At 41.1% G+C, this 288358-nt stretch overlaps 1 protein-coding gene across 4 annotated transcripts; it reads right to left on the bottom strand.

Moving 5' to 3' along the window:
• Positions 1-78765: 78765 nt before the first annotated feature.
• On the bottom strand, positions 78766-212115 carry frmd6 (FERM domain containing 6). 4 transcript variants are annotated; one of them, XM_072568702.1, is made up of 15 exons: positions 211361-212115; positions 179968-180050; positions 152373-152636; positions 149456-149546; positions 128118-128197; positions 126967-127043; positions 124597-124783; positions 121136-121291; positions 110592-110657; positions 106884-106952; positions 101042-101216; positions 98951-99286; positions 93698-93829; positions 86864-86955; positions 78766-83028 (listed from the first exon to the last, which is right to left on the bottom strand). In XM_072568702.1, the coding sequence occupies exons 3-15, from the start codon at positions 152469-152471 to the stop codon at positions 82741-82743; spliced, it is 1848 nt and encodes a 615-aa protein (XP_072424803.1). In that variant the 5' UTR covers positions 152472-152636; positions 179968-180050; positions 211361-212115; the 3' UTR covers positions 78766-82740. The 4 variants fall into 4 exon arrangements, with proteins under 4 accessions (XP_072424803.1, XP_072424804.1, XP_072424801.1 ...); XM_072568703.1 differs by having other exon boundaries at positions 211423-212115; XM_072568700.1 differs by lacking the exon at positions 179968-180050.
• Positions 212116-288358: the final 76243 nt, after the last annotated feature.

The following is a 288358-nucleotide window of genomic DNA, read 5'->3' as shown; positions in this document are numbered from 1 at the left end:
TGCTGTTATGGCAGGGATGCCTAAGGAAGTAAAAGAGGCAATGGAGACTAATCTTGATATCCCAGGTTGTTCTACATAACAGTGGGAAAAACACGACGCACTACATGAAGCGTTACAGGACAACAGGACAAAACAGGATGAAGATAAACAGAGTAATGAGTCAGCTCAAGTGCAGTTGCTGAAGTTACAGCTCGATGAGGCTCGAAGGAAGGCTAATGATACAAGGAAGGCCTCCCAAAAGACGACGAATCAGATGGTTCAGCGGCCGTCGCCATAAAACAACCTGCCGAGTCTAGACCCAACACCTGATTGGATGCCACACTACCCCCGCTATGGGGGCAGGCCTATAGGTGTTCCAGGAGGAATGCGTGGTAGAGGAAGGAACCGCGGAGGACTCAGAGGTCAGCCACCCAACACCTGTTTTGAATGTGGTCAACCCAGGCATTGGAGAAGAAATTGTCCCATGCTGTGGGGACCCCAGGGAGGCCAGAGATTGATCCGAGGACAGTATGTCCGCTCAAGTCAGCCTCCTTTTCACAGGCTGCTCAGCCTTACCAAGCCCCAAATGCAACTGCAGCCCTGGTGCAAGGACAGTGCCCCCAGACTATGCCGGAAGGGCAGGGGTACGAATATTGACGGGGCCCGAGAACCCAGGGGCATGTGGGGTTGGCAGACCCCTATATGCAAATGAGGGTAATGGACAAGGATCTGTCTTTTTTATTTGACACGGGTGCAAGATTTTCCACCATCACTTGTAATATACCTCGGTCAAACATGTCATCCTCCAGCGTCCAGTTAGTAGGGTTCTAGGGTAAACCAGAAAATCTGCCTTTGACATCGCCACTGATCACATCAGTGGCCGGACAGACCTTTCGTCACCGGTATATTTCATCACCTGCATGCCCCATGAATCTGATGGGCCGCGACTTGCTGGTGAGATGCAGGGTCTCGGTTCTGTGCGGACCAGACGGACTGGTAGTGACCTTTCCAAATGGCTACTCCGTCAACTGTTCTATGACAATGATACACTCTGGATCCCAAATGGTGCTATCACCGGACACATCACCAATGGCAGAAGGACAGTGGGCAGATATATACTGGGGACTCCTCGAACCCGAAAACAGGCAAAACAACGGCATACAGTCTTTATACAACCAATGGCGACCCTGGGTTCAGATGCTGCATCCCTATGCTCCTCCTGCAGATCCCCTTCCTGTTACCCTGTATTATGATAGAATGCATGCTGATAGATTTCATTATCATCTCTATCAGCACCTAGAAGGGACTCAATGGGATATTTCCTCCATTTTCATTCTGTTAGTGAAAGAAGGTGTGACGGGTATTGCTGAACTAACTGCAGAACAGTTGGAATGGTATGAGACGTCTGAAGAAGCTATACCTCATGTCACATTGGCCGTGCATGCTAAATATCAGGCCAAGGATCTGGGACCTATGTCCAAACGTTTGATGGCGCTAACCGACTGGGTTTGGACTCAAGTTACCCAGTTTACAATATTCACCATCAGAGGAAGCCTATAGAATTATGTATAGGACAACTGACAAGATGCTGCTGGAACATAGGCAGATTGAAAGGTTTCATGGTAGGGAAAAAACAGACCATCCACAGGCTGCAGCGATGCTTGACACTCTACCAGATACCTTGTGGTCAGCAGGTTCAACGAATGTTGGTCACTGCAAACACGTCACACCAATCACATTCGATTTAATTGACCACACTCCGATTTGGCAGAGACAATATTCACATAAACCAGAGGCTGAAGCCGGCATTGCCGACACAATTGAAGGATTGTTAGCAGCAGGGGTGCTGGAACCCTCCCAGTCAGCCTGGGACACTCCTATCTTACTGTAGAGAAGCAGAATACAGGTAAATATCGGATGGCGCATGACCTTAGATGGATCAATAGTGTCGTTTCTACTCCAACAGTTCCAGTTCCAAACCCCTACACTGTGATGTCTGTGCTGACCCCTGACCATAAGTGGTTCTCGTGCATTGACCTGGCCAAGGCGTTCTTCTGTTTGCCCCTAGCTGATCATTTGAGGGACATTTTTTCGTTCACCTACAAAGGCCAACAATTACGTTACACAAGGGTCCCTCACGGGTTCATTTTGTCACCTGGGGTGTTTAATCAGGTACTGAAACAGCAGCTAAAGGACCTGACACTCCCAAAGGGGGGTGGTATTGATCCAGTATGTGGATGACATTCTTTTGGCGGCACCCGACCATGTTTCTTGTTTGGCAGCCACAAAGCTGTTGCTGCTGCACCTGTATAGCGTCGGTTTTAAAGTCTCACGGGCTAAATTGCAATGCTGCAGACAAACGGTGTCTTTTCTGGGTAGAGTTATTTCCGCTAAGGGAACAGGTGTGTCTCCGTCCCATAGATCCTCCATTCTGCATCATACCAAACCAGTCACTGTCAAAGACATGCTCTCATTTCTTGGGTTGGCAGGGTACAGTAGACAATTTGTTGCATCATATGGGGAGTTCACTTTCCCTCTGAGGGCCATGGTAAATGAGCAAGGCATGAGAAATTTGTCGGCCCATTTGCAGTGGACCACAGAGGCAGACAAAAGTTTCATATCTCTTAAACAGGCCCCAACGCTGGCTGCTGATTTAGCGGTCCCGGATTACAAAGAGCCATTTTTCCTCGATATTTCTGAAAAATTACACACAATAAATGGTGTTCTTTTTCAGAAAAAAGGGGGAGCCAGGCAGGTGCTGATGTATGTAAGTGTTACCCTTGACCCAATAAAGGACAAACACCCACCATGTACAAGACATGCAGCGGGAGTAGCAAAAATTCTCCAAAAGGTAGCACATATAGTCATGGGCCAGTCACTAACAGTACTGACGACACATAGTATAGTGGCCTATGTGAACTCAACGGCCTTTACAATGACGTCACTGCGCCAAACCATGTTAGAGAAAGTCCTGAATGCACCACATATAATTTTTACACACAAAGGAATTAACATGGCTGACAACCTGGGAGAAGGAGAGCCACATATGTGTGAGGAAAGGGTACAGAGAGACGCCAAAGTTAGGGTAGATTTACAGGCAGTTCCATTAGTAGACCCAGAAGAAGTGCTGTTCACAGATGGTTGTTGCTACAGACATCCAACTGAAGGACTTAAAGCAGCCTATGCAGCGGTGCGATGGACAAATGAAGGATTTGAGGAAGTGTTGACAGGAAAAGTGACAGGCAAAGAATCAGCCCTGTTGGCTGAATTACAGGCAATGATAACTGCGTTAGAATGGTCAGAGGGAAAAAGAGTAAATATCTACACCGACTCTGCATATGTGGTAGGGGCTATACAGGTAGAACTCAGTCAATGGATCAGGGCAGGATTCTTAACAGCAGCAAAAACCCCAATTAAACATGAAAATGATATGAAAAGATTAGCGGAGGCCCTAATGAAACCTGCCGAAGTGGCGGTGGTCAAGTGTAGAGGACATGATAAAGCAGACACAGTAGTAGCGAAGGGTAATCAGGAAGCAGACGCAGCAGCTAAGAAAGCAGCAGGATATACAGCACAGTATATAATGATGCAAACAGAGAGAACAGTGTATGACCTGCTGCCTGCCTGTGAGGCGAATGTGTTAATAAAAGAGCAGCAGAAAGCCTCTCCTCACGAAATGACAGTATGGAGAGAAAGAGGGGCCACAGAGTCAGAAGGGATTTGGAGGTCACCGGACGGTAGACCAGTCCTACCCCCAGGTTTGATAGCTTCCATGCTTCAGGAGGCTCATGGGTTGACACATTGTGGAAAAACACAGATGCAGAGGTATCTGACACATTTGGTGGCATCCGTTCGTGCCAGCAATGATTGAAAACTACATCAGAGAATGTAGAACGTGTACAGAATACAATGTGAGAGCAACAGTGAAACCACACGAGGGAAAATTCCCTCTCCCAAGAATGCCAGGTCAGGAAATAGTGATCGACTAAACTGACATGATAGAGAGAGTAAACGGATACCGATACCTTTTGGTAGCAGTGGATGCATACACTGGTTGGCCAGAAGTGATATCTGTGAAAAAGGAAGACGCAAAAACAGTGATCAAATTCTTGATAAACCAATATATTCCAATGCTTGGGTTTCCAAAGAGAGTCAGGTCAGATAATGGCACACATTTTAAGAACAAAGACCTGCAAGAAGTTGAAGCAGCTTTAGGATTGAAACATGCGTTTGGAACAGTGTACCATCCTCAGTCACAGGGAAAAGTGGAAAGAATGAATCAGTCCATAAAAGGAAAAATAGGAAAAGTGTGTGCACAAACAAAGTTAAGCTGGGTGGATGCCCTACCTTTAGCTTTAATGTCCATTAGAAGCTCAGTAAACTCTATCACAGGGTTCACCCTGTACGAGCTAACAACAGGGCAGCAGTTCCCGGGATGAGGAGCTGGAATACAGATGTTAGAGGGAGGAGGAGCCTCTCTAAGGTACAAACCTTACTATGACCAACTAACAGCTCTGGTGTCAGCTTTCTCCAAACAGGTTGGATCGGAAAAGGGGGATCTACAGAGCCAGGCGCCATCTACCACAGACTGGGTCCTGCTGAAGGTGATCAAACGGAAGTGGTCAGAGCCGAGGTGGACAGGACCTTATAAGGTGGTGGAGAGGACATCGCATGCGGTCAGATTACAGGGAAAAGGAGAAAACTGGTACCATTGGAGCCAGTGTGCAGCTACGGAACCGCCAACGAGAACTCTAGAACAACTAAGAACAGAAAAAGAGTAGAAGGGTCTTCAACTTTTAATTTTTGCAGGAAAAGGGTTCTGGAAAAAGTGGGAGAGGTTCTCAAGATCCCCAAGGAAAGTTTTTTTTTGGAGAGCATAAGTGAGGACAGGACCGGAACACAAGAAGAATTTGTTTAAAACATATAGGAAAGTTGTGTAAAGGATATAATGTCTATCTCTGTAAGCAGCCCACATTACCCTGGGCTGTTGAGGTTGGGAGTTTTTGCTATTATTTTATGTATAAGTGTTATGCGCCTGTTAATAGGGGTATTAACCACGAGGGACAAACACACAGGCGAGGGAGGAAGTCCCAGGAACAAAAGATCAACAGGACAAGAGGCGAACAAATGTTTAAGGGAGACGGGGAGCCAGGTACACATCAGACATGATAGAAACCATGGTACAACATACCAGTTTGACTTGTGCGAAGTAATTGATTGTGGCCAACATACAGGGAGCTCAAGGGAGTATGATGTATATCTTTGCTTCTATGCCATTCACTATGACCCATGCCCATCGTGGGATAATATATTAACATGGACTGGGGTACGATTGCCCCCCAAGAAGTCGTCACCCTCAAATAATAGATGGAACATTCGAGACCATGTGAGCCTGACAAAGGGGCAACTCGATCATTCCTCAGAGCTAAAAAATCCACTTTTGTTAACCCTGACAAAATTCAATATTAATCCTAGTCCCAAAGAGGTACAGATTTACTGTGAGAGTGATGACAGAAGCTTTTATTTTGTAATAGGTGTAGATCAATCGGGAGTGGATAACATGGGATTAGTGAAGGTAACCTTAGTGGACCCTCCTATGAGCCAGCCACAAACTGAAAACACAAGTAATGTAGTAGGACCAAATTCAGGAGTCATAGTAATAGACCACAACAACCTCACGAGAAGGGACATTATTAAATGAGCCACTGGGTATGGGGATAAGAACCTATGGCTGGACTGGATGATAGCGACCGCAACCTCAATGAATATGAGTAATTGCGTCGCGTGTTCCTCGGCCAGGCCAACCCTATTTACTACCCCAGCCCCATTGTTCCCTAATATAGACCCAACAGGATTTCACTGCATGATGGCCCTCGCCATGCAGGCGGACCCTCCAAATTGTACCACCTTAAGTGCTATTTTCCCACCTGTAAAGAATTCCACGTTACCTCCAGTGTTTACCCCAAGGGCCAACAATTACACTTGTTTCACTCGAAGGTCTAATATAATCTTGGGAGACATGCCCGCTGACTGGTGTCAGGATACGATTGATGTAACCGGCTGGCAGAATGCTAGCACAATGGTTTGGGCCAGAGCTGATCTTTTTTGGTACTGTGGAGATAGAACACTGCATATTAGTCTACCTCCAGATTGGTCTGGAACCTGTGCAATGGTCAGGTTAGGGGTACCCTTATTCCTCTTAGGAGAACGACAGCAGGGAATAAATCCGTATACACGAACACGCAGGGATTTGTTTGATGTCACATCTGGCTCAACCACTTACATAGATGCAATAGGTGTGCCCCGTGGTGTACCTGATGAATATAAACTGGCAGACCAGATAGCAGCAGGATTTGAGAATCTCCTAATTATCGGTGCTCTATTCCCAGTCACCCCGAATAAAAATGTTGACCGAATTAATTATGTACATTACAATGTACTCAGGCTAGCCAATAGAACTAGAGATGCGGTGGCGGGACTCTCTGAACAATTGGCAGAGACCTCATTAATGACAGTCCAAAATAGAATGGCCTTAGATATGTTGTTAGCAGAGAAGGCGGGAGTGTGTTCTATGTTCGGAGACCAATGTTGTACGTTTATCCCCAACAATACGGCACCTGATGGCTCGGTAAACAGAGCCCTGGAAGGACTAAGAACCTTGTCTGAAAAAATGTATGAACATTCAGGTATTGACAACCCTCTAGGAGGCATTTTCGACTCATGGTTTGGGAAATGGAAAGGATTAATTGTGTCTGTGTTTATGTCCCTCGTTGGTATGATCATTGTGTTAGTGTTGTGTGGATGTTGTTGATCCCTGTATTAGATCTTTGTTGAACAGGGATTGAAGGGAAGGCTCCCCCGCCCTACCAGATGTCACAAATGGAGATGGAAACCATGGCTCTGGCAAGAAGGGAAGACTATGCATCGGAGAGTGAATGTGATGTATAGAACTGGTTTGTTGGTCTCTTTTTATGAGACCAAAAGTGGGACTTGTAAATATATGGCTTACTTGTAAAAAGGTGGCTGGCTGCGAGTGTAAATGTACTCGGCATTCAAAAGCCTTTGGTGATGCTGTGTAACGCGCACAGAAGGAGGTCACGTGATGCTCTGTTGTGCGCGCGGGAGGAGGTCACGTGATGCTTTGTTTCGCGCTCCGGAGGAGTATGAGGAGGTCACGTGAGGCTCTGTTTCGCGGGCAGAAGGAGGTCACATGGTGCTCCGTTTCGCGGGCAAAAGAAGGTCACGTGGGGTCGGACATCTGGGAACGTGAGGAGGCAGAGAATGGAGTCGGATCAACAGCCAATCAAAAGACAATCCCACCTCAGTGATTGCATGACGTTTTCTATTGTATAAAAGACTGGGGCAGGGACAGGAAGCGGTCTTACTTTTGGGAACTGTCACACGTTGTAGTTTGTCAGGGACAGAAAGGTCTAGACCCAGAGCTCTGTATACTTTGTCCACTTACTGCTAATATAATCTAAGAGTGTGAGACCGAATATCTTCTCCCATTGCTTCATTTAAAGAACACGCAGGACTGGGCTCACACATAGAAGAAAGTAAGCTGGTAGATTGAGCCAAAGTCCTACAACAGCTAGCTGAAATACCTGACACAGCACCAAGTGTTCTGAATAAGGTAACAATGTAACATTTGGTCGAACAGCTAAATTAACTGGGTTGCCTGGAGATGACAAAACAAATTCAAATTCAGCCAATCAGTTTAAATTATACCCCAAAATACCAACCTCCAGTCAAGTTTGAATTTAGTATATTAACAATATTAAAACCCAATGAAACAATCCGATGCTTTGTGGTACAAGACCGGGAAAAATTGAACAGTTGGGGGAGAACTGCTAAGCCACCAGCATGTACAGACTGCCTGAAAAATAGCTCTCTTAATGGTACCTTAATCGATCAGTGACCTGTGAAACAGAAGTCCCTAAGAAGAAGAAACGAAGACAGAGGAAGATATAAAGAGAAGATTTGACAGCTGGCTGGTTTTGAAATTTGAACTTTGGTAAATTTTAATCAGGGGTTTTATTGGACTAGTATTATAGAAGGGAAAGTAAAAGATAGGTTAGAGGAAGGAGTTGTACATAGTTGTTAGTTAATTATTTTCTGTTATACTTTAAGAAATAAAGTTGTTACTTTTACTTAACCTAGTTCTTGGCCTCTCAAATTTTCACAGATTACTGCATGGGATAAATCTTTTTCTGTATTGCAGGTTTAAATTAAGCAGGAGGGTTTATCCTATGATGTAACAACAGTACAGAGGAGGAAAATTGAGAAAGCAATCATGATTGAGGACTCTACAGTTAGGGAAACTAAGAGGCATTTCTGTGATTGAAGGTATGAAACTTGCACAGAGTGTTGCTGCTCAGATACCAGAGTCAAGCCTGTCACTAACCAACTGCATCACATTTTGAGTGGGGTGGATGAACAGCCAGAGTTTGTGTTCCAGTTGGTACATAAAGATCCTGTAGAAAGTATTCGGGAAGCTAGGAAAGAAATTATTAGCATAACTCCAAATTACTTCTAGTGTCACATACCAGTGAATGTAGAAGGATAGCAGCACTGTGAATGAATGGCTGGAGAGAAGGAACAGAAAGAAGGGAGGAATTTAATTCCTGGAACATTGGGTCCAATTCTGCAGCAGGAGCAACCCACACAAGTCAATAGTTGCACTTCAACACTGGCAGGGGCTTAACTAATTTGACTGGGATGGGAATCAGTTCATAGCATTGAAAAGGCAAACCAGAGTGTACAAAGAATTGGTCCAGATGGATAGCACTACAGTAAGACATACAGTGCTAAGGTATTATATTGGGTGAGACAAAGAGGAAATATAATAAGATCTAATTCAGGTTTGTTGTACAAATGTATCACACCTGAAGCATGGTAAGTAAGGTCAGTGATCCATAGCTTCAGATGGCTACGTGGATATATCAAGTTGCAGAAACAACAAAGATAGTTTAAAAAAAATTCAGAACTGGGAACAAAACATTCCTGTAATTTATGTGCTCAGGAAAGTTGGGGAAGAAAGGAAGGGAGATGGGATGGCACTATTTATTAAGAATCATATTACTGTAGAAATAAGATCTCCTGAGAGGTCAAGGACAGAATCTAGATTCCTACAGTGTAGAGACAAGAAAGGTGGTATTACATTACTGTGTGTAATCTATTTACCACTGATTGCGGTAAAGATCTAGAAGAGAAATTTGTAAAGAAATTATGGAGCGTGCAAGAATCATAGATAGTGATAATATGAAATTTTGATTATCCTAAAATAGACTGGGATAATAATTGTTGATGGCAGAGAGAAAAAAGAGTTTGAATTGTCATCACGTAAGTTTTTAAAATAAATACATTTCTGGCCCAATTAAGACAACATTGTTGGATCTGATTCTGGAGAATAGCTTGTATAAAGAGCGTCAGATATGACTTAAAGGAAAATGTAGAGATCAGTGATAATAGCATCATAAAATGTTACTTAGTTGTGGAAAAGGATGAGGAGCATTCAGTAAGTGTCCTTAATTATAGCCAAGTTCAGCGATGGAGAACTTTTCTGTCATTTAAATGGATTAAAGAAAAAGGCAAAATTTAGCAGAATAACAGCGTGAAAGGAGAAATGGTTCAGGTCCAGCTGAGATACATTCCCAGAAGGGAGAGAGATAAAACAACCAAAGCCAGAGCTGACAGAAGAGACTGAAAGTGAAATGAAGCAGACAAATGGCATATATGAAAAATGTCACGTTGTTCTAACAAGTTAAACCCGGTTAAATATCCAAAATTCAGAGTGAAAACAAAAAAAAGTAACAAAGTACGAGAAGAGAGTGGCAAGAAACATAAAAGGGAATCTAAATGTCCTCAAAAACATATAAATAGCAAAGTTTAATGAAAGGAAGCTTGGAACTATTTAGAGACCAAAAGGGACACCTGCATGTGAAAGCAAAGGGCATGGCCAAGCTACTAGATGAATATCTTGCATGTGAAACACAGATAGATTTACTATCCTTTCTATAAGTCACCAAGATTGAATAGGCTGCATCTGAGGATGCTGATAGATGTAAAAGGTGGAAATGGGGGATTCTTGTAATATTTCCAATGCCAATTTGGTCATGTTTCACAGTGAATTTCTCTTTATGAAGCCTAGTGAGTTTTCTGATGTGATTGTCCAAACTCGCCTCACTAACTTCCTACTTCACCCCAGTGGTGCCCCTGTCATCCACTGCAAGCCTGATTCCCCACTCACTGTGACAGGAAGTACTTGGCACTGCTGGGATATCCTGGAATAGACCATCATCCCTGGCACTGGCATCAACCTGGAACCCCAGCCATACCCCTCTTGAAGCATTGTGTTATGAACCAGGCCAGAACCCATCAAAACATTTCAAGAAAGTAGCCCAGATACTAACTTTGCTCGTTGTTTTAAGCAGATGTATCACAGATATTCCAGGAGTGATGCAACTGGCCCAACTACTTAGTTTTAAACAAAACAGAATTTATTTGCAAGATTACTAAATGAAACACAAACAAAAGAGAACAAAATACAGACTAGCTGAAAACCCAACAGACTATCTCGATTTAAATGACGCTGTTCCAAATTCCTGCAACAATCCCCATAAACACCGCTTGGCAAAAAAGGTAAAACCAAACACAGGGTCTTACAGGAGAGAACAAGATGGCGGAGAAATATAAAATAGAACACCTTCTTCCATGTAGCTGTTCCTTGGACCACAGCTTCAAACTGGTGTCTGGTTTCTATACAATAGGTGGAGAATAGCAACCTTCCTATTAATGAGGTGAAGTATGGTGATAATGAGCAATAGTCCCTGTTAACATGCCCCTCACTACTCACAGTAAGGATCTCCTATTGATATCTGGAACTCTGTTGGAAAATGTGATTTGCTTCTGTGGATGTTGAGAAAGGTCTTGCTGAACTTCTCCCGTGATTCTCTAAGATTCATTATCACAGAGCATGCCATTCGGGACCTAAGAAGAATCCACCCAGAGTGTCAATGAATTGTTGATTAAAGCATCATGTTGAAGTCCATTGAATAAAATGAACAATGACAGCATGGATACGAAATTGGTTAAGTAACAGAAAACGGAGGGGGGGGTGGTGAATAATTGTTTATTGGACTGAAAGAAGTTGGGATCCCCAGGAATTGGTACAAGGCCCACTGCATTTCTGGATCTTGGGGGTACAGGATATAGTTTCAAAATTTGTGGATGACACATTGATAGAAAAGTTGAGAACCAGAGGAAAGGGACTCAATGCAACTGGCAAATGGTGACATGAGGAAAACCACAACAATGTTTCTGATCTGGAATGTGATACCTGAAAATATAGGTGAAGCAAACAGAATGAAAGTGATTTACAAAAGAATTGGATTGGCGTTCAAAGGAAAAGGATTTGCAGAGATGCAGTAAATGCAAGGGGTGGGCAGATATAGCTAAGTTACCTTGCAGAAAACTGACATGGACTCTATCAGCCAACTTTTGCGTTGTGATTATTTCATGATTCTTTGGTGGGGTGAATGGCCTATTATTGTCCTGTCTGTTGAATGTGCTGAAGTATCACTTCTTGGCTACAGAATATTGAAATGCTTCCCCTGAAAATATAACAATTTCATCTTTGTCTCATGGGAGTTTTGTATAAAGTGTTATTTCACATGTTCCAGACAATAATCTGATATCAACTGCTATTGCATCACCGGCTCCAGCAGCGGCAGCACTGCAAATGATCAAAGCTTCCAGGCAGAGACAAAGGCAGACGTGAATGGAATTTTACCATGCATTTCAGCTACAGAAAATCAGATAAAAAAAACGTTTCAGAAAAGCAGATCAGTAAACTGATCATAGAACAATCCATGCAGAAATAGATTAAAGCTGTATGGCTGAATCACACTACGGTGGGTCAGTGCAAAGGAATTGACAATCCAAGATGGATTTATTTAATAATCTAGTTGGCTTTGAATTCACATATTAATGCACCACATCCAAGTTTGTAGAGCTGCTTGAGGTTATTGTAAGGGTAATCAAGCTCACTGAGAACAGTCTTGACTGAGACAGGCAAAAAGTAAATTTGGTTGAATCTTTGATTCACTTCATTCTAAAGTTTTCCTTTTAGAAGTCCAGAAAATGATTTATAGAGAAAGTAGAAAAAGCAAGTACAGAGTTATATTTTTATAGCACCACTGTGGTCTCCAGGATGTCGAGCTGCACTTCACAGCTAAGGAATTGGTGTTTTCTTCTTGTTGTAATGTACACAAAGATGGCAGTAATGGACACGCAGTAAAGTCCAAGAAGCAGCAGTGAGGTAAGTGTTAGATATTGGCTAGAATACTGCACAACTCATCTTCTCCTCTTTGAGTAATGTCGTGAGTCCTATTGATTATAGATAGAATAATTTCCTCACAACCAGAGAATTGTGAAATGAAACACATCGTAAATTCTGAGTTGTGTTTGTAGTGAGGATGGCCTGTAAAGAGCAGAGAAGCACTCTATCACAACATGACATCAGGGAATTGGCATGCTGCTGAAGAGAGAATCATTGGGAGTAGGGGAGTGTGCGAGGACTACCCCTATAAGATCAGCAGTGATGTCTTAGAGAGAATTGTGCAACAAGTAGAGAGGGGAGATGCTGATGCTTTCCACCAGCTTCGTCTCCAGTTCTCACTCTCCAGTTCTCATTCTCATTCCACCATCTCCAACCTCCGTTCCATTCTTGTCTCCGCCCCTTATTCCTACTATCAACCTTCGCACCTTGACCCCTGACACCCACTGCTGGCCTTCAACCTATGCTCCTACTCCCACCAGGGCTCCAGCTTCTGCCTCACCCCCACAACCCTGATGATGTGCTCTCTGCACACCGAACCTGGTGACATAGTGCACAAATGTTTTCTGTGGCCATGTCTGTGCATGCATGACATTCATATTGCATGATGCATAACCATGTCTATTCCATAAATGTTGTCTTTACCCACCAAGAAAACACAATACCAATATTATCAGGAAACGCAGTATATGTTTTGGTAGAAGATGTTGAAGTTCTTCAAAGAATATGGGAGTACACCATTTATAAGCAGCTCACAATGCTATGAGAAATGGGAAATTGGGGGATTAGTGGAAACCATAAAGGATTTGTTCAACAAATCAAAAGGCCAACAATTGGCATCGTTAATGTACTAAGCTACATTACTGGCGAATAGTTGTGATCCAAAAATACTGTTAATCAGAATACTGGTGAGGACAAACACAGAGAATGCTGGAGAAACTCCAGAGATCTTGTGGCAATGGTGGCGAGAGAAACAAAGTTAACATTTTGAGTCCAGTATGGCTCCTCTGCAGAAGTTCAGGGATTCCTATTGTACATTCTACTTTGCTAAATATGACATGAAAATTGCATGGAAAATAATTTACTCCTTAGCACCAAAAATCTTCAACAAAACATCAAATTAAATGCATCACTATCTGTCGGAATGAACCTTGTACAATGCAATTGTAGTTTTAAAATCTAGGCCACAATGCTGCCTTTAGGATTGAGCTTTATATTCTGTTTTTTTTCTAATTAAAATAATAACAATTTAAATCAGGACACATTATAATTTTATTAGTTTTATCACATGTAGTTAAGCAAACTATAGCAATTGCAATGAGTAGATGCAGCATAATTGCCATGTTTTGATATAATGAAACCTTTCCACGAAATCAAGTGGTATAAATTAAAAATAAAATTAACTAAAAGAGTGAGGGATTAAAAAAAAGAAAAGATAAATAAGTAGAAATGAGTATGTGTGACTGAAAAGCCAATTTGTAAAGCTTATGTTTTCAGGCATCTTGAATGGATTTTAGAACAAGTGGCACTGGCTTCACAATGCCAGTTCTTGGTATGGTCTCAAACAAATAGCTTCACCAGAATGTCTAAAGATCTGTGAGTGGTTTACTTACCATTTTTGTTATGAACCAGATCAAACTGCCCACATTAAGAAGATAGCCCAGACCTTAACTTTTTATTATTTAAAGGTAAATCTAAGGCATTTCATTCCAGATGCAATTTGATTGGTCGAACTACTCAACTTTAAGAAAAACAATTTATTTTACATTACAGTTAAAATACAGACAAAATAAAAATAAAACAAAATAATTGGCTTAACTGTAACTTTTGAACTGCTTAACAAAATACTTTGTATATTGACTACTACTAATTGATTGTTCTAGAAGAGTGACACCCATAAGCACACCGTTGGCAAGAGCAAATTCAGTAAAATACATCGTCTCACATGCAATTCTAGTAACAGGAAGAGAACCCCAGCTTTCATCTGTAACAGAGAGAGGAATAAGGGCTTCCACACCCAGCTTCAAGACCCCATCAACTGCTGAAAGCTATAACTAAACATCATGGTCACCCATTCAGGCTGCTTCTTTGTTCCAACTTTTAAAAAAAATCTCTAAGGCCTCACAAGCTGTTTGCTTTATTGGTTTTGAGCAGACCACTCAATCTTGCTTCATAAAAAAAACAGGACAAAATATACCTCAAAATACTCCCATCATCATATTGTAACTTTGATAGGTGACAAATGAAACCAGTTAGACAGGCAGCCCAGTGGCTCAGTGGTTAGCACTGCTGTCTCACACCACTGGGGATACAGGTTCAATTCCAGCCCCAGGCAATTCTCTGTGTCAGAGCTTGGCTTGTACTGTGAGTTTCCTTGTGGTGCTTTGCTTTCCTTGCATTCCTAAAGATGTGGGTTGGGTGAATTGGTTGTTGTGGGTTGGGTGAATTGGTTGTGCTAAATTACCCATAGTGTTCAGGGATGTGTTGGTTAGGTGTATTAGTCAGGGGTAAATATAGACTGTTAGGAGAATGGGTTTGGGTGGGATACCCTTTGGAGAGTCAGTGTTTCTGTGCTGTAGGGATTCTACGAATTAGAAAATGGCACCTATACACCAGATTATGGGCCATAACTGACCCCATGAGTTTGCTACAACCATTTTCTTCTCTTTTTGTGATTTGATGAGAGACAACTTAGTGTTTCACTAACCTCAAAGCTTTACATGATTGTTCAATCTTCTAGAGCACCAACATTTTATCAGAAAGAGGTGGGGGATTTTAGAAGAAAACATACTTTCTAAATATATCTAGTTCCAATGCACATTGCTGGATGCTGTTATCTTTAAAATGAAATGTTTCAAGATGTATCAACTCTCGTGTACTAGAGGTAGTAAAGCTGTCAAACTTCAAAAAATTGCAATGCTTTAGACATTTAACTAGAACTGTGAGATTTGATTGGATGTCAATGCTGGATAATATATTCATGCTTACTTTACAAAACAGAAACCATAAGTTACATGCTTGTGCAAACTGACATTTGTCAAATAATTTATCGTTTTGCAGCTGAATTCTTCAAAGCTGCACCTCCTCTGGGTTTTGTCATCAGTCAGCCCAAAATGCACATAAAACTCAAGAACAGCTCATTTTCTTCCAGTCAAAGTTAATCTTTTTTTCATTTGGCATGTAGTGTCAATATTCCATATTAGTCCAGCAAATAGAACATGCAAAGTGTAAGGAAATGCTTGAATCAGGCTGCATCCATGTGCCTTAACCTAATTGTCAGAAACTCACCTGTAATCAGCCAAGTTTGAGTTTTTTGCTTTTTGCTACACTAATGATTTTGTAGCCTTTCTTAAGCAGATAAACAAATCAAAAGTTTGCAGCTGGCAAATGTCATAGTGAATACTGTTCTTATTGGAGGATAGGTTGACCAGGAATACTGAAATTGGAGCTATCCAAATAGCATAAGTGAAAAGAGGTGTCGTTCAGAGTAGTCATCTGAACTGTATTTGATCGCCCAAATGTAAAGTGGACCATATCACAAGCAGAGAGTACATTATGCTAAATTGAAAGATGTAAATTGCTGTTTAATGCAAACATGCATTTAGTTTTAGTCATCTGTTATTTTCTTTTTTCACCTTGCTGTCACGCTTTTCTCAGTCACTTGCAGTGTTCCAATTAAATTCAATCTAGGTCTGTAGTGGGGAACAGTACATTACCTTATGATCAGGCATTCTGTAATCAGGAGATTGCTCAAGATTACATCAGATATACAGCACAGAAACAAGTCACGTGATCTAACCAGCTTCAAGCCAGTGAATGTGCTCAACTTGCACCTTCTCACATCTTTTGTCATTTAAATCTGCCACATTCCCTTCTCACTGCTATGATGATCTATTTTAACCATTAAGGTATCTATGCTACTCTAGTCACTCTCCGAGGTAGCGGATTCTTTGTTCTCACCACTCTATGGGTAATGACGTTCTTTCTGATTCCCTATTGGAATTCTTGGTGATTAAGTCAACATTGAATTCAAAATTTTCAGACTATACGTTCTTTGAAAGTTGTGTCTCAGGTAGACATGATGGTTCAGAGGGTGTTTAGTATGCTTGCTTTCATTGCTCAGACCATTGAGCTGGGATGTCATGTTGAGGTTGTACAGGGCTTTGCAGAAGCCACTTTTGGAGGACTGTGTACAGTTCTGATCACCCTGCTGTAGAAAGGATGTTATTAAATTGGGGAGAGTTTGGAAAAGATTTCCCAGGGTGTTGCTGACACTAGAGGATTAGGCTGGAACCTTTTTCACTGGAGCACAGGATGTTGAAGAGTAACCTTACAGAGGTTTATAAAATCATGAGGGGCATTGATAAGGTGAAATACAAAGATGAGGTGGGGGGAGTTCAAAACCAGGGGCTTTTTTTTATCATGAGAGGAGAAAGATTTAAAAGGGACCTTATGGGCAACTTTTCACACAGAAGGTGGTTAGTATGTGGTATGAACTGAGGAAGTGGCAGGTGCAAATACAATTACAACACTTAAAAGATGTTTGGACAGGTACATGTAAAGGAAAATTTTGAAGGGCTATGGACCAAATGCAGGTAAGTGGGATGAGTTTAGTTTGGGAAACTTGGTCAGCATGGACGAGTTGGACTGAAGGGTTGGTTTCTGTGCTGTATGTCTCTGAGCCCTGTTTTGTTTCCTCTTCATTGGAGGTTTTAGTTTTTGTTCTGCCTTTCCTTTGTTCTTGGTTTTGGTTGGCAGCTGTTCATCAGTCTTGGCATTTAACCTTCCACTAGATATTATATAGCTTTCATTTCTTTTCATTACCACTTATTTGGTTCTGAACAACTCTTTTATAATTGTAATCTCTCATAGATTGAGAAGATTTGTACTCAGGTTGAGGTTTTGGATGTAGGTTTGCTCGTTGAGCTGAAAAGTTCATTTCCAGATGTTTCATTACCTTACTAGGTAACATCTTCAGTGGACCTCTGCTTTAATCTCTCCTGCTTTCCATTTCATCCCAGTTTCCCATTTGTTCTTTTTAGACCATTCCTCCTTTTGCTTGCTTAAGGCCTGAAACATAGGGTAGAATCTTCTCAGTCCATGAATGACAAGGGGAATAGCAAGAAATTTGGGGAAATTGGGTGAGACATTGAGCATTGAGACTGAAAGATTCCAACCAGATCTGAGACATTGAGTAGGGATTGTCACTAGTGATGCCAACAGATCAATTATCATGTATTATGTTAATCTCACCCCATTCTCCAACCAGCCAGAGAGAAAATAGACACCGAGATTTCCCAGCATGAAACTCTGAACAGGGTCCTGGTGTGGTCTGACCAAGATTTTATATGGCTTTGACATTAATTCTTTGCTATCTGGAATTTAACCCTAATGTTTTTTTTAAAAAAGATGATTCAATAATCTGCATCATGAGATTTATATAAATCTATACCTCTAAATCTCTTGGTTCATGATCTCAGAACATGCCAAAGCACTTTCCAGCCAAGGCAGTACAACAGTGTATTCACTGATCGGTATTTTCTACTCAGTACATTCAGAGATGTTACTACACACCTCTGGAGTAGATGGTTCGTGAACGCAGGCCTCCTTGTTCAGAGGTAGGGATACTACTACTGAGCCAGAGCTCTAGTGTTTTCATTGATATTATGTAGGAAATCTGTGTACAGCAAACTCCCAAAAATATCAATGTGATAATGATGATTTTTTAGTGATAAGTATTGGCTAGGATATCCGGGAGAATTCCAGAACCCTTCCTTGGAGCAGTGGGGGTCTTTTACATCCAAGTAAGAAGACACAAGGGGCCTCAGTTAAATGCCTCATCTGAAAAACTTTATCTTCAACAGTGCAGCACTCCCTCGGTATTCCACAGAGAATGTCAGCCTAGATTTAGTGTTCAGGGTCTCTGAATCAAAACTTGAATTGACTATTCATTCAAACAGCAAATTAGGAGCAGAAGTATGCCACACAGTCCTTCAAACTGCCCTGCTATTCAATAAGATCATGACTGATCTGTTGGAGTCCTGAGTTCCACTTTCCTATTTATTTCCAATAATCTTTGCTTCACTTGCCTAACAAGAATCTGTCTGCCTCTCTCTTAAGTATATTCAGTGACTCTGCCTCCATTGCCTTTCTGAGGCAGAGAGTTCCAAAGCTGGGAATGCTACCACTGAGGTACTGTCATAATATCCAAAGTGAGCCCAATACAAGAGAGTCAGCAGTGCCAGACCACTTTTGGCTTTGCATCTCATTTGCGTGTTGTTAGTTTGTTGCAGACATTTTAGATTAGATTACTTACAGTGTGGAAACAGGCCCTTCGGTCCAACAAGTCCACACCGACCCGCCGAAGTGCAACCCACACAGACCCATTCACCTACATTTACCCCTTCAGCTAACACTACGGGCAATTTAGCATGGCCAATTCACCTGACCTGCACACTTTTGGACTGTGGGAGGAAATCAGAGCACCCGGAGGAAACCCACGCAGACACGGGGGGAATGTGCAAATTCCACACAGACAGTCGCCTGAGGCGGGAATTGAACCTGGGTCTCTGGCGCTGTGAGGCAGCAGGGCTAACCGCTGTGCCGCCCAAAACATGAGAATATTCTTCCATTGCTGGAGGACCGGGGTTAATCTGGAGTGATGCTGACCATGTGTTCCTAATGGCTCTACAAAAAATATTTCTGAGCCTCTTTTTGAGCAGCCATCAGTGACCCATTTCAGGGCTCTTGATTGAATCAATACCTGACAGCATTATATATAGATGGCCAGGGCCCTCTTGTGGAAGACTTACAGTGCCCCTAACCCATGCACTAAAACACCTGGGCTCAAGTCCCATTTGCTCCAGAGCTGTGTGATAACATCTCTGAACAGGATGATTAGAAAAATAAGTATTTTTTTAAAAAAGCCCTCCGAGTTACTAACTTAAGCAGATTCCCATTGAAAATAAGTGGGCCCCCTGTTCACCATTTACAGACCCTGGGCAATGATGGGTCAACTGGGGTGACCGAATGTTTCCCTTAACAACCACTAGTTGTTATGTACATGTAACTTTAAGGGGGTAACTTTAAACTGTTGTCAATCATTACTAAAGTGGTACCATAACTCTGAACACAGAATAGAGCAGTAAACATATCAAATCACACTTTTCTACATTGTCCCTTAGTACTCATCATATCGATATCATCTTATCTTCAAATGTAGAACACACGTTATTGTTGTATCACTTTTTATTGAACAATTGGTACATCTGCGACAAATAGAATGCCAACATACTGATATTGTAGATAGAGAGTTTTGAAGATTTGACTCTGAAATAAACAAGCTTCAACTCTTTCACATGCAGTAGAAGGACATGATTTGGAGATGCCCGTGTTGGATTGGGGTGTACAAAATTAAAAATCACACAACACCAGGTTATAGTCCAACAGGATTAATTGGAAGCACACTAGCTTTCGGAGCAACGCTCCTTCATCAGGTGATAGTGGAGGGCTCGATCCTAACACACAGAATTTAGAGCAAAAATTTACAGTGTGATGTAACTGAAATTATACATTGAAAAATTGATTGTTAAGTCTTTCATCTGTTTGAATACCATGATTGTCTCACTTCTTTTATGTGTAAATCACAAAACCTTTTTTTTATTTTTAAAAAAATCTTAAATAAAAGGTTTTGTGATTTACACATAAAAGAAGTGAAACAATCATGGTATTCAAATAGACTTAACAATCAATTTTTCAATGTATAATTTCAGTTACATCACACTGTAAATTTTTGCTCTAAATTCTGTGTGTTAGGATTGAGCCCTCCACTATCACCTGATGAAGGAGCGTTGCTCCGAAAGCTAGTGTGCTTCCAATTAAACCTATTGGACTATAATCTGGTGTTGTGTGATTTTTAACTTAGTAGAAGGACAGATATAGTAGTGAAACAATAAAATATTTAAGTGTAGGAATCCCACACAAAGCGTCTTTGCCTTAAGTTATCACACCTCAATCCAAGCAGCACATATTGAGTCTCAGTATCATAATCTAGGTCCACCTGCAGTAGAAGGACAGCATTGTGCTGGAACAATGAATAGCCAACAATGGGGGGTGGGGGCCAAACTTAAGCAGAACCCCACCGGCTGAACAATTCACTGTTGCTGCAGACGATTTCTTCAGAAGGTCAAAGGGCTGATTACTGGAAACTGAGCCAGAAAATGAGAGCCCATCCAGCATTAGCTCTCATCAGTTCCTAACAATTTCATTTTCCTTTTCAAACCTGCTGTCCACTTCCAGGCCAAAATAACAGCTTTATAGGCAAAGTTTCACAAAAACTTGGGAAAGCAGGAACTGTTCAACAGCTCCACTATTGTAGTCAAGCAAAAAAAAAACCATAATCAGCTAAAACTGTGACCACGGTGGCACAGTGGTTAGCACTGCTGCCTCGCAGCGCCAGAGACCTGGGTTCAATTCCCACCTCAGGCGACTGACTGTGTGGAGTTTGCACGTTCTCCCCGTGTCTGTGTGGGTTTCCTCCAGGTGCTCTGGTTTCCTCCCACAGTCCAAAGATGTGCAGGTCAGGTGAATTGGCCATGCTAAATTGCCCGTAGTGTTAGGTTAGGGGTATGGGTGGGTTGCACTTCGGCGGGACGGTGTGGACTTGTTGGGCTGAAGGGCCTGTTTCCACACTGTAAGTAATCTAAAAAAAACCCACTTAAGGTGCTGCAACAGAGGCAACCAAAATCCTGAAAGATTATGAACAGCCCACATGTTTGATCCTGTTCCTATAGTCCCTAATATCATGCAAAAACCACTAAATTCCCAGGAGTCAATTTGAAGGTCATGTACAGCCAGCTTCATCACCATCACATAAATGGCCATTTTAGAGTCATAGAGTCATAGAGATGTACAGCATGGAAACAGACCCTTCAGTCCAACCCATCCATGCTGATCAGATATCCCAACCCAAACTAGTCCCACCTGCCAGCACCCGGCCCATATCCCTCCAAACCCTTCCTATTCATATACCCATCCAAATGCCTCTTAAATGTTGCAATTGTATTAACCTCCACCACTTCCTCTGGCAGCTCATTCCACACACGTACCACCCTCTGTGTCAAAATGTTGCCCCTTAAGTCTCTTTTATATCTTTCCCCTCTCATCCTAAACCTATGCCCTCTAGTTCTGGACTGCCCCACCCCAGGGAAAAGACTTTGTCTATTTACCCTATCCATGCCCCTCATAATTTTGTAAACCTCTATGAGGTCACCCCTCAGCCTCCGATGCTCCAGGAAAAACAGCCCCAGCCTACTCAACCTCTCCCTATAGCTCAAATCCTCCAACCCTGGCAACATTCTTGTAAATCTTTTCTGAACTCTTTCAAGTTTCACAACATCCTTCCGATAGGAAGGAGACCAGAATTGCACGCAATATTCCAACAGTAGCCTAACCAATGTCCTCTACAACCGCAACATGACCTCCCAACTCCTGTACTCAATACTCTGATCAATAAAGGAAAGCATACCAAATGCCTTCTTCACTATCCTATCTACCTGCGACTCCACTTTCAAGGAGCTATGAACCTGCACTTCAAGGCACTCCCTAGGACCTTACCATTAAGTATGTAAGTCCTGCTAAGATTTGCTTTCCCAAAATGCAGCACCTCGCATTAATTGAATTAAACTCCTTCTGCCACTTCTCAGCCCATTGGCCCATCTGGTCCAGATCCTGTTGTAATCTGAGGTAAACCTCTTCACTGTCCACTACACCTCCAATTTTGGTGTCATCTGCAAACTTACTAACTGTACCTCTTATGCTCACATCCAAGTCATTTATATAAATTACAAAAAGTAGAGGACCCAGCATTGATCCTTGTGGCACTCTACTGGTCACAGGCCTCCAGTCTGAAAAACAACCCTCCACCACCACCCTCTGTCTTAACTTCAAATTTCCAAAACAAGCATCACACATTTAAGTTCAAATCATCAAATATACTGCTAATAGCCAGTTCTGAGCCCAGTGGAACACCAATGGAAACTGTTTGCAATTTGCAGAATCACCCCTCCACCATTAACCTTTGCTTCATATCACTGACCCCAATTTTATACCTAACTCATCACAATTCCCTGTATCCCATGGATTTTAGTTTTTTTTGGAACAGTCTGCCATATGGAACCTTGCCAAATGCCTCATTAAAATGCATGTAGGCAACATCCATGTCACCACCCTCATTAATCCTCCTTGCAACGTCTGCAAAAATGTAATTAAGTCAGTAGGTATTAACCTCACTTAAGGAAACCATGCTGACTATCCAGGATTAATCCATGTCTTTACAACTAACAGTTAATCCTACCTCTCAGTCTTTATTCTCATGATTTTCCCAACCCTGAGGTCAGACTGACCAACCAAGAATTGTTGGGTTTATCCTTCACAGTCTCTTTGAGTAATGGCACTATTTGCAAACCTCCAATTATCTGATATATTGTCTGTATCTAATAAAGTTTGGAAAGTGATCCTCAGAACATCTATTATTTTTTCTCTTGCTTCCTTTAAGAGCCGACAATATAATTCATCATTCCTGGTAATTTATCCAAGAAGATTTATTTTCAAGGAGGTCAGTCACACCAGTACTTCCTTTCTCATTATGTTTATTTTCTGTAATATTTCACAATCCACTTCTTCACTGAACATCTGCAGCATCCTTCTCTTTTGTGAAGATAATGTTCTCATTAAGAACCCTGCCTGTATCTTCTATACCTAAGCATAACTTCCCATGTACATCTTTGATAGTGCCAGACCTTTTCTTCATCGTCCTGTTGCTCTTAATGTATGATTAAAACTTTTTGGGATTTTCCTTAACTTACCAGCCAATTTTTTTTTTCATATTCTCTCCTTGCTTTCCTTATTTCCTTTTTCATTTCACCCTTTTACTTTCTACATTCCTCTAAGCTCCTTCAAATATCTTTTCTGAGATTGTCATAAACTCTATTATTGTGCATTACTTTACCTTGTACATTTCTAGATAACTAGATGCTATAGATTTGGCAATACCCATCCCATTTCTTTGTGGGTATTCTGGACAATGATCTTAAATATCCAACCAAAATACAGTTAACATTTGAAAAGCAACTTTAGAATTCACCTTCTGGAATTCATATTCTTTAGGCAACAAATAATGGAAACATTCATCTATTTTTAAGTAGCAAAGGCAAGACATGTGATTCGGACTTTATGCAGCAGAGCTTCACAACAGAGTAATTGAGCCATGATCGCATCCATCTCCTTCCAAGCTTTGTAAAAACTGTTTGGGCCCAGTCTAAAGATTCCAGAGTGGATGCATTATTACAAAGTTGGTGTGAGTATAAAGCCATATTATTGGGCAGACAGAGAGCACAGGCTAAGTATAATCCATCTACTTTTGGCATGATAGCCAACAGAGGAGGGGTCAATGTAGTTCAAGACAAAACTAGAAATTGCTGGAAGAGCTCAGCAGGTCTGGCAGCATCTGTGGAGAGAATCAAAGTTAACCTTTCGGGTCGAAATTCTGAGGAAGGGACGTTTGACCTGAAATGTTAACTCTGATTCTATCCGAGTAGCCAGGGCTACTCAGTTTTTCCAAGAATTTCTAGTTTTGTCTCTGATTGACAGCTTCTGCAGATCTTTTGGTTTTTATTTCGATTTAGTTTAGTTGGCTTGGTGGCTGATTTGCTCTGCAAAGTAATGCCAAGACTGTGGGTTTAATTGCCACACCAGTTGAAGTGACCATGAGAGATTCTCTTTCCTAACCTCTTCTCTCACCTGAGGTGTGGTTGCCCTCAGGTTAAACCACCTCCAGTCTGTAGGAGCAGCAATGCAGGGTCTTTCCCCAAGTAAAATGAAATGTTTTCCCCAAATTATGACAAGAGATAGTTCAATCAATCACTGCCTAAACACCTTGTGTACAATATGTCTGGGATCCATTAGACATAGGGTACACTCATGCTGGTTACTCTAGATATTTTACATAGTGGACACCATGGGTTCAGTGATTGGAGGTTTACTAATATGCAGGGACCAGTCCTTGGTCACTATCCACAGTAACATCAAGACTACAATAACCATCACAGACCATATAAGTTTCTGTAGAAACACTATGCTTACATCAAGGGAGAACAGCTATTCCATCATTGGACGCCCGAAGGTTGATTGAACAGACTTGCTAACGATTCCTTTTGCATTTGTTTAAATTATTTCACTGAAAAGTCATTCTGTGAATTTTCCATTGTCCATCAATTATGGAACACATCTTGTGTCTGAAATATTTTCACTTAAGTTCAATTTTCAGGCTATTTTGGGGCACCACAGGAAGTTATTTTGGATAATGGATGATGGTATGCCAGAAGGTCATTTAAGGCAATGTGTGAGAAAGTAGGGAGTCAATCACAGAACTTCATCACCCCATTGTCATAGATCCAATGGAATACCGTAAGGTATAGTTTTAGGTATAAAGTCTTCCATTGTAAAACCACTGCTAAACGAAATGAGTTCTACAGGAGGCCATGCTATATCTTAAAGAGACAACATTAAAGTGACTGTTTTCGCACTTGCAGAATTGCTATTTAGCTGACAATGCCTTCCAGTCATTATGTTTTGATACACCGAGGAGTACAGGATGCATTGATCATTAAAGGGGAGGATGTAAAAAGCTCATGACCAGCATACAGTTAATGAATTACCTAAACTAAATAGTGGTCAGAAGTTTGAGTACAACACCCACCTCATGGAATCCAGCTGAAATCATCAACATATGCTTGGATTTGAGATCATACAAAATACTAACACCGTGCGAAGAAACAGAACTCAATCAGATGCCACAACTGGAAACACTGAGTAATCTTATTGCTAGTAGAACACAGTCCAAGACCAAGCCAAGCACAGCAGCCATATCCACAGCCAGTATTCTGGAAACATACAGCAATTTCTAACCAAGGCCAATTAAGCCAATGGCCAAGAAATTTCAGATTTGTAAACTTATGGCTTTGCGTAATAGTATATTCAAACACATTGTTATTTTCTTTTGCTGTTCTGGAAATAGATTTGATTCTGTAATGTTAAAACTTTCAATTTAGAAAAAGGTAGTTGTAGTGATGAGGTATATGTGTGTCTTTAGGGGCACATCTCTTAAGCTGCAATTAATCACCACAGGATGTGATGTGTAACCCCATGACCGTACAGTGAGGTGTAGGTGAAAAAATACTCCTCAATTCTTCTTTAATCCTTCTACCAATTATTACAAAATTTATGCCCGTGAGTTATGAATCTTTCTGCTAAAGGATACAGATCATTCCTATTCACTCTATCCATGCCAATCATGATTTATACACTTCAGTTAAATCTCCACTCAACCTCTTCATTTCCAAAGAAAACAATGCTAGTCTATCCAACCTTTCCTCCTTGCTGAAGTTTGCTAGTTTTGGCAACATCTTCTTAAATGTGACTGGTCTATCAATATGGAACCTTTGAACAATAGAATGATTGCAACCTAGAAGCAGGTCATTTAGCCTCTAGTTTCTCTTAGATTTTGTGTTGGCTTTCTGCAAAAGCAGATCAATTATCCCCACTTCCTTATCCTTTCCTGTAGCCCTGCAAATTATTTTTTCTTTTCGAGTGCTGAAGAGCAATATCAGAATTAAATCTGGCCCTGTAATATTCTCGGGCAGTTCATTCCCGATCTTAATCACTTGCTCCATTAAAAATCTTTTTTTCTTGCAAGTTGGTTTTGGTTCCTTTGCCAACCACCTGAAATCTTTGTTCTTGACCCTTCCACTAAAATGGGAACAATTTCTCTCAATCTAGCATGTCCAGGCCCCAGATGCTTCTAAACACCTCAATCAAATCTTCCTTTCTAGTCTTTCTTCCCTGAATAATGATATCCCAGCTTCTTCAATTTATACATGTAACAGAGATCCCAAATCATTTGAGCAGTTCTCATAATTCCTTACTGCATCCTTTTCAAAATCTTCATGTCTTTTCTAAATGCAGAACTCAAAATTAGACACAACACCCCAGTTGAAACTGTACCTATGTTTTACTCTTATCCTATGTTTATAAAGTCTAGGATACCATTGCCTTTCTCACCATTTTCTCAACCTGCCCTGATTTAGTTCCATTTCCCCATTGAACTCTTTGTTCCTGCACCACTTTAGAATTTTACCCTTCATTTTATATTAATTCTCTTGATCTTTGGATCAAAATGTATTGTTTCACATTGCTCTGCCATTTGTCTTCCTGGAAGTCAGTCTTTTACTTCACTATCAACCACATTGCCAATTTGGGTATCATCTGTAAACTTCTGAATCTTTGTCCCTACATTTAAATATTAAAAAAAAAATTCGGAGATCATTTAAAGCACAATATGCATCCTCCATAAGAAGGTGAAGTGAAAAATGACGATAGGTTTGACTTGTATTCTTTCTAATGCCTCCGTGAGTGAAAATAACTAATACGTTGCCACATATTTTCAGCATATGAAATTTTCATTTGATTCATGAGGATTAGAGAAAGCTTTCGTGTTACTGAAGGTATATTAGATTGACTGGACACAGGGCGTGAACAAATGATGCTTGTGGAGGTAACAGAATCTGCTTAATATCCAATCCATTTAAGTCAATGTGAGCTAGGGTGTGTCATATAATGATCTTACTTTCCCATTTCTCCTCTATGTGCTGCCCCCGCCTCAGGGAGAGACACAGCTGGGCTTGGGGCATAAAAGTCTTGGGAAGGAGTGAGCAGTGGCCTAGCCCAGCATGGGAGACATGAGGTGGCATGGTTGTGGTATGTGCATGGGCCAGGAGGAAGTGTAAGTGCTAGAGAGCTATTCCTTCTTCATTATAAGTGGGGGAAAGCCCCGTAGTATTCAGGTGGACCTTTTAAACAGTCCAATGTGGCATCTGGGAGCCCCAATAGCTGTCTCTTGCTTTTTTCAAAGGTCAAGTAGCCTTCAGCACTGATGACCCTGTCTTTATGGGTACTTTCCCGGAGATGGTCGTGCAAAGCTAGGAATTTAACCAACTCCCAAAGAGGTTGCCAAGTTGAGAGAGAGATAAGGGAGAATTTCTCCCAGACAATAGTGAATCTATGAAATTCTTTACCCAGGGACCTTTTAAGGCTGAGTCACTAAATATAGTCAAGGCTGAGATAGATAGAATTTTAATCAGGAAGGGAATCAAGGGTTATGGGGGAAAGGTAGTAAAGTGGAGTTAAGGATGACCAAATTGATCTCACTGAATGGCTTATATCTGATTCTATATTACTTGGTCTAATGGACAACATGTCCCACTGTATTGTTATTGTTGGATTTCTGTTTCTGTAACACATAGAGTCATAGAGTCACACAGAATGGAAACAGACTCTTCGGTCCAACTTGACTGCGCTGACCAGTCATCTGAATCTGACCATCTCATTTGCGAACATCTGGTCCATATCCCTTTAAATGTGTTCTATTCATATACCCATCCGGATGCCTTTTAAATGTTGTATTTGCACCCGTCTCCACTACTTCCTCTGACAGCTCGTTCCATACACGCATCAATCTCTGTGTGAAAATGTGGACCTTTGGGTCCTTTTAAAACTTTTTCCCTCTCACCTTAAATCTATGCCCTCTTGTTTTGGACTCCCCCACCCTAGGAAAAATACTTTGGCTAATCCCCCTATCCATGCCCCTCATGATTTTGTAAAACTCTATAAGGTTTAAGGTTTAACCTCAGTCTCCGACTCTGCAGGGAGAAAACACCAGCCTATTCAGCCTTGCCCAATAACTCAAACCCTCCAATTCCAGCAACATCTTTGTAAATATTTTCTGCATCCATTCATGTTTAACAACATCTTCCATATCAAAGGGCAAACAGAATTGTATGCAGTATTCCAAAAGTGGCCTCACAATGTCCTGTACAGTCGCAACATAATGCCCTAACTCCTGTACTCAATGTTCAGACCAGTAAAGACAAGAGTGCTAAACACCTCCTTCACTACCCTGTTTACTTGCAACTCCACTTTCAAGGAGCTATGCACCTGCACCCCTAGGTCCTACAAATAACTGTGTAAGCCTTGCTCTGGTTTGCCATACCAAAATGCACCACCTCACATTTATCTAAATTAAATTCCAATGGCCCATCTGGTCAAGTTGTACTCTGAGATAACCTTCTTCACTGTCCATCACATCACCAATTTTGTAACATTTATTTGATATGTGTTGTACAGGGGGCGCTACTGATTCAGTTTGAGCAAGTGCTTACTCATATGTATTCTACAATTTGTTTCAGCCTCAGGCCATGGTTAAGTATAGTGCAATCTTCATGAGTTAGCAACCGCATACATCATTTCCCAAACTGGACAGGTCACTGTACATTTTATACCCAGTTTTCACAGACGTGGCATCAACCAAATCCTAGGCTAATGAGTTTTTTGTTACTGGGTATTTTATAGACGTATGTTGTCATTTATGGAAATATTTAATTCTACTGATTTCGATCACTAATTCCTCCCAAAATCCTTAGATACTGCCAGGGTTATGCTTGATGTTTAATTCCTTTTTGTCATATCATAAACATTTTATTTCTAATAAGAATTCAGGTAAATGTTTTAGCTCTCAGATTTGAAGGGTAGAGTTGAATTAAGTTCATGGGAGATTGGCAGTTAAACACTCCCAACTGGTTGAAACTTGCCCAGAGACTGACAGGAACTTTAGCAGCAGCCTACGCTGATGAAAGATTTCAGATAACAAAGAAACTTGACTCTTGGTTCATAACAAATCAGAAAGGAATATGATATACATTTCTGCAATAATTCTTTTAAACGTAGCAGTTGAAGAGCCCTCTTGGCTCTATGCCTTTTTTATTGGCACAAATATGCACCTGAACTGGTTTCCTCACAGTCCTGGATGATTAGTCTGGTCTGTATGCAGAGTTGGAGGAAGAACTGGAGCAGTTAAGAAAATAAACAAGAATGGGATCATCTGACTGAAGCCCTGAAACTGGGTAAAGCTGAAGTGTACACAAAGGACATGTGCCTGAAGCAGACCTTACACACCCTTCACGTATGTAAATAGAGAATTTAGTGCCTCTTTCAAAACCTCTTTCTGAAATTAGACTGGTGAAAGCTGCTGCGGTTGAGTCTCATGTTTTCGAACAATGTTCATGTTTGGTCTGAATTGTAGATCTTCAAGAAGCCAGCAGAGACTACTACAAATAGATAAGGTCTTAAAATGAATACCTGAAGGTGGGGCTGGGAGCAAGAAGAGGTTTTCGGAACATCATTGCTGGTTATCTTGGCATTCACCCTCCCCATTTCCCAGAGTTTACCTAAGGACTTTACCAGAGATTTAACAATGCAAATTTGAATCAATTTCTCTTGCAAGTTGACTGGGGAGGCGTGACTCATATCTATAATTTTTCAATTTCATTTACAGGAGCCTGAGGACCAATATCGAATATGACCAATATTGGCATTTATGGAGTCCAACTGAGAGATTGTTCCCTGTGTCCCAAGCTGACTCAATTTCACCTCCTGGGTGCTGTTTGTAATGGGGCCTCCAAAAGACAAGCTAGGTACTTTCTTGGGACATCTTGCAATCAGTTGCTTCTTTAAGTGCTCCTTGCTATTTGAAAATAGAGTTCATCTTCACGTTAAGAAGTGCTAGCTGCCTTTAAGTAAAGGTAGGAAAGGTCAATTTCTCCCATTCCATTCTTCAGGCAAGGATACAGCAAATGAATAGCATCTTTAGTGCTGGTTACATGCGTGACCCCAATTTACTATGGTCTCCGTCTATCGGTTATTGGGCATGGTCAAAGTTTTAGGCGTACTTCTAGACTAATGCATTACAAGTTAAAAATAGCTGATGAAATATTAATCTTCCTTCATCAGAAAATTGAACTGGCACTATGAAAACTTAAAGTATCAATGTGTCCAAGAATTAAGACAGGTATGTACAAACGTCTATTAGTGTCCTTCCAACAGACTGCAAAGGATTATGGTCTCACGCACCTACTGGCAGGACCAGACAGCTGTACCAGCTGTCATCAGATTTATTGTCAGCATCTGCCTATTTTCTCAGAGAAACCCAAAGAGTTTGTCAAGGTTTGAGGGAGTTTGTCTGCATGTCAGTTTTCTTTCATTAAGTAGCAGCAGGTGTCTTTGCACAGATCTTTAAAGTGTGCTTTTGAGATACTATCATGATATGATGTGAGAGGTAGGAGCAAATTGCACAAGCAGCCTGGAGCTTATTTCAGACATGTTTCTTCATGCTTCTGTTATATCGACTCAGATAGTTAAAGAGGCATCCTCCTCATGAAAAAACAAATCATTGGCAATTTTCCTTTTTTTGTTCAGGAAGGTAAAACCATCAGAAGGCGAAGTATTGGTCACAGTGACATTAACACTCAGGTAACAAAATAATGCATTGCATCAATTAGCTGATTACACATGAAGAAAATAAGTTTGATAACATATTGTTTGTGAAATTAGTGCCCTTTCAACAAATTTAGAATCTCAAAATTGCAGATGTTCTAAATGATTCACGAGTCAGCAATCATCATCCAAGTAAAAACAATGACTGCAGATGCTGGAAACCAGATTCTGGATTAGTGGTGCTGGAAAAGCACAGCAGTTTAGGCAGCATCTGAGGAGCAGTAAAATTGACATTTTGGGCAAAAGCCCTTCATCAGGAATACAGGCAGAGTGCCTGAAGGGTGGAGAGATAAATGAGAGGAGGGTGGGGGTGGGAAGAAAGTAGCATAGAATACAATAGGTGAGTGGGGGAAGGGATGAAGGTGATAGGTCAGGGAGGAAGGTGGAGTGGATAGGTGGAAAAGAAGATAGGCAGGTAGGACAAGTCATGGGGACAGTGCTGAGCTGGAAGTTTGGAACTGGGGTGAGGTGGGGGAAGGGGAATTGAGGAAACTGTTGAAGTCCACATTGATGCACTGGGGTTGAAGTGTTCAGAGGCGGAAGATGAGGCGTTCTTCCTCCAGGCGTCGGGTGGTGAGGGAGCGGCGGTGAAGGAGGCCCAGGACCTCCATGTCCTCGGCAAAGTGGGAGGGGGAGTTGAAATGTTGGGCCACAGGGTGGTGTGGTTGATTGGTGCGGGTGTTTGAAACGTCGATTTTACTGCTCCTCAGAGGCTGCCTGAACTGCTGTGCTTTTCCAACATCACTAATCCAGAGTCAGCAATCATCTCAACTGGACAATATACAACCAGCAAATATCCAAACATTCAGTCGTAGAACACTGAAAGAGTACAAAGTTTGGTTGAAGACGCACATAATGTCCAGGGAATGTGTAAGTCAAAATATGGTCTGTTCAGTTATTGTATCACAGCAGGTTTGCTTTTCTTAATCTGTAATTTCAGAGTTTGGACTGATTTGATTACATCTTGATTTTACATGACTCACAAGTGTCTTTACAAAAATATTACAAATTTATAAATAAATAGTCTTCACTGATCTCTTTGTTTTATCTTTGTTTCTTTTTCGCTTTGATACTTATTTCTAATTGTAATCCCCTTACTCCCACACAATGGGTACATGCTGCATCAAGAGGAAACAGGAGCTGTTGAGTCCTCTTAACCCTGCAGCAACCCAACATGGCAGTCGCCCGAGCATACTTTCAGCATGCTGTTCCAATAGAGATCAGGGCAAATTTCAAGCTCCAATCCAATGATGGATGGAAGAGGGTTGGCAGAGGTGAGGTTAAATTGACAACTATGTAAAACTCCATCCTAATTCAACATGGGCTGAGTAACCCATTCTGGGTGCTTCATTGTTGTTGTATATTTTAAATCTTGGTGGTATGCAAAAATACTTGGCTAAATCTGACCAAAACTCAGCTATGTGTCTATTTTGGGGAGTGTCACAGCATGTTTCTGTCCCTGAGTTCTAGCAAGTTATCTCATGTAGTTCACTACTGCTCACCTCTTTATCGATGCACCACACCTCTACATTCTGTGCTCGACTGTGCTCACCAGAAGCAGACATACCGGCTGTTGTCGGGACCTTCCAGGATTCCTGCTGCTGGCGCCATATTTAAAGGCCAGCTGTGTACCAGGTCAAACGCTGCCATCCACAAATATTCCTTACAGTCAATTCAGTGTGAGGGAAATGGGAAAGAAATGCTGAGGGCACATAGGTGGCAAGGGTGATGCTTCTTTATGGATAGGAGATTACATTCATAAATGTATCATCATTTTGGATCACTACCCGTCTGATTGACTGTCATTGTCACTGCAGCTATAAGAATGAAGTTCCACAGGTTATTGACTGCTCAAAGTGCCTGAATGATCATGTCCAAACCTCTGAACAGAGATCAGATGCTGCATTCTCTAATTGAAGACCATCCCCTTGACTTGACTGAGGGCTACTCTGTTTAGATTTTGAGGCGTAGCCATGAGGTTGAAGTTACTTGCTGCATAAGCTGTTGGCACATATTGCATGTGTAACATTGATGTAATAACATGCCATCCATGAATATGCCCACCCCCTTAACTGATCACTGCTGGCAATCAAGACAAACTGTCTGCGTTGTATCTGCACTAAAAAGTGAGGCACTGTGTAGCTCTAACTCCTGAATGATGCAGCAATGTGTAAGAAGGCAAGGAAAACCATCGAGGTTATGAGCAAAGAGTAGCTGCACAATGAGTTAGTACTAAGAAAACAAGCTCTGATTTTCACCCTCCTCCAATGTTTGAGATGGGTGCAAGCCCTCTGCTTGCCAGGATCAGTAAAAAGTGCTGGTGCTCTCCAGGATGCAACATTGTGGTGGGTTATAAGTGAGTTGGATATATGCTATGATGTGGTGAGTCTGGTGCATGTCCATGGATGGGCTGGCTGGTAAGATGTGTAAGTCACTGTCCATGCCCCTGAGAGTTTGGGTATGATGGGGGGATTGGAGGAGCAAGTGGTGAACTGGAGCTACCAGATGCCTGTGACTTTATGGCAGGAATTATCACCATCCAGTTTCTCTCCAACACCTGGTAAAATAGCAACTTACATGTAAATGAGGAGAGAATAGCTAATAAGAGATGTTAATGCATGCAAGTAGGCCCCTCGCCACTGATGAGCAAGATTCTTACCTCGCCATTAAAACAAAGGAAAAGAAAATTTGATTTTCAATCCAGAATGGTGCTGCATTTTGGAAAGCTAAATCAGAGCAGGACTTATATACTTAATGGTAAGACCCTGGGGAATGTTGCTGAACAAAGGAACTTTGGAGTGGAGATTCATTGTTCCTTGAAAATAGAGTCACAGTTAGATAGGATAGTGAAAAAGGCATTTGGTATGCTTGCCTTTATTGGTCAGACCACTGAAGATGGGAATTGGGAGGTCATGTTGCGACTGTACAGGACATTGGTTAGGCCACTATTGGAATACTATGTGCAATTCAAGTCTCCCTGCTATAGCAAGGATGTTGTGAAACTTGAAAGGGTTCAGAAAAGATTTACAAGGATGTTGCCAGGTTTGGAGGGTTTGAGCTATAGGGAGGGGCTGAATAGGCTGGGGCTATTTTCCCTGGAACATCGGAGACTGAGGAGTGACTTTATAGAGATTTATAAAATCATGAGGGGCATGGATAGGATAAGTAGACAAGGTCTTTTCCCTGGGGTGCGGGAGCCCAGAACTAGAGGGCATAGGTTTAGGGTGAGAGGGGAATAATGTAAAAGGGACATAAGAGGTAACCTTTTCATGCAGAGGATGGAGCGTGTATGAAATGAGCTGCCAGAGGAAGTGGTGGGATGCTGGTACTATTACAACATTTAAAAGGCATCTGGGTGAGTACATGAATACAAAGGATTTAAAGGGATATGGCCCAAATACTGCCAAATGGGACTAGATTAATTGAGGATATCTGGTTAGCATGGATGAGTTGGACCCAAGGGTCTGTTTCTGTGCTGTACATCTCTATGACTATCACATCAAGAAACTCATTTTTCTGATCTCACCATGTCTTCCCAACCAAACTGCCATTGCCCAACTCATTCATAGGAACTTCAGTAACAAGAAGTTTTTTAAAAAACTTCTCAATCCTTTGCTGCCAGCAACTTGTGCAGCTTGCTTTGTTTCCTCTGAGTCCACACTCAGATAGAAATAATCAAGCACAGTGAGCATCAATGGTGGAAAGGCTTATATAATCCACCCCAGAACAATCAAGCACCAAAGTTATACTCATTCAGTAAGGTTTTGTTCATCAGATATTGACAGTTAGTTACTTTGAATGCTGGTTTGCCTGCTTTCTCAGGACTCAAGAGACTACAGTGAGCTGGGAGCTGAGAACTCCAGCAGCTAACTAGGACAGCATGGTGGCTCAGCAGTTAGCATGCTACCACACAGCACCAGGGTCTCAGGTTTAATTCCAGCCTTGGGCGACTGTCTGTGTGGAGTTTGCACATTCTCCCTGTGTCTGTGTGGGTTTCCTCTGGGTGTCCTGGCTTCCTCCCACAGTCCAAAGATGTGCAGGCCAAGTGAATTGGCCATGATAAATTGTCCATAGTTTTAGGTGCATTAGTCATAGGGAAATGGGTCTGGGTGGGTTACTCTTTGGAGGGTTGGTGTGGACTTGTTGTGCTGAAGGGCCTGTTTCCATGCTGTAGGGAATCTAGTCTAACTGCTTTTGAATGCCTTTGCATTCAAGGTCAAAAGGAGTATGAGTGTGCCCAGATCCATCAAAAAACCTTTCAACAGCCTCTTCTAATCAATAGGCCTTTCCAAGATCCCACCTATGTTGCCCTGATATTTGTGTCCCTTTTCTGCTCCCCCTACTTCCAATCTTCTCCATTTACGCAAGACCCGCCTTAATAGTCTCTATTGTGACCTTCTACCATTGGATTCTCTACCCAACAGCCAGGAAATAAAACATTAATAATGGTTTTTGTCTCTAGGTTCGGTAGTACTGCACTTTTCACCTCCATATACACAGTGTCTCTCTCCTTTCTGCAAATATTGAATCCTTAGTGCCTCCAGTGCACGCAGTTAAAAGGTAAAAAATGTGATCTGCATTTTCCATTGCACTACAATTAATTGTCACCATAAAAGGACAATCCTGTGGAAAGACAGAGTACACTAAAATATGACTTCAATTGCAGCCCTGTGGGGTGTCACCCTGTAATGTTTCTACATTAAAGTTTCAGTAAAGGAGATTTAGTCGTCATGATTTCATAGTCTGATAATTCCTCATTTTAGTTGCTGGTTGTTTAGTCTAGGATGAAAGCTGCCTAGCTATTATTATTTTTCTAAATGATCAGTGGTTTGCAAAAGCACTATAGAAATCTCAAATGACTTCACTCATAGCAACAAAGTAATTATAAAAGTATCTGCAACATAAAACAACTACCAGCAGTTGAAATTCATGAGAAGGGACTGAATATCAAAGCTGTTAATTAATTAAACTGAGAATGTCATTTGGAACCTGTGCATTTCATAGACAAGAAGAACATTCTTAATAATGGATTTGACATTTATCTCATGTTCCCATATTCATGAAGCAAGTAGAGATTAAAATAGCTAATCTAAAGAAAATCTCACCACACCATCACACCACTCCAACAATTCACTGATAATGACCAAATGACAGATATGAAAGAACCAATTTACTAATCTAGCTTTTAAAATAGTTAAATATTAACAAAAATAAAACAAGCCTGTATATTTGTATAAAGGTTCATCTTTTGTCTGTGCCAGTAACTAGAATTTGCTTTTGCTCATTCACGTTTTCTGGTTATCCAGAGGCAAGCATATTGTCCAGATCTTCCACAGGCCAAATAAAGATGCCCTATCAGGTATAGTGATCCATTCAGGTCATGTGGTTGTAGTGGGCAGTTTCCATGCCTCTGAGCTAGAAGCTCGAGTACAAGTCCATCTTAAGGACTTGATGGCCAAAGAAGTGAATTCATAACATGGCCAACAGATTGAATTGTGGAAAGGATTTGCCAGAATGTTACACGGGCTGGAGAGTTTTGGTTATGAAGAGAGACTGAATGGACTGGGGTTGTTTTCCTTGGAGCAGAGGAGACTGAGAAAGCATGTGATTGAAATGTACAATATTATAAGGAGCATAGATAGGGAAGGCAAGAAGGAATTTCCTCCCCTTGGGGAAATGTTAGAAACACAGATTTGAGGTAAGGCATGAGAGGTTTAGAGGGGATGTGAGGAAAATTATTTTCATGCCAAGGATTGTGGAAATGTGGAACTCAATGTCTGTAAGGGTGGTAAAGGCAGAAACTCACATAATATTTAAGAAGTATTTAGATGTGCACTTGTGATGCCAAAGATTTCAAAATTATTTGGAAATTGGCAGATACAATATTGTGGGGATAACTGAGACGTGGCTTCATGGGGACAGGGCCTGGGAAATGAATATTCAAGGCTACACGTGCTATCGTAAGGACAGACTGACGGGCAGAGGGGGTGGGGTGGCCTTGTTGGTAAGGGAGGATATTCAGTCCCTTGCGCGGGGGGACCTAGAGTCAGGGGATGTAGAGTCAGTGTGGATAGAGCTTCGAAACACTAAGGGTAAAAAGACCCTCATGGGAGTCATCTACAGGCCCCCAAACAGTAGTCTGGATGTCGGATGTAAGTTGAATCAGGAGCTGAAATTGGCTTGTCGCAAAGATGTTACTACAATTGTTATGGGGGATTTTAACATGCAGGTAGACTGGGAGAATCAGGATGGTATCGGGCCTCAAGAAAGAGACTTTGTGGAGTGCCTCAGAGATGGATTTTTAGAGCAGCTGGTGCTGGAGCCGACCAGGGATAAGGCGATTCTGGATCTGGTATTGTGTAACGAACCAGAATTGGTCAGTGACCTCGAAGTGAAGGAGCCATTGGGAAGTAGTGACCATAATACAATAAGCTTCAATCTGCAATTTGAGAGGGAGTGGGTACAATCGGAAGTGACAATATTTCAGTTGAATAAAGGGAAATATGGAGCTATGAGGGAGCAACTGGTCAAAGTTCAATGGTGCAATACCTTAACAGGGAAGACCGTGGAGGAACAATGGTGGATATTTCTGTGTATATTGCAGAAGTTGCAGGATCAGTTCATTCCTAAAAGGAAGAAAGATCCCAGGAGGAGACATGGGTGGCCGTGGCTGACGAGGGAAGTAAAGAAACATATAAAGTTAAAAGAGAAAAAGTATAACTTAGCGAAGATAAGTGGGAAAACTGAGGACTGGGAAGCTTTTAAAGAACAACAAAGGATTAGTAAGAAGGAAATACGCAGAGAAAAAATGAGGTACGAAGGTAAACTGGCCAAGAATATAAAGGAGGATAGTAAAAGCTTTTTTAGGTATGTCCAAGGCAAAAAAATGGTTAGGACAAAAATTGGGCCCTTGAAGACAGAAACAGGGGAATATATTACTGGGAACAAAGAAATGGCAGAGGAATTAAATGGGTACTTCAGATCTGTGTTCACTGGGGAAGACACAAGCAATCTCCCTGAGGTAACAGTGGCTGAAGGACCTGAACTGAAGGGAATTTATATTTGCCAGGATTTGGTGTTGGAGATACTGTTAGGTCTGAAGGTTGACAAGTCTCCAGGACCTGATGGCCTGCATCCCAGGGTACTGAAGGAGGTGGCTCGGGAAATCGTGGATGCGCTGGTGATTATTTTCCAGAGTTCAATAGAATCGGGGTCGGTTCCTGAGGATTGGAGGGCGGCTAATGTTGTGCCACTTTTTAAGAAGGGTGGGCGGGAGAAAGCAGGAAATTATAGACCAGTTAGTCTGACCTCAGTGGTGGGAAAGATGCTGGAGTCTATTATAAAGGATGAAATTACGGTACATCTGGATAATAGTAACAGGATAGGACAGAGTCAGCATGGATTTATGAAGGGGAAATCATGCTTGACTAATCATGCTTGGGCGGCACGTTGGCACAGTGGTTAGCACTGCTGCCTCACAGCGCCAGAGACCCGGGTTCAATTCCCGCCTCAGGCGACTCTCTGTGTGGAGTTTGCACATTCTCCCCGTGTCTGCGTGGGTTTCCTCCGGGTGCTCCGGTTTCCTCCCACACTCCAAAGATGTGCAGGTTAGGTGAATTGGCCATACTAAATTGCCCATAGTGTTAGGTAAGGGGTAGATGTAGGGGTATGGGTGGGTTGCGCTTCGGCGGGGCGGTGTGGACTTGTTGGGCCGAAGGGCCTGTTTCCACACTGTAAGTAATCTAATCTTCTTGAATTTTTTGAGGATGTAACTCGGAAGATGGACGAGGGAGATCCAGTGGATGTAGTGTACCTGGACTTTCAGAAAGCTTTTGATAAAGTCCCACACAAGAGGTTAGTGAGTAAAATTAGGGCGCACAGTATTGGGGGCAAAGTACTAGATTGGATAGAGAATTGGTTGGCTAATAGGAAACAAAGGATAGTGATTAACGGCTCCATTTCAGAATGGCAGGCAGTGACCAGTGGGGTACCGCAGCTTTTTACAATATATGTAAATGATATAGAAGATGGTATCAGCAATAACATTAGCAAATTTGCTGATGATACAAAGCTGGGTGGTAGGGTGAAATGTGATGAGGATGTTAGGAGATTACAGGGTGACCTGGACAAGTTAGGTGAGTGGGCAGATGCATGGCAGATGCAGTTTAATGTGGATAAATGTCTGGTTATCCACTTTGGTGGCAAGAACAGGAAGGCAGATTACTACCTCAATGGTATCAAATTAGGTAAAGGGGCTGTTCAGAGAGATCTGGGTGTTCTTGTCCACCAGTCAATGAAGGCAAGCATGCAGGTACAGCAGGTCGTGAAGAAGGCTAATAGCATGCTGGCCTTCATAACAAGAGGAATTGAGTATAGAAGCAAAGAGGTGCTTCTGCAGCTGTACAGGGCCCTGGTGAGACCACACCTGGAGTACTGTGTACAGTTCTGGTCTCCAAATTTGAGGAAAGACATTCTGGCTATTGAGGGAGTGCAGCGTAGGTTCACGAGGTCAATTTCTGGAATGGCAGGATTGCCTTACACGGAAAGACTGAAGCGACTGGGCTTGTATACCCTTGAGTTTAGAAGACTGAGAGGGGATCTGATTGAAACGTATAGGATTATGAAAGGATTGGACACTCTGGCAGGAGGAAACATATTTCCGCTGATGGGGGAGTGCCGAACCAGAGGACACAACTTATAAATACGGGGTAGACCATTTAGGACAGAGATGAGGAGAAACTACTTCACCCAGAGAGTGGTGGCTGTGTGGAATGCTTTGCCCCAGAGGGCAGTGGAGGCCCAGTCTCTGGATTCATTTAAGAAAGAATTGGATAGAGCTCTTAAAGATAGTGGAGTCAAGGGTTATGGAGATAAGGCTGGAACAGGATACTGATTGGGAATGATCAGCCATGATCATATTGAATGGCGGTGTAGGCTCGAAGGGCTGAATGGCCTACTCCTGCATCTATTGTCTATTGTCTATTGTCTATTGTCTATTGCCAAGTGCTGGAAAATGGGATTAGAATATTTAGCTGGTTGTTTTTGACCTGGGCACACTTCTGTTCTGTAGACTTCTATCACTCAATGAATATGAACTTGTGAATCCTTCCAAAATGAGCCAATGGCATGTGGCAATAGCAGGAGAGATTACTGGTGACATGTTATGAAAAGAAAATTGGAGCTTCTACCATCACTTTCCATAGCACTGGACAACAATGTGAATATTGCCATGGCAAAAGGACCCCTAAGGGCCAGCTTGGATCAGATTGGAGATCTACAAAGAATGATCCTCATTCTGCCTGCAGTGGATTTGAGAGCTGCCTCTTCATCCAAACCATTGTGAGTCAGACCAGGAGAGGAATGTTCTGTATGTCCTAAATACAACAGTTAAAAATATTTCATCATATGCGTGGAACAGTCTTTCATTACAAACCGGGGGCTGACAACCTCATTATAAACCAAGAGTGTTTCTAAACTTAGTCAAAAACCTGAAGGGCTATAATGCTGAAACTCAAATGTCAATAATAATGAAAAATAACACAGAACAATTCTAACCACATTTTAAATGTGTTTACAAAATCAAGTTACGGATTGGATGACACTTTCTTCCAAGTACAATTTTAAACCATTTAATTAACAGCAAAATGTGTTTGATTAATCAAGGTCAGGAATTGCAAAAGTTCTTTTTGGAGATATATCAGTATACACCCCTGTCTTAAACTAACAACGGTGCTTGGTTTGTGTTGTCCTTGTTCCCTATGTATATAATGAATAAATATGGCCTGTTGAGGGAAAGGGGAGGAGAGCAGTCATGGTCTCCTCAATCATTTTGGGATCAACCAATGGAGTTGTGAGGAAGCATCTTTATTTTGATCCCAGGAACATGTTTTATTATGCTCAGTCTCAGTTTTAACCTAAAGTTTGTACAGGGGTAATCCTGGACTTTATGGCTCCCCCAGCAGTGAAAGAGACCTATCAAATGTCATGGATACTATACCTACTTCATACATGTCCGCCCCTGACCTCTCTGGAATTTTATCAAAGCAACCTGAAGATGGGGGAATAGACATGATGCAGCTCACCTTCCCATCCCCACACAACACCTCACCCCCCTCACTGCACCACCCTGACTGAGGCTCATCCTGCCACTGCTAAGAGTTAACTACCAGCAGAAAAGGCCAATTTCCAGCCAGGCAACCTGGTTATTTGTTGCTTGGTTCCTATCACTCCCCCTTCTCCCAGGTCTCCCGACTCATTCTAGGTGACCTGTCACATCCTAAGAAACACCTCTACCCTCCAATCACACCCTACACCAGCTGTCAATGCCAGCTCACTCGATCCTCCCAAAGGGGCCTGGAGCCTAGTCTTATACCTCCATGCTTACCTTTCAATCTAGCCACTCAATTAGCCTCCTGCTGTTAGAGGTGAAGCAAGTCTCACCTTGAAATGACGAACCCCCTGCGAGCACCAAATGCCTGCAGGGCAAGCCAATGCAGAGGACAGACTTACTCCTGTCTCTTTCATCAGGCATGTGGCAACTCCTTCACCCAGAGAATACAGCCCTGTGTTTCAGGTTTGTTTGGTAAGTTATGCTTGACATCTTTAGCAAGTTTATTTCTGAAAATTGGATAGCTCAAGGCAATGCAGTTTATGTATTTTCAGATGGTGTTAGAAGACTTGTCTAAAAACTTCAGAAAGTATTGGTGGAAAGCTTGGCTGATAGATGGAAAAAAGAGAGTAAAGCTTACTGGGGTGTTGCTTGAACTGGCAGAATGCACCAGAGGCCAATGCTGAGTCTTCGGTATTCATAAATGATTTAGGTTTAGGCATAGAAAACATAGAACATAGAACAATACAGCGCAGAACAGGTCCTTTGGCCCTCGATGTTGTGCTGACCTGTGAACTATTCTCAGCTCGTCTCCCTAAACTATCCCAAAATCATTCATGTGCTTATCTAAGGATTGTTTAAATCTCCCTAATGTGGCTGAGTTGACTACATTGGCAGGTAGGGCATTCCACGCCCTTACCACTCTCTGCATAAAGAACCTGCCTCTCATCTCTCAATATCACCCCTCAATTTGTAGTTATGCCCCCTCATACAAGTTGCTGTCATCATCCTAGGAAAAAGACTTTCACTGTCTACCCTATCTAATCCTCTGGTCATCTTGTGTGTCTCTATCAAATCCCACCTTAGCCTTCTTCTTGCCAATGAAAACAGACCCAAGTCTCTCAGCCTTTCCTCATAAGACCTTCCCTCCAGACCAGGCAACATTCTGGTAAATCTCCTCTGCACCTTTTCCAATGCTTCCACATCCTTCCTGAAATATGGGGACCAGAACTGTACACAATATTCCAAGTGTGGCCAACACAAGCATTTTGTATAGTTGCAGCATGACATTGTGGCTCCGGAATTCAATCCCTCGACGAATGAAACCTAACACACCATATGCCTCCTTAAGAGCACAATCAACCTGGGTGACAACTTTTAGGGATCTATGTACATGGACTCTAAGATCCCTTTGCACATCCACACTACCAGGAATCTTTCCATTGACCCAGTACTCTTCCTGTTATTCTTCCCAAAGTGCATCACCTCACATTTAGCTGCATTGAACTCCATTTGCCACCTCTCAGCCCAATTCTGCAATTTATCTAAGTCCCCCTGCAACCTGTAACATTCTTCCAAACTGTCCATTACTCCACCGACTTTAGTGTTGTCTGCAAATTTACTAATCCATCCACCTATGCCTGCATCAAAGTCATTTATAAAAATGACAAAGCAGTGGTCCCAAAACAGATCCTTGTGGCACACCACTAGTAACTGGACTCCAGGCTGAATATTTTCCATCAACCACCACTCGTTGCCTTCTTTCAGAAAGCTAATTTTTAAACCAAACTACTAAATCGCCCTCAATTCTATGCCTCTGCATTTTCTCCAACAGCCTACCATGTGGAACCTTATCAAAGGCTTTACTGAAGTCCATGTATACCACGTCAACTGCCCTACCCTCATCTACATGCTTGGTCAACGTCTCAAAAAACTCAATGAGGTTTGTGAGACACGACCTGCCCTTGATGAAACCATGTTGACTATCTCTTATAATCCTTTCCAAAACTTTTCCTACAACAGAAGTAAGGCTCACTGGTCTATAATTACCTGGGTCATCTCTCCTGCCCTTCTTGAACAAGGGCACAACATTTGCAATCCTCCAGTCCTCTGATACTAAACCTGTAGACAATGATGACTCAAAGATCAAAGCCAAAGGCTCTGCTATCTCCTCCCTAGCTTCCCAGAGAATCCCCTGACAAATCCCATCCAGCCCATGGGACTTGTCGACTTTCACTCCTTCTAGAATTGATAACACCTGTTCATAACTAACCGCAATCCTTTCTAGTCTAATATCTCGTACCCCATTCTTCTCCTCTACAATATTCTCCTTTTCCTGAGTGAAAACTGATGAGAAATGTTCGTTTAGCACCTCTCCGATCTCTACAGGGTCCACACTCAACTTCCCACTTCTGTCTTTGACTGGCCCTATTCCTACCCTAGTCATCCTTTTATTCCTCACATACCTATAGAAAGTTTTAGGGTTCTCCTTTATTCTATTTGCTAAAGATTGCTCGCATCCTCTCTTTGCTCTTCTTAACTCTCTCTTTAAATCCTTCCTAGAACACGGTCTTAAAATTTGCTGACGGCACAAAATGCTACCAAAAGGTTAAAGACAATTTTGTGGAATGCGCTGAGAGATGATGGGTGGAATTTAATTTAGAAATGTATGAAGAAATATGTTTTGCGAGGGGAAAAAAAAGAAACGGATGAATGTACTCACAAAAAGATGCTGAGCTAGATATTCAAAATCACAATTCTCTGAAATTGCGAATACAGCAGTTAAAAACTATTAATAACCAGAGAACACAAGACTAAACAAGTGATGAATTTGTACAAGTCGCTGATTCAAAGTCAGAGCTCCTCATCATAGAAAGGATATGAAGAACATACTGCATAACTCCGTAGAGGATCCTTCAGAAAGTGGACTTATGTTTCCTTTAGGCACTCATGGGAAAGGCAACAGGAAACCTACCCTCTTGTATTCTTTTCTCTAGTGATAACGCTCATTGAAATTGATAATGGGAGGCTCTTACTAGCAACTTTCAAGTAATGGATAAAGAAGTGAGGAGAGGATCTATCAGAAGGCAGATCATTGTTACGTTGTTGCCAGAATGATGCCAGATGGGAGATACTGTTTCTGAGGAGTGACTTAATTCAGATTGGCACAGATGAAGGCCATTCAGTTCATTACGCATGCATTGGTTCTATTACCTGGTGCCAATCTCCTGCTTTACCCCATATCCCTGCACATTATTTCTATCCAAATAATCATCCATTGCCCTCTTGAATGCCTTAATTCAACATGCTTCCACCACATATTCAGGCAGTGCATTCAGACCCTCACTAATTGCTGTGTGAAAAAGTAATTTCTCACATTACCCCAGTTTTGTGTGCACATCACTTTAAGCGATACCCACTCATTCCTTTGTCTTTGATGAGTGGAAACAATTTCTCTCTATATCTATTCTGTCCATCCATGCATGATTTTGAGAACTTCTAGCAAATGTCCTCTCAGCCTTCTCGCAAGGAGACTTCTTCAATCTATCCATATAACTGAAGTTTAGCGTTCCTGGAACTATTCATGTGAATCACTTCTGCACTCTAATGGATTCATAGCCTTCCTATAATGTTGCACTCACAAATGTACACAATACTCCAACTGAGGTCTAACAAGTATCTTGTACAAATTCAACATCATATTTCTGCTCTCATATTCTATGCCCTTCGTAATAAAGCCGAGAACATGCTATTGTTTTTTCACTGCTCTCTCCACATATCCTGCCACCTTCAATGATTTGTGCAAATAAACATTCAAATCCATGATGAAATGAGTTCCTGGAATCAAAATAAAGGTGCTTCCCCAAAACTCTGTTCGTTGATCCCAAAATGATTGAGGACATCATGACTGCTCTTCTTCCCCTCCCTCAACTGGCCATATTTCTTTATTATAGACATAGGGAACAAAGACAACACAAACCAAACACAGTTGTTAGTTTAAAACAGCGGTGTACATCTGGCACATCTCTATTAAGTACGATTCCTGACCTTGATTAATCAAACACATTTTGCTGTTAATGAAATGGTTTAACATTGTACTTTGAAGAAAATATTATTCAATTCATAACTTGTTTGGTAAACACGTTTAAAATGTGGTTACAATTTTTCTGTTGTATTTTTCATTATTATTGTCATTTGAGTTTCAGCATTGTAGCCCTTCAGATTTTTGACTAAGTTTAGAAACTCTCTTGGTTTATAATGAGGCTGTCGCATCTCCGGGATTACACTCCTTATTTTGTATTGTGTTTCAATGTTCTACTGACCAAACAGAATCACCTCATATGTCTTTGCATTGAACCATACCTGCCCACTCCACCAACTGTCAACGTCCATTTGAAATTCCACACCATCCTTCACCCAGTTTACAAATCTTCCAAGTTTTGTGTCATCGGCAAACTTTGAAATTTTCACCTTCACACCAAGGTCCAGATCAGAAAAGCAAGGGTCTCAATATCAACCTTTGGATTCAATATAAACCTTTCTTCAGCCCAAAAAAATCTAATGACCATTACTTTGTTTCCCAACACTCAGCCAAATTTATATCCACATTGTTTCTTTTAGATCATGACCTGTGACTTTTCTCACAAATTTTGTATCATGACTTTTCTCACAAGTCCAGAAAAGACTGAAAGATCATGACCAGTACATCCCTGGACTGGAGATCTCTTTCCACAGAACTTACTAGAAGGAAATTCAATAAAATATTTTCAGATTGTGAAGAGCTTTGAATAATCAAATATGGAAGGACTTTGGACGGAATCTTATAGGTGCCTGAACAGTATGGGCATGGTGAGATGTATGGAAGAAAAGGATAACAAGAACAGCGAGGCCTATCTCAATGTCTAGGTCATCTTGATACATATTTTATATTTTTAGAAGCAGTGTGGCAAGATTCTCACTTGGCAGCAGCAAGTTGCTAATTAAGGGAGATTATACCTCGTTAATGGCTGAAGTGAGAGATGGCATAGGGCAGGGTGACACTAGACACACGGACACATAAGATGACCGCCAGACCACAATATGGAGAGAGACAGCAAAGCAAACATAGACATTGCCTGGGGCCACCCGAATGCCAACACAATGCACTCACCACCGAGTTGATTAGTTTAAGGCAGGTGGGAGAGAGAATACACATGAGTAGCATATACTGTCCTCTGAAGTGTCTGAGTCCAGCCAACACCTTTTATAGAAATGCTAACAGCTTGATACGGACTCAATACAGAGTGCTAATAGCCAGGGCTGCAGTAATCGTCCTTCTCAGGAAGAGCAATTAGCGCCCATTACCACAGCAATGGACTTCCACGCAGACATGGAAACTGACAATGTCTGTGCTGACACTAACAACAACCACGCTGAAATTAACAAAGGCTGTGCTGGAACTGACCATGACTGCACCAAAACTATTAACAATTCTGCAATGTTTACTATACACAAACCATGTTACAAAGACAATAACCTCATCACTGACCAATTATATCACAAAATGTATAAAAGTATCTTGACATGTGCTCCTGGTGGAGAGAAGACTCACAGCTGACCACTGTGCTGTTGGTGTCTCTCTCTCCCCGGAGCTCCGGTATTTCCTTGTGCAATAAACTCTGTCATTGAACCTCAACTCTGACTCCGAGACTGGTGATTTTCCCTACAACAATGGCTCAACTCACCTCATTAATATTTAGACTCCAATCTTACCAAATTCGCTAAATAAGAACAATGTTGGGAAAATTCGACAAGCAAACCAGAGCGAGCACGTCACTGCATGTTCTGTACAACATCCATGTTGGTTATCAGGCACTAAGATCTCAGAGCATACAACATGGGCATTGGCTATATTCATTGGCATTAATGTCTGACATGTGCCAGCCTTTGACAACTCTGCACTTCAAATGCTTCTGCACTTCAAAGTTGCACCTCGGGCCACACTAGCAGCTATCACTGTAATGCTCGAGCCAGGGCACCATATACCTAGGTACACATGCAACTCATTGACCGGACCAGGCTGCATCTCCAGGCTCTTCTCTTTCGTTCATAGTGCTCACTCACTCTGAGCCAAACTGGATGCTTTCAGCATGCCTGCCATACAGTACCTAGCTTTTTCTGAGCTTTGTTCCCTCAACAGGCTCATATTACTGCTGTCTTACTGTGCTGTTTAGTGCAGTCACAAAGCCAGGAAGCTCATCATAGTTATCGGAGGCCTCAGTTCAAATGAGAGGTAGGGCCTTTGTTCAGGGTTTCCTGGTGCAGTAAGTCAAGGGCAGCCTCCTGTACCAGCCCAAACCCTGAACTGAGCATTTAGAGTTAGGATTGTCTCCCCTTAAGGGGTGAGGATCCAAATGATGGGCAGCACACAACCCAGCTTGACTCTTTCTGCACTTTTGTGAGGTGTTTTCCTCATGGAATAAGGGTCAGGCAAATATTAAGGGAGTTGAAAGTGAGTAGCATGGCTAATACACTAATGCAAGATAAGTGATGTCAGTGTAGGGGTGGGTGAGAGTAAATGGGAAAGATATTGCCATCCAAGTGGTCGATCATGAGCATTAGGGGAAAGTGGGAATTGTAACAGAGATAGAGTGAGTGTGAGGGAGCAAAGAGAAGGTGAAGACATTTATTCTGGAGTAGAGATAGACATTACCTTCATCCTCCAGTGCTGAACATTCCTCCAACAATAGAGGTTGCTTTAACCCAAGTGGCAACCACAGACCAGACTGGCATGGTCTAGTATGGCCTCCACTGCTGGTCTTATGCATCATGTTAATTAGCAGGACCCTCAATGTGAGGTGTTAATTCCCCTCAGTCTACCACATCCAGGGCAAATGTCAGGGATTGTGCAGGGCAGCTGTAGACCGACAGTACTTGATCAGATGCACAACAGGTTTTTAAAAATGGTGCAGATGTTGTGTATACTGGTTGTTCAGCAGATACCTGGAGAGTGACAAGTTGGGAATGGCACAAGGAAAGCTGGAATGGAAATCAGATGTGGGAGACATCATGGGGTGTGGTAGCTAACTAATTAGTTTTTGGTAACAGATGACAAGAGAACTCAAAGCCTCATGGTGAAAAACCCTTTTTGAATAAAAACAGTCAGAGTGAGCCAAAAAGATGTAAGATTCAGCTGTGTGTTTCCCCTTTCTGAGGAATCAGTTACAAAGAGGTCAAATTTCAGTATTGTCAGCAGGAGAATAAGGAAAACAGTGAGGAGAAATTTCTGTCTAGAATCAATGGGTCATAGAATGGTCCCAGTATAGAAGGAGGTTATTCGGCCTGTTGAGTTGTCATTGGCTGTTCTTAAGTATTTCTATGAGTCTCACTCCTCACCATAATTCAATAACCCTGCAAGTATTTTAATAGTAAGTGTTTATTCAATTCACTTTGGAAAGCACCAATTGAATCTGCTTCCACCACCAAGTTAGGCAATGCTTTCCAGATCCTAACTTTCTGCTCTGTAAAAACATTCTTCTTCAAGTAACCTTTGGTTCTTTTGCTAATCCCCTTAAATTTGTCTCTTTGGTTCCTATCATTTTCACCAAAGGGTACAGTTTCCCTCAATCTACTTTCTAGATTTGAATTTCTTGAATGTCCCTTCTCTGAGAAAGGCAAAGTCAGCTTGTCCTATCTATCCTCATCATTGAAAACCCTCAATACCTGGAACAATTTCTGTAAATCTTTCCACGCCCTCTAAACTTCTGACATCTTTATGAATCATCATGTTCAGAAATGAATTCAATGCTCCAATTGAGACTGAACCATTGATTAATAAAGGTTCATTATAACATCCCTGCTGTTGTACCCTTAAAGCCCAGGATCACATATGCCTTTTTAACAACCCTCTCAATTGCCTCAACCACTTTCAATGATTTCTACACAAAACCCTCCAACATCACCTGTTCCCACACCTCCTGTAAAATTTCCCCCTCTATATTAGAAGCAAGATCCCTTTTAACCAACCACTACTGCAGTGTAAAACAAAGAATTGAAGCATTGTTATCAGGTTCTATAGACTGAATGCTGATTAATCTTCTGATTCATACATCTTATCAGGAAATGTACTTCATGTACAAAGAGTAAATTGAAAAGGATGCTGATCCAGGCATTCGAGACAGGCAACTGTTAATAATAAAGTGTTATTGTTCAGAATACATTCAATAATACCTGCTGTTAATTGAAACAATGTCAAGCTTGTCTTCTTTTCCATTTTACTCTGCATGAAATTGATTAATACCACCAAGCGTCTGGAATGCTTTCATTTTGTTCCAAAATCCAATTTGGTTCAGGAAAAAAACAAGACCTAGCAGCCCAGAATATTAATTTTCAATCATTTGTTCAGGTCTAGCACTGTATTGGACAGATGCCTGGTGCTCCAGGAACCAGGGGCTAAACATTGGATACGGTCCATTCTCTGGAGATGGGGTCACCTTAGGATCTGCCTTGCTTGTTGCTGCTGAGGTAAGCAACATGTAGGTTTGGCGCCAACTTCTCATGTGGCCCACTCAGCTGCTTGAGCGTCCAGCAGAGGGCCAAGCAAAGTGGGTGCAGTTTAGGACTGCCACTCCTAAAGACAGTTTTTCCCTCTTAAAGCAAGCTGCCTGAGCACTCAGCAGGGAGCCAGAAAGCACACATTGATCACACATGCTATGGCCAACCTGCTCTTCTTAAATCTCTCAATGCCCCACATGTCCATCTCTCCAACAGCAGAATGCTCTGGCACTCAGAGCTCATGGCAATGTCCTGTTGGTTCATGCCGCCATCATATTTGTTTGTTGATGACAGTCTCACACTCAGATCCTGCTTCTACCACAGACCTTCAGATTGTTGGCTGTGAGGGGAACATTATGTAAACACAGGACAACACAAGCACTGACATTTGTCCTTTGAATTTCAGGATTAGGTTAAACCCGATACAAAGGAGCAGAATAGAACTGCTGGGAGTCAATAAGGTCTGCTTTTGATGACCTCCATGGTGGAGATACTTCTCTGGAACATCTGACAGAATCTCTTGCTGCTAACATTGCTGAGAATATGGAGGATGAAGGAGCTGCGTCTTGCTTCTTCCCAACTCATGGCTGTGTCTTACCCTCAATCTGGTGTGATGAGCAAGCTGCATTCGACATGACCATGGTCTTGTTTCCTTCCCAGCTCTCCATATTCTCATTCAAAACTTCCACTTTCCAATTTACTGCTTTCAGATGCCCAAGAACTGCCATCTGCTCAGAATATGGGATGGTGCCACAGTGCAGCATTTACAAAAAAGACCCATCATTTGATTTTGCAGCCATCAGCTTAGATATAAGCACTGTGCCCGCTTTAGAGGTTTGCATACAATTTAGGTCTACACATGATGAGTCATTTGACTCAAGCAGGTTGCAACAAACTCAAAAAAAAAGGAAAGACCATTTGTTAGCTCTCCAGAGGGCAAGGTCACAGGGAATATCTTCTACAAGGTATGCAGAGGAGGATTTGATGGTGTGTGTGCAGGAGAATGTTGATGAGAGCAAACACACAGGAATGCAGGGTGCATTGACTTGCCTGCCACACTGCTTCATTTCACTATCAAATAACATGGAGTCCAGCAGGTATCACAGAGAGCTCTCTTTCTCTCTCTGCAGCTTCTGCTCCATTTCTGTAATGTGTTGCTGACCAAGTGACACTGCAGCTGCACCCTGTGCATCCCCCACCCCCCACCACAACCCTCCTCCTCCAAACTTGTTGCAGTCTGTATTTGAGCAAATCCCAAATTCTCCACTCTACCGATAAGGATGTAGAGACACTCCTTGTCAAAACCAACAATTCTTCACAATACTTCCAAAAACAGTCTTGTAATTCCAGAGACTTCGCAAGATCAGAAGTTAGAATAAATCAATTTATCTGCAAGTTGGCTGTTTGACCCTTTGAATCACACTAGTGGTGGGTCCAACTTAAAGCTGTACACAGGTTCTTTGGTGAAAGGAACGCTATGAGTAAAGTAGTGGGGATCAAGTCTGTCAATTGTGCATTAAAATCAGCACTCTGTAGCTGCTTGATGTCACAGTCTGGCCAGTTGAACCACTTCAATAGCATGTAAGCAGTATTATCGACCATACCAAGCCCTCTCAAAATATATTAAGAAGATAGCCCAGACTCAAACTTTTTCTTATTTTAAAAGTATGTGTAAGGCTGTGATTCAAATGCAATTCTATTGGTCAAAATATCAGGCCCAAACAAAACACACTTTATTCATATACTATAATTACAATACAGACAAAATATAAAATAAAAAAAATTGATTAACCGTTACTCTAACAAAAATGCTTAACAAAATAATATATATAAACTACTACTAATTAATACAGAAGCATCCTGTTAACACATCCTTGGCAAAGACAAGTAAAATAGATCGTCTCACATGCAATTCTAGCAGCAGGAAGAGAACCCCAGCTTTTAGCTATAACAGAGAGGAATAAGAGCTTCCACTTCCAGATTCAAGACCCCAGCAGCTGCTATTGAAGGATAAAATTTTAAAAACTCCTGGTTCTGTGGGAGCTTTCAGGCTGCTTCCACTGTTCCAACTTTAAAAAAAAACCCCAAGGCCTCAAAAGCTGTTTCCTTTATTGGCTTTGAAGCAGATTGCTCAGCGCCCCTCTCTCATAAAAAAAAGGACAAAATATACCTCTTAAAGCTATAGTATCATCACACAAATGGAGTGCAACAGTTATTTACAATATACATGAATGACTTGGAAGTGAATGTATTATAGTCAAATTTGTGGCTGACACAGATATAGCTGGGAAGGCAAGTGGCAAGGATGACACAAAGAATCTGCAGAGCAAAGTTCCCTCTAAGCTACAATGAGGGAACGCTGCTGCAGTGGGATACAGACAGGTTCAGTGACTGGGCACAACTTGGCAGATGGAAGATGACTTAGGAAAAAATGAAGTTATGCATTTGGCAAGAATAGAGCAGCTGAGTACTATTTAAATGAAGACAGCCATAACACAGAGGGATTTGGTGGTCCTCTTACATAAATAAAAAAAGAATGACATATAAGTTCAGTGAGTAATAGGGAAAGCAAATAGATTATTGACCTTTATTTCAAAGGCAATGGAGAAAATAGTTTATCTTTAGCAAGACCTCCCTACAAAAGGCACAGGTCGTACCACACTTAGAATACTGTGAAGAATTGTGGTCCCCGTGTCTAAAAGAAATGTACTGACATTGGAGGCAGTCCAAAGAAAGGTCACTAGGTTGTTTCCAGGATGGAGGGACTGTCTTATGAGGACAGCATGAGTGAGTTGGGCCTGTACTCACTGGAATTTAGAAGAATGAGAAACGATATTATTGAAATACATAAAATTCTTAGGAAGCTTGACAGGGTAAATGTGGAAATGTTCTTTCCCCTTTGGGGAAAGGGGACATGTTATGGGGAAAAAGCAGGAAAGTGGGGTTCAGGATTATCGGATCAGCCTGATTTTATTGAATGATTCAACAGAGCATTCTTGGGCCATGCAGCCTACTTCTGTTCTTGTATCTTATGGCGAATACAAGGCACACTCAGATGAGTGTCTCTGGAGTAGCGGAGGCTAAGGGGAGACTTGATAGAAGTCTATAAAATTATGAGACGCATAGAGTGAGTTTCTGGCCAGAATCTTTTTTTTCTCCCCCCAGAGTTGAAATGTCTAATACTAAGGGGTACACATTTAACAAGCTGGTGTTGGGGTGGAAATTCAAAGGATTGACTGATTGATTTGATTTGATTTACTGTCACATGTACCTAAGTACAGTGAAAAGCTTTGTTTGTGAACAGTACAGGCAGATCATAGTAAGCAAGGAGAGACAAATCTTAGGGTGAAAAAAATTTGGATAGAATGAGGCATATAGGTTACACCGCACAGGATGTGCGCAAGGCAAGGTCAACATTAACAAGATCAACAGTTAGAGAGGCCCATTCATCAGTCTAATAACAGCAGGGAATAAGCTGTTCTTCAACCTGCTGGTGCATGTGTTCAAACTTCTGCCTGACAGAAGAGGTTGGAAGAGAACATTACCAGGATGGGATGGGATAGGTCTTTGATGATATTGGCAGCCTTTCTCAACAAGTCTACACTGACCCTCCAAAGAGCATCCCACCCAGATCTATTCCCCTACATTTACCCCTGACTACTCTACCTAACACTATGGGCAATTTAGCATGGCTAATACACCTAACCTGCACATTTTTCAATTGTGGGAGGAAACCGGAGCACCCGGAGGGAACCCAAGCAGACACATCGAGAATGTGCAAACTCCACACAGACAGTTGCCCGAGGTGGGAATTGAATCCGGGTCCCTGGTGCCGTGAGGCAGCAGTGCTAACTACTGAGCCACCATGCTGCCTCAAAATGTCTTATTTTTACTAATCTGTTCTTACTCCATGCTAATAACAAAGAATCTCTACAGTGTGGAAGCCAACCACTCAGCACATTGGGTCCACACCAACCCTCTGAAGAATATCCCACTCAGACCATCCCGACCCTATTGCTGCAACCCTGCATTCCCCGTGGCTAATCCACTTAGCCTGTGCATCCCTGGACAGTATGGACAATTTAGCATGGTCAATTCACCTAATCTACACATCTTTGGACTGTGGGAGGATACTGGAGCACCGGGAGGAAACCCACGCAGACACGGGGAGAATGTGCAAACTCCAGACAGTCAGCTCTACACAGACAGTCATGTATTATTATTATCATTATCAATATATTATTCTAATTTTTTTGTTCTAATTTTGTAGAAGTAATCTTTTGTGTGCCATAATGTCAAATGGTTTTTGAAAATCAAATAAACTTTATTCACTGGTTCCAATTAAATTATGTCCTCAAGAAATTCTAAAGATGGGTCAAATTTGACACAGTCAACTTATTGATTTGAAAGCTGTTGCACATTTGGGTTGACCTACATGGTGAAATGTTGTGATCGGTGCAATGGTCAGTAGCCAAGAGCAAAAATCTAGAAACTTCTCACATTGTAAATTTCCTGGCAGCCAGTAACATAATGATTTGGAAATTGTTGAGACACAGGAACAAGTCTATTACTTCCAGTACCTTCAATAACATTCCCTGTTGCCAATGTCTAGACTGGGATATGGGGATGGCCTTGGGGATGCCCTAAAGTAGATTAAAACAAAGTTTAAGTAAACAGAGATAAACAGAAAATACTTTGCATCTTTATGGATGATAAAATAAAGATTCTAATTGATTGATTAGTTTTTGAAAATTATTTTACATATGGACATAGGAGTTGTAATCTGGTTCAGAGTTTCTGGAAGCTTTCCAGCATAACTACAGCCTGAAAGCAGAATTGTACGTTCATCCCCCCCGCCCCCCCCCCCCACCCCCACAAGGAAACTGGTGTGCAATTAACTTGTGCCAGTTTTGAACTCAAATGTTCCCATACATGAATTTCCTCAAGCATTTCTGCTACTTTTGAGAAAAACTTCTCCTGTTACATGTTTAAACAGCTCCATCTCATGCAAAAGAACAACTTGAGAGGAACTCACATTTAAAAGTAGATTCACACTAGACAACATAGACACTGCTAGTCCTGATCTCGCCTCATATAGATCGAACCAGATAAATAATGCATTTCTCAAGTTTGAAGCTTTGTTGTAAGGAAAGAGAAACTTCATAATTATTGACATTATTCAAAATACAATTTTTGTTTCCTTCTGTATGATTAAAGTTCACTATGAAATATGCAGTAACTGCCCTAGAGATGGAAATATTTTTCTAATGTTCTTCTACTTTGGATTATTAAGTAATTTAAATAAATATTTAGCCTGACTGTATACCCGGTTCAATTCCCACCTCAGGTGACTGACTGTATGGAGTTTGCACATTCTCCCTGTGTCTGCGTGGGTTTCCTCTGAGTGCTCTGGAAGTGCAGGTTAGGTGAATTGGCCATGTTAAATTGCCCATTGTGTTAGGTGAAGGGATAAATGTAGGGGAATGGGTCTGGGTGGGTGTGCTCCAGCGGGTCGGCGTGGACTTGGGCCGAAGAGCCTGTTTCCACACTGTAAGTAAGCTAATCTAATTTGGTCTTCTTCAATTAGTTGTGCATAGATATGATAAACTAAATGGCCTCCTTCTGTGCTGTATTAAAGAACAATAGAGCACAGGAATAGGCCCTTTGGCCCGCCAAGCCTGCATGACATATTTTACCCTTCCATACTAAAACTGTCTTCAATTACAGGATCCATAACCCTCTATTCCTTTCCTATTCATGTATTTTTCTAGGTGTTTCTTGAATATTGCAATCGTGTCTGCTTCCATCACCTCCTATGGTAGCACGTTCCAGGTACTTACTTCCCTTTGTGTGAAATACATGCCTTGCTCAACTCTTTTAAAACATTCCCTCCTGCACCTTCAACCTGTGTTCTCTAGTAATTGACCCCTCCACCCTGGCAAAATGCCTGATGCTTTCTGCTTAATCCATGCCATTCACAATCTTATAAACTTCCGGATACCCCTCAACCCCCTGCATTCCAATGAAAACAAACCCAGTTATTATTCAATGAACTAGACCAAAAATAATTGGTGGAAAAATATATTTGTTTTTGCTTAGAATTAGATAGTACATAAAGGATTATATCATGAAGTAGAATTGTTAGCAAGCACGTGTAAAGTTGTGATCAATTTTATTAAGACATGACAAAAAATGACATTCAATTTGAGTCTCTTGCCCAGCAATTTAAATAGGAAACATGAGATTAGGAATCAATATGGTTAACCTTGTGCTCACTTTATGTTGTGGTTTATGTTCTGGTGTAGGAAAATGGGCTCAGCAAGAAAAGTTAGCCATTGGCAAGATCTTCACATAAAACAACAAAAGTTTGAGTTCAGTCACCATGTAGACATGATCCTGTAAATCCCTTGCCATTGAGTAATTTACTAGAGACAGCAACATGTACATTTATCTGAAATCTTCTTCAGAAATGTAGTGAGGCTGAACTTTCTGTTTAGTTTAAAAACTTTTAAATATTTGGCAACAGATAAAGGATTTAGGCCGATGTGAACTGGCACGTCATTAACTCAGCTCACTCTTTTATTTTAAATAATGGAGGTCTACTACTGTTTCACCTGTGTTCTATTATGAACAGTGAGCTTAAATAGATTCACCTGGAACATAATATATAACATCTGCCTGTAAACCTGCAAACAGTCTAGCCTTCGCATTTGATGATGCACAGCTGGTTAGACGACTAAGACTTCATAAGCAGGCGAGTCTTAAAGTTACACTACACCAAAACTGAAAATGAAACATGGGAATTGCTGAGCACTATAGACTAACTATCTGAAAGGTAATATAACCCCCTAGAATCATAAATCCTTACAGTGTGGAAACAGGCCATTCACTCCATCAAGTCCATTCCGACCCTCCAATTTTTCCCTCAAGTTATGAATGACGATTTCAGAACCGCACCATTGAGCAGTAGCTACCTAATTTCTATGTATTTGCACGTCATTAAGATTCCACCTGACTTTATTTATACACAACTTTATCGTCCCCTTCCTTGAGAAATTGAACAGCACAAATTCCCAGTGTGTAAATCCGGATGGGTACCTGCTGGCTGCTGGTGTCCATTGCTTGTCCCAGCCAGCACCCAATCGTCTCTTCACAATAAGATTGCCACATGCTGCATGGCCACCATCCTCCTGTGAGTCAGCATCAGAAAACCACCAACCTCACCACATCACACATCACCACAGCACTGCAACATTTTACTTTGAAGCTCAGGGCCACCTATGATAAACACACTTCTGCCAAGACACGATGAATGCAGGGATACAAAAGCTTCTTGTGGCTCTTAGTTTGCCGTCCGAGCACTCACTCACCTTGCACTTATTTGGAGGCTGCAGCCTTTCTCCTTTACATTGCTTTCTCACTTGCAGGTTGCCAGTCTCTGTGTTTTACATTGTGTTTTGACAAGGAAGGACAGGGAGGCTGATTGTTGCGGTGTGGGGTGAGCATGTTGCCATACAGTACTGTGTGACAGCAATGTTACACCTACAGCGTGTGCCAGCTGTCTATGTGACAAACACACTGTGTGTGCTCCAAGCAAATGACCATGTGTGAAAGTCAAAGGTACATTCAAAGGCCACTACAGTTAGGCAGGGAATACTGCCAGTCAATCAAGGAGCTTGTCCAATTCCAGAGCGAGGGATTTGGTCATAGTCAGTCCCACAGATGAAATGCGATCAGTCCAGGAGTTACAGCCAGGCAATCAGGATGCTGTCAAGGTATCTCCAGGTCCCTGTTCATGAAGCAGGGTGTAAACTTACCTTTCCTCTTAGCCATGCCCTCAATGATAACAATCAACCATGACAATGTCAGGGGGAGTTCCTGTCTTGAAATGGAATATGATGAGAGCCAGAATCAAGAGAGAAACCTACTGCACCTATCCTTCACAAACTGAAATGATACAGATGCATCTGACAAGGACAGTATTGATAGCAGTGAACACTGCATGGTCCTTGTGGAGACAAAGTCCCATCTTCACAATTAGGATACCCTCCAGCTGGTTATGTGACACCACCATTGTGCGAAATGGGAAAAATTTAGACAAGATCTAACAGCTCAAAGGCAGGTTGCCATTGACCTGAAACTGAGCTAGAGCAGCCATGTAAATACAGTGGCTAGAAGCATAGATCAGAGGCCAAGGAGTTTGAGGCAAGTAACTCACCACCTGACTCCCTAAAGACTGTCTACAAGGCACAAATCAGAAATATGAAGGAATACTTGTCTCGATATTCGCAGTCCCCACACTACTCGAGAAGATCTTCACCATTCATACCAAGCAGCCTGCTTGACTCCACCCTCTGCCCTCCACCACTAACACATAGTGGCAAAAATATACAGAAATGTGTACAAGGTACAATACGCAACAACTCATCAAGGTTCCTTCAACATCACATTCCAAAACTACAGCCGTTGTCACCTCGAAGGACAAAAGCAACAATCACGTGGGACACTGCTATCTGGAATCATTCAAATGTTACAGCACCAGAAAAGTCTTTTCAGCCCATAATTTCGGCGCTAGCTAAATAAACAGCCATTCTAATCTCACTTTTCAATTCCTAGTCCATAGCTTTGTAGGGTGTAGCACTTCAGGTGCAGATCAAGGTTCCTTTGAAATGAATTGAGACTTTCTGCCTCACCCACTAAACTGGGCAGTGACTCTCGACACCTACCACCGTCTGGAGGAGGTCATTTTTCCTAATGTCTCTTCAAAGCCACCTACCAATCACTTTATATCTGTTCCCCAGTAATTGTTTATTGCTATATCAGGATTTTATATGTTTCTATCAGAGTCCCCCTCATTCTTCTAAATTCCAGCGAGTAGAAGCCCAGTCAATCCATATATCATGCCATCCCAGGAATCAGTCTGGAATGTTTTCTTTACCACCTGATCTCCTTGTCTTGCCACCTTCAGGAACCTGTGGATGTGCTCTCCAAAGTCTCTTTATCCCTCTCAATACCCTTCTATATGCATTCCCTTCCTTTTTTTTAACCCTCTACAAATATTCTCCAGGCTGAATTCCATTTGCCACTTTCACATCCACTTAAATCATCCTGCACACAACAGCTATTCAGTTCACTGTCAACCACACAGTCAATTTTGTGTCATTTGCAAATTTCTCAATAATGTCTCCCACTTTAAGTCTAATCATTAACATATACCACAAACAGCAAGGGACCCCAAAAAAGGACCAGATTGAATTTCAAAATGTGCAGATGACACAAAACTTGAATGTATAATAAACATCAAGGAAGGTAGTCAGAGACTTCAAGAGGATACAGCCAGGTTACAGAAGGGGCAGGCACACAGCAGATAAAATTCAATGCAGGGCAAATGAAAAAAGGACAATACCTACTGAATGTGCAAGAAAGATAGATAGTTCAACCCAAATCTTTGGCGCTCAAGGAGAGATCAACAAAGCAGTTCATAAAGAAAATGGGATCCTGAGCTTCATAAATAGAGGTACAGGGACTAAAATTATTTGATGCCATCAGCATAGAAAAGACTACAATGAATTGGCAGCTAATTTTTCACTCCATTTAGTACTATAACTGGGATGTTGCTAGAATCTGCAACATTAGCTGCATCCACTGAACTGAAACAGGTGGAGAGCATATGGAGTGAGTCAAACTAGCTTTACACCAGTATGTAATGGTGTGGCCTTAAGGAGGAGCCTGAGAATGATTATTTACTCATAACTTTTGCCTGACAATGGTTGTAATTATTTCAGTCTTGCTTCAAGGATCAAAAGGACTATCATTAAAATCATCGGGCAGGTTACATTTAATTTAGAATTTGTAGAAGATTTGAAGAATTATTAATGAAAGTGAATTTCTGCAGGATGGGAAACAATTGTTTTCAAAGGGGAATAGCCCTGATCTAGGGTAACAGCTTGTAATCATCATCAACAACAATTTATATTTATATAGCACCTTTACTTTTCCGAGGTGCTTCATAGAAACATTATAAAACAAAGTATCACACCAAACACTGAGTGTAGGACGATACAGTGGCTCAGTGGTTAGCACTGCTGCCTCACAGCACCAGGTATCTGGGTTAAATTCCAGCCTTGGGTAACTGTCTGTGTGGAGTTTGCACATTCTCCCCATGTCTGTGTGGGCTTCCTCCCACAATCCAAAGATGTACAGGTTAGGTTAATTGGCTATGTTAAGTTGCCCATAGTGTTTAGGGATGTGCAGGTTAGGTGTATTAGTCAGGGGTTAATATAGGGTAATAGGGTAGGGGAATGGGTTTAGGTGGATTACTCTTGGGAGGATCAGTTTGGGCTTGTTGGGCCGAAGGGCTTGTTCCCACAGTGTAGGGATTCTATCTACATAAGGTGATTTCAGATCAGATGCCACAAAGGCTGAGTCTTTTTTTTTTTGGTTATGTGCCAATTGCATTTGGTTTTATGGAAGGTTTCTCACCTCAACACCTAATGGTGCTCTCACTGTATCTTAATAAACATGCCTCATTAATTACCCATTCGACCTTTACGACATCCCACTCATCTGGCTCTAGCTCCATTGAGCACCCATCATTCCGGCAACAACTCGGCACTGCCAGGATAACCTGGAATACAGGAGAAAGTGAGGACGGCATGTGCTGGATTTCTAACCTGGAATACCCCAAACTTCCAGGTCAAGAGTGTAGCGTTGGAAAAGCACAGCAGGTCACGCAGCATCTGTGAAGCAGTAAAATCAACGTTTTGGGCATAAGCTCTTCATCAGGAATGATGCTTGTGGGCCAGGAGAACTGAGAGACAAATGGGAGAGGGGCGGAGTTTGGGGAAGGTAGCTGGGAATGTGATAGGTTCATGAAGGTGGGACTAAAAGTGATAAGTCAGAGAGGAGGGTGGAGAGGTCAGATGGGAAGGAAGATGGCTAGGTCAGGTGGGTGGAGCCAAGTTGGAAGCTTGGCACTGTGATAAGGTGGGGGAGGGGAAATGAGAAAACTGGTGAGAACCACATTGATCCAGTATTGTGGTTGCAGGGTCCCAAGGCGAAAGATGAGGCATTCTTCCTCCAGGCATTGGGTGGCTAGGGAGTGGCGATGGAGGAGGCCCAGGACCTGCTTGTCCTTGGTGGAGTGAGAGAGGGAGTTAATGTGTTCGGCCATGGGGCGGTGGGATTGGTTGGTGCGGGTGTCCCAGAGATGTTCTCTGAAACAATTCACATTTTTCGTCATTTATATAAATGATTTAGAGATGAGCTTAAGAGGTATAGTTAGTAAGTTTGCAGATAACACCAAAATTAGAGGTGTAGTGGACAGCGAAGAAGGTTACCTCAGATTACAACAGGATCTTGATCAGATGGGCCAATGGGCTGAGGAGAGGCAGATGAAGTTGAATTCAGATAAATGTGAGGTGCTGCATTTTGGGAAAGCAAATCTTAGCAGGACTTATACACTTAATGGTAAGGTCCTAGGGAGTGTTGCTGAACAAAGAGACCTTGGAATGCAGGTTCATAGCTCCTTGAAAGTAGAGTCGCAGGTAGATAGGATAGTGAAGAAGGCGTTTGGTATGTTTTCCTTTATCGGTCAAAGTATTGAGTACAGGGATTGAGAGGTCATGTTGTGGCTGTACAGGATATTGGTTGGGCCACTGTTGGAATATTGAGTGCAATTCTGGTCTCCTTCCTATCGAAAAGATGTTTTGAAACTTGAAAGGGTTCAGAAAAGATTTATAAGGATGTTGCCAGGGTTGGAGGATTTGAAGTATAGGGAGAGGCTGAACAGACTGGGGCTGTTTTCCCTGGAGAGTCAGAGGCTGAGGGGTAACCTTATAGAGGTTTACAAAATTATGAGGGGCATGGATAGGATAAATAGACAAAGTCTTTTCCCTGGGGTCAGGTAGTCCAGAACTAGAGGTCATAGGTTTAGTGTGAGAGGGGAAAGATATAAAAGAGACCTAAGGGGCAACCTTTGCATGCAGAGGGTGGCACATGTATGGAATGAGCTGCCAGAGGAAGTTGTGGAGGCTGGTACAATTGCAACATTTAAAAGGCATTTGGATGGGTATATGAATAGGAAGGGTTTGGAGGGATGTGGGCTGGGTGCTGGCAGGTGGGACTAGATTGGGTTGGGGATATCTGGTTGGCATGGACGGGTTGGATGTCAGGGTCTCTTTCTGTGCTGTACATCTCTATGACTCTATGACAAGTTGGCATTGGATGTGGAAGGATCCTTTAGGGCATTGGATGGTGGTGTGAGGGGAAGCTGTGGGCGCAGTTTCTGCACTTCCTTATGGTGGCAGGGGAAGGTGCTGGGGGTTGGGCTGGTGGGGGGCATGAATCTGATGCAGGAGTCATGGAGGGAATGGTCTCTCTGGAATGCACATGGGGTGGATATATCCCAAATGGTAGGGTCTGTTTGCAGGTGGAAGAAGTGGCAGAGGATGATGCAATGTATGCAGACGTTGGTGGGGTGGAAGGTGAGGACCAGGAGGGTTCTGTCCTGTTGCATTGGGAGTGATGGGGGTCAAGGGCAGAGGTGTGGCAATTGGTGGACATGCACCAGAGGCCATCATCAACCATGTGGGAGGGGAAATTGCAGTCCTTGAAGAAGGAGGCCTCCTCCGCCACCTCCACCACCTGTAAACAGACCCCACCACTAAAGATATATTTCCCTGCCCACCCCATCAACATTTCATAGAAACCATTCCCTCCGTTACTCCCTTATCAGATCCAACCAACTCATCCTCCACTCTCAGCACCTTTCCTTACCACCGCAAAACCTACGCCCACACCTTCCCCTTCAGCTCTGTCCAAGGCCGCAAAGGGTCCTTCCACATCCAACGGAAATTTACCTGTACCTCCAGAAATGTCACCTCCTGTATCTGTTGCACCCAATGTGGTCTCCTCTACATCGGGGAGACAGGACACCAACAGGATTGTTTCAGAGAACATCTCTGGGACATCCACACCAACCAACCCAACCACCCAAACCACCCAATGGCCGAACACTTTAACTCCCCCTCCTACTCTACCAAGGAAATGCAGGTCTTGGGCTGCCTCCATCACCAAACCTAACCATCTGATGCCTGGAGGAAGAACGCCTTATCTTCTGCCTTGGGACCCTGCAACCACAACATGGGATTAATGTAGATTTCACCAGTTTTGTCATTTCCCCTCCCCTCCTGAGCCTCCAACTCGGCACTGCCCTATGACCTACCCAACTTTATTCCCATCTATCTGCTCCACCTTCCTCTCTGACCTCTCACCTTTACCCCCACCTTCATCTACTTATTACATTCCCAGTTACTTTTCCCCCAGATCCACCCTCCTCCTATTTATATGTCAGGCCCCTTGGCCCACAAGCCTCATTCCTGATGAAGGCCTTATGCCCAAAACATTGACTCTTCTGCTCCTCGGATGCTGCCTGACCTGCTGTGCTCTTCCAGCACCACACTCTCGACTCTGATCTCCGTCATCTGCAGTCCTCACTTTCTCCTCCAAACTTCCTGGCACCAGCATAATCTTTAAAAGGCTGCGGTATATCCAAGCAAGCACTGTTAGCCTGGAACTGCCTTGCACGGTTCCTGATATTTTGCATGACCCCTTATATTTGTCCCAGACAAAGTAACTGAAGGCTGAGCGACCAGTGGTGAAGAGATCAAAATTTCAGATTCGGAAGAGGCCAACATTAGAGAAGCACAGGAATCTCAGAGGCTTTGAGGCTGGAGGAGATGACAGAAATAGGGAACAGTGATACCATGGAAAGATTTGAAAACTAGAATAATAATTTTAAAAGCAAGACTGGGAACTTATATATGTCAGAGAACATGAAGGTAACAGAGAAGAAAGATTTGCTGCAGTTAAATGCAGAGGTGTAGATGATCTCATATAGACGAAGAGTAGAATGATGGAAATCAGCAGGAAAGCATTGGAATAGTCAAGCTTAGAATTAACAAAATCATGAGTAAGACCAATGTAGATAAAATACTGGAAATTATTGAGAAGATAGAAAAGGTAATCCTTCTAGCAAAAGAAATATTTAACGTAAATTAAGGGGAATTTTGAAATTCATGATGGTTCACCACTTTAAATAAACCAAGTGGTGAAATTTCCTCTAATATAGTTGATGAGGACAGTCAGAAATAGACGACCAGTGTGCTGAAATCAATTGCAAATTTGTTAAATGCTCCCAATAAAGGGCCATGATGTGGAGGTGCAGGTGTCAGGCTGGGGTGGACAAAGTCAGAAGTCACACGACATCAGGTTGTAATCCAACAAGTTTATTTGGAATCACAAGCTTTTGGAGCATTGTCCAAGGAACAGTGCTCCGAAAGCTTGTGAGTTGAAATAAACTCGTGGGACTAGAACCTGGCATTGTGTGATTTCTGACTAGGTCCAATAAAGGGTGAGCAGCAAAAATATTGGGTCCAGTAAACAGTTTGCATTTGGATTCAATTGCAATCCAGTTGGAAAGTTACATGTAAATGGATGCTGGTAAATGTAAAGTATCACCTGAGTCAAGTATTAAGATGAGTGATGTAGATTCATACTGAAGGGAGGAAGGAGAATACCCACTATGTACAAGTACTGGCTAAAGAAACCTGTTATGGTAGAGAAGAAGGAATTGGCCTTCTGGCCTGGGTTTTTGCAGAGTTAGTAAAATTCTGGAACTTTTAAAATTATAGGCAAGTCCCAAAGGCAGAAGACTAACCCCTATACAATTTTTCAAAAGTGACTATTATCTCAGCTGGAGTTTCTGCTTTCATTGTCTAAAGAATTAGCTGTCTGATGTGGGATCAGAACAAAAGCATGTTTTTGAATGAGATTAATCACTTGAGCATAATTAAAACTTTGAGTTTTGTGAATAGGAGTATTTTTACTGTCAAGTGTGTAAGAGTGAGAGCTGAATGCAGATTGTTAGAACAGTTTTATTTACCTCCACAAGTCTCCTAGCTTCTACTCAAAACGAATACTGGGTGAATGGCTGTGAAAGTGGTATGGAAGTAAGCAGAACTCAAAGGAGTCATGAGTTGGTATAGAGGGGCCAAGGGCAGTGAGTAAGTGTGAAAGGATGTGCAGGGTGAGCTTTTAAAATAAAAACTGGGATAAAGTTCCAGAGAAGTTGGGCAGCTTCCAAGCCAGACCTCCAAACTTAGTCAGCCCTGTACCTGCCCTACTTTCAGAGTCACTGTGCTACACTTTGCCTGCCTCCACAGAGCAAACATTAGGTCAGACAGGGTCCGTTAAACTGAATCATGGTTGTCAAGTCAAGCTATATGTCTAAGTATGGGAATGGATAACAATTACATTGGAGCTCTAGAGTGAGGAATTGATTTAATTATGTGTGACAAAATATATGACCAATAGTAATCATTTGAAACTTTACATAATCTTATCGGCATTACTAGTGACAAAATTAAATGCTGGGTAATGCTATTGATCACAATAAAATGAGCCTTGAGATAATTTATTTTGATTCTAGGGATTATTTAATACATATTTAGATAAGGATAGAAATTTAGGAATAACACTAAAATGAAGTGCTACCCCAGTACAATAAACGCAAATGCAACTGGTTTCTGTTGTTACTATCAGTTGGGAACAAATTAACCTCAGTGAGAAATTGAGTTCCTTGAGTGCTGAGTAAAGATTCCATTAAACTCTCAGCAAAGATTTATGGTACTTATTGTGACTGTTACAAATTGCTTGTATATTTTGATTCCTATTATCCTGTTTAGTCAACTATATTTCTGGCAGAAAATATTTGTTTTTTTTGCCATAAATCATTTATGACTTCACGCTAATAATCTATTGTGTTTAAGAGTTTTAATAATTGGGAATGAGAATATATTTTCAAAAATGACTTCAAATTTAAGAAAACAAGAATTGATGATTCAGACTTAAGGATTTCCCTTAGAAAGAGTTGACCTTCTGCACTCAGATACAGGAATTATTTGCCTAAAGATTTCATTTCTAGTGTCAATACGAAATGATAGGACAGTTTGTATTGTCGCATATTTTGCTCGATTAGCAAGTGGGCTCCCACAGGATGCCATTAACTGCAAATGCAATTTTGTAGTCGGCTCATCTCAAGACTGAGGTGTGTCACACTGCTAATGCTATTACTCTTTGAATGTGCAGTTGGTGTGTGACTACAGTCAGCACATTGTGATGATGATTGCCTACTATTCTAGCAGCAGTCTTGTTGCATTCATTCTGTATTGTCTGCTATTTACTCAATCTTTCAGCCATCATGTCAAAGCAGAACATAAATGTTTCAAGTCTGCTTCACCAATTGATTATTGCTGGGTTTCAAAACCAACTTCCAGTCTGCTCCCCGTTTCTCCTTAATTCCATTAGAGATCAATGATGTGCCAATCTCAAACTTAAATATATTCAATGATGGCCTATCTATAAAGCTTAGGAAAATGTCAAAAGTTCACATCCCTTTCACTGAAGGCATTTCTGTTCATCTCAGTCCAAACAATCACCCCCAATCCTGAAATTCAGCCCCCTTGTTCTAGATTTTTCAAATCAATGGAAACAACCTCTCACTATCCACCCCTTCTTGGATGTTATAATAAGATCACCTCTCATTTTTCTAAACTCTAGAGAACATACACCCAATTTACACAGCCACTTGACAGAGGACAACCCCTCATCCCAGCTCAACCTGTATTGCAAGATATTTTCACTCAGCTTTCGCCAGTGGTTCCAAGTAGTTGTCAGCATGCAACAGCAACTACACTCCAGGAAACAGCTTCAATAGGTGGGCCAAACCAGGTGAGTTTAGAAATTAGATTTCCTACCTTTGGCAACTGAGGGAATTTATCTACCCTGCTATGCCAATTGGCTGAGATTAATCAAAACCCAACAGTGCTAAAGGCAGGTCAATGCCATAGGGTCCTATGTCCAGCTGCAGTGGGTAACCAGGTTGTTTTCCATGCCTTGTCCAACTCTATTTCCGGCTGCCCAGGACCATCTCGCCAGTGGACCAAGATACGTCAGGACATGAGAGTGACACCGACAATGTGCAATACTCCCACACTACAATCCAGTTTATTCAGACTTCATTTCACATAATCTTTCTATCATCTGTCTATCCTACATCTGCTGGTGGTGGCCTGAAACAGTAGCAAGTGTGGATTCACTAGGAGCTGTAACTGTGAACCTGCACTCAGACTCAGAACAAAGGGCCATGCATTACTGGAAGAAAGAAGAAACAATACTTGGCCATCAACTGAACAAACGTTTTGAGCATCACATTTCTCACCTTGGAGATATGAGGGTGGGATAAGAGAAGTGCTTAAACATTGTCTGCTTGACTTTTCTGAACAGCAGATTGCAACAGTGTCACTCTTAAGAAATTCAATCCCTTCTATCGGAGCTCCTTCTTAGAAACCAGAAAACTGCCACCAATAGATTCAGAAAAAGAATAAAATACTGAATACAAAATCAAAGAGCAAAGGGGATAATCTAAAAATATAAATTTATATTAAAATATGACTATAAAATATAAATAGGGGTGGAATAGCTAAAGTAAATGTTGGTCTATTAGGATCACAGACATGAAAAATGGTGTGGAATGTGAAAACAGCTGAATATGGAACAAATATTTTGTGTCTGTCTTTACAGTCAAAAATATAAGCTGTATATACCATGAAATACAGGATTACTTAAGTGATAAACAGAGTAATGAAATTAAGGTAATTAATTTTAACAGAGAAAAAATACTGGAAAAAAAGGACTGAGATCTGACAAATCGCTAGGATCAGATGACCAACATCTTTGAGTTCTGAAAGAGATAGCTGCAGAGATCGTGGATGCACTGGCCATAATTTTCCAAAATTCCCTGGATCCTGGACTGGCCCAACCGAATTGGAATTTAGTAAATGTAGTGCCACGATACAAGAAAACTGGGAACAATACACTAATTAGTCTGACGTGAGGCGTCAGGCATCAGGAAAGTGCTGGAATCTACTGCAACTGGCAAATAGGAAGACAGATAGCATGTTAATGTTTATCGGAAAGGGACCAGAGTAAGAGCAGTCTTTTTGCAATTGCACAGGTCAATGCTGAAGAAGAATATAGACGGATGGAATGGATCAGGTATTTATCTTCATGCTGGCACCAATGACATTGGCAGGTTGAGAAAGGAGGCTGTATTGAAAGACTTTGAACAATGAGGAGCTAAATTGAAAAGCAGAACCTTCAAGGTGATCAGCTTTGGTCTACAGCCCGAGTCATGGGAAAATTGGCATTGGGAAAGTAAAGTCAAGGAGTTAAATACATAGCTTAAAGATTGGTATGGGTGAAAGGTTTTAAGTTTGTGGGGCTCTAGCATCAGTACTGGCATGGAACAGGGCTGTTCTGGTGTCATGGCTTCATTTGAACCATACTGAGACCAATGTCTTGGTAAAATTACATAACTAGGAATGTAGGGAGAACATTAAGGGCGGCATAGTGACTTTAAGGGCGTCATGGTGGCTCAGTGGCTAACAGTGCAGCCTCTCAGCACCTGGGTCCCAGGTTCGATTCTAGTCTTAGGTGACTATCTGTGTGGAGTTTGCACATTCTCCCTGTGTCTGCATGGGTTTCCTCCAGGTTCTCCGGTTTCCTCCCACAGTCCAAAGATGTGCAGGTCAGGTGAATTGGCCATGCTAAATTGTCCATCATATTAGGTGCATTAGTCAGAGGGAAATGGGTCTGGGTAGGTTACTCTTTGGAGGGTTGGTGTGGACTGGTTGGGCCGAAAGGCCTGTTTCCACACTGTAGGGAATCTAATCTAATGTAAATTAATTGGGGATGGGGGAAGGGGAGTACGGGTGTTGGGAGAGGGGAAATATAGGTTTACAAACATAGAAAAATAACTGTAAATAGGGTCAAAAAGCAGAAAAATATTTTTTTTAGAAAGGCAGGATTAATGGTTCTTTACTTGAATGTACACAGTATTCAGAACAAAATAGATAAATTAACTGGACAAATTCAGGTTAATGGATATGATTTCATAACCATGACAGAGACATGGTTACAAAGAGATCAAAGCTGGGAACTAAATATTCAGGAGTATATGACTTTTAAAAAGACATGCAGGAAAAAGAGGGTGGTAGGTTAGCAGTGTTGGTATGTATGGGATGGAATAAGTACAACAGCAAGAATGATCTTGAATCATATGTTATAGAATCGATACGGGTGGATGTAATAAATCAAAAGGGGAAGAAGTCACTGGTAGGAATTCTCTATAGCCCCCCACCGTTGCTGTACAGTGGAACAGAGAATAAATCAGGAAATAACGATCGCATGTAAAAAGGTAGAACAATACTCATGAGTGACTTTAATCTTTAATCAGCAAGAGAATCAAAGGTTGTGGGGAAAAGACAGGAAAGTGAAATTGAGGATTATCAGATTAGCCATAATCTCATTGATTGGCAGAATAGATTGAATGGGCAGAATGGTCTACTCCTGCTCCTATGTTTTACAGCCTTATGAACTTTGATATGACCACATTTGGAATAGTGTGTGCAGTTTTGGTCTCCATATGCAAGGAAAGATCTACTTCTATTGGAGGCAGTGCAGTGAAGAGTCAACATATTGGTTCCTGCAATAAGTGGATTTTCCCATGAATGAGAAATTGTGTCTATGTTCTCTAGAGTTTAGAAGAATGAAAGATGACCCCAATGAATCTTACAATATTTTGAAAGGATTTGATAAGATAGAGACTGAGAGGTTGTCTCCCCGAGCTGAAGAATCTGAAGCTTGGGTCACGACAACAGTCTTAGGACAAGAGGATCCATCATTTAAGAAAAAAACAGAAAGAAAATGTTTCAATCAAAAGATTGTGAATCTTTGAAATTATTAACTCAGAGAGTTGAACCATCACTAGATATATTTAAAGCTGGGATAGGCAGATATTCGGTCTATCGGGAAATCGTGGGATATAGGGAGATGACAACAACATTGAGCTGAGTTCAAAGAGCAGCCACATCATATTGGATGACAGTACAAGGTGTATGGTCTAGTCCTGCTCTTATCTCTTGTGTACTTTCAATGCGTGCTCAATTGCAACAATCAAATGCTTTTTCCATAAAATTGGTAGCTTCTTAAAGACGACTGTGTGATAATATTTGAAGACAATCCATCCTACAGCTTTGTAAACAGAACTTGCACGCATTTGCTCACTGAATGAGCTTGGTGCCAAAACATGAAGCATAAGTGATCCTGTGGGATAATACCTACCCAACCGGATATACAGGATGCTCATCATCTATCATGAAAGCTCATAGTTGGGCCTAAGGCCGTCACTTTCAGTCCTGCAAAGTGCCAAGTATATCTTAGATTAACCTGAAAAGATAAGGTGTCTCAAGATATATCAAGAAGCAGTGATGCTAGAGGTTATATTTTGTTTTTTAATTTCAAAATATAATTTTTTCATAATATAACTTTATGTAAATACATGCTCACTAAAGCAGTTTGTTTCTTCATACGCTAATGTGAAAAACCAAACAAATATAGGAGTTTGACTCCATTCAGCAAATAAACCAAAGGGATCTCTTACTTGTATAGAACTATATTTATATACATTTGAGGTTCTGGACAGATGCCCCATCTAATTTCAGCAGAAAGACCTTAGATAGTGATGTTTCTCCACTGTGCCTTGGCAGCAGCTATGCCAAGCTTTAGTGAATCTCTCAGCACGTAGGCTAAAACCTTGAAACGTGCCAGTCTGGAACATTCTGTTGAGGTCAACTCCTTGCTCTGGAAAACCAACAGGTTCCAGCGACAGCAAATGCTGCTGCTGCTATGTAGCTGCAATAAGTGATGTTCCACAACAGGATACTGCCAGCAAGCCAAAATAACATTCTTTCTACCACACAAATGAGTAATTGCAAGTAATTAAGCCATACCTCCCAAAGACTGGGAAATGATTTCAAGCATTGTATCCCTTCAGCTGTTTCCAAAAGTGAGAGTACTTACTGAATTCAACCAATTAATGCGCTCACAACACAGAACATATTCTTAATGGTAAGCATAAGAATATGAACAGATATCACAGAATAATCCCAAGTGTGTCAATTACACTGACCATCAATTTAGGATTATCAGTTGGGCTTGCAATGTAGCTCATTATATTTGCTAAAAGCAAGAATGATCTTGAATCATATGTTATAGAATCCATACGGGCAGATGTAATAAATCAAAAGGGAAAGAAGTCACTGGTAGGAATTCTGTGATATCTGTTCACATTCTTATGCTTACCATTAACAATATGTTCTACCTTTTTACATACAATCGTTATTTCCTGATTTATTCTCTGTTCCACTGTATAGCAACGGTTGGGGGCTATAGAGAATTCCTACCAGTGACTTCTCCCCCTTTTGATTTATTACATCCACCCGTATCGATTCTATAACATATGATTCAAGATCATTCTTGCTGTTGTACTTATTCCATCCCATACATACCAACACTGCTAACCTACCACCCTCTTTTTCCTGCATGTCGTTTGAAAAGTCATATACTCCTGAATATTTAATTCCCAGCTTTGATCTCTTTGTAACCATGTCTCTGTCATGGTTATGAAATCATATCCATTAACCTGAATTTGTCCAGTTAATTCATCTATTTTGTTCTGAATACTATGTACATTCAAGTAAAGAACCATTAATCCTGCCTTTCTAAAAAAAAAATTCCGCTTTTTGACCCTATTTACAGTTATTTTTCTATGTTTGTATATTATGCCCCTTCCTATACCACTCTGGGTATCATTATCCAAATAACTGCCTTTTATTTCTGCTATATACTCTTACTTTGTAAACCTATATTTCCCCTCTCCCAACAACTGTACTCCTCTCCCCCCATCCCCAATTAATTTACATTAGATTAGATTCACTACAGTGCGGAAACAGGCCTTTCGGCCAAACCAGTCCACACCAACCCTCCATATCCATATTCAAAGCCCTGTCGTTTGTAAACACAGATAACTTGTCCAGCCTTGTACCTTTTTTAAAAGAACAACTTGGGGAAAACTGCAACCCATGGCAACACTTAAATCAATCCGAGTTAACCTATCTTTTATTTAACATAAACAAAAGCTTGAGGAGATGATGACATAGTGATAAAGTCAGTAGACTAGTAACTTCCATAGAGAGGTTGAAATCCTGCTACAGTGGATGGAATTTAAATCGAGTTGAAGTTTTAAATTGAGAGTCTATCTCAGTAATAGTGCCCATGAAACTCTCATCAACTGTTGTAAAAATCCATCTGTTTTATTGATGGCTTTTAGGGACAAGAATCTGTCATTCTTAACTGGATTGGCCGACATGTGCTTCTAAACCCACAAAAACGTGGTTAGTCCAGCAAGCCACTTAGTTCAATAGTAATAAGGATGGACAATAAATGTTGGTCCTGCAGTGAGTCGGTCATATCCTGTGAAAGAATAAAAACTGTTTTCTGGAGCTTTCTCCATGGCATATCTTAGTCAGGCTTCAGTTGCCAATCAATCAGTACCCCTTTTCTCATGAAATATAAATTGTTGCTCTTTTTATAATTAATATAGAGTCATAGCGTAATAGAGCTGTACAGCATGGAAACAGACTCTTTGGTCCAACTCATTCATATCAACGAGATATCCTGAATTAATCTAGACCCATTTGCCAGCATTTGGACCATATCCCTCCAAACCCTTCCTATTCATATACCCATCTAGATGCCTTTTAAATGCTGTAATTGTAGCAGCCTCCACCTCTTCCTCTGACAGTTTATTCTATATGCACCACTCTCTGCATGAAAAAAGTTGCCTCTTAGGTCCTTCTTAGAGTTTTCATCTCTCACCTTAAACCTATGCCCTCTAGTTTTGAATTCTGCTACCCTGGGGAAGGTACCTTCACTTTTCACCCAATCTATGCCCCTCATGATTTTAGAAACTTCTATAAGGTCAACCATCAGCCTCTAACACTCCAGGGAAAACAGCCCCAGCCTATTCAACCTGTACCTCGAGCTCAAACCTTCCAACCCTGGCAACATCCTTGTAGATCTTTTCCAAACCGTTCAAGTTTCACAACATCTTTCCTATAGCAGGGAAAGCAATATTCCAAAAATGGCCTGTATTGCCACAACATGACCTCAGTTCCCAGTATATGAGCATCTGCCACGATAAATGTAAGATGAAAAGCTTTGACAACATATTTTTAGCAATTCGTAATAAATGAGCAATTCTCGCATGAAGGAAGCAGCAATATATTTAAATTTCAATCTTACCATATTAAGAAAGAATATTTAATCATTTTACTATCATCTTGCAATTCAAATTCTGGGTAGCTGTTAAGTAGCTGATCATATCACTCAGGATCAGGCTAAAATGTTTAACAAGTACAAAAGTCTCCTTTGTTATCAAAGAACCACCTCCTGTTTCTTTAGACAAGTTGTTGCATTTTCAAAACACCAGAATAAAATCAGTGCACAATTACATTTTCCTTTCAATATGTGCTATACTCCTACATTTTAATGATATTAAGTCTGAAACCTCTTATGAAGTGCATGGATTACAATGCCATTCTTGAATCTTTCACCCAGCCTCAGCATTAAGAAAGTGTGTCAAGAATTCCAGGATCATCATGTGAATTCAACCCATTAACTTAAGATATTTTCTAATCAACCTATTCAAAGATGTTATTATAAAGGCAGGAGTAAGAGAGACCTGAACCCAGGCTTCCGGGTCAGAGGTAGGGAGTCTATCATCACACCACAAAAGCCCTCCCCATAAACTCTGAAGAGACCCCTAAGTAGAATGTTCAACATCTCATCAATGACAAATCTCAGAAGGACCCATACTAGAATTATAGCTCCCACTGGATCTGAAGATGCCTTGCATGTCTGTTTATTTTGAAGGAAAGGTATGACTGCCAATTTTTTCCTCCTGTTCTCAATAGTCTGTCTGTACACTACTTCCCTTTTCAGTTTACAGATTAGAGAAGGATGCACTTAATTATTCTTACAGATGTAATCCACTTGCCCCAGACACGTTAAGGAAAGGCTTTTGTGATTTTTAAAAAAAAATCAGGTTACTGGTTGTCACATTTTCTTCAAAGAGAATATATTTTAAGCATCTTCCAAACAACAAAAGAATTCAGTCCGAAAATCATAAATGATTCCCACTTACCATTTGAACTGAGACTGGTTTCTTCCCTTTCTCTAAGTGTTGCATGAAGCGTGGATGGTTTCGATTGGACTAACGGCATAAATGCCAATAACACAAAACTGCTGAAAATGTTCTTTCTGAAAGCATTTGATTTGTTACATAGTATAGATGGAAATTTGACACTCATCTTCAAAATGTTTACTTGGATTGTAGCCTGAAGGCAGTACCCAGGAAATATGAGCCACTCCTCTAAGGCTGAAGCCAGTTCCTGTTTGTACCTGTTCTAAACAAATTTCCTTCATTTCTGATTAGCTTAAATAAACCAGAGAAGGCGTTTCTGTGACTTTTGGCTCTTTCTGTTTAGAAGCTGCTATGTATATTTTGTTGTTGGGACTCTATATTTCTGCCTACAATGGTCATCTGGAGTCATTTCATGCAAGTCTGATAATAACCTAGATTCCAGGAGAAAGTGAGGATGGCAGATTCTGGAGATCTGAGTCAAAAAATGTGATGCAGAGAAAGCATAGCAGGTCAGGCAGCATCCGAGGAGCTGGAGAATTGATGTTTCGGGCATAAACCTCATCAGGGATCGTAGACGTTTCGGGCATAAGCCCTTCGTCAGGAAGGTATGCATTCCTGGGTACTGCATTCAGGCTACAATCCAAGTAAGCATTTTTAAAATGAGTATCGAATTCCTGATGAAGGGCTCATGCTCAAAATGTCGATTCTCCTGCTCCTTGGACTGGCTGTGCTTTCCCGAAAACACACTTTTAGACTATTCAATATTCCACCTATTTGAAATTATCTGAGTAATTATTCATATACATTTAGTGCAACCTTCTTATTACAGATTCTAAACTTGCATTATGCAAGTTGCAAACTCACAGACCATAAGCAAGGTTAACAACGATGCAATGTAAACTACAATGACACTTTTAAAATTAAACTCCTCAATCATTTTTCATTGGGCCAAAGGATCCAGGGCATTGAACCTGTGATGGAAAAATTGTTGAGAGACAAGAATAGTAACTAACTGAATGGGTTTACAAAACTGTTCTTCAAACTCAGTTGGTGTATTAGAACATGGCTTTTTGGCTATTAATTTTAAAGTCATGAGCTGGTATGGTACTCGGATACTAACACTGGTAAAATAGAATTGTATAATTACTGCCTCTAAAATCTTGGGGTGAGAATGAATGGCCTTGATATCAAGCCACATTTGAACAAACATGACATCAAGATGCCCTAGTAAAACTGGAGTCAAAGAGGATAAGGAGAAAAATACCTTCAGTGGTTGGACTCATACCGAGCAAAAAGAAAGGTGATTGTGATTGTTTAAGGTTAATCATGTCAGTCCCAGGACATCTCTGCAGGTTTGAGGCCCAACCATCTTCAGCTGCTTTATCAATAGCCTTCCCTCCACCATAAGATCAGAAGTGCGGATGTACACTGATAATTGCACAATGTTTATCACTGTTTGTAATTCCTCAGATCCTGAAGCAGTCCATGTCTAAATACAGCAAGACCTGGACAACAGTCATTCTTGACCTGATGAATGGTAAGGAACAGTCACAGCACACAAGGGTCAGACAATGGGGCATCTAAACATTTCCTTTTAACACTCTATGGCATCACCATTCCTGAAATCCACTGTCAACATTCTGGGGATTACCTTTGACCAGATAATAAACTGGACCAGCTCTATTAATACTGTAGCTGACTCTCAGATGCCCAACCACCATTCACAAGTCAGGAGTGAGAATGAATAATCTTCATTTGGCTGGAATATGTGCAGTTCTCAAACAGCTCAACAACATCCATGACAAAGCAGCTTGCTTGATTGACATCACATCCAACATTCAGTCCCTTGATTGGCACTCAGGAGCAGTTGTTGGTATCATCTACAAGATGCACTACAGCAACTCAGCAAGGCTTCTTCACAGGGCCTGGGAGAGGAGGATGCAAGTGACTGAGGCCTATGCCTTGGTGGGACCCTGAACTCAGATAGCACTGTCCCTTTTTAAAGAGACTGCCTCACATACAGCTCAACATGTTCACAAACAAACGCATGGTGGGTGTTCTAGGAGTTAGAGTTCCCATTGTCTTGGAGTGAAAGCCCAAATCTGTGCAGCCATTTGTTTTGATAGGGAGAGTGCAGTGAGGCCAACTGATGTGTGCTGTCCATGTTCCACACAACCTTCTACCCACCCTACTTCATCACAACTTAACACAATGATTTCCCATTAGTTAACAGTACATTTTATGCAATAGATGCAGGGGAGAGCTAAGGAAGTTTTTTTTTGCAGTGAGCGAAACAGACCTGAAACTGCCGCTGACTAGAAGGATGGAAGCAGAGATAATGAATGAAACTGGATGGGTAAATAAATTTTACAGGGATAGAGCAGGGGAACGAGACTGACTGGATTGCTGTGCAGTATGATATGGTACATAATGGATGATATAGTTTGATTTATACATTTCGTATGGAACATTTATTTTGCGATGGCTTTTATTTTAGTATTGTGCTCAAGCAGATTGTGACAGTTGGGGGCTGATGGGAAAGATGTGGAACAGTTGAGGCTGCATTTATTGGTTTCACTTATTGGATAAGTCAACCGCAGCCACTATCTTTGTGATTATCACCTACTTGCCTTCTCTTCCTCCTCACCATATGGTGACGGCAATGCTGTCATCATGGTGAGGTTAAGATGGTCTGTTGTGCACAAGTCCTGATGTGCTCTGTGATAGCTGCATTATACCTCAAGAGTGGTCCAGGCAGTGAAAGCTGTGTTTCATACGTGAAACATACGATGTGCTTTATCACACCCTGTGTTGATTACATGCAGTATCTAGGGACTCTTATCCTGAGACAGGGCATCACAGTTCCTCCTGTACAGAAAGTACCTTCTGCTTTATTATATATGATACTTAAATGTAACTGACACAGTGGATTGCTGCAGGACAAATGCAACATTTTAAATTTCTGCTTCTTTTAGTGTGGCATCCATCAATTCTAAAATAAGAAAACAAACAAATCAGGTAAAGTTAATTGAATGGATTATGATTTAGAATACTATTTTGTAAAGATCCTACATGTGATATGTTTAGATAATGTTATTCCATTTGTCGTGTACTGTGGGTCCACAGACAAATGAAACCCATAGTACTATGCTAGCTATTTTTTGTTGATTTCAAGAGACTCCAATATTCATGCAATGGTCCAGGAAGGGCTGTTCTTTAAGGTTAGCATCAATGTTCATTTTTGGGAAAGACAGAGAGCTTTTCAAATCATCTAGGCATAAAATGACTGAAATGTTAATTCATAATATGTGGATATAGCAATTATTTCCTAGCAACTGCACAGCTTGCTTGATTATGGTAGATTTTACAAGAACATAGTTTTAACTTTGAGCCTTGGAATTCCAAGAAATACATTTTGTTAATATTTTCCATTTAGGCTGCTTTTATTTAGTTTCAGACATAACTTGAACTAATATGCTTTGTTCTTCTTCTAGTAAGAGGCTGCTGCAACCTTCAGCACTCTGAAAATGTTCTCTAGTTTAGTGCCACACCCCAACATTCTCCCAGAAACTTTCCAAGTTAGTCCTCTTATGGTACATGCTGAAAAATGTGTTGCTGGAAAAGCGCAGGTCAGGCAGCATCCAAGGAGCAGGAGAATCGACGTTTCGGGCATAAGCCCTTCTTCAGGCTTATGCCCAAAATGTCGATTCTCCTGCTCCTTGCATGCTGCCTGACCTGCTGCGCTTTTCCAGCAACACATTTTTCAGCTCCGATCTCCAGCATCTGCAGTCCTCACTTTCTCCTCTTATAAGACATACCTAATTGACTTTTGAAAGCGCCTCTGCCATCTCTTTTCATTACCCTGTTTTGTTGCCAATTATTTTAAATTTATGACCACTGGTTTCAGATCCATTTTTCAGAAGAAGCAGTTTCTCTCCACAGCCATTACTAAAACCCTGGAATTTTGGGACTGTTTTCTATCATATTTAATATGAGCAAAGCCTTTAGCTGCTAAATTTGCAACCTTTGCCTGTTCAATGTGTTTTAGGAAGAGCCTGAATGTTCAGAAAATGCTACAATGAAAAAGCTCTTTAAAACACATTAACTGTGCAGATGCCATTGGCTGCACTGAGAATTTTAAAAAACTGCTATCTTAATGTGGCCCGCTCACTGATTCTTATTGATGGGGTCACTGATTTCACATTCTAAATGAAAATATTCACAGAGATTATATACAGATCTCTGTATTTTTAAGTTCCAGTAAACATGGACTGATTAATTCTTTTTTAAATTCACTCATAGGGTGTGGATATCACTGGCTGGCCAGCATTTATTCCCCATCCCTGGCTACTCTTGAACTAAGTGGCTTATTAGGCCATTTCAGGGGGCAATAATGAGAAAATCACATTGCTGTGGGTCTGGTGTCACATGTAGGCCAAACCAGGTGAAGGTGATAGGTTTCCACCCTGAAGGGGACAATTGACATCAGATGAGCTTTTGCCCAACAATTGGCAATTTTTTCAGAGTTATCAGTAGATTCTTAATTGCAGATTTTTTAAACCTGAAATCAAATTCCACCATTTGCCATGGCAGGATTCAAATCCAGGTCACCAGAACATTACCGGAGTTTCTGGATTAATGTTAAACCATAATACCATGAGGCTATCACCTCCCTATGTGCAATACAGTATATGATCACTAGGTTCATCTCATACTTCTTTTAAAATTAATAAAGGTGTAGTAAAAATTCTCTTACGCAGAACCACTGGAAATTTAACCAATATGTGAAATGGTATATGGATATGGATAATACTTGAAAATTCCAATACAGATTTTTAAAGCTGAAGTTTTTGAAAGTCCAAGGGTTTAAAATTAAAGCAAGTTGGTTTGATACATGGTTTTTTTTTTCTGCGCCTTTCAATTAATAAGACGTAGGCAAACACTACCATCTGTGCTATAAACGTCTGTGTGCCAATCAATCATTCTAGTCATATCCTAGTCCTAGAATTGATATAAGGAAAATGTCATATCATCTTACTGCCACACATTATAATTAAGCTCCTGCAAGTAATGATCAACTGATGTGGGGAGACTGTAGTAACAATCCCCTGGGATACAAAGACCAGAATCCAATAACCCATAACAGAATTTCAGTTACAAACTTGACAACTTAAAATTAATACACAGAACAGTAATATGTTTAAACAAAGTTACTTTTTATTATATTTTGGCATTTGTACCTTGAAGGTACACATTGGACTTCATTCTACCAAAGTAATTCAATTACAAGTTGCACAATGTTATCTTTCTTTACACATTTTGACAGGAGCACCTTTCACAGAAAGGATTTTATGCTGCTTGTGCAATTATTACATTAAAGAATATGGAAGATAACAATTTTTACCAAGCTGTTGAAAAAAAACGGCCTTTTTAATCTAATGCATAAAACCTATTTTAGAATAAATAACCAATGCAATGTTTCAGTATAGTTCCAGATGTTGCTGGACATTAAGATGGTGTTAAGCCCAGGTTCTATGAAGCCAATAAAAAGTATGAGCAAAAGATCAAGATTGGATACATAAAAGAAATTATATCTTTGCAAGATAAAGCAGTACTTAGCCAAAAATGTCCATCTCTGTGTTTAGTTTCAAACAGCATTAAGAAATTTAAAGATGATGTACCCTGGGATCCTTGTACCACAGTATTTTTTGAGTGCCTATCTTGATGCAGCAATGTATTCCAAATTTAATTAGCTATGGAAGATCATTATTCCAGTCAAAGGTAGGCCTCCTTTATATCACATGAATCCTCATTCGAAACCAAACGTGTTGATTGTTATTTTCTTTTTCTGATTGGTTAATAGGGAATCAAAATGTTTAACAATTTAATAAGATGGTAGATTGATTTTCCAATAACAAATTAACAGAGAGATTCTTTGTTTCTGTTGGGCAGATTACTGGTATTTTACAGAAGTCCAACAATCACATGCATAAGGGCAATTAGAGCAAACAACATAAACTAGTATATCATTATCAACTTTCAAAAAAATGTGCCATTGCGACAGCCCTGATAATCCTGGAGACATGGATTCTAAAAGAATATTCTTAAAAGCTCCTAACATTGCTGAATGTAAAGAATGTTAGGGTGTCAGAAGTTTTGATCAACTGACATTTTGCCAATTAATATTGAGTTTTGATAAACCATCAAAAGTGATGTTTGTTTTACCTCTGCACAAATGATTAGCTGCACAAGTGGTGTCAAACACAAAGTGAATTAATTTATAATCCACTTCCTCTGTGCATTTCTAATTCTCATAACTTTGCTAAATGGAATGATGCATATAAATTGTTCATGCCTTTAAAAAATGTACACATTAAAGTGTAATAACTAGTTTCTACTGAGGATTTGCTACAAGTGTTAGCTAATGTCAACTCCTTTCACATCCTTGTCATGAAACTGTTATTTGGTTCTGATACATTGTTGATAGGAAAATTAAGCATTTATGGGATTCTGTGGATACATGAACCACTGTCACAAACATGCATATGAAAGACTAACTGATAGATCTTGATCTTTGGAAACAGATTTTATTGATATACATATTTATGGAAATAAGGGCATCACAGCCATCCAGTTCTGCTCTTCTTTGCCCCATCATCGTGGAGCAGATGGAATTTCAATGCCATAAACCTGCTGTCTTACGAGTAATAATATGGGACAAAGTCTGTGCCATGCTGACTTTAATTACAAGCTTAACCTAAGGATAACCAGCCTCTTTGTATCCCTCATATAACTGTAACATGGAATCCTGCTATTTCAAAAATCTAAGCCTCAAATGATATGGTCAATTAACAAAGGATTTTTTTTACCAATATGGCTAAATTGCCAATACATTCTTCAGTAATAAGTATTGAGAATTCAACAAGTTTTAAAATTCTTGATGCATTTTTAGACCGCAACTACAGCTTCAATCTAAACTGGAATAGCCAAAAGAATGTGATATATTTACAAATAATGTTTACTGATAATTTCTGCCTTCTCCAGGGTAATTAGGGATAGGGTCAAAAAAACACTGGCCTAGCCAATGATGCCCCACATTTCATGAATGTAATGAAACAATGTTTGTTATTATTCAATCATTAGCTTAGTAATCTCATTAGAAGGAGGTTTTAAGGTTGCACAGAATTAAAAACATCTACATAGTCTGATTAAACCCCAAACTATGCCTACCTTGTTACTGAACCCAATACACTGTGCCTTCTGTGACTGGAAATAGTTGATTCATCTTTATTGAATCACAATAAAAAATGTACCTTGATCCTTTATGAAGTAACCGTCATTAATGTGCTTATGTGGGGAAGGGATAGAGTAATCCAATGTTTTCACAAGGCCAACCAACTTACTTATCCAAACAAAATATTTATTTACAAATATCAATCTATTGAAATTATCAGTTTATAATACTGCCTCCAGTACTGCTAACTGCCATAATACTGCTAAAAATTGCACTGCACTTGACAACTACTTGATTAATATAATTTCATGTAAAAATATCAGTTATATAAAAATACCATAGAAACATGTTTCATATCAAAAAATATTTAAGAAACTTCCAGTTGCAAAAATGCTGCTAAATGTTAAAATATTGCCATCAATAATGTATTGTAAAATACTATGTATTAGCTTGAAAATTTAGCCATTTAGCAACAAAGCTAGTTCATCTTAAAGCTAATTTGTATATCAGCCACAATGTAAATGTCACGGTCTTAATGAAATTAAAAATGAAATTCCTTTAATGTGGTCTATTAATTTCCTTGTTATCTATTATACTCATACTATGAGTAAAGCTTGATGGATCCCAACAGCTGTTTAAAGATCTGCTATTACAACCTTTGTCCTGCAGCGGGGAACCTTTTCATGTATATGGGACATTATCATTCTTGACTATGATTACTGAAAAAAATTTGCTTGACTTGTGCTGGTTTGTGTCATATTTACACTAGTACAACACTGGAATTTAGAATGAAAATCAATGCAAACTATAGTTATCAAACCAATCTGACAGTAAATTAAACAGAAATGTGAATTTAGAATCATACACATTGAGTAACTGCATATAAACAAATAGCATGTCTTTGAATACAAATGTACTGGAATTCAAAAGTACTCAACTTGAATTTGTCCCTTGGTACACTGGAACTCAAAGGCCAATTGGGCTACCCACTCATTTGTACTTTCATTGACCCACCAGCAAACTATAACTGACTATTTCTCAACTCACACATTTGCAGTCATGTCCTGGTACATAGCGGAAGATTTCACCCATCTTCAAAAATCAGTGGAATTTACCAGCAAACTGCAAAAATATTCAAATTGACCAACAACCCCACACCTCACATAAAACAAATTTAGATTCAATCCCCAATATGATTGTGTGTCTATATAGAAGACAAATCATTTCCCACAATATAGTAATTTTCTTTTTTGTGTCTTATATTATGGGTGGAGACGAAAGTTTGCAACTAGAGAAAAGATTCTGATTGTCACTGCACTCATATACATCTGACAGCAAGTAAAATAAAGGCACCTAAAAAGGTACAAGAATAAAACAGAACTAGCACAACACTGCAAGGTTCACAGTACCAAGGTCAAGTCTACACCTTTAACTGAAATATTTTCAAGAAGTTGCTCGACAACATAGTAATGGTGCCACTAACACGTGTTAAAAACCCTAAGGTTTTACTATGTAACATTTGCTTGATAAAAAAGACAAGTTTTTTTTAGAAAGATCTTTGTTTGTGTAATACTGAATTGTAATACTCCAAACACCGTGGATCTAATTTTCCACAGAAGAGACAATGTGCAAAGAATTCTGACTGTCTTGCTGTAACTGAACTTTCGTTGACTCTCAAAAATATACATCTTCTTATCATTGTTTTAGACTCCTGTTAACATATTTCTTTGGCTTCTTGGCATCCATTGCTTTCTAAGTTGTTTTTGTTCAGAAACATGGAAGAACTGCAGAATATAAACTAACTGTTCGTTGGATGATTGAAACAAAAAGTCTTTCAACTCAACAGAGAAGTGTAGGCAGTCGATTTGGAAGGTCATTGGAATGCAGTAGGCAGCCAGACTTACAGTACACATCACTAATGCATAGTAAAAATTCAACATTCAAACCACAAATTCAGGAACAGAGTCATCAGCTGTAAGGTCCAAAGATGAATATTTACTTGTTCGTTTGACAATAAAGGTTTCCTTTGTTGCATTGTATTGCTCTGCCAAGCACCGGTTACAGCAATTACTTTCCTCATTCAGATCATGAGCACAGCCAAACGTGTAGCTCTGAGCAACGTCTTGGCAAAGGTTGGCTACCTCCATAAAGTCCTTCTGATAAAGACGAATATCATCCAAGCTTTGGCTATGCCGGTCTGTGGAGGTCTTTGGTTTTCTGCACACAGGCTGTATGTAACAATACCAATATATTAGGCAACCATTTCACTCAAATAACTTCAAAACTTTAACTGATCAGAAGTCACTGCTAACCGAATCTCTGCAAAATCATTTGCAAATAAATTTTAAAAGGCAAGTCTTCACGTAGCCCATATTAGATGCTGTCAAATTCAACTGAATGGCTGAACTTTTAATTCCAGAAATAAAAATAGGTAAATCTGATCTTTGGAAACACTGTTTCAGCTAGACCCAAAGGTGTACAAGTACTAAAGGTTTTTGAAAACAAACAAACATGATTTATCCAGTTAAGTTGATCTAAAGGATAATGAGCCAAATGGATAAACAAAATCACCAGCTTGGATGTTAACTGATATTTTTGGGTATCGACTGTCCCGTGCCAGTACTTCAACTGTAATGCATGCTTCAGTTTTAAGTTCACCATTAAATATTGTGATTTTGTCTGGATCTACTAAGTGGATGCAGTTGGGAGAGACTTGACGGTCCAACATGCTGAGTGCTGTTCCTTGGGAATATATATTTTTGTAGACTTGCCTGTTAGCAGATAGTTGTGCACCACCAAGCACGAAATTCACTTGTCACTATGTTCACAGCATTACAAAAGCTATATGGTTAGGCATGATTTAAGGTTGCCTCAAGTTTTACTCTACATTTGGTGCTGAATGGAACTTGCGACCTTTCTAGTCACTTTGGCACTGAGATCCAAATTACACAGTCTGACTCATATTTGAGATACCTACCTATGTCAAGCAGGTGCATACTGGATTTAATTGAATCTGAAATGAAGATGGCAGAGTGATTTCAGAGGACCAGGTGAATATATTGATCGTTGCTATTGTAAACATCCCACTCACCCCATTTTCACCGGGTGAGTTGGATTACAATGAAAACCAGCGTTTCTGTTGACCTACTCTGCTATTGTTGTACACTAACAAGCATGGATTATTGCAGAAAGAACAGGTTGGGGGTTCATGTTAGTGGTAATTCTACATCATCATGCAGCTCTGTATAAGTCACAGAAGCTCATTTTGCAAAAAGGTTACTGGTCCAAGTGAATGAATCACAGATACGAGCAGTGAATTTTTAAATTGCCATTGTGGCACAACAGTTAGGTACAGAACCATCCTATGTGAAATATTCCTCATCTATGGCAGAATTTAGTCATAGGGAATATCTACACACAGCAGGAAAGGTTTGAAACACCGATGGGTTAATGAAATCTAAAAATACACATTATAGAAACATGCAACATCTAACAAAATTATTCAATACAGAAATACGTCAAAAGCTTTCCATTTCTAACTTGGATAGAAAAGAAAATGTTAGTTGCCCAAAGTGTCCAACTCCTGTGACATATGTTGTTGGCTCTTGGAATGCGATGGTGGTATAAAAAGGTAGCAGGAACTAGAGGAAGTACTTAAGTATGGTATTGACGTACTAACTAGTGGACAGTTGCTTTGGATTCTGATGGAAGTAAAAATGTAAATATTTGTTTTGAATTCCCTTTAAAAGGTTCCAGAAAGATATCAGAGACAGGTTTACCCCATTGTATTGCAGAAATCTGGGGAATTAATTTAAGTTAGTATGTATTGCTGATCTTTTAAAACTAGTATAACATCAAAAGGAAACACCACGGACAGCTTGCTCATAATAGTTTCTGCCTACTTTGCAGAGCTCTGTGCAGGTATTTCATTTTTAAAACTAATCCAGCTTCAAATGTGGTCACTCAATTGTTGAGATCATTGTACTATGGACAGCATTGTTATATTTTCATCTGTACCGGTTTGTTCAACTGATTTGTTGACCAGACAAAAAAAATAATGTATTCTTTTGAAAGCAATGGAAATTCTTGCCTTCTTCATTGTGCCATTTTCTAAAAGTGAATAGTAAACGTGCACACGAGTGATATTTTATCTCCTTGTCAGAAATATGCTTCTGCCTTCGGGTGAATTACAACATGAAACCTTTGTTATGGGTAAAGGAGTCCACATCTGACAAGATTCGCCCAAAGGAGGAAACTGCTTCCCCTCACCAGGCCTGAATCAAAAGTGTCACCTCGTTGGGATGCCTGTTGCAATGGAAGAAAAATCATCTCCAGGAATCTACTTCAGTGGAAAAACAGAGTGAAATTATGGGATCTGCAAAAAACAGCACTCTGAGGAAGTGTATGCTGGGGTTAAGTTCCACAGATTTCTTGGTGCAGGGCACTAAAGGCCTAACAGATAACATCAGCAGGGGCTTCAGCATTCTTGCAGTGCACAGAATCTGTGAACCCTATCATTGCCACAATAACACTGAAGGTGTGCTCCAGAACTTCCTCAGCAAGATCATGTTCACTGAAGCTCACTTCAGTTCAATAAGGAAATAGTTTGTTCCTGACCTCACTACAATCTTGATCCAAATATAAATTAAAGGAACTGAACTTGGATAGGGAGTGATTCCTCTTGACATCAAGGAACCATTTAACTGAAGTGCAGCGAAAAGGAGTCTGAACGTAACTGAGTCCGTGGGAATCATGGATGAAGCAATTCTTTGCTGGCAGGAATTACAGCTAACAGAAAGGAAGATGGTTTTGGCTGTTAGATGTCAGTTGTCTCAGCCTCAGGACATCTCTGCAGGTGTTCCAGGCTAGGATTCTAGGCCCAACCATCTTGAATTGCTAAATCATAAAGGTCAGAAGTAGGGATCTTTGCTAATGGCTGCGCAATATTCAGGACCATTCACGACTCTTCAGATACTCAGTATCCATAAGCAACAAGACCTCAACAATATCCACATTTGAGTTGATAAATGCCAAGTAACATTTGTGCCACAAAGAGAATACGTAACTATTTTCCCTTGATACTCAACACCATTAGAATTGCTGATTGTCCCCATCAACAACTGTCCCCATCAGCAATGTCCTGAGGCTTACCATTAATCAGAAACCGAGCTAGATCGGCCATACTAACATTGCAGCAAAAAAAAAACCAGATAAGGCATTTGAAATTCTATGAGTAACTCAACTGCAGACTCTCCACAGCATGTCTGCCATCTACAAGACCCAAGGCAGGAGTGTAGTGGAATACTTTCCGCTTGCTTGGATGGTCACAGCTTCACCTACATTCAAGAAGATCAAAACCATCTTGAACAAAGCAGTGCACATGACCGGCACTCCACTTACTCTCTTCAATGTCCAAAAGTCCTTCTTCGAGCCACATATCATTTTGACTTGGAAACTTTTTTTTAAACCATTCTTTCACTGTTCCAGAGTCAAAACTCCAGAAATTCACTTTCTAACACTTATACCAAGGCAGTTGTTCAAGAAGGCAGCTCACCGCAGCTAGTCAGGAGCAGCTAGGCAGGAGGAATAAGTAATGGTCTAATAAGCAAGGACCACATCCTGTGAATGAATCTAAAAAGAAGCAGGAGGCAGTGTAGAAGCCACTTTCCCTCCTTAGGCTGTAAATTTACAGGTGCCCACTCATAAATAGAGATATTAACTCTTGAACCTCATTTATATGCTGGATGTAACTCATACCTGGAGAAAAAGGCAATAAGGTTAATGCCAGCAGGCAAACCATTTTGGCAATGCCTCCTGCCATCTTAGCCCTCCCTCACTTGCTCCATTTCCATGGGGCTACCATGGGGTAGAGAAGCAGGGAGTTCAACATGTGTGGAACAGAAAATAATCACATGGTATGTTGGTTAGTTTGTCTGTCCTGTTCTAACAAAACCAGTTGTACAGCAGTATTTTTAAAATTAAAGTAAATAGGTACTTGCTTAATTAAATCTAATCAAGGGCATTCAGAACACACAGCATCATTTTATTCTTGGGTGAACTCACCTGTGGTAATGAATCCACACTTTGGCCGTATAGTCTCACTACTGTTTCAGAAGAACTGGAAGTGGAAGAACTCAGCTCCCGTACGATCAACCCTGCAGCAAATAAGAGAGATGCTATAATGGTTGCAGAACCCTTTACAAACTTAGGTTGAGGTGGGTGTCCAGGAAGTCACTGCTTCATTATCTATTGAATAAAGTGAGCTTAGCATTAAAAACTGTTGAGAATTAGCAGCACTTGCCAATATTAGCCCATTTTAGAAATAAAATCTGGCAATCTGTAGTGAAGAAATAGCATGAGTTCCAATTCCCTACAAATTGGACTAATTTGTGCCACTCTACTTCTAGCCTCAATAAAGTGAAAAAAACTGCACCCCAGTAGTGAGCCTCTGCATTGTGTGTCCTGAACTTGCTGGATTTCTCCTGTTTCCAGTTGGAGCGAGTAATTCATGTTGTAAGGACACTGTTAACGTAATTTATGATCTTGACATGAAACACAACCTTGGAGAGCTAGCAAGGAAACAAATGAAGCCAAGGAGTCCTAGTCCAGCAGTGTTTGAATCATCCCAAGACCTTCTATAAAACTCAATTCCAATCTGTGTATGTGGAATTTTCTTGGGCAGGAGTGTCAGAAGTTGATCATTTTCAGGTGGACCTTGGTTATGACACTCAATTGCAAATTGGACAGATTCCCTTCAAAAAATTATTTTGAAATACAGTATGAGTAATGATGTTTGACCATCTCACATAATTGCCTGGTCTTTCAACTCAATTTCTCGAGAATCGATGCAACAATTCCCAACACACATTACAACTGATCAGTTTCTGCTTGTCCTTTTAACTTTTCTTCATGCATTCTCTTTACAACTTCTTTTTCTTCCAGTCTTAATCCACTGAATTCTTTCTATCCTCATTCACTGTATTTTATTCTCTGCCACTTGCTTTGGGTTATTTCTCTATCCTTTGTTCATGGCATGATTTTTGGGCACAATATTCCTGATGTCTAGATATAACATTGGCACCATAGCAACATTATGGATCTGAATTACCATAAATTTGCATAATGACTACAGTGTGACCTGAAGAGCAAGGAAATAAGCTCAGCTGATTGGTGAAAGGGGAATTATTCAGCAATTTTGGGATCGCTTTATTACTCTGTGGTGTAAAACCTATAATAGTAAACTTAGGATCTACAGTGCTGTTATTGGCTGTGCTATTGAAACCCCAAACTCAGGAACAAGCCATTGGGTGTTATATGCCACTTTGCTGCACTTTGACTGATAATGCACACATGCAGATTTACTGCGCATGTGCCAGATGCTTGCAGATTGAGGGATCAGACAGCCTCTGACTTCAACTTGGTGCACAATCTGCCATTTTGGACTGCTCAAGTCCATGTACTAATCCTATATCATCTGTCCCAGCTTCACAATGGAGTCCACAGTACCTTTATGCCATTGTTTAAAGCATCCAAATTCCAGAGGAGGACTTTGTTGGCTGTATGTTCCCATATTTGGGCTAAGTCTCATTTTCATGGAATTTCATAGAGATTTTTCTCTGCAGGAGCCACTGCGTTTGCTCACATATTAGGCGCAAACAGGCCTCATTAACAAGGTGCTGCACTGCTGTGGTGCCCCTCTTGTTAGCACAATCCTCCCATTCGCTGCAGCCCAAGGTACATGTCACAGCCAGAATGTATGGCAAACCTAGCACCGGTGTCACATTTAAATTGTCATTGTTAAATTTGGTCATGTGTTCACCCACAGCAGTCCAGCACAGTTGTAGGCCTTTGCTGAGGCATGGCGGCATGGCAGACAAGCCAAATTGGTGTTTTGTTTTGTGGGCAGGGACGTGGACATCCCAGTGCACAGTGTGGAATAGAGGAGGGCCATAATCTTTCCAAAGGACCAGCAGGGGTGACCATGATACCAAGCTCTACCAACCTGGCTTGAGGTTGCTACTCAGGCAGTGCAGCATCCACAGTCTGGATGAGCACTCAACAATGCAGGAAGGCGGCCAACAGGAATGTGCCACCAATTTCTCTCTGCTACCTCACACTCACCCTACCTCATCTACCTCCCACCGAGGTTCATACTCTCCTTCTTTCACAATCGAATACAATATCTTGCCCCACTCATTCTCAGCCACACCAGCTCCCACATTCCACAGCAATTTCCCAATACTTTCAATCATATATACTAAGCTCAAGTGTTCAACCCTTGTGCATGCTCTTAGTGCATGCCATTCAGTTTCCTTTCCTGCACTATCTTAATTTCTGCAGCATGGTTGATGGATGCTGCTGGCCTTCACTCAGGGGGAAAGGCAGCTCAATATTTATGACGTCTTCGAGCACCTCTGGGTGCTATGGGTCCAGGCTCAGATGCATTGTCTTGGTGTGGATGTGGCAGTGTCCTGGGATTCCAGAGAGGCAACAGCAAGGGCAGAAGCAGAGCAGTAATAGGGCAAGTATGAATGTTGTCAGCCTGAGAGAGAGGATATAAATGTTTCTGAATCACTGACACAGCCCCAAGGTAGCAACCTGGTTATCACCTAAAAGGGACAAGTCCCTCTGGGAACCTTGCACAGCAATAAATGTTGATTTCGAGGCTGGTACAATTGCAACATTTAAGAGGCATTTGGATGGGTATATGAATAGGAAGGGTTTGGACGGATATGGCCGGGTGCTGGCAGGTGGGATTAGATTGGGTTGGGATATCTGGTCGGCATGGACGGATTGGACTGAATGGTCTGTTTCCATGCTGTAAATCTCTATGACTCTATGAGCTCAGTTTGAGCCTCCACTCACTTCCCATAGAGACACTGCAATGGAAGCCAAGTCAGCAGCTACTACACCATGGCTTTGTCCACTAGTGTTGCCACGGGGTTGACCACAACTTCCATATTGGAAATAATGGGCTCTGACATCTATACAATGTCCATGCTTTTTATTGATGAAATGAGATTGCGTAAAAGGCATGTTAACGCAGCAAGCATCAGTGATGGCCATATCCATAATACTCAGTGGAGTCCCCACCAGAATACTCTCCAGGACCTGTCTGCAACCTTTCCTCCAGTGAGTGGGCACACAGACCATCCTTCCCACCTGCCCTGTCCATAGTCCACTCACAGTGTTTCACAACATGCCGATCCCAACTCTATACATCCTTATAAAATTCACACTATGACACTAGTTGAGTAGGTACTTATCATGTGACAGTCCTTGTCCTGGTGCAGCTCTCGCTTTTCATGATGAGCCTATGCTGAGGATTTGAGATTGGACTCATGGCAGGACCATACCTTCATCCTGAACATACTCAGGATGAATTGGCCTCAGTAACAGTTAGCTCCATGACACAGGACTATATCGCCAGAGGACTGTTGTTGAAGACACTAAGCAAAAAAACCCCAAGGAGCTGCAGATGCTGGAAATCAGAAACAAAAACAGAACTTGCTGGAAAATTTCAGCAGGTCAGTTCTGAAGAAGAGTCACTGGACCAGAAACATTAAAACTGCTTTCTGTCCGCATATGCTGAGTTTTTCCAGCGTTTTCTGATTTTGTTTCAGATAAAAACACACCTATCCCATGTGGATTCCCAACTGCTACCTGGGGTTATGGGCTGTCCTGGCCTGCAAAAGCTAGTGACCTTTGTCAGTGTGTGTTACAATGTCAAAAAGTGTGGTGCTGGAAAAGCACAGCTGGTCAGGCAGCAACTGAGGAGCAGGAGAGTTGACGTTTCAAGCATAAGCTCTTCATCAGGAATGTGTTGCAATGTGTTTGGCTCACGTATAGCTGAATACAGGAGATACATGGAAACTGCAAGATGTGCGAGTCAGAATGGCATAGGCATATAGGTGAGGATGAGGTGAAAGATCTGAATGTTAGGCAGAAGTCCTGAATGTTTTTGAGTGAGTGATACAGATATGATGCATTCAGCATGGAGATAACGGGTAGGAGATGTATGTAAAGGTCTGAAGTTATTGCCTTTTACTGCCCATGCCAGGTCATTGAACGTATTGTGGTACTACAGCCAGTCAAGGGAGATGATGTCCCTCGCCACCCGCACCCAGTTACTTCTCAGGGTTGATCTCGAGGACTTTCTGACCCCACAGTGAACATGTGACACCCTTCTTTTATCCAAAGCACTCATCTCCCACATCACATCGAAGAGCCTCCATCCTTGCCTGTCACTCCATTTAAATTTCTGAACTTACTCTGTTGAGTTATAAGGAGAGGCTGAATAGGCTGGGACATTTTTCACTGGAACATAGGAGGAATGACCATACAGGAACCTATGAAATCATAAGAGGCATAGATAAGGCAGATAGCCAACAGCTTTTTCCCCACTGGAAGGGAGTCTAAAACTAGACGGTACAAGTTTAAGGTGGAGGGCTTATGCTCGAAACGTCAACTCTCCTGCTCCTCTGATGCTGCCTGACTGCTGTGCTTTTCCAGCCCCACACTATTAGACTCTGATCTCCAGCATCTGCAATCCTCACTTTCTCCTCTTTTAAGATGAGGGGACAGATACAAAAGAGGTAATGTTATCTATAGAGTGACTGGATTGGATTGTGGAAGCAAGTACAGTTTTGTCATTAAAAAAACATTTGGTTGGAATATGGTACATGGTTGGAATAGGTATGGAGGGATACGGATGAAATGAAACTAGATTAATTGTGAAAGCTGTGTGGCATTGACAAGTTGGGCTGAAGGGCCCGTTTCCATGCTGTAAACTTCTATGAATCTAAGTCTTCCAGACATTGCTGCAGTGTCTCCTATTGTAGGAGCAGAGCTGTGCTTTCAGGTATCCAAGCATTATGTTAGCTGTGCACACTATTTAACCCCTGTAGACAGTCAGCAGTCCATTCTGCACTCGGCTGCACTCTACAGTCATGGAGATAACGGGTAGGAGTTGTATGTAAAGGTCTGAAGTTATTGCCTTTTACTGCCCATGCCAGGTCATTGAACGTGTTGTGGATGCTCAAGCTTCTAAAAGCTTATGTGCTGCCTGCTTCAACAAGGGTGGGAGCACATCACATTTCCCATGTCTGAACACAGATATTATCGAATCTGTCTCTTCTCCTCCTCCTCACCAAGCTTTTCTCCTACACTAATTTAACTTGCAGGAAACAAAGTAAATATTCGTACATTTTTGACATCCAAGATCACCAAAAATTTTTTTAAACACTTCTGTTTCGATCTAATCTGATCACCTTGTAATTTCCCAAGTCACTTCTGTAATTAAGTAGTCTGAAGTGCAACAAGTCCAGCTGGTCATATCCAGCGGTGATGTTAGAAACAGCAGTGAGTCAAATGAGCAAATGGTCTTGTTTTTTTGATGCCATTTGTTATGAGTAATATTGCTCGCTAACAAACCAGGAGAACAGTTTGTCTTTAAACAGTGCCAGGAAATTTACTTCCCAAGTGAGACATAGAAGGTAACACTTTAGACCAAAGGATAGTTTTGGTTTGGATTAATCTTAGGTCAACAGCACAATGTCATAGTCATTTTGAAAAATGGTGCCAACAAAAGTTTAAAACACTTCTCATGCAGTTGATATATTTTTAAATGTACACATTGTTTTAAAATCTTCAATACTAAAGTAATTACTATGGATTCCAAAAATCCAAAATAAAATTTAAAATACTGACAAACTCAGCAAGTCATGAGCATCTTTGGCAATAAAAAAAATTTACATCACACATCAAGGACCATTCTCACCAAAGACTTTATCTGAGATATGAACATTTTTTACCTAGCTGTTCTATCACCATCTGGAAAGGCAGAACTTAGGAAATAAAAATCTTATGAGAAACATCTTAGTTGGAGTGGCAGGCAACTGGAAGCTCAGGATCCTTTTTTGCCCCAGACAGAACGTAGGTGTTCTGCAAACTGTCACCCAGTCTGTGCTTCATTTCTCCAATGTAGAGGCGACCACATTGTGAGCACCAAACTGTGCTCTGAAGAGAACAGGGGCAGCTAGGTTTAGCATTAATCCCAATCAGTTCTCCTGCATGATAAGTCAAAATACGCAGGCAGGCTTCCTGCTAACAAAAAACTGATTTAAATTTCCCTATTAGCCAATGTCTTTCCTCATCACATATAACTGGAATAGTCTACTCCAAAACCACAATCTAAGGAAAATCTAAGCATTTGAGAGAACACTGAAGTGCATTAGCCTAGCAATTCTTGGTGAGCTCCTCTTCAAAGCATGGGGGCTTTGCCATCCATCAGCTAGTCTGTCCAGGCACTGATCTCAACCAAAGGAAGCAAGAACCTGTGCCACACATGGCACCACATTGGTGCCCACTTCACACTAATTCTTTGTCATTTTCTAAGCAGAGAAGAAGGGCAAGTGGTTGTAGGTGGCACACTCTGCTTAAAGAGTAATTATGTTTCCAATTATTCTTCAGTTTGAGGAAGAATTAATTGCACGGGGATTATTTCTATGTTAAGAATGGTTATTGAAAGTCCTGCAGACACCTCCTGTACCACAGTATATGTTCATCTGGGAACAATGTTTAGGTCACCCTTTCTCTTATGATGCACAGCTGCAGGGGAATTCCTGGTGGAATTTACATTGTGTCAAAAAGGAGCCGCTGTCTTGTAGAACCCAACTCTGCTTGAATATACCAAGGAACTTCAAGCCTGATAATTTTGCAAAAAACAATTTGCATTCCAATTAATATTATAGATTGTAGATTCTCATTTTAACTTGTGCCTGTTCTTAGTACATTTTCAAACAAATGACAAAATTTCTCATTTGCGAGAATCTATACAGAACAAGATTATCTATATTGTTTCAAACCAGTTTGGAAGACACTCCCAGATCTGCTCACCCGCATGTCCATTCAGTTGCCTTGACATCAGCATCTCCTCAGTGATATGAATACACATGTCGGGATTGACGTCTGGGGCCAGATCATGCACTTGTTCCAAGTCCTTAGGATCATCAACCAGCATTTCTATTTCTAGGATAAAAACAATACACTTAGCTCAAATAGATTTTACATCTCATATTTTGTAACCTTATAATTTCTGTACAATTGAGAAAATAAGAAGCATTTTTCTCAACAAAGGCCAGTTATTGTGATCCAGTCCTGTGCTATCAAAGGCAGCCATCCCTCCTAAACTCCCGACTCAAACTGAAAATGAAAATTCCAAGCTTAACCGAAATAAATGATCTATGTTTACTTGAAGTAACATTGCTTGTGCTTCTTATTATTAGAGATGGTTCATTTTTGTAATAGATTGGGAGAATGGTTAATTATTAATTCTCGTTAATAACTATTTTAAAACTTCTCTTTGCCCATTTGACATCCATTTGTCACATCACGGAGACTACCTGACTAAGAAACCATGTACAGAGTTGTTGCTGTCTGGGTCCTACAACTCTTGGCCACTGATCAGATTAATAGGTTGTAAATTTATTCTGCTGATTTACTTTGTAAAAGAGTTATATTCTGTTGCAATGGTGTGCACACTATAGTATTTTACATCTTCTAAAGCATTTGACAATTTCTTCAAATATTATAGAAAGCAGCAGCTGATAGAAGTATGACAAAAGAATCTTTGCAGTTTTTGAGTTATTTGCAGATTATAATTTGGAACTAAACCTTGACTCAGTTGACATCTTCAGACTTGAAAAGACATGTCTCAGATTACCCCATAAATAGGTAGATTATATACTTAAATGCGATGAACTTTATCGACTATATCAAGCTAACAGAACAAGATAGCTATACAGGGCAAGTTATGAGCAAATGAAGTATTTATTTGCAAATAGTAATTCATTCTAGCAGTTCATTGCCTGATGAAAGATAATTGAAGTCAAATTAGCTAAATAATAAGAAAACACAATAGGTTTGATATTCTGGAAATATAAAATCAAATTGGTTGAGGGATTTCTTCATTTGATTTGTGAACAATGACTTGCATCCATTTTGGTAAAGTAGTCCAAATCACATAGACCTGCTTAAGATTTGTATCCTTAATCTTTATTTTCCCAGTTGTGTGACCCAGTGCTGTGAAGTGGTGTGGACTGTTTACCTAAGGTTTCTTATTCTTTTAGGTATTTTATAGTTTTACTCAACACTACCAAACCCTTCAGTAGGTTCACCACAAGTTTGCAGTACATGCATTACAAAACTAATACACTATTTCCAGTGCAAATAGAGACATGTTTGATCTGTTCTGATAAAACTTCATGGTGTCCATATGTGCCAAGATTTCTGCCTGGTTGACAGGCTTGGCTTCCATGAGTCATTGGAGGAGCACACCGGAACAGGCCACAGCCCCTGGCAGGGACTCCACTGACAGGTTCCAATCCCTGACATTAGCCCGCGGTGGGGAGGTGAGAAGGGAGGGTGAGGGGGATAATACTTCAAGACAAGAACAGACTTGTGAGACTAGGAGAAAGCATTTCTGTGCCTCCATTGCTGTAGTTTCCAGGTGTTTGAGACCTAGGAAACCCAGCTAGTATTAAACGTGAAAAACAAGTTTATTCGGAGCTGCCAGTCTCATTATATTCAAATGGCCAATCTGTCTCCTGTTGAGCTCTTGTTCTGCCTCCATAAATTCAGGAAGCAGGTGACTTGAAGGCAAGTTGAGCTCAGGATTGAAATTTTTACACAATCCCCAATCCAAGAGTTTATAGAGGTTAGACATTCATTATTCTCAGAAACTGGAACCCTTGACTAATTAATATTTGTTTTAAATTTTCTTAAATTAATCTGATGTAGTCTTTCAAAGTTTTGTCTGAAAGATCAGCCTGAAAGTGAGACATGATAAAGATTATTTTATTGAATAATGTAGGTGAAAGTGCAAGGTCCCAAATGCTGGATACAGCCCAGATTGAGAGAGTAAAAAAACCAAAGGATACTAATAAGAAAAATATGTTTTAAGGAGAGGGAGGGGGAGAGAGAGAGAGACAGAGAGAGAAAGATAGAGATAGAGAGAGCGAGAGAGAGAAATGGATAGATAGATATATAGAGAGAAATTATACAGCGCCTAATTCAAATTGCCAAGGTGGTTAGAATCTCAAAATAGAGTTTGTGAGATCGCATCGCTTGCCTGTGAAATTTCTATGATGCCACTGGCTAGAGCCCTGTCCTGTGTTCCAACGGTGATCAAGTTGCCATGGATCGTGAAGCATGCATTATGGCGTGAATACTCCAAAACCGTTCTCTCAGCATCAACAGATTGCATTTACATAACACCTCAAATACAATTCCAACAGGCTTCAAGACAGCACAATCAGAAAAAAAAATCATGCAAAGCTACAGAAAAGAGATATTAGGCAGGATGTGTAAATGCATGATCAAAACAGTGAAGCTTCAAGGAGGATCATACAACATGGGAGAGAGTGAGAAAGACACAGAGAGAAACAGAAAGAGTGAGACACATACATGCAGGGAGAAAGATAAAAAGATTTAGGGAGTGAATTTTGCAGCTTTGAACCTAGACGGTTAAAGGAAAGCCAGTCATTTGTGGAATGAAGAAAATTGAGGACTGCATCAGAGACTAAGTTGGAAAAATATAAAATACTCAGAGTTGCAATGCTGAAGGAATTCTACAGAAAGTTAGGGGCAAAGCCATGAAACTCAAAATGAGAATTTTAATTTTGAGGGAGCAGGCGTCAATGTAACTGAAGCAGAGGAAGGTCAGGACTGAGGTGTAGATTAGAAGAGCTATGAATCAGTTGAAGTTTAGGAAGAGTGACAAATGCAAATTCAGCCTGGAGTACAATCGAATAGTGAAGTGAATCTTCCTTTCCGTTCCAAACTTGACACCCATTTTCTCTGCAACTATTTCTGAAGCATATTGGAATATTCTTCACATTGAAAGTATTAAATAAATGCAAGTTAGAAATAAAATCTGTTAAAAACACAAAGGAAAATTCAGATCACAGCTTTAAACCTAGTTTTGAACCTTTCAGCCCTCTCTTTTCCTATTGACTCCCAGGTTTTTCAAGAATTGTTCATTTGTCCCTTTATTGCTATAACCCCATTAAGAGTTAAAGAAGAAGGAATTTGCATTCATATAGGATTTTTTTATAACCTCATAGCATCCAAAAGAAAAATTACAGTCAACTAACACCATTGGAATTGCACTTCCAGTATTGATGGCTAGTGAATTTCCAAACAATTAACACACAGCACTAAGATAAATGGCAAGACAATTTTTTAATGATAGGGGATAGATAAATGTGAGGTCACGACACAGAGACATCTTCTTTGATGTTAATGTTCAAGCCTCTAAAGTCAGTGCTTTGACTCCGAGGTGACCAACTAATGCTGACATGTTAACGACATAATGGGTTTCCGGAAGAGAATCCTCTTTCATGTAGAACATTTTTGAAAATATGACGATCAACGGACAGTCAGGCTGTATTCCAATATGTTCCTTGTACATGTGAATATTCTGACTTCCACACAACTACACAGGCCTAACTGTAGCAGATAACCTATGTATACAGGGACCCCAATTCTCAGGGTGGAACACGACAGTATATCTAACACAAGTATAGTATACAGAGTGCTTCTAATGGCAATTATAGTGATTGTAATGTGGTCAGCCAGGTGGATGTTATAGAATACGAGATCCTTGATTAGGGCTGTTAATCTGGTCCAGAGAGCCCTAGCTCACAGATAGGAGTAGGAGTGTCAGACATCTTGTTCTCCCTGAGAGCTGGCTCTCAGCCAGGGCGACTTGGTGATAGGATACTGGTCTCTGTGGAGTTATTTCAGCAACATCCAGTATTTCAGCTTTTGAATAGCAATTTATTTTAAGGAGGGCAATAGCCAGCTCAAGCATAATTAGCCATGCATGATGTGTGATCACACATGCTGGAACTCTTACCTAGCCATGACAAGGGGTAAGTGTCTTCATATTCTCAAGGTAAACAGATAATCATTTGCTGCAAGGACACTTACAGTCAATATGGATGGCAAGGATGGCACAACCATACAGTCACCAGTTAGCGAAGTCCTCATGCCTGCATTCACCTTTTCGGCATGCTGAAGTGTTGAGCTATCAGACTGATAGCCCATCATTCAAAATACACCACCCACTTTGCAACCATCAAAAGGACCCCTGTGTCAAACTGAGTCAGAAACTCTGCTACGTCTCTGAATAGTGCTTGTGCTTTGGATTTCATTCCACTTTTTTTTTCTGGGACTGTCCTACTCAAGCCTTGGCAAATGTTAACATGAACTGACCTTGTAGCCTTTTCAAAGCTTTAAAGAACTTTTGTCCCTTCATTCAGTCACTTAGGTGGCCACAATTTTTTTCCATTTCACTTCAAGCCCCATTATTGAGCAGTCTCCCTACTATAAATAATGATACAATGAATCTACCATTTAAAAAAAATACTTTCAATCAGCATCCTACACTTCTGGTCAGCTTTGTTTCAGTTTTTATCAGCTTGTAAGTATCTGCAGTGGGAGGTCTATCATACTGTGTTTTGACAGCAATTCTTTAGACCACACAAGAGTGTTACAAAATATTTACAAATTTATTCTTTTGAAAAAAAAAGAATTGTTGCAAAGAATACTAAAATCAGAAATGGTTTTTGATGGGAAACAGTCATCAAATGTCCACTCTAATAATGCCCCTCTGACCCTCCACCACCCCATTATATCCAATGGGAGGAATGCATTGAAGGCTGATTCCATCTTTCAGCCCCTTCCCCCTATTCCTTTAAGAAATGAAAATATTTCAGGGAAAATATTTGCAGCTCAGCCTTGATCAGTAAAGTCACTAGTTCCATAGTTTGTTCAAGGAGCAATGAAGCAAAAAGGTGTTCTTTCCTGGATTACACTCACTTTCAGATGTGCTCTGTAAGCAGAACTGAAAACGTCACAACACTCTTGTTATGTAAGAGCCTTACAAAACGCAAACCATTGGAAATTCTTATTGCTTCCATTCTCAGACCAAAATGCTTAGCATGCAAAAGAAGCCTTTATGTCTGTTGTCTTATTCTACTTGTTAATCAATGTTTTTTGTGATGACTTTGTTAGGCTTTATGACAGTAATAACAAGTAAATGAAGCGGATGCAATGGTAGCTTGCAGCACTATCCAGTTGGATTACCATCATCCTGTGAGTCATCCTCTATTCTGTCTTTCCCACCGCTTTCAATGCCTGAGGTGTGAGAGCTCCCGTGGCTGGTCATTGAGTTGCAGGATTTGAGTTTCCTATGAAGGATGTTTCCACTGAAACTGTCCTCTGGTCCAAGGTCCCTTTGTTTGGTGTCTGCCTCAATGCCTGAAGTGTGGGAGCTGCTGTGGCTGGCTGTGGAATGCCTGGAAAGACGTTTATGCTTCATGCTGCCTGCACTGCTGCCACTGGCTCGTGATCGCTTCTCCAATTGCTCAATATCCAATTCCATTGTGTCGCTGATATAAGATTCTCTATACTGCTTTTTTTCTTCAGGGAAAAATAGAGAGAGAGAGAGATACTTTTTTAAAACTGGTGTATTATACTGGAAAATATATGCAAAAAGAAAATTGAATGCACTGACATCTATTCTGTCAACATCCAAGCAACTGACCTTAGCACTAGATTATATAGACAATGATAAACTCAAGTGTGTACTTGTCATCCAATCAATGTGATCAGTGGGCTTTTAACAATTTAGTCCTGATACTTTACAAAAAAAAATCTCTTTGGGAAACTCTGCTAAAAGCTAATGAAAAACAATTCTTTATTTAGCTGACAGACAGCGATGATACAGCCTGCAAAATTGAATATGTAGGTATACGTAGATTACAAAAATTATGGTTCATTGAGCTCAGAGCAAAAACATCATATGAAGGGGAATTGTAGGTGAGGAGATGATTTTAAATCCCAAAAAATGGGTGGTTATTGGATAGGGGAGTGTTAAAACTCTGAATCCCAACTCTGACCCACTTGCAATGTAGCCACTTTTGACTTTAATGGAGCTGGGACAGAGGGCAGGAAAACAACATGAGGTGGTCTATTAGTGAATGAATTATTGCCTCATTCATATATTTGAAATTTAATGGCTAGCCTTGGGATCAACTTCTGGCATTTAGCTTGATCAACTTCCCACACAAAACCCACAAGCCTTCCAATCACTCTCTCCACTACAGCCCCAAGAGCTCCAATACCCTGTTTAACTGATGCTTCTGATCTCTATCACGTATCTGAGGCTCCCACCTCAGACCCTGTAACCTTCTGATCTACAGGAGTGCTGAGATCTTTGACCGCTGACACCCCCTCCAACACCTTGCAAACAGTCCCTTTCTCGGGTCAGGTACCAGTGGATCAAACCTCCTAACCCCAGGGTTAATATCCACTTCTCCCCTGCATACACACCTCCGGACTGGGTCGATTAGGCTGGCTTCTGGATGGGAAACCTGCTAGTAATATCACACACGTTATGGATCTGTTGTGTGTGGGAACCCCCCGATCCAGGTTCACTTGTACCCCTCATCTCTGTTGAGTTGGGGAGGCCAAAATACCTACCATTCATTTCAAGCCTTTCGGAAGGGTAAAGATCTTCAAATAAAACATTCAGATTTTTAATTAAAAATTTCAAACAATAGTTCAATGGACAAATGTAACCCTCTCCTCATAAAATATGGAATTAATTTGTTTTTGATATTAATATCAATTACGGAGAAGGGACTTTTGATAAGGACTAATCTTTGGAGAATGCTTTGAAAGAATTGTCAGAACCTAGTGGTCACCTTGTGCAGTCAGTGGAATGAGCTTACCTGAATCATTTAATCATAACTGTGGAAATTAGAATTAAAAATTCTATGCAGGTATGCAGATGTAAGATTTTAATACATCTTTGTACACAGATACATATATAATTATTTCTGTCAATCATTTTATTACTCCTTTCTACTCTAATTTTCAATCAAAGTTTCCAACTATAATATCACAGGCTTTGCTGTGCTATTTAGAGAGGTTGGCAGGAAAATATTTCTGATAACGCAGAGTCCAAGTTACTGAAAAGCTTTCTTTAGGCCACTAAAGAGAGCACCATGGCTCTGAGAAAAAAAAGGAGAGATGCTATAAATCACAACTTCCCTGGGTGAACTGAGGAAACAATGAGAGAAGCCCAGCAGCTTTGGCAAAAACAAAACATTTGATTTCAGTGCAAATGCAGAGTCCATTAGGTTATACCAGTCCTCGAGGTTTCAAAAATACCTTCATTCTCTTCCAGCTTCCTGACTTGTCGCAGGACTGGCTGCAGGTTCATATAGAGACGATGGCTGTTACTGAGTAGTTGGAGTAGGTGCCTTGAGCGCAAAGGACAGCCCGTGTAGTAAATAAGTTTTCTAGCTGAAGGCAAGCCATCCGGCAGAATCTCAAACTTCTTTCCCTGTAAAGAAAGGGCAAAAGCTGCACCATAAATGAGAAACATACTGTAGAACAAATCCTGCTACATGATTTTAAACCTGAACCCAAAGATTCTCTATAATTTGTGGGGAAATTTGTGGCAATTTAGCTCTGAATGTGTCTGGTGACCAAAAAAATGTTCTTTGCAGTGAACATCTGATTCAATCATTCCTGTGGAACTTGAAAAACTGAAGACATCAAATTTTACACTATCCTGAGATATAAAATGGAAATACTGAGAGAGGGAATGATTACTCTGGCCTTTATTTTGGCATAGTTCTCTTTCAGGAATCTATCAATTTGCAGCAAGAAAGCTTTGTTTGGCAAGATTTTATTATGCCTCATGGATCTAACAGTAAATCTTGCCATAATATCTGTTGCACACGCAAATGCTTTGACCTACTTTAGGTTCAACATCTTCAGTGGACAATTCATAAGCCAACTTCATGTGAATTTAAAATAAGACTTTCCATTCAAGTTGAACGTGTTATAATAATACTTTGAGAACTGCTGCATGACAGTTGAGTATTAACGGAGAAAGTGAGCACTGCAGATGCTGGAGATCAGAGCTGAAAATGTGTTGCTGGAAAAGCGCAGCAGGTCTGGCAGCATCCAAGGAGCAAGATGAACTGTTCTTGATGAACAGTCCTGAAGAAGGGCTCATGCCCGATACATCGATTCTCCTGCTCCTTGGATGCTGCCTGACCTGCTGCGCTTTTCCAGCAACACATTTTCATCAGTTGAGTATTAACACCCACTCTAACAAATTCAGTGCATTTATTTCTCATACATACAGCTTCTGACCTCCACCATTCTCTGAAGGAAGGTGCCAGGTGCCTCAGCAATGGGAAAGAATTAAGAGCAAAGGTACAAGGTTTCTAACTGAGCTAAACATTAGTTTGAAAAAGAAAAAGAAAGAAACCAAGGAGCAGATTGTTTGAATTATTTTGAATCCTGAAGAAGTTAGTTTGGGCTCAATGTTAACTCACATGCTTGTAGTTAAATGTTTAGTTTTAATGGCCTGAAACACTCACGAATAGATAGTCATTGGTCTCTGTCAAAGTCTTGATGAACATCAGTGAACATCAATTGGAGAGAGACTTCTTTTAAACCCAATTCATCAACTGATTGTAAAAGTTTGGAAATACTCAACTTATAGCTTGAGGCAGCTTCCTATGACATGATCAAAAATGGTTATAAAAGTAGACTGACAACAAATTTCAGTGAGTCAGACCAAAAAGCATGTGAGAGTGTACCAGCTGGTACTTTAGCATAATGCCTCAAAGATGTTAGATCTATATAAAAAAAGCCCTCTGGTTGGTCTTCCCTGTTTTCAGCCATCTAATATGGACCATGATTTGGAGATGCCAATGTTGCACTGGGGTGTACAAAGTTAAAAATCACAACTCCAGATTATAGTCCAACAGATTTATTTGGAAGCACTAGCTTTCAGAGCTCTGCTCCTTCATCAGGTGGTTGTCAACCACCTGAAGTAGCAGTGCTCCAAAAGCTAGTGCTTCCAAATAAACTTGTTGGACTATAACCTGGTGTTGTGTGATTTTTAAATTATGGACCAACTTATTCTAAATCTCATTAAAGATCAGTCTGAAGCAATAACAGTGTTACCCTCTTCAAATGATACCGAATATTCCAGCACTTGTCATTTTTCTTTTCAGTTCCCAGCATGCAGTGTTTTGCTTTTGGATTATCTGGTAATGGGCAGGCAGAGATTCTTCTTTTGCAAGGTCCTGTGGATACTAACAGTGCGGACAGGCTGCGACTGGGCGGAGCCGGGCCTCAGTGCGGACAGGCTGCGACCGGGCGGAGCCGGGCCTCAGTGCGGACAGGCTGCGACCGGGCGGAGCCGGGCCTCAGTGCGGACAGGCTGCGACCGGGCGGAGCCGGGCCTCAGTGCGGACAGGCTGCGACCGGGCGGAGCCGGGCCTCAGTGCGGACAGGCTGCGACCGGGCGGAGCCGGGCCTCAGTGCGGACAGGCTGCGACCGGGCGGAGCCGGGCCTCAGTGCGGACAGGCTGCGACCGGGCGGAGCCGGGCCTCAGTGCGGACAGGCTGCGACCGGGCGGAGCCGGGCCTCAGTGCGGACAGGCAGTGACTGGGTGTATCTGGACCCTCGTCTGTTCTCTGGCTCTTCGGTTGGCATTGCAGATGTTTGGCTTCAATTGGAATATACGTGAGCAGGATGAAAATAATACGGCATTTGCTGACATCAGATGGCGAAAGTCTTATAAACCCAGAATATAATAACCAACATAAAAAGCCCAATTTCTGCTCTCCCTGAGCACAAAAAAGTCTTAAGTGAAAGCATCCATAATGAAAGGCATTTGACAAGTAAAATGATTCACCCTATGGACTGAGGTCAACATCCCCTCCCTAATCACTGCAAAAAGAACATATGTTGATTAGTGCTGCTGCTGTCTAAAATTCCAGTCCAAAAGTATAGAGTTGAAATAATCTGTCAAGGTCAGTTCATGTAAGTATCCTAAAGTCAGTACATTCTGATACTAGGGGCCAAACTTTAGCCCATCAAAACTTACTTGTTTTCAGAGCTAAAACTTGGCCCCAGGTTTGCACACGTCAAAAGTTTCTTCTATCTTTATTAGCTGCCATCAAGAAAAAAAAACCTTCAAGTTAAGCTATTCCTAAGAGTCTAATGCGTTCAGCTTGCTGGCGAACACGCATCTTTCACATTGCATATGGAAAATGAGATTATTTTTTAGACTGTGGGAATAAAAACTTGGCAGCACTCGAAGCAGATGTGTGGAGATGAACAGCAATTTTCTCAAATCACAGTGTCACGCAGGTTTTGAAACCTTCACAGTTGTGCTTTTACTGGCAGCTTTGTGATGATGATTTTTCTGCACCAGAAACTGCCAGCTGGTCAAATTAGTCAAATAGTTTGCAGCTTGGTATTTAAATCCACAGAATGTCACCACTAATTTTAAGCTACAAGCTATAAATTCTGCATTCCTTTATATGTGAGGCGATTATTTACTTCGGTTTGATCATTAGAGCAGATGTAACAGGTTATAATTATCAATAATTCTGAATTCAGACTCATTCAAGCAAATATCTCAGCCTCAACATTGAAAACATGAAATGACGCATTAATCTTATGACATTCATGGTTTGAGCCTGCTATTGAACTGACCCTGTTGAGCTGTGACATTTAGAATTACGTTACTTCAAATCTAACATTTATGCAACCTTTGTAACCAAACACACTCCAACTTGCTTGCAAGTATTTTCTGTATAATTAAATCAAAAACATAAGCTTATTTCAACTTTGTGTTTGTACGTTCATGGGGAGCGATGTGATTATAAACTGCAGGAGAAGGATAGTCAGCATGGTTTTGTGAAGGGCAGATTGTGCCTCACAAACCTTATTGAATTCTTTGAGAAGGTGACTGAGGAGGTGGATGAGGGTAAAGCGATAGATGTGGTGTATATGGATTTTAGTAAGGCGTTTGATAAGGTTCCCCATGGTAGGCTACTGCAAAAAATACGGAGGTATGGCATTGAGGGTGAGTTGGAGGTTTCGATTAGGAATTGGCTGGCTGGAAGAAGACAGAGGGTAGTAGTTGATGGTAAAGGTTCATCTTGGAGTGCAGTTACTAGCGGTGTTCCGCAAGGATCTGTTTTGGGACCATTGCTGTTTGTCATTTTTATAAATGACCTGGAGGAGGGGCTAGAAGGTTGGGTGAGCAAGTTTGCAGATGATACGAAAGTCGGTGGAATTGTTGACAGTGAGGAAAGATGTGGCAGGTTACAGCGGGATATAGATAAGCTGCAGAGCTGGGCAGAAAGGTGGCAAATGGAGTTCAATGTAGGTAAGTATGAGATGATTCACTTTGGTATGAGTAACAAAAAGATGGGGTACTGGGCTAATGGTCAGATACTTGGTAGTGTGGATGAGCAGAGGGATCTTGGTGTCCATGTACACAGATCCCTGAAAGTTGCCACCCAGGTAAATAGTGCGGTGAAGAAGGCATATGGCGTACTGGCTTTTATTGGTAGAGGAATTGAGTTCCGGAGTCCTGAGGTTATGTTGCAGTTGTATAAGACTCTGGTGCGGCCGCATCTGGAATATTGTGTGCAGTTTTGGTCGCCATACGATAGGAAGGATGTGGAGGCACTGGAACGGGTGCAGAGGATGTTTACCAGGATGTTGCCTGGTATGGTAGGAAGATCGTATGAGGAAAGGCTGAGGTGCTTGGGGCTGTTTTCATTGGAGAAAAGAAGGTTTAGGGGTGACTTGATAGAGGTGTATAAGATGACCATGCGAACCTTTTTCCACGTATGGAGTTAGCTATTACGAGGAGACATAGCTTTAAATTAAGGGGTGGTAGGTATAAGACAGATGTTAGGGGTAGATTCTTTACTCAGCGAGTCGTGAGTTCATGGAATGCCCTGCCAGTAGCAGTGGTGGACTCTCCCTCTTCATGCGCATTTAAACGGGCATTGGATAGGCATATGGAGGATAGTGGGCTAGTGTAGGTTAGGTGGGCTTGGATCGGCACAACATCGAGGGCTAAAGGGCCTGTACTGCGCTGTATTTTTCTATGTTCTATGTTCTATTTTCTCAGGGGCCATATGGTAAAAGGTAGTTTATGAATAACATCATAAAGCACAAAGTATGCTATGTTACATTAGTGGTCTTACCAGTGCAAGTAAAAACTCAGGGACATTCACAAGGCAATAAAGTGGTGTGGCAATGGATTTCATTTTTGTATGGAACAATGGGCTGAATTAGCTAAATAGTTTCCGTTATCTGCCTTTATCCTATGATAATCTATACATTTCAATGAAGTAAAAAGACCAGCAAGGATGCAACAAACATGTGTTAACAAATTATTCATATTAGTTGTTCATTTCTCTATGAATCTGACAAAGAATAAATACCAAAATGCATTCCCCATTTCTGAAGCACAGTTACTCCTTTTTAAGTAAGTAACATGCAGACCCTCATTGTCAGCTGAGAAAAGGGTTTAAAAAAGTGAACAAAAGCAGAGCTCTGCAGACATTGGAAATTTGAAAAATAAATCCGAAATGCTGGAAGTACTTTGTAAAGAGAGAGATAATCTTTTCAAGAGAACCTTTGAAAATTTCTCAATCTAGTACACATTAAGTGTGTCTCTCCCTTCACAGATGCTGCCATACCTACTAAATATCTTACGCATTTTCTGTTTTTATAATAAGGGTAATAATCTAATTATCCAATTTTATTTTACTTCCTTAGGTTTGGCCAAAAGCAATGGTAATGAGCACAAAATGGTGCAAGTATTTCGATAAAACACCTCCAATGTACATATGTATATTTTCACTCCAGCACAACCAAAGTGATATTTTACAATGTACATTGTACTTTCTTTTTAAAAAGGATGTCAGTTGTGCAATTGTTTCCAATAAAACTGAAAGAAGCGTTCTTGTTTGTTTGCTGGTAACACAAGTTCCGAACCTGTTCTGTGGAGCTTCGAAAGATCCCAAAGAAAGGCACGGATAACAATTCTGTTCTATTAAAATGTAACAGCAACTGTCTCCTTTTCAGCTAAAACAATATCTGGGAAGTAACAGATTCTCTCCCTCATAATTTAAAGGGGAAAGTAGTCCTGCTACAGATTTTATAACTTACCACAAACACAAGCTTGCCAACATTGGTCCAAGGAAAATCATACAACAATTGTTTAGATTCTCCCACAACCTGGAAAACATTAAATCATGAAATAAATATATTCAGTTGTCAAAATCCTCAATTAATTTTCCTTTGTCATGGGACATAAGAGCGAGGAAGAAATGTATTTAAACTTTAGTTAGTGAAAATCAGAATTCATTTTCCTAGCTCACATGACTGTACTACTCGTGAGAATAACCTAAACCTAGAAGGTGTTTGTAAGAAGCAGCATTGTAATCATGTTCTATTCTGCATAAGGAAATGAAATGTTGTGTAATTACAGTGTAATTGTAGCTCCATATCAGCTTGGTCTTGCCTTCTGCTGAATCATATGGAGAGTTAAATTTGACATTTTTATATAACCACCAAAGAACTATTTTAGCAAAGTTCAGATCTTATAGACCACCAAAATACATAAATTGAAAGATTCATTAAAATAAGGAAAATGTTTTAGGAATGCTGAGGTAAACTTTCCCTGTAGGATTCTGGACAATATATGCCAGTAGTGCTAAGGATTCCTCAAAGGATAAATCATATACATTGACTTTAGTAAGGTGTTTGATAAGGTTCCCCATGGTAGACTAATGGAGAAAGTGAAGTCACATGGTGTGCAGGATGTTCTAGCTAGGTGGATAAAGAACTGGTTGAGCAACAGGAGACAGAGCTTAGTAATTGAAGGGAGTTTCTCCAAATGGAGAAAGGTGACCAGTGGTGTTCCACAGGGGTCAGTGTTGGGTCCACTGTTGTTTGTGATATACATAAATGATCTGGAAGAGGGCACTGTTGGTATGTTCAGTAAGTTTGCAGATGACACCAAGGTTGGTGGAGTAGCAGAAAGCATAAGGGACTATCAAAGAATACAGGAGGATATAGATAGACTGGAGAGTTGGGTAGAAAAGTGGCAGAGAGATTTCAATCTAGACAAATGTGAGGTGATGCATTTAGGCAAGACTAATTCGAGAGCAAATTATACAATGAATGGAGGACAGTTGGGAAAAGTTCATAGGCAGAGAGATCTGGGAGTGCAGGTCCATTGTACCCTGAAGGTTGCTGCACAGGTGGATAGAGTGGTCAAGAAAGCATGTAGTATGTTTGCCTTCATTGGAGGGGGTATTGAGTATAAGAGCTGGCAAGTCGTGTTAAAATTATACAAGACATTGTTTCGGCCACATTTAGAATACTGTGTACAGTTCTGGTTGCCACATTACCAAAAGGATGTGGACACTTTGGAGAGGGTGCAGAGAAGGTTTACGAGGAGGTTGCCTGGTATGGAAGGTGCTAGATGTTGAGTAGGTTAAGTTTGTTTTCAATTGAAAAAAGGAAAGTGAGGGGGGACCTGATTGAGGTTTACAAAGTCATGAAGGGTATAGACAGGGTGGATAGAGACAAGCTTTTTCCCAGGGTGAAGGGTTCAATAACCAGAGGTCATGCTTTCAAGGTGAGAGGTGGAAAGTTTAAGGGGGATAAACACGGTAAGTATTGACACAGAGGGTAGTGGGCATCTGGAACAAATTGCCAGAAGAGGTGGTAGAGGCAGGCACAATAGATTCATTTGAGATGCGTCTGGACAGATGCATGTGTAGGTGGGGAACAGAGGGATACAGATGCTTAGGAAGTGGGCGACAGGTTTAGACAGTAAATTTGGATTGGTTCAGGCTTGGAAGGCCAAAGGGCCTGTTCCTGGGCTGTAAATTTTCTTTGTTCTTTGTTCAGTCTAGAGTGCGATTGTCCATATTTAAATTTTTAAAAAATCTGGATCACAAGGCACCAAAATGTCCAAATTACTTTGTTTTGGAATCAATGGGTAATAAAAAAAAAATTCATATGCATTTATCACCACTGGCTCAGCCACCTTCTTATAGTAAGATGGAGCTCTGGCAATTGAATTCAACAAAACTGGTTATCTTATAACTAAAACATACCACTGGTTTGTACTGTAATATGGTATAATAGGTTGAACTACTCACAGATTTTGTATGCAGACTAAAATTAGAAAAGAAAAGTAGGCCCATTGTGTCCATTACCCTAAGCTAATCAACATTATCAAACAGATAGATATTTTACGCAAATGTTCTAGTCACTTGGCTGCATCACACATTAGACAGAAATTATCTGAAATAAAGTATTTACAAATTCATAAAATTTAGCAGTTTTTATGTTTCTGAAACCTTCTTATTGTTTATTCTTCACTCTTGACTTAACCTTGAACTTAAATTCTGTCTTCTCTTTAGCTCAAATGATGCTTCTGGCCTTCATGAAATGGACGAAGACGTCTCACCCTGACATAGTGAAATATATAGTCACTTGGGATCATTCCAACTGGCCAGCGAGCTAGGAGTTGCAGGATCTCTAGCATAACTTTTGACGTTTCAAGGCCTTGGCATTGCATCAGAAAACATCTCTGAAATTTAGCACTGTGCATAATATGAAGCAACAGACAATATGAGCATGCCACAGTGATTTTGGCCCCGGCAGCCATTTAACTAGAGAGAGAAGCCTGTTACCACAGTGAAGTAGAATTGTGAAGCAGTTAATACACATCGATGCTGCTAAATTAAACAGCTTAAATAAAAATTAAAAAGTTTAAATTTTCTTCTGTTATGTAGTAACCAATTTGCAAAAAATCTCTATGAAAAGGAGTTGAATTACAATAATTTTTTGAGTTGTAATAGTTTAGCAAGAGGAGGAACCAAGTACAATATAGACTCCAAGCCAGACTGCAAGAGAGACTTATTGAAAGCCATGACCTGTTAGCACTCTAAAGGAGGAGCTCAGATCGATTTGGTGGTTGGACGGCAAGCTCTGAATTTGAGGCAGTTCAAGGAAATAAGAACCAATGAGAATCAAGGCTTTAGGGCTTGGGCCAGCCAGGTCTGAGAGTCAGGGAGTAGAATGGTGTAGGAGACCAAGTCCAGGGCCACTGGAGTGACACTACCAACTACATAAAGACCATTAAGAATGGACAGTAAATGCTGACTTAACCAGCAATGGTTATATCCAATGAATGAATAATGGAAAAATACAACTGCGCTGGAGGAGACTGAACTATATTCCCATTCCATCCCTTTTAGAAGTGGGAGTCTAATATAAAATTCAAAACCAGTTGGGAAGGTGGGATATTTAAATTTTAACTTCTTTTGAAAAAGCAAAGTACAACAAAACTTAACTGCACTGCAGCAGTAACTTATACAACACCAGTTTGGGAGATCTATTACTATATTTGTAGCACTTTGGAAATGGAGGGAGATGTGGGCCACTTCTGGTTATTGGGAAGGGATATGGAACTGGGTACAGTACATGGGACATAGTAAGGTTAAGTATAGTAGTGAGTTGGAGACAGAGTGAGATTGGAAGCTAGTAATGTGTTAGAACAGTCTTGATGAACATGATGTTTTGTCAAGGCTGGAGTGTGCCTTTTGCCCTTATCATTGAGAGCATACTGTAGCATACAATGACTAACAACATGTGATTTTTGCCTATGGCAAGGACTGTTGCTAAGGAATTGAATTTTCAGCCATGTACAGTGTGGCAAAATTTCAAAGAAACTGAATGGATTTGACACTTGCACAATCAACTTTCCAGATGGATAGCTCTCAATCAGGTTAGCAACCGTGAAAGGCAAGAGAAAGGACAGGAGCTGAATTTATACAAAACAGTTTCTTATCTTACCTGAAATATCTGAAGTCCTTGAAGAGTCAAGCCCAACATCAGTGAAGCATCAATTTCCCTTTTATCCTAAATGGAACCAAAAAAGATAGAGATCAATAATATTCAACAAACGAGGAGTTTTCCGAGCAGTTAAAGGCTGTACCATGGTTTCCTCAGCTATATGCTAGCACCAGTAAAGTAACAGGTCTGCAGTAATTTCTGACAGCATTAAATAATTACAATCAACTTATGGACTTTTACTTATACATCTGAATAAGAAGTTTTTGATATCTGCATCAATGAAGCACAACAGTCCTAAATTAAAGATATTTATACCAAAATGCAGTAATTAGTGGCAATAAAACAATTGCAGATGCTGGAATCCAAGGTAGACAAGCAGGAAACTGGAAGAACACGGCAAGCCAGATAGCATCAGGAGGTGGAGAAGTCAACATTTTGGGTGTAACCCTTCTTCTGGAATGGGGGTGGGTGTAGGGGAAGCTGCAGATAAAGGGGGTCGGGGAGGGGGGTATGGCGGGGTGGTGAGGTAGGGATAGGTAAATTAGTGGAGGCGGTGAGTGGTTTGATCCACTGGCTAGAAAACCAGCGAGAGCCCAGTGTTGTCTTTTATTTCAGAAAAATCCACAGCATCTTGTTACAGTCAGGCTTACTGGACAGGTTGTGATGAGGCTTGACAGAAGTCCCACCCACTGAGAGCTGTTGGCCAGAGGCATGCAGCTCTACTGAACAACATCACCACTAGCAATAGTCCTGTTCTCCCAATAATTCTGAAGGAACTCACCAGTACAGAGGAGCAGTATTTTCTGCATATAGGACACTGCACTGGAGTGTGGTGAATCACTCAAGAAAAAGGAGAAGGAAGGAGGGAGGGTGGAATAAAGGACTCCATATTAGGCTGCTTAAGATAAAGGAGATTCACAAACTAACAGATGACAAAGTTGGGATAAGGGAGACTCTTTCAGGCTGGCAACTTGTAACTAGTGGAGTACCACAGTAATCAGTAATGAGGCCTCAATTATTTCCAACATATATTAATGACCTTGAGGAAAGTGAATGGACTATAACCAAGTTTGAGGATGACAAAGTATCTACAGATGGCTATAGAGAGGTTAAGCAAGTGGCAGATGGAATATAATATGGGAAAATGTGAAATTATGCACTTTGGCAGAAAGAATAGAGGAGCTGAACTTTATTTAAGTGAGAAAAGACTGCAGAAAGCTGCAGCATAGATGGATTGGAGGGCCCTGGTGCGTAAATCACAAAAAGCTAGGATCCATGCTCAGCAGGTAATCAGGAAAGCAAATGAAAATTTGGTCTTTATTTCAAAGGGAATGGACCAAACAAATAGAGAGGTTTTGCTAAAGCAATAAAATGCACTTGTCAGACCATAGCGGAAATGTTGCAGAAAAAAGCTTCGCTTCACCGATCCAAGGAAAGATATACTGACATTAGAGGCAATGCAGAGAAAGTTCACAAGATTGATCCCAGGTATGGAGGGATTATTTCATGAGGAGAGGTTAAGCAGGCTGAGCCTGGATTCATTACAGTTTAGCAGAACAAAAAGGGAACTTACTGAAACATACAAGATTGTAAGGGAACCTGACAGGGTAGGTGTGGAGAGAATGTTTCTCCTTCGGGGAGAGTCTAGGACTAGAGGACATAATCTCAGAATAAGGGCCATTCACTTAAGACAGAGATGAGGAGGAATCGTTCTTCTCTCAAATGATAGTAAATCTCCAGAATTCTTTACTGCAGAGGGCTATCGAGGCTGGGTTATTAAGTACATTCAAGATTGAAACAGACAAATTTTTAATCACTAAGGGAATCAAGAGTTATAGGGAAAAGGCAAGAAATGAGTTATCACATCAACCATGGTCTAAATAATTGGGGAAGTGGAGGTTGATGGGCCAAATGACCTAGTTCTGCTCCTCCAGTGTCTTTGTGTCTCCCTCATTTTACATGAACACTAGCCCAAACTCTATCATACCACTGCCTCCACACGACAATGAGTAACTAACGTGTCCTCCTGGTTAGAATGCTACAGTAAAAGTCATAACCATCAACAAGTTCAAATGAATTTTATCCAATGAAACATCCAATACTCCATATGAAACTTAAATAGTCACCCTTAACCACCCCCCTTGTGTCTGTGCTGTAGGTGGCTTTGTTTTTAGATTAGATTCCCTACAGTGTGGAAACAGGCCCTTTGGCCCAACCAGTCTACACCAACCCTCAAAAGAGTAACCCACCCAGACCCATTTCCCTCCGACTAATGCACCTAACACTATGAACAATTTAGCATGGCCAATTCACCCGACCCGCACAACTTTGGACTGTGGGAGGAAACCAGAGTACCCGGAGGAAACCCACGCAGACACGGGGAGAATGTGCAAACCCCACACAGACAGTCGCCCAAAGCTGGAATCGCACTTGGGACCCTGGTGCTGTGAGGCAGCAGTGCTAACCACTGTGCCACGGTGCCGCCCAGGTTCTTGGGCTTCTGTACAGTGCTACTCCAGTGACGTCAGCACGGCTGGTGGAACATTGTTGACATTTAATGTGGGAGGTTGTCAAAGATTGTCCGTAATTAGTTCTGAGCTTGAAAGGTCATGCTATAGACTGTACTCTTTGAACATATGGCACATTTTGGATTGGCTTGTAGTCAACAATAACTGGAGTGGCAGTGATGGCAGCACAAATCTGCTGTCATCCTGAAGGCTCCTGTTTCATAGAGGTCACCAATGGTAACATCTCCGCCATTCCGATAATCTGGTATAGCACAGAGTTCTGGATGCTGGGAGACCCTTTAAGCCACTGGTATCTATGCCATGTGACATCAATCTTGTTGTAAGATTAATCCTTCCATAAGTCAATATGGTGTAAAATCCAGCGAGTAAGTTTGCTGATGCTGTCCTCTATCCTGGGAGAGTTCTGCAGGGCATGTTTGGTCACGTGTGGTAGAGAAGGACCACTTGGCTGTCTAACGAAAAGCAGCTCTCATAAATATTATTTACTGCACATTACCAATCAGGGAACAGGAGGTGCATGCTTACACGATCCTGCAGCTTGTAAGTTATAGACTGAGATGAGACAGAAGTGGAGTGAGAGGCTATAGTCTCTGCCCTGCTACTAGCCTAGGCCATTCTAATGATCACCAGCATGTTCTCATCTGTGCGGTTAGATCATAGTGTCCCTCACCCCAGCCCCGCCCCCAGGTTAGGTGTTACTTCCTCCAACCATGGGTCACTTTGTCCTACAACAGAGAGGTGTGTGTCAGGGATTTTTATGTGGGCATATTCTTGGCAGAGTGGAAGAACAGCGGGATCTTGGTGTGCAGGTACATAGATCCCTTAAAATTGCCACCCAGGTGGACAGGATTGTTAAGAAAGCATATGGTGTTTTGGCTTTCGTTAACAGGGGGATTGAGTTTAAGAGCTGTGAGATCTTGTTGCAGCTCTATACAACTTTGGTTAGACTGCGTCCAGTTCTGGTCGCCCTATTATAGGAAAGATGTGGATGCTTTGGAGAAGGTTCAGAGGAGGTTTACCAGGATGCTGCCTGGAATGAAGGGCTTATCTTATGAAGAGTGGTTGACTCTTTTCATTGGAAAAAAGAAGGAAGAGAAGGGACCTTATTGAGGTGTATAAGATAATGAGAGGCAATGTTAGAGTTGATAGCCAGAAACTTTTTCCCAGGGCAGAAATTGTTAACACGAAGGGTCATAGTTTTAAGCTGTTTGGCAGAAAGTATAGAGGGGGATGTCAGAGGCGGGTTCTTCACACAGAGAGTTGAGAGAGCATGGAATGCGTTGCCAGCAGCAGTTGTGGAAGAGAGGTCATTGGGGATATTTAAGAGACTGCTTGACATGCATATGGTCACAGAAATGTGAGGGTTCGTACATTAGGTTTACCTTACAGGAGGATCAATGGTCGGCACAACATTGTGGGCTGAAGGGCCTGTTCTGTGCTGTACTGATCTATGTCCTGTTATGGGACTTGGAGAGTTAGCGAGAGAGTCACACAGCCCCCTTTGAAAATAGCCGCCATGTTACAAGCCAATTGGGCAGTTGGCAGGTCACCAGTATTCCTTTCACTGGATCAGGAACCAGCTAGCAGCAAGTCCCATCAACTGTCAGGCCAGCAGTTCTTTTGCTCAGTGCCTAACAGGAAGCAGTGGTGCTGTAGAAAATACACTCACAGGAGCCCCAGGATCATGGAGTGACCTAAAGATAAGTGGTGGCAGGAGGGGTTGCATGAGGTTGCAGTGGAAGGAGGTATTGGGGGGAACAGCAGCAAGGACAGGGTTTAGTTCTCTGTCACCTCTCCTTCCTGATCTTGGGTCACATGATCAGATTGTGAGTACTTCTGAAGGAGGGACACTAACAGGAGACCACAAGCAACCGGCTCCAGTTTGTATTTTTTGCTCCACCTCTCCCCATCAATGGGGACTGAGCATTGCTGAGTTAACATTAGTGGAGGCAATGGAAAGCCCTTACTTTGAAGTCTGCATTTGGGGATGGACCAGGAAGACCATCTATGGGCCCCTTCCAACTCAGCCAACAGGTGATGAGGCGGGAAGGCAGCAAGATCCCATCAACCACCATCTCATCCAAATAACCAACCTCCCAGTCCCCAAACCTGCCATGGTGCATGAACATATAACACTGTCCAAAGCGTGTACTGCAGTGTGTTTGGGTGAATAGCTGACATTGCGTGCAAGTTGAGAAATCAGTTGAGTGCCAGACTCATAGCCGTGCTAAGCACAAAATAAGGCTCTGAATGTTGGGGACATGAGTCAGGCTTGGTTTGGACCTTCGACAGAAATGTGAGTAAAGCATTGTATGAGACCAGTGGGTCATTTGTAAGGGCATGCATGTGCACCTTGATCCTTTGTGAGGGGTCACTGGGTCAATAGACAGTGTTGCATCCAAATCCTCAGAGCTAGACAGATCACATTGCCAGCAATGGCTGTCTGCTCCCACTGCTTTCTCAGAGCCTGTAGGGACAGTGTTTTGGTTCCCTATTGTCAAAGAAACAATCTTGATTCACCAACATTGCATCAGACAAACTTGAAAACATTTGCCTACAGTGTCACTGCAACCAGAAACACTTCCTGAACAAGTTCCAGCAGCCAAGATGCTCCTCTCCTTTAAGTAGTCTGGCCTCAAGTAACACAGGCTAGCTTTAAGAGAAACCATCCTCACACAAACCTTCCTTACCGAGATGTGCAACCATCCAGCAGGATTCTTAGCAACAGTAATGCACATACGGCCTATATTGCTACAAATAGATGATGGTCAATTTCACATTAGATTAGATTCCCTATAGTGTGGAAACATGCCATTCAGCCCAACAAGTCCATACCAACCCTCCGAAGTGTAACTCAACCAGATCCATTTCCTTCCAACTAATACACCTAATACTATGGGCAATTTAGCATGGCCAATTAATTTGGGCTATACATCTTTGGACTATGGAAGGAAACTGGAGCACCTGGAGAAAACCCATGCAGACAGGGGAAGAACATACAAACTCCGCACTGTAAGTTGCCTGAGGCTGGAATTAAACCGGAGTCCCTGATGCTGTGATGCAGTAGTGCTAACCACTGAGTCACTGTGCTGCCCATATCTCACTCCCCACACTTGATTATCTAGCTGATCCAATCTCCAGTCCCCACAAAATAACTGGGCAGAGAACCCATAAAATCATTTTTAGTTTGCAGACTAATACACAAGAAGACCCAGGGTTCAAATGAGTTCTGTTCTGAACTCATTCACAAGTTGAGTTGTACATAAGTCGCACCACAGTGCAGGATAATATAGAGCAGCTGGCCATTAGTACAGAAAATCTTTACATGCCATTTCTTTAAAATCACACCCCCGTATGGGATTGCATTTTTAAATATGGGACCCCCTGTAATACTAGATTCCACGATTGGGTAAAACAGTGGGTTGCTGTACCATTAAGTTTGTGAAACATCTTGATGAACATGCAAGAACATTCAATAATATAAATAAATCAACACAAGATCATGCAATGTCATTAGAGAGTAGTAAAATTAAGGATTAACATAAAACTCTTTTCATCCAAATCTTAGAGCAAGTTAAAATAATAATGCAAAACATTTGGCAGATACAGAATAATGATCATTATTTAGTGAATATCTCAAATTTAGTTATATTACATAATTTCTAATTTGGGTGTTGGCTATACATCAACAGCGAATACAGTTGGCCTGATCTTTCCTGTTTACAATATAATTTCTATCTGGCAGGATTACAATCACATATAGTGGTCACACATACTCCTGTGATGCAATGTTGTCTTATTCATTGAGTGCTAAATTACAAATATCCTTATTACTTTGCTGTTTATTAGGATAATGCATAAAGCAGCTCTCCTCACACACCTACCTCTTCCAATATCAACAGAATGAAAGCAAAACTAAAGGTTCATAACACATGGTGGGTAAACGGCCCCTGTGGCAGTTCATTTTGCCGAGCAAAACACTTAGTCCATGGAGAGAACAAGCCTGAACAGAAAGTGTGCTGTTTGTTCATTGTTTTATGCACATGTACAGAAAAGTAGGAGTTTATGCATAAATACAATGGCTAAGTCAATGGCCAATATTTCTGAGATTAAGTATGTGCTTTTGTGTTAAGCAGGATAGTGGATGTGTAGTATGTTGTCATGATATAGTGAGAACCAAAAAGAAAAGTTACATCTTGCAATATTCCTGCTGGAATTTCACATGCTTTTTATTATTTGATCAATAGAATCTGGGCATCACTGGTTAGATCAGTTTTATCACCCACTTCTTTGTTCTTAGAAAAAGTGTTGGTAAGCTGCATTCTTGAACTGTTACAATTCTTGAGGTATAGGGACACCCACTATTGTTTGGAAGATAGTTCCAGGAGTTTGACATAGTAACAGTGAAGGAACAGCAGTGTAGTTCCAAGGACGGTATGTGACTTGGAAGGGATCTTGCAGAAGGTCCCCTGCACCTGCTGCTCTTGTCTTCTAGGTGCTAGAGATCACAGGGTTTGGACCACGTTGTCAAAGGAGCTTTGGTGAGTTGCTGCACTGCATGTTGCACATGGTAGACATTGCTGCTACTGTATATTGGGAGTGAAGGGAATGAACGTTGTAAGTGGTGGACAGGATGCCAGTCAAGCATAATATTGAGCTTAAATGCTTACTTGCAAATAGAGAATCTTCCATCATGCTCCTGATTTTCACCTTGTAGATGGTGGACAAACATTGGGAAACATGAGATGAGTCACTTCTTCCAGAATTCCTAGCCCCTTACACACTCTTGTATCCACTTTATATATGGCTGAATGCTATTTGCCACCCATCAGCCCAAGACTGAACATTTCCTAGCTCGTTAAGCATATGGGCTTGGGTTGCTTCAGTTTCTGAGGAGTTGCAAATGGTGCTGAATCAACAGGGCAATCATCAGTGAACCATGTCTGCCCTTGTGATAGAAGGAAGGTCATTGATGAAGCAACTGAAGATGGCTGTACTAAGGACAGTACCCTGAGGAACTCCTGCAGAGATGTCCTGGAGCTGATATAACTGACCTCCAACAAACACAATCATCTTCCTTAATGCTCAACATGACTCTAACCAGCAGAGCATTTAACTCCGCCAATTCCTCTCAACTTGAGTCTTGATTGTTGTAGTGATTGGAAAGAGGTTAGCCAGGTAGGTATCATACAATGAGTTCCCTGATTGGGGCTGGCCCAATCAGGGAGCTATTGCTGACAGAAATAAACAGGAGTCTCAGGGGTTCTGCTCACTCTAGGAGCCAGCTCAGTTTGATCAGTGTCATTTACCATGCACATGTAAATAAAATGGTGACATGGAAACGGGATACCGGCCTTTGTGGAGTTATTTTACTGGGAGCCTTGATTTCATACTCAGTTGGATGTTGCCTTTTTGTCAAGGACAATCACTCTCACTTCACACTGAAGTTCAGCTCTTTTGTCCATGTTTGGACCGAGGCTCGAAGGAAGTCAGGAGTTGAGTGGCCCTTGTGGAACCCAAACTCAGTGTAGGGAGATCACTCCTTCACATGCATCACTTGATAAGACTGTTGACAACCTCTTCCATCACACTGCTAATAATCAGGAGTCGTCTGCAGGGGTGGAAATTTGCCAGGTGAGATTTGTTGTTTACAGGACATACCTGGCAATTTAACATGTTGTTGGGTAGATACCACTGTTGCATCTGTACCGAAACACCTTACCCTAGGGGTGCGGCTGGTTCCTAAAGGACAGGTCTTCAGCACTGTCATCAAAATCATTTCACAGCCCATTGCCTCTGTAGCAGCCAGGGTCTTCAGCCATTTCTTCATATCACAAGAAGCTGAATCAAGTTGAAGACCAGCATATGTAATGCTGGGGATGTCTGCAGAAGGCTATAATGAATTGTTGTTTTGGTATTTCGGGGTGAAGTTGGAAGCAAATATTTCAGCCTAGTCTTTTGCCCTGATATGCCGGACACGCCCATTGTTGAAGTTGGGGATATCATGGAGTGTCCAACTCATGTTAGCAGTTTAACTGTCCATGGCCAATCATGACTGGATGTGGCAGGATTGCAGAGCTTAACTCTGACCCACTTGCTGTGGGATCCTTTATTCCTTCTTTTGCAGCTGCTTCTGATGTTTGGCACACAAGTTGTCCTGTTATAGTTTCACTAGGTTAAGCTTTGCTTGGCACTGCTCCTGTTGTGCCCTCCTGCTCTCTTCATTAAACCAGGATTCATCTCCTAAACTGATGGTAATGGGAGAATGCCATCATGTCAGGCCATGAGGGCATGTCCTGATACTGTGACTGACTACAAGCCCACTGCTGATGACAACTCCAGCACCTCGTGGATGCCCAGCCTTGAGTTGCTAGATCCATTCTAAGTCTGTCGAATAGTACAGTGATCATGCTGCACAAGATGTTGGAGGGTATCATCAATATGAAGATAGACCTTCACCTCCACAAAGACTACATGGTGGTCACTGTTATGGATAGTGTCATGGACAGAGTTATTTGTGACCAGGCAGATTGCTGAGCATGAGGTCAAACAGATTTTCCCCTTGCTGAATCTTTCACTGCATATCACAGACCCAGTCCAGTAGCTATGTCCTTTCAGCCTTGATCTGTTCAGTCAGTAGTGATACTATTACAGAGTCACTCCTAGTCATGGAAAATTGAAATCCTTCAAACGGAGTACATTTGGGGTTCACAGCCAACATTGAGGTGTCCTGGGGCAATATCTTGCCAAATGTATCTGTGCTTAGCAGCTGTGGGGCAGAACATACCAAGGGATGGTGACAGTGTTGTCTGAGACATTGTCTGTAAGGTATAATCCTACAGGTACGATTATGGCAGGCTGTTATTTGACCAAGCTGTTGGTCAGCTCAGAATTTTGGCACAAAGCCCCAGACGACTTTATAAGGTCAAGAGGATTCTGTCTGCCTCATTTCTTCATATGTACAGGTCAATGTTGGGTGGTCTGCCTGGGTTCACTCCTTTGTTTAGACTTTGTAGCAGTTTGATACAACAGTGGTTTGTTCAGCCGTTTCAGAGGGCAGTTAAAAGCCAAACATGTTGTTGTGGACCTGGAGTTACATGTATTAGCAAAAAGTGAGGACTGCAGATGCTGGAGATAAGAGTCGAAAGTATGGTGCTGGAAAAGCATGGCAGGTCAGGCAGGGACAGGAGAATCTTCTGGTCTACTGCTCCTCAGATGCTGCCTGACCTGCTGTGCTTTTCCAACACCACACTCTCGACCCTGGAGTTACATGTATGCTAGATTAGGTAAGGACAACGTTTTCAATTCCAAAAGGACATTAGTAAACCTGATTGTTTTTTGAACAACCAGCCAGAGCTACTTGCTCATTATTAGCCTAGCTTTTATTTTTAGATATTTACTGGATTTAACTATCACTATGTGCCATTGTGGGATTTGAACCCCTGGCCCCAGGACATTAGCCTGTGGTTCTAGATTACAATCTGATATTATCACCATGCCACTCCCTCCCTCCACTTAAATCAGGACAGACTGTTACTTGGTTTAATAAACTCTTACTTCCCTTTGGCCTCAACTGTTCCTACACAAAGGCAGAAGACAAAAAAAGGGTAACAAAGGCGAAAGGTGAACTTTTATTGCTAGATGCAAATATTGCTCTTTCCCTGAGCCTGTTCCTCCTGTGAAATGCCAGACTTACACTGCACCATCTAACCGTTATCAGTTGCTACAAGGTCAAAAACCACTTTTTAAGCAGGGTTGTTGTAGTTTTCATCTCTAAGATGTCACTCACTACCTTAATTTTGGTTCTGGATAGTGATCTCTTAAAACTGGTTGACAAACCCCATCTTAAGGCAACCATTCCACTAAACGGATTACTGGTAACCTTCCCAGGTTGTGAAAGGAATCAGATAAAAATAAATCTCAGTAAATGGAGAATTCTTTCAGTCAGTGCTTTCTGTAAACATTCAGAGTGCTCTGTCTGAACTGAAGCCACAACATATATATTCTGTTCCTTACCTTATATAGCCTATAATAATGAACGGCCACATCATCTAACTGGACAGCCTCCTTGATGTATTTGAGATGTGCTTCTGAGGCTGTAAGTGCATACTGGTCCTTGTGCATATTTGGAATGTGTTTCAAAATGTATTCCTTTCCTCGTTTGGTAACCACCTGTAAGATAAAAATCTTTTTTTTAAATCAAATATTTTGGTACCATGCTATACTGTGTGACAATTATACAATCTTCACAGAATAAAATCACTGCAGCTTCAAAACAATACAGTACTTGCACGTATTCTTATGTATCATATATGTCTATGGCATTGTCGCCAATCCTACATAGAGGCAAACAAGCCCTTTCAACATATTATTAGACCTACTACAATAATCAGGGATCTAGGAAGGTGGCATAGCATTGCCTGACTTTGAACATGCAAAATGTTCAATGCTGTCAGTTGCTTTCGGGGGTTGAACCATTACTTTTTCTATTCTATATGGATCATATTTCAATTTCCCTATGGAACTAAGTATTTCAGACAATTTGGCTATTAGTGTCAGTCAGTCATTAAAACCTAATATTAAATTACCAAAGGGCAGAGTATTCTCCAACTTAAATTTGGTGTCAAAGTGATATTTTCAGTTCTTTTATAAAAATATTTTTGAAGTTTTCAGATGTTCTTCCCAGTATATATTAATTGGGTTTTTTTTGCCTCTACTTCTTTTCAGTACATTTTGAATTACAGCACGAAAAATGACAAATGAGTGGTAAGTGGTGACTGTTTGACAGCAATCTGTTGCTAATATTATGTCTAATCATCCTTGGATTTTATCACTTCCCACCTAATCTCAAACTAAAACAGATCAGACTCCCTACTCAACACCAACTGTGCTTCAAATAAATATGCACAATGTACTGCCAAGAAGGACCAAAATCAAAGGCTTGGAGGAGTCATAGTTTGCTCATATTTATCTCTTTGCTGTAACAGAAACTAGAGGATCAGAAAATAAGAAATTCAAATCAAAATAATAATTATTGGACTTCTCTCAAAACACAATGTTAGTAACTGTGAGCCTGAAATATACAGATGTTACAACAGATGACGTTTACTCGCTTAATTTCTATTTCATGTTGTTCCCAGTTTGGAACACACAGCTGAAGCCTACTATTAAATTAATCTGGATGAAAAGTTGCCAGCTTAGCATTTGGATCAACTTTAAGGGTTTGCCAATATAAAGAAATGACTATTCAAAATGACAAATGTACTTGGGTCAGTTTAAAATTCTGTATTTCATTATCGTACAATGCACAAACTATATACATAGATACACACAAAAACAAACAAATACACAGAGAAATGCACTCAGCTTATTTACAAAGGTAGCCACAGTTTTATTCTTTCAAAGATCATGAGATTGTGTATTCAGACTCAAAACATTGCCTTTAAACTCTCTAAGATTTATCTTAAGTATATAGTAACACAAGTCCTCTGTTATTTTGTGGTTTCTGTGTTATGATGTTTTCAGTCTCTGCACTGAGGTCATTATGGATATTCAGCACACACATAATTAAGTCAGCAATTTGCTACTTATGAGAAGGTAGCATTAAGGGATATTACGTAATATCATTCTCATAGGTCCCTGTCCTGTCTAAACAATTTGTTATAAAGTTTTTCCTTGCTAACAGTGTTTTCTTGTTGAAACTAAATTAGCTAAATGTGTAAAATGAACTAAATGTGTAAAACTAGCATACGCATTAATGCAAAAAATATTTAAAGTTGTCATAGCTGATTAAAGAGCTGCAGCTACTGGACATCTTACAATGCTGTGAAAGAAAAATGACCAAAAGATCATTTTTCTTTAAAACTTAGTTCATGGGATATGGAAAGTCAACATTTACTGCCCATCTATAATTGTCCCTGAGAAAGTTATGAGAAAGGACTTCTCAAACTATTACTGAGTAGTGTCATTGCACCCAATGATGTAATGGAGGGATGTTCAAGGTGAAGGTGCAAAGATGTTATTCCATGTTAGGATGGCATTTGACTTGCAGGTGATGCTGTTCCATGCATCCACTGCCCTCATTCTTCTAGGTGGTAGATGTACAGATTTTAGAATGTGCTGTCAATGCGGCTTGGTGAGTCATTGTGGTGCACCTTGTCGATGATACACATTGCTGCCACAGTGGTAGAGAGTGTGAACGTTATAGTGCTGATCAAGTGGGCTGCTCTGTCTCAGATAGTCAAGCTTCTGCAGGTTTGTTGGATCTGCACTCATCTGAAAAAATGAAATATTCTAATACATTCCTCACTTGTGTTTTTGATATATTGGCAGTCAAGAGGGGAGATTCACACAGCAGAATGTTCAATCTCTGAGTTGGTCTCGAAATTGCAGCACTGATGTGGCTGAACCAGTTAAGCTTCTGGTCAATGGTAATCCTCAGGATATTGATGGTAGGATTTTCAGCAAAGGTAATACCAAATGAGAGGGGTTTAGATTCTACATTGTTGCTTGACAGTCACGCATTCAAAAACATGCAAATTTGTACAGGTGGAGACAGAAGGGAAAGTTTTGCATAAATTGAGAGCTGCATGCTAATGAAAAAGCTTTAGCCTGATAAGATTCATCTCACTACGCTTACAAATCCAGTGACTAAAAGTTGCATTCTTGTTGAAAGAACCTATACACTCCTATTCCAAACTTTTCCTTTAGCTCCAAACAGGAGGTGGAAATGAGAAATAACATTTACAAGGTGATCCTGATCATTTGGTTTATTATAAATTCTGCATTCATGAATGTAAAGTTCAAACAACTGCAAAAGGATGTTTGGTAGAAATCAGACTGGATTACTCAGTATCATTCTTGCTGAAATCAGAGAAGACAGCAATGGAAAACAAGAGATAGAATTGAGTAGAGCAGTGTGCTGCTTTACTCCCATACTACTTTATTTCCCTCTTCCCATTCCCACCATAATGAACTGCCATTAGCCTGATGTAGTTGATGGGTAGAGTTCAGAGCCTAGCAATCTGCCTCTTCATTTGTTTACTATGTCGATCTCCATTGCGCTGGCTGAAGGACATAAGTAAACAATGGTTTAAGACATTGGATGAAAAGGAGAAAATCTCACCCTCTCAACAGACAGTGAAGTTATTTTCAGGTTGCAATCTCAGTAGAACGCTATAAAAATTCTCAGCCTCGTTTGTGGGCACTTCCTCCAAGATATAAACGTTGGAGCTCAGGATTGATGCATCATCCTGAGCCAATTCCATCATGCGCATGGTTGAACTTGGTTACAATGAATTTGTTTTAAATTAAGTTGGAATTTAAAGGTGATGCATACAGTCACTGAGTCACAAATCCCAGACTCCAAGCTCAGTTAGATCTTCCGTGTTTGCAGCTTAACAAACTGAGTTTTGCCTCTTTTATTTCTGTATCTATATAAAGATTTTAAAAAGATTAACAATTTGCAAAGGTCATACCCAAGGAGGAAAGTAGGCTTCTGGCTCAAAGTATTTCCCATAGTGCTTGTGCCTTTTGTAGTTGCCAAGGTCTGCTTGTAAAGCATAGGCAGCAAGTAGAAAATAGGCTTCCTCATGTAGCATGCACTGAGACTGGAGAACCTGTTTCCGCAAGTGCCAGTAGTAGTAGTATCTAGCTGCTCTATCACTGCAAAGAAAAATGTTACATTAGAATCTCTGACAAACACACTGAAGTAAAGTTACATGCTTGCTGATAAGCAGCATTGGAATCACTGCATTAGAAACTGAACTATATTACAATACAGCACCTAACAGTTATACACAAAGATATGAAAATGCTTTGCTCTCATCTTTCAGAATGTTCCTCAGCAGGTTTTACATTTTCTTCACAAACTCTGCAACCTGATAACAGAATCGGCTTCCACAACATGGCAGCATTGGATGAAAATGGTGCAAAGAATGAAATCTCATTTTCATCCTCCAATGAAATGGGAAATTGTGGCGTCAGTGGGGGATGGATCTGCAAAATGCACATTAAGCAAATTCCCAACCTGAAAAATGGCTAGTGGAAAATGGTGCAAGAAGACGAATGAGGAAGGTGATCAAATTGCCTCAGAAAAAAGTTTATGTGTCAGCCATTTCACAGCCTGACAAAAATTGGGTCTGTAGTATCAAGAAACATTTAAAATATATGAGGTCAAAGGGGGCTATCTGGCTGATCATGTCTGTTCTAGCCAGAAACCCAGCAATCCAGCCTAATCCCATTTTCCACCCCTCAAGAATATGGCACTTCAAGTGTATCTCCAAGCATTTTATGAAATTTGGTAAGGCTTTCTGTCTTGTCACTTTTTCAGGTTAACAGTCCCAAGTCCCACCATCTTCTGATGAAATTAAACTATTCTCAACTTCCCTTTAATCTTCTGGCAAATATTTTAAATCTATGCATCTGCTCACTGATCTCTCTGCTAAAGGAATTTGAAGATATAGAAGGGGTCTATGCAGAGTCTTCAGTTTTATAATTCAACCTACTCTATCTTTCCACTTCAGATAAAATTCTCCATTCCTGGCAACATGCTTGCAAAATGTCCTCTAACTTCTAGAGTGGGATCATCCCTTCTTATAAGTAAGCACATGTAGCACTCTAGCTATGACATAACAAACACTTTAACATAATCTCCCTGCTCATACATTCCATACCACTGCTTTAAAAAAACGGTAGTCCCTGGGTGCCTTCTTAGCCAGCATAGTTAGCTGCCCAGCTAGGAACAGGGATCGGTAGTCATACACTGAAAGATCTGTCTATTCCCCTATATGTCTCAAAATCCTTCCATTAATTGTTTCTTTACTTGTTTTACTTGTCCTCCCTAAATACATAATGTCATACTTCACTGCATTGAATTCTATTTGCTTCCAATCCCATTACATTTTGAACCAACTGAGCAGTGCATTGATGTCTTCCCGAAGACTGCAGCATGATACCATAGCCCCAAATATCCGATCTTCTGCAAACTCCTCCAGTCAAACAGTAGGAAGCCTGAAGGTAACATCTTCGCGTCTTTGCCTCTTACTCCATCCCCAAGACTGGCCAGACTTTCAGCTTAACCAAACTGCATGCTGGAGTACAACCCTGGGCTGAATTGCTGACCTATTACAGTAGCTGCCTTTTTCCATCTTTACCATTAAGCCTGATGCATCACCCGTCCCCTACTGCCCGCCACCCCCCCAGCCCAGCTTTTACAGAAAGACTCAATCATGTCTTTGACACCTTCAAATTTGATTACTCTAATAGTGAGGATTCAATCCTCCACTTTCCATAACTATCGGCTCATATAAAAGTCTGCTGCCTATACCGCACATTCCTTACATTTCTCTTACGGACTTGGATTGCCTCCCAACATGTCTATATGCTGGGATTTACAGAGAAGTATGGTTCCTGAATCCTGAGAGAGGTGCAGGCCATCCGGATGGCCAACTGCTCTGTTGGTTCAGTAAAACAAACTGAGAGTGGAGTGGCTACTGCTTGGATTCCAGACAGCCCCAACGATGCAGATGGGCGCAGGTTAAGTTCACAATCTAAAGGCTCAGCAAAGGGTGTGGGGCATGTAAGTGAGACACCCCCTGCCAACTTGCTTCATACCATCCAAGCAACTAAAGCTGCCAGGCTCTCACACCATTGGTTAAATGCCATAATGGAGGATTGAGACCCTTAATTGGTCATTTAAGGGCTTCAATAGGCCCAAAGGTGGGCAAGCCACCAATCACATCTTGTGTCCTCTGTAAAATGGCTGAGAGATCAGGTTGGGTGGGTAGGTCATTGGATGGATTTTGTGTCCCTACATTTCCCATTGTTGAAAAGGTGATTAATCTTACCCAATTAGTCGCCCATTCTCCACGTAGTACTGTACCCTGAAATGAATAATCATAGGTGGACCAAACTGGTCAATGCCCTGCAGAAATAACAGGAAAATAAATAATACGCCATTATAGGCGATCGTCAAGGAGCTTCAAAATTTTTCACATTGCATGCCCATTCATATTCTTATAAATAAAACCCACAAAGAAACAAAAAATTCTTTGGGTCAGTTACAAAACAGAATACAAATAAGTATCAACGAAGCAACACTTCACATCAACAGGTAGAGGGATCCAACTGGTCAATGAAGATGCTGCAAAAGAAAAACTGCACACATGGTCAATCAGTTCTCAGCCCATTTTGCATTACTGTTAATGGCTTACTTCAGCTCCATAAATGTTAGAAAATCCAGAATACCCTTCACCAAAACATTAATACTGGATGCCACTAAAAATAAATGTTTTATTTACTGAGATGATATAATTTAAAAACTGAATTTGACAGCCAAGCTGATGTCAAGGGTGTATCCATGGACAGTGCAGCCATTTTCAGTGATTTTATGAAATATTATGCTGATGAATGTATAGGAAAAACACAAAAGTTTTTTTAAAATGCTAGTAACATTCACTCAAATAGTGACATGGATTGTGTGCAATTGACACGATTTCATATAAGTAATGTATTTTGCATCAATTTTGACCTTTCCAATCACATTACGCCTCATCATTGTGGCCTAGTATTGTTTGCCCTTTTGTGGTCTCTATACCCTTGACCCAGTATGCACATTAATATGTCACAATGGAGGGGGGAGGCGTTCTCCAATATAATTAACTTCACTGCCTTCTTACTGCTTGTGAGCGTAAAAAGAATGCAACTGTATCAACTGTAGAAATAGCTACACTGATACAAGTGAGGATAGCTGTGAGAACTCAGATGTCAGATGGCAATCACACACCATTCAAACTTCCATTTCATGTTTAAACAACCTTTAACTGTTGCCCCTGTAGTGCTAGCTAACCCAGCTATTATTCCAGAGTAAGAAGTTGTTATCGATTTATCAAAGATACTCTTGATTGGAGTGTAATTATAAAAATAGAAAAGCACTATGTCAAAAGTGGGTCTTTGTCGTGAAACAACAGGTATTAAATTTTGCTGCTGGGCAACTTACTTTGCTTACTTCCTTCTTCCATTCCTTTGGACAATACTTGCAGAGCTTCTGCATCTGTTCCATATAAACATGTTCATTGTCTGCATTGGAAAAGGAAAATAAAGAAATATTACATAAAGAGCAGGTTACATGGCAGTTGCCAATTAATAAAAACCACTATCAGTAATGTCAATTTTAACATTTGTTTTCAGTTAACCTGTGATTAATGTTTCTTTCAATTTTAGTTCCAATTCAGAAACCCCACGGATGGGATTTTCCTCCATTTATTAAATGACATACACAAGCAAAGATCAACACATCAAAGCTGTATAGTCCAGTTGCCTCTATTCAGCCTCAATTCCAAAGAGAGATGTATTAATCAGATCTTAATGATTTTACCAAAATTCAGGTTATCATCCAATGTGGCTTGGAAAAAATGAAACTTATCCATTCTGTACCAGGAAAAGAATTCAACAGTAAAAAGATCAGCAGCGGTTACCTCATTGTATAAAGACACTGAATTAGAACACCTTCACCCATTTTGTGATATCTCGCCACATGTAACATTCATATTGCTTACTGTTTATCATCACTCAAGCATGCATCTGGTACGGACCGAGGCACTAAGCATGGCCTGTATGCTCGATTCAAGGGCTAGATATCAGGAGATCCTGAAATGGCTAAATCATTGAAGAAAAATGAACTGGAATTCTGAGGATGATTAGGAGTATGCAGTTGAAATCAGTGCCATATCTACAGTGAGGGCTGCCTGATAAGGGGAAGATTTATTTCTGTTGTATCTTTCATTTAATGGTAATCCATATATTATATATACACACTGGTTTGCCAGCTAAATTATATTGTTTTTCATTTGATCGTTAAAGGTGATAGAAAATGCAATAACTTGTCTTTTTTTTAATATTTGTTTTGCAAATTTGCCTCTCAGTTTGTTGATCTCTGTGGGCATCACAACAATAAATAAAACTTTCAGAGTTATCATGGATGTATTACAAAATTTTGTTTGTAATTTTAAGACAACAGCTCTACCCTATGAATGCTCTCAAAGGCTGTGTCAACCCTGAATCCTTTATGTTTACTGACAGTTTTTCTCACCACATTTTGATCTTTCTTGGATTCATAATTGTCACAATTTATGATGTTGACAAAATAAATAATTTTGTGCAGAATACAATTGAGATATTCAGATACTATTCATCATATCAATCATAGCACACAGTTACATTATGACACTTTAATACACAAGTCATTGCTGAACCATTTTCTCCCACAGCACATATAATTGTCATCTTCTTTGTGCAAGCGTGGTGATACTGTCATGTATAGATTGCAAACTGCATTCTTTTTAAAGACATTGAACACAAAATTTTATCATTGTGCTATCTTAAAACTAAACAAGTATTATGTTCAGAAATGCAAAAGATTCCAAAATGTATTCATAATAATCTGGCACACTGATCTGGTAATGGCCTAAAATATCCCTTGTTACACAGCAAGACTTGTCAGCCAATTAATTTAAGCATGAAGTTCAGTTGGTCTTGCTTCAATCTAAGTGGTTTCATATGTCACTGGATGGAAACTTTAAACAGGTGGTCTTTAAGAAAAATTCCAGAGCCATAAGCAATCTCACATCTGTGCTTTCCAAAGGAGCTCTGCATATGTTTAATGCCCTCAGCTCACCACTGGAGCTCAATCCTTTGGAGTAGGCAGTATTTGGCCACAAAATAAAGAATGATTCTCATCAGTCTGAGTAAAACGTGGCTTCTTTCGAAAAATATTCGACACTTCAATCGTAAGAAATATCTTCTCATAAATTGAAAGTCAGCTAACTATAATTTTGAACACAACAAAGAATTCACTGATGTACTCCCACCCACAACAGCTGCAAACAAATTATTTCACAAGAAAGTATTCTAAGATCCAGAAGAACCCTAAATGCTCACCCAAAGCTTTTCAAAAACTCGCCACTTAATTTTCAGTCTTGAAATGGTAAAGAGTAGACAACTTCCGAAAGAGTTAAATGCTTAACTTTGAATTATTACCAGTGATGTACTGCAGAAGATCACAGCAACCACACCAATAGATTTCATTGACTGTCTCAGATGGGTTGGAAAGAACCGCATAAGATGATGAGGGAAGGCAGAGGGTGGAATACCCACTGTCTTCCCACCATCATGGGTCAGAAGAATACTACACTTACACATATTTTTACTTTGGTCCCATGAAATTTATGTGGGCCAGTTTTTTTTTAAGGTGTCCTCAACAGATGTCTATTAAAATGTCATGTAGCAACAAAATACAATAAAGTCAGGTAGCAATACAGGAAAAGGTAATCAGAGTGTGGCAAGAAAAAAATACAGTGTAAAAATCTAAGAGAACACCAAAAGGGCAAGTCTACTGGTAACAAAATTGGTAAAAATACATAACTGAGGCTGTGAATCGGAGTGCACATAACATTCATAAAACACGCAAATTGACATTACAAGTAAATAATCTGATCTGACAGGAATTACAGAGACATGGCTACAAGATAACATGAGGTGGGGCTTGAATATTCAAGGATTCATGACATTTGTGACAAGGCAGTTAGTTAGGAAAACATGTGCAATTCTGGTCTCTCTAAAAGAAGGGCATTATGAAACTTGAAAAGGTTCAGAAAAGATTTCCAAGCTTGGGGCTATTTTCCTGGGAGCATCGGAGGCTCAGGGGTAACCTTATTGAGGTTTATAAAATCATGAGGGACATGAATAAGGTGAATAGCCACTTTCTCTGGGTGGTAAAAAGATCTGGATTAGTGGTGCTGGAAGAGCACAGCAGTTCAGGCAGCATCCAAGGAGCAGCGAAATCGATGTTTCGGGCAAAAGCCCTTCATCGGGAAGGGTGGGGTGATGACATAGGTTTAAGGTGAGAGGGGAAAGATTTAAAAAGGGACTTAAGGGGCAACTTTTTCACACAGAGGGTGGTGTGTGTATGGAATGAACTGTCAGAGAAATTGGTTGAGGCCGGTTTAAATATAACAACTGGATGGGTACATGAATAGCAAGGGTTTACAGGGATATGAGCCAAATGGTGGCAAAATGGACTAAATTAATTTAGGATACCTGGTTGGCACAGATAAGTTGGGCCAAAGGATCTGTTTCCCTGCTATACAGCCCTATGATTCTATATCATGGTTCTGATGATCAAGATATAGAATCAGTTTGGGTAAAGTCAAGTCAAGAAGTCACTTGTGTGTGTAGTTTAAACGTCCCCTGGCAGTAAGCATGCTGTAGGGTTAGGTGAAATAATGGGAGTTTGTGGGAAAGATACGAGGAAAGCGTTGGGTGATCATAGTCAGATCAAATTTCACATTCAGTTTGAGAAAAGAAGAATCTAAGACCTTATAATAAAAACTTAAATAAAGGAAATTTTAAGCCTAAAGTAAACTGGCAAATTAGGTTAAGTGATAAATCAGTGGAACTGCAGTGACTGACATTTAAGATGATATTTCAAAATGCTAAACAAAAGATACTTTCAAGTGAGAAAGTGAGTCCTGAACAGAAGTGTGCTCCATTTGTGTCTAATTAAGTAAGTTAAAAATAGTATCAAATTGAAAGAGAAAGCACATATTTCAGCAGAGGAGAGTGGCAGGATATGAGAAAGGGTTAACTGGGAAGGAGAAATTAGAGAACTAGAGAAACGTAGCTAGAAATATAAAGATAGATAGTAGAAGTTTTAACAGATATTTAAACATGGTGAAGGGAGCCTTGGTCCTTGCAAAGTGAATAATCATGGAAATTAATAATAAAAAATAGTGAGGTGACAGACAAACTGAACAGATATTTAGAATTTGTCTACACTGTAGAGGATATAAATAACATCCTAGAAATAATTTTTGTATCAATGGCTGAAAGGAAAGAAGGAACCTGAAACAATTTCTGTCACCAGGGAAAAATAATTAGTAATATAAAACGAAATAATACTAGAAGTAAAAGCTGACGCTTCCCCAGGTTTTAATGGATTTGATCCTGTGATCTTAAAAAGAAGCTGGCTGCTGAGATAGCAGATCCATTAGTTTTAATTTTTCAAAATTCCCGAGATTGTGGAAAGATCCCAACAGATTGGAAAATGGTAAACATGACTATTCAACAACGGAAGGAAACAGAAAGCAGGAAACTACAGACAAGTTGGTTTAATTTCTGTTATAAGGAAAAATGCATTAAGATATTATTAAGGAGGTTACAGCAAGGAACTCAGAAAATCTTGGTCAAACTAGGCTTTTTGGTTTTATGAAAGGAAACCCATGTTTAACTGTGACACCAAAATTGGAAACTGTGAGAAGGAAAAGTAGAAATGTACGAGCTACTTGTTCGACCTCAGCTGTATTGTGTTTCTTGTGGGTGCCACAGTATAGGAAAGATATGAACGCATTAGAAAGAGCGAAGAAGCTTTTTACAAGAATACTCCCAGGAATGAAGTTAGACTGAAGTCGTTGGGACTATTCTCTGTGGAGAGAAGGTGCCTAGGAGGAGATTTGATAGAGGCATTCAAAATCATCAGTGGTCTGGATGATAGATAAGGAGAAACTGTTTCCATTTGTAAAAGGAACAAGAGTGAGGCAATGTAGATTTAAAATGATGTAAGAAAAAAACCTTAGTAGTTAGGGTATGAAATGCACCACCTGGAAATGTGGTGGAGGCAGGTTCAATTGAGGCACTGGTTGATTATTTGGAAAGAAATAGTGTGAAGGGGCAAGGAAAATGGCAGGAGATTGGCAATAGGTAATGAGTTTGAAGAGCTGGTTCAGGCATGATAGCCTCTTCCTACACCATAATAATTCTATGCTGTGTAATAATTCACTGGAGTTCCTTGAAGAAGTAATAAACAATGCAGTTGCACTTGGATTTCATTAGTTTGATTTCTAGAAGGCATTTGATAAAAGGTATCATGTCAAAAGGTTACTACACAAACTAAGCGTTGATGGCATTGTGGATAGCACATTAGCATTAATGGGAGGATTAGCTCACAGACAGGAAAAAGAATAGGCATAAAATGGATCATCAGATTGGCAAGACATAATCAGTGGGATGCTACAAGCATCAGTGCTAAAACCCACAAATCATTTCAAATTTATATCAATGATTTAACTGAAGGGGCCAAATGCACAATGAATCATCAGCAGGTTTAACAAAGATAGGTAGGAAAGTTAGAGGACATAGGGAATTTGAAATCGGATGCAGATTGGTGAAGTGACTGGTGTAAAAATGTTTAGATGGAGCAGAATGTGGGAAAAGCAAAATATTATGAAAACAGAGGAGGTTTGCAGAACTCTAGATACAAAGGGATCTAATTGTCCTTGTACATGAATCACAAAGAGTTGGTACACAGACACAGCGAGTGATTGGGAAGGCAAATGGAATATGAAAATAGTGCTGTTTTACTAGAGTTGCATACAGCATTAGTGAGACCTCATCTAAAGTTTTGGTCTCTTTATTTTAAACTAAAGCATAAACATTTTAGAAGCAATTCAGAGAAGATTCACTCAGCTGAAAACTGGACTGGGATATTGTTTTGGACAATTGGGGGTGGTGGCAATTTCGTATGTAGAAAGGTTAGATATATTGGATCAGTATCAATTGGAGTTTACTGGAGTGAGAAACACAAGAGAACTGGACAGGGTGGGTGCTCAAAAGGATGTTGCCCCTTGTGGGATAATCTAGAAAACATAGTTTAAAAAAGGAATCTGCCACTCAAGATGGGGAATGAGGACAAATGCTCACACTCAGAGAACTGAGTTTTTGGCAATCTCTTCTGCAGAGGGCAGAGATGGCAGAGTTATTTAATATTTTTCAAGGCAGAGGCAATTAATTTCTTGTCTGACAAAAGGTATTAGTGATAATGGGAAAGGTGGATTTGAGATCATTACCTGATCATAAGAACATACATTAGATAGTGACTGACCTAGTTGCTCCACCTTACTGATTACCCCAACAAGCTTTCAATCTCTTGCTTACCAAGAATCAAATCAACCTCTGCTTTAAACATATTCAAAGACTCTTTCTCAAAAGTAAAGGAAGCAAAGTTCCAAAGATCAAGTACCTTTCGATAAAAGAATTCTCTTTAATTTATATAGGTAAGTGTCATGTATGCCTTCTTAACTACTCTACAAACCTGCCCTGATGCCTTCAGGGATTGTTGGCAAGCACTGCAAGATCCCTCTTCCTAGTGATCTACCATTTATTGAGTACTCCCTTGCCTTGTTACTTTTTCCAAAGTGCATCACCTCACACTTATCAGGATTAAATTCTTTTTGCCAAGGAGCTGCTCATGTAACCAAAATTGTCTGTAACCTAAGACTTTCTTCCTCACTATTAGCTATCCAGCCAATCTTTGTATCATCTGCGAGCTTATTTATCATCTCTCCAACATTCTCATCTATGGTGTTTATGTATGTCATAGCACTGTTACAGTGCAGGTCTATCATGTCTGCACCAGCTCACCAAATGAACATTATGACTTAGTGTTATTCTCCCACTCTTCCAACAGAACCCCACACATTAAGTAATCATTGCGTACCCTCATGAATGGCTCAATTAAACCTAATTCCACTTCACTTCCAGACAGTGCATTCCATTCATTGTGTGAAAATGTTTTCTTTCTCACACTGCATTTGCTTCTTTTGCCAGTCACTTTGAACTGTGCCCCTTATTCTCAATTCTTTTACAAGGTGAAGCAGTTTCCCTCAGTCTACTCTGTCCAGAACTTTTCTGATTTTGAAAATCTCCTGACAGCCTTTACATCACTAAGGAAAACAGTCCCACACTGCTCTTTCCTAGTTGTCTTGGGGAAGGTGCTGGTGAGCTGTCCTCTTGAACCAATGTAGGCCACATGCTGTGACCCACAATCACTTAGGGAGGAAATTCCTCTGCCACCTACCTGCCCACTCCACTTGTCTATACCCTCTTCAAGCACTGTACTATTCTCCAAGTTTTGTATTGTCTACAAACTTTGAAACTGACCTCTACTGTCCAAGATCTAGATCATTCACACAGTTCCAAAAAAGCAAGGGTCCCAATTCCGACCACAAGGAGCTCCACTAAAAACTACCATTCTTCCCTCAGCCATCCTTGTATCCACGCTGTTACTGTCCCTTTTATTCCACATCCTATACATTTACTCACAAGTTTGTTGTATGACACTGTATCAATTTTTTTGCAAATTGAAGTACATCACAAATAACCCTTGCTGTTATCTCTTCAACTAAATCTAGATAGTTAGTCAGTCATTATTTTCCCTTAAGTAATCTATGCTGGCTCTCTTTAATTATCCCACATTTGTCCATGAGACTATTAGTTATATGGTTTCTCGAAGTTTCTAAAGGATTCCCCACTACCAAAGTTAAAATGACTGCTCTGTAATTACTGGGCTCAACCTTTTTTGAACAATGCAATGTTGCAATTCCTCGGTCCTACGGCACTATTCCAAGTCCAGTACCAATTGAAAAATTATGGCCACTGCCTTTGCAATTTCTACCTTCATGTCCTTTAATATTTTTGGATGCATCTCATCTGGTCCTTGTGCCATATCAACTCAAAATACTAACAGCTCACCCAGTATATCCCCCTTATCAATTCTCAACCAACCAATCTAGTGACCAAGGTTCCTCCTCTGGCCTGGGCAGCCTGTGCTTCCTTGATAAAAGTAGATCCAAAATATAAATTGAATACCTCAGGACAATCCTTCCCAGCCCCTCCCTATCCAAATATCTCTATCTTGCTACTCTCTACTCTTAACACTACCAATATCCCTGTCTATAATCAGATCTTTAAATCCCCCATTTCAAAACATTATTGAATTTTCTTGTTAAAAGAAAGACCTTTTGTTGCAGAAAGTTATTGCAGCTATTTCTCAGCATAAGGACCCTGTTAATTGAGTAATTTATGTTTCAAATAGCCTCCATACCAAGAATTGTAACTGCACCCTTGCTCCTTAAGTCTAGTCAAATCATTTCTTCCCTTGATCTTTCTATGGCATCCTCGTTCTTTAACCTCTCCCTAACCCAAACCACCACACCACCTCTATTTCTTCCTTTCCCGTCTGCCCCGAATCCTGTAATCAAGAATATTTAATACACAATCTTGCCCTTCCTTCAGCCAGATCTCTTAATGCCACTTCATAATTTAACATGGCAACCTGCACCTCTAACTCCCAATTTTATTTAATATGCTCTGTTCATTCACATTCATGCTGTCCTGATTTGGAACTTCTTAAAATTTCTCCCTTACTCTGACACTATCTATTAACATTAGAATAGAGAATAATAAGTTATTTGTCTCTGAGTATTTTCCTCATTCTGTTATTATTCTCTAATAGCATCTCTTAGTTCCCAAACTCTTGCACAGTTTGTTTAAAGCCTCCGAAGTCTATCAATTAATTGCATTTCTGAATGTGTTTATTTTCCTTTGTAAAAGATTTAGTTCCTTTCATATGTCCCCCAGTTCAATTTGCATCCCGGCTGTAGCGTTATCTGGCATGCACACTTGCTAGCTGGTTTCCAGACTTGAGGCTATTTGAAACATAAATTACCCAATAACAGGGTCCTAATGCTGGGAAATAGCTGCAATAACTTTCTGCAACAAAAGGTCTTTCTTTTAACAAGAAAATTCAATAATGTTTTGACATTCGTGGGGAAGTTGATAGTGAGCACTAGGTTTTGAGAGAATATCAGGGGAGCCATCCAATGTCCAACATTTTTTATGAATTCGCAACGCTCAGTGTATCTTCTTGCCTTACATTAGCTTTTATGTATTAATAACAGTGTGTACTGTGAACTGATTATTGGTTTTTCAGTCAGGTTTGGGCCTATCTTTATTTTAAAAGTATTTTAGATTTTTGGAGAAATGTATAGTAAGTGGTGATAAACAAACCTGATGATGTCCTACCATCTATTACAGTGCTTTACATTCTAAAAGGGTTCACAGACTTCTAAATGTAAAAATTATTAAAGGTTTTCAATATATCATTTTAATTGATTATTTTTCCATTTTTAAAATTGTGTTCTCCACACTTTAACTCTTGCCCTACCATTGTGTAATTAAGAAATTAGAAAAGTATTAAGACCCCACAGTACCAATGTAACTAACAATTTGCCAACATGAATAGCCAGGACCAACCTGTTCTTCATTCCAGGAATATCCTTCCCTTTTTTAAAAGGATATGGTCCAATATCAGTAACAATGGGAAAGGTAGTAATTTACTAATAAAACTATATGTTAACAAATTTGACAAAATGATGCAAACTGCTTATATAGTTTTGCAGTAAATTTGCTGTCAGGTAGGTTGTGATACTAATTGAAAAGGCAAATGGAATTTTGGCCTTCATTGCTCCATTTTTAAACTCCAATCCCCTGGCAATCTTGTTACAACTACAGGTCGTTTAAGAAGCTACACCTGGAGTACTGTGCATCGTTTTGGTCCCTGTATTTAAGAAAGGATATATTGGCATTGCAGGCAGTTCAAGAGAGAGTCGTCAAGCTGATTTCTGGGATGAAGGGATTGAATAATCAAGAACAGCTGAATAGGCTTTTATTCTTCTGCACTTCAGTGAATAAGGGATGATGTTATTGAAAGGGGTAGACAGGGTAGATTTTGCAAAGATATAAGCACTTGAGTGGCGACTTCAATTTAATGGACATAGTTACAGAACAAGAGAACAATCATTTATAAGAAATTTCTTCTCCCAGATGGTAGTAAATGCCTGGAATTCTCTTACCCAGAGAGTTGTGTAGGATCAATCACTACAAGTATTTAAAGAAGAGGTTGATAAAGTTTTGAAATAATGTGATGTTTGATGGCTATGAGGAACTATTACAAAATAGGAGTTGAGGCCTTGAGCAGATCAGCCAGGAAATACTTGAGGGGTCAAATGCCCTCCGCCTGCTTTTCTTAATGTGACTTTTTGACCTAGAGAGAGTGCAGCACTCCAGGCTGAGTCGCCAATCTTAGACCCTCCACCTCTGTCTCCAAGTTGCTGGCTGGAAAAAAACCTAAACCCAGCTCACCAAGCAAACCGTTTTCGACACTAACCGCCTGGAAGTTGTAACCACATCAACTGGTTTGAATATTTTAGTACTTGGATTACCCAAACTCATAATTATTAACTGATCATCTGTCCTGCATTCATTAATTTCCTGAGTGCTTAGATGGAGTAGCAAAGCAATTTCCCAGTTTCTTTAAGTTTTTAAAATAAATTCTATCTTTGATTTCATCTTAAAAAGATGTTTGCTGCAGGTTTATTTCAAACATTGGAATCCAAGAGTCAGGGTTTGGAGAGCATGCTTCAATCTACTTCAGGAAAGGAGAACAATAAAAAGAGAAAGGAACTCTTTGTCGCAGTCCTAATAGGAGAAAAAGCAATCAAAATTTAAAGTCAGCCTATTTTCCCTTTATCCATGATAGCAGAATATTGTTAACATAGTTGGGAATACATGTTTATGTTTACAGATTGCGTGAGAACTAAAAGATGTTGAACTGCGTGGACACTTTCTGAATTAAAAAGGGTTTTTTTTTCCCAAAGGTTTGAACGCAATCAGTGTGGTTTCCTGGAAATGAGTCAATAGTTTAATGTGGGCTGTGATCCATCAGCTGATTACAGAAAGTCAAAGGATTTCGGAAAAATATCCAAGCAAAATGTTTAAGGAAAGATGACATAGGGTTTATTGTCCTTAATTTAGACAGTTTGGACTATGGAGGTTGCTGCGCTGGTGGTTACCTACCAACCTCATCTGGACTTGTTTTTTTTTGGTTTCACCAATCGAGGCAGATGAAAGACGAGGTTAAAAAAATGTAAAGCAGCGGCATGGCTGCAAGATTCTCTTTAAGTCTCTTTGAATTACTTCGGAACCTTCTACACATCGGTGTTTTGATTACCTTGTAACTTGTGAAAAGCTGAACTGTGACCTTCATCCAAAGACTTGGATACTGCTTCATCCCCATTCATAAGACCATAACATGTAGAAGCTGGAGCAGACCATTCAGCCCATCGAATCTGCTCCACCCTTCAATGAGATCATGGCTGATTTGAAAATCCTTAACTTTACTGTCTTGCTTTTTCCCATAACCCTCAATTCCTTTACTGACCAAAACTCTGTTTAGATCTAAAAAGTGAAGACCTTGCTTGGAAGATCTTCCATCATTCTACAACTGTCAGCAATTTGATTTCAACAACGCGAAACCCAATGGACTATGAGAATTCATCAAACTATCCGTTATTTTTCTGACCATTAGCCAATACGGATGTTTTTCTTTTGTTCTTTCTAAAATATCATCTATGCAAAGTCTTTGTAATGGATTCAAAGGGAAAGTTCCAATTCTGGATTACAATTTAGATGCCTCTTACTATTGGTTGAATTGTGTTTTACAATAAACAGGTTAGTTTGAGTTCATTAAGGAATCCTGTTGAAAGTTTTTTTTTAATGTGGACAGCAGCAAAGGGAACCAATTGGTCATTTTGGTGATCTAAAACATTTACTTTAATGGAGTGACTGGAGGAGTAGTGGGGCTCGATTACAAACATATTCCTCCCATCCCATCGTTTGTAACAGTGTCTTTCATGTAAATTGCCAATCTCAAATGACCTCGTTGAATCCAGGTTTCCTCCCTGTGAGATTCAGACCCTGCCACTTTCCCATTGCCTGCAAAAGTGGGATCTATTGAAAGTTGGGACAAGGATGTCTGCATCCATGCCCTGCCTGCCTTTAAAAGGTCTCTGGAGATGACTTGTCTCCCGGAAAATCCAGTCCTAAGACTGGGAACAGCTGGCTTCACCTCGGGCAGATCAAAAGGTTTGCAGCCAAGACCGAAACCAATGGTTTCAATGTTTACCAAGTTTATTAACAAGGGTAAGAATTTTCTGACAGGAAATGAGAAGTTTCAGGTAATTTTCTGACTGCCCTTCATGAATAAATGGGAATTGAATATCAGCTTTGAGAATATGTCAGAGGGTTGCCAGCCAACACGCCATGAATTGGAAGGGGATAAGGTTTTATAGGGGGCACTCTTGCGGTAGGTGGTGGTGGTGCAGGGAGTGTAGGCCTCTCCTGCTCTAAAGTTGCCTTGTGGAGGACTCCTACACCACCTAGCTCCAAGAAGGAAAATAAATTAATTTAGCTTCAGCTTTCTGATCTTTCCCACGCTAAAAAAACCTTCCTTATTCAGACCCAAGTTTAAAGCCCAGTCAGGATTTGAGAATTCAGTTAAACGTTGATTGGTCTATGTGAGCAATCATTCATTATCCAAATACATTTGAATTCTGGACTCTTTCCAGCTTGTAAGTAATCTGGGAGCCTTTTTTTAAAAACAGCAGAGCAGGTAAAGTTGAGCCTCCCAATTCCCATAATTTACACGTTTATGTAACAATGGGAATGTTAATTCAATGGAACACTAATCAATGTCATATAAACAGGATAATCCACATCCCTAAAACCAGAGTTATCAGATTCAGTTAATGACTGCTTCTTGACCTGGAGCATTGAGGAGGTAACAAACAAAAATGATCATTTTGATATTTTTTTAAAAACAATCAGCAAATGTACAAGAAACAGAGGCTTTGGCACCCTAGGGAAACAGCGACCAACAAAAAATAACTTTAACACAACCCAAGAGTCAAAAGTACCCAAGACTAGGAACGTGGTAAATGAACTTAAAATGGCTATTTTAGCAAAAGGAGGGAAATCTTTCACAAATCAGTTAGGGAAGGTTATTCACAACAATTCAAAAGAAAGACAAAGGGAGACACTTTTAAAAAGACATAAGATGAACATGTAGAACAAATACAAATACATTCTCAAATCCAACAAACTTGAAAGCAGATGTTTAAAAAAAATAAATTAGAGGTGTAAGACAGAGAAAGATGGGTTTGTCAAAATCCTGGAGGGAGAAAGCAAAGGGTTTCAAAACTAATTAAAATAACAGAGGAATAAAGAGGCAACAAGTAAAAGGCATAGCAGCTCAGCTTAAGTATAATAAAACTAGTTTTCAAAGGCACAACAGCAAGAGGGCAGTCAGAGGAGAGATGGCAAACAAAGTACCAAATAGGCTTGAATATAAATATAAGAAAAAAGTAGTAAATGTTTTGAATAACTCTTTCTGCGTGTATTCACATGGGAAGATATGAGGGACATTGCCACTGAAAAAAGCTCTAGACTAGCTAAATTAACAAAAATAAATCATTCCCAGGAATAAACAATATCTATGCTAGTGTGCTGATAGAGATTAGGAAGAAGATTTATAAAACACTAATAATCAGGGAGAGGGGATCAATAGATAGTGGGGAGGCACTAATAGACTTACTTAGTGACCATCAGCGAACAGAATGACAAAACCAACGCAGATTACTTTGTATCCTTTAGACTTACTTCCTATTGCATGTAATGGAATTGATCCTCAAGATTAAATATGAAGATCATCTGTACAATTATAAGTTATTCATCTGCAGTCAACATAGATTCAGAAAGAAAGAAATTCAAATTCAGGAATCTATCCCATTTCTTTGAGAAAGTGGCAATCCAACTAGAGTGTAGACATCTTGGTACTTGGAAACTTTAACATCTAAATATCTCTTGATAAGGGCCCAAACAAAGAGATAATAATTAACTTCACAAGGTATGAGTATTTTAGATAAACCCTTATAATAGACAAAATAAAACTAGCTAATGGATAGGAGACAAACAGCAATTGTTAAAGGAATTAATGTATGAACTGGTAGGTTGAGAGTATTGAGAAAGGTGCCCTAGATTTTGGTGACTGTACTTGGCTTAAAACCATATTTTTCTGTCTACCCTCCAAATTTTCCTTCTTTTGATGGGTGGAGTACATCAAGACACCTTTCATACTGAACAAAAGGTATTTGAAAAGTGATCTAAACATTTTCATATCCAGCTCAGCTGCCCATGGCTTCATTATATCTCGATAAACTTGAAAAAAATGAGAGTTTCAGTTTCATAAATAAATTTTGTCTTTCCATACTTCATTATCACCCCCTTTATCAACTGTAAGAGACTCAGCAAGATAGTTCATAACCTTGATATTATGTTCAGTCTAAAGCTGAGCATTTGATCACATACCTGCATCATCGCCAAAACAATCAATTTACATCTCCGTAACATTGCCCAACTCAGCTCACCTTCTGCATAAATTATAATCAATGTCCTTGCTACCTCTTGATTCAACTATTCCAGTATACTCCTGGCCATTCTCCCATGCTTTAAGCTTTATAAAGTGAAGACCAACTAAATATTTGTTCTCTTGACTTAACCTGTACAAAGTCCCATTCACACATGCCTCCTACCTAAACTGGCTCTGAGTTAGCTTAACAAATTGATTCAAAATATTTATCCCCATGTTCAAATCACTCTTGCTCCTCCATTCCTACACCCCTCCATGACAACTGCACTCCAGGAACTCTGCACGTTCAAGAGCCCGAGTTGTGGAATTCCATCCACAAATATCTTTGGCTTTCTCCACTCCCACTCCCCCATTTAGGTGCTCTCTAAAATCCATTTCTTTACTCTAATATCTTCTGTGGTTCAGGGTCAAATTTTGTTTTATCATACATATGTGAATTATTACGAATAGTTTATTATGTTAAAGGCACTGTGTAAATCTTTTTGTAAATGGTAATACAATTTGTAGCAGATCATTTTCTTTATTGTTTTTCCCAAATGTCATTATTGGTTTTACTTTTAATTGAATTATATTTGCTTAGCCAACAGTTACTATTGTTTTTCAGGATACGTAATGCATTGTATGGCAAAATGTTGCAATATTGGGTTGCAGTGCTATATAAATGCAAATCATTCCTCCTCTCATTCTACCCTGGATCAACAATGACAAAAAAAACCCAGTAGTTCATGAACTTGGCAAGATTAAAGATTCCTAAGTTCACAGCTTTCATGAATTTTAAATTGCTTAGCTTCCTCTACAATCAAACAAACAGATGGTACTTTTAGTCCTGAATTCAAAATGGTTAATTTCAATAAATGAATGTTCATGATTGATGGGATATTGTTTAAGGTCATAGAATCACAGAGTCAGGAATGTACAACATGGAAACAGACCCTTTGGTCCAACCCGTCCATGCCGACCAGATATCCCGACACAATCTAGTCCCACCTGCCAGCACCCAGCCCATATCTCTCCAAACCTTTCCTATTCATATACCCCTTCAGATGTCTTTTAAATGTTGCAACTGTACTAGCCTCCATCACTTTCTCTGGTAGACCATTCCACAAATGCACCACCCCCTGTGTGAAAAAGTTGCCCCTTAGGTCTCTTTTATATCCTTCCCCTCTCACCCTGAACCTATGCCCTCTAGTTCTGGACTGTCCATCCCAGGAAAAAGACCTTGTCTATTTATCCTATCCATGCCCCTCATGATTTTATAAACCTCTATAAGGGCACCCCTAAACCTCCAACCCTCCGGGGAAAACAGCCCCAGCCTATTCAACCTCTCCCTATAGCTCAAATCCTCCAACCTTGGCAACATCCTTGTAAATCTTTTCTGAACCCTTTTAAGTTTCACGACATCCTTCTGATAGGAAGGAGACCAGAACTGCAAGCAATATTCCAAAAACAGCCACAACATGATCTCCCAACTCCTGTACCTAATACTCTGACCAATAAAGGAAAGCATACCAAACACCTTCTTCACTATCCTATCTACCTGCAACTCTACTTTCAAGGAGCTATGAACCTGCACTCCAAGGTCTCTTTGTTCAGCAACACTCCCTAGGACCTTACCATTAAGTGTATAAGTCCTGCTAAGATTCGCTTTCCCAAAATGCAGCACCTCCATTTGTCTAAATTAAAATCCATCTGTGACTCCTCAGCCCATTGGCCCATCTGATCAAGATCCTGTTGTAATCTGAGGTAACCTTCTTCGCTGTCCACTACACCTCCAATTTTGGTGTCATCTGCAAACTTACTAATTATGCTCACATCCAAATCATTTATATAAATAATGAAAAGTAGTGGACCTAGCACAGATCCTTGTGGCACTCCATTGGTCACAGACCTCCAGTCTGAAAAAACATCCCTTCATCACCACCCTCTGCCTTCTATCTTTGAACCAGTTCTGTATCCAAATGGTTGGTTCTCCCTGTATTCCATGAGATCTAACCATATTAATCAGTCTCCTATGGAGAACCTTATCAAACGCTTTACTGAAGTCCATATAGATCACGTCAATTGCTCTGCCCCCATCAATCTTCTGTTACTTCTTCAACAAACTCAATCATGTTTGTGAGACATGATTTCCCACATGCAAAGCCATGCTGACTATCCCTAATCAGTCCTTCCTTTCCAAATACATGTACATCCTGTCCCTCAGGATTCCCTCCAACAATCTGTCCACCACCGATGTCAGGCTCACTGGTCTATAGTTCCCTCGCTTGTCCTTACCACCTTTCTTAAACAGTGACACCATGTTAGCCAACCTTCTGACTATCGATGATACAAATATCTCAGCAAGAGGCCCAACCATCACTTCCCTAGCTCCCCACAGAGTTCTAGGGTACACCTGATTAGGTCCTGGGGATTTATCTACTTTTATGTATTTCAAGACATGCAGCACTTCCTCTTCTGTAATATGGACATTTTTCAAGATGTCACCATCTAATTCCCTACATTCTATAACTTACATGTCCTTTTCCACAGTAAACACTGATGCAAAATACTCATTTAGTATCTCCCCCCATCTCCTGCAGTTCCACACAAAGGCCACCTCACGATCTTTGAGGGCCCTATTCTTTCTCTAGTTACCCTTTTGTACTTAATGTATTTGTAAAAACCCTTTGAATTCTCTTTAACCCAATTTGCCAAAGCTATCTCATGCCCCTTTTTGGGCTCCTGATTTCCCTCTTAAGTATACTCCTACTTCCTTTATACTCCTCTAAGGATTCACTCGATCTATCCTGTCTATGCCTGACATATGCTTCTTTCTCTTTCTTAACCAAAGTTGTTTGGATATTCACAAATCTGACTTTCCCACTGATCAGATCACATGAACTATATCAAAGTTCGATTCACTGAATATGTTTCATTTATCTTTTGTATCTGCCATCTCTGTCTGCTGTATATTTGAAACATTACTTCAAGAATATCTAACTGCCGTGGGTGGAGTATAAAGAGGTAAATGAGGTGGAAAACCCAGATCTCCGACTATGTGTCTGACTGATCATCTTCTGTTTAGTAACTGATTTTAAAAAATCATTGGTGTATGTAAAAACGAGTGAGTGACTTTCTTCATCTGATTTTTAAAATTTCATTCACAGGTTGAGGGTGTCACTGGCTCGGCCAGCATTTATTACCCAAAGGGTGAACCACATTGCTGTGGATCTGGAGTCACATGTAGGCCAGATCAGGTAAGGATGGCATTTTCCTTCCCTAAAGGACATTAGTGAACCCCTGGATTAACAGTGCAGCAATAATACCACTACGCCATTGTCTACCCCTAGGTTTTCTCTTTTCACTGTCCAAGTTTCGTGCTCAAGCAACAATGATTACGATCTACCCACAGGGTTTTATAAGAATCAAATTGATTACAGAAACTTTATCTATTAACTGTAATAAACTGTGTGTGTATGTATGTGGTACTGAATTGAATATAGCATATACGTGGCACAATCTGTCGGTTTTGGTAGGATTTTGTGGTCAGCTAAAAGTAATAGCGCTTGCTAATGCTCCCAAAGGAAACTGCCCTGGTGACCTTTGTGGTGTGGCTTTCTTTCCTAGTGACAGATTGAATCCATCTCCAGGCAATGGCGATCTCCAGGTGTACAACAACAGCGCTGTCAGCAAGCAATGTCAATAACCAATCACATTGAAGTATTCTGAAATCAGGAAGTTAAAAACACCCAATACCTTCAATCCTAACTTGAAATATTTTAGACAAAGCAATAAGTTATTGTGATTTGATAAAAAAAGGAAAGAATCTAAAGAATTGATAAAGACCTTGAAGATACAAATACACACCCACAGCTAGTAAGCTAGCTGTGTAAGTAAGCTTGCTGTGTGTCAGGATGCCCAAGACTGTAGGGAGGCTGTGGAGAAGGTAGCACTGACAGGGACTACTTGCGGACACAGAGATGGGCTCAAGTGCGTATACTTCAACGCAAGGAGTATCAGAAATAAGGTGGGTGAACTTAAGGCATGGATCGGTACCTGGGACTACGATGTTGTGGCCATCACAGAAACGTGGATAGATGAGGGACAGGAATAGCTATTGGAGGTTCCTGGTTACAGATGTTTCAGTAAGATTAGGGAGGGTGGTAAAAAAGGAGGGGGGGGGGGGGGTGGCATTGCTAATTAGAAATGGTATAACGGCTGCAGAAAGGAAGTTTCAGGGGGATCTGCCTCTGGAGGTAGTATGGGCTGAAGTCAGAAATAGGAAAGGTGCAGTCACCTTGTTGGGTATTTAGTATAGGCCCCCCAATAGCAGCAGAGATGTGGAGAAACAGATTGGGAAACAGATTTTGGAAAGGTGCAGAAGCCACAGGGTCGTAGTCATGGGCGACTTCAACTTCCCAAATATTGATTGGAAGCTCTTTAGATCAAGTAGATTGGATGGGGCGGTGTTTGTGCAGTGTGTCCAGGAAGCTTTTCTAACTCAGTATGTAGATTGTCCAACCAGAGGGGAGGCCATATTGGATTTGGTACTCGGTAATGAACCGGGACAAGTGGTGGGCTTGTTAGTGGGTGAACATTTTGGTGATGGTGACCACAATTCTGTGACTTTCACCTTGGTTATGGAGAGAGATAGGTGTGCACAACAAGGTAGATTTTACAATTGGGGGAAGGGAAATTACGATGCTGTAAGACAGGATTTGAGGAGCATACGTTGGGAGCATAGGCTGTCAGGGAAGGATGTGGTGGAAATGTGGAACTTTTTCAAGGAGCAGATACGACATGTCCTTGATATGTATGTACCTATCAGGCAGGAAAGAAATGGTTGTGTGAGGGAGCCTTGGTTGACGAGGGAGGTTGAATGTCTAGTAAAGAGGAAGAAGGAGGCTTACATAAGGTTGAGGAAACAGGGTTCAGACAGAGCAGTGGAGGGATACAGGATAGCCAGAAGGGACCTGAAGAAAGGGATTAGGAGAGCTAAGAGAGGGCATGAAAAATCCTTGGCGGATAGGATCAAGGATAACCCCAAGGCATTTTATGCGTATGTGAGAAACCTGAGAATGACGAGAAAGAGGGTAGGTCTGATCAAGGACAGTAGTGGGAGACTGTGTATTGAGTCGGAAGAGATAGGAGGGGTCTTGAACAAGTACTTCTCTTCAGTATTTACGAACGAGAGGGACCGTATTGTTGAAGAGGAGAGTGTGAAACGGACTGGTAAGCTAGAAGAGATATTTGTTAGGAAGGAAGATGTGTTGGACATTTTGAACAACTTGAGGATAGACAAGTCCCCTGGGCCCGACGGGATATATCCTAGGATTATGTGGGAAGCAAGAGAGGAAATTGCAGTACTGTTGGCAATGATCTTCTCGTCTTCACTGGCAACGGGGGTGGTACCAGGGGACTGGAGAGTAGCGAATGTTGTGCCCCTGTTCAAAAAAGGGAATAGGGATAACCCCAGGAATTACAGGCCAGTTAGTCTTACTTCTGTGGTAGGCAAAGTAATGGAAAGGGTACTGAGGGATAGGATTTACGAGTATCTGGAAAGACACTGCTTGATTAGGGACAGCCAGCACGGATTTGTGAAGGGTAGGTCTTGCCTTACAAGTCTTATTGAATTCTTCGAGGAGGTGACCAAGCATGTGGATGAGGGTAGAGCAGTGGATGTAGTGTACATGGAATTTAGTAAGGCATTTGATAAGGTTCCCCATGGTAGGCTTATGTGGAAAGTCAGGAGGCATGGGATAGAGGGAAATTTGGCCAATTGGATAGAAAACTGGCTAACCGGTCGAAGTCAGAGAGTGGTGGTAGATGGTAAATATTCAGCCTGGAGCCCGGTTACAAGTGGAGTTCCGCAGGGATCAGTTCTGGGTCCTCTGCTGTTTGTAATTTTTATTAATGACTTAGATGAGGGAGTCGAAGGGTGGGTCAGTAAATTTGCAGATGATACGAAGATAGGTGGAGTTGTGGACAGTGAGGAGGGCTGTTGTCGGCTGCAGAGGGACTTAGATATGATGCAGAGCTGGGCTGAGGAGTGGCAGATGGAGTTCAACCCTGCCAAGTGTGAGGTTGTCCATTTTGGAAGAACAAATAAGAATGTGGAATACAGGGTTAATGGTAGGGTTCTTAGTCAGGTGGAGGAACAGAGGGATCTTGGGGTCTATGTACATAGATCTTTGAAAGTTGCCACTCAGGTGGATAGAGTTTGTAAGGAGGCCTATGGAGTATTATCGTTCATTAGCAGAGGGATTGAATTCAAGAGTCGTGAAGTGATGTTGCAGCTGTACAGGACTTTGGTTAGGCCACAGTTGGAGTACTGTGTGCAGTTCTGGTCGCCTCACTTTAGGAAAGATGTGGAAGCTTTGGAGAGGGTGCAGAGAAGATTTACCAGGATGTTGCCTGGAATGGAGAATAGGTCGTACGAGGATAGGTTGAGAGTTCTCGGCCTTTTCTCGTTGGAACGGCGAAGGATGAGGGGTGACTTGATAGAGGTTTATAAGATGATCAGAGGAATAGATAGAGTAGACAGTCAGAAACTTTTTCCCCGGGTACAACAGAGTGTTATAAGGGGACATAAATTTAAGGTGAAGGGTGGAAGGTATAGGGGAGATGTCAGGGGTGGGTTCTTTACCCAGAGAGTGGTGGGGGCATGGAATGCGCTGCCCATGGGAGTGGTAGAGTCAGAATCATTGGCGACCTTTAAGCGGCATTTGGATAGGCACATGGATGGGTGCTTAATCTAGGTTAGAAGTTCGGCACAACATCGTGGGCCGAAGGGCCTGTTCTGTGCTGTATTGTTCTATGTTCTATGTTCTATGTTCTATGATTCACAATACCTGAAGCAAAACTCCAGTAAATCAAAGACCCGCCTTGAGAAAGGGAAATTACTAATTTTTTAAAATCCTTTTTGCTTGAGGGCTTACTTTTCTAGTTGATTTACTTCCCTTACATTCAGGTAATTCAAAAAATAAATTTTGACACCTTAATTACATAATATTATAGCAGAACATGGGGGATGGACAATAACTTTTCATGAATAATTACATTCAAATGAAAAGATCAAGAATTCTGATTATGAATGAAACTCTCAACATTCTACAGAATTCCAAAGAACTGAATATATTGCAGATAATGCAGTTTACCTCATTGTTGTGGAATTATAATCTGTTTTCAGTCTCACTTACTTTGTATGACACTTAGCCCAAAAAGATGACAGTCTTTCAGCCGTAGAAGGTCACAGACTTGAACGAATAATTCTTGGCACAAGGCTTTAACCTACAAAATGGAAACATTATGATATTTTGACAATATTTAGTAAAAGCAGACATTGAGAGATTGAAACTCTGAGACATAGCAAGCAATATCTTACCCATTTTTTTTAAAGACAAAAACTATTAAAATGAAACCATTTCAATGGATTGACTACATGCTGTAATCGTGAGCCCATTTTCACAGCTGCAATAATATTCTCTGCTCCAAGGAGAATATGTGTGGAAATTATGCCAGGTTTCATAGTTATTTAGTTCACAGATTGAGCTAAATTATATATCTTAAACAATTTAGACTGTCGAAAATATGCATTAACTCTATTCTAAATATTGGCACACTTAAGATTAAAGCACGTTTATGAACAAAATATTTGGCGTAAGAGAAAAAGTAGAACCTTTAGCTGCTTGCAGTATTTGTCAAAATGTTAAGACTAGTTCGGCATGTCTTTATTCTTCAACAAAATGTCTGCTTGAGGTAAGCACAAGGATGCACCTATTGGGGGGGCGGGGGGAGCGGTGTATGCAAAAAAAAAGAATGCATTCGTACTCACAAATGGAACTATTTTTGCATCCTTGCTTGTGGTATGAATTGTCCTCCCTTTCATGTTTGGGTCAAAGACAAATAATTGAAATGGTAAGGAAGTCTCATTCAAACAAGATGATCTAGCAGTTTCCTCCCTGTACACTGGAGTAATAGACAGATGCAGCATATGGAATGAAACAAGACATACTGAGAGTTTTGGATCATTACTTTAAAAATAAAGGGAAATTTCACAGCTAAATGGACTTGTGTCCTCAAGTGAATTGTATCTCATTTGTAAAACAAAGAAAACTGTGCACTTACACAGTGCTGTGCAAAGATCAGGCTAGCTCCTGATTCCTCTCATCACAGAAAGCAAAAGAAATACAAAAGCTAAGGAACCTAAAGTGCCTGTCCGTCTCCACTTCAGAGATACTGCCTTTCCTGTGAACCCTCTGATTAGCTTCTTAGCCCCATAACATAAGAGTAAGGAAACTGATAATGAGTAAAACTCTAATGTTGTGCTTGTCTGAGATCCGAAACATTTCACACGCATTTTCAGTCAAGTTTCTTTCAGTAAGTATTCTGGGAACTGAACAGGAGGAGGAATAATGAGAACAGTCGTTCAGTTGAATGTTGTAATGAGGCGGCAGTAACATTCCAATTTGTGCAAGATTACTTATTTCAGGAATAAAAGTCTTTCTTTGCAAAGATCCTTTCAGCATTCTTGCTATGCCGTTAATACTATAGTTGTTTACAGCACAGGAGGCCAATCAACCTATTGTGTTATTTCTGATTTTTTGTTAGAGCAATCTATAACTGATCCCACTCTTCTGGTCTCTTGCCATAATCCTGTAACTTCATCTCTTCAAACATACATTCTAATCTGCTGAAACTAAAACAATAACTCATTATTGGGTAGTTTGAAAGTGAACAATGAACAAAGCTGCTGAAAAGCTTTGAACAACAACAGCAAATTGTTTGGATACAACAATCAAGCATAAAATGTGTTTGCAACAGCTCACAGAAGGCTTACATCAGCACCTGATGGTGTCACATATTTGATTAAGATTGAAATTACTTTTTAGCTCTCTATCTCAACAAGTCATCCAATGTGTTTTAAGACTTGCACCTTGAAGTCTTCACACAGTAAGCTTTTGACTTCAGCGATGGATACAACAAATAGAAGGCTACTGCTTCTGAGAGTTGGAGCATTGTGTACAACTCTGAGCACCACTCTAGGATAGGGACATGAACTCATTAGATAGTTCAGGAGAGGTTTATGAAAACAGCTCCAGAAAGGAGAGATTTTAATTATGAGGATAAAATGCAGAGGTTAGAACTGTACTCCATGGAGAGAATGCAGCCAAGGAGATCTGACGGAAGCTTTCAAAATTGAGAGGAAGCTGGATAGAATACATCAGAAGAAACTGTTGCTGCTCATAAAAAGGATCAAAAAACCAAGGAGTAAGAATTGAAAGTAATTTGCAAAAGTGAGATGAGAGGGAAAAAAAACATTTTCATGCAAGTGATTTGGATTTGAAATGCACTGCCTCAATAGAGGCAGGTTTAGTTCAGGCATTTTAAATGACATTGTTTCTATTTTTAAAATCTCATCCAATGTGCAAGAGGGGAAAAACCAAAGAATGCCACTAAGTCACGATACTCATTTGGAGAGCTGGAACAGACACAATGGAGTGAAGGGCCTTCATCTGCACCATAATACATCCATGATTCTGTGAGAGATAGAAAGGAGAATAATTTGAAGATCTAGTTTCTTCACTGGCATTTCTTTTCTTTGCTATGGTGTGGCCAAGAATCAGATCAGAAGATAAATAGAAAAGGGGTTGCCCGCAAACAATGCTTGCTTGGCAATGATGGGTGTATATTAAAAAGAAACACATTAAAGTGGGTTTTATAATATATTTTCTCTTCAAAACAACAAGTTAAAAGACAGTCACACCTTACTGCTTCGTCATTATAAACAAATAGTTGGGGTTTAGAATTCACTATGTTAACCACCCTTAGCGCTGTCACATTAAGGATATTAAAATAGCAGATATGCAAGGAGTGATTTTCTGCAGTTTTAATTTCAAAGTATTTTAATAATAAAATGTAATCATGCATCAGGTCATAATTTTTATTTTATGATTTTTTATTTTGATGACAGGCTAAATTAGAAAAGGCAAGACTGGGATGCCCAAATGAGAGTTACACCACATGGATATAATATTATTCATTTTTAATGTTGAAGAAACCATTTCAAGTGCATTTAAAGGAATTAGAATAGAAAGATAAATGGGAAAAACTTACATTCACAATAATGTTGAGAGCTTCATCATTTGGAAGGAAGACACAAACACTCCGGCGGTCCTGCATCACTTTGTTGTTCTGAAAGGTGAACTTGCTCATCACGCCAAGTAGGCTGTAAGAGGTTTCTCCCAGGTACCCCAGGGTTCTTTCAAATTACAAGTCAGAGCATTAGGCTGTAGTGTGCTACAGCAACATGCAAATCCTCTTCATCACGCACTTGCAAGAGATAGGACAGCTCTGGATGTGTCATAACACTCACTGCAGCTGGACAGGAAAGAAAAGTAAGACGTTATAGTTATATGAAGAAGCCAGTCAAACTCTACACTGTAATTAGAATATTTCTTGGGCAAGCTCAGACACAACTGGTGACTTAAATGCAAAGGTGAGTTAGCTAATTGTTATTGACTGTTGAGGTTTGAAGGCACACATTCATCCTTCTAAGACTAGTCAAAAAACTCTACAGCATGTAGAAACATCAATTTCACTCTTAATACTCAAAGATGAATTTCTGTTGATTTAGTAAAACATGTCTTAGGTTTCTAAAACTTACTGTTGTGGGGGGGGGGGGATATCTTAGAGAATGCTTCTGCATACATTAGCTTTCTATGCCAAAAGATCCTTACGTAAAAGGTAGTGACTTGAATCAAATGAATTGATTTCCCTTGAGGGGAAGTGTCTTCACAAAACATCACAGATGCCTTTAGACAGCTGCATTCAAAGAGTAAACATCCTTTAAAAAGAATTTGTCAGTCATCATGTTCAGCATTTAAAAAGGCACAGACCTGAAGATCTGGCCACTAGTGTTTGAAAGGGATTTAGGATTGGGGAGAGGCAGGTTTTATTAAAATAAGACAGGTACTGACTAAATGTAGGCCAGAAACAGATATTTCTGGGTGAATCTACAGGAGAGCATTGGGAGGATGTTCAAAATGGGATTGGCAAGAGTGCGGGTGCAACATGTTCTCTTTTGGGTGAAATGTAGGAGCAACTAGCCCAGAGAACTCTGGACTTTGCGGAACATTCAGGGCTGGAGATGAATGAAAAGAGAGGCTTTTAATAGGTACAACGTGAGCAAATCAATAGAAGCGTGAATATAGAATGTGCGGAGGGGATCTTAAAAAATTGATCAGGAAAGCGTAGAGTGGGTATGAAAAATACTGGCAGGTAAGATTTGATAAAATCCCAATATACTAAATAAGTACATCAAAGGGAAGGGCAGGATAGAGTAGGGTCAATAGGGACCATGAGGATAATCTGTGTATGGAAGCTAGAGGACATTAGTAAACAAGTACAGGTAGAAGATCCTTTATCTTAACATCTAAAAACTGAAAAGCTCTGAAATCCAAAAGTGTTTTGTGAAATTTTTTCTCATTAACAAGATTGGAGAGCAAACAGTTAACCCAAGTCCACACCCATTCGATGCATGTCACTTAGATGCGACATGGATGGGGATGGTGCAAGGTCAAGCACCAACAGGCCTGGGGTTTCTCTGTGAACGCCCCCAAGTCAACACCCACTCGATGCGCGTCACTCAGATGCGACATGGGGGGGTGTGGCCAAGCATGTTTTTACTTTAGAAGTCTGCTCCTTCAGTAAGATTTGTAAAAATTTCACTATTAAACTGTCACTATTCTGAAAACTGAAAAATTCCAAATTCTGAAAAACATCTGGTAGCGAGCATTTTAGATAAAGGATCTTCTAACTGTACTTCATATCTGTCTTCACTCTGGAGAAGGAGGATGTAGGTACGAGGTTCAGTAAGAGTGACTGAGAGTGAGTATCTTGAGCAGTTTGATACAGGAAATGAGGAAGTTTCGAAGACTTAAAAATGGACAAACTCCCTGGTCTGGATGGGTTGTATCCCAGGCTGCCGTAGAGCAAGTTACAGTGACTTTGACGGAAATTTTTAAGTCTTCACTGGCCACAGGGGCGGTAGAGGCCGGATGACAGCTAGAGTGGTTCCACTTTTCAAGAACAGTGGTACAGTTAAATAGAGACCAGTGGTCAATGGTAGGGAAATCATTTGAGAAAATTCAAAAGAAGAGAATTAATCTCCACTTTGAAAAGCAAGATTTGATCAGGGGCAGTCAGCAAGGCTTTGTCAGAGACAGATCATGCCTAATAAATTTATTTGAATATTTAAAGGTGGTGACCAGGTCTGTAGATGAGGGTAGGGCAATTGATGTAGTTCATACGAATTTCAGCAAAGCCTTTGGCAAGGTCCCATATGGGAGACTGATGAAGTACTAAAAGCACATGGGATCAAGGGTAACTTGACAAGTTGGATCCAAAATTGACTTTGCGGTAGGATGCTGTGGAGGTGCCAGTGTTGGACTGGGGTGGACAAAGTTAAAAACCACATAACACCAGGTCATATCAGGTTGCTGATGAAGAGTAGTGCTCTGAAAGCTTGTTCTTTCAAATAAACCTGTTGGACTGTAACCTGGTGTTGTGTGATTTTTAACTTAGTGGTAGGAGACAAAGGGCGGTGGTAGTTGGTTTTGTGTGTGTGAGGCGGTGTCCACTAGCATACCACAGGGATCAGTCCTGGGTCTCTTATTGTTTGTGATATCCATTAATGATACAGAAGAAAATGTGGTGGTGGCCATTGGGTATTGGTGATGATAAGTACGTTTGCGGATGACACAAAAATTGGCTGGATGGTTAACTGTGGAAGAAGGTGTTAGGCTACAAGAATATATAAACAGATTGGTCAGATGAACAGATCAGTGGCAGATGAAATTTAACCCTGATAAATGTACGATGGTGCACTTTGGAAGAAATAACAAGATAAGAGAGCACTCAATGAATGGCATGGTATTAAGAATCTCAGAGGAACAGGGACATGTTGGGATGCTTGCCCACGTATCATTAAAGGCACCAGGTCAGGTTTATAGGGTAGCTCAGAAAGCATACTGGGTAGTTGCCCTGGTCAGTCATGGCATAGATTATAAAAGTAAGGAGATTATGTTGGAGCTGTTCAGGACTTTATTTAGACTACAGCTGGAGCATTGTGTACAATTCTGACCAGCACATTATAGGAAGGATGTGATTGGATAAGCTAAGGTAGTTTTGAACAGAGACTGAGTGAGGAACTAACGGTGGTACACAAGATTATGAGGGGCATTAGCAGGATGAATAGAAAGTAGCTCTTTATCTTTATCTTTGTTGAAGGGTCAATAAAGAACACAATTTTAAGAGGTGAAGGGTAGAAGGTTTAAAAGGGAATTGGAGGAAAGATTTTCACCCAAAAGGGTGGTGTGAATCTGGAATGCACAGACTGGGAGGATAGCTAAGGTGGGAAACCTCATAACCTTTAATAAGTACTTGGGTGAATACTTGAAATGTCAGAATGCTCAATGCAGTACACCAAGTGCTGGAAGGTAAGCCCTACCGATTTACAGTAGGTTTTTGTCAGATCAGACTCAATTGGCCAAAGGGCCTCTTCTGTACTGGATGATTTTACAATCTGTTTTTGTCAGTTTTACAAAAGTTAAGATATAGTTACCCAAACATCAGAAAGCAAAACTCTATCACAGCTTCTACCAAAACAACAAACCAAACAATTGTTAGCACTTATTTCAGTGGGATTCAGCAAGGCTTTAAAAATTCCTGAAATAAGATTCTTCTAACCTGCTAATCTGATCATAAGACTGACAATTATGTAATTTTAACAACTTCTCAAAATATATCAATAATGGTTATGAATCATAAAGTTAGAGATAACTAAGCAACAGTTTGTTATAGTCTTCATATTCCTTTTAAAATGTCTCATGATGATGTTGTGGGAAACTATTGGGAAGCTATCCACTGATAGCACAAGAGGAAACATTAAGTACATTAATTTATCATGTTAAAGCAATTGACTTTACTGAATCTGAAAATTTTTTTGTAGGCTGAAGGAAATAGTGATTTTTCACAAAATTCATAATGCTCGCAATTTGCAATAACATATGATGGTCAAACTGTTCTTTCATTTCTAATTATCATTTTCAAAAGGTGACCATCTGTGTATTTATTTTAGCATGCAAAATCTCGACTGACTCACAATGTAACTGACTCACAGTGCAGCATTATTCCATACACTGCAATTTCATTTCATGATCTAAGTTAGGAAAGACAACAACTGATGATAGGACTGGCTCAACCACTTCCAACTAGTTCAGGTGGAAACTGCAAATTGGGAAATCATTGCTTTATGCAGAGATTTCACTGCCGTAATATTTCAGTTAAATCTCACATCTATTTAATCTTTCACTTAGTTTCATGATTTTGACCATTTCAGCAGCATTTTCAGCTGAGTACAACATGTGTAAATATGCTCAGAGCAGCACTAGCAATTGCCTACCCTATGACAATGAGGTTTTGGCTTGCAAACTATAGCATATTCTGTGCCTCCTAGAATGGCTGAGAATCTTCCAGATTGGCCTTGATCTCACAGAAACCAAGCAATACATTCCAGGAGCAGGTTCAGCTCCCAGCAATGGTAGCTATGACTAGCTACCAGGTACCACCTGACTTTCCAGTCAACCAATTCCTGATGGGGTTCAGGTATCATCTGAGCTTCCCTATGTCAGGAACTGCTCCGCTGCCAATGGAAGAGCCCAAGTTGGAGTCAGTGGATATGACTTTATGGAAATATCAAAAATAGCCGACAGATGACAGGATCAGTGCTCTACCATAAATAAAAATAAAATATATTGAGAAAGCTCAGCAGGTCTGGCAGTATTAAGGAATTCAGGCACTGAGAAAGGGTCACTCAACCTGAAACATCTCTCTCCACAGATGCTGCCAGATCTGCTGAGATTTTCCAGCAATTTCTGTTTTTGTTTCGGATTTACAGCATTTACAGTTCCTACGGTTTTTATTCAGTGCTCCACCAGTTGAGGCAATATTTAGTCAGGCTGCAGAGCTGGAGGAAAGAGTGCTGACAATGAGTCAAATCTAGGCTCAGTTGAGACTGGTTGGTTGCTGGCAAAATGATTAATTAGTGTTATTAAATGCTATAATTACTCTTGGATTTAACCAGTTGGAATATGGTGCATTGTGGATTTCCACACCCCAAGAACAACTGACAGGAGAAGGAATTATTCAGACACAGTTGTGGAATTCCATAAATTCAGGTTCAACCAATCATTCAACTCAACCAGTTTGTGCTAGATATGTTCCCCCCTCTACCTTAACTCAAGCTTAACCTTTCCACATGTTTCCTAGCCTATTTTTCTCTAGATTCACCCACTTATGTCACAAAGCCAGATTTCCCTAGCATCACTTCTGTCTGATCTCCTGGAATATGTTGAGAGTTAACACTCCTGGTTGTGCTGCCCATTCAGTTACCTTATGAGAGAACATGAAAATAACAAAAATAGGAATTTTAAAAGTGTCCAGAAAAGTAGACAGGCTCCTTCTGAGTCCACAAAAAAACCCAACATTTTCAAAGACCCTCTGAATTGCCTTCCCACACCCAGACCTGACACCTAGCTCCCCAAAGCTTGGACAGTCTTCCACACTCACCAATCAACAAGCTCAAGCAAACAGCCACAATTGCTCAGAGCTCTATCATGACATTTATTATTTATGGCCCAGGTCTCAGGCTGGTACAAACCATTCCCAGTTACAGCATTTAAGCACAAATCAAAATTCTCAGCACAGTTGATGCTTATAGATTTAAACAGTTGTTCGGTCTTTTCTGAGGTTCAGAGCAAGTATTTTTAGTATCTAGAAGGGTCACTGGACCCAAACTGTTGACTCTGCTTTCTTTCCAAAAGTGCTGTCAGACTTGCTGAGTTTCTCCAGCTATTTCTGTTTTTGTGTTATCATTTCATTGATGAATATCCTAAATCTGAATACTGAGATCAGTTAGTGTTAGCAGCTCAAGACAGAAGGCAATTCACAAGCATAGTCACATTATTTGGCAAGCATTTGGTATTTATTTGGTAAAACCTCTACAAAAGCTATGCCTTTCAATTTATTTGCTCAACTGTCCACAATGTCCACCTATTTACTTGCATGGGCAGAAGATTTCATTACCTGTACTTTAATTGGAAAGGCTTGGGCAATTTTCCCTTATGAATTTCCTTTATTGATGTTGTTACTACAAGTAACAACATCAATAAAGTAAGTAAAATTGCCATAGTCTCAAAAGACAATAGGACTGCTCTCTCATTAGAGAGAGATGATGGTGCTGAGTTTAAGCAGAGGGTCACAGCGTCATGGGCAAAGGGCAAGTTGAGAAGGTGGGGCCTTCTTTGTGACGTCAGCCAGTGCAGGAATTAAACATGGGCTACTGGCAACAATCTGCATCAAAATCAGCCTTTCAACAGCTGAGCTAACCAACATCCACAAATCAATAACTTGTTCATAAAGGACACATTTACAATTGTACTAAGCTGTACACAGGAACTCCTCACATCCTACATGCTTTTTGTTTCCCACAACATCTTAATGCAGTGTCTCTCACCTTCAATATATTCAACAATTAGTGCTGGACAGGTAGCCAGAAACATAGCAAGAAGTTGATTTTGAAGATGATTTTGGAAAGGAGAGTGAATAAAAGGTAGAAAATTTAAAAAGTAGGATGAGAGATCTAGTACGTAAATGAGTGGTGGCTAATTGAAAGACTGAAACACAATGATGTTAAAAATATGTTCATTATATTATGCTGTGCAGTGACTATGAATACCCTCTGCAAGCATTCACTTACATTGATATCCCATTTGGCCACATGCAATGAACTTTGGCTGTGAACTTCTGCTTTCATTTTAAGACATGACTTAGTATTCATGACTCACTGAAGAGTGTACTTTAAAATCAAGCCCTACTGTTCGAGTCACTACAAATGTGAAAATTTGAATAATGCACTAAATTGTCCAACCCTAGTCTAATTTGCGTTAATAATATGCACACCAGATTTGTGCACTTAATAACTGTTCATTGCAAATGAATTGTCTTTATCCTAAGGCAAAAGATATTACTAACTTATAACCATCACTTAAACTACCTCTTCTTAAATACCCCCGCTCTCAAGCAGGCAAATACACAAAGACAACACGACATGGATAAAGGGTTTAAAGAGAGAAAACAAAATCAAGGTAACAATTCAATAGCACCAGTCTGGGCAACAGAATTCAATGAGTGGTTTTCTTTCACATCATTTCAATTGTTTAACATCGTCACAGGGTTGTCTCACACTAATCTTCAGTCTTTCATTTTTGGCTGAGAAGGTATCCTTTCAACGTCTCTAAGGCATTTTATTCCTCCTTCAGCAGATGATTTGCAGAAAGAGCAATTTAGAAAGAAAGCTTAGATACATATAACACATATCATATACAATATATATATAAAATATACATAGAGAGACAAAAAGATAGAAGTTTCTGCTGCACTGTCCCCACACATGCCATAGATACGATCAAGAGTCAAAGTTGTCAGATAGTTGTCCCTTAGGTCAGAACCTATCAACTCCATTCTGTCTGCTTTCACTCACTATTCCAGGAAAAGACATGATTGCATACAACAGATAGACAGGGTAGTGAAGAAAGTATTTGATAGACTTGCCTTTATTGGTCAGTGTACTGGGTATAGGAGTTGGGATGTCATCTTGCAGCTGTACAGGACGTTGGTTGGAGCACTTTTGGAATACAATGTTCAATTCTGGTCTCCCTCATATATGAGAGACAATGTTAAACTTGAAAGAGTTCAGAAAAGATTTACAAGGATGTTGCCAGGGTTGGAGGATTTGAGCTATAGGGAGAGGGTGAATAAGCTTGGGCTATTTTCCCTGCAGCATTGGAGGCAGTGGAGTGACTTTATAGAGGTTAATAAAATCATGAGGGGCATAGATAAAAGACATAGCCAAGGTTTTCTTTTCCCTGTGTAGGGGCGTGTAAAAAGGGCATAGGTTTGAAGGGAAAGATTTATAAGGGATCTAAGGGGCAACTGTTTCATGCAGAGGATAGTGCATGTATGGAACGAGCTACCAGAGGAACTGATGGAGGGTGGTACATTACAACTATTATAAGACACCTGGATGGGCACATTAATAGGAAGAGTTTAGAGGGATTTGAGCCAAGTGCTGGAAAGTGACCCTAGATTAAATTAAGAAATCTGGTTGGCATGGACGAGTTGGATAAGGGTCTGTTTTCATACTGTACAACTCTGTGACTCTATAACTCACCATGCACTCCAGTAAATAGGATTTTTAAAACTGCAACTATCTCTTTCCACAGTATCCTTTAATTTAAAGTAGTAGTTTACTTTCTAATCCATAGTCCAGAAATAAAAAAGATGTGGTCTTTACAGATGCTCCAATAATGACCAGGGATACGGTTGTATAATCAGCTGATTAGCTTCAAAGGAAGAGATACGGAAAGGCTTCTACCTACCCTTATAGCGCACAGTCTTTTTTTTATTGGTGATAGTCTTACCAAAACTAAACACAATCCTCGAACTGTCTAACAAATCCATTGCAAAACTTCATCTATAAGGCCATGAACTTTTAATTCACTGTTCTCATCATTTCATTAGCTTTTTAAATGACTTTGCCATTTCTCTGACACCCCTGGGAATAATATTCCTAATCTCCATGTTCAGCTTGAGTTACCACATAGTGATACCTATTTTCTTGAGTTATGTGTAATATTTTCAGTTAGCTTTTCAATTGTTATTTGCCTAATTGCATAATCCATCTAAATTATTTTGAAAAATCGGTTCTTACATCACTTGTTTCTGTTACTTTCCTACTTTCACCAGCAACTCGATCAGTCTCAAATCCGCACAGATTCAATTCAATTTAGAGGTTTTCATGTGGAACTTTGCAACAACCTCTAAAACTCTCCATAAGCCATATCATAGTAACTGAGATGTAACATAGAAACTATGTCAGTATATTTTTAACAGATGGATATCATCACTGTATCACAGCATTCAACCAAGGGCATAAAGGTCTCAGATTCCATCTTAATTTAGTTCACTTGAAGAATGACAGGCTGGTAGAAGCATCTACTCTTTGTAACTGATAGTTAGCCAAGGCATAGATGTGCCTGCATATGTAACCCCAGTATACATCAGTAAGTATCTGTTAGATCTTTCAATAGCAGGTTACCCATATCCTAATTCTTTATGTTAAAAGGGATAACATCATCAAATAGCAATACCATGCTGGAGAGAAAAGGTGCTTCACAGGGGAGCTGGGAGGGCAGGGAGGTTTACATATCCTTACTTCAGAACTCCTCCACATTCACCACAATTAGAAGCAGAGGTTTCAGGCTGCTTATTCAGTTTCACTCTCAAAGATGCTGCCTGACTTGCTGAGTGTTTCCACCATTTTTGGTTTTATTTATAAGTGAATTTACTTGCTTCGATAAAAAGAGGCCATTACATCTGCCTGGTACAACTTGCGAAGCTGGGTTATGGGTTACAAGACACATCCCTATTACAGGTTGTACCTCCATCATCCAGCAGCCTCAGGAGCAGGTTCCTCCCAGACCATTGATTTTATCAGATCTTGGAGGAGGGTTAGCACAAGAGTTTCTAAACACGTTTAAAAAGCATTGTGCAATATAAACAGGAGATGGAAAGCAGTTCTTTTAGGGAATACAGTCAGTACATAGAACATAGAAAAGTACAGCACAGAACAGGCCCTTCCGCCCACAATGTTGTGCTGAGGTTTAATCCTAATGTAAAATAAAATAACCTAACCTATGCACCCCTCAATTCACTGCTGTCTATGTTCATATCCAGCAGTCGCTTAAATGTCCCTAATGACTCTGCTTCCACCACCACCACCACTGGCAACGCATTCCATGTATTCACAACTCTCTGCGTAAAGAACCTTCCTCTGACGTCTCCTCTATACCTTTCTCCTAATATCTTAAAACTATGACCCCTCGTACCAGTCAGTCCTGCCCTGGGGAAAAGTCTCTGGCTATTGACTCTATCTATTCCTCTCATTATTTTGTACCTCGATCAGGTCACCTCCCTCCTCCTTCTCTCCAGAGAGAAAAGTCTGAGCTTAGTCAACCTCTCTTCATAAGAGAAGCCCTCTAGTCCAGGCAGCATCCTGGTAAACTTTCTTTGCACCCTCTCCAAAGCCTCTGTATCTTTCCTATAGTAGAGTGACCAGAACTGGTCACAATATTCCAAATGTGTTCTCACCAGGGACTTGTCGAGCTGTAGCAAAACTTCGCGGCTCTTAAACTCGATCCCCATGCTAGTGAAAGCCAAAACACCATATGCTTTCTTAATAACGCTATCTACTTAGGTGGGAACTTTGAGGGATCTATGTACTTGAACACCAAGATCCCTCTGTTCCACAACACTGTCAACAATCCTGTCTTTAATCTTATATTCAGCATTCGAGTTTGACCTTCCAAAATGCATCAATTCGCATCTATCCAGGTTGAACTCCATCTGCCATTTCTCAGCCCAGTCTGCATCCTGTCTATGTTGCACTGCAGCCTGCAATAGGTAAAAACAATGACTGCAGATGCTGGAAACCAGATTCTGGATTAGAGTGGTGCGGGAAAAGCACAACAGTTCACAGCTGTGCTTTTCCAGTTGATTTTCCTGCTCTTCGGATGCTGCCTGAACTGCTGTGCTTTTGCAGCACCACTGTAATCCAGAGCCTGCAATATCGAAACTATCGACGGCACCTCCAACCTTTACTAAACAACCTCTAAACCTCCTCATCCAAGTCATTTATAAAAACTACCAAGAGCAGAGGCCCAAGAACAGAGCCCTACGGAACCCCATTCAACACTGTCCTCCAGGCAGAATACTTTCCATCTGCAACCACTCTCTGCCTTCTGTCAGCCAACCAATTCTGAATTCAGATAGCCAAATCTCCCTATCTCATACCTCCTGACCTTATGAATGAGATTACCATGGGGAACCTTATCAAATGTCTTGTTGAAATCCATATACACCACATCCACTGCTTGACCTGTCTTGTCACCTCCTCAAAGAACTCAATAAGGTTAGGTAGGCACGACCTACCCCACCACAAAGCCCTGCTGACTGCCTTTAATCATGCTATGCTTTTCCAAATACTCATAAATCCTATCCCTCAGAATTCTTTCGAAAACCTTGCTGACTACAGACATAAGACTGACTGGTTTGTAATTGCCAGGGATTTCCCTATTACCCTTCTTGAAAAGAGGAACAACATTTGCCTCCTTCCAATCCTCCAGTATGACTCCCGTGGAGAGTGAGGAAGCTAGGATCTTCGCCAGCGGCTTAGCAACTTCCTTTCTCGAATCCCAGAGCCAATGTTTGCCAAGATTTCCAGCACATCAACTTCATCAATCTTGATCTGTTCAAGGCTGTATCCCAGCTCCTCAAAGTTCTCATTCACAACAAGTTCCTTTTCCTTAGTGAAAACCAAGGCAAAAAAAACTCATTTCGGGCTTTCCCTATTTGCTCAGACACCACGCACATGTTCCTTATGCTATCCCTGATTGGCCCTACCTTCTCCCTGATCATTCTCTTATTCCTCATGTATGAATAAAATGCCTTTGGGTTCTCCCTAATCCTTCTGCCAAGCCTTTATCATGCCCCCTCCTGACACTCCTCAGTCCATTGCTGAGCTCCTTTCTAGCAAGCCTGTAATCCTCTAAAGCTGTGCTAGATCCTTGCTTCCTCCACCTTACGTAAGCTGCCTTCGTCCTTTTGACTAGAAGCTCCTCTGTTCTCACCATCCAAGGCTCCTTTTAATCTTACCCCTTCTTCCCTCAAAGGGACAGATTTGTGCATCACTCACAACTGCTCCTTAAACAGTCTCCACATGCCTGCTGTACCCCTTTCTGTGGAATAATTGCTCCCAGTCAGTACTTCCCAACTCCTGTCTGATACTATCATAATTTCCTTTTCCCCAATTAAATATCTTCTCTCGGTAACTGCTCCTTTCCCTCTCCAAGACTATGGTAAACGTGAGGCAGCTGTGATCACTGTCACCAAAGTGTTCTCCCACCGTGAGATCTGACACCTGTCCTTGCTCATTGCCTCTCCCCTTGTCAGCCTGTCTACATACTGAGTAAGGAAACCCTCCTGAACACACCTGACAAAACAGCTTCATCCATACCATATGCATTAAGGAGGTTCAAGTCAATATTGGGAAAATTGAAATCACCCATTCCAGAAAACTGGAAGCACAGCAGGGCTTAGCCTGAAGAACATGCCAGATCACAGAGATTGGAAGATACAGTATCAAATTATGTTTCTGATTCAGTGACAGGATGCAGACATTGTTGGCTAGGCCAGCACACATTGTCCATCCTTGAATGCCCTAAAGAAGGTGATGACAAGCTGCCTTCTCGAACCATTGCAGCCGCTACGTATACCTTCAATGTCATTAGGGAGGAAATTCCAGAGTTTTTTTTAAGATTAGATTAGATTACTTACAGTTTGGAAACAGGCCCTTCAGCCCAACAAGTCCACACCTACCCTCCGAAGAGCAACCCACCCAAACCTATTCCCCTACATGTAACCCTTCACCTAACACTATGGGCAATTTAGCATAGCCAATTTACTTAACCCGCACACTTTTGGACTGAGGGAGGAAACCAGAGCACCCAGAGGAAACCCACGCAGACACGGGGAGAATGTGCAAACTCCACACAGACAGTTGCCTGAGGCAGGAATTGAACCCGGGTCTCTGGCACTCTGAGGCAGCAGTGCTAACCACTGTGCCACCGGATCCAGCAAAATTGAAGGAACAGCAATATATTTCCAAGTAAGGATGTGGAGAGGCTTGAATGGAAATCTGCAGGTAGTGGTGATCCCAATTATTTGTTGCCTTTGTTCTTCTAGATGGAAGTGGTCATGGGTTTGGGGAGGTGCTGTATAAGAAGCCTTGGTGAATTTCTGCAGTGCATCTTGTTATTCGTATACATGCTGCTACTGAGTGTTGGCAGTGGAGCAGGTGAGTGTTTGTGGATGTGGCACCAATCATTGGGCTGCTTTGTCAAGCTTCTCAAAAGTTGTTGGAGTGACACATATCTCTGGATTAGAGATCTAAGCCTGTCTTTCAATGTTTTGATGACATTCATATTTCTGTGAACATAAATTCAGCAATAAAATCAAGACTTGAAAGTTCAACCATTGAAGCTGGGAACGGCACAGCTTAAACAGAATGAGAAGCAAAGCTATACTGGTAATCTGAAACAGTTGTTATTTGGCATTTTCATATTACACTGACACTGCTGTGGCTTGCTATTGAAGTCTGCTGCTAAGGGAGGAGAAATAGCTCATGAAAATAAAAGAAAATTATTTTTATACAACTTATACTTAATGGGAGAAAAATATGGCAAGATAATTATCTTATGGAACTCAATGTCACGAAAGACTTCTAACCCAAGTGTAACACAGTTTATACAATGCTTCCTATGTCAGATGCAGCAACATTCTAATGTGTGCTGAAATCTTTCAAATTTACCTTTCAGATTCAAACAAGATATGGCTGAAATAGTGTCCTTCATTGCTTCTCAATATTATACATTTCCATCTAAATAGCCAAAAGATAGCTTTAAATTCTAACCAAAATTCCTGAATTGTCTAACCAACAAATGGTTGACCTTCTTGATTCCAGATATACCACTAATGGCTCTCTGAATTCAGAGGAAAAGACTATTTCATTGTTCAGCGTTGAACTGAGTTCAGCCATAGACAATAAGACATTTCACAATCTGCCCAAAATAGTTTTAACATTTTATTTACTTTGACGAAAGGCATATCTCCATGCAAAAATACAGAATAAACAAAATGAGAAACATATAAAGAATAGTGACCCACTTTAGCTGTTAGCTTGCTTCAATATGGAAGGGACTCAAAAGAGACACTGTTCTGTGCCATGAGAAACTAAAAGGAAGTCTTTGATGAATACAAAACTGCCTTGTAGTTTCAATTAGCTCCAGCAACTTACTAGGCCAGTATAAAGTATGCTATTTAAAATAAACAACACACATCCACATAAACTCTACAATGATAATGAAACTAGTGAAGATAATACACGTGTACACTTTGCATAGATTTATCTTGGTCAATCAGAAATGCTTGCAAGCAGGATGAAAAAAGCTTTTAAGTTACATTATTGAAGCCAGATTTAACCCTTTAAGCCCTAGTAGCTGACTCCACAGCCAATATATTTATCCTCAGCTGCAGGGTCCAAAACATAACAGCATACTTTAGATGGCATTGTGCAACTGGAGCATCATTTCTTTAGTTTTGTATTTGAAAACTCATTGAGATAAAGGCCACAATTTCATTAAGTGCTTTTCTTTGCATACCTGTGCAATGTCTTTAAGCAACATGTGTGCATGAATATCTTCCCCTTGCTGCTAACCTCTCAACATTAAGAGCACGTTCTGATTTCTCTTAAGCAGCAGCTGCAACAGCAGCAGCGTGGTATACCCTGAACTGGGACTCCTGGCGTCACTGATGTGGCGACGATGCCGGGGAACTCCTGGTTGCCAGTGAGTGTCAATTCAGCACAGGACCTGGCATCAGCATCAGCAGTGGTGAGATGGGCTCAGCAGCAAAGAGATGGCACCTGAAGAGTGGCGACTCCTACATTGGTGGGTCTGGCACAGGTGGCAGTGAGGTAGAAGAGGCAGCAGGTGGCTGATGACTCTTTTTCAGTTCTATCATTTATCCTTTTTATTCCTAACCTATTCAAAATGGTACCAGATTGTGTTGAAGCTTTTCACTGTATTTACTGTATTATTCACCGTAAAGTGCAAGTGACAACAAATCACTCATTCATTCACAAAGTCATTAACTGAATTAAAAGGAAGTCATTTAATGTTATTTAATGACACGCAATGAAGTATGAAATAAATTGTTACAAACAAGAGACATACTGCTGAAGGCTTGCATCCAACATTAATCAGGACAGATGCAAGAATACCAAATGGTATACTGTACGATAAAAGAGTGCTGAGTGGTTGGCAAGGCAACTTTAACTCTCCATAGCAATGCCTCAACCAAGGTGCCAAGGAACTCTTGTTCCCCATGATTGTGCTCTTCTGTTTAAAAAAAAAGCCTGAACAGTCTAACTTTACTTTCAAATACTCAGTTTGAGCCTGGCTGGTACAGTGAGTGGAACAGTGATCATAATCTCAGGGGCATCGCTTCGATCTCCACATTGGGCAAGTGCGTTGTGTTTTGGTGGGGGGAGGTGTAATGCAATGTTTGTGTCCCTGTCTCTGAGCCAGGGTCCAGTCCTGGCTGATAGTCTAATGTAGTACTAAGGAAGCACTACAGGAGGTGCTGTTTCTCAGATGTGATGTTAAATCAAATTTCCAACAATCTGGTCAAAAAGAAGGATCCATGCGAGGGATGAAGAATTAAGAAAATGTGTTCAAGAAGAGAATAGCTAAGTAAATGTGGAACACTCATTATTATTAATCTGGGGAATTAATAATGGGCAACAGGGAAATGGCAAAATAATACATATAACATTTTGCATTGATCTTCACAATGGCGAGCATTATAAACATCTCAAATGTAACAGGTAAGCAAGATGCCAATAGGGTGGGGGGGAAAGATCTTGTGTCTATCACAAGATAATGTGTCTATCATGAGGGATAAGTATGTGATAAATTACTGAGACTGAAGGTAGAAGTCACTGGGACCTGGTAATCTGCAGCTAAAAAAGGGTTTTAAGAGAAGTGGCTGCCGAGGTAGTGGAGACATTGGTCAAAATATTTCAAAACTGACTGGATTCTGGGAAGGTTCCAGAGGATTGGAAAACTGCTAATGTGACACCTCTATTCAAGAAGGGAGGAAGGCAGAAATCAGGACATTAATTGGTGGGTTTAACTAACATTTGTCTGAGAAAATTCTAGAGCTGTTTATTAAAGAAGAAATAGCAGGTCATTTAGAAAGGCTAAAAAAGTGAATCAGTCAATTAAAGAATCAACATTTGACAAATTTGCTAGAGTTCTTTGTGAACATAACAAGCATAGATGATAAAGGGGAACTGATAGAGGAAATGTTTTTCAGGAGGCTTTTGATAGGCTAACACATAAAAAGGTTATTGCACAAGATGGGAGGTCACGGTACTGGGGGGCACATATTACATGGATTGAGGATTGGTTAACACAGAAAAGACACCAACTAATGGAGTGCCACAAGTTTCAGGTACAGGGCCTCAATTATTTAATGCCCACAGTAATAATTTGGAGGGGAGGGAAGACTAATTTACTGACAAAGATGGTACAAAGATGGGTGGGAAGGTATGGTGCGATGTGGACATAAGGAATCTGCACTGGAATACAGATAGGTTCAATGAGTGGACAAAACTTGGTCGATGGAATTCAATATTGGGAAGTGGAAGGTCATGCACTTTGATGGGAAGAATCAAAAAAGGAGATTATTTACTGTACAACCTCGGTTATCCGAACATTAATTATCTGAATTTTGGATTACCTGAACAAGATCTCAAGGTCCTGTAAAAACAGCGTTAGGCAACTCAGCATCCAGTTATCAGTTAAACGGCATTGTGGCGTGCATTGCCTTGAGGCATGTTTGAAAGCAGGTACTCATCAATTACGGTTTGTTCACGATCAGATCAGTTATCTGAATGATCAATTATCCGACCAAATTACTCCCTGCCTGTCTCGCTTGGGTAATCGAGGTTGCCCTGTACATGGGGAGAGATTCCATTAAAGTGCAGTGCAAAGGGATCTGAGTGTTCGTGATCATGAATCTCAAAAAGTTAGCAGGTGGACGCAGTGAGTAACTAAGGCAGCAACTGGAATTTTAGCCTATTGCTAGAGCATTGACATTTAAAGTTTGAAAGTCTTGCTGTAGCTGTACAAACTGTTGGTGAAGTCACACCTGAAGTATGGAGTACAGGTTTGGCCCTCATACTTAAGATAGATATACTGGCATTGGAGGCATTTTAAATGAGATTCATTGGACTGACTGGGATAAAAGGAGCTGACTATCGTGAACAGCTAAACAGGTTAGTGCTTTATTCATTGGAGCATAGAAGAACACGGTGTGATCTTATTGAAACATACAAATATCAGAAGGGACTTGGGAAAGTAGATTTTGAGAAGATGTTTCCACTCATTGGGGAACCATGACCTAGGGGACATCCAGAGTAGAAATATGAAGGATTTTCTTCTTGTGGAATCCTCTAACTCAAAGTTGTGGAGCACGGACCACTACAAGTCTGTGAAAGGAGCGGTGCAGGTAGTTCCCAGCTTGCATACCAATTCTGTTCTAGAGTCCGTTAGCAAGTTGGTTTATACATGAGCCAGAACACAATGCAGTCAAAATAAATCAACTAGTGAAAAGCACAGGAAATGTTCATATGCTGGGTTTTTAAAATTACACTCCTGTATGGGATCTGTTGGTTAGCACAAGCTTTTCTAAGTCAGATGTTCATAAATCAGACACTTCCTGAACATAGATTTTTGAAATATTGGGGAGTTGTGAGCTTTGCTGAACTGGAACAAGAGGAATTGAGGTTTGAGGCCGATCACCATGATCTTATGGAACGGTGAGAAGACTTTAAGATATAAGCCATTCGGCCCCTTATGTTCTTCTGCCAAAGTGGATATAAATAATCCCCTGACAATATTTCAAAGACAACCAGGGGATCTATATCCTGTCCAATATTTAGATCTCAATCAACATCCCAAAAATAACACATTATCTGGTTATTATCATATTGCTGTTTGTGCGAGGTTGCTATGCTCCCTACATTCCAGCAGTGACAGTTCCAACAGTGCTTCGATGGTGGCAAGTTATTTTAAATATTACAGACAGCAACAGCACTCGAAAACCTGAGGGGCTTGTAAGTATTGTATCAATATCAGCAAGTCGGTATATCCAGAAGTACCAAAGGATTTCATATCGAACAAGACTAAACAGGTACTGCTTACTAATCTTGAAGATATTAGAAATCTTTAGTTGTGCTGAAAGCCATTCAGGTTTTGAGTAGTCCTGGAAATTCCTTGGGTGTGTCCATAAGAAAAATACCATTTAACACTAAATGCAGTTCCTCTGAGCACATCATGCAGTCATCAGATCAATCCAATGGCAGAACTAATGCGAATTTACAAGGCTTAAAACATGCTGTGTGCATGCACAATTAATCCAGATTAGGAATGGAGGTGAAATCAGTTGCAACAATTCCTGGTGCTCCAGATAATTCACAAGTGGCACACTGAGAATGCCAGGGACAAAATATCAGATGACTGTTCAAAATGGAACAAGAAACAGCTAGCAAGAATGCCAAGAAGTGGCTCATTTTTTTTATTGTAAAGAAGCATGCTCCCCTTCAGTGCCCTTTCTAAACGGGTGCAGCAGTCCCATCATGGGACAGCTGCCTCATCTGTAACAATGTCAAGGGCCTTATGATGCTTATCCACAGCCTATAAACAGATTCCCAGCTTCCTTTGCACTCCCAGAGGAACTCAACACTTTGGGCAAGGAGCCGCCTTCCACTATTCATGCTTGGTAAACACAGGCAGCTGCCATTATCTATATGAAGTTATAATGCCAATCCATTTCCAAATGCAGATTTACTTTCAGGAGCCATATATATCCATTAATCACAGTCACAACCCCAAGTGAAGGAAATAGGATGCCTTTTAATAATTGTATTAGTTGTGAAATGATCCAGAGCTTTTTGGCAACTCGAAGCCTATTTATCTTTGGTCATCACATTGCAATATAGGAGAATCATTTGCTCATAACCTCGCAGTAATTCTTTAAGACTGTCACACTAAAAGAACCTGCTGTTGAGTTCTCCACAATCATCCAGAAGCCATTACAAAAGAAGTGGCTTCTAAGAAAAATGAGAAAACAATATGCAAATCAGCATTAGTAAATATTCAAAATGTTCTTCAACAAAGCATTTCTGAATGATTTTGCTACCTTACCCCTTTCCAAATGCTGATATGCCTGTTGTAGATTTCCAAGTTTTTGCTTTGACTTTAATTTCAAAGCTTTGCAATTTATATCAGCATTGTTTTAAAATTTACTTCTGCTTTGATGTCAGACTTGCAGCTTCCTATTCAGCGGCCTCAAGGAATCCCAGCAACCTGGGGCTTTGTTGTATAAAAGTATTCTTTAGAGTCAGCACATATGACATACAATGCTCCAACAGTACTTGCATACTTAATTTATCCCCAACTTCCAGTGAAGTGGTTCTGGAGATTTGTTAGAGGAGCTAGAAATGGTTGGAAACTCGGTTATTCAGATCTGTGAAACAATTTTCCAGCATACCAGCTCAGGTTACACCAGTACAGGGAGAGGGCTGTTGTGATGTCATGCTAGTGTCTCTACTCAGGGCTAGGACTCCCGATTCAGCTCTTACCTGTTCGTGAGGTGTGCAATAACACCTCTGAACAGGTTGATTAGAAAATACATACAACGGTATAGGAACATCCTCCTTGTTCAATTTTACAGCCATAAAATTGTACAATGGTAAATCTATTCTCATTTCCAACATTCTTGAAATTATTTGGACTTCCCAAAATCATTCACATCCTTCCTGAAACATTACTCCAACTGAATCTCTTCAATCAGATTTCCACCTCACCCATAGTAACAGAATAACTCCCAAAGGCGCAAATCACATCCAATGTGACGGTGGTCCATCTATTGTAACATGTCCACACCCTTTGACAGTTGATCAACAAAGTCTCTCCACCATCAGAAAAAAACACAAACAACTGCAGATGCTGGAAATCTGAACCAACGCCTCTCTTCTAATTCCTACACTATTGTTAAATTATCAGATGGGTTATCCAACATCGAGTTCTGAATAATCAGAAATTACCTTCCATTAAATAATTGAAAGGATCAAAGCCGTTGTTTTTGTCCCTACTCCACATTCTATTCCCTAGCTACTAACTCCATCCCTCTCCCTGTTAATAGGCAGAGATTACATCAGTCTGTTCACACTCTTTGTATCATATTTGATACAAAGCTTCAGCTTCTGACTCATACTTGCACAATCACTGAAACACCTATTCCCATCCACCTTTGTAATAATCATCCAACATTGCCCCATCTCAGTCGATTTGCTGGTGAAACCTTTATTCCTAACTTTGTTACCTCTGTACCAATATTCTGTAGCTTGTCTCCCCCAGTAAACCGGAGATCATCTAAAAACTCTGCTGCTAATGTCTCAGGTCACACCAAGTTCCACTCGCCTAGCACCACTGTGCTCACTGACCTAAATTAATTCTTGTCGAGCAAAATGTTGGTTTTAAAATGCTCTTCTCTTCCGCTCCAACATTACCCGAAAATGTCTCCACTATTCACAGTAACACAGTGGTTAGCACTGCTGCCTCACAGCGCCAGAGACCTGGGTTCAATTCCCACCTCAGGCGACTGACTGTGTGGAGTTTGCACGTTCTCCCCGTGTCTGCGTGGGTTTCCTCCGGGTGCTCCGGTTTCCTCCCACAGTCCAAAGATGTGCTGGGTCAGGTGAATTGGCCATACTAAATTGCCCGTAGTGTTAGGTAAGGGGTAAATGTAGGGGTATGGGTGGGTTGCGCTTCGGCGGGTCAGTGTGGGCTTGTTGGGCCGAAGGGCCTGTTTCCACACTGTAATCTAATCTAATCTAATCTATTCAATTGCACCCCAGTTCTATAATCTCCTCCGGGTCTACAACCTTTTGAGAAATTTGTTATTGATTTAAATTAGGTCTTGAGCTTCCCCATTTTAATAGCTGCACTAGCAGTGACCAGGCCTTCAGTTACCTTGCCATAAAGCTTCCACCCCACATCTCACCAACTATTTTCTAGCTCTGCAGAAGCTTATCTGCTGTCACAGTTTGTGTACTTAATGCATTTGCATCATTCTCAAACATCCACTGTGACTCACATGCAAGCTCTCTTGACATCTGCCAACCAATCAGATCTATTTCCACCCCTCTTACTGCTGCCCCTCCATTTTGCCCTCTAGAAAAAAAGAGATCTACAGCTTCTCAGTACTGATATTATGGTCGAAATACTGATATTTGCATTTCTGGATGCCTCTTTTTAAGAAGCTCTTTGTGCTCTTTTAAATTTCAAGTGCCTGACTTTAAGATATGGTGGTGAATCTGTGGAAATCATTGCTGTCGAGGTCATTCAGTGTACTGAAGACAGACATTGATTCGTAAGGGGATCAAGGTTTGTGAGGAGAAGGCAGGAGAATTGAGTTGAGAAACATCTTAACCATGACCAAATGGCAGAGCAGACTCAATCGGTTGAAAGGACAAATTCTGCTCTTATGTCTTAAGATCTTAGAGTCAAATGCAGGTAACGTTCAAATAGTGTAATGAATAACATTCATGTATCAAACCTCAACTTGATTAGTCTGGTTACTAGCAAAATGACCTCTTGATGAAACTGCTCCACCTCTCTTTTTTAGAAGCGAGTGTGACTTTTCTGGGTGAAAACAGCCAAATTGGTTTAATATCTGCTCTTAACTGTACTGGTTGCATTTAGTAGTTTTTAGTTTTCCAAAGCCTTTGAATAATTTTGGGAAATTAGTTCTGAATTTATTCTTAGGTCCTGGTTGTCAACTTCATCAATTTGAAAAAATACTAATTTCAGATCCATTTATCCTCTTGTGCTTCGTCACAAATGTTCTTGTTTCTGGATGATGTAAAAATGATGTGTCAAAATTCCTCAATCTCAGTCTTGCAATGAGCTATGCATATACTTTCAATGTGAACTCTTTTGGTCCTTGGGGTTGGATTGTTAATGGCTATAATGTTTCTTGATTCAAAGTTCCATCTCATCAGAAAATACTTAGTATTCCTGATGAAGGGCTTTTGCCCGAAACGTTGATTTCGCTGCTCGTTGGATGCTGCCTGAACTGCTGTGCTCTTCCAGCACCACTAATCCAGTATTTAAGATATTCCTTTCAACCTCCCTTCCTGACTGAGATTTTGATTACCTGACCATCTACTCTAATACGGCTCAGTGGTCTTGGTTTGTTTCAGAATGATCTTGTGAAGAACTTTGGACATTTTATGACAGTAAAATGGTTCTTTATAAATTGTTTTATTAGCTGTATATATGCAAAGAAAGCAACACCCTTTTTAAAACAAAATTAAGCCTTTTAACGGTTATTGGAGAACTGCAGATCTCCAGTACCTGATGCAGCACCTTTTAAAAATTAACTGTCATGCTCTTCCAGCATGTTTATGGGGGCCAACCAAATTTTTCCAATCTATAACAAGAGGGTAGAATATTTCCCTCCCAAACAAAGGTGGGGAACATGGCAGTGGGAGGACGACAGTCAGGCAGGTGGGCATTAGGGGGTTCTTTAATGTGGTGTTGGCACAGGAAAGGCTATCCCACCCTGGCACCAATTGAAATGTTTGTGTGATCAGTGATGAGTCAAGGGTCTCTTCAGATAACTATGATTAAACCTGTTCCCAAGGGGCAATATGACCAACTGGCATTATGGACTCGCCCACCAGGATAAGGGAATAGGAACCCCCAATCTGGGTTGACCGGGGCAGGGATGGTGTTCAGGGGTTTCTGACCACCTTCCCCAACGTGATCTCTCTCAAACAGATAACTCCCATACCCACTGCTCCTGAAATTTCAGCTTACCATGCCAACAGCTTCAGGTTAAGCAAGAGATGGCAGCATTTGGAAGCATTTCCAACAGAAAGCCCACTGAGTGACCACTTTGGTGCATGATAGATACAAGGTTCTGCAGGCTTTTCATTCGGGTGGTGACAGGATAGGGGCATTCTGCTGGCTTTAACATCTATGACCATACTTCAATCAATATGCACAAAATTCTGCCCATGGTTACTACTTATAAGGATAAAAAAGTTTACACTTAATGCAGGCAACCTGAAGGGTGTTTCACAGGAGGGTACTCAGACAAAAAACTGATACAGAGCCAAAGAAGGTAGTATTCAGATGGGTGACTAAAAAAAAAGGTCAAAATTAGGTCTTCAATTTTTCAGTGATTGAAGCTCAAAAGGAATAGGGGTGAAAAGTCATGAGAATAAAGGAAAAGAATTCTAGAGCTTGGAGATTAGACAGCAAAAGGCACACCCAAAACAAAAACAATTTTGCACATTTGAGATCATGTACGTTTCACAAATGTTATTGAAAGACGACTGGAAATTTAACATTTTTGTTTGGTATTTGAGTCCTCGTTCTGATGAGTAACAGAGGAAAAACTCCAACTTCTAGTCACTTATTTGTAATGTTTACTAAACTTCACAAAACAAAACTGATGAGAATGGACGTCACTGAAGATAAACATGGCAGCAATGTTTATATTTGAACATATACTTAGTTGTGGTTTTTCATGCAATTATAAAACCGTTTTTTCAACATGGTGTGGATACATAAGCTTCCCATTTTACAATTTAACAACCAAATAGCCTGGTTTCATGCAACCAATCTAGCAGTCTGCAGCCAGTCTTGTCTAGAACTATGTACCTTTTATTAAAAGTTTCACTGTTCTTTTAGCAATAATCTTTTAAATTACTACTTAGAAACGGAATTCAAAAATCCTTATCAACATTACAAGTTAATTCTGTATAGTAATAGAGTAATAATGGATCAGCCCTGCTTATGTAAATATTACAAAAAAGCACACTAGTGTTCTTGTTGAAATTCAAAATCATTAACTTGCTGATTTACAAACTGATAATACAACTTCAATGGTAGCTTTCTTTTATGTATCAAAACGTTCTTCTAAAAACACAGGGCTTTTAAACCATTTCAAATAGTTTTTCCAGGTTAGAATTTTGAGATTTTCTTCATTATAGTAAAATGGGCCATCACTTCATTCATTAAATTAAACTTCATTACCAGGAGATGCACTGCCTTAAACTAATGGAGGTTTATTGAAATAAACTTTGGAGGAGTGATGTTAAATAATAGAAGGGATTACAGTCCAAATAAGTTTGACAAGACATGCTGTGAATACAGTTTCCAGTGCCATAAACAATGTTATGCCAGCATATAGGATGCTGAATCCTCTATGATAGCAGGATGGTCTATTTTAAAGCCTACCCAGATATTGATAGGCTGTTATTTGAAATTTTACTATTGAATGGTGGCCATTGCAGCACTTCCATATCCACAAACATATTTCTGTGTGCATGCATATAACTACAATAAAATTCCACAATGCATTTTTTTTAAGTCTCACATTTTATGGAAGAGATTAAGCCCGTATTTAACTCAACTTTATTAATGCATACTAAGATATCCAGCCACTATATTGAAAATTTGCTTTGTAAAAAAAGGTTTGAGTGAAGATTTGACATTTCTAATAAATGCCAATTGCTAACAGAGAAGTATTTTTTTAAACGTATCATTACAGTGATAGATTTTACAAATACAAAAACAGAAAACACTGCTGATAAATAAGTGTTGGGCAAGTGATCTTTCTTTTCAACTAATGTACTTCAGGACACAGCTTTCCAACCGTGTTTGTAATTTCACATTGTTAATTAGTCATTCACTTTATGAAACATCATTCACAAACGAAAAACGCTAATCTGTTATTTACAAATACATAAATACAATGTTTTTACCTCAATTTTGTAGGCTCTCACACTACGTAACCGAATGTTTCAACACTTAAACCACATTGCCCAGCACCCATATTTCATTCAAGGGTCCCAAACACAGTGAGCACTGACAAAAGCAAACATCTACAAATCTTCCTCTTCTCGGGTCGTGACAGCCCGGATGACACAGAATCACTACAAGATATCCTTCTCTTACCCCTTTGAAAACTTTGGTAGGCTCTGGCAGCTGTAACAAGTCTTATCCTATCCATAATCTCGCACCGTTTCTGCCTTCAGTATTCTGTCTGCTCCAAGTACAAAGCACACAATAACAGTCTCCCCTATTTTCAGAGCACTGCCACAACACTAGGTTCTAGTCAAAAACTATCAAAGAGAAACCTGGGTGTCATTTAGAGAGAAATTTTCTTGTTTCCTCTGTATACAAATTCCATATGTTGTAACCTCTCACCACTACAATTCATTTTGTATTTATCCTTTGTTTTTTAGCTATTCATCCCATTGGTAACATGAGTGGACATGGGGATTTTTTGGAACCAAATTATGCCACAGTCAGGAATGCAATTGGTTTTCTTTCAAAATGCTCTCCAGCCCAACTTACTCTTAAAGGGACACTACATTTAAAAATCCCACACTTCTCAAAACACATGGATAACAAATTTTTATTATACCCATTTTCATCATCAAAAATTAGATTAGATTCCGTACAGTGTGGAAACTGGCCCTTCGGCTCAACCAGTCCACACCAACCCTCCAAAAGGTAACCCACCCAGACCTATTTCCCTCTGACTAATGTACCTAACACTATGAGCAATTTAGCATGGCCATTTCACCTGGCTGGCACATCTTTGGACTGTGGGAGGAAACCAGACACCCAGAGAAAACCCATGCGGACACAGGGAGGATGTGCAAACTCCACACAGACAGTCGCCCGAGGCTGGAATCGAACCTAGGACCCTGGTGCTGCGAGGCAGCGGTGCTAACCACTACGCCACCGTGCCACCCCATGGTTTGTTTTCTTCTTATTCCATACTGGAGACACTGATTTTGTATTCTCCAGACATTACAGCCCCATGACAGCTGATGCAAATCACTACTTTCACAAGTGCGCTCATTCAGAATCTGTTTATTCCACCATGAACAGCATCACAGAAGCATTTTCACCTGATATGGACATATGCAGACACTCAGTAGGAGATAACAGGATCAAGAGTAGAAACTCCAACCCATGACATGTTTTGGGATTTTTCTGATCCTTTCCCACACGAAAAGACATTTTTCCAAATCCTAACAGTTAAAGCAAAATGTATTCACACATGTTTTAAGAAAAGACATGGGAACAAATAAATGGTTGAAAAGCAGTTCAACCTTTTGATATCAATAAAGCCTGTGGCACCAAAAAATGTTGGGTACCCATGTGCAGGAAGTCCAGTTCCAAAGGAAATAAACAGACGATAACATGTGACTAATAAGATAAGACATCACTTCGACACTGGCTGCAAGGAAACTTAACAAAAGGTGTAAACATATCCATTAAGGTTCAGAATCAGAATTTCAGAAGGTGACCACAGTTATTAACCTGACACGCCATGTTGATGTTATAAGGTGATTGTGACCTATATCATTCGCTATAAAAAGTAGAACAACATACTAAAATATATTACCTCTGCACACAGTCTCCAAGACCCTATAAGTGATGCTCCACGCTACAACCTATGAAAGACTGACTTCACACGTATCATAGATCACTAATTGCATGCATTGGCAGAATCAGAGTGCAATACTCATTGTGGCATCCTGAAAGACTCAATCTTATAATTCTTGTTGTGGCAGGATTACCAGTATGCAAAGATTTTGGCATACCATCACAATTCATGAAATTAAACCATATCCACTCTGGCAGAACAGGTTACACATGACACAATCAAGTAAGTTAATAATTGTAAGGATATGACTGTGGAGAAGTGAGGTACAGCCAGGTTCCAGGACAATTACATTTGACATGTTGAGCAGATTACTCATCCCATACAATGACCATAGCACTCCTCTTGATCTACATGTCAATGCTCTAAGCTATAAAGTTAAAGACATCCTCAAGGTTGGGTTGTTACACTTTGGCCAAAGCCAGTGAAAACTGTTGCAAGTAGCAACAGAGAAAGATGAACAACCATAAGGAGTTGCAAAAGGTCATTATCCAGGGGTGGCCTCACAGTATTCAAATACCACTTGAGAGAATTAATTCATTTTGACAATAAAGAACCAAATTTTATCTATAGCAACAAGTTATTTTCAAGGGAAAAGGAAGTATTATACCAATACATCATGTCCATGTTACAGCAGGGACACATAAGTATTGAATATACAAGACAGTTAGCATGAGTATCTGTGTACTGGCCTAGGATGAATTTGGATATGGAACAACTCATGAATGTACATAAGCCATGCTAACTGTATCAACCCCACTACGGTATGGTAAGTTATCGAAGATTCCTGAACTAAACATAATCTATGGCTTAATTGCGCGCACATACACACCTGGTGATATTTACCTCAAGGTAAAGAATATTACAGTCATATAATGGTAAATAACACAAAGATAGAATTTACAGAGTACTCAAAAATGTACTTCAACCTTAAATGAAGAGCACAAATATTATTGAACAAAAGAACAAAGAACAATACAGCACAGAAACAGGCCCTTCAGCCCTCCAGTTGCAATCATATTACACACATATACAAGGTGGAGCAGCTAATTCTTTATTGTATTAGGAATACTGGAACAGTACAAGCTGATACTTTATCATTTCAGAAGTATTTAATTATGCTAGTCACTTTTATCAGTTTTGGAGAATGTGACCAAACAATCTGTCTCTTTAAAAGCAGACAGAACCAACAGGTTAGTGTCATTTGCGAGATTTCCCACTGATCATATCTTCTGACCCCTGAATGAACTGGATGATGGTATAATGTCCAATTTACTTGAATGGCATAAGTGAAAGCAATAAGGTATTCTGGATTGGTTTAATGACATTCTTGATTACAAAGCAGTCATTTTAAAGTCAAGTAACCCACCTGCTGAAAAGAAGGCTGGTTTGGTCAGGCACCTATTTTACACTCCATTGTTGAGAGATACCCAACTGTATGGGATGTGATTCCTGTTATGCAATAATATAAATATTAATATCTGTCTTTCAGAACTTTTAAAACTCCTTCAGTTTTGGAGTAATAAATCAATTATTAAATCTTATACATAGTCACTGAACAATGTGCCCAAACTCTACTACTGTTTCTTTTGGTCCAGGAGTAAAGCAATTGCAAAGTAATTTTAAAATGTTTGAACTCTTTGCATCACATCTGAAGAACTCACACAACAAAGTTAACTGTAGCTGTATAATAGTGATATAACTCTCAGAAGCTTTATTCACCATATTCGGATTTATATTATTAAATCAATTGGTATGGTTATAGCAGTTTGAGTAGCACATGTGCATCAAAACCAAATCAACATGCAAGTCAGCAGCTGTATAAGTTCTAACACCACACATAACTTCATGTGATTTTTCATATAAACTATACAAATGAATATAGGAATAATTCCTTACAGTCATTCTTTAATTGAATAGCAAAGTGGAGTGTACATAAAATAATTCTATTCTCTTCAAGTGAACAATTAACAGAAGTAGTCATTTAAACATTTATGTAGGCGGTCTCATAAATATTTAGAAATTCAGTACAGATCACAAGCTCTTTTATATATATTTTGAGTGGGATCTTAACAGGTTTCCAATGTCTGTTTTAACTAACAAGCCTATAGTGTAGGTTTCTTTTCAAACAATTACTTTTCCCTGTTGAAGTGCACTTTTAATTTAAACATTCTTCATTCAAACCTCAAAAAAGATGGGCAAGCAAAAAGAAAAAGACAAAAAATTATCATGCAGCAGGAGAAGTGGCTCAGCCAGAGCCTTGATAGTGAAACAAAGTCATTAGTGACAGAGCTCCTCACTCAATTCTTCATTCAATCTGCTTTCCGTTCACTGGGCAAAGGACCAACAGCTTGGTCTCAAACTCTATTGGTGCAGCATCATTATTTTTAGGTTAGGTTCCCTACAGTGTGGAAATAGGTCCTTCAGCCCAACAAGTCCACACCAGCCCTCCAAAGAGTAACCCACCCAGATCCATTTCCCTCTGAATAATACACCTAACACTATGGGCCAATTCAGCTGACCTGCATATCTTTGGACTGTGGGAGGAAACCGGAGCACCCTTCCTCGCCTTCCAGTAACATGGGCTCTGAGCAGGGTCAACAACAGATAGACTCCCATTCTGGTGGAATGACATACAGTTCTGCACATGCAAGAAATATGCAAAGACAAAATAAGTGTTCACATGAAATCTTTCACTACCAGAATTTCAATTATTTCCAAGAAAATAAACCTAGTTTGTCTACAAGTAATTTACCCAAATGGCTATTATTTTTGAGTATATGCAAATCTGAAGTGATTCCTTAAGCTTTTCAACTCATTTGCACAGGTTCTTTGGTCAATTCGCGTGTATAGCGAATGACACTTTGCAACTGGATCCACAACTTGGAGTCAACGGAAGAAGGGAGCTGTCTTCCACCTTGCAAGAGGATGCTTTTGCATTATAATGTTATGTAACTAGATCTGGACAATATCCAGATTTGGGGTGACAAGCAGCAAGTTACTTTCATGCCATGAAAGTGCCAGACAATGACCATCTCCAACAAGAGAGAATAGAGCCATTGCCCCTTGACATTCAATGGCATTACCATTACTAAACTCCCCATTAAAACAACACCTGGGGTGTTACCATTGACTAGAAACTCAGCTGGACTAGCCGCATAAATACTATGCTTTATATGTTTGAGGCTACGAATCCTATGGTGAGTAACACACTTCCTGACACCCCAAAGCCTTTCCACAAGTCAGTTGTTACGGAATAGTACCCACTTGCCTGGATGAGTCCAGCTCCAACAACACACAAAGCTTGACACCATCCAGGACAAAGCAGCCTGCTTCTTTGGTATCACATCCACTCCCTCCACCAACACTCAGTAGCAGCAGTCTGTACCATCTACAAGACGCACTGCAGAAATTCACCAAGGATCCTTCCAAATCCAAGTCCACTCCCAGCGAGAAGGCGAGCAGATACATAGAAATGCCAGCACCTGTAAGTTGTTCTCCAAGCCACAGATCATTCTGATTTGGAAATATATCACCCAGTGTCAGTTAACCAGCTTTGACTATATTGCTGTCACCCATCCAACGAATATTCTGGAGTGGCTGCAGGCCCTATTGTTATCTTATCAACAAGTATGGTGATGGAATTAGCGCCCCCATATCCTTGCAACTCGTGTTTTTTTTTCTGCCAAGTGATGCCCCTTAGGTCTCTTTTATATCTTTCCCCTCTCGCCCTAAACCTACACCCTCTAGTTCTGGACTCTTTATCTGAGACAGTGTGTGCATTTCCTGCTGAAAGTGTTCCCTCAGTACAGGATGTTAGTATGGTATTGTCAGTGTGCAGCAGCACTCTGGACAGCAAGGCTGAACAGTTTTCCATCAGCTTTGGCAAGAAAGTGGACACCCCTGCAGATGGCCTGGAAGCTTTTGGCAGCAGCAAAGAGTCTAAGTGCCAGGATACAACCCTGACCTCACTGCAGTTCTCAAAGGATTCCAATTTGCTCTTTCATAGCTGCTCTTACATTCATGGTATCATGGAAAGGTGGGGGGGGGGGAATGACATTGAGTAGCCTCAGCAGGCAGTCAATTTTCTCAAGCAGTTCAAATAGACCATCTCTGTTCACATTTTTCAATGCCTTGGTGAGATCAATGACGGCAACAGTTATCTCCTTTATTCAAAGTTTTTCTCTTACAGTTGATGGCCAGAGAAGATCATGAATATTGAGGATCTTCCAGTTCTCAAGCCACATGGATTCCCAACAGATCTGCAATTTGACAAACACTGACACAGAGCACTATCTTTCCCACAGTGCTCAGCAGGAAGATAGCTGCTGCAATCACTGCAGTTGTCCTAGTTCTTGGATGGGTTCACAATCTTTGCATTACCCACATCCTGGCTCACTGATCCCTTCCCTCCCATGGAGATGGACATTGGTGCAGATGCTACTGAAGTGCAAGTTTCTTATGCCTGGAGTTTAGATGGTAATCACCACCTGCTGGAGCTTTGCTCATAGCAAGTGATTCAATAATTTTGTTAAACTACCCCACTGCAGTTTAATAGCTGGCTTGGCATGACAAGCAGACTTTCTATGCTGTCCACAGCTTTATCTTCTGGTTTCCCTCAAGTACAATTCAAGGTAACATTCCAGCCATCTCTCCAACAGATTGTTGTAATCAATGACTACTTTCACTACCTTTATTCTCTATAGATCTGTTGATGGACCAAATTTAATTTTGATCTTTTCATGCATTCTCCACGTCAAAAGACATCCAGATTGTCTGGTACCATTGTAAGCAGTGGATTTTGTGTGAACTCTCACTGGACTTTACTTCAAGCATTCAGTTCCATTCTATTTTGATTAAGGAGAGCAAATCACTTGGCCTCAAATGACAGTTTCCCTCATAGTGGTATTAGCCACAAATCAATCATTGTTCCACTCGTGCTTCCCATATTTGAGAGTGCACTCCTGTATCTTCAATGTAGCTTCAGTACTCTTTGTGGGAATACTGGAGTGCACCTGTTCAATCAAAATGAGGAACTATTGGTTTTTATCTGGGGAGGCAATGGGTTGATGTTGAAACATAGATGGCATTTGTGCTTTGGAGTAATAACATTTCAAGGATTACATCCTAACCCTGGTATACACTAGGGAGTGATATCAATGGTGCAAACCTTGTTCAGAAAGCAGTGCGAGACCATGATCAGATTCATCTTGTATCAATGCCTTGATCTTGGATATCTCCAGGACACTTCAAGTCCCTCCTGTTGTAGTGTGTCTGAACAGGCTGATAATCTCCTGATCACTGATACAAGAGACTGGGGAAAAAAAAACATACCAACTGAACAGTTTGTTCTGACAGTGGTTAGCACTGCTGCCTCACAGCGCCAGAGACCTGGGTTCAATTCCTGCCTCAGGCGACTGACTGTGTGGAGTTTGCACATTCTCCCCGTGTCTGCGTGGGTTTCCTCCGGGTGCTCCGGTTTCCTCCCACAGTCCAAAGATGTGCAGGTCAGGTGAATTGGCCATGCTAAATTGCCCGTAGTGTTAGGTAAGGGGTATATGTAGGGGTATGGGTGGGTTGCGCTTCGGCGGGGCGGTGTGGACTTGTTGGGCCGAAGGGCCTGTTTCCACACTGTAAGTAATCTAATCTAATCTAAAATGTTAGCTATCCAAAATTCTGTCAGCACCAAAGCTCAAATTATCTCCGATCATTCTCATTTACTTTCCCCAGGCCTTGATACCCAGAACAGGAGGGACATCTTTATTATTTTCCCTCAAATCAGTAAAGATGTACCGAATCAGGGATTTGGCTGAATTCAGTATTAAATTCCTCATAGAATTGGTCTTTTGGCTTTGTAGCAGAGCACAGCATTGGAGCATAATTACTCATGAGGTTAACTCAACTGGAGTTGAGAGTTGGATGGAGAAAACACATTCTATTCTCAATCATTCAAACATTGAGAACAGAAGTTCCTTATACCTTGCTCAAAATTTTTTTCAGAACTCCTCCTGTCAGATAAACATTTAACTGTATTCTCTAATGATGTGCCCTTGGTGTGTCTGATTTCTTTCAGAAGCTATGTCAATTTTCATTTTATCAAGTTCCATGTCAGTCATGGCTGTCATTTTCATGTTATCAACCAGCATGCCATCTGTCAATACCCTGCACATGATCATGACATCCCAGCTCACCAAAGTGTCAGCAGCGTTTTCTTTTCTGTTTATTGCCCAGTGCAATGGATTCCAGCCATTTATTGAGAAGAGACTCTTCAGTAAAGCAGCCATTGAAACAGATGGCCAGTGGTAGGTCAGCACCTTATGAGGAGATTGAGGTGACTGGCCAGTGGGACATAATGGTCCCTATCACTAATGAAGACTGTGTATTGTACCCATTCTCTACACCAATCGAATTGGGTTTATCGCTTATAACTGGTATCTCCTGTGTTATGTTACCAGTGCAGCAAAATTAAGTGTCTCTCCAGGTCCCAAGCCTGGGTGAAATTTATGGAAATCTTTAGTCATACAAACATCAGGATTCCCACTTCAATCTTGCTGCTTGTATCCAAAAGAAACTTTTGCATTGGCCTGGTTGTAGTTACAAGAAAGATGGCATATTTAGACACGCATAGATGATGAGTGACAAGAACATTCTTGATGAAAGGTCAATGACTTGAAACATTAACACTGCTTCTCTCCATGGATCCTGTCTGAACCACGAAATACTTTCAGTATTTCCTACTTTGATTTAAAAGAACAGAAATAGATCTGGTCACGAATTACAGACCTCCAATAATCCCACAAGTTCCTACCTGAACACGGCAAATACGGATTATTGATGTCAATGCATTCTTATTGATATTCGCAATATTTTATTTCACTTCAGAAAGGCATTTTGGAGTAGAGTTTTGGAGTCAAAAGGAAATAAAAATCATAAGGGGAAAGCTGACAATTTGCTCTTACCCATTTTATATGATCTCACAATATAAAATCAAAATCTACCCATTGATTCCTATAAAAGTAATTATTTAATAAAGGTAAGTCTTGCAGCTAAAAAAATGTCTAATTATGGAAAAATTATTTTGAGTAAAGTGTTTATCTAATCAGAACATTTAACTATGGTAAGTATTTCTGGAAGAAGTAACTAAATAAAACACCTAATTAAGACTGACTTAATGCAAACTGACATTGGTAAACCCACCCAATGACTTTAATGAAATTACTGCAAAAAAAATAGATTTGGAGGAACAAAGCCACAGCTTAAAAATAGAAAATAAATGGAACTCAATGCTATTGACAAAGTGTGAAGTGAATCCTTTTCAGTGTGAGACAATTAATAACGAACATCTCAATAATTTTCCCTAGTAAAGATCATTCGAGGCATATAGTACATGAAGAAACAATTTAAAGTAAAAACAATTTCAGACAGCTTTGCTGTAAATTTTGAAAAGGTGCATCCACATAGTAGTTTAACTTTCACAGAACCTGCTATTAGGAAAAAACAATGCCACATTTTGTGTTGTTCAATGAAATTTGCTGTTTTGTGGCCAGAGGAAATGTACTTACAGTCAGAGATTCAAGTATTGGTAGCACTCAAACATACCAGCCATGCAAGTTAGCTGGGTAATACAGAGCAACTCCTCAAAAGCAGAGGACCCCATTTACAATCTAACTGTTCATGTTATTTCATACACACTGATCATGTCAAAGATCTCAGAACAGAATTCACAAAGGATTCTTTGATCAATTAACAGCATGTGCCTGATGACAAGAACAGCGATGACAAAAAAAAGCAAGTCACATGGGAACCACCCTTTCATCTCAATCTGTCCTTCAAACTAATCTCAAATAAGCCTGCCCCACCTCCCCTCCCACCACTACACTGTTTAAATAGACTGTTACCAAACTAAGCACCAAATTCTTCCCACCCTAAGCTTCAAACTGACATATTTGGACTTTGCAGATGAGACGTTCGGTCATGTGGAAGCTGTTATTACTGCATGAAAGAAAGGAAAAGTAGACAAGAAAAGCATTTTTGAACAGCTGTGTACAAATTAGATGAAACCTGGTGATGTCGAGCCGATTGCTACATTTATAACAGCTCAGTACATAATTTTCTTGAGCATGTTTTAACCTCAGAGAATGATAATAAATGAGCTGAAAACTTCATGAAGTGGCCTTGCTCAGTTAAAGCTGAAAACAGCATTGCACATTAAATTGCTGGCAGGTGCCAAGGCACAGAATCATTTGAGTTTGACCTGTGCTGCATCTGAAATAATTTAGGGTCTCTTTTTACTACCTGCCTGAGAACTTAGCTTTGTCCATGCTATTGTAGAGATATGATATTGCTGCCAGAAAGCTGGAAATGGTCAATCATGAAGTATGACTTTGGTTGTACTAATTCCATTGATTGTAAATTTGCAAAAGCAATCTGTGTACTACTGCAATAATGTCACTAATATGCCCCATATTAGGCAGAAATGACCTTTCTATAACTACTGATTTAAAATAAAGAACTTCAACTCAGCAAAGAGCCTGTAGATCTTCATACAGATATGGCTCAACAACAATGATATGAACTTTGACCCTGAATGGGAGATTTTCTTTCCCCTTTGTGGCTGAATGGTGTTTACATTCATGTAATGTATGATGGAGTTGAGAAATACCATCATTTATTCTCTTTGCATTCAATTGGTAGCATCACGAACAGTTCTCAAGTATAACATGGCAAATATTAATTGTAGCTTAGAGATTCTCAAGAATGTTAAGTTGCATAAAGTTATAAACACAAATTTCTCTGCCAGTTTAAGAGTCCTAGACTAATCAGAGCAGTATTGCCCAACCAGAGACGAATTACAATTTATTTTTCCATTCCTCATTTCTTTTACTTGTGAACTGAATTCTGCTTCCCCTTATACAGGCACATATAAAAATCTTCCCTTATCAAATTACAATTTTAATTTTAAAAAAATCAGGAAAATAGTTAATAGTTTCACTATTATTGGCCTCAGAAGTGTCCCCAGTAAATGACATTGATAATGAGATACATCAGACGAAGGTCATCTTAAGGTCAATACCTCAAACACAAACCAGCAAATAGGATTTGCTTCATTATTATATCCTGCACCACATGGTTTTTCATTTGGAGTTTCCAGGCTCATTTGATCCTTCTTTAAGCAATTACCCAATTCGCTTTTGAAATAAATTTATTATTGAAACGATAGTTTGTGGCAGAGCATTCAGTTAATTCGTATAATTATTCCAAAGTTGTGCCTTCTCATTATTGTCTTATAAACAGAGGAAGTGTTCTTATCATTCACTTTATCGTAGATTTTCATTATCTTGAAAATGTCTTATTGGGTCACCCCTTAAGCTTTCTCAGGTCCTATGGAAAAGAAAGCCCTAATTTCTCAAGCCACAGAACATAATTGGTGTCATCAAAACAAATGTACTTTCTATTCCTTCCATTTTCTTTTTCCATTATCATCTTGTAATGAACTAACCATGTCATACACAGTATTTTTGACCATCGTATAACTCAAAAAGGTCCTGTACAAGTCCAATATTCATTCTAATAATTCCAGTGCATGTGTTCAAGATAGAGAGCCAAAATCAAATTTTCCTTTAGACAGCTAAATCTATTTCCAGTACCATCACTAGTGACTTGTGTATCTATTTATCAAAGCTATTCTGTTCTTCCATTTCATTAAAATTTTCTTTCAGTATAGCAGTAACTGGTACTGTGCTGATTCCTAGCAGAAAGAGGGCATATGGTTAGAACACAACTCAGAGATAGAGACTTACGCTGTTTTAGCCTGGGCTCTTTACAAAAGCTCTGACTAGATTCCCACGTTACTTTTAAACAATATTTATTAATGGGCTGAGAACGAACAGTATGCTCTGTATGGTACAGGTTCCAACCTTTAACCGAATATACAACATGACTAGTGAGGTCAAAGGGACATCAGAGTTTACCTCAGAGGCCCATCCACATATTCATCAAACCAGGGCTGCCCAAAGTTGAGCAGGGGTGGGTGGGTGGGGTGGGGAAGGCGCGGCAGGTAGTTGAGACTCCAAATTGAACCAGGAGCTGAAATTTGGGGGTCACGGGTTCTGATGCTGCAATGCTGCTGTGGAGCATGGAATAAATTAGAAGAATTGTACTACCAATCTAACAGGCCCTCTCACAGATCAGTCTCCCAAGTTGAGCAAGGCAACAGATTGACATTCTTATCAACTGCGAATTTAGGAACATATAATAGGAAAAAAAAATGACAAAACTGAAACAAAAATAATAGAAAGTCAAATAATCCAGACATAAAGCACTTACAGAAGCAGGATTTAAAATAGTTTAATTAGTAAAAGAGCATAATTTACAACATGACTTCTCTGTTAGACCACAAACAATATTTTGCAATTGTAGAAAACTTCCTTCAACCACTGTGCTTTGATTTTTGTCTTACATCCATCCCAATGACCATGATACAAATCTATTTATGTCAGTTGCCATCTTCTGTCCTTACTGACTTTGAAAGCATAAAGACTCTTATTTTTAGCTGAGGAAGCATCCCAGATGAGAGAATTTTCTGTGGTCAGTCTTTGGAACTTTCTTCATCAAAAGGCACTGCTGGCAGAGGCTTTAAAATATCGAAGGCAGAGGTAGATAGACTCTTGAATAGTAAGAGAGTGCGTGGTTATTGGAGGTACACAGATGATGTAGCTTCATGGGTCAAACACCGCTGCTAGTAAAAGATGCGAGTGTCATCCTACTTATTAGTTCACATAATATATACCACAAAGACAGTGTTCTTGTTGAGACAGTTGTCTTGAAGCTTGCTAATACAATTTACATGATGATAATCAAAGATTTTACAAACTGAAGGCTGTGCTTTCTGATGTTACTGTATATTTCATGCATAAGACTGAATGACTCCATTGTACAGAGAGCATAGCTGAAGGTAAGGCAGGTACGTTTATACAGGGACATCACAGGCTGTGGGGTCTTAAAAGATATTTCACCTGTGTAGTCTGGAACCTATTCAATAATAACATCAGAAATGTGGAGTAATCAGACTTGCCATGATCTTATTGAATTGTGCGCACATATCAGGAACCAAACGGCCATTCCTGCTCCTAAATCACAAGCTTCTGTACAGAACCGAACTGCATTTGTGACTGTGTATGTACGTGTGTATAGAGTCATAGAGATGTACAGCATGGAAACAGACCCTTTCGGTTCAACCTGTCCATGCCAACCAGATATCCCAACCCAATCTCGTCCCACCTGCCAGCACCCGGCCCATATCCCTCCAAACCCTTCCTATTCATATACCCATCCATATGACTCTTAAATGTTGCAATTGTACCAGCCTCCACCACATCCTCTGGCAGCTCATTCCATACATGTATCACCCTCTGCGTGAAAAGGTTGCCCCTTAGGTCTCTTTTATATCTTTCCCCTCGCACCCTAAACCTATGCCCTCTAGCTCTGGACTCCCCGACCCCAGGGAAAAGACATTGTCTATTTATCCTATCTATGCCCCTCATAATTTTGTAAACCTCTATAAGGTCACCCCTCAGCCTCCGACGCTCCAGGGAAAACAGCCCCAGCCTGTTCAGCCTCTCCCTATAGCTCAGATCCTCCAACCCTGGCAACATCCTTGTAAATCTTTTCTGAATCCTTTCAAGTTTCACAACATCTTTCCGATAGGAAGACCAGAATTGCACGCAATATTCCAACAGTGGCCTAACCAATGTCTTGTACAGCCGCAACATGACCTCCCAACTCCTGTACTCAATACTCTGACCAATAAAGGAAAGCAGACCAAATGCCTTCATCACTACCTTATCTACCTGCGATTCCACTTTCAAGGAGCTATGAACCTGCACTCCAAGGTCTCTTTGTTCAGCAACACTCCCTAGGACCTTACCATTAAGTGTATAAGTCCTGCTAAAATTTTCTTTCCCAAAATGCAGCACCTCGAATTAAACTCCATCTGCCACTTCTTAGCCCATTGGCCCATCTGGTTCAGATCCTGTTGTAATCTGAGGTTACCCTCTTTCCTCTTATGCTCGCATCCAAATCATTTATGTAAATGACAAATTCTAGAATATAAAGATTTTATGAAGTACATTTTGAAATTTAAAAAACATGCTTGTTAGGAAATCACACAGCGCATTTCCTTTAGCATTATTCCTGTTTCTTCAAGTAACTATAAACAGTTAGTCAATCACAAACTGCTTTGTGATCTGAACTAGGTAAACTTGAAAAATGTTTATTTCTCCAGGTATTTAGTATCTTTATTTTAGGTTCCAGTGGTTGACCAACAAAAAAAAATGAAAACTGGCAAATAATTTTCCAGTTTATTTAGTGACTTTGGTTTTTGAAGCGACCAATTATATTTGTTACTCTCCAAACTTTCTGAAAACAATTGCCAGAATTATAGTCAGAACCTCCATTATAGCTTTCTTCATTTCCTCAGGATGCCTGCATACAAACAATTACATTACCTGTGATTTTATCTTTTACTTCTTCTGATGTTTCTACAATTTCATTAACACACCCTCAATGAAAATGAACCAATGTAGTCTTAGTTTCTCTTCTAATTTTTCACTTAAGTATCTCATCTCTCTGAATATCCTCCTGTAAAACAGAAAACTATATTTTCTTTTCATATTATTTGCTTTGTTTTCCTAAATTCTTTCCTCCTTTTCCTAATTATCTTCTACTTTAAAAATGATTTTATTAAAACAAAAATTACACTTGATCTCACCTTCCCATGTATCCTTGGACCCCATTCTCCCCCCCCGACTTTCAATTTATTCTTCATTCTCTTTGCTGGACAATATTTGACTCATTCTTTTGATTTCCTTTTTAAACATTTCTCATCTAATAATTGCATTCCCTAGTAAGCAGTAAACCCTGCTAATGTTTTGTATAACAGCGTGCCTGGTGGTAATTCAGGTAATTAGCTATAGTCTACAAAAGAATCATAGGACTCTTTCTACCAGACAGGGTTGCTTAGTTGGTTATATAGTTTGAAGGGTACCAATCAACATCAAACCTGGAACAAGGGAATGAGGTAGGCCTCCATGAACTATTGAAAAGGCTAAGTATTGCTCTCAGTGATGAAGTAACAGGATATGCTGCCAACCTTGCAATCTCACTGATGAGCCTTTCAAGTTTCTCAATGGCAGGTCAATCCTGGTGCCAAATCAAAGGTAGCTGCACACAGCTGACAGCCACAGTGAAATACTCTGACAACATACCACTAACAATATTTTTCAGACAGCAAATTAAGTGATAACTTGGACTATGACAGAAGCTAAAATATCAAACAAAATGAAAACATGATGTTTATTACATTGGAGAAATTTGACTTGCCACAAACATAAAATTTGCATTGCAAGTCCAATGAATAAGTTTAGGAATAAATATGAAATTGGCATGCTGTTCAAAAAAACTCACACACTTCAGTCAATACAAGGTTGAGAGGGCTTTTACAGAGACTGACAGCAGAATAGCAGAGGTTTTCATCAATTCTTTGATTGTATTTAGTGGGTGCCTCAACAGCACACCCGTTGGCGAAGCACTGACAGTAACAACTGGTTTATCTTCCTATTCTGCACTATTCCGAGTCAACTCCTGAAGTTGCTGTCAGTTTCAATGAATTAATGACGGTGAATTTTACACAATCATAGCCAGCATAAAAAGCAGGCCTACATGTTGAGTCTTTAAAAAAAAAATCTGATATGTACTAGGTGATACATGTCATCAGTGATAACTAAAAGTAATGCCACATTATTTTAGGTCCTTAGGTCATTAAATGCCAGAATACCTGAACAAAGAAGAAAGAGTCCATATGTCAAAAAAAAAATCGAACTTCTACAGAATCTGGGTTATGAAGAAGAATTATATTGGAATTGAACCATTAACCGTTTCTCACTCTACGTGATATGGCGTGCCATGGATTACTGATAATTCGCCATAATCATGCTGTGACACTTGTGTTACCTCCCAGACATGGATCTTGCAAGTACTGAAAAGTTCAATGAATATTTATTACAGAGCCTGGTATCTACACAGGTACACCACACACACAGGTACTGGCAGATCGGGGCTCAAAATAAGCAATTGGAATGTACTGCAGCACATTTCAAGATGGAAACAGAGCTTTATATTATTAGGTCACATGTCATGATATGGTGATATCATCAGTATGTCACTTAAAGATATACTGCATTGCTGATGTGATATGTAACACCACCATAGATGCTGCCAGACCAGTTATGTACTTCTTGGCCTTTGTTTGTTTCAGATTTCCAACAGCAATAGTATTTTACTTTTATCTTCATTTTCCTGTCATTTGATTTAGAAATGCCTTTTTTCTCATTACACCTGTCCAGTAAATCATGTAATAGCCTCTACTGTATAATAAGGAGAAAATGAGGACTGCAAATACAGTCATACAGTCAGAGATGTACAGCACAGAAACAGACCCTTCGGTCCAACCCATCCATGCCGACCAGGTATCCCAACCCAATCTTGTCCCACCTGCCAGCACCTGGCCCATATCCCTCCAAACCCTTCCTATTCAGAAACCCATCCAGATGCCTTTTAAATGTTGCAATTGTACCAGCCTCCACCACTTCCTCTGGCAGCTCATTCCATACACGTACCACCATCTGCATGATAAAGTTGCCCCTTAGGTCTCTTTTATATCTTGCCCCTCTCACCCTAAACCTCTAGTGCTGGACTCCACCACCCCAGGGAAAAGACTTTGCCTATTTATCCTATCCATGCCTCTCATAATTTTATAAATCTCTATAAAGGTCACACTTCAGCCTCAGAGGCTCCAGGGAAAACAGCCCCAGCCTACTCAACCTCTCCCTATAGCTCAGATCCTCCAACCCTGGCAACATCCTTGTAAATCTTTTCTGAAACCTTTCAAGTTTCACAACATCCTTCCGATAGGAAGGAGACCAGAATTGCACGCAATATTCTAAAAATGGCCAAACCAATGTCCTGTACAGCCGCAACATGACCTCCAAACTCCTGTACTCAATACTCTGACCAATAAAGGAAAGCATACCAAACGCCTTCTTCACTATCCTATTTACCTGTGACTCCACTTTCAAGGAACTATGAACCTGCACTCCAAGGTCTCCTTGTTCAACAACACTCCCTAGGAGTGTATTAGTCCTGTTAAGCTTTGCTTTCCCAAAATGCAGCAACTTGCATTTATCTAAATTAAACTCCATCTGCCACTTCTATCTTGTTAGATAGATTGGCCTATCTAAACAAGATCCCATTGTAATTGGAGGTAGCCTTCTTTGCTGTCCACTACACCTCCAATTTTGGTGTCATCTGCAAACTTACTAACTATACCTCTTATGCTTACATTCAAAGCATTTATATAAATGATGAAAAGTAGTGGTCCTTAGTGGCACTCCACTGGTCACAGGCCTCCAATTCAAAAAACATCTCTCCACCACCACCCTCTGTCTTCTACCTTTGAGTCAGCTCTGTATCCAAATAGCTAGTTTTCCCTGTATCCCATGAGATCTAATTTTGCTAATCAGTCTCCCATGAGGAACCTTGTAGAACACCTGACTGAAGTCCATATAGATCACATCTACTGCTCTGCCCTCATCAATCCTTTGTTACTTACTCAAAAAACTCAACCAAGTTTGTGAGACATGATTTTGCATGCACAAAGCCAATCTGACTATCCCTAATCAGTCCTTGCCTTTCCAAATACAATACTGTCCCTCAGGATTCCCTCCAACAACTTGCCCACCACAAAGGTCAGGCTCACTGGTCTATAGTTCCCTGGCTTGTCCTTACCACCCTTCTTAAACAGTGGCACCACGTTAGCCAACCTCCAGTCTTCTGGCACCTCACCTGTGACTATCAATGAGACAAATATCTCAGCAAGAGGCTCAGCAATCACTTCTCTAACTCCCCACAGAGTTCTAGGGTACACCTGATCAGGTCCTGGGGATTTATCCACTTTTATGCATTTCAAGACATCCAGCACTTCCTCCTCTGTAATATCGACATTTTTCAAGATGTTACCATCTATTTCCCCACAGTCTATATCTTGCATGTCCTTTTCCACAGTAAACACTGATGCAAAATACTCATTTAGTATCTCCCACATCTCCTGCGGTTCCACACAAAGGCTGCTTTGCTGATCTATGAGGGGGTAAAAACAATAACTGCAGATGCTGGAAACCAAATACTGGATTAGTGGTGCTGGAAGAGCACAGCAGTTCAGGCAGCATACAACGAGCAGCGAAATCGACATTTCGGGCAAAAGCCCTTCATCAGGAATAAAGGCAGTGAGCCTGAAGCCTGGAGAGATAAGCTAGAGGAGGGTGGGGGTGGGGAGAGAGTAGCATAGAGTACAATGGGTGAGTGGGGGAGGAGATGAAGGTGATAGGTCAGGGAGGAGGGTGGAAAAGGAGCTAGGCAGGTCGGACAAGTCCGGACAAGTCAAGGAGACAGGGCTGAACTGGAAGTTTGAAACTAGGATGAGGTGGGGGAAGGGGAAATGAGGAAGCTGTTGAAGTCCACATTGATGCCCTGGGGTTAAAGTGTTCCAAGGCGGAAGATGAGGCATTCTTCCTCCAGGTGTCTGGTGGTGAGGGAGCGGCGGTGAAGGAGGCCCAGGACCTCCATGTCCTCGGCAGAGTGGGAGGGGGAGTTGAAATGTTGGGCCACGGGGGGGTTTGGTTGATTGGTGCGGGTGTCTCGGAGATGTTCCCTAAAGCGCTCTGCTAGGAGGCGCCCAGTCTCCCCAATGTCGAGGAGACCACATCGGGAGCAACAGATACAATAAATGATATTAGTGGATGTGCATGTAAAACTTTGATGGATGTGGAAGGCTCCTTTAGGGCCTTTGATAGAGGTGAGGGAGGAGGTGTGGGCGCAGGTTTTACAGTTCCTGCGGTGGCAGGGGAAAGTGCCAGAATGGGAGGGTGGGTCGTAGGGGGGTGTGGAACTGACAAGGTAGTCACGGAGGGAACGATCTTTGCAGAAGGAGGAAAGGGGTGGGGAGGGAAATATATCCCTGGTGGTGGGGTCTTTTTGGAGGAGGCGGAAATGTCGGCGGATGATTTGGTTTATGCGAAGGTTGGTAGGGTGGAAGGTGAGCACCAGGGGCGTTCTGTCCTTGTTATGGTTGGAGGGGTGGGGTCTGAGGGCGGAGGTGCGGGATGTAGACGAGAAGCGTTGGAGGGCATCTTTAACCACGTGGGAAGGGAAATTGCGGTCTCTAAAGAAGGAGGCCATCTGGTGTGTTCTATGGTGGAACTGGTCCTCCTGGGAGCAGATATGGCAGAGGCAGAGAAATTGGGAATACGGGATGGCATTTTTGCAAGAGATAGGGTGAGAAGAGGTGTAATCCAGGTAGCTGTGGGAGTCGGTGGGTTTGTAAAAAATGTCAGTGTCAAGTCGGTCGTCACTAATAGAGATGGAGAGGTCCAGGAAGGGGAGCGAGGTGTCAGAGATGGTCCAGGTAAATTTAAGGTCAGGGTGGAATGTGTTGGTGAAGTTGATGAATTGCTCAACCTCCTCGCGGGAGCATGAGGTGGCGCCAATGCAGTCATCAATGTAGCGAAGGAAGAGGTGGGGAGTGGTGCCGGTGTAATTACGGAAGATCAACTGTTCTACGTAGCCAACATAGAGACAGGCATAGCTGGGGCCCATACGTGTGCCCATGGCTACCCCTTTGGTCTGGAGGAAGTGGGAGGATTCAAAGGAGAAATTGTTAAGGGTGAGGACCAGTTCGGCCAAATGAATGAGAGTGTCATTGGAAGGGTACTGTTGGGGACGTCTGGAGAGGAAAAAACGGAGGGCTTGGAGGCCTTGGTCATGGTGGATGGAGGTGTAGAGGGATTGGATATCCATGGTGAAGATGAGGCGTTGGGGGCCGGGGAAACTGAAGTCTTGGAGGAGGTGGGTGGTGTCTCGAACGTATGTGGGGAGTTTCTGGACTAGCGGTGTTAGGACAGTATCGAGGTAGGTAGAGATGAGTTCAGTGGGGCAGGAGCATGCTGAGACAATGAGTCGGCCAGGGTGGTCAGGCTTGTGGATCTTGGGAAGGAGGTAGAACCGGGCAGTGCGGGGTTCGCGGACTATGAGGTTGGAAGCTGTGGGTGGGAGATCTCCTGAGGTGATGAGGTTCTGTATGGTCTGGGAGATGATGGTTTGGTGATGGGGGGTGGGGCCATGGTCGAGGGGGCAGTAGGAAGAGGTGTCCTCAAGTTGATGTTTGGCTTCAGCGGTGTAGAGGTCAGTGCGCCAGACTACCACTGTGCCCCCTTTATCCGCTGGCTTAATGGTGAGGTTGGGATTAGAGCAGAGGGATTGGAGGGCTGCGCGTTGGGAGGGTGAGAGGTTGGAGTGGGGGAGGGGGGTGTCGACAGGTTGAGGCGGTTAATGTCCCGGCGGCAGTTGGAAATGAAGAGGTTGAGGGCAGGTATTAGGCCAGCGCGGGGTGTCCAGGTGAATGCAGTGTGTTGGAGGTGGGCGAAGGGGTCCTCAGAAGGTGGGCGGGAGTCCTGATTGTGAAAGTAAGCTCGGAGGCGGAGCGACGGAAGAAGTGTTCAATGTCACGGCGTGTATTAAATTCACTGATGCGTGGACGGAGGGGGGTGGAGTGGAGTCCTTTGCTGAGGACTGATCGTTCATCCTCAGTGAGGGGGAGGTCTGGAGGGGTGGTGAAAACTCGGCAGGGCCGGGAGCTGGGATCTGGTGTGGGTGTGGAGCTGGGAGTGGGGTCGGAGCCAGTACCTGGAGTGGGTGTGATGGTGGGTGGAATGGGGGTGGAGGCATGAGCAGGGGTAATGCTCCTCTCGGGGTTCTGGGGGATGGGGATAGTGACAGTGGGGTCTGTGGGGGGGCGTGTCAGCAGAATGCAGGTGAGTGGCGCTGGTGGGGGCGGAAGTGGTGGTGATCATGGCAGTAGGGGTGGCGGAAGTCACTGAGCGTGTGGCATCAGCGATGATGTGAGGGCCGGAAGTGGCTGTGGGAGTGGCCATGATGGGGGCGGAAGTGACATCATCACTCAGCGTGGGGGTGGTAGCTGCGTCAGCTGCATGGCTAATGGCGTTTCAGAGGCCAGGGGAATCTTCTGGAATGTTTGAGGAGCGCTGGTTATGGAGGTGGGTGGATAAAAGTTAGTTGTACTTACAGTTTTTGATGTTTGAGATGATCTATGAGGGGGCCCTATTCTCTCCCTAGTTACCCTTTTGTCTTTAGTGTATTTGTGAAAATCCTTTGGACTCTCCTTAATTCTATTTGCCAAAGCTATCTCATGTCCCCTTTTTGCCCTCCTGATTTCCCTCTTAAGTATACTCCTACTGCCTTTACACTCATCTAAGGATTCACTCGATCTATCCTGACTATACATTACATATGCTTCCTTCTTTTTCTTAACCAAACTCTCAATTTCTTTCCAGCATTCCCTATACCTACCAGCCTTTTCTTTCACCCTAACAGGAATATACTGTCTCTAGACTCTTGCTGTCTCACTTCTGAAGGCTTCCCATTTTCCAGCCGTCCTTTTACCTGTGAACATCTGCCCCCATTCAGCTTTTGAAAGTTCTTACCTAATACCATCACAATTAGCCTTCCTCAAATTTAGAACTTCAACTTTTAGATCTGGTCTATCCTTTTCCATCACTATTTTAAAACTAATAGAATTATGGTCACTGGCCCTAAAGTGCTCCCCACTGACACCTCAATCACTTGTCCTGCCTTATTTCCCAAGAGTAGGTGAAGTCTTGCACCTTCTCTCATCGGTACATCCACATATTTAAATCAGAAATTTTTTTTGTACACATTTAACAAATTCTTCTCTATCGAAACCCTTAATACTATAGCAGTCCCAGTCTAGGTTTGGAAAGTTAATACCCCGTACCCTCAGTACAGCTGTCATGCTATCCCTTATCAAAAATGCCACTCCCCCTCCTCTCTTGCCTCCCTTTCTGTCCTTCCTGTAGCATTTGTATCCTGGAACATTAAGCTACCAGTCTTGTCCATCCCTGAGCCACATTTCTGTAATTGCTGTGATATCCCAGACCCATGTTCCTAACCATGCCCTGAGCTCATCTGCCTTCCCTGTTAGGTCCCTTGCATTGAAGTAAATGCAGTTTAATTTATCAGTCCTACCTTGTTCTCTGCTTTGTCCCTGCCTGCCCTGACTGTTTGATTTGCTCCTTTTATCAACTGTACCAGTCTCAGACTGATTCCCTGGGTCCCAACCCCCTCACCTTAATAGTTTAAAAATCCTCCTGAGCCGCTCTCAAATTTCCCTGCCAATATATTAGTCCCCTTCCAATTCAGGTGCAATCCGTCCTTCTTGTACAGGTCACTTTTACTCTAGAACAGAGATTCCAATGATTCAAAAATGTGAATCCTTCTCCCATATACCAGCTCCTCAGCCACGTGTTCATCTGTTCTATCCTCCTATTCCTACCCTCACTAGCTCACAGCACCAGGAGCAATCCAGATATTACTACTCTCGAGGATCTCCTTTTTAAAATTTCTGCCGAACTCTATATTTTCCTTTCAGAATCGCATCCTTTTCCCTTCCTTTGTCATTGATTCCAATGTGTACCATGATCTCCTGCTGGTCCCTCTCCCCCGTGAGAACATTCTGCACCTTCTCTGAGACATCCTTGGTCCTGGCACCAGGGAAGTAACACACCATTCTGATTTTTTGCTGATGGCCACAGAAACGTCGGTCTGTGCCTCGGCTGAGAGAGTCCCCTACCACAATAGATCGCTTGGAACCCAATGTAACCCTCATTGCATTAGAGCTAATCTCCATACCAGACACTTGGCTGTTCTTACTATGTTCCCCTGAGAATTCATCACCCCCCCGTATTTCCCAAAACAGCTACTTGTTTGAAAGGTGGATAGCCACAGAAGATTCCTACACTACCTGACTACCTCTCTTACCTTTCCTGGAGTTAACCCATCTATGTGACTTATCTGCAACTTTTCTCCCTTCCTATAACTGCCATCCATCACATCCCCTTGCTCTTGTAAATTTCTCATCGCCTCTAACGGTCTCTCCAACCGATCCATTCAACCCTATAGGATTCACAACCAACTGCATTTATTACAGGTATAATCCTCAGTAACCCGTAAACTCTCCCTAACCTCCCACATCTGACAAGAAAAGCATATCACTCTACATTTTTGCTTCTTCCAATCTGCAGACCCAGAAAATAGCACAGTCTTATTCCTCAATAAAACACTGCTCCAGGCTAACTTAATACTAATGGTTTATATTTTTAAGTTTAATCAAGAGACATATCTCAATAAAACACATAATCAAGAAAGAATCCACTCTACTCATTATTGCAGACTTTCTGTAAGGCCCCACCTAAAAATATTCATCTGTTTCTGTGCTGTGACCTCTTCCAAACAGGTTCCTCTGAGATTAGCTGTAAATTTCACTGTTTGTTAATTTTCCCAGACACGGTCCGATGTCCAGCGATACATGAATTCAAACAGCAAAGGCAGTAACTGCGCAGGTTCATTGTTGTTTCAGTTAGCAGTGTGGGTTTTTTCTCTCTTTCTCCTGCACTGACCTACCATGTGCTGCCTTTGTCTATTCCTCTCCCTTTAAAAGGGCTGTTGTTTTCACTACTTGTTTCTCCAAAGTTCCAAAACAATGCAACAGTTTCCAAAACAGTAATTGCTACTCCCAGAATTCAAGGAAATCACCTCAAATACCTAAAATACCTCAAAAAACGAACAGCCTGTTACAGCCAGAAATTTTTCCTATCCTCCATCTTGGATTAGATCAGAAGCGAAAAATAGAGCGCTGGAAAAGCACAGCTGGTCAGCTAACATCAGAGGAGCAGGAGAGTCGAAGTTTCAAGCATAAACTCTCCATCAGGAATGAGGGGGTGGCCCAAGGGGGCTGAGAGATAAATGGGAAGGGGGGTGGGACTGAGGGGAAGACAGAGCTGGGAATGCGATAGTTAGATGGAGGTAACAGGGTGATGGAGATAGGTCGGAAAAGTGGGTGGAGGGGAATAGGTGGAAAGGAAGGTGGAAAGTAGGACAGTTCAAGAGGGTGGTGCTGAGTTGGGAGGTTGGCTTTGGGATAAGAAAGGGGGCAGCAGAAATGAAGAAACCATGAAATCTACCATTGATCCCACGTGGTTGAAGGGTCCCAAGGCAGAAAATGAGGCGTTTTTCCTCCACTGCCCTGTTGCCGAACATTAACTCCCCCTCCCACCTTGCCAAGGACATGCAAGTCCGGGCCTCCTCCACCGCCAAACTCTAGCCACCCAACGCCTGGAGGAAGAACACCTCATCTTCCGCCTTGTAGATTTCACCAGTTTCTTCATTTCCCCTCTCCCTACTTATCCCAGAGCCAACTCGACACTGCCCTCTTGAACTGTCCAACCTGTCCACCTTCTTTCCCACTTATCACCATCAACCCCCACCTCCATCTACATATCGCATCCCCAGCAACCTTGCCCCCAGTCCCACCACCGCCACCCACTCCCCACTCCCCACTCCCCACCCCCCACCCCCTCCCATTTATCTCTCAGCCCCCTTGGGCCACCACCTCATTCCTGATGAAGGGCTTATGCTCCAAACATCGACTCTTTTCCAGCACCACACGTTTTGGGTCTACTGTATAATAATCCTATCAAAGTGCAGTCAAATAGTTAAGTACTTTTTTTGGGAGAATGGGCTCAAGTAAGGCACGAGCAGTTCACTGGATTCCACAAAAATGACCTTTCTGCCACACTCTGGGTCCACCCAGGATGCTGATTCTCTTGGCAAATTGTTAATTCTGAGTCCAGATTCTGGCTGGATCACCTGATGTTCATAGAATCACTCCAGTGTGGAAGCAGGCTATTCAACCCATTGAGTCCACATTGACCCTCCAAAGTGCATCCCACCTCAGCTTACCCCTGTTACCCTGTTAATCTACTCAGCCTGCATACTTCTGGATACTAGGAGAAAGTGAGCACTGCAGATGCTGCAGATCAGAGTCAAGAGTGTGCTGCTGGAAAAGAAGGGCAGATCAGGCAGCATCCAAGAAGCAGGAGAATCAACATTTCAGACAAGAGCCCTTCATCAGGAAAAGGGTGCATTTTAATCCATCATTCCCTGATGAAAGGTTCTTGCCTGAAACGTTGATTCTCTTGCTCCTTGGATGCTGCCTGACCTGCTGTGCTTTACCAGCACCACACACTCGATTCTCACTCCTGGATACTACAGCCAATTTAGCATGGCCAATCCACCTAACCTGCACATCTTTGGACTGTGGCAGGAAACTGGAGCACCTGGAGGAGGTGTGCACAAATTCCACACAGACAGTTGGCCAAGGATGAAATCGAACCGGTCCCTGGCACTGGGAGGCAGCATTGCTAACCTCTGAGCCACTGTGCAGCAGACCTAGGGCAAGAACTTTCCATCTGCAGCCTACTGACCTAAAAAATGGACCAGAAATTCTGTCAGCAGCATTGAAAACTGGGGGGGGAAAAAAAAAATGTTTTTTTATTGAAACATGCCAAAGTAATAGATGTCACAGAATTACCACAGGATTGCAGTTTAATCCAGGACTCATCCATAGAATCTTGCAAGCTTTAAAGTTTGGGTTATCATTAAATTTAGAACTCAACTGAAAACTGTATTCTTATTATTGTACTGACATTAATCAATCCACAATCTGAACTTGCCACTTGGGTCAAAGCCAGAGTGGAATTATGGCAGGGTGCAAGTCAATCCTGCCCAACAAGATATGAACCAACCCTGGTTTAATTTCCAGGGCTCAGCTTAATTCCAACATTCCCAGTGAGTCCACAAGGTTAGGAACATCAATTACTGGGAGCTTGCCATTCAGTGTATGAATTGTTGTGCTGCTGCAAGTTTTACAGGCCTGCAGCAAATTCGAAAGGAGAAGCCTTAAGTTGTTTTGGTAGCTGCTAAATATCTTCGCTGTGTGAGAACGTCAGAGTAAAATCGGAACAAGAGTAGGCCATTCATTCAGTCTCTCAAGCCTGCTCTACCATTCCATAATATCATGCTGATCTGTGGCCTAACTCCATACACCTTTGGTCCACATCCCGTGATTAATAAAACATTTGTCTATTTCAGATTTAAATTTAACAACTGAATTTGAAACGATCACTGTTTGAGGAAGAGAGTTTGAGGCGTTTACTACGCTTTGCAGGTTAAAGTGCTTTCTGACATCTCTCCTTAATGGCCTGGCCCTAATTTTTCGACCATGTCCCTTGGTTCTACAATCTTCAACCAGTGGAAGTAGCTTCTCTCTATCTACCCTGTCTTTTCCTGTTAATATGTTGAAGACCTGAATTAAATCTGTGAACTCTGCAAGATAGCGAGCTATCCTATAATGCGCTCATGAAACCAACATAGGGAACAGTAGTTCGCGAGGGTTGACGCACACCAAAAGGGTCAGCAGTTGTGGCAAGAGAGCATCAGGCCAGTCAAGATTAAAGATGCCCACCACTTGCATCATAACACTAATTGATGTAGTCTTTAATCATATCACCAATGGCAGAGAGAGTAAGAACAGTCCATAATGCTTCCAAAAAGGCTCACTTTAATTAAATTTGAAATACACCAGTCACTCAAGTCATTTCAATCTGACTAACCTGGCATTAATTAGATGAACACAAAAATTTCAGGAATATGCCATTTGGCCTTTGAACCTGTTCTACCTTTTGATAACATCATGGCTGATTGAATTGTGGCTTCAACATCACTTTCCTGTCTACCCCCACAACCGTAGACATCCTTGATCATGAATCTGCCTCCAGTTCCAGACAAGAGGGAAAATATCTTCTCAGCATCCACCCATCAAGTCCACACAAGATCTCACATGCTTCAAAAAGATCACCTTTCATTCTTCTAAACGCCAATGGATACGGGCCCAACCTTTCCTCACACAGCTATCCAGTAATCGGTTTCAGGAATCTTTCCTGAACTGAGTTTAGTTCAATTCGAACTTTGAAGTAAGGAGAAAAACCTGTACACAGTTTTCCTGATGCAGGCTCACTAAGGCCTTCCACAGCTATAGCAACGTTTTCCTACTTTTGTACTCGATTCCCATTTCTATAAATTCAACAATCCATTCCTCTTCCAAATCACTTGCCTTGCCTGCATACTAACCTTGTGTGATTCATGTACAAGGAGACCCAGATCCCATTGTACTGTAAAGTTGTGATCAATCTCCAGTTAAATAGCTTATTTTTTATTCTTCCTCCCAAAGTGGATCTGCTCGATTTTTGTCCACTCACTTAACTCAACCACTTTACAGATCTTTATCTGCTCTTGACAACCTACTTTCCTACCTACCTTGGTGTCATCATAAAATTTAAATACCATATGATTCGTCCCTTCATGCAAGTCATTGATATAACTGGTAAATAGTTGCAGTTCCAGCACTGATCCCAGTGGCACTTCATTGGTTGGTTGGCCAACCTGAACATGATCCATTTATCCGCATTCTTTTGCTTGTTGGCCACCAATCCTCTATCCATGTAAATAGGTTACTTCCGACATCAAGAGCTCTTATTTTGAGTGGTAATCCTTGATGTGGCACCTTTTCAAATACCTTTTCAAAATTCAGATTAAGTGATGGAAATGCACAAGAGTGAGTTATCGGTCCTGATATATCCCAGACACCGAGTGTTCAGCCTTTAGTAAGAACTGAGGACAGCTGCTCCAAAGCCAGCAGCATTCCTCCTTCCATGTGTAGGTCATGGAGTCCCACTTCATTTTAATTCAGGCCTGAAGGGAGGAGCCACTAAAGCTTTACCCAGAGGCCAATGCAAAAATAGAAGAATTTCACTCCTTAGATACCATAAGATTTTGGAGTAGAAGTAGACCATTCAGCCCATCGAGTTTGTTCTGCCATTCAATGAGATCATAGCTAATCTGATAATGCTCAACTCTTGGTTCAATAAGATCTCCATTCATTCTTCATAACTCCAATGAGCACAAGCCAACCTACTCAACTTCTCCTCAAGTCAGGCTCTCCAAATCAACTTAGTGAAACTTCTCTGAACTGTCTCCAATATCTTTGTTCAGGTAAATGAGCCAAAACTGTTAGAACATAGAACAGAACAATACAGCACAGTACAGGCCCTTTGGCCCTCGATGTTGCGTCGAACCAAGCCCACCTAACCTACACTAGCCCACTATCCTCCATATGCCTATCCAATGCCCGTTTAAATGCCCATAAAGAGGGAGAGTCCACCACTGCTACTGGCAGGGCATTCCATGAACTCACAACTCGCTGAGTAAAGAATCTACCCCTAACATCTGTCTTATACCTACCACCCCTTAATTTAAAGCTATGTTCACCATATTCCAGGCGTGACCTGGCTGGTGCATTGTATAGTTTTAAACAAGACCTCATTTATTATTATATTCCATTCCCTTTGACATAAAGGTCAACATCCACTTGCCTTCCCTGGTGAACTTAGATGCTGCAAGGGCATACAAATCCCGCGGTGTTACTGCTTTCTGCAGTCTTTTCCCATTTGATTAGTATTCAGTTCTTCCGTTCATCCTGCCGAAGTGTACAGTGTCACATTTTGCCGCATTGTATTCTATCTGCAAAGTTTTTGCACACTCCGTAACCTAACTAAATCCCTCTGCAGACACTTTGTAGCATCCTCATGACTTGCCTTCCCACCTATTTCCTGTCATCTGTAAACCCCTGATAATGCATTCAATTCCTTCATCCAAATCATTGGCATACATTATAAATAATGGTGAAAACAGCACTGGTCTTTGTGGCACTCCACAAGGTGCAGGTTGCCAACCTTAAAGTACAAGTCAGAGTTGGAAAAAAAAACAGATCAGCAAGACCAGGTAGGGCACGGTGCAAAGTGGGATACAAGAAGCATCATTTTGAATAATGTGAAGTTTATGGAGGATGTGGAAGGACAAACTGGCTAGGAAAACATTGAAGTAATCCAGAGGTGGCGAAGGCAGCAGTGAGTGTATGAGTAGCAGATGCATTGAAGCACAGGTACCAAAATGAGCAGGTAGGGCAATCTTAGAGGCACAAGATGGACAATCTTTGTGATGTAAAGCACTTGGGGTCAGAAGCTCAGTTCAGTTAGAACACCAAAAGTGCAGTGAGACAGTTTCACTCTTACCCAAGACAAGCACCTTTCTAGTAATCTACTTGCTGATACACATGTTTCACTGTCTTTTGTGGTAACCGAAAAAAATGATTTCTGGTTTTGTAAGGCCAAGTTGTGTAATATTAAGCAATCCATCACAATCTTTGAGGACTTCAATAGACTGTATTGGAGATATCATCAAATCAATCTATAGATCTCAATGAAAAATCCAAAGTACATGGATTCAAATCATATCATACTAGTTTGAAATGTATAAAATGTATTAAAACTGAATTTTAAAAGGAGTTTAGCCTAAAAGTTAAAAGCTATTTTGAATAAATATGATACAAAAGCTGTCAGACAGACAAAATATATTGGTTCCCTTAGTGCTTTCTAGGTAATAAACCTGTCTGCCTTAGCTATCCTAGACTTGGTGATTTAAATTTCACATTCATAATATTCACTTTTTACTACCTTTTCAAATGGCCTAGCACCTACTGCTTTTAACAATTTAAATAGCACCTGATAGATTGAGTGTTTGAGTATGTAAGTCTAAACAAGCAGTTGACTGAATGGACATTTTGAATCTGAAATAATTTATCACTTCAACATTAAGCTACTGTTGGATGTTGTCAAGTTAGTATTCTCATACATATAAAGGAACAAGCACTATATTTACTATGATTGTCAAAACTTGGTCCTTATCTTCCTCAACCAAATGTTGATAGTCTTTGAGAAAGTTGTGAATTGACTTGATTATATGCTTTCATTTTGTAATTTGGCTATTAAAATCAATGTTAACAAAAAGATCCATTAAGTAGCAGATTTACCAGAACAGCAAGATCCTGATGAGATTAGTTCAGTCTCAACAAAGAACCATAGATTTTAGCAAGAGATTACTCTCATTAGGATATGCTTGCTCTCATTCATTTCTAACAAACTGCTGCACTAAGTTAATAAATTGTACACTTTATGCATGTGAGTTAGTATGAAAGAACTCAAGAAAAACAAATACTGTTCTTCCTACCCTTCTTATAGCTGCTTCCCTGATTCTCCAGGTTTTAGTTAATCTGTTTGTTGTTCTTTTCACTTGCACCACTTGGTCACACTCTCCATACATGTTGACTGTATTGCCATTGAAGATTTGTCATTGTCTTTATTCACTCAGTTCCTTCTTTCATGAATATGTCTATTCTGGTCTCTTATTTGCTTTCTATATGTGCATACACACTTTCTTCTACTAATCTACTCAGTTTCTATTTTTTGTTGTGTTCTAAACACTCATTAATATCAATACAAACGGCTTGCATAGCACCACTAATTGAATAAAACATCCCAAAGCATTAAAAATAACCAAACATAAAATAGTGAAAGCAGAAGGATTAGCAGAGAAATTCAAGTCCGTGTACTACCTGTATACAAAGCATATACTATGTGACTGTAGTACTTGAGACTACAGAGACTCAGTCTGCTAACAACTGGCTTTGCAAAAACTATCAAAACCATAAAAGATGATCCTAGTATGCAAATCCATAAATTTTAAGCAAATCTTTTGCACCCACTAGTAATGTTGACCTTTTAAACAAGATGGGGCCCTGCTTATAACATCCTCACCTTCTCAGGGACTTACTTTGCCTATCACACGCCCCACCTTTATCTGCAACTCCCCCTACCCGCACTCCCATTCCTGGAGAAAGGTTATACCCAAAATGTTGGACTTCTCCACCTTTCAATTGTGCCTGGCTTGCTGTGCTCTTCTAGCCTCCTGCTGACCTCTGGATTCCAGCATCTGCAGTTTTTCTTTTGCTAAAGCATCAAAAAGCCAATTCTTATGGGATTTTGTGTTCCCATAGTTTAAAAAAAAGTGAACAATAGAAAAGCCAGAAGTAGTCTTTCATAGAGTCATGACTGCACTGAGGAATGTCATTCATCCTATCGAGTTCATGTGAACTCACTGCCAAAACCTGAAACCAGAGTCCCTTCATCCTTGTACCATTAGGTGCTAAGATAGTTTTTCTTTGTCTACCTTGTCTAGCTTGTCATAATCTTGATTTAACACTACAGAATCTCAACTACAAGATCACCTTTATTCCAAGGAGAATAACCCCAACTTCTTAAATATAATCCCTCTTTCCTAGAATTGACTACTGACAACTTCACCTTGAAAGACACACATTTGAAAAATGGATATGCAATGCTGGGACCACAACAATACCTCTACATAAACAAATGTGCCCAAGTAATATTTATTTTGAATTATCACTCCTTTGGTCACTGTCATACAGTGGCTCCCTCTTCAGAAATAACTCAATCTGAAATTTATTTGGTCCTAGATTTCAGATCTACCCATGGTTCTTCCCAATCTCTATAATTACTTCCAGAAACACAACTCGTCAAGAAATCTTCACTCCTCCAATTTCTCTCCTCTTGCACATTCCTAATTTTATTCAATTCATCATTGAGTGTCCTCAGTTGTCTAGATCTTAATTTGTGGAATTCCCTCTTGGCACTTCTTAGTCGATCTTTCATCCTGGCAGATTCTCTCTAGAACATAGGGGGAAGTGAGGACTGCAGATGCTGGACATCAGAGTCAAAAAGTGTGGTGCTGGAAAAGCACAGCAGGTCAGGCAGCATCAAGAATGATAAAGGGCTTATTCCTGAAATGTCGACTCTCCTGCTCCTCGGATGCTGCCTGACCTGCTGTGCTTTTCCAGCACCACACTTTGCAACTCTCCTTAAAACATATCTCATTACTGAAGCTTTTGGTCATGTCTTGAAATCATGTGATATTAATGTTAAATTTTAATTCGAATGCACTCTCATCAAGCATCTTACGATAATTTACTACATAAGAGGTGCTCTATAATTACAAAGTTAAAAATCACACAACACCAGGTTATAGTCCAACAGGTTTAATTGGAAGCACACTAGCTTTCGGAGCGTCGCTCCTTCATCACCTGTCCAAGTCATGTCTATAATTACAAGTTGTGTAAGGAGCAGGGCATAAGATTTGAACTAATAAAGATGACCTGTGCCCTCTAAACAATTAAACAGGAATTTTCCAAAACTTTATAAACAGTTCCCTGACACATTTCCATAATTTTCCAGTAAATAATGTATATAATTACGTTGTACTACCTGTATGAGAGAGTAATGCATTCATTTGGTCCAAACAATATCTATTGTTGATTGATTAGAAATCAAGTGGATTCCAATGTTAAGAACTTCAGCTAACATTAAAACAATATATCTAGTTCAGAATCTGATTATACAGGAAATATTCACACATCAATCTAGAAATGCATTAAAATAATTCTAAAGAACTGTCAAGTGATTATTATTTGGTAAAGGAATCAGCAGCATATAAGCATGAAAGCTGGTGCAGTCGACTCAGAACACAATGGCTTTTAACAATTCTAAAATCAATAATAAAAAAAAATCAAGGTCCCTAGTAACTGTTTACTTTGAAACATTCAACACACTGCTTCTAAATTTCTTACAATTCCCCATCTCCCCCAGTGACGTGTCACTTCACTGTGAAGAGAAATTCTACAGACATAAATACCGCTTTCACTTAGAGTTTTTTAGAAAATATTTAAAAAGATTTGAAAACAATTAAACATGATAGAACTAAAAGCAACTGCAGTGCTCCAGGCATTCATGGTTTGTTCTACAAAAGTCATGTTACAACTAGCCAAGCAAGCTAAAAGTGTTCAACTATATCTACATTAACGTATTTCACATGAGAATCACTAGCACTAAAATAATAGCTGCACATAATATCAGAGTTGTGGCTTCTAGATACATGATCATGAAAGAAAGAACATCCTAATCATCCTAATAGTGTTTAAAAACATGAACAAAAGCAAACTAAGTTATCAACACAATCCTGATGTATATGACCATAGCAAGGCAATACCACATGTGAAGCAGCCATCAGTTGAGGCCCCTATTTTCAATCCACTCACATTCTTGATCAATGTGTTTTTAATTCATTGAACTTTATCTTTACCATATACTAAAAAATACCAGCAATAAGACTTTGTTACACTGTGTCCATCAGTAACTGACAGTCTCCATTCTTTAAAATAATGTATCTCAAAAGATAGTCAGTACAACTTCTTCAGATCTGTGACACATGATCAAAATAAACTCCCATTACAAGAAGCTAAGGCATTTCAATTGAAAAAGAATGTCACTCTCAGGGAAAGCTTAACCTTCCTCTTTAGTCTATATGTGGCACTAACATACTATTTTCTAAAAACAGCAGTACCACCCTAGAGGCACTATAGGTAGAATTAAAGTCAGCTTTAATTGACTGTTACAATGCAGCAGATAGAGAGAAAAGAAATTTCCTGTACCCTTCTGTACACATCCATGAACACTGGGGGGAAAAAAAGGTTGGCTTCCTGTAGTGTCTAAATGGGCAAGTCAAAAGCTCTGCAGCAAGCAAAGGCCTCTGAGCTTTTCTCTTGTTGCAGGAATCAAGTCATTAAAAAGTCACATTAAATTAATTAGTGATTACAACATACCTACACATGCACCAGCCTTATCAAAGGTTCAGTGGGACCGTCTATTCAAAACTGTGCATGGTTCTATTGGATACTTGAAGATTTGACAATGAATCTTATAGGATTTTACTTCTCACGGGCTCCAATAGAATCAAGCATAGCAATTTAAACACTGAATTTCAATACAATTATAGGTAGGTTGGATGGTTGTAGTCTGACATTCAGCTTCGTTACATTTTCTCTCCTTCCCAAATCCCAGAGGGAAAAAACCTGGTTCCTCGTTCTAATAACTGGCTGAAACGAACAGATGAATACTTTAAACAGTTGTTATTTAAAAGCCCTGCAATGAACACACGATATTTAAAATACAAAAGGTTTACAGACAGCTTGCAGCCCAGAAAATGTCCCAAGCAGCAATTGCTGTTTTCATCTGTAGAAGGGGAAAAAAATTAATTCCCAGAAATCTCAGAAAGGAAATGACTAGCATTCTTTAAAAATTAAGCCACATGTAGTCCCTTAGCAGAAGTGACTAATCGCATAAATTGTATCCTGCGGCATTGAAGGAAGCTAGCCTAACAGATTCTTAAATGTCGTTTGAAGATAGATCGGAATCAAAGTGCAAAGTAATGTTATAGAAAATAAAGATCATAGTAAATGTATTTGGTGACTGTGAATCTAAAAATACTCTCGGATGATACAACTGTACCCTCTAGGGGCTGGTTGGAATTGACGAGGTACAGCAGAACCCACAAGAAGGACAAGGTTTCCTATCAGGAGCCAAAGGGAACATTTGTCCCTCAGATTCTTTAAGCTTGTACGGTTTGTGAAATAATATATAGAACTCCTCCTCAATCAAGAGTAACATACATTCAATAAATATTCCGATAATGAATGCACTAACAGTAAAGTTTCGCAGGCAACATTAATACTTTTAAAAGAGCAGCATCTCCACTAAATAACTTTCTCTCTTCTCCCCCCGCCCCGCCTGATTACAACTGTACAAGCAATATCCCAAAGATTTTTTTTAACCATCCTGTAACATTAAAGTAGCTCCATGAAGCCCACAGTAAAACAGAAAGCGAAGAGTCAAAGTAAAACAAGCACTCACTCCCCCTCAGTAAAAGTACTCGCCGCTGGATGCCAGGAAAAGAACTGATTATCGGAGCTCACGTCCTCAGCTCTTTCGGTATTCGGTCACTGAATTCAGTAAAGGAACAGTTACAGGAGCTGCTGCAAACTTCACAGCCACATCTTTGATAGTCCAGTAGGAACAGAACACATGCGGTCTACGGGTGTGTTTAGACATATGTTGGACAGAACCGGGGGGAAGCTGCTGCTCACGTGTGTTTTTAAACACTTTTAGGAAAGACACTAAGACTAGTCAGATCGTGTGGTTTCTCCTCCTTTCCCCTGCTCGGAGTCCCGCATACATTTGTGCCGGGTGAACTCATTGGTGCATTTTCCAAGCTCCTGCTGATGTGTTCCCCTCTGTTGGTTGTACTGTTGGTATGTTCCACTCCCTAACATGCCATCTCCTGTCTGGCTTCGTGTGCCAGAGCTTTCATGTGTACAGTACATGAGAAAGGATTTCATTCCGGGCCGGCCATCTCTGCACCTTTACTGTCAGCCTTCTGAAACCAATCTCACACTAACATACTCTCACAGACCAGCTCGGAATATTTTCCACAATCAACTCGGGTGGGGTCAGGGTTCCTGATTTATTGCCTTTTGTTCTTGGTTGTACCGAATTAGAAACATTCCTTTTTTTTTAGAAAAATGATTTGGCTTAAATAAGTTCTTTTTCCACCCGAGCTTTAGAAATCAGATGAAGGCTATTTCCGTCGAATCATTATGCTGAACTTTAATAGCTCCATCTGCTAACATGTTCCAAAGACAGACTTGTATATGTTACACCCTAAGGCTGTAATATCAACACTCCTCAAAAGGATGATCACACGATCTGAAAGGCGGGCTGGAGCTGCCACTGAGCACTATTTATGGGGGGAGGGGGGAGGTGTATAAATCATTTTCCTATCTTTGTGGCGAACGCCAAGGTTAGAATTTGGCAACAAAAGTGGGGAAACCTACTTTACTACTTTTCTAATGTGGCAATAAATTATGACCCGCTCTGTCTCCCGCCCAGGTATATTTCATTAAGTAGCCTTGGTTTGCTTTTAGATTTTTTTTGTCGATTTACTGCACAGTTTCACTGGCAGAGCAGCAGCTTCTGTGTTCATATAAACACGTACAAAGAACTTAGAATTAGCTTGCCTTCACAGTGTAATGAACGGAGAGCGGAATCCAGTGTGTTTTACAACAATTACGTGACCTTTAACTTGGACTTTCCTCCCCAAAAGTTGTTTTTGCAACACCTATTTCTTTGCATATGCCTGCTTGCTCCTCGTCGTTTCTAGATAATGAAATATTCCCCTGCAGATGTCTAACTAATCTTCAATCATCAGTCAGTAAAGGATCTAGATCTGTAGTTCGATTCAAAACCACACCCCCACCCCTCCCATCCTCCTTTCTTGAATTTCATACACGCTTCAGGGACATTTTCAATAAGCGGTTTAAAAAGCAATAAGACCCTGAGGAGGGGATCACACATATTGCACCTCTGGAAGTTGACAGCATCGTTTAAAAGTGGAAGGTCCTGTTTAAAGGAGTCACTTCAATGATGCCGTGAAAAGGATGATGCAACTTCAATTTGCAAATAGAGTTGTGGAGGTACGAGTGGAAGCTAAAACAACAAAAGGTGTGTCTTTATTATTTCAGGCACAAACGAGATGGCCAGGCTATTGGCAAGAAGTGGGTGACAATGGGATTAGAAGATCCGCAAAGTTAAAGAGAGCCAGCATTACCCTAAATCAAATAGACAGGCAAAGTGTGCAGGCCACAAAATGCTTCCTTGTTACCATATCACATCAGGATGGAGAAAGTGAGGACTGCAGATGCTGGAGATCAGAGCTGAAAATGTGTTGCTGGAAAAGCGCAGCAGGTCAGGCGACATCCAAGGAACAGGAGAATTGACGTTTCAGGCATGAGCCCTTCTTCAGGAATGAGGAAAGTGTGCCAAGCAGGTGAAGATAATCTGCTTTTATCTTAACCTGCTTGGCACACTTTCCTCATTCCTGAAGAAGGGCTCACGCCTGAAACATCGATTCTCCTGCTCCTCGGATGCTGCCTGACCTGCTGCGCTTTTCCAGCAACACATTTTCAGCACATCATGATGGAGGCTTCTAACTGATTCCTCACCAAATAGCCCCAGGTTTCATGCACACTCATACTGCTCCAGAACATAATTTAACTCTGCAACTTTAATCTGAAGCTCTCATCTAAGACAGAACCTGTGTGGAAGTGGATCTAAAAATGGGAAGGTACCATGCCCAGGAGGGAGGCAGGTTTACTCAGACAATTGCATACTTGTCAGTTCAATGCATTCTTATGCATGGATAAGATGCCAAATTTTACAGGCAGAAATTTCTGTAGCCCCCTACCCACCAGTGCTAGGACCTTCTGGACTACAGTAGGCAGGTGCCACATTGAAATGACACCTCGACAGCAATTCATTCACTGCAACACAGGACTAGTAATCGGCCTCAGCTCATCACTTCACCAAGCCCTAGAGAACTCAGTGACTCAGCAAAAACCACTACCATGCTTTCACCATGTCCCTTGTGGTACTGCAATGCTGACCAGGAAAGAAGGACAAAAACTTTATTCTGTGAATGACAACAGAAGCCCATCCTGACTCATGAAGATAAATGGACAGAGTTGCAGATGTCAGTGCCTGTCTGGAACTCAAGAGAACTTAGCTCCAGGACAATAAATGGATCAATGACCTGCTGCACCCTGCCAGGTTAGGTACCATTGTATAGTCAATGCTTCATATCATATGGGTTAGATTGTAAAGGTATCAACATAGGAATGTCATAGATAATATTGGATGCCAGGCATCTCCATCACACTCCCTGTGTAACCAGTGTCTGTCAATTCATTGCAGCTACCAATGTAGCACTTCTTGCAACGCAGTAATACTGATTCTGCCAGGGTTCACACCTAAAACATAAAAGGAGCTACAACACTCAGCAGCTCACACATCATCAGCTTACACCACAACTGGGAGACTGGGCACATCTGATAGCTTTTCACCAGTGTACATGGGAAAAGGATACAATAAAACATGCCTTCAGGATGAACAGGCACACACATCACATGATGCTTTGTTGATTTGCATCTACTCAAACAGAGGATGGAAACACTCCAACTGGTTTGGCTGGAGAGGTTGCGTCAGTACCTGTGCAGGAGGTCACCAGCAGGCTGGATCCCTGAAGATCCCGGATTACCAGACGATGCCTGTCAAAGATCTCTGAAATAAAGTAGTAAAGCAGTCAGCAGGCTTCTTCAAGCTCAGATGCTGCTGCCAAGGTGACACCAAGACACCAAAGGTAGGAGAAAAAAGAATAAAGAACATTAAAGACACTTTGGGTGTCAACCTTCTGGACAACATTTCATTTGAAATAAATACAGCACCTTGTACAAAAGTGCTGTGCCTCTTTCAATCTGTTAAGGCATCGGACTGTTATATTTTCCTTGTAAACCATTTTGAGGGTGCTGATCACCATATACTCACATGCACATCATGTGCAGCAGTGTGATGAGCACTGAGGCTTTCATTCACTGTTATCCTCTTGGAGGAACATAACCTCAGGTAGCGAGACTTTAAGCTAGACGGCAGGGTTTCGAGAATCAGTCAGCATAGTTTAGCACTTCATTTCTTAGCATGAATGAATACCCCTTACAAGTGAAAATCTCAGACAGAGAAGATCAGTTTCCTTGCAATCCTGCATAATGCTGTACTGACCCTCTGGCCACAAAACTGAACAGGAGTTATTGGTGTAAAGGGAAGAAATTATTTTTCAATTCATGCTAAACTAAGTAAGTGCAAAGCTATTCACCCTCAAATCCAGGCACAGTCCGTCTATTCCATTGGCATTCTCAGCATCGTCATCTTTAGTTTTCACTCCTTCAGCATCTCAGTCAGATCTCCATGTCTGAGGGGACAGGTGACTGATTCATCTCTCTCTCTCTCTCTTCTAAGTTCTCAGATCATCATTGAGCTGAATTATTTTGTGCACTCTGTACAATCACTAACCCTGTCCAGAAAGTACTGGAGTTCTCTGCCTGAACAGTCCAGGCAATCTTCAGAATATCAATTGTCTATCTAATGATAGCCCTAGTGGATACATGGGCAACATTGTAGCACAGTTTGGCATTAGTCTGAAGGCTGTACAATAGGATAATTAACCATATCTTCGAGAGCATCCCTTATCACTCACAGACCAGCTGGGGAGATGATATGGGGAGCAAACATTCGAGAAACCTGGGAGTTGCGCAGAATGTAAGATTCATGACAGCTCCCTGCACAGCAGGTGCACATCTGCAGGAATTGCTGTTCTTGGTTACAAATGATCTGGACATTGAGGGACTGCAATCCCTTCCTGTTTATGATTCTAACTGGATGCTGCCGAAAAATTCTGAGCACTACATTTTGCAGTCAATGGCTCTTTGAACCTGAAGGAACCCAACGATGACTGTAAATCTGATGGTTCAGGCAGCAAGGATGCCTTAACCTATGATGATCTGGCCAAACTACATTGCTGACTTGTAAAGAGAATTTGTGAACTCAAGAATACATTTTGGGCTGCTGATTGAGAGATGCCACACATGTCTGAAAGGAGGTTTGAAAGGAGTCAGTGGGTAGTAAGGTAAATGTTCTGTAGTCTTCAGCACCACACGCACGGTGCTGCCTCCCAAGCTTTGCAACTACATATCCATTGGCAGGATATAGATGAAAGCTTCTCTAGTCATGTGAAAATGTGTCTGACACTACCGTTGATCATCTGCAATACCTTAGGCACACCCTCTATCAGTACTCTGCTTTTCAACACTGAAGATCCTGGTTACAGCTGCAGTCTCTTGAGTCTCTTATCCCTGGTTCTGTGTTTATCCTTCATCCCTCTGTCTTCATCCTTATTCTTTTTAACCATAGTAAGGCTAATATAGCTGCTGGCTTATGTTGGTGAAACATGGAAGTACTGATCTGTGAATAATATCATGAAGGAGATGTTTGTTTTCCATTTGAGATCCTGACACAGTCAATCTACCATTGAGACCCATATCAGGCTGCCCATGACTTGGATGAAAGCCTACCTTACAGCTATCTGAACGTGCTGAAGTGCATCTTCCAAGATCATTGATGGGCTTTCCCTTCCTGGTGCAGTCATGTGTATATTTGTAGCCTTGATCTTTATGTTACATTTTATGCAAGTGGCAGTTAGCCCAATCTAACTCTTGATGAATATTATTATCCCTGCAATACAGCCCTTCAACCTTGAAATCTATAACCTACATAACATTTTTATCTCCATGACCTTACTTTTTAGATAAACAGGCCTGTGAATGCTCCTGCATGGCTGCATAGATAACAAGCTCCACCTAGCACTATTAGCATTGCTGGCCATCCTTTGGTGTCTTTCTCAATGGTTAATGAACTATAAGACATGGCTACGATGTTGGAATATGGAGTAGTAAGAGATTATTTACGCTTATTCTGCTGTGAGTCCTCCCTTGCAGTGCAAAACCCTTAACTGAGTGATCATGCATTGGTATTTTTCAGGTTCTTTTTCTAGTTCTTCAGCAGGAATGTGTGCAAACAGATCTGGGACCTTCACATATTCACTGTGAATTCCTTATTTTGAAAACCAATTTAGAGAAAGATAGTGGTTGTAAATTTTTCCTTTGAATCATTCACCATTACTCTCTTCTTCTTAAAATATGCCATCACCTCATAATTATGGACTGGCTTCTTCCCACTGACATCTCCTCTGTCCCTCTTCAATCTCCCCTGTGGATATCCATTCCTTTCCTGTTTCCCTTCAAATTCTTGCTGTTCCCCAATCCCACTCGCAACCAGGTCCCTCTGATAACCTTTAAACTTACACTACCCCTTTGTTCAGTTCACCTACTCATTATTCACTCCCCAGCACACAAGTATCACACAGGTTCCCCAGCCTGAATTTGCAGCTCCCACTCTTTTTTTTCTCCCAATTGACCCATCATTGTGATTATTCCCTCTACATTCCAGGTTGTTCCATGCATTCCCCAGGATCCATACCTTTTAAGTTCCATTTCCTTCCATTCCTTTTCGCCGAGCTCATCTTTCTGTGAATGCTTTCAACACTGCCCCTTTTCATTTCAGACTCCTTTTCAGTTTCTTGTTTGGCCCAGTCAGATTTGCTGGTGTCAAGCCATGTGGCTGGTTCACTTGGGCAAGCTAATGGGCCCAGTCAGCCTTCACTGCAAGTGCTTAACTGTAACAAGCCAGACTAGATATGCAAGACCTGCAAGTTCCCCTCTAAGCCATTCACGACCCTGACTTGGAAACATACCGCTGTTCCTTCACAGTCATTGGGTCAAAATCTTGGAATTTCCTCTCCACCGGCATTGTGGGTCAACCCACAACAGGTGCATTGCAGCGATTCAAGAAGGCAGCTCACCACCACCTTATCAAGGGCAAATAAGGATGGGCTATCAATGCTGGCCAGCCAGCGACGCACAGAAGTCCCCCAAATGAACAAAATAAATTGTGAGCTGTTAACATGGAGTGGATTTTCCCCTTAAAAATGGCTTGGTTATGAAGGAGCCTAGAAACCAGACTTAGAGAAAGAAGTCTGCACAGGATCGGTAGCATTGTTGAAATAAGTTTTGATTAGATAATGATTAAGCTAACAGATAGAAAATTATGAGTAGGAATAAATGGGTCATTCTTACTTTAGCAGGGACTGCAAGAATCAGTACTTGGACCCCAGCTGTTCACAATACAGTATATATCAGTGATTGATATGTGAATGATAAGATGTTTCACCTGGTTAGGTGATGTAGAACTGGGGGCACAACTTTAGAATAAGGGGGAAGCCACTCAAGACTGAGATGAGGAGAATTTATTTACGTAGAAGGTTGTGAATCTTAGAAATTGGACTATTGTGGAAGTTCGTACGTTGGATATGTTTAAAGAAAAGATTGACAAATTTCTAAATACCAATGGAAATAAAGGGATATGGAGGTAGTGTGGGAGAAAGACAATGAAGCGGGTGATCAGCCCTGATTGTATTGAATGGCAGTGAAGCCTCGACTGGCCGACTACTGCTTTTATGTTCATATTTTCATATGTATTCATGCCAGGTGAATGCCTTATATAGCATTGGGTTTGTGGAAACACTTTTGTTTCTCATGTTTGGCTGATAAGATTTACCTATGAGTGTAATTTCATTGGGCTGGGTGTCAATGAATATTCATAGCCATGCTAAGAAATACAAAAAACGTTCCCAACCATTGAGGTCTGGAAAGCCAATCTGTCTGAAAGGTTACAAGAAACTAATACCAAAGCTTTAACCCATCATTGGGAAACGGAAATTTTATCTCCCAGCTAATTAGGTTCGCCCAGTTACCCTTATAAAAGCTCTGGTTTGGCTTGGAGGATTCTGCCCATCATGCCCATTCAGAAAAATTATTCCCCTAATGCAAGCTGACATAACTGTCAGTTTACCCAGGGACAAGTTGGGATGGAAGGTGGCTCTTTGGCTGTGAAACATTTACATCCCAGCATTTCAGCATGGTTTCAATTGCTAGGCACAAAGACAAAACAACAGCAACTTACATTTCATGTAGAATGAACTGCCTAAAGTATCTTACAGAAATGCAATCAGAAGAAAATCAAATGAAGAGATGTGAGTGGGAGTGGGCAACAAAAGATGGATTCTGAGCAGAATCTTAAATGTGGAGAAGGAGAAAGACTAAGAAGCAGAATTTTAAACGGTGGCGAGAGCATATCTGGATGTCACTGAGAAAAAACACAAGATATTTTCTTTTCTTGGTGTAGGTTCTTTAATTAATGTAAGTGAACCTGAAAAGATAAATAAGAGTGAGCCACAATAAACTGGAGGCCTTCCTGTAGTTCAGATTAACTACCATCCTTGGTATTATTGAAAGGATAATACCCATGCACACAGATGACCCAAAGTACCTGACAGCCAATTAAGTAATTTTGAAGTCTAAACACATTTATAGAATCATAGAATCCCTACAGTGTGGAAGCAGGCCATTTGGCCCATCCAGTCCACACTGACCCCCTGAAGAGCATCCCACCCAGACCCTATTCCTGTAACCCTGCATTTCCCATGACCAATCCACTTAGCCTGCACATCCCTGGGCAATTGATTATGGCCAGTTCACCTAACCTACATCTTTGGATAGTGGGAGGGATCCAGAGCACCCAGAGGAAACCCACACAGACACGGGAGAACATACAATCTCCACACAGACAGTCGCCAGAGGCTTGAATCAAACCAAAGTCCCTGGCGGTGCAAGGCAGCAGTGCTAACTGCTAAGCCACTGTGCTGCCCACATATAGAAAATATAACAGTTAATTTATATCCGACAAACACCCATAAACCTTGGTTGACGAGGGAGGTTGAATGTCTAGTGAAGAGGAAGAAGGAGGCTTACATAAGGTTGAGGAAACAAGGTTCAGACAGAGCGTTGGAGGGATACAGGATAGCCAGAAGGGACCTGAAGAAAGGGATTAGGAGAACTAAGAGAGGGCATGAAAAATCTTTGGCGGGTAGGATCAAGGATAACCCCAAGGCCTTTTATGCGTATGTGAGAAACATGAGAGTGACGAGAACGAGGGTAGGTCCGATCAAGGACAGTAGTGGGAGACTGTGTATTGAGTCAGAAGAGATAGGAGAGGTCTTGAATGAGTACTTTTCTTCAGTATTTACAAATGAGAGGGACCGTATTGTTGAAGAGGAGAGTATGAAACGGACTGGTAAGCTAGAGGAGATACTAGTTAGGAAGGAAGATGTGTTGGGCATTTTGAAAAACTTGAGAATAGACAAGTCCTCCGGGCCTGACGGGATATATCCTAGAGGTAAAAACAATGACTGTAGATGCTGGAAAGCAAATACTGGAAGAGCACAGCAGTTCAGGCAGCATCCAACGAGCAGCGAAATTGACGTTTCAGGCAAAAGTCCTTGGGATATATCCTAGGATTATGTGGGAAGCAAGAGAGGAAATTGCAGAACCATTGGCAATGATCTTTTTGTCTTCACTGTCAACGGGGGTGGTAGCAGGGGACTGGAGAGTGGCGAATGTTGTGCCCCTGTTCAAAAAAGGGAATAGGGATAACCCCGGGAATTACAGGCCAGTTAGTCTTACTTCAGTGGTAGGCAAAGTAATGGGAAGGGTACTGAGGGATAGGATTTATGAGTATCTGGAAAGACACTGCTTGATTAGGGACAGCCAGCATGGATTTGTGAGGGGTAGGTCTTGACTTACAAGTTTTATTGAATTCTTTGAGGAGGTGACCAAGCATGTGGATGAGGATAGAGCAGTGGATGTAGTGTACATGGATTTTAGTAAGGCATTTGATAAGGTTCCCCATGGTAGGCTTATGCAGAAAGTCAGGAGGCATGGGATAGTGGGAAGTTTGGCCAGTTGGATAGAGAACTGGCTAACCGGTCGAAGTCAGAGAGTGGTGGTAGATGGTAAATATTCAGCCTGGAGCCCAGTTACAAGTGGAGTTCCACAGGGATCAGTTCTGGGTCCTCTGCTGTTTGTAATTTTTATTAATGACTTGGAAGAGGGAGTCGAAGGGTGGCTCAGTAAATTTGCAGACGATACGAAGATTGGTGGAGTTGTGGATAGTGAGGAGGGCTGTTGTCGGCTGCAAAGCAGAGCTGGGCTGAGGAGTGGCAGATGGAGTTCAACCCTGTCAAGTGTGAGGTTGGTCATTTTGGAAGGACAAATAAGAATGCGGAATACAGGGTTAACGGTAGGGTTCTTAGTAAGGTGGAGGAGCAGAGGGATCTTGGGGTCTATGTTCATAGATCTTTGAAAGTTGCCACTCAGGTGGATAGAGCTTGTAAGAAGGCCTATGGTGTATTAGCGTTCATTAGCAGAGGGATTGAATTCAACTGTCGTGAGGTGATGTTGCAGCTGTACAGGACCTTGGTAAGGCCACATTTGGAGTACTGTGTGCAGTTCTGGTCGCCTCACTTTAGGAAAGATGTGGAAGCTTTGGAGAGGGTGCAGAGGAGATTTACCAGGATGTCGCCTGGAATGGAGAATAGTCGTACGAGGATAGGTTGAGAGTGCTAGGCCTTTTCTCATTGGAACGGTGAAGGATGAGGGGTGACTTGATAGAGGTCTATAAGATGATCAGGGGAATAGATAGACAGTCAGAGACCTTTTCCCCAGGTACAACAGAGTGTTACAAGGGGACATAAATTTAAGGTGAAGGGTGGAAGGTATAGGGGGGATGTCAGGGGTAGGTTCTTTACCCAGAGAATGGTGGGGACATGGAATGCGCTGCCTGTGGGAGTGGCAGAGTCAGAATCATCGGTGACCTTTAAGCGGCAATTGGATAGGAACGTGGATAGGTGCTTAAGCTCGGACAAATGTTTGGCACAACATCGTGGGCCGAAGGGCCTGTTCTGTGCTGTATTGTTCTATGTTCTATCTATGTTCTATGTTCTAAATAGTAATGAAATACCTGGACAGATTACCTTTTCTAGGGACAAGTGTTGGCAAGGACACCGAGAGAACTCTGCTGCTCTTCTTTGCAAAGAAGAAGTTTTGTCATGCATAATTACTAAAAGAGACAATTGTTCAACATGTGGCACATAGCAACTGCAAGGCTGTCAATACCAGTGCACATTTGGAGCATCTGACATGAAAGCTGAATTTCCTATTATAGATACCCTGGGATTTGATCTGCGGAAGGTTATCTTGAATGATTTCAATTGTTGAACGGACAGATGGAAAGACACAATTCTTCAGGACTTCACTGTCTCTAACACTGTATGGTGCATGGGTGTTGCTCTGGTGCAGATTGTTGAACAAACTGAGGGAACCCTCAACAACAGGAGATCATTGTGTCAAGAATGTCACTACTGTTTCTCAGACTAATGCAGCATTTATTAACCCCCCTCACTCTGCAGTAGAAAGTGTATGGGGCTAGTAAGGCATCCCATCACTCAGTGTAGTGAAAGCAGCTGCTAGAACATCCAGATCACTGCCCAGGAGAGAGAGAAGATGGTTTCCATCACAAATCTATGTGTTCTCCATGGAAACCTAGCAGATAGCTACCTCATCTGTTTCTGGCTGTGATGGCATCAAAAGGGGTCTTAATGTTGCAGGCACTCTTCAAAGAGACAATTTCTGCCTATTCTTGATTACACACCAGTATTTTGGACATACTCAGAGTAGTTGCGTGTATTCTCATCACAGGTGAATAATTCTCATCTGTTCTTGGAAAGGCAGTGAAAATGTTCTGTTCAATGCACCATAACTGTTCTTAAAAGCCACCGCTGTCCATTAAAGTCTTTCTTTATGCTGTGGGTATCTCTTAAGCTCTTATCATCTCTGACATGTTCTGTATATTGTCAGAAATATCCTGTAATGTATTTTGGAAGTGGCTATTAAATTCCTCTGAGTTATTCATCTTCTCAGTCATATATATATATATATATATATATATGGAAGTCATAGTGTCTAATTGCTTCCACAAAATAGCAATGTTTGCAAATAATTGTGGTTTTGGCACCTGAGTGCTTCAGCCGAAGATAGTTTTTTTCTAACATCTCCAGAGAGAGTGGCCATCTCTTTTTGTTTGATTAGATTAGATTACTTACAGTGTGGAAATAGGCCCTTCAGCCCAACAAGTCCACACCGACCCACCGAAGTGCAACCCACCCAGACCCATTCCCCTACATCTAACACTACGGGCAATTTAATTTGGCCAATTCACATAACCTGCACATTTTTGGACTATAGGAGGAAACCAGAGCACCCGAAGGAAACCGACGCAGACACAGGGAGAATGTGCAAACTCCACACAGACAGTCACCTGAGGCAGGAATTGAACCTGGGTCTCTGGTGCTGTGAGGCAGCAGTGCTAACCACTGTGCCACCGTCATACAGCACAGAAAATCTGACCATCTAAATCCTCTTGAGTGGTAATCTCTGTGCTGAAGATGAAAGAGGTAGAGAGTAAGATGAAGCAGAAAACGTGTCTATGACAGACATCAAGTTGACATTACAGCAGGGAAGTAAAACAAAGAAATAAGACCAATAAGATGAATGTTCGAGAGTAGCAGCCATCATTAAAAAGGAATTCAAAAGTCTTCTATGGGCATAGAAAGAGTAAAAGGGTGGTAACAGAAGGTCAAAGGATCTGAGATCAAAAGGGTATATATGCATGAATACAGACTGCATTAGAGAGGTACTAAATGAATATTTTGCAACTGTCTTTAATGAGCAAAATAATACTGATAACTTTGCAATGAAACAGGAGCTGAAACATTTAATGTGCTAAAATTGATAAAGGCAAGGTATTAAAACGTCTGACTATACCTAAAGTAGATAAATTTGCAAATCCAGGACAAAATTGACAGCCATTTAAATATAGTTTAAATAAAGAAAGCCGGTACTACTTGTTGAGGACAGATAGTGTTTAATTAATTGACTGAGGTTTTTAATGAAGTAACAGAGAGAGTTATGAAAATAATGCACTTGATCTTGTGTCCTTGGAATTCCAAAGGCATTTAATTAACAGCCTTGTCAGCAAATCCAATGACCGTGGCATTGAAGTGGGACATGGCACGGGGTAGGGTGACACTAGGCATACAGACACACAAGATGGCTGCTGAGCCCTAAGTTGGCCACTTGACACCAAAAATGGCCGCCAGACCACAATATGGAGAGAGACACAGAGCAAACACAGATAATGCCTCAGGCCACCAGAATGCCAGTACACTGCACTCACAACCTAGTTGATTATCTTAAGGCAGGTGGGGGAGAGAATATACATGTGTAGCGTATACTGCCTGCTGAAGTGTCTGGTCCAGCCAACAATTTGATATGAACTCAATACAAAGTGTTAGTAGCCAGGGCTGCAGTTGTTGTCCGTCTTAGGAAGAGCGATTAGCATCCACTACTACAGCAATGGACTTCCATGCAGACATTGAAACTGACAATGTCTGAACTGAAACTGACAACAATCGTGCTGAAATTAACAAAGGCTGCACTGAAACTAACAATGACTGCATCGAAACTATCAATGATTCTGCAATGTTTACAACAAAAAAACTATGTTACAAAGACAGTAACCTCATCACTGACCTATTATATCACAAAATGTATAAAAGTATCTTGACATATGTTCAATGTTGAGAGAAGACTCACAGCTGACCACTGTGCTGTTGGTATCTTTCCCTCCCTGGAGCCCCTGTATTTCCTTGTACAATAAGCTCTGTTGATGAACCCCTCTGTTGATTGAAGGAAGGTATATAGTGGGGATTCCCATGGGTCATTATTAGGATCCTGGTTTTTCTTCACTAATAACAATAACTTGAGTAAGCAGGGCACAATTTCAAAAGTTGCACATGACTAAACTTTAAGGCATGGTGAACTGAGAGACAAATTGTCGTAGAATCCAAGATAATATAGGCTAATGCAGACACTCAGCAGATAACATTTACAGCAAAAAGTGTCAAATGATTCATTTTGGTTAAAAAAACAAGAGAATTCCTTAAAAAAAAGGTATAGTTCTCAAGAAAATGTGGGGTGTTGGGAGCAGAAGTGGGGAGAAGTTTATGAACAAGTCATTGACAATGGTAGGACACATTGAGAAAACAGTGAATTAAACACCTAGCAGAGGCATGATATGTGAAAGAAAGGAAATTATTTTGAATATTTATGAGATACTGGTTCAGGTTCAAATGGAGCTGTGTCTAATTCTGAGCACCGCACTTTAGGAAGAATGTGAAGGCATTCAAGATGGTGAAGAAAAGTTTTATGAGAACGTTTCCAGAATTGAGAAACTTCAGCTATGTGGGTAGATTGGCAAAGCTGGAGTGATTGAGCAGATTGAAAAGAGCTTTTCAAAGAGCTTTTGAGGTTTTCAAAATCCTGAGGAATCTGACAAAGTAGCTAGGATGGGTGGGGGTGCTACTGATCCTAAAGAGGGAAGGGTCCAGAAACAAAAAAAAATTAAATTGACTCACTAAAGAGCTGGAGTAATACAAAGAAAAATCTTTATACACAGGGACTGATTCAAATATGGACACTGAGAATGTTGTGAAGGCAAATTCAATCATGGAGTTCAAAGGAAAATTGGATAATTATCTAAGGAGAAAGAAAATGAATGGCTACAGACAAAGGCAGTGGAATAGAACTAGCTGGGTAGCTCTTGCAGAGATCTGGAGTGAGCACAAGTTTAATTGTATTATTCAGTGCTGCAGATCTGATGTGTACCACAGAGAAAATGCCATGATGGAGTGGCTGGGCAACTCATATTGGTTGGTTTCTTCCTCCTAGAAGTGTGGGTGGAGGGAATGGCAGTGTATGGTTGGCAGAATGTGGAGAAATTTTTGTTGAGTCAGAAAACTTAGTGCAATGTTTCTGGCAATTCTGTATTTAAACCCCTTAAAGACCTTTGTGCAATGTCCTATGCAAAGCCTCCAATTTAAACATTTTAACAAGACTCCCACCTGATTTGGAATCAGACCAATCCAAGGGCTGTTCAAAAGTCAAGGAGGGTAGAGCTCAGGCAAAAGTAGACTCATTTAAAAATGATTCATCTGTTTACTACCTCATTTTAGATAACAAAGAGAAATTGTCCTTGTAATCCATTTACATTGATTGTCTTGTCACATTGCTCAGTGGTAGACTGGTCCAAAACAATTCACAGAATTTTCAGCAGAGTTGAAGCCAGGTGATAGGGTAAATGGAGAAAGTACATCTGGCTTAAGCACTTTACCCTGGAGCCCCTTTGATTTTCAGTAAAGATAGAAAGACAGTGAAGATGGAGTTGGATTGGGGGGGGGGTCACCAATGAGATCCTTAACTTCTTTTTCTGAGATTTGTAGGAATGAATATTGTAAAGAGTAAAGGACTGAAGTAAATAGCATTACTTGTGGCCAAGAGGCATCACAGCAACAGACAATTTTAATAAAGAGAAAGAATGACTGTAATTTAAAGTGAAATTTCCAGTAAAACAGGTAAGGGCATATAAAACAAAATCTAAAGCCAAAGCTCATGGTGAAGTACATCAGCACTTCATACAAAGTGGTGCCTCCTCTCACTCCAAGGAACCAAAACAAGAACTGAGGAAGGATCACCGGACTCTGTGATTTAACCCTTTTGGTTAACACTGATTTCTCTTTACAGATGCTGCCAGACCTGCTGAGCTTTTCTAGCAACTTCTGTTTTTGTTTCTGATTTACAGCATCCGCAGATCTTTCGCTTCTCATTCCAAATAAGTTGTGCTTCATGAATATGAATCTAGAATCAAGAAAATGCATAACCACGTGGTTTTAGTTTGACAATTAAACAATTAGCATGAGAAATCTTCAAAAATATTTCCACCCTTAATCATGAGGAAGCCCAACAAAAGATAAGGATGAAGCATTGCAATCATCTTTAAACAGAGTGCCAAGGAAATGATGGATTCACCTTCTTCTGAGGTCTGCAGAAGCACAGATATCGGTCTTCAGCCAATTCAATTCACTTCATGTAATGTCAATGAAGCACCAGATTCTGCTAAAGCTAAGTGTCATACAAAAAGCCCAGTAATAGCATTGAAAATGTGCCCCAAAAATAACTATATCCTTAACCAAGCTCTTCCAGTATAGCTACGGCATTTGCATCTACCCCTAGTGTGACATGTCCACAAAATGTGGGAGAGATCCACCCAGCTAATTATTGCCGTGTCAGTCTCCCCTTGATCAAAAGAACAGTGATCAAAAGTGTCATCAACAGTGCTATTTTATGACATCTACTCATAGAAACTGCTCACTGCGGCTATTTTTGGGTTCTGTCAGGTTTACTCAGCTTTTGATTCCTTCACAACCTTGGCCAAACATGGAAGAAATAGATGAATTTGAGAGAGGGAATGAAACTGGTAACTCTTTGCGGGTTGGTGTCATATCTAGCACAAAGGAAGATGGTTGTGGTTGTTAGAGGTCAGTTGTCTCATCCTTGGGACACCTCTGCAGGATTTCCTCAGGGTAATGTCCTAGACACAACCATCTTCATCAAATACCTTCCCTCTATCATCAAAAGTGTGCTCATTGATGATTGTACGATGCTCAGCACTATTCCCAACTCCTGAGATACTGAAGCAGTCTGTGTCCATATGCAGCAAGTTCTGAACAAAATTTAGGACTGTACTGATATGTGGCAAGTGACATGCATACCATACAAGTGCCAGGCAATTATCATCTCCAATGAGAGAATGTGAGCATCTCCTCAACACATTCAATGACATTTACCATGATTGAAATTGCAACTATCATACACCTGGGGGTTACCATTGACTGAACTGGATCTGCCATATATACACTACAACTATAAGAGCAAGCCCAAGACTGGGAATTCTGCAGTGGGTAACTCACCTCCCATCGCCAATGTCTGTCCAGCATCTACAAGGCACAAGTCAGGAGTGTAATGGAATGCTATCCAGCAGCCTGCATGAGTACAGGTCCAACAACATTTAAGAAACTTATCAGCATCCAGGACAAAACAGCCCTTTTCATAAGTACTCAATCTAACACCTCAATTTTCACTTCCTCCACCACCACCATACTGTGAAAGCAGTGTATACCATTTATAAGATGTACTGCAGCAATTCACCAATGCTCCATTGATAGCATCTTTGAAACTGATGACTTTAATTACCTAAGGACAAGAGCAACAAATGCACGGGAACATTCGTGCACAGGGAGGGCTAAATGTTAGAATCATTAGGACTTCAATGTGAGGGGAGTGTGGGTTTCTTACCAGCTGTCCAGCTGGTGGACAAGATTCCCCACTCTGTCAGCCAAGATTCCAAGATTGCCATCTTTTTGCTGCTGCTGAAGGAAAATGCTGGAGCTCCCTCCCTAACAGCACTCTGAGTGTACAGATCATTCTGCTATAGTGTGCATTTCATTGACACAAATTTGCTGTAACACGATTGATGAACTGGGGACATTGTTTCTAAAGCACAAACTTTTAAAACATGATTGCATCACCAACACTTTAAGCACTCTTTCTAAAGCCCGAATTTTCTATAATGCAGGGTTGCACAAGAACAAAACCATCGCGTTACAGAAGAACCTCTTGTACTGACACTGCATGGACTGCAGAGATTAAGAAGGCAGCAAACCACCACAGTCTCAAAAGCAATTATGGATAGGTAAGAAATTCTGGCCCTTACCAGTGACTCCCAAAGAATAGTCAGAAGTTCTGTATGGAGGAAAGTAGAAACAATATCAACAAGACATTGGGGAGAAGAATGACATTTCAGTATTCTACTTTATTGCCATTATATTGTTCTCTGTGATGCTGTTCCTAACCATTGTCATGTCATTAACCAAATCATTGTCCTCGACTGAAATTGCCCTTTCAATGTTTTCAGAACAATTTTAGAAAGTGAAAGTTACCATAGTCCCAGAGGCTGCTCGTTTATTGGACAGGGAGATGACTGGAGATGAGTTTAACCAGAGGGTGACCAGACTTTAGGCAACAGGTGAGGTTCAGAAGGTGGGGTCTTCAAAGTTTCCTTATTTGGGACAGGAATTTGGACACGCTTTTGGAGTCACTCTGCATGGCAAGCCAGCCATTCAACCAACTGAATGAGCCAACCCAGTTGAAATAGTATTTATTTCCTTCCTGGGGTGGATTCCATGAGGTCTGCTGTACTTTTGTCTGGTCATGTCCACAAAGAAAAATCAAGAAAACTGCCTGCTACATATCACTTCTACTTCAGTATAAACTTTAGTCTTTACCTCAGAACACAGACATAATTGGCTGTCCAGAGTGACGTTAAACCTGCAATAATGACAAATCACAGCAAAGCCAATAACAACAAATCACAGTAAAGCTTCATCATTAATATTTGAAAAAATATGGATTCCAGGTTTAATTTCTGACAAAGTTATTTTCTTTAAATCATACTTACTTCAATAAGGATTATTTTAAGGAATTTCAATTTATTAGTAAATACCACGGTTATAATAGGAATGTGTGGAGCTGCTCCAGCCATCCTTATGTGTATGATATTATTGAAGGAGAATTGTACACAAAATGGATGCCAAACAGCTTCTGACCAGAAGTTTTAGAACATAAAGACTGGAAAAAAAAATTAGGATTTAAAAGTGCCAATGAGTATAAATATTCTTATTTATGGATAGCATTTGTTTTGAACACAATTGGACCTTATAAAAACGTTCAGTTAAGAGCAGTCATCTTCCTATCATTGAAAGATACTTATAGCTTTAAAGATTAATTTTCAATGTAATAACTACAACAACAATTTTATTTTTATGTATTTCTAACATTTAATAAACACTATGCACAAAATTACAATGTTCGTTTATTCACAGATTCTTAGAGAACCTGAAAAAATGTCACATAAATACTCAAAAAAATTAAACAATTCACTTGAGAAAGCTTAAGAGAAAGGACAGCTAACAAATATTTGAAAGTGACTTGTAGCAAAGGTAAAAGGATGTTTATTATGAAAAAAAAGTTACAGTGCTATCCCATATTAATATGTGTTTGCAGAAGCCATCATATGTTGTACTATTGAAAACAGGATCAAGGATTTATTTAAAGAAAAGGATTTTGACCTGCAATCTTCTTCCCGACCTCTCCGCCCCCACCCCCTCTCCAGCCTATCACCCTCACCTTAACCTCCTTCTACCTATCGCATTCCCAATGCCCCTCCCCCAAGTCCCTCCTCCCTACCTTTTATCTTAGCCTGCTTGGCACACCTTCCTCATTCCTGAAGAAGGGCTTATGCCCGAAACGTCGATTCTCCTGCTCCTTGGATGCTGCCTGACCCGCTGCGCTTTTCCAGCAACACATTTTTCAGCTCAAGGATTTATTTGCAGGTTTCACCACACTGTGATGATCCTATTATTCCCAAGTGACAATGTTAGCTATTCATAAAAGTTTGTTCAGTTTTATTGATTTTTTTGCTGGATTTTTTTAAACAAGTGGTTCTTTAACAAGATTTTTACTACTGCACTTTTAATTTGTTTTAGCATAGTTTTTAACCATATTTTTAAGGGAGGTGCCTTTACATCATTTTTCTGAAGAAAATAACTAACAGAGCACTATACACCCATCATTTGGTGAGTTGTGGCATCAGAATTTATGAGAAATATCTGCTTATGGTTAGTTGTCACAAAAATATAAAAACAACACATCACAGTATTAATTACATTCTGGCAACAAAGATCTGTGTATGCAACGTTTCAGGCACTGTTATAACCCCTACAAAATATGTTCTATCAAAATGTTTACTGACTGCATCCAAATAGATACCAAATGCACCAGATAATCATGGCACTTTGATTAGATAAAATAAGGCAACTTGAAACTAGGTAATTGATTTTTCTGGGCAGTTGCTTTTCCATTGCCATGTTGATATTGTCATTCTAAGTTCTTGGTACAGGTCATTCTGCTATAACGCGCATTTCATTAACACAAATTCACTATAACACGATTGACAAATTGGGGACACTTTCTAAGGCTCGAGTTTTTAACACGTGTTGGTTATAATGTGATTCCAGCCCCTTTAGTTTAAATGGTGCTGTGCTATTACATGTCAAGAGTGTGGTGCTGGAAAAGCACAGCAGGTCAGGCAGCATCCAAGGAACAGGAGAATCAATGTTTCGGGCATAAACCCTTCATCAGGAAATGATGTGCTATTACATGGTTTTCTTGTAACATGGAATTGCACGAGAACTACCGTGTTATAGCAGAACTGACTATAGTTACTGGGGATGGAGTTTTCCCAGACACTGAACAATGTGGGCATTGATGAGAAGATTGTGAAAATACCATAAGATAGACAGCTAGGAACTTCTTGACATTAAGACAAAGAGGTCCCATTTTCCAATAAGTTTTGAATGGTGAGATGAGATTTTCACTAGTGAGCAGCAAGTGGTCTATTTGCACGAATTAATATTGTGTTATGACCTAGTCAGACCTCATTAATTTCCCATTCTCTCAACTGTTGGATAGAAACTAAATGGCAACAGTTCCTGACATGAAAGTCAGATCCGTTACCTAGGAGCTTCAGCTCATCGCTTGCTACTACAGCCCACCACTTTGGACACAGGGTGGCAACATGGCAAACACGCTGCATGGGCAGAAACTGCATGAACCTCCTAACTCTATCCATGGACCTTGGAATCTGTCACATACCAGCTTCACCGCACACCCCCAATCCACTTACACACTTCTGCACTTTGTAGCACCTATCATTGGAAGTCTGCTGTCAGGACTGATTGTGTATGAAGACAGGCACCCAACTCACAGATTCAACCAGCTGCATCTCAAGGCCACCCCTTTGCTCTCTTAGCACTTACTTATTTTGTGCCTAATTTGATGCTGATTCCATCCTTGTCTTTTTGTGCTTTTCCCCTCCTCCAGATCTTAGAGACAATATTTAAAATCAGTTAGGGAACCAAGGATTATAGGGAAGAGGAAGGAAAGTGGTGTCATCTGATTAGCCATGGTCTGATTGAATGGCAGAAAAGACTCGATAGACTGAATGCCTACTTCTGCTCCTCTGTAATATATCTTCTGCATGACAGACCATGGCAGCATCAAGTAAAAAGAATCAAGGCTTCTTTGACAGTAGATGAGAGCTGGATGCAGTGATCACTCACTGACTGTAAATTAGTTGGCACTCAAAAGGCAAGCAATCTGTTTCTGTTCCCAGAGATAAATGTGTTTTATTTGCTTTTTGTTCATTTCAGCTGTTGCTGAATAAAATGAGACCTTTGAACCATTCGAAGGCTTCCCCAAATGTAATTGTCCCACATCAAACAATAAGAAGGTGCTGGGCTACACTGGGCATTGGGAAAAAAAGTTGTGAGATGATTATGAGATGGGATGAGGTTGAGAATGCATAAGATAGGTGGCTTGTTTCTTAAGTAGTATCAGATGTAAGTATATGCTCTTCTAGGTGAACGAGATGTCGGCCGTGTCGCTTGTTTGCTCTGAAAGGTGCTGTTTTGTGGTTACAGTGTGCACAGTGGAGGACAACTCCACACTGCCAGTACTTGACTGGGTACACAGCTCGGCTTCAAATATGGCATCGGCTCAACAGGTTGCAGGATATCCCACCAGTTTCAAGTACCTTTGCTAACAGCAAGTGGGGAACCTGGAAAGAAACCGCAAGAGAACTCACTAGACCTCACAGAAAGAAACCCTCAATAAAACTCACCAAAATTGACACTTAGCCAATAGCTGGTAAAATTCAGCCCTATGTGATTTTCTTTCTACTTTCAAGATCCCATCAGGCTTTCAGAACCAGCCAATTCATGGTCTCTGGTAGAAGAACAATGTATTTTCTACGCTGTCACTGCACTTACTTTACTCTTTTTTGGGCTGAAGTTGTTTACTCTATTTATGACTGAGATTATTAGATTTCTACATATTAAAAACATCGAGGGATACAGGAATAGTGTAGAAATGTTGTTGAAGTGGACAATCAGCCATGATCTAATTAAATGGCAGAGTAAGTTTGAATGGCTGAATGGTCTACTCCTGCTCTTGTTTTTTATGCTGTTATATTTTTCCAGCGGCTCAAAAATCTACTCCATAAAGTTTAGAGTGACAAGAGGATACTGCCAAAGATAACTCACAAAGTGGACAGGAATAGGAAGAGATACAAGAAGGGTAAAAGGAGATTGAGGTTAGTTCTACCCCCAGACATTAAAATCAGACAGATAGATCTCTGTTATTTAATCTTTTGATTTGGAGTGACACTGCTAACCTTTTGCTATAAATTCTGTGTCTCATGGTCCTGCTCCACAACCACCTGATGAAGGAGCAGTGCCTCGAAAGCTAGTGCTCCCAAATAAACCTGTTGAACTATAACCTGGTGTTATCTGATTTTGAACTTAGTCTTTTTAGAGAGGGATGCATTCTGACCACACTTATTTGGCAGGAAATATAATGGAATTACCGGGAAGCTTCCATCAAATAACATGTGGAGCTCCAGTAGTCGCATGAATGACATTCTAAGAATGCAGTACAGAACTGACTGATGTCCTGGGATGGAGTAGTAATTCCAATGTTATATGCAGCACATTATGCATCAGCGCAGCTCAAGTAGATGTCATCCAAGACTTAGGCTATATTATTGCTAACCTTACCCAAATGAAGGATTAGCTGTGAATGAGCTTGTTACTAAATTCATCAAGTGTGCGAACCTGCAGTTTCAGAGGCCAACATGACATGGTGTGAAGTAGGGTCAAGAGAGATGTAGCTGTTGAAGGTAAGATTCTCAGTTGGGATCGCAGCACTTCGACACTGTTTCTCCAGAACCAACTCATAACTGGCCAAGACCCAGAGAGCAGGTTGGAACAGGCAATCCTCACATCTGTTTGGGTTTCACAGTTACAGCAAGACCATCTGAAAACCACACACAAGGAGTTAAAGGGCTCTCTCTTTTGCTGTATCACATTATGCAGCATAGCTTACTGCTTCTCAATGATAATTAAAGGAACTACGATAGATATTTATACCAGAAAATCAGCAACAGAATTAAAAAGTTAGGGAAGCACCACGATAATAAAAAGTAAACACCGACATGCCCACAGTTGTTTTTGATGAATCACTGTTAGGAATTAATTTTATTCACTTGTGTGGCTTTACTCAAAGACATGGAAAACAAGTATGGGTGTGTACACTGAAGAATTGGGAGGATTGTATTTGTATTGATTAGGGGAGTGAGCTTCTCTACAGAAAAGGTGAAAGCTATTGATAGTAGCTGTGGAGAGGGCTCAGTCAGTACTTGTTCATTTTGATATTTATGCTTTCACAAATAATAAGCAAATAAAGCCCTCCTGAAAACTGTCATGCTTTTGTTGTAAGTATTGGGCAGGAGAACATAGAACATAGAACATTACAGCGCAGTACAGGCCCTTTGGCCCTCGATGTTGGGCCGACCTGTCATACCAATCTGAAGCCCATCTAACCTACATTTTCCATGTACGTCCATATGCTTGTCCAATTACGACTTAAATGTAGTTAAAGTTGGTGAATCTACTACCGTTGCAGACAAAGCATTCCATACCCTTACTACTCCTTGAGTAAAGAAACTACCTCTGACATCTGTCCTATATCTATCACCTCTCACTTTAAAGTTATGCCCCCTCATGCTCACCATCATCATTCTTGGAAAAAGGCTCTCCCTGTCCACCCTATCTAACTCTCTGATTACCTTATATGTCTCTATTAAGTCATCTCTCAACCTTCTTCTCTGTAACGAAAACAGCCTCAAGTCTCTCAGCCTTTCCTCGTAAGACCTTCCCTCCATACTAGGCAACATCCTAGTAAATCTCCTCTGCATCCTTTCCAAAGCTTCCACATCCTTCTTATAATATGGTGACCAGAACTGTACACAATACTCCAAGTGCAGCCACACCAGAGTTTTGTCCAGCTGCAGCACAACCTCCTGGTTCCGGAACTCGAGCCCTCTATTAATAAAAGCTAAAACTTGTATGCCTTCTTAACAACCCTGTCAATCTGGGCGGCAACTTTCAAGGGTCTGTGTACATGGACACCAAGATCTCTCTGCTCATCTGCACTACCAAGAATCTTACCATTAGCACGGTACTTTGCATTCCGGTTACTCAGACCAAAGTGACTCACCTCACACTTGTCCGCATTAAACTCCATTTGCCACCTCTCAGCCCAGCTCTGCCACGCTGCCACAGAGGATCATCCAATTAAAAAAAGTAAAACACTTGGCTTTTAGTTTGGCCAAGAGTCTTTTCCACGTTTACCATGGCAACGTGAGTTTTTTTAGCTACCGAAGAGTCTGTTTTAAAATTCCTGGTCGTTTCCTGTTGGTTAACTAAGAAGTTAGCTTGAAGTTTCCAAGTGATCTTTTGCTCATGTATGTCTTCAAATTCAAAGGGGATGAATCGAAGATTCTGCTGGACTTCACTAATGTCAGATAGTAATCCAGTGGATTTTGGATTTGAAAATTCGATTTCAAAATTTTAAAGTCAAAGATTAAGTTAATCCAAATGTATTATTTTAAAAGTTTTTTTTTCTAAGGTTAAAGCTTACAAGTTTTAAGCCACTGAAAGGCAATTTTGTTTGTGTTGGGCAAAAAGCCTTTGTTGACTTGAAAGTTTGCTGACAGAAATTATTTGCTTGGACACATTCAAAGCCTTAGCTGGTGATGATAGTTCTCTGCGGCAACTATGGCTGCTGGAAGGATGGCAGTCAGCCATTAGGCTCCAACAGGAATTTAAGATATGCTGAACCATCCGCTTACGTTAAATTGAAATCTCACTAGGGAAAAGGAAATAGGCATCATTTCACGTGACTGCCTGTCAGCATTGTAGCACTGTTTCACACTGTTTGCCTGTTTTCCCCTTCAAGATCACTTAAGTTGAGTTAGATGACTCACCAGACTCACACAGATCTGAAATGAAATTTTGTTTTTATCAGTAATATGTCTAAAATTATATTTTCTCAAGTCTGAAATGCAGCCTGTTGGTGAATTTAAAACTAACTTGCCTTAAGTGCATTTTGCTTCATACCTGCAAGGCAACAGAAAGTGCACAACCTAAATATTTCATCCCATACCATCTCAATGAATGTAAAAAGATTTGACAGTCAGGGAAGAGGAGCATCAGAATATTGAAGAACATATGAACACTTCAGGCTAATAACATAAATCAGTCTACACACTGACTAATTAAAGCTTTTGCAATGAAGATAACTTCTTATCAATCTGTTCAAACACCACATAACATGATTCTGCATTCTGAGCACAGGACATATTTTCTATAAATCTAGTCCTGTTCAGATGCTTTACAGAAAACGTGTATCACACAGAGGTCTCCTGTCGAGAAACAGATTTATATCTTTCATTTTTCCACAGAACATCTGTTTTTGAAATATCAGAGCACTGGGTACTCATGACATCGTCAAACTCAACCTCAGACCAGATTATGATCAGATTAGATTACTTACAGTGTGGAAACAGGCCCTTCAGCCCAACAAGTCCACACTGACCCTCTGAAGAGCAACCCACCCAGACCCATTCCTCTACATTTACCGAATACTACTGGCAATTTAGCATGGTCAATTCACCTAACCTGCACATTTTTGGATTGTGGGAGGAAACCGGAGCACCCGGAGGAAACCCACACAGACATGGGGAGAATGTGCAAACTCCACACAGACAGTTGCCTGAGGCGGGAATTGAACCCGGGTCTCTGGCGCTGTGAGGCAGCCGTGCTAACCACTGTGCCACTCATTATGATTGTCAGACAATTTTACTGATGTTTTGTTCAGATTCAACAACATTCTGAAGCCAGGAAATCTGAAAGAAGGATGAACTAGAATATCAGTAGATTTTATGAAAGAGTTGGGTACACCTCAGGCGACTCTCTGTGTGGAGTTTGCACATTCTCCCCGTGTCTGTGTGGGTTTCCTCCGGGTGCTCCGGTTTCCTCCCACACTCCAAAGATGCGCCGGTCAGGTGAATTGGCCATGCTAAATTGCCCGTAGTGTTAGGTAAGGGGTAGATGTAGGGGTATGGGTGGGTTGTGCTTCGGCGGGGCGGTGTGGACTTGTTGGGCCGAAGGGCCTGTTTCCACACTGTAAGTAATCTAATCTAATCTAACCTGATTCCAGGTAGACTTTCAGCTAAATGTAATGTAGTTGGAGAAGGCAGATGTTTGATAGGTATTTTTTGTCTTTGCAATTTAAAACCAATTATAATTGAAGACAGATGTTCTCTTCAGTCATAATGTCAACTGCGTTAAGTCAACCATGATAATAATAGTCAGGGGATCTATACCCAGGGGCCCCTGTGAAATATCCCCAATTAGGGAACTGATGCCTCTACAACATGATGTTTATCTGTTACATCCCAAGAAGTTCAGAGTAGCTTCACTGATCCAATTGGAGCAATCGAATAAAATTAATCCTGACTTCAGAGAGCATTACCTCAGCTTTCACTATTGTGGTAAACTTAAATGTATCTCAGAAGATTGTGTGTGGCACACAGGGTGTGCCAAGGGAATCTGAATCATCTTGATTCCCACAGCCCCAAGAATCGATAATTTGACTCCGACAATGATATGGTGCATATTTGTATCAAAGTAGTACACAATGAACTGGTAAATTATGAACAATTGAATGTATTTCCCCTTTCAGTGAGGGTCCACTTTTGCTCATTATAGTTTGTGGGAAGCTCTCAGTGGATTATAATTGTTTTCTTACAACACAATGAGTAAATAGAACTGGTTCAGCCACGGCTCGGGCTAGAAACAGGGTATTTTCCAGACAAGAGAATGAGCTGTAGTGTTGGGAACATAGAGGAGGAGAAGAACTTGAAAAGAAGACCTCCAGAGTGGAAATGTAAAAGCATCTTCTTCTTCAGCAATTTTCTGGATGATTGGTTGCAGATTTAGTCCAGAGGAAATGGTTTATATTATTAATACCCAACTCGTGTCCTGGACCAAGGAAATGATGTTGCAAGCAGATAGACCTCATCTAATCCAAAAAAACATCTGTTTCCTTATGCAGAGCTTAAATTGAGCAGCGGAGAAGGGTTTAATTACATCCATGTTGGCAAGTGGTGAAATTCCAGGTTTGAATCTAGAGAACACAACATTAATGAAACTGTTGGAATGGAAACAAATAATTTGGCTGAAATTAAAGCACTATTGGAGAAACAACCATAAATTTCTGAAAAATTATTGAGTAAACTATGGAAATAAAGCTCACCATTCCAAACAATTGGAGACAGATTTGGTTGGCAAGCATGTGAGTACATAAGCATTCAAAATAAATTTGGAGAGTTAGAAACCGGGAAGACTCTGGAGAAGTATAATAAATAGCAATGATGGAGATGCAAGTAAAGTTTGCACAGCCCTGAGAACACAGTGATAAAATAATTGAAATGGAATTAGGCCAAATACCAATGTTAAAATTAGCAAGGCTTCTCCAGGCACAGAACTGCTCAAAATCACCCACTGTTGTCATCTGTCGTCAGCTCTAGTGCTCTCTGTATGATCAGTAACTTCCCATCTCTAAGGCTCCTGCAACTGTCAGCGCATTATATGTGTTCATTAGTACAGAGGCATGAATGTATTGCAGTGGTCCTCTACAAAGGAATTGCAGTAAAATATTTTCATTTTGCCATGACGAAGATGGAGAAGTTTTACAATGTGCACAATAAAACACGTTTTTTAGCGTGGTTTTGCAGTTGCTCTTCATAACCAAAGGACAAAGATAAATGAGGAACTAATAGTCAAAAACATACAGATGTTTAGTGAAGAATTACGTCAAATGATGGGCAGAGGAAGGCTCTCCAAACAAGAATCTCTCAGTTATTGTTTGCTTTACAATTTTGGCAGCTGGCCACACAGCACAACCTAGACCTTCCCCATCATCTTTTTCATCATTGTTTCTTCCTTATGTTGTGACTGTGAACTGCTTTGACCAATATAAAGGCTATATTTGTGCAGCACATAGCAAATCATCATGTAGATCTGAGGAGTCACTTAGTGTTAAACTGTAGAATTCCATCAGATTAGTCCAAGCACTAGAACCTTGGCCTGAAGGTTTTTATGGTTTTCTTCATTTTCTTGTGTGATTCTTATTATATCAGTGCTCCACAACTGTACATCATTCCTGAACCTGTTGTAGAGGGAATATCCCCAACTCCATAGACCTACCTAAGACCTGCTGGTGTCAGTCAGAGACAGGATAAATTGAGAACTGGCACTATATGTAGGAGTCTTAACTACAGGGAGAAAGTGAGGACTGCAGATGCTGGAGATCAGAGCTGAAAAATATGTTGCTGGAAAAGCGCAGCAGGTCAGGCAGCATCCAAGGAGCAGGAGAATGTCAATTCTCCTGCTCCTTGGATGCTGCCTGACCTGCTGCGCTTTTCCAGCAACACATTTTTCAGTTTCGAGTCTTAACTACAGCCAAGATAAGGACATAGATTTGCACTATTCAGTGACTGTTGTTACACACATGCAGAAGATTCAAGGAGTGAGATATTACTATATTTTCTGTTATTCTTGAAGTTGATGAAGTCAAAAAGTGGAACTCTAGCTACAAACCAGCAGTCCAACACTTCTATACTGTGGACCAGTGATAAAATAACACAGAATAGCTTGAAACATCTTCAGGAGCCAAACATTATTTTCTGTTACAAATCACACAGCACCAGGTTAAAGTCCAACAGGTTTAATTGGAAACACTAGCTTTTGGAGCGCTGCTCCTTCATCAGGTGATTGTGGAGAACACAATTGGAAGACACAGAATTTATAGCAAAAGTTTACAGTGTGATGTAACTGAAATTATACATTGAAAAATACCTTGATTGTTTGTTAAGTCTCTCATCTGTTAGAATGACCATGATAGTTTAACTTCTTTCATATGTAAATCACAAAATCTTTTTTACAAGTTACATTCTCAGGTTGACTGCAATAATTGGTGTCAGCAAGATAAGATGTTGAGATGTTGAAGGTGTTAGCCCCTGTGTTCCCTATCTGTGACATAATGTTTAGGCTGATTCTGATTCTAATCTAAAAAAATGAGTTAACAGAGTCTTACATGGATTCATGCAGTTTTTTTGCAAAGTACAATGTAATTCTGCAAGTACAAATTCACCCCACAAACATATATGTGTATGTGGGTTTGTGTGTGTGTGTGTGTGTGTGTGTGTGTGTGTGTGTATAAAGTGTCTAAGTCTATGAGAGGGTGCATATGTGAGTGTGGGAGTGTGTGTGTCTGTAGGAGTGTGTGTGAGTGTCTGCGTATAGGAGTGTGTGTGTGCGCACATGTAGGAGTGTCTATTTATGTGTATAGTGCAATGGTGGTCACCTGTACTGTGACATGAACCTAAGGTCCCAGTTGAGGCCCTCCCTATGGGTACCGAACTTAGCTATCAGCCTCTGCTTGGCCACTTTTCGCTGCTGCCCGTCCCGAAGTCCACCTTGGAGGATGGTCACCCGAAGGTCCGAGGTCGAATGTCCTGGACCACTGAAGTGTTCCCCAACTGGGAGGGAACCCTCCTGTCTGTTGATTGTTGTGCGGTGCCCATTCATCCGTTGTCGTAGCCTTTGCTCGGTTTCCCCAATGTACCAAGGCTCCGGGCATCCTTGCCTGCAGTGTATAGGATAGACAACGTTGGCTGAGTCACATGAGTACCTGCCATGTACAAGATGGGAGGTGTCCCCACGCGCAATGGTGGTATCTATGTCCACACTCTGACACATCTTGCAGCGCCTACCATGACAAGGTTGTATGGAGATGTCCTGAAAGCCGGGCAGTTTGTATGAACAATGATCTGTTTGAGGTTTGACGGTTGTTTAAAGGTGAGCAGTGGAGGTGAGGGGAAGGTCTTGGTAAGGTGCTCATCCTCATTGATAATGTGTTGCAGGTCGCGAAGAACATGGCGTAGTTTTTCAGTTCCTGGGAAGTACTGGACAGTGAAGGATACCCTGTCGGTTGGAGCATGTGTCTGACTCCTGAGGAGGTCATTATGGTTCCTTGCTGTGGCACGTCGGAACTGGCGGTCGATGAGTTGAGCAGGAGGCTAACATCTTCAACATCTCAACATCTTATCTGCGCTGTTACAGTTAACCTGAGAATGTAACTTTTAAAAAAAGTTTTGTGAGTTACATATGAAAGAAATGAAACTATCATGGTCATTCTAACAGATGAGAGACTTAACAAACAATCAAGGTATTTTCCAATGTATAATTTCTATTACATAACACTGTAAACTTTTGCTATAAATTCTGTGTCTTACAATTGTGTCCTCCATAACCACCCGACGAAGGAGCAGCACTCCAAAAGCTAGTGCGTCCAATCAAACCTGTTGGTCTTTACCCTGGTGTTGTGTGATTAGTAACTTTATACACCCCAGTTCAACACCAGCATCTCCAAATCATGATATTTTGTGACATACTTTCATAATGGCAAGGTTCCCTATAAAAGTAAATTGCTAGAGACAAAGAATAGATGCTGCCAGATTAGCTGAGTTTCTCCAACAATGTCTGGTTTTGTTTTAGATTTCCTGCACCTGCAGTTCTTTGGGGATTTCCCCCCTATAAATACCATTGCTTCAGATAGCTTCATGAATTTTGGGACCATGTTTTTATTGGTAGGTACAAGATTGCACAAATAAAAGACTCACAGACAATAATTTTGTAATGAAGTCTTACTTCCAATGCAAGAGGAGATACATTCATTTTGGAGAGGCTACCATTCATTTCAAGTAATCACCAGGGACGCCTGATGTCTTCCTTTACTAAAATAGTAATAGACACTTTTATGTGTCTAATTCTGCCATTGTATAGACGAGCAGGTAGTTTTTAGTTTGTTATGATCATTGTGAAAATAGATTATCAGTTTTCAAGTTTCATCATTTGACTTTAATACCTCAGACTTCCATGGACCAAAAATCGTTTTAAAGTGACAATGCTGACCTAAGACAGGCAACCCATATGGAATATACAAAACTAGCTGCATGAGGATTACCATTTTAATCAATGGCACTGGATCTCAATGAGGTATCAAGAAGTTTGTACCTCTCATTTTACTGACACTTGCATGATAATTTCACGGATTAGAAATGAAGGGTTACCTGTGCTGTATTCAGCTTGAGAAGGACATTTGAGCTAAACATGGAATAAACAAACAAACCATATTTCAGTAGCTTGCCTTGAGCGATAGGAGGGAGGCAGCAACATGGACTGATTGCTGCAAGGATACCGAATGCTCTTCTGTCCCTCACTCTTTCAAACTCAGAAAGTGAAACATTTTTTTTAAAAACACATTCACTGAGAAATCAGATGTCCTGCAAGTTTGAACACTCCTGAGGAAGCAGGAAAAAGGCTAATAACTGGAACTTCACTGAGGTTTCACTCTTGCAATTCAAGGGCCCTAAAAGCTTTAACTGCAACTGCGTTTACCTCCCTGGCTGTTCTCAACACACCTCTCCCACCTTTTGAAGTTATGTTTGTCTTTGTATTTGATGATAAATTTCTTACTTTTTTGTAGACTTAATAGTTAATGAAATTCCACTTCCTTTCACTCAGGACAGCCTTGGAATTGGCTTTTTTTTACTTTTTAATGTGCTTAGCTATGTTTAATTAAAGTGCGATAATGGGATAAAACCAATAAATAAAAATATTTGTTGTAAACGTCTTAAAGGAGTTAAAAAGAAAGTTGATTAACCTACTTCACCTAGTCATAACAAATTTGAGGAACATTCTCACAGACCGAATTGAATTCTCTTGAAAATCCTGTGAAAAGCTTTTCTTGAGTCTTCAATGTTTAGAAGTGCTAAAATCTCCACATTCAATATTAATGCTTTAATTGATCAGGACTACGAAGCCAGAAGTAGAAGCAGAAATAGGCCATTAAGTCTACTGAGTCTGCTCTACCATTCAATGAGATCATGGCAGATGGAGTCATAGAGATGGACAGCACAGAAACAGACCCTTTACTCCAATTCATCTAGGCCAACCAGATATCTTAAATAAGTCTAATCTGACAATCTGCATAACCTATTCACATAACCCTTGATCCCCTTACTGATTAAAAATCTATTTCAGCCTTGAATATACTAAACAACCCAACTTTGTGGTAAAGAATTTCATGGATTCACTACCTTATGAGAGAAAAGATCCTTCTCAACTCAGTTTTAAACGGGCAACACCTTACTCTGACATGATTCCCTTTCTCTTAGATTCAACCAGTAAAGTAAACAACTTATTCATATCTACCATGTCAAGTCCCCTAATAATCTTAAGTTTTAATAAGGTCTCTTCTCATTTTCCTAAACTCTAACCTACTCTACCTCTCCTCATAAGAAAATACCTCTATCTCTGGAATTATCTGAGTGCATCTTCTTTGAACTACCTTCAATGCCAGAATACATTTACCTCAATAAAGAGACAAACCTGTTCACAGTGTTGTAGCTGTGGTCTAAGTAGTGCCTTATCTAATTTTAGTAAAACTTCCCTATATTTCTACTCTGTTTCCTTTGGAATAAAGGCCAACATACCATTTCTGAAGAAGAATCATACCAGCTTCAAAACATTAACTTTGTTACTTTGGAGTTTCACAGATGCTTCTGACTCGTTAAGTTTCTCCAGCATTCTCTGTATTTAGTCATAGAGTCATAGATATGTACAGCATGGAAACAGACCCTTTGGTCCAACCCGTCCATGCCAACCAGATATCCCAACCAATCTAGTCCCACCTGCCAGCACCCAGCCCATATCCCTCCAAACCCTTCCTATTCATATACCCATCCAAATGCCTCTTAAATGTTGCAATTGTACCAGCCTCCACCACAACCCCTGGCAGCTCATTCCATCCATGTCCCACCCTCTGCGTGAAAAAGCTGCCCCTTAGGTCTCTTTTATATCTTTTCCCTCTCACCCTAAACCTATGCCCTCTAGTTCTGGACTCCCCAACCCCAGGGAAAAGACTTTGTCTATTTATCCTATCCATGCCCCTCATAATTTTGTAAACCTTTATAAGATCTCCCCTCAGTCTCCAACGCTTCAGGGAAAACAGCCCCAGCCTGTTCAGCCTCTCCCTGCAGCTCAGATCCTCCAACCCTGGCAACATCCTTGTAAATCTTTTCTGAACCCTTTCAAGCTTCACAACATCTTTCCGATAGGAAGGAGACCAGAATTGCATGCAGTATTCCAACAGTGGCCTAACTAATGTCTTGTACAGCCACAACATGACCTCCCAACTCCTTTACTCAATACTCTGACCAATAAAGGAAAGCATACCAAACGCCTTCTTCACTATCCTATCTAACTGCGATTCCACTTACAAGGAGCTATGAACCTGCACTCCAAGGTCTCTTTGTTCAGCAACACTCCCTAGGACCTTACCATTAAGTGTATAAGTCCTGTTAAGATTTGCTTTCCCAAAATGCAGCACCTCGCATTTATCTGAATTAAACTCCATCTGCCACTTCTCAGCCCATTGGCCCATCTGGTCCAGATCCTGTTGTAATCTGAGGTAACCTTCTTCACTGTCCACTACACCTCCAATTTTGGTGTCACCTGCAAACTTACTTGCTGTACCTTTTATGCTCGCATCCAAATCATTTATGTAAATGACAAAAAGTAGAGGGCCCAGCAGCGATCCTTGTGGCACTCCACTGGTCACAGGCCTCCAGTCTGAAAAACAACCCTCCACCACCACCCTCTATCTTCTACCTTTGAGCCAACATTCCATGTGCCTTTCCTTTTACCCTCTGAACATAGATGATAGCTTTTTGTGATTCATACACAAGGACCCCCAAAATCTCTCTGAGCTGCAGCTTTCTTCAGTCTTTCCCCATTTGATTAATAATAGTCCACTCTTCTAATCATCCTACTAAAGTGCATAATCGTAGATTTTCCTGTATTATATACTAGGGGATAAGTTTCCCCTATCATTAAACCTGTCTATAACACTCTGTAGACTCCTTGTGTGTTTTCCATACTTCTTGCCTTCCACTTTTTTTGTGTCTTCCATAAGCCTGGTGATAGTGTATTCAACTTGCCTCATCCAAATCATTAATGTATATTGCAAACAACTGTAGTCCCAGCACTATACTCTGTTGTATGCACCCTTTATTCCAACTTTCTACCTTCTCTTAATTAGCCAATCCTCTAAATGCTAATGTACTACCTCCAACACCATGGGCACTTATTATGTAGCCTTAAGTGTGGTATTTTTTTGTATATAATATGTTACATCCACTGTTTCTCCTTTATTTACCCTGTTTGTTGCTTCCTCAAAAAAACTAATATATTTGTCAGGCATGATTTCCTCTTCATGAAGTCATGCTGACTCTGCTTGATCAAATTAAGTGTTTCTGAATGCTCTAATATTACATCCTTTATAAAAGACTATAATATTTTCCCAAAGACAGATGTGTTAAGCTAGTTAGTCTATGGTTGTCTGTTCTTCTTTGGCTGCCCCCCCCTTTTTCCATGAGGGTATTAAATTGGCAGTTTTTCAATCGTCTTGGTCTTTTGCAGAATCATTAGTCCATTAATCAATACCCCAAAGAGGATTACTCCCAGTGCATCCTTTATCTCTGCAGCTACTCCCTTTAATATTCTAGAATGCAAACAATCTGGTCCATGGGAGAAATCAGCCTCAAATCCCATTAGTTGCCCTCGTACTTTTTCTCTGGTGATAGCTATTTCCTCCCTTACTCCCCACTTTTATCCCCTTGATTGTTTAATATTTCAGGAGTGTTTTCAGTGTCATCTGCCATGAAGATTGATGCAAAGTATTTATTCAACTGCTCTGCCATTTCCTGGTTCATCATTATCATTTGCCCAACATAATTCTCTCAGGGGTCTGTATTCACTTTGGCCTCTCTCTTCTATTTTGTATATTCAAAACTATGAACTGATTCACAAAAAAACTAAAAGTCTTATCCTTTGAGGAATTATCAGGAATAGAGCGGCATTCAGAGGTTGACTTCTGCCCAAAAGCAAGGAAAACAGAAATTAGAAAACTGGAACATCCAAGATTAGAACTGGACTTTCAGCAAAATAAAAAGTGGAAGGAGAATTCTAGGAAAAAGAAAGAGTGACAGGAAAGTGAAACTGAAAGAGAGACGGGAATGGAGAAAAGAAAGGGAATTCCAAGAACGAGGAATGAAAGAGAAAAGTAATTTCAATTAAGACAGCTCAAGCTGAGAAGGGAGCTTACAAGCAGCTTTGATGAGGTAATCATAGCTAACTCAGACTTAAGGGCTGAGGTATTCATGTTTGCATAGTTAACCACTAACCATCAGTTCACCTGACAACTCACAAGGAATATGTGAAATCGGCTGCATCAGAATTCTGCTTAATCAAGATGCTCTGTTACTCTCTGAGGCATCAAGAACCTCCCATTTCTTGTTTTACTCACACTTGCAAGATAACTCTTCAATTCCAATATATCAAGTTATCTGCTTAGTGTTCAGTTTGTAAAAGACAATGGAGGTAGATTCAAAATATTAAAACAAACAATACTACAATTGCTTGCTTTGAGCAACAGAAGAGAGACACAATTTGGATTGAAAATATTGAGGAGACTGAAAGCTCTTTTCTCTACCTTTCAGTCTCAGAAGCCAACACTGGTGAAAAAGCCACTTAGGAAAATCAACATTTGCCAAGAAATCAAAGTTTCATTTGAATAGAAAAATTCAGTTTCACAAGCTTATAGTTGGCTGCTGCCTCATGAAGAGAGGTTAAAATATCTCTTTGTAAATAGGTAAATTACACTTTTGAAAAGTGACAACTATTCTTCTCACGCATATTATGTTTCATTTAATTCTTATTTTTGTTCTCCCAATTGTGTATATGAGTTTGTCCATAGAGTATCCAAACCACCTGATTGGCACCACATCCATAAACATCCATTCCCTCACCACCAATGCTCAGGTGTAGAAGAATGTACCATCTACCAGATGCAGTGCAAAAATTCACCAAGGCTGATAAGACAGCACCTTCCAAATCCACGACCACGACCATCTCGAAGGATAAGGGCAGCAGATACATGGAAACACCACCAAGTTTTCTAGCAAGCCACTCACCATCATGACTTGAAAATATATCACCATTTCGTTAGTGTCACTGCATCAAAATCCTGGAACTCCCTCCCTAATGGCATTGTGGGCCTGCTTACAGCAAATGGATCGCAACAATTCAAGAAGGCAGCTCACCATCACCTTCTCAAGTGCAACTAGGAATGAGCAATAAATGCTGGTCCAGCTAGCAACACCCACGTCCCCTGAGTGAATACAAAACAAACTTTATAAATCAGAAAAGGCTAAATCTGATCCTTTCACATAGATGATTAGGGCCAATGTGGCAATAACAATGCTACAGTTTATCTCAGTGAGTTTTTAGTTAATCATGGGAAAATTCGTCGTAATTCCAATTCCTTCCGCTGTAAACATGTGGACATAGGCTTAAAGCTGGATCAGCCCTAACTATAATGAGCCTGATAGTTGAATATCTGCCAAAACCCAAGACTACTTGAATGCCCCAGACGATAATTGGCTTCATGAAAATGTAGATCAGTAAAGATACAACGTCTTCAGGATAAGGTCGAACTTTTAAAAAATAATGGAGTTATTACCATTATTACAAGTTTCAATCACAAACATACATTTTACATTTCATTTAATGTATGTTTCCACAATGTTTGATTCCATTGGTTTGAAACTCAGCTATAATCTGCCTATTATACATTTAGTTCACACTATTTAATATTACAGTTCATAAATAAAAGGAAGCCCAACCTTTTGGGAAAAATGCTGATTCAGGTTTGTGAACTTACAATGAACTACATTTTGAAAGGGATGCAGCACTGGTAGACATTTAAATGTACAGTATGCTGCCAGGGTGGATCCTGCACAGTTACTGCTGTTCAACCCAACAATGTCAAAACACAAAGTTCCAGTTAACATAAAATTATCTCTGAATGTCCTCTTTTCATTTCTTGATAAAATTCTAATTAAATTGTGTGTTAGTTCTTCATACAACACCAAATAGTTGGAAGTCTTAATTGTAATCCAAAAATAATGAAGAGTACAAATAGAAATAAAGATTGAAGTCACTTGACTGCAGTCATTCAGTAATATCAAAGGGTTAAGTGGAGATGTAAGGATCTTATTTCTCTCTGTTTTTGCCCTACCTCATTCCACTCACTTCCAATAAATAGGGAGCAGCATTTGTAGAACAGAAAGAATTTATTTTGTGTTTCTAGTTTTTTTTTCCCTCAAATGTTACTCAGCTTTTATCTTCCTTTCTTTATGCTGTTTGCCCAGGTGCAGTTCCACAAGAACTTTTAAAGATTTCATCCAAATGGTTGGTTTTAATTAGTTATCTAACATCCGTGGGGTGTTTAACCATTGAGAACCTTAAAGTCCAGCTTAATTTTGCCTTCATGTTCCATCCCATGCCCATTTTACAGCAAGAGTCAGATACTGAATATTAAGAAGAAAATCTGGCTGATCTTTCATCACCCACACAACCAAGGTCACCATGATTAACTCTCATACTTTAATTACTCCCTCAGCTGTATCAACTAATTTAGCATAGATCAAGCTTTGAACCTGGGGTCGTCAGTGTGACCTTGTGCTTCAGTAGCTGGAGCTTTTGTCCATTAACCTATTAAATTGGAGACAATAGAGTTCATAAAAACTTTTTAAAAATTTTTGCACAATGCAGCATTCAAACTTACTTCATTCTCCTGGGCAGCCAGAACCTGGGATTGTTAACTCAGTGATCTGCATAACATCTGTCCTGGAAATCTATAAATAACACCACATGGGGTAGCAACCCACAGAGCTACCTAGCTGCTGGCAAATTAAAATAAATCTACTAGAAGCAGCGCTGAGTGGACAATACACTCCACATTGGATCCAAATATCCTTGGAATTTTCGAACTTTGCATCTCAAGCCAAGACACAACATCCCAGTACAGATGTCGGGTGACTGCTGGTGATCTCAGGTTTTGACTCTATATCAGATCAAGGGGCAGAGAGGTCAGCTTGCTTGAATACATTGGATGGGCATCTTAGACACTTGTGGCACATTTAGGTTTTTACCTCTGGGAAAGACAACAAAATCCAATGGATGGCATCTACTTCAATTTGTGATTGTTTGGAAGCTGCGGGGAGGAGACACAAAGTTGGTGGGAGTGTTGTTAGTTGTGTGACCTTCGAAGTGTGGACATCAGCTTCATTCAGTGGGGAGCTGAAAATAACTCCATAAAAGTTTCAGACATTTGATATATGTCTGCTATTACACCTTTTCTCCTTTGGGGTACTATGCCATCTTAGACTGGAGAGAAAGTAATAGCCAGGTTGGGATCCCACTCCCAGCGGATGCTCCCTCTAATGTCTGGGGAAGGAGGAATATTCATCTAATTTAATCGCCCCGTCAACCCTCTTTGATTACAATCCGATGGATGTTGGAAACAATTCAGTAAGATTCTCAAATGACAATTCTTCAAATATAAAAGCAGATAATATGAATCAGTGAACTACTGAAATGTGTGAGGGAGGTGGGGTGGAGAATGGAAATCAATCATGCCTTCATCCAATGTATATACTGCTAACAGAAAAAGATTTACTCCCTCCCCCAAGTCAGGGGATATTGTGATTATTTACACCTTTACCACACCCCACCCCAAACCTCATTAGTCCTACGTCAGCAAAGGCTAAATACACTTCAATAGTTTTAAAGGACCAATTCAATTGTATTCTCAATCCCAACTCTGTTGTAAATATTTCCACTGTAGTTAGTCATTTGGTGACTAATAACTGCTGAGCTCATGATCCAAGTTCCATGCTGTTACTCAATCTTCTGAGCAATATTAAAAACTACAGCACCTGTTGAAACATGAACTTCGGTGTTTCTTGAGTTGCACCTTTTCTGGCCTTTCTGCTGAAAAGCATGAGTCTTTCTGTGGGTGTTTCCAGCGGCACACCCTTTTCCACTCCACTACTTACCCACAACTTTATAAACTTAGTCGTGAGTGAGTCAAGAGCTTGAACTCCGCTCTAGCAGCTCAGGCAGTAAAATATAAGAATGCCAGTACAGAAAAGACTCAACACAGACACCAAACTGTACTAGCATTCATCACAGTCGCCATCATCAGATGAGAGTTGCCAATTTGTTGCCAATTTTCAAGCTGAAGTGTGAGGCAAAGGAGTCATCATTCATATGATTGTAAACAAAGCTCCCAACAGATGCTGATAGTTGACACAGTCAATGCTGATCTAGGAGTTTTAACTCATTGCTTGTGTTGTTGAAACCATCTTTATTTTTCTTCTATTTATTTTCTTTTATTTCTCTCATTTTCTTTTGGTTTGGAACTGTGAGTTCAAGTTAAGAATAAAATTTTGAACAGCAGCTTGTTTTAAAAGGGAAGAGAACCAAGACACATGTTTTCTATTGGGAACTGGCCTGGAAAATAATACAACTTAAGTACTGATCTAAGAACATTGTGGACGGATTGGTACTAAGATGTTACCATGGTCAGGGCTGGCAGCTGGCTGGATATTGAATTGGTTAATCAAGGGAGGACCGGTGCTAACCAGCCAACCACAGAGGATAAAATCCAAAAGAACTGTGGATGCCGTACATCAGAGACAAAAATAGAAATTGTTGGAAAAGTTCAACAGGTCTGCCAGCATCTGTGCAGAGAAGTCAGAGTTAATGTTTCAGAATGTTAATTCTGACTTCTCTCCATATATGCTGCCACACCTGCTGAGCTTTTCCAGCAATTTCTATTTTTGTCAACCACAGAAAATGCTGATTGAAAAGCAAAAACAAAAAGAAAACTATTTCTAACAGGGTTTGGCAGACGGACATGTGATTTTTTTTTGAAAATGTCCGAAAACTGGGCTGTTTTGTTTTGCTCGCTGTCCAGTTTCTCTCCAGACATTGAATTGTTGAATATCCTGAGAAAAGAATCCCAGTCTGTAAGCTTAAGTAAATATTTCTAGAATTCTTCTGGAACTATTTGCATTAACTGGTGATTTCAGAATTATACAGTTCTACTGGCTTATGAATGACTTATCACCTAAGGATTTCTGAAGACCATCATTTGAAACTGTGCTTTGAACTTATAATTTCCAATTCATTGATTTTCATTTTAATTTATCCCTTAACTGTATCTGTCTCTCTATGTGTATCGGGACTGTGATCAGAGAAGGTTGGACTATAAACTGTAGATATTAATTTGACTGCCATGTTGTTTATCTTTGTTCCACTAAAATTACATTATTAATAAAATGTTAATTTTTGTTTAAGTTATAAATTTAGTGTTCAAGATCTGTTATTCATAAAGAAGTGTGAGGAACAATTGAACAATTTTGAGGGTTATTGAATGTTTTCATTTCATTGTGTTGTGAATCCAGCCAATAATAGTGAGGCTGTTTTGGTTTGGCTTGCTATCCTTGTATTGTCACAATGTTATCTATTGATCAGAATCCATAATGTAATTCTGGTCAGTTTCCATTCTTTATTGTCAAGAGGAGGAGTTAATGTAACAGCTTCTCCATGTCACGGCCCAGAGTATCACTCAAAGATAAACAGATTTCTAATATGGTGAATAAATCATAAGGTACTGAAGGCATTTGAATTACCATTAATCCCAGCAACAAGATATGTCCCAAACCAATGATCTATAGATCTGTCATACTCAGTGCAATAATTACACCATTCCCATTTACTAGTGATTTCAGAATTATGCAGTGTTAAGTAAGAAATTACATTGTCCACAGAGATTCAATAAATAAGTTTGATAATTGTTTCATAACACAGCCTCGGGCAACTGTTTGTGTGGAGTTTGCACATTCTCCCCGTGTCTGCGTGGGTTTCCTCCAAGTGTTCCGGTTTCCTCCTGCAGTCCAAAGATGTGCGGGTTAGGTGAATTGGTCATGCTAAATTGCCCATAGAGTTAAGTGCATTAGTCAGGAGGAGTGGGTCTGGGTGGGTTGCTCTTCGGAGGGTCGGTGTGGACTAGTTGGGCTGAAGGGCCTGTTTCCACTCTTTAGGGAATCTAATCAAATCAACAGATAACAATTTGTGTACATGTCTATGTAGAAAGATAGTTAACAATTATAACAACACAAAGGTAAATAAGTCTTGAATGCATTTCTAATGTATTAATTGTAATTTTTGTATTACTGGGGAATGATCTCACTGCCAATGGTTTAAATCACTCAACTCAAGATTGGTTTGTTCATCAATAATCTCTCTTCATTTCTAGAGCTTATTGAGTAAATGTTCCACTAATCTGTGCTTCACTTCGGAGAGAAAGCATTGTACAAATATGTAGTGCCCCATTGTGGTTAAACATGAAAATATTAATAAAATGTGTTCTTTCCGCAAAGATTTTCAATAACAGACCTATGAATTAGTCCCCCATGAGCAATATGCAATGAAAACATGCAATCCTTACACTTAATGGTAAGGTCCTGGGAAGTGTTGCTGAACAAAGAGACCTTAGGGTGCAGGTTTATAGCTCCTTGAAAGTGGAGTCACAGATAGATAGGATAGTGAAGAAGGTGTTTGCTTTCCTTTATTAGTCAAAGCATTGAGTATAGTAGTATGGAGATCGTGATGTGGCTGTACAGGACATTAGTTAGGCCACATTTGGAATATTGTGTGCAATTCTGGTCTCCTTCCTATCGGAAAGATATTGTGAAACTGAAAAGGTTCAGAAAAGATTTACAAGGATGTTGCCAGGGTTGGAGGATCTGAGCTACAGGGAGAGGCTGAACAAGCTGGGGCTGTTTTCCCTGGAGCGTTGGAGGCTGAGGGGTGACCTTATAGAGGTTTACAAAATTATGAGGGGCATGGATAGGATGAATAGACAAAGTCTTTTCCCTGGGGTCGAGGAGTCCAGAATTAGAAGGCATAGGTTTAGGGTGAGAGGGGAAAGATATAAAAGAGACCTAAGGGGCAACATTTTCACGCAGAGGGTGGTACGTGGATGGAATGAGCTGCCAGAGGACATGGTGGAGGCTGGTACAATCGCAACATTTAAAAGGCATTTGGATGGGCATATGAATAGGAAGGGTTTGGAGAGATATGGGCTGGGTGCTGGCAGGTGGGCTAGACGGATTGGACTAAAGGGTCTGTTTCCATGCTGTACATTTCTATGACTCTATGACTTGTGTACCATTCTACCGTAGCAGGCAGAATAGAGACAGTTATTTTGTAGATAAATATTCAATAATGGCCATAATTTTTTTTCCTTCTGCTGTTTATTATTTTATACTGAGATCTGGCTTTTGTTTGTCCATTTTTTGACTCTTATCAAGCATGAATTTCATCCCCTTGAAAACAATACTTTGTGTATTAGTCAACCTCGTAATTTCAGCTTTAAAAGTTCTTCATATAATTTAACCTGTACATGAGTATATACAATATAATGACTTCATAAACAATATATAGAAAACTCTAAAAATAATAACAGCTGTGCAAGGATGTAGTTTCTTGAGAATCATATACAAGGGATACAGATTTTAAATTATTTTCACAGACTATAAAATGAAGTACAATGATTTAAATTAAGTCCATGCTGCATTGTTCCTTCTATAACAATGGAATCATTATTCTTCATCCTATTTAATCATTCAGCAATTGCATATAAACAAAAACAGTATGAAGCAGTGATACAAAACATCATGTGTACAGAACTGATTAATTTTCTAAAACAGACTGTTGCCACTCAGTCATGGAATGGCTGTATTTTATAACTTCATGCAAACTCAAAAACTTTGTGTAACTCAGAGAGAAATGTTATGAATTGAAGTCTGGTACTTGTTAAGCGCAGGAAGACTTGAGGAGTTTATACTAGGACACAGTACTTAAGTCCAAGGATTTTCCATGAGCCAATATATGCTAGACCAAAAATATTTCACCATTTGACAGGCTGTGTGAAGTGGTCAAAATCCCAGAAAACAATAGAGTCTGGAAGGGAATTCTATAGGCATTAGTGGCAAGTGTGACTATACTGTTGGCACTTTTCGTAAATTGTTTAGTTCAAGAAACAGCTATCTACTGTAAAGGGAAGACACAATTTTATCTGGTTGAATAAACCATATTAAGTTGAGTAGCATTCCACATCTGCATCTAACTTCCATTTGAGACGAAGTATCAACTGAATATTTCTAACAGATCACAGTTCCATATTTTCGTTTGTTAGGTTTGTAAATTTGTCACACAGACGAATGAAAAAATGATTTCTTTTAAAAGGAAAGATAAGTTTTCATCTAATTGGTAGGTTTTGCATGAAGAAATTAAAAAGCTGACTCAGCAGACCACACTGAAAGCGATGTTGTGTGGTTCTATTTTTAGGTAATTAATAAAGCCTAGCTAAGGATACCAACTATTTCATCAAAATGGGAAAACTAGACTCCTAAAACAACAGAATCTATTGTGTTGGGCCTGTGGGAGGAAGGCTTCTTATCTGCTTGGTAACCACAGTAACAATGAATTCTCAGACAATATTGATGTGTGACACTGGAAAACAGCAGCTATAACATAGCATTTGCTCATTACCTGTGTTTGCGATCTTAAATCCAAATTCAAGGTTTATTTCTCATACATGAATAGAAGGATAGAATATTAGCATTTCTGCTCAAAATATAACTGGCCATTTTAGAATTACCCAGCAGCTGGGATCTGCCTTGGAATTCTGTCAGTGTCTCTTATGTAAACACAGTCATCAATGAAAATAGAGTTGTTTATGTAAGTTGAACAGCAGCTTTCAGTACAACAGTTCGCAACCCTTGATGTTGTACCCTAATGCAACATTTGTCATTTTTGCATCCATTAGCCACATGCTGGCCACCCAGCAGTGAATGAACAATCTTGAACCGTAAACAAATTACTGTGTGAATAATCATTAACTTGATTGTGCTGAGGTTGGTCATTCAATTCACATAAATTATGCTTCTTTTTACAACCTGCCTCACCACTTTTTTAACAACTTGCCCAAACAGAACTGGCATAAGTACTGATCCCCAAGTCCATGCAGGATGCTACCAAGAGGTAATATGTAAATACAAAAAAGAAGAAAGCAAAGGATAAGTACATAGATAGGTAGATACTTGTGTGGGACTCCAGAAAGCACGGCTTAGATATGAAAAGAAGCTTTGCTAGAAATGCTGTCACTATGATAGCTAAGTGAGGTCTTAGGTCAGGGCAGTTCTACAAAACTGGCTAATGGAAGCGAAATCTGATCAATGGCATTAAAGGTATCAGTAAACTTAAAGAGGGAGAATGTACCATGGTCACAGTCACAAAGAATGTCATTTGTTACTAAGATTCTCCTTGAACACCAGTGTACAATTTCAGAGAGGTCTGAATTTTCCCAGTCTTTTGCCAATGATTTGGGTGGTGAGACAGCTGTAAATATGGCAGGAAAGGGATCAGGAGGGGGACCCACCAACTAGTTGGTATACTACCATTGGCGTGTGAACCCCAATACTGGGCCAAATACTAGGTCTCCACTCGGTCCAGTTCAATGCCCAATAAAATGCCACCTCCCACCTTACCGACATTTTCCTGCAATGGTAGGATATGCTGCCATGATAGGAGAGACCACAGGTAAATCCTGACAGCCTTGGAGTGGGTTCTGGGATGTTCTCCTGTATGGGCACTTTATGGTGCAATGGCAGAGCTCACTTTCTCCAAGTACAGTGATACTGCCAACCCTGGATTTAAAGCAGAACAACCTTGTGAACACAAGAATGCCACAGCACAGGCATCACAGAAAGGAGTGAAGAGGAGCCTTTGTGGGAAGTTTTGACTTCATTTCAGAAATAAATGACTGATAACATTTTCCCTTTAGGAAAAGCTGAATGCTTCACTCTAATAGATGAGAACCAATTACTAAAGAGATAAAGTAAACACATAAATACTGCCGCTACAAGGGGAGGTCAGAGGTAGGAATCTTGCAGTGAGTAATTTCACCTCCTGCCTCCATAAACCATGCCCACCTTCTAAAAGCAGAAGTCAGGAGTGTGATACAATATTCACCACTTGACTAAATGAGTGCAGTTCCAACAACATTCAAGAAGCTTTACACCATCTAAGTCACCACATCCACAAACATTCAAACAGTCTACCACTGATGCTCAGTAGCAGCAGCATGTACTAGATACAAGAGGTACTGCAGAAATTCAACAAAGTTCTTTAGGCAACACCTTCCAAACCCACAACCACTGCCATCTAGAAGGGCCAGGACAACAGAACATAGGAACACCACCACCTCCACCTTCCCTTCCAAGCCAGTCACCATTCTGACTTGGAAATAGATCACTGTTCTTTCACTGTCACTGGGTCAAAATCTTGGATCTCTTCCCTAAACAGCATTGTGGATTTACCTACACCAAATGGACTGCATTGATTGTAGAAAGTAGCTCACTACCACCTTGTTAAGGACAACTATGGGCAATAAATGCTGGCCACGCCAGAAATACCCACATCCCATGAATGAATTAAAGAAAACAACAACTAATTTTACTATGCACATGGCATGAGAAATGTTGACTATTTTTCCAATTATGTTGCAAAATTTGAACAATAATTTCTATGGGCTAAGCTGAACTTCAGGTAGAAAATGATATCAGACAAATGAAATATTATAGTAGTTCTGCTGGAGATACCAACTTATTGTAAAGTCTTATAGGGCTACAGCACAGAAAAAGGGTGGCACAGTGGCTCAGTGGTTAGCACTGCTGCCTCACAGCGCCAGGGGCTTGGGTGACTGTGTGGAGTTTGCACATTCTCCCCGTGTCTGCGTGGGTTTTCTCCGGGTGCTGCCGTCTCCTCCCACAATCCAAAGATGTGCAAGTTAGGTGAATTGGCCATGCTAAATTGCCTGTAGTGTTTAACAATGCGAGGTTAGGTGCATTAATGTGTGATAATAGGGTAAGGGGAATTGGTCTGGTGGGTTATGCTTTGGAAGATCAGTGTGGACTTCTTGGGCTGAAGGGCCTATTTCTTCACTGCAGAGATTCTATGAAAAAGGCCCATCAGACCATCATGACTGTGCTCACCAAAAACTAACTATTCTAATCCCATTTCCAGCTCTTGGCCCATTGCCTTGTCTGCCTTAGCATCACAAGTGCACTTCTACATACATATTAAAATGTTATGAAGGTTTCTGCTCTATGCCCTTACAGGCAGTGAGTTTCAGATTCCTACCAGCCTCTGGGTGAAAAAGGTTTCTTTATATGTCCTCTAGACCCTTTGCCTGTTACCTTAAATCTATGGCCCCTGGTCATTGATACCTCCGTCTAGGGAAGGTTTCTAGTCCACAAGCTAATAATTCAAGAGGTTGAAAGAGTACAGGTATTTTGTTGCAAGAGTGAATAGATGCGAGATAGTCGGTTTAATGCACAATGCCAAAGCTTTTTGGGAATGGAGGCAGGCCTTTGAAACTGCCCGTTCTGGACTCTGTTTGCCTCAGATTCTCTCTCAGCTGCTTTTAGTCTGGACCCCTGATAGATCCCACCAGCCAGGAGTCTAAGGCCCTCCATTCTAACTCCCACATGCAATATGGGACTGAGGGCCTATCCACATCACTTCAATACTACTGGAATATTCAAGTAAAATCACCAATGGGACTTACCTGACATGCTGATATCCTGCTCTGCACCAACAGGTTTCTACTTAAACTTGCTGTTTTAAACTAGCAAGGACATCCACCAGAAATGGGTGGCACGGTGGCACAGTGGTTAGCACTGCTGCCTCACAGCGCCAGAGACCCGGGTTCATTTTCCCGCATCAGGCGGCTGACTGTGTGGAGTTTTCACATTCTCCCCGTGTCTGCGTTGGGTTTCCTCCGGGTGCTCCGGTTTCCTCCCACAGTCCAAAGATGTGCAGGTTAGGTGAATTGGCCATGCTAAATTGCCTGTAGTGTTAGGTGAAGGGGTAAATGTAGGGGAATGGGTCTGGGTGGGTTGCTCTTCGGCAGGTCGGTGTGGACTTGTTGGGCCGAAGGGCCTGTTTCCACACTGTAAGTAATCTAAAAATAAGTGGAGTCCTTCTATGAACATGAGGAGACCATTGGGGATCTTGTGACTGAGCAGAGAAGCAGTTGTGATCTTATAACATAGTGTGAAGAGGTGACAGAACTAAAAAAATCCCAGAAAAAATATTCTCATTTTCCTTGAGTTGGATCATCCATCCATTGAAAACTGACTTCTACAAAATATACATTTTCAGAGTCAAGCATTTCCATTTTCTAGCTTTCACTTTTTAAACTCGGTATTATACTTAAAACCATCATAGCAAAAGACAGAAAAATACAGTCTTAATCTTGGTTCTATACTTCTGTAATTCTGAGTTATTGTTAGCTAAATAACACTGAAATGATAAAATGCAGGCAATGTTTTGCCATGTGTTACATATCAATAAATAATTCTTCATTCATTTCAGTAAATGACTGCATTTAAGTGTGTAATCAAAGAATAATCTTACCTTGGAGGTCACCAATCTGCTACTGCTGAAACAGTCCCAGTCAATCTGTGTGTTTCTTTCTCCTGCTGGCACTAACTGCCTCGGTTGATTGAACATCACTGTCACAGAAGGATTAGGAGATATATGAATCAGTAAAGAGTTCAAACCAAGACAAGGCACAGTGCAATCCAGTAACTCTAAGTAAAGCACAATTCTGTCTACCCAAGGGAAGTCATTCAATAGATAAGTGCAGTGGCATTTACCTTGACCTGCTCACGAAGCTGTCAGTCATGATCAGTTCTCCTGTTGCAGTGTAACTTGGTGAATTTAGTAACACTACAACAGGCATCCTCTATGAGAGTCCTTCAGTGGGTAATCCAGGTTCTAAGAGTGGCAAAAAAAAATAAATTTTAAAAAGATCTTTTAATGGTAAGAATGCACAACTAAGTGTTAAATCCCCATTTTGTATTAATTGTTTGTACTGTTGATCTATAGATTAAACACAAGTTGACTTCATGTTAGTTAACTTGCAAAAATTCTAATAATATAAAAATGTCATTCCCTTTTCCAAAAAATTACCCTTTCTATTTCTTATTTGAGATTAATTTTCAAACGTTCTAAAAATGACTAATGTCTGCTGACCCTGACAACTCTCAGATTTTATATCAGATATAGTAATGGAAATGAAATTAATTTGACTACCAATATAAGTGTGTCACTAACATCAAACAGGCCTAAAGTTAGTAGTGCCCATCTCAAAGTCACCTTTTGGAGACCCAACCTATATCAGCTACAGGAGTCATTGAAATTTCACAGGCAAGCTAACATTTGGATGCTGATTTGGAGCTCATATGGTTTGACAAGAACCAGCCAACAGGTCAGGCATGTTGGGAAGTAAGAACAGGCCATACATGGGCCTCTGTAGCTTGGAAACAGAATATGTCAGCCTCCCCAAACCACATGGAACTTCCACCAAAATGGCAGCCAGGTTGTCCCTATGATCCCTTTAAGGAGAGCTACTTAAGCTGGAACAATAATACCTTATGCAAGGATTATCCATCATTTCATGAGAATGGTAACGGGGTTTTATGCACTTCGAGGAAGTGGGTATCTGTTTATAAAGAGATCCCTGTTCAAGATTTCCCCTCCTTTTTACCTTGTTGCCAAAGATTCAGCAGACAGAAATTCCAAACTTCTTTTCCCAGCAATTTCCCAGAGTTACCCAGGACACATCCCTGGTCAACATCTCATTTAAACAAGGCCAGAGTTCAAATCCCTGGTGAACACTGAATGTTCCCATCCAAATGAAGGGAGTGCCCTTGCACCTGGTTCATGCAATATTTCCAGGTGGTTGCCTTCTGATGACAATTGGTGGGGGTTGGGTCTCAGTGAATGATCCAGACAGACACCCCATGGTGCAGTACTGAGGAAATGGTGCTGTGTTGGAGATGCCTTAGATCAGATGACAAACGATCTGACAGGTTAGGTGGATGTAAAAACAAAGTCCCACAACATTACTTAACAATAGCAGAGAATTCCTCTATGTCTTGAACTATATTTCTTCATCCAACAATGCTTTCAAGCACAGTGTTAGCTTCTCAGGGTGCTGCCCACAGGGTTTGTGGGCGGCACGGTGGCACAGTGGTTAGCACTGCTGCCTCACAGTGCCAGAGACCTAGGTTTAATTCTCGCCTCAGGCGACTGACTGTGTGGAGTTTGCACATTCTCCCCATGTCTGCGTGGGTTTCCTCCGGGTGCTCCAGTTTCCTCCCACAATCCAAAAATGTGCAGGTTAGGTGAATTGGCCATGCTAAATTGCCCGTAGTGTTCGGTGAAGGGGTAAATGTCGGAGTATGGGTCTGGGTAGTACACACTTTGGCGGGTCGGTGTGGACTTGTTGGGCTGAAGGGCCTGTTTCCACACTGTAAGTAATCTAATCTAATCTAATCTTCCCAGTGATGGGATTTGCTGTTCTGGGGACCTTGCAGTTACAATGTGCTGTAGTTGGCTAAGTTATAATTGTGATTTCATATTAAAAAATAGGGATACCTATAGGATGAGCAATGTTGTTGTCCTCACCCTTAACAATTTCTCCTTTGAATCCTCCCACTTCCTCCAGACCAAAGGGGTAGCCATGGGCACACGTATGGGCCCCAGCTATGCCTGTCTCTTTGTTGGCTGCGTAGAACAGTTGATCTTCCGTAATTACACCGGCACCACTCCCCACTTCTTCCTCCACTACATTGATGACTGCATTGGCGCCACCTCGTGCTCTCGCGAGGAGGTTGAGCAATTCATCAACTTCACCAACACATTCCACCCTGACCTTAAATTTACCTGGACCATCTCTGACACCTCCCTCCCCTTCCTGGACCTCTCCATCTCCATTAATGACGACCGACTTGACACTGACATTTTTTACAAACCCACCGACTCCCACAGCTACCTGGATTACACCTCTTCCCACCCTAGCTCTTGCAAAAATGCCATCCCGTATTCCCAATTCCTCTGCCTCCGCTGGATCTGCTCCCAGGAGGGCCAGTTCCACCACAGAACACACCAGATGGCCTCCTTCTTTAGAGACCGCAATTTCCCTTCCCACATGGTTAAAGATGCCCTCCAACGCATCTCGTCCACATCCCGCACCTCCGCCCTCAGACCCCACCCCTCCAACTGTAACAAGGACAGAACGCCCCTGGTGCTCACCTTCCACCCTACCAACCTTCGCATAAACCAAATCATCTGCCGACATTTCCGCCACCTCCAAACAGACCCCACCACCAGGGATATATTTCCCTCCCCACCCCTTTCCGCCTTCCGCAAAGACTGTTCCCTCCATGACTACCTGGTCAGGTCCACGCCCCCCTACAACCCACCCTCCAATCCTGGCATGGTTCCCCTGCCACCGCAGGAACTGTAAAACCTGCACCCACACCTCCTCCTTCACCTCTATCCAAGGCCCTAAAGTTTTATTTGCACATCCACCAATATAATTTATTGTATCCGTTGCTCCCGATGCGGTCTCCTCTACATTGGGGAGACTGGGCACCTCCTAGCAGAGCGCTTTAGGGAACATCTCCAGGACACCCGCACCAATCAACCACACCGCCCCATGGCCCAACATTTCAACTCCCCCTCCCACTCTGCCGAGGACATGGAGGTCCTGGGCCTCCTTCACCGCCGCTCCCTCACCACCAGACGCCTGGAGGAAGAACGCCTCATCTTCCGCCTCGGAACACTTCAACTCCAGGGCATCAATGTGGACTTCACCAGTTTCCTCATTTCCCCTTCCCCCACCTCACCCTAGTTCTAAACTTCCAGCTCAGTAACTGTCCCCATGACTTGTCCGGACTTGTCCGACCTGCCTATCTCCTTTTCCACCTATCCACTCCACCCTCTCCTCCCTGACCTATCACCTTCATCCCCTCCCCCACTCACCCATTGTACTCTATGCTACTCTCTCCCCACCCCCCCTCCTCTAGCTTATCTCTCCACGCTTCAGGCTCACTGCCTTTATTCCTGATGAAGGGCTTTTGCCCGAAACGTCGATTTCGAAGCTACCTGGATGCTGCCTGAACTGCTGTGCTCTTCCAGCACCACTAATCCAGAATATGTTGTTATGAGAAAGCTTCTCCAGTATCTTACCAGCTATGACAGAAAAAGTACCAGTTGTGCCTATTCACAGTTTAGGTGCCTATTCACAGTTTATTTTAAAGTGGGATGAGTCACTACACCCATGTGAAGAGAGAACATATTCTGGTGAGAAATCATTCAAATAAGGACAATTAAAGACAAAAGTATGTATATCATTTCACTCACCTCTTGCACAATAGCTCTTTTCCTGATCAATATATTATCACTGACATCAATAGAGAAACAATAAAGTAGCTAAACTCAAGTGGGGTAGTTAGTGCTTGAAGTAACTGATGGATCACTTGATTGAATAGGATTGCAAATCATAAACACCTGTATTAGTTTAACTGAGGCTGATGAGCTGCTGCATGAAAATGAAACACTGTTTTAAAAGCTGAGACCCCCCTACTGGTGTACATGCTGTTCCCTGGAAACATTCACAGAGGAAAAATATAGCTAAACTGGCTACAGCATTTTAACAGGATCTCCAGCAATGATGATGAATGCAATCTGTCGAAACAAAGGAGGTTAAAATAATCATTTTGCAGAAATGCTTGATTTTATTTACAGTAGCAGTGTGAATACTTGCATACTATATACTGCCAGGTTGACTGTTGGTTGCTTCTCTCATGTGGTGGAATTGCAAAGGACTTTGTCAACAAAAGCCAACTAATATAAACTGAACAAGAGCATGCCGAAACCACAGGGAGATAACATTGATTGAAGTCTCTGCATTCATTAGAAGCTAAGTCTTTCAAATATGGCTGGTATTTCAGTACACTGTAAACAAGCCTAGTTTTAATCTTCTTTGCTACTGTAAATATGCAGTTACAAATTGAAATTCTTGTGGTAGAAACTCATTTCTTCACACATATATAAAAAATTCTCATTAAATGTTAAATTCTGCAGCCTGGAATGCCCAGAGGAGAATTAGAAAATAAGAACAACATCAAGTACCTTACTCATATGTTTTCAATGGCCCTAGTTGAAAAAAAATTGGCCAGAGAATAGAAGGATTGTTACTCAATTATTATGACCAAGGCAATAAAAATATTCAGATGGGTTTTATTTAATTGAGAATGAAATGTTGCTAAACAAAAATCTATTCATCTGCAATTCACACCAAGCTCAAATTTCAAGGGTTTGATCCATTTGTGTTAAGTAATTGTCATGAAAACTTGACGACAAGCAATTTTATAAGATTTATCATAAAATTAAATGTCCAGAAATCTATTGTCACAATTGTTATTCTGACATACACTATTTTCAGCAACAATTTTGTGTGCAAATGATCGATTTGCTTGAAAGTAACTTCTATATTCTTTTAAATCAGTAACAAAGCTATAAGATCAACAAAGAGTCAAAAGTGTACCCTGACCTGCTCCTAATATTAGGAAAAACTCAAGGGATTGGGAGGAAAATTTGGAAAAACTGAGTATAGCAACTTCATCCAAAATGCAATACAAGTACAGAATGTGCAATCTTTCAGTATTCCTCAGTTTATTTCCAGTAGGGGAATCAAAACTTTTTAACCAAATTCTGACACGTTGAATGTTCTTAGCTTCTCCATACTGGAGGAATTTTCCAAAATCTTTATCAACAAAAAAAAGTTCCTGGTCAACAGGCAGCATCAGTAATGAAATGATCTCTTTACATCTGCTTTTATCTGCCTGGTTGCCTGAGGTCTGGCCTTGAAGGGATTACAGGGCATCTGCTGGCAGCTTAAATAAGAGCAGCCATGGGCCACCCACTGGATTCCAGAAAACTAGAAGGAGATATTTTGAAACTGGGATTCAGGGAGAGGGAGGCCAACATCTTCCATATGGTGAGGAATATTTTAGACTTGCTGCCTGCATGGAGGGAATGTCACTACCCCTGGGGCTCACTGCTTGGGCCCCAGGTTACATCTCTATAAAGTGAAGGGGTCTGTTTTAACTGGGCATCTTGTGATTCCTGAACGTCAATTTTGAACATGGTTGGAATCTTACAGCTAAGCAAATACCTGCTTGTTTTAAAATATTGATTGCTGGGGTATTAGGATTATGGTTTTGTGACTTTTCTTATCTTGCCTACTGGACAGACACATTCCAAATATCAATGAGAAACGTGTCTCTCTGGTGTCAAATTCCATCAGTAAGGAAAATTACTTTGCTTGGGAGTACTGGTGGACATAACAAGTCACAGAATCAACTATAAGCACTGAAGAAAAAAATACAGGTGATTTAAATTGTAAAGAACAGGTATTGGGATACGTAACACACAAATAGGGATGTATTTGTAACGGTGAACCATTTTTGTGTACAATACAAACTTTAGCAAAAGTTAGGATTTATCATTAATTTGATCATTACTAAATTCTTGGGATCACATCAGTACTTTCTCTTTATGGAAACATTTGTCTTGGAAGTAATATTTAACAGGAATTGAGATTAGAGTCGCTGAATTGTGTAAATATTGACTTCCCTTGACAAGCAGTTTGATTGATAGTTGTAAGGGACAGTGGAGGAGTAACTTAAACTCATGAAAACTGGTGGGTTTGAATCTGGGCAGAAGTAAAAATGTTGCCCCCAGGCTTCTGAATTGTAATATCGCCATCCCTTCACAGTAATGTCATTCAAGCACCCCATCAAGCCTCCCTCTGTTCAATCCACTCCCTGGCTTTGCAGTCAGGAAATAGAATCTAGGAAAGGTTGTCAGGAACAGTATTCCTTGGATTGTATCTAATCACAAAACCATACTATCCCTATTCCCGTCTCCCTCTGATATGGGATCTTATGTTTGCTGCTTGTGTTCTTGCGCAGGTTGTAATGGCTAGACTTTCAAGCTTGGTACATTAGTTTGGATAATCCTCTGGCATTTATGTAAATACAGTGTAACCCATCATGTGCCACTGCCATATAATTTAAAGAACTTTCACATCTTAAAAGGACAGTTTATTGTCTTGGAGCATTTGGTATTTTATTATAAATATGGATGTGGTATTACCTTGGAAAATAAACAACTAGATTTAAGTAAATGACTCAAATTTTCCTACAGTTTTGGCCTCTCTTTGTGTACACACTGACCTGCCAATATTTACTGGTATCCCTGCAGGGAATAGGAAGGGGATAGTTGAGACGGGAAAACCGGAAGGATGAATTTCCCAGACTTCCAAATGAATTTAGCTGCATGACGTCTTTATATGTTTTTTTAAGAACCATCCCCGCTCAACAGACAGGTTGATTGATAGGCATTTTGATTGACAGGCAGTCTGATTGACAAGTTAGCTGCCTGTTGAGTAGGAAAGCAGATGCCCTGATGTGAAGGTAATTATGGAGGGGGTGGGGAGAGTTGGAGATCTATTGAAATTATTTTGCCAGTCATACGTGTTCTGCCTAAAGAATTTTACCTTGCATGTCAGGAGAAGGTAAATAATACATCAATTGTAAAATAACTCAAGATAATTTGATATTCCATGGTTGGTTCTGAGGGTTCATGCATGGGCTTTCCACATCAGGAGTAGCCAGGCTTATTTTAATTTTGTGTTAACAATGTGGTAGTGGAATGAAAACAGTGAAATTCTGGGTGTGAAAGATCCTCAGACAGACAGTGAGAACAGCCACCAGATTCAGCTTTGTGCCTGGGGATCTTAGTGCCATTCTGAGTATGGGCTGTCCATTTGCGCCAGGTGTAGAAACAGTTTAACCAGCCAGACATCAGACTGACAACATTGGTATAACCAATGCATAGATAATAGGTTAATAAATAAAGTTTGTCTGTTTTAACTTAAAGACTTAACTAAATTATCACTTCTCAAGCCTCCCTACAGATTTTAACAACATCTATACAGTAGCCAAAACTAATTTGAAGTGTGACAACATTAGTTTTATACAATCTGTTCATTTTTGAGATATCTTTGGCATTGTATAAGATCAGTGGTTCATCTTGTTCATATTTTAAATGCCTTTCTGTCAAAAGTAGGTAAGGTTCTCACCCACCAGCAAGAGCCTGGCATCACCCACCTTTGGGAAGGACCACCAAATAAACTGCCAGTCAGATGCCACAGCCCAGGGGCGGAAATCATACCACTACCAGCTGCCAGCCAACCCAAGATCAGCACTTGTGCATTGTTCAATAGCACTACCAGGGGACTAATGATTACAGCCAGGACTGAAATCACCAAAGGCCCTTGCTCCTCAATCAGGTCCCACCCACTTCAAGAAGACCACCATCATCTGATGCCAAAGGAAAGTCATGCAGCATACCTCAATCTCTACTCCCCGATGGCTCTAATCTCCATAGTTATGAAGTGCTTCAAGAGGTTAGTCATGGCTCACATCAACTCCAGGCTCCCAGGCTGCCTTGATCTTTTACAATTCACTTAATGGCACAACGGGTCCATGGCAGATGCCATGTCCCTGACCCTACACTCATCCCTAGAACACCTGGACAACAAGGTTATCTACATCAGGCTCCTACTTATTGACTAGAGCTCTGTTTTCAACACCATAATTCCAAACAAACTCACCTCTAAACTCCAAGACCTAGGTGTGTGCTCCTTCCTCTGTAATTAGATTCTTAACTTGCTGACCGCAGTCAGTAAGAATAGGTGACAACACCTCTTCCACAATAATCCCTACCACCGGTACGCCGCAAGGCTGCTCACTCAGTCCCTGACTGTATTCCTTGTAAACACATGACTATGTGGCCAATTCCATCTGAACTCCATTTACAAGTCTGTTCATAACACCACCAATGTAGATTGGATCTCAAACAACAAGACAGAATACAGGAAAGAGATTGAATGCTTAGCAGCACAGTGTAAAGACAACAACCTCTCCATCAATGTTAGCAAGATGAAGGAGCTGGTCATTGACTTCAGGAAGCAGAGTGGAGGGCACACCCCTCTCTGCATTAATGGTGCTGAGGTGGAGATGGTCGAGAGCGTCAAGTTCCTGGGAGTGACAATCATCAACAATCTGTCCTGGTCCACCCACATGACAGTCAAGAAAGCACAACAATATCTCTACTTCCTCAGGAGGCTAAGGGAATTCAGCATGTCCACAAAACTTCTGACCAATTTTTATAGATGTATCATAGAAAGCATCCCATCTGGAAACACCACAGCTTGGCATGGCAACTGCTCTTCCCTAGACCACAAGAAACTGCAGAATGTCGTGAACATAGCCCATCCATCACGCAATCAAGTCTTCATTCCACTGACTCCATCCACACTTCCCCCTGCCTCAGAAAAACAGGCAACACCCTGGTTATACTCTCTTCCACCCTCTTCAGTCGGGCAGAAGATACAAATGTTTGGAAATCATGTACAATAAGGTTTAGGAACAGCTTCTTCCCTGCTTTTGAATGGAACTCTCAAGTGTTAAGCCTCAACATCAACAGCAGCAGAGGAGCACAATGTAAGTTTAGGAACATCTCACTTCTTATATGGAGAGAAGTAGATGGAGACTTAGATTTAGGTTTTATTGTCAAGTACAGGATACAAGAGTACAGTGGAAAGTGTACAATGTTGCCACACATGATGCCATCTTAGGTACAAAGTACCGATATACAAAATCTTACAAAAGTAGAAAAAAAAGTAGAAAAATAAAGAAAAAAAATTATAGAAGTCAAACATTGCAAACTTTTCTTAAGCCACGGCTGGCAGATGCTCTAAACTGGGCTTTCCCCAAGAGAGCTCGCTCTCCCACGTGCTCCCCTGCACTGGTCTAAACCCGTGCTTGCCAGCCACCTTCATCACTGACTGCTGCTGCTGACATCATTGGGTTCACAGGGCTTTACCGCCACTTGTAAGACTTTGGCCCTGACTGCCGCTGACATCCTTCACTGCCAGCCACCTTTCCAAGCCTATTCAACCTCTTCCTGTAGCTCAAATGCTCCAACCCTGAGAACATCCTTGTAAATCTTTTCTGAACCCTTTCAAGTTTCACAACATCTTCCCGATGGAGACCAGAACTGCATGCAATATTCCAAAGTGGCCTAACCAATGTCCTGTACAGCCACTACATGACCTTCCAACTCCTGTACTCAATACTCTGACCAATAAAGGAAAGCATACCAAACACCTTCTTCACTATCCTATCTACCTGTGACTCCACTTTCAAGGAGCTATGAACCTGCACTCCAAGGTCTCTTTGTTCAGCAACACTCCCTAGGACTTTACCATTAAGTGTATAAGTCCTGCTAAGATTTGCTTTCCCAAAATGCAGCACCTCGTATTTATCTGAATTAAACTCCATCTGCCACTCCTGAGCCCATTGGCTCATTTGATCAAGATTCCATTGTATTCTGAGGTAACCTTCTTTGCTGTCCACTACACCTCCAATTTTGGTGTCATCTGCAAACTTACTAACTATACATCTTATGCTCACTTCTGACAGGAAACAAGCACCAGTCCAGGAGTTAAATCCTTGTGGACGGGGGAGTGGTATGCCTCAAAGTCTGGTAGGCTGGCTATCTTCTCACTCTGTCCAATGCTCAGATATGGTCCGCATGCTGGCATTTTAACATATAGTGGGAAAATGAATAGTTCCAGGGCTCTGAGCTGACCAGAGAAGGAAGCAAGGAGGCTTCCCCTCCTGGAGATTGTTGTGGGATGTGAGCATGGCACATAGCCCCAGCTTCCATACCAGTATGTGAATGGGAAACCCAAGGTCAATAAATTGGAGAAAGACAAGGAGGTGCTTGACCTGGAGTCTTGATCAGTTCACTGAACATCTGGCTCTGCAGCAAGTGTATAAAGAGAAGGAGGCCATGCTGCAATTTGCCAGAAGCTGACATGTGTACATGAAACTGTGAATCTGGTTTCTGAACCGTGGCTCCCTTTTCTTCTATTTGCTGGAAAAAAGAGGCAATAGTCTGTCAACAGCTGCATATGCTGCTGACTGATGACAGTTCTCTTAACTCAGATTTCAAAAGTATCATGACTCAAACATGACCCTATTACATTGCTTTGTACTCTCCAGATCTGGGAGGACTTTCCTTAGGTTGGCCCAGGGGCACCAGAAAGCTAGACACTGCGATTAATCAAACTGACTGGCACCCATGATCAGCACTCCAGGGCCATATCCCACAAGGCTGGATGGACTGACTATCAGGTTCGACATTGTGCTTTCAGACATCCCAGGGAATGACTACATGTAGGTCCTGGAGAAATATTTAGCCAACGAGAAATTGTCCCTTCTCTCTGCAGCCAAAGAGGGGCACATCTACCTTTTTAAAGATGAGTGTTCGGTTGCCATCCTCTCAGATTATAAAATCTTTGCCAGGGCCATGTATTCCTGCCTTGGCACAGTATTGACCACTCTGACTATTCCTACATGTTCCCAGGCTGAACCATTTATGATAACATCCATTAGATCCAGGTCATGACACATCTATTCCAGAGGTCAGGTCTGTCAGCCGCCTGCCTGTCCTTTGAGCAGGAGAAAATGTTTGACAGGATGAATCACAAATATTTATTTGGGGCTTGGAATTCAGTTTGTGGTCTGGAACTCATTTCTATAGACCACTGCAGAAAGTGTCTAATTAATGTTGCCAGGTCTTTGGGAGAAGACTATGTCAAGACTGCCACTTGTCTGGCCTGAGCCTCTTTTGGAGGATGTTTAGGGGCTTGGCTCTGCATATGGATGGGCACAGAGGTTGCCCTTTCACTTACATTGAGCATACGTTTCCCATGTTCACAGAGCCAGCTAAACTGCAGAAGAAACCCAAATGTCGAGAAATAAACACTGCAGCTTCCTCTGCAAAGATCAACTGGGGAAAATGTTCCAGATTGCTGGTTGGTCAGTGGCAGGTGGACTCTGCCAGAGGTGCTCAGGCCTTGTGCCCCATTTCTTCTGCTTGGGAGACTACCTTAGCCCCACCGACAAGAGCTGAACAGTAATCTGGAAAGAGCTGGAGGTCAATATTCCCATTCACCACAGGTTCTGGACTGAACTATCCAGCCACAGCTGAGTGTTGGTCATAAACCAACAAGTCAACGATATGGTGTGCTATCAGTTGGTCACTTTGATGCCTTCCAGGAATTGGACACAGCGGATACTCACCGAGGTTTCCTCGGACAAAAGGATCACTGCTGAGCTTCTGAGTCTTCCACTTAAGGAGGGAAGTCAGGCATTGGAGTGCCTTCACACCAGGTTGGGTGGCTTATTGTCTTCAGGCTCTGCAGTTATACCTTTTACATTGAGTCCCCATCTAATGGTGTGCCGTGGAGATTATAACATGTAGCTCTTGTTTGTAGATCAATCCAATCTTCCTAAGTCTGTACAGGAGTTGTGAGGGCATGGTCACATGACTTAGAAGACTAACCCTCTCACTGTTTAGGGTAATGACTATTATTAGGGAGTCACAACTCCCAGGACAGTTTCCCAGGACAGAAGATAAAGCTGGAAGTCAAGTGAGCTGATGGCAGTTTAGATGGAATTTCACATTGACCCCAGCCCTGAAACCTCCTTCAAGGAGCCACAGTTCAGAATTTCTTGAGGAAATTCCTTCCATCTCCTTTTGCTTGGTGCAGAGAGGTTTTCTGCTGCACACTCCTCCCTTCCTTTCCTTTGTCCACCAGCTGGATACAAGCTGGCCTTCCATTTTATCATCCAGCACTGGCAGAGGCCCACTGTGGAAAGCTGTCAATGTAGGAGTCCCATTCATTACCAATGGAGACCCGGAACCAAGACGTTGCTTGCTGTAGTCCAGTGCAATCATGAATTAAGCAGATTAACCTCCATGTATATTTAAACTGCAGCTGGCTACAACTCCTTGTTTTATTTTCTAAGAGATCTTTAGTTAACATTTGGCTGCACTTCAGCCAGGTGCTCTTGATCTTTCAATACCTGGTGTGGGGACAGACAGGAAGATGAGATGACCTCCCGTAGCTCTGTTTCTTAGCCTGGCCCAGGTGGTCAGTAACAGGCCCAGGCAGAAGGCTGTGAATAGAATCATAAGAACAAAAGAACTAGGAGCAGGATTTGGTCATCTGGCCCTTCAAGCCTGCTCCACCATTCAATAAGATCATGGCTGATCTTTTCATGGACTCAGCTCCACTTACCCGTTCACACACCAGAAGTCCAAAGATGTGCAGGTCAGGTGAATTGGCCGTGCTAAATTGCCCGTAGTGTTAGGTAAGGGGTAGATGTAGGGGTATGGGTGGGTTGCGCTTCGGCGGGGCGGTGTGGACTTGTTGGGCCAAAGGGCCTGTTTCCATACTGTAAGTAATCTAATCTAATCTAATCTAACCTTTAATTCATTTATAGTTCAACATTCCATCGATCTTTGTCTTATAAATATTTAACGAGGTAGCCTCAACTGCGTCATTGGGCAGGGAATTCCATAGATTCACAACCTTTTGGGAAAAGAAATTCCTCCTCAATTCAGTCCTGAATCTGCTCCCCCTTATCTTGTGACTGTGCTCACGAATTCTAGTTTCACCTGCCAGTGAAAACATCCTCCCTGTTTCTATCTAATCTATTCCCTTCATAATTCTATGTTTTTTTTCAGTAAGATCCTCAGCTCATTCTTCTAAATTCCAGTGAGCATAGTGCCAGTCTACTCAATCTCTCCTCATAAGCCAACGCTCTCAATTTTGGAATCAACCTCGTGACCCCCCTCTGCACCCTCTCCAGTGCCAGTTCATCCTTTCTCAAGTAAGGAGACCAAAACTGTGCATAGTGCTCCAGGTATGGCCTCTCCAGCACCCTGTACAGCTGCAGCATAACCTGCCTGTTTTTAAACTCAATTCCTTGAGCAATTCAGGACAATATTTCGTTTCCCTTCTTAATTACCTGCTGCGCCTACAAACCAACTTTTTGTGATTCATGCACAAGGACACCCAGATCCCTCTGCACAGCAGCATGCTGCAATATTTGTAGATTAGATTAGATTCCCTACAGTGTGGAAACAGGTCCTTCAGCCTAACAAGTCCACACCGACCATCCGAAGAGCAACCCACTCAGACCCATTCCCCTACATTTACCCCTGACTAATGCACATAACACTACAGGCAATTTAGCATGGCCAATTCACCTAAACCTGCACATCTTTAGACTGTGGGAGGAAACTGGAGCACCCAGAGGAAACTCACGCAGACAAGGGGAGAATGTGCAAACTCCACACAGGCAGTTGCCCGAGACGGGAATTGAACCTGGGTCTCTGGAGCTGTGAGCCAGCAGTGCTAACCACTGAGCCACTGTGCCGCCCCTAAACAGTTATGGTCCCAACACTGATCCCTCAAGCAAACCGTTGATCACCAATCAGAAAAAATAACACCCTTTATCCCCACTCTTTGTTTTCTGTGAGTAACCAATCTTCTATCCATACTAATACATTGCTCTGAATGCTGTGCACCTTATCTTATGCAGCAACCTTTTGTGCAGCACTTTGTCAACTGCCTTCTGGAAATCCAAATACACCACATCTACTGGTTCCCCATTGTCCACCGCGCTCATAATATCCTCAAAGAATTCCAGTAAACTAGTTAAACATGACCTGCCTTTCAGCAGGCAGACCCTACTGTGTCTGCCCAATGTATATGACTGGCAGTGAGGATGAAAGATCAGTCCTCAGCAAAGGACTCACCTTCATCCCCCTCCGCCCACGCATCAATGAATTTAATGCATGCCGTGACGTCGAACACTTCTTCCGCTGCCTCCGCCTCCGAGCTTACTTTCACAATCAGGACTCCCGGCCACCTTCCAAGGACCCCTTCGCCCACCTCCAACACACTGCATCCACTGGAGCACCTATTACCCACCCTCGACCTCTTCATTTCCAACTGCCGCCGGGACATTAACCGCCTCAACCTGTCTACCCTCCTCCCCATTCCAACCTCTCACCGTCACAATGCTCAGCCCTCCAATCCCTCTGCTCCAATCCCAACCTCACCATCAAGCCAGCAGATAAAGGGGGCTCAGTGGTAGTCTGGTGCACTGACCTCTACACCGCTGAAGCCAAACGCCAACTCGAGGACTCCTCTTCCTACCGCCCCCTCAACCATGACCCCAATCCGCATCACCAAGCCATCATCTCCCAGACCATACAGAACCTCATCACCTCAGGAGATCTCCCACCCACAGCTTCCAACCTCATAGTCCAGGAACCCCACACCGCCTGGTTCTACCTCCTTCCCAAGATCCACAAGGCTGACCACCCTGGCCGACCCATTATCTCAGCATGCTCCTGCCCCACTGAACACATCTCTACCTACTGTCCTATGCCCCCTAGTCCAGGAACTCCCCACATACATTCGAGACACCACCCACGCCCTCCACCTCCTCCAAGATTTCCGTTTGCCCGGCCCCCAACGCTTCATCTTCACCATGGATATCCAATCCCTCTACACCTCCATCCGCCATGACTAGGGCCTCCAAGCCCTCCTTTTCTTCCTCTCCCGATGTCCCCAACAGTACCCTTCCACCGACACTCTCATTCGTCTAGCCAAACTGGTCCTCACCCTTAACAATTTCTCCTTTGAATCCTCCCACTTCCTCCAGACCAAAGGGGTAGCCTTGGGCACACGTATGGGCCCCAGCTATGCCTGTCTCTTTGTTGGCTACGTAGAGCAGTTGATCTTCCGTAATTACACCGGCACCCCTCCCCACCTCTTCCTCCACTACATTGATGACTGCATTGGTGCCACCTCGTGTTCCCACGAGGAGGTTGGGCAATTCATCAACTTCACCAACACATTCCACCCTGACCTTAAATTTACCTGGACTATCTCTGACACCTCCCTCCCTTCCTGGACCTCTCCATCTCCATTAATGACAACCGACTTGACACCTACATTGTTTACAAACCCACCGACTCCCACAGCTACCTGGATTACACCTCTTCCCACCCTACCTCCTGCAAAAATGCTATTCCGTATTCCCAATTCCTCCGCCTCTGCCATATCTGCTCCCAGGAGGACCAGTTCCACCACAGAACACACCAGATGGCCTCCTTCTTTCGAGACCGCAATTTCCCTTCTCGCGTGGTTGAAGATGCCCTCCAACGCATCCCGCACCTCCGCCCTCAGACCCCACCCCTCCAACCGTAACAAGGACAGAACGCCCCGGTGCTCATCTTCCACCCTACCAACCTTCGCATAAACCAAATCATCCGCCGACATTTATGCCACCACCAGAGATATATTTCTCTCCCCACCCCTTTCCACCTTCCGCAAAGACCGTTCCCTCCGTGACTACCTGGTCAGGTCCACGCCCCCCCTACAACCCACCCTCTCATCCTGGCACCTTCCCCTGCCACCACAGGAATTACAAAACCTGCGCCCACACCTCTTCCCTCACCTCCAGCCAAGGCCCTAAAGGACCCTTCCACATCCATCAAAGTTTTACCTTCACAACCACCAATATCATTTATTGTATCCGTTGCTCCCGATGCAGTCTCCTCTATATTGGGGAGACTGGACACCTCCTAGCAGAGCACTTTAGGGAACATCTCCGAGACACCCGCACCAATCAACCACACCACCCTGTGGCCCAACATTTCAACTCCCCCTCCCACTCTGGCGAGGACATGGAGGTCCTGGGCCTCCTTTACCGTCACTCCCTCACCACCAGACACCTGGAGGAAGAACGCCTCATCTTCTGCCTCGGAACATTTCAACCCCAGGGCATCAATGTGGAGTTCAACAGTTTCCTCATTTACCCTTCTTCTACCTCACCCCAGTTCCAAACTTCCAGCTCAGTAATGTCCCCATGACTTGTCCTACCTGCCTATCTTCTTTCCACCTATCCACTTCACCCTCCCCAACTAACCTTTTGTACTCTACGCTACTTTCTTCCCCACCCTCCTCTCACTTATCTCTCCACCCTTCAGGCTCTCTGCCTGTGTTCCTGATGAAGGGCTTTTGCCTGAAATGTCAATTTTACTGTTCCTCGGATGCTGCCTGAACTGCTGTGTTTTTCCAGCACCACTCTAATCTAGACTCTGGTTTCCAGCATCTGCAGTCATTGTTTCTACCTCGCCCTACTTTTGAGCCTATGTCCATGCAGGGTATCCTTGATGAGGGAATGTGCTCAGGCCTTCCATGACCAGTGGACACCAAGTTGATTTGAAATACATTTTAATTTAAACTTTTAAGTTTGCTTTGCGATTTGTGCCTTTATTACTCTACCCACTAGGGGCTGTCAATTCTAATGTTATGTTTGGTTCACTTTGACTGTCAAAGAACAGAAAGGGAGAAAGGCAGCAATACCCTACCATAGCCATTATCCTAACCACAAACCACCAGTGAATGGTACCAAACACACAAGTGGACTGACATTTCTTGACCTCCAGTTGGCGAAACAGAGTCTGACTTCCGGCTGACACTTTCTTCCAGCTCTAACCACATGCCAAATACTGGGGAAAGGTCAACCGCATTAAGGTAAGAGCTACCTGCTCTATTTATGACAGCCCCCAAGATTGTGCATGGGGAGGGGCAGGAGGAAGTGGGGCAAATGGGATATAGAGATTTCAAAAAAAAATCTTGCTGCTCAAATTGATCATGGTCCAATACATTAAAGTCAAGAAATTAACATTCTGTGCCGCACATAGAGTCATAGAGATGTACAGCATGGAAACAGACTCTTCAGTCCAACCCATCCATGCCGACCAGACATCCTAACCCAATCCAGTCCCACCTGCCAGCACCCGGCCCATATTTCTCCAAACCCTTCCTATTCATATACCCATCCAAATGCCGCTTAAATGTTGCAGTTGCACCAATGATTTCCAAACATGCATCATGCAACTATGATTCTTTGTTTGGGTAAAAAAAAATGCAACTGACAGGATTTCTTTTTGATGGCATCATCCAAGTCTCATCTGCTGTCAACACAGATACAGAGCAATCCGAATAGAAGAAGCATTGATCCACCTCATAGAACTCCTCCAGTGTGGAAGCAGGCCATTTGGCTCAGATTCCACACCACCCCTCCAAAGAGTACCCCACCCAGACCCACCCCCCCTCCCCTAAATCCACCTAGCCTGCACATCACTGGACACCCCATGGGCAATTTAGCGTTGCCAGTCACCTAAAGGGCACATCTTTGCATTGTGGGAGGAAACCCATATAGACACGGGGTAAGCGTACACGCGCCATAAAGACAGTTGCCCAAGGCTGAAATCGAACTCAGATCCCTAATACTGTGAGGCAGCAGTGCTAACCACTGTGCCACCCTGCCACCTACCATGAGAATATCCTTATTTAAAAACGAATGTACACAGATTCTCTCTCAAATTCAGCTTCTCCTATGCCTCCCCCGACCATATACCTCGCCAAATCCAGGCCCAACTATTTTCAGTAGCCAAAGCTTTAGTCATAGAAATAGGATTACAGAGGCCTACAGCACTGAAAATGGCCCTTTGGCCCATTGATTCTGTGCCAGTCAAAAACTATTCAAGTCACATTTTTCAGCACTTGGTCCGTAGCCTTTTATGTCATGGCATCACAAGTGTAAATCTAAATACTACTGAAATGTTAGGGTTTCTACCGTTACCACCCTTATAGCAGTGAGTTCCAGATTCCCAACACCCTCTGGGTGAAACTTGTTTTCGTCACATTCCCTCTAAACCTTTTGCCCTTTACCTTAAATCTATAAACATTAATAGGGAGGTGCTGGTGTTGGACGGAATTGGACAAGTTCAGAAGTCACACAACACCAGGTTATAGTCCAACATGTTTATTTGAAATCACAAGCTTTCAGAGCACTGCCCCTTTGTCAAGTAAAGTGCAGAGAGGCACTTTGGCAGAGAATTTATAGCAGAGAGATCAAACGATCATACAGATGGTGTGAGTGGAGTGTTGACAGATTGAAGTCTCTGCAAGTAACTAAAAGTGTGAGACGCTCTGAGTAAAATGACAACAGTGGAGTAGCAAGTGAAGGGATGATTTATAATCCGATTAATTGACACAGAGAGATAATTACAAAGGTTTAAATATAAAGGTGGTGCTAGAGATAAACCAAATGGCTGGCATAACATGATAGGTGTAAGAGTCACATGCCGAGAGTCTAACCAAAGTAACAAGTAATCCAAAACTGTACAAACCAGCTAAGGTAGAAAGGTCATAACAGGTTATCAAGGTGATGGTGTCAAAACAGGACAGTAAGGAAGATTTTACAGAACAGTATGTTGGGGTTACATATAGCACGACATGAAACCAAGGTCACGGTTGAGGCCAACTTCATGGTTACGGAACTTAACTGTCAGTTCCTGCTCAGCGATTCTGCGTTGTTGCGTATCTTGAAGGCTGCTTTGAAGGTCGGTCACCTGAAGATCGGAGGCTGAATGTCCCTGACCGCTGAGGTATTCCCAACTGGGAGGGAACGTTCCTGTCTGGTGATTGTTACGTGTTGTCCATTCATCTGTTGTCATAGTGTCTGCATGGTTTCACCAATTTATCACGCCTCAGGGCATCCTTGCTTGCAGCGTATGAGGTAGACAACATTAGCCGAGTCACATGAGTATTAGTGAGTTTTGAGAAGATTTGTAGCTCAGGTTGACTTGGATCCCACTTACCACCCTCTGAGAAAAAGAACAGGAAATGACACCACCACAGGAAATGACATCACCAACCCAAGGAAACCTAAAACACATAAATAAAAAGCGGGCCATACCATCAGTGCTTCACCAGAGGCTCACTGATGATATCACCTAGTATGGTGACAAAACAGCTGAAAATGAACCTTCCAGCTCAGTGAGCAAACTTACATTCACATGAGTATCTCTGGCATACTTGGTGGATGGTGTTCCCACTTGTGGTGTTGTGGTTGATGTTGTCTTGAAGGCTGAGTAGTTTGCTGTGAACGTTTAAGGTTTGGCGGTTGTTTGAAGGCGAGATGTAGAGGCGTAGGGATGATCTTGGCAAGATGTTCATCGTCATCAACATTCCAAAGGCTACAGAGAACATTGCATAGTTTCTTCACTCCAGAGAAGTACTGGACGATAAAGGGTACTCTATCGGTCGTGTCCTGTGTCTGTCTTCTGAGGAGGTCATTGCAGTTTTTCGCTGCAACACGTCAGAACTGGTGATCAATGATTTGAGCATCATATCCTATTCTTATGAGGGCATCTTTCAGCATCTTTAGGTGTCCTTTGTGTTCCTCCTCATCTGAGCAGATCCTGCAAAAACACTGGGATTGTTCGTAGAGAATGGCTTCTTTAACATGTTCGGATCTATGGATCCTGAGCATCGATCCCTCCACCAAGGGAAACGGTTTCTTTCTGTCTATGCCCCTTATAACGTTATTTAATATTATCTCAATCTTATTCCCTCTCAGTCTCCTCTGCTCCCAGGAAAACAACCCCAGGCTATCCAATCTTTCATCATAACTAAAGGTCTCAATGCGGAAACAGGCCCTTCGGCCCAACAAATCCACACCGACCCTCCAAAGAGTAACCCACACAGACCCATTTCCCTCTGACTAATGCACCTAACACTATGGGGCAATTTAGCATGGCCAATTCACCTAACCTGCACATCTTTGGATTGTGGGAGGAAACCCATGCAGACATGGGAAGAATGTGCAAACTCCACACAGACAGTTGCCCTAGGCTGGAATTGAACCTGGGAACCTAATGCTGTGAGGTAGCAGTACTAACCACTGAGCCACCGTGCTGTCAAAGTTTTTATGGCTATCATAGACTGGTCCCCTCTCAAAGTGCATCAACATAACAAATTGAATCTCATGAATCTTGTATTCAAATTAAAATGCTAATTAATAACTTTGATCCCAGTTCTCATTTATGTTGGAGGTCAATTTCCAATTTAAAGCACAGCTGGCATTCTCAACATTTTGCTGGGACGTTAGAGTCTCATGGTTTATCTATTATTGGCACACAGGCTGTAGACATTGTCTCCCCAATGCACTTGCACCATCATCCCAGTACACCAATCTGAGTCCCTTTAATCTCTAGCAATCATACCACACAGGATTATAACAAGGTAGGATTCAGAACAAATCACATGACCATCTTCATTTTATCTTAAATTAAGGACATATTCTAAAAACAAAACAATGCTAAAAAATGCATTGTCGTAACAAAAATGTATTTTAATAAACCTCTAAAACTAGAGCAATCAACCATTGCTTAAGTTTCTAAGGAAGGTTAGCTTTTATTCACATAATTACATATAATAAGATTGACAAAATGTCTCTGGCTGAACAGATGTTTGTTTGGAATGATTTAGTTATTTTCGCAGGTTCATGCATTAGCATTACGTTGTTTCAAAGAGGAACATTTTTTAAAAATAGGATTCTTCTCTCTGTGTCATTTACACAGTCATAAACCAGCAATCAGATCATCCCTAAAACATTGCCAGACAGGAAACATCTGAAGGGAGGGGAATGGAGTGTCCCACTGGGCTGCAACGCTGTATTTTCAGGACCAGCACTGAGATTGCATGTTATCTTGCTTGAAGGGATGTTAATTATTTTTTCTAAAATTGCATCAGATCTCTCGCATAGGACTGCTCACAATTCTGTAGCGCGAAACAAAACTCAAAATTCAACTGTAAATTGTGAGAGTCTGTGAAAAGAACATATAAAACAGCTGTTATGAGCAATGGAAAACCATTCTACTGCATTAGAACCTGAGTCTAAGCTTTGAATAGTGCAAGTCATTAAGCCAGGTGTTGTACATGAATTGAGACTGTTTAATGTTGGAGACTGGTTGCAAGGATAAAAGGAAAGTAAAGGGGGCTTTTGTGGCATAGTGTTAGTGTCCTTATCTCTGAGCTAGGAAATCTAGGTTCTAGTCCCACTTGTTCCAGAGGCGTGTATTAAAATTGATTAGAAAATATCTATGAAAGCCCAGATAAAAGTTTACAAAATATGACAAAATAGATTTCTTGAACACACAGAAACAGAAAGACAAATGCACAGCAGGTAATATTCAATACATAATAGGTTTATGCAGTCTGATATTTTGTAAAAAGAGTCACTTGATTTCATGTACAATTTGTAATTTCTGCTCATGGCTAGTCAGTTATAGGACACTCCAGCCGGAATTCCACTGTTCTGCCTGTTATTATTCTCTTTTTCTTTTCTCTATTCTTGAATGCTTTTTTTGAAACTTTTAACTTTACAAACTTACTCAGTGGGAAATGGGGGAGGTAACTCATGGACTGGAGGCTGTCACAGGGAGGTGTGTTCCAGAACCAAGTCCAGTGCTGGAGACAAGTCCCAGAGGTGTGTCCCAGACTGGAGGACAGCGCAGGGAGGAGAGGCCCAGAGGTGAGTCCCAGGCTGGAGGACAGCTCAGGGAGGAGAGGCCCAGAGGTGAGTCCCAGGCTGGAGGACAACGCAGGGAGGAGAGGCCCAGAGGTGAGTCCCAGCCTCGAGGACAGCGCAGGGAGGCGAGGCCCAGAGGTGAGTCCCAGGCTGGAGGACAACGCAGGGAGGAGAGGCCCAGAGGTGAGTCCCGGCCTCGAGGACAGCGCAGGGAGGCGAGGCCCAGAGGTGAGTCCCAGGCTGGAGGACAACGCAGGGAGCCGAGGCCCAGAGGTGAATCCTGGACTGGAGGCGAGGCTTCAAGTTTTGAAGCCTGGCATGGTCTGGAAACTTGGGCCAGTGCGGTCTGAAGGCTAGGTGCTGGCATGGACTGGGTGAAAGGATTGTAAATTGTGTACTTGTTTTCCTTTTTATTCTTATGCTGGACTTCCATTTATTATTCTTTCAATTTTGTACCAAATACTTAAGTATCTCTATCAATGTATCTTGTATGAAACATTGCAAACTTTTCACTGAGCTCATTGGAGTGCATGCAATAATAAAGCTATTGTACTTATAATTATAGACCCACATAGGGCAGAGATTTTATGCTAATCACAAATAATTGGAATCCATTCATGGGAGCAAATTAATTGTTAACTATTACATTTTATAACTTCCATCATTTTGACACAACTATCATTTCTTAGCATGTTCTTTTTAGGAAAATCCTGACTCTCACTTCACTGTGGATCAATGGAATCTGGAGGATCCCATATATGTGCTCAATACAGTGTTAGGATTGCTTTGGATTTTAACCTGAAACTTCACTTTACAGACATAGTCAGGTACTTTAAGAAAGAAAGTGCTGGGTGTTTTTATATTCTTATTACATTTCAAAGCAATAAATTGCTTTTACACAGAACTTATAGTTATGTCCTACAAGAAATAAGGTGTAGAATTTGACACAAGAGAAATTGTACCTGTTGGGTAAAATGGGTTGACGGTTCTGTCAGGATTCACATTTTCTTTTGTAAGTTTCCCCTTCAAATGTTTAGGATTTCAATATGGTATTTGAAAATGCATAACATGAAGAAGGTACACTTGTAAGACGTTTTTCCCCTGAGGTTAATCCAGATTGTTCGCAAACTTGGCATCCTATTTGATCATGAGATGAAGTACCAACTCCATCACCAAGAATGCCTACTTGTATTCCATAACATTTTTGTCTCTGCCTCAACTTAGCTGCTGCACAAAATCTTGTCCATGATAATTGTTATCTCTAGAACAAGGTTGACTGGCTTAGCCTTTCATCTCCCAGCCTCAAAATGGTTTTGCTTATTTTAAATTCTACTGTGCATCACCTAACACGCCAAGTGTTTACTGACCTACACAGACTTCCAATCCAGGAATCTGCTGATTTAAAAGTTGCTATTGGTTTCAAATCATTCCATAGCCTCATCTTACAGAGCATTTCAGAGAACATCTCAGGGACACTGCACTAACCAACCCCACCCCCACCGAACACTTCAACCTCTCCCCCACTCTGCCAAGGACATGCAGGTTCTGAGCCTCCTCAATTGCCAAACCCTAATCACCCGATGCATGGAGGAAGAACACCTCATCTTCCACATTGGGACCCTCCACCCATATAGGATTAATGTGGTTTTCACTAGTTTCTTCATTTCTCCTCCCCCCACCTTACCCTGGATCCAAACTTCCAACTCGGCACCGCCCTCATGACCTGTCCACCTTCCTTCCCACCTATCTGCTCCACCCTCCTCTCCAACCTACCACCATTGGCCCACCTTCATTTACCCATTGCACTCTCAGCTACCTTCCCCCCAGCCCCAACCCCCTCTCCATCCCCTTGGCTCGCAAGCCTTCCTGATGAAGGGCTTTTGCCCGAAACGTCGATTCTCCTGCTCCTCTGATCTCACTTTATCTTTGTAACTGGCTCCAGCCCTATAACCCTCTGAGATATCTGTACTCCTTGAATCCTTTTCTTTTGAGCATCTTAATTGGTATTTGTGCCTCCAGCTGCCTGAGCTCTTGGCTCATTTTTTTCCGCTAAATGCTTGTCTTTCTCCGCCTCTCCCCTCTTTGTGAGATGTTCTTTACAATCTACCTGTATCACAAAGATCTGTCCGAGTATTCTGTTTTAGCAATCTGTCCCAATATTTCCTACGTGGCTCAGGATTTGATGCACTCTTCTTTAATCTCCAGGATTATTTTATTAGGTTAATGGCATTATTTACTGAAAGCTCTTGGAGTATTTACACGCCTTTCAAATAGTTCCAATTTCTAATCACATTGAGGGGAGGAACATTAAAACTGCACTAAATATTATTTCAAAAGGTTTGATCACATTTTATTGGTTCTTTTATTTTGTTCAATTGTAATGCTTTAGAATTATTGGACACATGGGTTGGATCTTACGTTTGTGGTTAGGTGCACATATGTCCTCATTCTTTCCCATTCTTCATCTATCCCCATTCCACTTATACCCTTGCCCTTATATATCGCCCCTAGAGAAGGCAAACTCTGTTTTCAAACCTCTGCTGCCTTGCAGCCGTGCCGACTCATGGGAGAGGATTTGGGTGTAAACCCTGAGGACAAATCCACAGCTGGAGTCCCTAAGGCAGTCCGACGTTGTCTTCCACATCATTCTGGCAGCTCCTGCGACGACACCGGTGCCAAGCTGCATTGGTCCTTGGCCTTCCCTTGGACAACGTCCCTTGGAGAGGGGAAACCAGCTGCATGGGCAACTGCGGGTCTTCCATACAACCTTGCCCAGGCCAGCGCCCTGGAGAGGACAATCCAGCATTGCTTCACCACAATGCCACAACACGGAAAGCAACAGTCTATCGGTTATAAGCCTGAGCTCAACTGGCGTACAGCAAGGTGCCAGGGGTTGCTTTCGATGGGGGGAGAGGCCATCGCGCCTCACTGCACAGCTGCTGCCCGCCACAAACTGGACAGCCCCCAGCCAATTAGGTGCTGTCCCGCCACAGTCCACACGCTCCACTGGGTGTGTGGAGCTTAGGGATACAAGTGGCCCGAACTGCACCAAGCACAACAAGAAGACAAAGCAAGAAGCCAGCACTCAGACTAGGATGCTGGAAAATGTGGACCATGACCACTGATATATCAGATGACCTGCGGGAGATCAGTGACACACTCAAGACAGCAATGATTAACAATGAATGACTGAGACTCCAAGTGGACATCACAATGCTCCAAGAGACACACCTCGCAGAATCGGGAACCCTACGTGAGAGAGACTATACCTTCTTCTGGCAGGGGAAGGGCTCAGACAAGACCAGAGACCAGAGAGCATGGTGTTGGCTCTGCTGTGAAGAACTCACTGCTGAAGATAGTAGAGCCAAACGAGAAAGGGACGGAGCAAATTTTCTCACCGACTCTACACATCTGACGAACCTGTCAACCTCGTCAGCATCTCTGCCCCAAATCTCTACTCTACACAAGATGCAAAGGATGAGTTTGATGACAAGCCCTCAATGATAACACAGGGGATCCCAAGTTAGGAACAGTTGCCGCTCCTTGGCAACTTCAGTGCCAAAGTGGGTGCCGACCACAACTCCTGGCCAAGCTGCCTAGGGTGGTATGGGATTGGCAGGATGAATGACAATGGGCAACAACTGCTCAAGCTTTGCATGCTCCATGAATTGTGTGTTACCAACACTAACACCTACTTCCAGACCAAAGCTCAGCACAAAGTATCTTGGTGGCATCCTCACTTCAAACACTGGCACCAGATAGACCTGATAATTACCAGGGTGCTGCCACCTGAGAAACATGCTCATGACTCGCTCCTTTCAGAGTGTCGACTGTGACATGGATCACTCTCTGGTTTGCTGTAAGATCTGACTTCAGCCAAAGAAGATGCACTACACCAAGCAGCACACCGATACCAGTAAGACCCAACACCCAGTCAAAGCAGCGGAGTTCATCGAGTCACTGAAAGATGTGTTCCTTGCAGACCCACCAGAAGGAGATGCTCAGCAAAGATGGGACTCTCTCAGGGACACTATCCACAGCACCTCACTCAAGGCCTCCGGGAAGAAAAAAGGCAAGACACAAGACTGGTTTGAAGTGAGCTCAAGTAAACTCACAGCTGTCATTGAGGCAAAGGGTATTGCACTACTAGAGCACAAAGGCCACCCCATCCAGGCAACACTGCGAGCACTAAGGACAGCAAGAGGCAAGGCCCAGAAAACAGCCAGATGCTGTGCAAATAATTACTGGCTACATCTATACGAAAGCATTCAGTCATCATTTGACTCAGGCAACAGCCATGGAGTGTACAGGGGGATCAAGAAAACCATCGATCTAACCCCGAGCAAGACAGCCCCACTGAAAACCATAACAGGCGAGACCATCAAATACAAAGGCAAGCAGCTGGAGAGGTGAGTAGAGCATTACTCCAAACTCTATGCCAGAGAAAACAGCATCTCGGACAGCGCGCCAGATGCAGTGAAATGCCTTTCAGTCATGGAATACTCAATGCATTGCTGAGTGCAAAAGAGCTGAGTAAAGCAATTGACAGCCTGTCCACTGGGAAGGCACCAGGATTGGATGACATTTCACCAAAGACTATCAAGTGCGTCCTGCTAAACCACCTGCATGAGCTACTGAACCGGTGCTGGAAAGAGGGAGCCGTGCTGCAAGACATGAGAGACTGCAACATTGTCACCCTATATAAGAAGAAAGAGGACAAAAGCGACTGTAACAACTACAGGGGAGTCTCTTTGCTGAGCATCATTGGGATGGTCTTTGCCCACATGAACAGACTGCAGAAAATCACTAAAAGGGTATATCCCTTGTCTCAGTGCCGTTTCAGATCAGAACGCTCCACAATCAACATGATCTACTCCCTTCAACAGCTACAAGAGAAATGCAGACAGCAAAGACAACTACTCTACATTGCCTTCATTGACCTTGTGAAGGCCTTCGACTGTGAGCAGAATTGCCTGTTCAAAATCTTCGCCAGGATTGGTTGTCACCTGAGACTCTTGGGATAATTCAATCATTCCACACAGACATGAAGGGATTTGTTCCGTTGGGTGGCTCTTGTTCAGAGGCCGTCAACATTCAGTGCGATGTGAAGCAGGGTTGTGTGCTTCCCTTCACCATGTTTGGCGACTTCATCGCAGTCATCATGAAGCATGCCTTTGGGCAGGAAGTTGTTCTGTCTGTCCCAGCTGAGGGCAAAAAACCAATGTTCGTGAAGTTGTGAAACAACATCAGGGACATGTTGTTTGCAGATGACAACACACTCAGAAGACCAACTGCAATGGCTCATAGGCAGCTTCTCAAGGGCCTGCCAGGACTTCAGTTTGACTATCAGCCTGAAGAAGACCAACGTTTTGGGTCAAGGTGTTGAGCACCCCCCTGCCATTACAGGGACAACTACGAGCTGGAGGTAGTCTACGAGTTTACCTACCTTGGCTCCACCATCATGGACAGTCTCTCCCTAGACTCCGAGGTCAACAGACGGGTCGGACGTGCAACGTCAATGTTCATCAGGCTGATAAAGAGAGTCTGGGAGAACAGAAAACTGATGACTCTCACCAAGGTTGCAGTCTACAGGGCTTGCATCATCAGCACACTGCTTTATGGCAGCGAGACCTGATGCCTCTACTCCATTCAAGAGCGGCCTCACAATGTCCCAAATGCGCAGCCTGAGATGCACCCTGGACATCAAGTGGACTGACTGAGTCACAAACAATAAGGTCCTGGCCCCGCGCCCGGATACCCACCCTCTTCCCTCTGCTCCAACAACACCATCTCCACTGGCTGGGCCACATCCACTGCATGTCAGACAGGAGGTTCCTGACACACCTGCTGTATGTGGAACTGGCCTCTGGCAAGAGAGCTCAAGGGAGGCCCCATGTTTGTTTCAAAGATGTCTGCAAGAGAGACATGAAGTCACTGACCATGAACGTAGAGAGATGGGAGGACACTGCAAGCGATCACTCTCACTGGAGGCTGCAATTACACAGAGGTCTAAAAAGAGAAGAGAAACTGAGGCTTGCTCCTGAAGAAAAGTGCACCTGCCGAAAAAAAACGCACCAAGATGACACTGGAGGACAGTGCCTTCAAGAGCAGTCACTGCAGCTGAGACCACCACTCTCAGGTCTGCCTCTACAGCCACAACAGATGCTGCTTTACCAACAAAGACTGAAGCAAGACTCTCCAGGTGCAGAGAGTCTTGACTAACAGATGCCACCACAGTGGTTAGATGCATTCTAACACTGCACCATGGTACAATATCAAGTACTGAGTTTTCTAAAAGGATCCACTTTACTCAATGATATTACATATATTTCCAACAGATGAAATAGTCAGAGACATTGAAGGACAGAAACTGTGTCTTAACTTTAAAACTGAGTGCCAGCACAGCATAGTACACAGTTGGGTGAGTTTAATTTGTTCTTAGCTAGTGGCATGTGGGGACAAATTATTTAGACTTGGCAAGCTAACGTCATCTGACTCAATCTGTTTGATTTTCTTCCTGCCGGTTGATCATCAGGCAGTATTATTAATGGTCGTGGAAAGTTTTGTAGCCCAGGCAATCCCACCCTCAAGCTAAAGGAGAAGATGTGATGAGTAGCCTTTAAAGGAAGAGGGAAATGGGAAAAAATACAGCTGTATTATATCTATGTTTATAAAGAGGTGAGAAAGGAAAATAGATAAGTCTTTGAATACTCTCAATAATCTATCAAAAATAAAAATGCAGAGAAAATTTTGACAGGCGTTGTTGACACAACTCAAGTGAGATACATAACTGACTCATAAATGAAGAGCTCACCTAGCCACCTGAATGATGCAATTAAATGTAAATGTATACAAAGTATTAAAAGAAAGTCATGGAAGGAAATATTACTTATTACGGGTCTCAAACTGCGACGTGCAATAGTAGAATGTTACAGTGTTGAAATACCTTGATTTAAAACAACCTTATCTAAATTCGAGTATAGATTATAGTTTCTTCATGAAAGATTCAGTTTTTCAAATATCAAATGTTCATAACTTTGGTCATGAATCCCTCAAGTCACCAGATGTATCCAAAAAAAATGTGTTAATCAGTATGGTTGGGTTAACATCTGGTATCTCTGTTTGTTCATAACAAAGATCATGACTTCAGTCATGACAAACCTGTTTGTGTTCATCACATCCTGTTGACACATAAACTCTTCTATCTCCAGAATAGCATGGGGCATTTTATCATTCAAAATATGTAGGTTTAGGCCAGTTGTGATGTGAAAATTCTTGAACCCATTAACAAATTGCATGCCTCTGATTCAATCTGAGAAGGGTAAGGGGTGATGAACCAACATGCTCACAGTGGGTGTAAGGTGGCTATCTGAATGTATATTGAGACCGTGTGCCTCATATTTAACCCATCTTCCAAGTTTAGGCCTAACCCAGCTCTTGGGGAAGCAAGGCAACAAAAGGCAGGTGAAGGCAGCTTCATGGAAAAGCTTCATAGGCAGCTTCATAGTGCAGCACTATTTGTAATCAGGAGAATGGTTCTTCAATCCTTCAACAATTATCCTTTGCTCTTTGTTCCCTTTGGGTATAGCTATATCTTAGCTGAGGAGAACATGGAGAGTGTCAGAAGTGGGGATGTTTGCTGATGATGCATAATATTCAAAACCATTTGTGACCCACTGAAGAAGTCCATGTAACTAAACAGCATGACCCAGACAACACTAGGGCTTGGAGCGATAAACAACTTGTAACATTTACATCACACAGCTATGAGCCAATGATCATATCTAACAAGGTATAATCTAATCACTGATCCTTGATGACCAATGGCTTTACCATTGCTGATTCCCCCAATAACAATATCTTAATAAAAAAATTAAAGAACTGCAGATGCTGTAAATCTGAAACAAAAACATAAATTGCTGGAAAAGCTCAGCAGGTCTGGCAGCATTGCTGAGGGGTCATCAGAATTAATGTTTAGGGTCCAGTGACCCTTCTTCAGAACTAATGGTAACTAGGAAAATGTTGGTTTTTATACAGAAGATAGGATGGGAGAGGAGATAAAGAGTAAACAATAGGTGGGGATAAAATCAAATGAGAAAAAAGAACAGTTGGACAGACAAA

Source organism: Chiloscyllium punctatum, chromosome 4 (assembly GCF_047496795.1).
Source record: "Chiloscyllium punctatum isolate Juve2018m chromosome 4, sChiPun1.3, whole genome shotgun sequence".
NCBI lineage: Eukaryota > Metazoa > Chordata > Chondrichthyes > Orectolobiformes > Hemiscylliidae > Chiloscyllium > Chiloscyllium punctatum.
The sequence above is the reverse complement of the archived record's forward strand: the minus strand, read 5'-3'. Positions and strand labels throughout refer to the sequence as shown.

What these genes read in the sequence shown, in the direction of transcription:
- frmd6 (XM_072568702.1), bottom strand. Translation starts at nt 152,471, where the DNA reads ATGAGCAAGTTCACCTTTCAGAACAACAAAGTGATGCAGGACCGCCGG. An exon ending in TGGGCTAAGTGTCATACAAA is followed by an intron (nt 128,198 to 149,455) that starts GTAAGTGAGACT and finishes TTTCCAATGCAG; the next exon opens with ACAATGAACATGTTTATATG. An exon ending in TTGGCAAGCTTGTGTTTGTG is followed by an intron (nt 101,217 to 106,883) that starts GTAAGTTATAAA and finishes CTTTCTTTACAG; the next exon opens with GGAAAGAAGTTTGAGATTCT.